Source organism: Phasianus colchicus, chromosome 3 (assembly GCF_987193195.1).
Source record: "Phasianus colchicus chromosome 3, bPhaCol1.hap1.1, whole genome shotgun sequence".
NCBI lineage: Eukaryota > Metazoa > Chordata > Aves > Galliformes > Phasianidae > Phasianus > Phasianus colchicus.
Genome location: NC_143438.1, coordinates 44,535,877 through 44,824,234, shown reverse-complemented (window position 1 = coordinate 44,824,234; position 288,358 = coordinate 44,535,877). Strand labels below are relative to the sequence as shown.

Here is a 288,358-nt window from a genome sequence, read left to right as displayed (position 1 = left end):
TTTGGGATTCAGAATTGCTGGCAATTCAGTCATTTCTTTATAGAAATAGGATTTTTTTTTGTTCCTTGCTCTTGCACACCAGCTCTCTACCCAATGTATAGCTGAGGCACTTGAGGGATTTGGCCAAGTGGACAATACAGGATGATGGCCAGGAAGAGTGCATGACATGTAGAAATCCACTTTCCACTGAGCCAGCAGCTGCAGGCATTTGCAGCTGCTCTGGCAGCAGGATACGTGTCTGCTGCAGGACAGCAGTGGCACGAGAGCAGGGCACAAGGCCACACGGGTCTGAGACACTTCTCACAGCCTATGAGATTTGCACCCAGGCTACTAATTATTGGTGTCCTAATTCATTTTGCACTGCATTTTAAAAGAACAAAGACTACATATGCTCTGCTGAAAAGAAACATAACTGACTTGGCACATCTGAAACCTCCATCACTTCATAAGTAATGAAGTGGCAGATTAACTGTGCCATTGGAAGCTGTGGTGATGAAACTAGGACCCTAGCAGATGCCTTTATCTGCTGCTGTTCCTCCTCCCTCTTGTCCATCCATGGGTGTACACACCCCACATGCTGACTACAGCCTTCCCACAATTTTCACCCTAAGCAGTTCCCTAAGGTACTAAGGGACATGATTTGGTGACTGGACTCTACAGTTAGATTAAAGGCAGGACATGAAGACCTTGGAGGCTAAATGAGCCTATGATTCTACGCTTCTATTTCCAGCCCAAGGTTCAGCTGATGCTCTATTTCTAGGACAACCTTCATCAGCTCTCTAAATTAAATTAGATATTAGATGGAACTTTTTCACTCAGACTGGTGAGGTACTGGCACAGCTGCCCAGAGAAGCTGTGGTGCCCCATCCCTGCAGGCACTCAAGGCCAGGTTGGATGGGGCCCTGGGCAGCTGAGCTGCTGGGGGGCAGCCCTGCCCATGGCACGGGGTGGGACTGGTGGGCTTTGAGGTCCCTTCCAATTCAAGCCATTCTATAATTCTTTGACTCTATGACCCTTTATCCAACATAGGACAAGAAAGTGCCCAATATTAACTTTCATCTTACTTTTACAGAAGCAACATTAAGCCCCAGTGTGAGGACAAGCCTTGCCATTGTTAAAAGTCCACTCAGTATTAGGACTACATTTACACATAGTTCTAACTCTATTGTAAGCCCAGGTCAGAAGCTTAGGTTTACCCACAGTCAAAATCAAATGCTCATCCACTTCCCATTCTTTAACAGAATGCAAACCTTTCAGATTTACGCTAAGACTCTGGATCATGCCAGACATTCTTCCTGATCTTAAAACTTTGGCAAAAGAGTATCTTGCAAGGCTTGATTCTCCTGGCAGCTCCTGAAAGCATTTACATCCATGCAAAAAGCCCATGGGCAAAATTCTTTGTAGAATGTTTTCTGCTCATTCCACTGAAGTGACTCAGGAAGAGTGTTCAGTCCAGGCACTTCAATTCAGTATGAACTCCGTGCTCCTTGAGCAGAGGGGGAAAGAAAGCAGCACGGAATTGGGCACAGTCAGCCACATCTGCAGGATTTGCAATGCAGAGAACAGGGTTTAACTAAAGCTCTCTTCCCTTCCATTCAGTTTCCAAACATAGCCAGAGGGACAAATCTTCCCCATTTTCATCGTGATTAAAAGGTTAAGTTTTGGTGAGAGGTATTTTAGATTCAAAGGAAATCTGTATCTGATTTGCAGGGCTTTTTGTTCCAGGAACTGCCTCCTAGACTGTTAAATATCTATCAGTCTTGCATTATTTCAGCTGTGTTATACTAAATTTGTGATAATTCAGTGTGACAACAAATGCTTTTCTATAGTTGGGCCATTAGCACAAAAAATATGGTGCCTTGGGAATGAAAGACACTCTGTCGGGGCAGGGAGGGGCTCCCACTGGAAAAAAAAAGAAAAAAAGAAGGGAAGGGAAGGGAAGGGAAGGGAAGGGAAGGGAAGGGAAGGGAAGGGAAGGGAAGGGAAGGGAAGGGAAGGGAAGGGAAGGGAAGGGAAGGGAAGGGAAGGGAAGGGAAGGGAAGGGAAGGGAAGGGAAGGGAAGGGAAGGGAAGGGAAGGGAAGGGAAGGGAAGGGAAGGGAAGGGAAGGGAAGGGAAGGGAAGGGAAGGGAAGGGAAGGGAAGGGAAGGGAAGGGAAGGGAAGGGAAGGGAAAGGTTCAAAGTGTTCCCTGTAGTAAAGGATAGTCAAGAAAAATGCTTTGAAGACCAGTTGAAGTTCCAAACCTCTTAAACAGTGGCAGAGCAATCCTGTTTCTTCAGTTAGCTTTGCCAAGGAAGAGTTTTCATGGGCACCCACTCATCCCAATCCTGTTACAGGATTCTGGTTTCAAAATGGAATAAAGTGGAATTATGGTTGAAAATGCCATTACAGACAAAAGGCTTTGATTTTTGTTTACTCTTGATAAGAGCAAATGCACTGTTTTAAGGGATTTCTTAAATACAAAGATGTCATAGAGGCTCTGTGCTCTGAGAATATCATAGCAATAAATAAGCATAATATCAGAAATAATACATCTAGCTATCACAGGAGCTCTCCCCCATGAACCAGAGAGAGGAGAGTGCTTAGTCCCATGGAGGTTAACATCTGGGAAAGTGCTCAACTTATACAATCCACTGAATGACTGGCAGCCCACATTAAATTTGTTGTCTTGAATCAATTGAGAGACCCCCACAAGGGATATTATTCTGTTTGGCCTTGAGCCACTCACTGGAAAATGTGCATATTGGAGGTGAAATAGTATTGCATAGATTTGTCTTCTAAACATTCACCATATGCTCTCATAAAAATAAGCACCAGTACCATTATAAAAATAAATTGTTTATTGTGTAGCTTTTTTCTTTAGGCTTTGTTTCAAATCCTCAGTATACAACATAAGTTCTATAAACATTTGTCAGATACTAGATGTTAAATGAGTTTATTCCAAATCTTTAGAAAGGAAGCCTTGATAGACTGAATGCTTGTTTACACATTGATTGTGCTGATTTATGTAATTGCAGTCATGCTCCAGTCCTTCAACAGTTTCAGTTTCTCTCTTTCTGTCCTAAACTAATTTTTAGTGTCTCAATTATCATAAATAAAGGTAAGAAGAGACCACAGTTCTGTTGGCATTAATAAACTTGTAACACAGAAAAGTAGCACAACCCATTCTCAAGTTACTAACATCTTGTGTGGTCTATAGAAAGCTGGTGAGACAGACTGAGATTGTGAGCTGTACAGAACATATGTACAACTGCTATCTACTAAAACAACGTGAGTGTTTTAGCAACTCCAGCTGCACTGAGTAGCAACACAAGAAAAACACTTTAATGACCTCAACACCTTGGCTACACAAAACTAAAAGATGCTGCGGGGTCTCTGTGTGTAAGATGTCAAGGCAAATAGAAAGAACTTTCACTGTGGATAGGCTTGGCTTGTGTTAAACTCAACTCATACGTTACTTGTAACCTTGTCTCTGAGTCTTGTTAAAATAAAAGTTTGATTTGGTTTGCACATAATGCCTGGGGTGAGGGGAGATGTGAATGATAAAGAAACTCCATGGACTAATGGAGCAATGTCTTCCTGAAGCAGCTTGCAGTATGCCCAGCCAGAAGTGATGAACTGACCTCTAAGGGCATAGACAAGGATTACAGGTGCTGAACAGAAGGTCATGGATGCATGTACTTTCAGACGAGAGGTACTTTTATGAAGGAGCAGGCATTGTAGCTATTCTTGGAAGTAGCAGACAGTAAAGGTAGTTCTCATTTTCATGCAGAAATACAGAATGTCGAAGTTTTCCTTTCTGAAGCACTTCTAAAAGTTATCTACAAAGACTGGTGAGATACTGAATCCCAAACATCGGCTCCTGTGAGAATGAAAGGCAAATTTGTCCACCAGATGCCAAACATCTGGGCCACCTTGTTACAAAGGATATTGGCTCTCTTTGAAAGTAGCTTGTAACGGACCCTGAGAACGGCTTGCTGCAAGTTTTAATACATACTTTGGGTCAAGAGTGGGCAAGGGCCATGTCTTGGGAAAAGAGATGCTGTTTCTTCCCTTCTACCTCTTGCCTTAAGTACAAGTAACAAAGCCTAAGACTTCACAAGTCTTTCTGCATGAGGTCAGACTAGGAATGCTTCCATATTTCAGGGGGAAACTTTCCTTTGCAGGACTTCTAGCCAGCCACTCACATCAAACACATAATATCAGTATATCGTGCCTTGTGCTTGGCAGTTTTTGTTACTGTCATGCTTGACTTCAGGCACTTTTCTTGGAAGGCGTTTCTCCTCCAACACAAGGTAAGAGTTCAGAAGCAGAGAAACAGGTGTTTTTAAATAAAAGAGGGGAGGTTATCCCTTAGAGGAACATCTTGCTTTATTGCATGATGTTCACACTGCAAATTATTTGATATTTTTCTTCTTTTGTTCACCCCATAGTTAAGAAGGTTCCCAGAAAAAAAAACTCTAAGAAGGATGGCTTGGGAACATTATCTTGAGGGGCAAATACTTGCCTACTTTTGTTCTGTTCTCTTTTTGTTGTAAAATATATTGTTGATCTTACTTATTATGGATACTACCCACATAGTAGCTCTTGGTGCGTTATTGCTCTAACATGTTTTACTTAGTATTCTCCTAATTCACCCTTGAGAGCTTAAATACTTACAATATTCAACATCAGAAAGAAAACAAAAAACAAAACAAAAATCCACAACCAACAAAAAACCCAACAACATTTAGATTTCAGAGCAACATCATTAGTAGAGATCAGATGATTTACTTTGAGTCAATTGAAATTGGCATATGAAATGTCATATAGTCAAGTCAATTCTTAAAGTTGTTGCATGGACTTCAAAATAAGATGTTTTCAAACCTAAGCCCATGTGTTAGGCAGATGTCTGTCTCCAAAAGGTGCTATGTAGGTGACTTGTTTTCCCAAGTTAGCCATCATTTTTGTGCCCAAAACCAGTATTCGATCAGGAAGATTGAATGGTATTCCTGTACTTAAAGGGAGCTTATAAACAGAAGGGAGGCCAACTTTTTACACTGTGTGACAGTGATAGGACAAGGAAAATGGCTTTAAAATAAAAGAGATTTTTCATTCAGAGGGCAGAGAGGCACTGGCACAGCTGCCCAGAGAAGCTGTGGTGCCCCATCCCTGGAGGTGCTCAAGGCCAGGTTGGATGGGGCCCTGGGCAGCTGAGCTCCTGGGGGGCAGCCCTGCCCATGGCATGGGGTGGGACTGGGTGGGCTTTGAGATCCTGAGTATTTCAAGTTCAAGTATTTCAAGAGTGGTGAAACAGAAGAAAAGAAATGGAGAAAAGATGAAACCAACCCTGGAAGGAAGTACCTTGAGCTGTGAAGAGCTGAAGAAACGTTTACTTGATTTTCCTGTTTCTTGCAGAATGAAGACAAATACTCTTTACAAATTTACCAGGAATGCAAGAGTGATTCACTGCACCAAACTGCCCTCGTGCAATCATGAAAACAAAATCTCTTTGAAAATGGAGAGAAGAAAAGATGAAGTGAGAATCCTACACTGGCACACAGAGCAAAGAGATCATCTCAAAAGACTAGGAAATTTGTGTGCAGCTATATTTATCTTCAATTAAACCTCATTTGGGATTCTATCCATTTTACTCTGTTGAGAAGAAGGAAAAAACCACAGCTCTGTAACAGACTGAAGTACCTACTCATTTCCAGAAACATCCATGAGGTGAACATTACGTGATGAAACGTTCTCGGCATCAGCGCTGCCTGTATAACAGAAGGTGCACAGAGACTGTTCCAGCAAATTATTCATGGGCAATAAATAATGTATAACATGTCTCAAAGGCAAGGGAAGTGCACCTCTCTGCAATGTACACAAAATTTTGATTCCAGAAGGCATTCTTACTGTGGTTTGTGTTACTTTTTTCTCAACATTAGCTACGTGGATAAGCCTGACCTTGCATAGGGTTTTCTCCACGTCATCTGACTATTCCCCCATCTACGACATGAGCTGAAAGAACATATATTTTCTTCTTGATCCCGACTGTGCTAGGATTTATTATTAAGATAATATATAACCAGGCTTATTTGTTAGCTCTGTATGTACATGTGTTTTCCTGGGGGTAATATTGTCTCCAATACAATACTTCTGTTGGGATTAGTGGCAGTACTAGTGTTAACAATGTCGGTTATAGAGCAGGCTCCATACAGTAAGTACTGTATCAGCCTCATATAAAATATGCTCTCCAACTTTGGGAGCTCATCAACTAGGTTATGATAAGTTGCAGCTGGCTGATGAGGTAACAAGCGAACAAAATATCATATCCTAATTAAAGGAGTTGGCTTGCTTTCCACTTGGCTACTGTAGTAAAGGGAGTTATTTGGAAAGCTGCTCGTTTTCCTATCTTGTGTTTAAATACTGTGTATTAATAATTGCTGATTTCTCAGTGCAGTCCTTCCCCCCCACACCCCATGAAACATGGGAAGGTCTTTCTCTTTCCCTTTTTTAGCATGAGGTTGGCAGCCTGGGTGACTCAGGGTGAGTTTTATTCTTCTCCTTTCATTTCAGGTGACGTTTACCACATTCTAGACTGGTCTGCAGACAGCCCCACCTTTCTTATTTAGAAACATACTAGACTAAACTAATAGGTACTTTTGCCTAAGATTCCCAAAAGCTATTTCAATTTTATCATCTCTACAGCAGTTGAGAAGTGAGGTGATACAGTTCAGATAATCTTTCAGAGGGACAAACAAACTTACTTTGAAGACATAACTGTCCTGTAAGGAATTTTTTCCAGGAGAAAGCCTCTAATCTAATTTTCCATTTCTTTAAGGCTCTCGGGTATTAGGATTTATTTTGCCTTTCTGTTTATTAAGTACATCCAGGTAAAGAAGTGAGAGTTCTTTTGTACACAACTCTTAATATATTATAAATCTTGGCACAAGTATTTGAACAGTGTCTGACTACTCTCCAGAATTAAACTGGTAATCACTAACAGAGCAGGCTTATAATTATGAATTCTAAACTATGCTTAATCCAAATCTCATAAATGCCAGTGATTCACCTAGTAAAGACACCGCAACAATAATATATAAGCAATAGAAAGGAACAGAGTACATATTTTTCATTTGAGAGTACATCATTTGAATCATCCCATTTAAGCATTAGGTGGGTTGATTTTACAGGTAATTCTAGAATTTTTCAGTGTAGATACACTGAAAAGAAAAGGAAAATTTATTTAACAAAAAGACAAAGTGAGTCGATATGATTTAACCATGAATTATTTGTTAATATTGAGTCATCAGACTGCAGCTGTAGACATCCAGGGCATTTTTGAGTTTTCAGATTTGTCTTTTATGAGTGTTTTAAAAACCTTTTCTCTTGATGAAGGGCACACATGCAGTTAATGAGACTGTTGTTGTCTCATGCTATTGTTACATACTCCGTGTTCCAGACTACTCTCAAACTGACCTGTTTCACTCTCCAACCTTAGGAAATTGCAAAGTAATTGTCATGCCTGGTAATGTGAAATATCAAACTTAGAGGAATGTAAGAGTTTGAAAGAAAGGTACGCCTTTTATTATTACAATGAAGTACTCCAGGTAGTTTACTTTGGTGGAACTGCTCTAGGAGAGAGAGTACTCCCTGGAAGAGTTAGATGGAAAAAGTACCTAATAGGTCGTTATACCTAAAAGCTATGAATGGAAAGTTAGGTGGTAACCAGTAAGCACGTGCTTCTCCCACGCTGATAAGACTTACTCCTCTCCAAGACCACAAAATACGTGACCCGTCCTTTGTTCTAATAAATTAGCAGATGCAAAAATACTTCCACAGGCTTCAGATATATTTCTAAAATGGCAATCTACCATGAACAGGGTCAAAGTAAGAATTTTGATAAGAATCCAGTTTGGTCACTCATAGAATCACAGATATCAGATATTTTCTCAGTTGGCACCAAGTTCATTCCAACTCTGCTGACTGGATGAAAAAAAGGCATAAAATGCAGCTCTTCAAACCACTGGCACATTGAACAGAAATAGTGAAAAGGCTAAAGATGAGGATACTCCACACACAAATTTCAGACTAGGCAGTCCTTGGTCTCATTTATTTCCTCTATGCAGGAAAAAGGCCTTGGCACAGCAGAATAGAAAGACTCTGGGGTCTCCTCCTTGGAGATCTTCAAAAGCTGCCAGCACATGGGCCTGGGCACCCTGCTCTGGCTGGCCCTGTTGGAGCAGAGGGTAGGTCAGATAGATACAAGCCATGCTGCAATTCTGTGATTCTGTGAAATGAAACCTCCCACCTCATATTCTCCCGATTTGATTTTTCTCTCTTGGACTAATTGCCATCATTTAAATCTTGCCATACCTTCAGGCTGTAGCATCACACCTACTCATTAAAAAGAGCAATCATATTAAAATCATCTTCTGCAGACGTAAAGACTGTGACTAAGTAACCTCTAATTTAGCACAATATTCCTATCTTTCAAATGACATGACAGCTCTAAAAGGAACTGCTGCTGTAAGTCCTTGATCAAACAAAAAATATTCTTATACCTCCATACCAATGTTTTTTTTGTCCGTCCTGGTGTATTCCATGAAGCTGTCATAACATTACTCAGGTAACAAATTCACCTGGCAGATTTAACACACTGCATGAAAAACAAGCAGTGATCAGCTAAAAAAAGGCAAACTGGGAAGCTATTACTCATAATGGTGAGCAGCTGCAGTGACTGCAGTGATTCACACGAGTCAGTCACTGCTCAACTACGCTAGTAAAGATTTCACAATTTTGCTCAGATCCCACGGAGACCTTATAGAAGATTTCCAACTCCTGATGCATGTGGTATGGCATGCTTTCAGAGAACAGATGCATGTGCTGCAAGGAGAATGGCTGGTCACGAACAGACGAACTTATTCAGTGTGACAGTATCCATGTTCCCAAGTACTCTTCAACACTTGCCAGATGTTGTCAGTTCTCTCTTCAGAAGATGAAAGGGCTAAGAAGATACATAAATCATAGATGATAAGAGGATGTGACTACAACCGTTGGGCCTGACAGTTGATATTAGGCTGCTTCCATGCCTTTGCCATCCTCAGTACATTGCTCTCCACAGGGTCTAATGACACATCCTCCTGGTTTTCACACTCATAGAACAAATTCAGCTTGGCATGTGATTTACAAAGAAGTAACATACTAGTATGAGAACGAACCTGTACCTCAGGAAAGTCAGCATTTTGACATGAATAGTATTTTTTCAGATGCAGTAGAGTTTCGTAGCACTTTGAATTACAGATCAATCTGCCATGTATCAGTGAGCATAGAAGAGTAGCCGGACATGGCCCCACAGCATATGTTTTATCATTTGTTCAGACAGGTTAATTAAAAATTCTTACTGAAATCTCTTTCGTGTGCTCTGCCTGTTGGACATAGCCAAGAGCATTAGCATGAAATACATACTTATCTAGAAATATGGAATTTCATTATAAAAATGAAATCTATTTGTCCTGCAAGATCTGAAGCAATATTGGAAACCCTGGATTTCATGTTCAGCCCTGAAGAAAACTGTGCTGGAGGGTGTGTTCTTTCTGACCATTTCCTCCCTTCCTCCATCCCATTTAATGTGTCCTTGAAATTCCTTAGAAAAAAATGACCCTAAAGCTAAAAGCCCATCATTTCATTTTGAGAATGAAATGCATCAACATAATGATACTATTGTGGCTCCACCAGTGGGTGCTTCTCATTGTCTGAGTGCTAGGGAATCTTATTTGCTATTTGTGAACCAGTAAACCCTCTAATAAAGCTGTGATCTATGCAAATCCCTTCAGTATACAGCATTATCCTCTCCTTTTCCTAATTCTTAAACATTTTACAAAGGAAAACTATGCATGTTATGTATGAAAACGTTCTCAGTATGTCACTCCCTTTATAGAAAGGGACAAACTGAAATTTCAAGAGAACTTGACTACGTTTTTATTTTAAAACAAACTTTGGATTTAATGTACCAAGTTATCTTTTTTTTTTTTTTTCCTTTTGTGCACTAGATATCTGAAGCCTATTGGCCTCTGTATGGGAACTGCTGAATCACGGCCTGAACCTCTGATTGATCACCTGAGGCGAGCAGTAAGTCAGCAACAGGAGCACAGGTGAAGGCAATTCACCTGTGCTGCCAGAAGGGCTGGAGCCTGGCTCCACCTCTCCTAGACCCATTTAAGTGCTGACTACCAGTGGGAAAGGATCTCTTCTGGAGATTCCTCCTCTGGAGCTTTATAGTGAGCCCATGGTACAGGTAAGCATTCTATCTATTCTCTTTTGGTATGATAGCTGCTTAGCCAAACTCTCTGGTATATTTCATAACATCAGTGCATTCATTGATTATACAGCCTTCCATCACTTCAACACGGTGTCTCCAAACAGTCCAGCTATAGTCTCCAAATCTTAAACTTACCTTCCTTAGATGCTCAGAGGTATGGTTCTGCTCATATGTCTGTCAGTTGAAGCAGAATTAAGCAGGTAGCCCAGCAGCTCTTAACTTATGTCCTCAAATGTTTGGCATAAACAGAATTTCTCATCAAAACTAGACAGAGTTAGGAGAATTCACCTCATATAAGACCAGATACGGTGTAAAAGGGTGCATCTCAGGGGAACAGAAGCTTTCAAGTTTATTTTTCCAAGCACAGAGGTGAGGTGGAGAGAACAGTATCTGATCTATTACCCCAAGGAGTGTGGCTGAGCTTTGCCCTTCACTGGGAACTCCTGGTGTAGCAGCGAGATGTCTGGGGCCTGGCTGACTGAGGTGTGTCAAGTGTGTTGAATGTGTTCATGTGTTTCATCTTCATGTGAGATTTGATGGAAACGTACATAATTCAAAACTAATCCAAGGACAAAAATAATTCATCTGGGGCTCAAGGTATGCAATATATCAAGGTACTGTTTCTGAGACAATAGATTAGCCCTACATCGAGTCTAATTCCCCACATGCATCCATTATTTGTGTCAGACATTTTGGAAGTGATAAATGAAAACATACACACCTTGTGCAGCAAAGTCTTTTCTCTGCAGGATACAGTGAGTAGGGAATTTATCTTACTTCAAGGAAAGAAGAATCAGCATGGCTCAGATATGGACAGATCCATCTTGCTTCCCTGAAACTTGAAACAAAGACAAGAAAGAAGTCAGTGGAAGGGAATAAAGAGAAACTTCAGGAATCTTAAGCCTACACTGTGTGCACTGTGCTGAGTTCAGAGAAACAGTGTGCTAATCCCTGTGATGACAAATGAAGACTAAATGAAGGTATTCACCAGACAATTCCTCCAGTGTTCCCTGATCTGAAATACATGCTGAACACTGTGAAAGTTGGCTTAGCACTTCTGGCTCAGTGGAAGGAAAGCCTGCAGCTCTGGCAGCATCAAGGAGCTAAACAAAACCAAGTCTGGAACATCCTCACTTTCAGGCCCGTGCTTCCAGATTGGCTGAAGACTTGCATGGAGCCTGTCCCCATGTTGAGATCTGTGTTAGCCATGGAGAAAGAGTCACATCTGGCACTGGGTGCAATCTGGAGCTTCCCAGCAGCTTCTGAGACTCTCGAACTTCTTGGTGCTCTTATAGCACTTAGAGCTATGGCACTCTGCACAGGCAGAAAACTTGTTTTAATAAAAAACATGGATTATGGGTTTTATCTTCATGGCCAGCTACTGACTCTAACAAGGCTTACTTTCATTTTTGTGAAATGCATTTTGATTTTGGGAGAATCCAGGAAGTCCTACCATGTAACTCCCCATTCCAGTTTCTTACCAAGGCCAGGCTTCAAGGTAGCTCCAGGTTTTGCCTCAGATATTCCAGCTGCTGCTTGAAAACTCATCTGTGCACAAATAAGCCTTTGGGGTGACCAGCTGAGAATGGAATACATTAAATAACTGATAATTGGAGTTTTTTAAAAATAGTTTACATTTGCAAGACTGGATGGGGCAATGGAAAGGTAGTTCAACAAACGGTACCAAATATAATCACTGCTTCTTGTAGGTCTCATTCATGGAAAACATTGAAGATTTCTTTTAATAGATATCGAAAATTATCCCCTCTCCTCATCCACATCCTTGTTTTGCTCAATATATGAGGTGCACAGGTCTGGGCTTGCTCTTCCTCTCCATCTACCCTCCAGCCTATCCCTCTCTCCCAGCAGTGCAGAGGGGCTGGAAGTGCCACTGCTGGCCTCTTTAAACAGTTGCCTTTCCATTAATCCAATCTGTGTGTGTGAGTGCTTGTGCATGAGTCTAGACAGTTGCGACTTGGCAATCTTGCTTAGACATTTTTTTGGAGCAAAGTTTGTTAACTGTTGGACATCAGTATCCAATTTTTCCCCATTCAGGTTTAAGGAAACAGGAATTTGGCCTCAGTAACTAAGACTAACGTGATGTTAATTTCTCAAAGTAAATACTCTCCTGCTTTTGCCTTGGTATCCTTCTTCAATAGGTACTTTTCTTGTGCCATACATGTAGACATGTCATTCTCATTAGTATTAAAAATCTGATTTGGCCAAAAGATTGTTTTTGGCCAAACAGGTCACATTATTAGAGATGGTAACCCGTCTTTCTCTACTCATATCTGCTGTCTCCATCTATGCTGCCCCTCCACCTGTGGCTTTAATTCCTCAGCAGTTTTCTAGGATAAATCTCGCTACTCCTTTCTGGACAATAGATTTTGATCACAATCACCCTGACATGAGTTCAGATCAGCTGTGCATTGAATGCAGTTAAATGTGGGTATAATGAAACTGTCATTCTTCTGATGCATAAAAATAAGGTACCACAGACATCAGAAATGGTGCACTGAGTCAAGCCATTTCTACGACAAAGAGCAAGAATTAATAACAGAAGTGATTAGTGCTGATGTATGGTTCTGTAGTTCTCATTTTCCGAAGGAAAAGCAGCCAGGAAAATGTGTCACATTTTCCAGCAATCCACATGAAGCTTCAGCATACTATCTGAAATTCGGTATCTTTGATTTTCTGATCCATGAGCTCCAGCAATCCCTAGCGTGTGCCCACAGCCTAAAAGAAAACAAGCATCAGAAAACACCACTCTTTGCATATGTTAGTTGGCTGTGCCTCATCACACTCAAACCCAATTCATCATCTTCCAGACACTATTTCATACCAACTATTTTGCTGTCTCTTTAATGCATCTGTCTGTTTATCTATTCTCAAGCACCATCTGCCTGTCCTGCTCTCTTGCACTGCACATGTTCACAGCTACTACACCTCCAAGGTGACAAATGAGCAGTCGAGCTAATTTCATTGGGATAAACAAGAAAGCAAGAGCCAGATGGAAAGCCATGGAGAGAGCCAATGGCATTGAGGGGAGAAGAGAGAGTGCTGGGAGAAGAAATCACCATAACAACGGCAAGTGCAAAGAGGGGGTTCTATTCTGTCTATACCACTAATTGCTATGAATATTTTATTCTTGCCCTGTGGTTTATCCATATCCAGACCAATGATTTACTGCCATATGGTATAGTTCAAGGCATTTTTTTTCCCCAGTAAAATTTGATTGCCATTATTTTCGTTGTTATTTTCATGAGGTTTGGGGGCTTTTTTTTTTTTTTTGAGTGTGGACTATCTTCTTCAGACACTCATAGTGAAGCAGAGGGAGTTCAGTGTTGTTATGGATTTGGAAATTACCAGTTTTAATTACTCTAAAGACACAAGCTGATGATTGATAATGTTAATCCAGATCCTGCCTCCTGATAAGCTTTTGTGACTATAACTCATTTTTTCTGTATGGCACTTTCAGCACTGGCACAGCATAAATATTCTACAGATTCGATAGATAACCCTGACTATTGTGGTAGAAGTCCAGTTGATCTCAAAGCAGTGGGATTTCACTGCCTGAAAAGATACAAAGGTTGTACCTGATCAATTAAACTTAACTGAAAAGCATTTCAGTTAAACCATTGCAAAACTGAGTGCATGCGTGTGTGTATAGATTTAAAACCACTTCATATTGTTTAGCTTACCTCAGCAAATGACATAGGCCTATTTAATTCATCTTAAGCTGTCTTCTCTCACTTCAGGATAAGTAGGTCTCAGAATGAAATGCTTTCTAAAACATTTTAACTCTGTTCAGTGTAGTTTCACTCAATGTATGTTTATGTAGCAGAAGACAGATATGCCTTACCTGTTGTGTAGGAAGCTAGCTTAGAGCTAGAAGCAAATTCTTTGCCGAGGCTAATAAGCACCAGCTTTGCTTGAAAGGGCATGGTGCAGTGTTTCACAGAGATGCCTGTTCTAGGTAGGCATTCCAACACAGCAAAAGCCAGAACTCACTGCCAAGAAGAATCTGATTTATAATTCCTAGTGGCAAACAAATACACAGCTAAACCAGTAGACTGGAAAACCTCTCAAGTTCACTGTCATTCATTCAATAACAGCTCACTAATTTTACAATACAGGCTCTGCAAATATTTTCTTTTACTAATAGGAATAGGCAAGGCACTTTCAAAATGTCTCTTCTTTTCGTACATTATCAGTGTCATTCAGTGGTAATTGGTTCCTATTTCTCAGTGTGCAATATTCAGAGATAAATAAGATGTGAAAGTAACATTATCTAACTGAAAAATCCCTCTCCCCTTGCTTTCCAAAGTCCAATCTCACTGCTGTGTACATTCAGGGATTTCTTCAAAGACCAATCTATCTGCATCAGAAACTCTTATTTCAGGCTTTTCAGGGTAATGCTTGTCAGAAAAAAAATTGCTCCATTTCCCAGTGGAGTGTAAAGTTTCACTTTGAAGATACACTTTCAAACAATCTCCCCTACACCTATGAGAGTCATTCTTGATGTAATACAAATGTTTATTGTACTCATTCCCTTTTAAAATCAGCTTTAGCCTCTATAAAAATAAAGGGTGCTCTGTTCTCATCAAATCAGAGATATTCTGCCACATGGCACAGAATCTCACTGCATCCTAGAAGGCTTTATGCTTTGTCTGCCTTCTCCTTTTAAACACATGGCTCTCCATTAGCTTGCTTGACCAGCTAGCTTTTGTTATGTTAAACAATTATGGAAACGCTGGGGCTCTGATTCATCCTATAGTCCCTTCCAACTGCACCCAATGCTATTTGCATGAGAAGCAACATTAGGACACAGTTTGATTAAATTTTGGTCATGGTATTATATGATGTGGTTGCACATTAAAGTGGAGGCCTGTGCTTAATGAACAGAAGGGTCCTTCCTCTTCTGCAGCCTTCGTTCTGAAAAGGGCACTCATGAGAAAAAAGAGATTCTCAATAAAATCCCCATTCAATGAGGGAACTGCATCCTTAAGGCCTTAACTAAGAACTTTCTATGAGGTATGTTGCAATCCATGGACAACAATGTCATGGTAAGTCTTAATGCATGCTCTCCTAATTATAAATAAAACAAATGTGGTTTGCCTGGAGATCCTACCCAAACCAAGGTCCTTAAAGTAATGTTTTTGGGACTGAGAATACTGTGTGCCTATAAATCACTTAATGAAATTCATATTCTTTGCAGATGAAATTGAAATGGGAGAAACTTGCCATAAATTTAGCTGCTGTACATAAGTGTCTGCATGTGGCCTGGTATTGTAAGAAAGAGACTCAAGTTCTGCTTTTTTAAGATGTTTTTATAATCTCTGCAGCTGCGCTGTTTCAAGAGAGAGGACACCTGCCTATGCACTACTTAGTGCAAAACTTTCCCCTATCCTTAGTGTCCATGAGGCGCCCCAGGCCCAGGAAATGGAAGACCCTGCAGTAGGTCACAACCCCTCCTGTGTGAACATCAGAAACTCCAGAAGATAACTTTGGTCAGCGCCTGCCTGATGGGGGCCTCCTGCAGCCTGCCAGAATGACAGCACGAGAGCCAGACATTTGCAGCACACATCTCAAAGTGTTTCTGAGGATCAGGTTTGGCCCAGGCAGCCTTGGGTACATTTATAACCCCTTGACCTCTTCTTCTTCCTTTTTGAAGCTCTGTTATTTCTACTGCAAACAGTCTTCTCCGTCCAGTGATGGGTAGACCTACTACTGGTGACCTTCTCTTCACTGCCAAAGTAGAAAAAGTCAGTGGACTCATTAAGCAGAAGACATTTGCACGCACATTGCTTGTAGCAATCAGCACATACCCCGGATAAAATTACCATAGTCCACCTTCTCTATCTGAATATACAAGGCCTTTGGAGGAGCAAGCAGCTCAGGGGTGATGGGTGAAGAAGCTGCACAAGGTGCAGGTGCTCTGGAGAGAACTAGCTCTTTCCAGAGCTGTCATGATTGCCTGATATACAAAACCCCACAGAAAAAGCATTACGGAGCTTTAAAAATACGTCTCTCCATCCACCTCTTTGTTAATCTACTTTCCTTAGTGCTGACTGCATGTCCTTGAGGATATTAGCCAAATTTAACCTGAAACAAGATACATGTTTTTTGGCAAGCTCAAAGACTGAAACTTATGCTATGACAAGAACCTGTGAAAATTCTTGAAGAAGATCTTTTTCCAATATAAAAATCAGGTTTTGTTTAACTTTGTCAGAAGGTTTATTTGACTAAGATTTACAGGAATACACGTTATTTCAAAATTGCTCAACTCTCAATTCAAAGGACAGTCTTAATAATATCAATCTTCGGCTTTTGCTGCATCTCCAGTCATGGATACTGAAAAATCTACAGTTGTATGTACCAGACTCTGAAAATGAATCATGTAAAGCAAACAAACATACAACAACAAAAAAACAAGCAAAATTCTGCATTGAAGCTGTGACTGGAAAGAGATGCCTGCTGCTGCACTCATACCATCTTGAGCCACCCTCACTGGAACAATCTGTACAAATATTGTCATCCTTCAGCCTGCAAAGCTGAGTGTCTTGGGAAGAAGTTCCGAATTGGGATTGCCAAACTAAATAAGGTTACTTTTCTGGTGGTCTCAGCATCATAGCTTTAACTTCACTATTCCTATTCCAAATCCTTTTAGAAGACTTTTGGACTTTCTTAGCTTTGATACCTCCATCTGGAAATACTGCCCTTTCTCACAGCAGCTTTGCAGGACTAAACAAGTTAACACAAGCACAGCATTTTTAAGATACGCATTATGCTCGGCTTTATTATTAAAATGCTAGATGTTCGGTTTTCCTAAGAAAAGGTACCAGGTCTCCTAAATAAAATACTTTGATGTACTTTATGGAAATAAAAATTTAAAAATAGGACACTAAAGACTTGCTTTTGACTATCTTTTATCTCTGAATACTCTCAACAGTTAAGCACAGCTTCATTTAATTATGCATTACCCTAATTGCTGGGTACCTACCACGTCCATCTGTGTGCATTATAATGAATACATGCACCAAGGGCTTAATGAGTCAGACACCTGCTCAGATGAAAAAAAAACAGCCTAGAATTATCACTGATATAGTCATCCATACATTTAAGCTGCTCTTAATTTTAAAGGAGTGGCAGCACATGTTTACGTAAAAACAAAACAAATGGAACTGATTAGACTATTCCAGTCAGATTACATCAACAAAAAAATCATGAAATGTCCCCAGGACCATCCTCTAGCAATCTAACTTGAATGCATGCATCCCCATTATTTAACTGTGAGAGCCTTCAAAACAGGGTAATCCTGTTGGGAACGTTCCTGCTAAATGTGCCTGAAAATTTGGAAAGGAGATGCTAGTTGACCTGGATCACAGTGATGACAGGGACTACTTTAAATGTGTAACCCCATAAAAAAAAAAAGTCTGCCAAGAAATTTTCTCTAGCACTGTTTAATCTACCAGTCTAATTTCCTAGTGAGCTCAGATCAGCAACAACATATGTCTGAAGAGATGTGCAGAGTAAGGAAGCCATTTCAATTCAGCTCCTATTACACAGATATACCATCTTCACGTTTTTGTACCATCAATACAATTTTCATGCAATTTTCTGTTCTCAGAAAAATTTGACTATTAAATAGCCTACTCTAAGTAATTGCAGATGCTTGCAACTCAAGCATCCCAAACAGCCTCCTACGGCCAACAGAGTTGTCATGCTTGTGTTTATGGTGACATTTCAGCAAAATACTGCAGGGGAATAATGAACAAAAGCATTGATACAACAGGATCATAAAAGCCTACTTCATAGTCAGTACGTAAACTGGCATTCCCAACCTCATTATCGTTTATGCTACTTGAAGCATTTAGCTGTCATTTCTCTCAAGGCCTTTTTAAAGCTTGAAGAAACACAGCTTCCAGTATAGGCCTTTTTCAAAGCCTACAGCAGATTTTGCAGCAGTCAGTTCATACCCTCTTTTACCCAGTGTGATATTCCTGTTGCCCCAGTCCGCCAGTACTACCAACTGGCATTCTTTAATTTCAGTTCAGGTCTACTACTGCACAGCAAGTTCACTGAGCTATCTTCTTCTTCCATATTACCTTCTTCCTTCATCTTTCCTTCCATGTTTGCAGAGATAGGAGAGTCCTGGTGAATAGTTTCTTCCCACTACTTGAATATTTCATCCTCTTCCTTCAGTTAATACCAGCTTTAGATGCTGCATCTGTGGATTCTGACATTTCAGCACCTCTTGTGCTACAATATCAAATTTAAGTCCCCTTTTCTCTTAATTCCTACTCGTCCCCATTCTGTCCTTCTTGAGAGTCATATCCTTCAATGTGCTGAATCACCCTGCTGGCTTCCTTCACTTTTTCACTTATACCAGTCTGATCACTGGTTACTAATGGGAAAAAGCAGCATGCCTTGCCCACTCACATCTGAGTGTGTTCTTCCACAACTACTCTTCAGACACAACTCCTGCTCTTCCACCAGAAAAGCCCTTAACTAATTAATAGAAGTAGAAGGACTAACAGGAACTCTTGATATATGGTAGGTTTTTGATATGAAAATGAGAGAGTACTATTGAATTCTTGCTGGTACGTGCTCAAACACACAGGTTAGAAAGTGTATGTGTGTACTTGATGCATACAAGTATATCTACCAACCAAAATTATTATTCCTGTATCTTCCCTTTTCACACATTACTCATTGCATTCAATTTTTACATAATGTAATGCTTCTTGCTTTTATAATCAGAAACAGCATCTGTTTCAATATTACTGAAGTCTCAGAGGGGCTTTTAGATGTTATGTCATCACATTTTGTTTTAAAAGAGGCTGCAGAAATGGCTTACTATAAGATAACATGGGCAAGTGGAATATGTCCAAACAATGTTGTTGTTCCTTGATTTCATCCAGTAAGAGCACCAAAACGTTCTATCACCATTAGATAAGACACTACTACCAAAAAGATGTATTTCAAGCATATCACTATTAATAATATGTCATCTAAACTCCAAAAGTTTAAAAAACACACCAAAAAAATCCTTATTGTATTTATCACAGCACTTCCAAGAGAAAATATTTAGAGACAAAACAATTTGAAAAGCAAAGCCAACTTTTAACACTGCAATTTAACATGTGAAAGTACTGATAGCTGGTCAAAGATCAGCAGTTTTTACATTTTTATAAAGAAGTCATTCAATAATACCACTGTCTTAATACATGTTAAATAATTCAGACTTCCTCTTTCATGAGTGATTTGTTTTAGAGAATGGATTTCCAATATTCAGCCTTTCATTGGCTCTTATGCAGCTATAAAACCATGACATAAATCAGAACACAATCCATCATGCAACATAACCTTCTGTAAATAAGATGCACAGTTTGGTTCTTATTCTTCAAATACAAAACTAGGTTACAAGCACTGAAGTTGGAATGCCAGTAACATACAGTTTTGTTTTGGTTTTTGTGGCAGAAGGAAAAAACATCCACCTTTACTCAAAACTGAATGAGATTCTAAGATTCTAGTCTGGCATAGTAGTTGCAGACTATGTATGCCACTGATAAGCCAGAAAAATAAATCAATAAACAAATAAAAGTTAAACATTTAACCATATAGTGTCGTTCAAACATTTTTTTTTATTCTAGGCAGTCTTCATGTGCTAGAAATCCAACACTGGTTGGACATTGGAAAAGGTTTGACAGTGGACACTGCAAAGGACAGTAGATGAAAAGAAAGAATGGGCTGGTGCAGAAAAGATTAGCTTACTCAATGTACAATGAGGTATAACAGAACTTGGTAAGTATGATATTTCCTCTACTAAGGTTTCTATTTGCACATTTATTTAGGACTGTAAAATGTTATTTACTCTACTGTTGCTCACACCCCTGAACAGAGTGAGGAAATGAACTGTATTTCAAGTTGAATTGAGGCATTCTTCCATCCCTACTGGCTCAGGGATTTCTCTCAGCTGTGTGTCTCCTCACAAGCGTTCATACTGCTGAGGGACCCAGGGAGCTCAGTGCAAGGCAGAGCAGAATACAGTTACTCCGTAAGCCCTTCTAAGCACTACACTAAAGGATAAACTAAGTTTTAGCTGTAACATGCATGCTTTCTGTATTGCATTAGCTTAATGGATAAAATGAGAAGGCAATTTCATCACAATAGTGGCAGTCTTTGACACACTGCCTAATCCGAAGCTAGGTTAATTGGAATAAAAATCCTTTTTCTTCTGCCACAGATGAGAACAGAAACATTTGGGCTTCAGAGTCCAGCATTCAGCCTTCTGTTGTCCTAGAAAGAGTCTTTAAATGGAGACTGCAGAACTTGTGGCAGAGAAAAGCTTAGGAACTGTTATGTCTTATCTCAAGAACTGTAAATAAAGTGGAGCTTAGCATAAATGTGCCTCAAGACAAGTCTGGCCCTACTAGAAATCTGAAGAATCAGCACATTTTTATGGAAGGTAAAAATTCCTACAGGACGTGAATGCAACTTCTTTTTATTACATTATATGTACATACTCAGCTATACTGCTATAGACAGTATATAATGGAATATTTGCTACATGCTCAAGACTGCCAAGTGTTTTCCATAGCCCCTCTTTTTAATAAAATATTCCAAATACATCTGTACTGCACTAAATCATATGATGCTATTTGGCATAAACTGTATCTTCAGACTGTTTTGCAGAGTTAAACCATGCCAAGACTGAAGTATTGATTGCTACTTACTGCACACTGCATACTAATAAATCCTATCCCTATGTCCTAGCCAGCTGCGTACATACAACTCCAGAGAAATCACTTCTACATTTTAAGACTCCTAACTATCTTCCATAATTATGTGAGATGAAGAAATTCATCCAGCTTCTTCATGCACAAACATGCAGGAAGCAAAACCAACCAGCTCCACATGTCCAGCTCAGCTCACAATGCTACAACAAGGGCACCTGCACCAGGCTGGACACTGTGACCTCCCACAAAGAGACAGAGAAAAAATTTCTCAGTGGTCCATTACGAAGACTAAACTTCATACTGCAGTGCTCACACTACATTTTCATATTCTTTTTTTTTTTTTTTTTCCTATACTTAAGCAGACATTGTATCCTTCTTTTCTAGATAGTTACTGTTCTAATTGAACAAACAATCTATGGTTCTATGACTCTATGAAACTGCAGGGGACCGTTCAGAAGAACAGTTATAGCATGTTAAACTCTATAGGCATACACCTGTGTTTCAGAAAGACTGACTCAGGAATCTGGTAATAAAGAGACTTTACTGTTAGATCACTCTGTCCTGTTAAGCTTAAGACTAAAAGTTATCTTCCTTTAATTTTACTCTGAACATCACTGTTCTCCATCTAATTGTCTGAAGATGTACACCCACTTTGGAGAGACTACTAACATACTTGTATTTTGTCAGAAGTCTGAGATTTTGGTGTGAATAAATGGAGAATGATGGAGGGATCATTTTCCAGTGTGTTACTGCAATTGACTAAATGTTTGAAGCAGTTCATACAATGGTATTTTTGTAACTATAACAATTATCAAAGCTCAGCTGAATAATATTCAAGGACTAATTTAACCCATTGTTTCAAAAGCCTGGCTCTAATATTTTGTAAATAACAGTGAAATAGTTATGTGCATTCTTAAATCCCACTGTGATCAATGGACCATAGCCAGGACCAAGATGGTCAGACCCAAGAGTTTTATTGCGTAATTCCAGCTCAGTTTTTAAGGACAGGTCCAGGTTCAGCCTATTCTAAGCTTCCCACCTGCAAATATATATCAGTCACATGCACTGTGTTAGCTTTGTCTGCAGAATTTAATGCCTCAAAACCTTGCTAAAATCCCTTTATCTTCTTTTTAAACTAAAAGCTTAATGCATTTATTCACTTATTTCTTTGGCTACTCACCCAGACATACCCCAGAATTCATCAGAAAACCAGCGAGACTGAGTAGTTCTGTTAGAAACTCCGATGGAAGTGGTGGAAATGAGAACAGGAGACATCAGAATGATCACCCTGAGAGAAATGGTGACCAAGGTGTCACCTAGTATGGAGCTATGACCCTCTTCTACCCTGAGGTCTTACACTGACTGCTCCACGCCTGGAGAGGCAGAAGCAGGACTGTGGGCCCCAGGCCTTAAGATATCGCACAAGGGCACACAGAATCCTGGAATGGCTTTGGTTGGAAGGGACCTCAAAGCCCCCCCAGTCCTACTCTCTGCCATGGGTAGGGCTGCCCCCCAGCAGCTCAGCTGCCCAGGGCCCCATCCAACCTGGCCTTGAGTGCCTGCAGGGATGGGGCACCACAGCTTCTCTGAGCAGCTGTGCCAGTGCCTCACCACCCTCTGAATAAAGAATTTAATTCTAACATTTAATCTAAATTTCTCTTCTTTTCATTTAAAGCCATTCCCTCTTGCCCTATCACTACTAGACTATGTAAAAAGTTGTTTTCCCTTGTGCTTACAAGCTTCTTCAAGCACTGGCCTCAATGCGGTCTCCTTGGAAACTTCTCCCAAGATAAACAAGCCCAGCTCCCTCGACCTTTCTTCGTAGGAGAGGTGCTCCAGCCCTCTGAGCTTCTTTGCAGCCCTTCTCTGGACCCACTCCAACAGTTCTGCATCCTTCCTGGGGGCCCCAGGCCTGGATGCAGTACTCCAGATGGGGCAGAGCAAAGGGGGGCAATAACCTCCAGACAAGAGCACCAGAGGTCCTCTGTTAAAGCTGAGGGGTTACACATGTTCCACGTGTTCTGGGAATGGAAATGGGTGTAAAAGTAACACGTCACCCTCTTTATCTGACTCTTACACCATTGGCAAATAAAAACATAGCAACACATTCTCATCATTTTGCGTGAAAACTCCGAGTGCTTTTCTACATGTAGCTGCTTAAAATTGCAAATTTGCAAAACTGCTTGTCATGGTGCATTTGACTAAAAAGAAATAAATGCCTTGGAACTTGTGTAACTGCAGCGCTTTCAATGATTCTCGCTATCTGCAATTTGCAGCTCTCTCTGTCATTGCTGATATTTAGTTCGTCTCTTTCAAAGCCCCCAGTGCATTAAATCACTTTGTAAATTAAAAGAAATGTGCTTTGTCCAGCAGACAAATAGCGGATAGGAGATCTTCCAGGGTAACACCAAGCCTGCAAAAAGCTTTTGAAATCTCATTACTCAAGTGCCTAACGGCCAGAGTAACAGTCGCTGTGCGGTCTTCTCTGTTTATTGTGCATTGTGGATGACTGACACACAACACAACAACACTCATGATGTTAGTAAATAGGGTGTACAACTTGCCAGATTTGATTCCCCTCAATACAATTTTCCATAAATGTAGAAAACCAGTGCTTATATGTTATAAAAATACTGAATGTGGCTTTAGGGGATTGACGTACTGTGTATCATAGTATTTTTAAATACTATGCCCAGAGTCTCATCTCAAACACCTCACCTTGCTCACTGCTTAACATACTGTTTATAACATTTGTAATTTTTCCCTCATGTCTGTCTTGGAAATCTAAAGTAATATAAGCATGACCAAGGCTTGGATTCATTAATGGCTAATAAAGAATGAGTGCCTTGTGCAAATCAGGAGACTGATAATCACTTTCTCCCTCACTCCTCTTCCTGTCCTCTCTCTCCAAAATGAGGTGACCACACTAATGTGTTCTTGGCAACAGACACTGACAGAACCAGGAACTTCAGGCTGCCTTCTGTAAGATCTGACTGAAACTATAGAACAGATTCAAACTGCATAGCAGATGAAAACATTACAACACATACATAATTCTGACCTCCTAAATTTCGTTTTCTTAGTAAGCTGGGTTAAAAATCACTTCAGCATGCCCATTCCTGAATTAATACACTAGCATTTGGCAAAATATACTGAGATACCACTACATATTTCTTATGCTTCCAGAAACGGAAACCCCAGAAAGACCAGTGGCAGCATTTTCAAAAGCACACTACATTTATCTACCTGCCCCAGCAAGTCAGGGTGAAACAATGAATGATCCCAACAGGGTAACTCCTGAATTTGGGTCTTTACCAAAAAAAAAGAATAAAACCAACCACCCAGACTCATTTGCCTGCAGAGGTTTGTGAGAGCAGGTGAGGAGCCATGGGCCTATATGGAGAGGAGATGCACTTCAGGCCCAGAGAGCTTTATGCAGAGCAGATGGGATCAGCAGGGATGAGGAAGCACATTTAAAGCCACTGCTGTAGGGAACTACTAAGGGATGCAAATCTGAGCTCAGTTCTGAAGGTGGAACCAATGGGTCCACTCCCTCTGTTCAGAAAGAAGGGCTCTCTCTGTTTAGGCATACAGAGCAACTAAAACTAGAAACAAACTTTGGAACAAAGCCAAATATCAAAAAATAACATTTTTTTCTGTGAAGTGCTCTTATTTCAGGGAACTATGAACACATGTCTTCAAATTCTGCATCCATTATTTATCTTCCAACGAGGAGTCTGGCTGCTCCAAAAGTCCCAAACACAGATGCTGAACTATTTATGCTGACTGAAGAAAGCGATGAATCAAGAGCTGAACAACATTTGTATAGGGGAGCAGGCTCTGAATCGTGACTTGTGAGCTGTGTTATGCTGTGACAATTGAGTCCCATGGTCAGATTTCACTCTAATTAGGAAAGCAGTTTGAACACACTGGTTTGCATCTTCCTTTGGAACTAACCAAAAGGACATGGAGAACTACCTTTGACAGGCAAGCACACGGATTTGTTTTACTTCTCAGGTGTCAGATCTCTAATTCAGTGGAGGACTTAACGTGTTTTAAAAATACAAAGTTTAGCTCCCTTTGTTTACTCCCTTCTTCACATCCAGTTCTTGAGATATTTGGTTCTTTTTACATGCTTTTGAAATTCACATGCATTCTTACTGACAAGAATGACCTTAAATTCCCTAGTGGCTGGGTGGCTCATCAGGTCTTCTTTATGACTAATGAATTCTTCTCGCTCTCTTAAAGTTTCATCATTTGGGCTATTGTTTCCCCAAGGGTATGTCCTTGTACATTTGAAAACTGCATGAGATCCTTCCCACATATGCTGTGGCTGATGCAGCTGAGCTCCAAGCACGTGGGAAAGCTCAGCAACTTTGCATCTTGGTATCAGCAGTTAGTTGCTAAGTTCTTACGCAGCTGTGTATGGGAACTGTTGAATCACGGCCTGAACCTCTGATTGACCACCTGAGGTGAGCAATGAGTCAGCCACGGGAGCACAGGTGAAGGTAATTCACCTGTGTTGCTGGAAGGGGTGGAGCCTGGCTCCACCTCTCCTAGATCCATTTAAGAGCTGACTACCAGTAGGGAATGATCTCTTCTGGAGATCCACTCCACTGGAGTTTCCTAAGCAAGCCTGGGATATGGGTAAGTATCCTTATGTTTTCTGCTTTGGTGTAGTAACTATGTAGCCAAGCTCTCTGCTATACTGTAACATCTGTATATTCATTGATCATACAAGCTGTAGGGATAACTTCTGTTCACGTGAGTACCCTGTTATTTCTCCTATTTTTCTTCCTGTTCTTGCTCAATAGCGTTTATGGCAAAGTTATTGAATTTCCAAAAATAAAAAACTATGCTTTTCTCTCTAGCTGAGAGCCATTAAATGTAGGGGGGAATCTACCTGTGAAACTGCATCCTTGTCTCACCCTTCTGCTGTTCAGCTGCCTCTGACTTCTATTTACACCTCAGCATTCCCATATATTTTAAAGGGAAAAAGCCTTTTTGAAAAGGAGTGACCATGTTAATAACAAAGATAACCTTTTCTTCTCAAAAAGCAATTTTCTTTTCTTCTGTGTTCTTCCCAGAAAGTCTGTTTGCTCTCAAACACAAAAAGTTGTGTTGTAAGTTTGTGAGAGTGAGGAAGTTAGGAGATGTTCAGGCTTTTGCAAGTCTTGAGCGATGACAAGTGAGAACAAATATTTTTCTGTTCTCCTGGATTTACTTTAAATTCTGTGAAGTTCTTAAGTTTTCCTCTGAAAACATTTGCTGTTTGAAGTGGCTCTAAGTGACAAAATGCGATCCCTTTCACCTTTTTCATGACATAAAATGAAGTAATAGTTACGATTTTCAGAAATGCCGGAAGAGGACATATTATCCTTTTTCCACGTATTTAGCTCTTATACCAGCTTCTCACACTGTCTAACACCTTGCAGTTGCTATTGTTAGTGGTTTTTAATATGCATTCTTTATGCCTCCTCCCTTCCTATCACAGATCCTCCTCTCTTTCCAGATGCTAAGCCTTCAGGCTTACTCAGATTCACAGCTTAGCACGAGGGACCAGGGCCTGGCACAAATGAATATCGTTCTTCTATCGTTCATCCTGAGAGAGAGCCCCACTAGGGCAGCCACAAAGAAGAGCTCAGTATCTCCCACCAGCCAGACCCCTTGCCACCAAATCCTGCTCCCGGGCCTGATTGCTCAAATAACCCCCACCCCTGGTCCTTTCTGCTCTCTGCACGCTTTCTGCAAGCCCATCCTCTGCCAGGCAGAAGAGATGCAGCTGACTCCGGGACATAGCCTATTGCTTCATAGGAAGACTGCTTTTTTTGATCTAAGCCCACAGGTTTTGGGGCCGCGGGCTATCCAATGACTTCTCTCTGCTACTCTCGTTAGTGATAAGAGATCAATGCTGTCCTTTCTTTGGGAAGGGAAACACAAAGACTGTTTTCTCTGAGGAGTTTGCAGAGTAAGATGCGGGCTGATAGCTCAAGGACTTCTTTCAAGACGCAACAAAGAGTGTAAAATGATGGGTGTTTGTGTGGGTTTGGGCGTGGACGGGGAAGAAAGAGGCTTTGTCAGCCTTTATTCTTCATTCTTCTCTTTATTGGCCAAGCTCTCTAACTACACACACACATGAACAGCATCTTACACACAGCTGCTGTTTGCCTTCTCAGTGCTGTGCTTGCCACTAGACTCGATCTTTACTTCCAGCCACGGCGTATGCATCTCACATCTACAGTCCACCGACAACACTGCAAAGGATTTTCGGAGAAGTCAAGGGCAAAATTAGCCGAGTCCCCTTCAAGTCAGTGGAAGGATAATGAATGCCGGAGTGCTATCTTAGCTGTTCACAAATCGGTGCCATTAGCAGGAGAAAGTGCATACTAATCAATAAGCGTTGGCACTTAATGGCTCTGAAGTATTGGTGGGCTGACATTTACATCTGCTTTCAGCATTGTAGACACCCACAACAATTTACCGTCTTCTATCCTGTTGAAATCCACCTGTGTAAACTGTCAGACAGGCACTACATAATCCTTCCAGTCTCAGAAATGACTCCTATAAAGGTCTGTGTTGAAACAAATACATCTCATACGAGGAATGGGTGAGGAGGCGGAGTGCTGCTAATTAAAAGGTAACTGTTATAAACTAAAATCGTGATGTTTTCCCCATCAGATTTCCTTGTTCCTCAGAATATCACTTGAGGTACACACATGTCCTTCTGAACTTGCAGAGATGAGTTTCCAATCTGTTCACTCCCACTTGAAGTCCTTGTGTTCTCCAGGTCTCCTGAGAAACTGGGTGCATCCTGGCCAGACAACTTGACTAGATAGCAGGAGCTTGTAGACTAGAGATGGCAAACCTTGCCTGGAATTCTTTGCTTCACTTGGTATGTGATATAGAGAGAGGGTGCAGTGTGCTGGAAGTTCACGGTATTTGCACAGTCTAATATCAACACAGAATCACAGAATTGCAGGAGTTGGAAGGGACCTCAGGAGATTGTTCAGTTCAACTTCCCCTGCATCTAGTTCAACCACTCCACACAGAAGCAAAACTCAGGTCAGGATTATTTATTACAGAAGCTAACCTGTATTCAACCATCTCCAGGGTGTTCTTGCACAAAAAAAAAAAAAACAACAAAAACAGGTTCTACCCTGCCTACCTCTGCAAACAGGCACCTGGTATGGCACTCAGAACATAGCTAACCTCAATAGCAACTATGTTTTGTTTGCTTTCCTGTCTCTGAAATTCATCTTTAGCAGAAGAAATGCAAGAAATAAGGCACATCGCAGAGCCTCCATACACCTACTGCAGGCTTTGATTATTTACAGTTATTTGAGATAAGATTTCAATTATTGCCATAGAATTGAGCATTTAGTTTTAGGACTTTCCCTTGGGCTATCTTGCTTTCTCATCCATGCCCCCATTTTCTAAAATACAATATTACTGGGGCCAGATGAACTCTGTCTCCAAGTCCTAATGGTCACTGTCTGTATAGACATAGGCCTGGGCACTCTGCTCCGTGTTGCCTTGCTGAAGCAGGAGTTGGACCAGATGGACCCAGAGGGCCTTTCCAACCTCAATTCTCCTGTGATTGTCTGATTTTTGTATTCTAAATGAAGGTACTCGCTTAGTGGCACAGTGCAGCAGGCACCAAATGTTTGGCACAGCTCTAGCAGCCGCTCCCTCTAACAGGCACAGAAGTGCTGAGACTGGAGTAGTGGTCATGCAGCCTCCTGGTAGGAAGCATTTGGTGACTTGTGCAACCTGCACATGAGGAATGTGTACAGAGTCACTGTGTCCCTATGAGGATATGCCCAATGCAGTCAATCATTTGCTTTATTTCTCCCTGTATTCATATTCAGCCTATTCACCCACTAATAAATACTACTTGTCAACTGCATTCCAAATACATCCTCAGAGAATCAAGTTAAGGTACACTGGAGGTACATTTAATGTTCAGATAAGCTAGTTTAATTTTAGCAGGTTGCTACTATAGCCCCATACTTCACCCTACTAGCAGATTTATACCTAGGGTTTTTGTTCATCCATTATTCCTTGCACTATTCAGCAATTTGCTTTTCTTGCCCTTATTATTAGCAGATCGGTGATGTATAAAGGTCGTTAGAGCCAAAGACACTTCCCATTTTTCCTACTGCATTAATAACACACACAGACAACTTGTCTTCTGAGGATTTTCTACTGTATTTTGTCGCCTCATGTTCTAAGAAAAGATATACTGCTTCGAAAAACCTCATTGTAGTTGTTTTCTCCTGCTTCACCCTCAGGGTACTGTCACTGTTATCTATTACCTACAGAACAGCCTGAGCTTTTCATATGCCTTTACAGTCTTCCTTCTATTACTTACTGCTCCTTTTCCTGGAATATCAGCTCATCTCTGCCCTTTGCTAGGTATCGGGCTTTAATCACAATTTTGCATTGTTGTTTCACCATCTTCCAGAGGAGCGCCCAGAGAGAGGAGAACCCACCGCCCTTACGGCTGTGGAAAACGCAGCTGAAAATGAGCAGAGTCCCCGCAGTGCCGGGACTGCCGGGCGGTGACTCAGCAGCACCAAGCCGATCACAGGGCTGCCTGATCCCTTTGTTTTCTTAATTCCGAATCTGCCCGCCGCTACTCTTCTGCGTATCATTTATCCTATCTTCTGAGCAAGATAGGATCCCCGCTCTTAAATCGCAGCAGTGCCCTGATGTACATTCCATACATACAGGCGTCTATACGCACAGCCCGGCCCAGCGGCGGGAGGAGCGCAGCTGGGCTTCGGCACCGGCCCGCCGTACCGAGGCGCTCCCGCGGCGCCATCTTGCGTCGTCCCGCCGCGGGCACCGGGCCGGGCCCTGGCGACGGAGAAGAGCTGCCCTCGTCAGGATCTCGCTTTTCTTCCGAGAAGACCTCTCCGGGAGCTTGGGTTCCTCTATTATGTGATATCTGGTTGTGATTACCAGGAGCTTCAGCTTAAAAAGCTATCAAATGTATTTCATTGATTTTGTTTTAGGAAAGAAGGATCAAAGGCTGCTGGAATAAGACGAGGTTATTTTACTCCTGTATCAGCTCCCTGTAGCAGCTTATTCTCTAAGGATGTATCCCTGTATATGCCAGAATGGCTCTAACCAAACAAATCCCTAAAGCCTCATTCATTCTCCTAGACCAAACATGCTGACGTGTTCGTGTATGTGAAGAAATGTGGATGAAGGTGGTTTCATTTCCCCACCTATTGCAGGGAACCTGGACTTTATGTTCCCCGAGGCCCCTTCCAACCCCTACAGTTCTGTGATGCTGTGATTTCAATAGTGGCAGAGATCACAAATGCTCAGCAAATGTGCGATTAGACTATCATTATTTAAAGAATGTAAACAGGGATTTGGGCATCAAATACTTTGTGTGATGTTTTGGAAATTGTAGCTGTAGCCAATTCCCTTGTCTGGTGGCAAAGGGTTCAGTGCTTCTCCTTGAGTCAGACAGGTGAACAGGTTATGCCTTGGTGCCTTGGGCAGCAATAGTCCATATGCATTAAATGGTGCTGAGCGCATCACTGAGTGGAAAAAAACTGTATTTGCTGTCATAAATCTGTAACTGTGTGTTGGTGTGATCAGCACGGCTATTGTGGGTTACAACTTTATGTGGTGGGGGATAGATTATGTTTTATTATAACCTTTTGGGAGACTATTTTCTTCTTGGACTCCTTGACAATAAAACTCCATGGAGATGGACTACATTGTGCTGCTAAATATAGAGAGGGAGAGTAGCACTGGCTGAGTTCCACCATCAGCTCTGCATAATTAATAAATATTTTTATTTGCTCTTTTCAGTTTGTACCATGGCTGTTTGGAGCAAGCAGATCCAAATGTACTTTTGATGCGTGCATTAAGGAAAGAGAGGAAGCAACTCAGTCATAACTCGGGAGTGCTTGTCACCCATAAAATCAATGTTGAAAAACAAAAATAGAAAGAGTAATAAAAGAAATAAAATATATGATAATGGATGTCAGCACTGAACAGGCAAAACAATGAAGGCACTGCTTTACTGTAGATCCGGTGTGAAGCAAAGATCACAAAGATGGACTGTTGATTGTGGGCAGCATCTATATTGGTCTTCTGTGCCACCATCATGACCATTAGCATGAAACTATCACTCATTCTAAGATGTACAAAGAAGGGGCTGAACAGGCTAGCTCTGCAATCAGCAGTAACTTTGTTATTTTCTGATTTTTTCCAGCAGATGAGGCATTAGAGATCTTTTGTGATGTTTGCACCTCCCTGAAGCCTTTTGTGCTGTCATCAGCTTTTTACTTGGAATTCCTCAGTTTATGGATCATATTACCTTACGAGAGTGTAAAAGTTTTATCGTGTCTGATTTTCCCCCTTTTCATACTCCCTACATGCAACAGATAGAAGCTTCAGTGTTGACTCATTTGTTATCAAAATACACTGTCAGCTCTCTGGGGGCTCAGGGAGGTTTTTGCTTTACATTCTAAAGTCTGTAGAACCCTACACGCAATCTGATTTTAGTGTGAATTTCATAGCCTTCCAGAGGACATGCTGTCTTCACGAGGGAAAGCCTAAAACATGATCAGAAGTGTGAGCTGGCTGGCTGAAATCCCCAGTTGGCTCATTGTGTGACAGTACAGGTAGACCTCTGTATGTGTGTCCCTCTGTGTATATGCGTGCATGCATAAGATGTGCTCATAAATATGTTCTAACTGTTAGATAAAGCCAAATGATAGCGTCTGGTAGGAGATGGTAGTTTTATAACTGCTTGCTAATTTTTCCATAGCTTATTACAGGGCATTTTAGAAGAGTGATCTTGCCAGTAAGTGCCAGTTCTTTTCATTCAGTTCCGTTTAATAGCTTAATAATGCATAATTGGAGTTCTTGGGTACTGGTAGTAAAAGGACACTATGCTCCATTAAGTCCAGGATATTTATTTTGAGAAAATGAGTGAGTGCACAATTTTCTGGGAGCGCTAATAGACCTAAATGGACTTCAAAAAGCCTTTTACCATTACAGAATAAGACTCAAATATGGGTCACATGTTCTGCTCACAGGATGCATCCAGGACAGAGTCTGTCACTCACTCCTTCTTCATTAACGAAATTCTGTGACTCTTGCTGGCAGTGCTCCTGATTTGTCCATCAGTGAGTGGGTTCAGCCTTAGGCCTGCTGTGTTTGGAGCAGACAGTACTCTTAATGTAAAGGACATAAGGTTTTGAAGCAAGTTAATTCAGCATTATGGTTGCAAGGCTCCTTGCTACAAGAGCCCCCTAGAAATTCTGTTAGTGTCTGAAGGTTCATCCGTGCAGAGGGGTGTTAACTTCAGGGTGCTTTTAGACTTGTTTTATTGACTGATGGGTTCTGCATTCAGACTTCCTACACCTTTTCCTCCAGATCACACCCTCATGCTGCTTCCTGTGAGCTCAGCACCATGATTAGATGGCCACCAAATTACAGAGGTGCTTACATGGACTGATGGGTATTTGGAAATTGTTTGGCATTTTTCATGTCTGTGAAGCACCACACCCTTCCCACATTTAAGACTTCTTAGTCTTCACTCTTCAACACAAACACCAATTCAGCAGTTCTTCCCCAACTTCTGGTATTTCTGAGTAGTTGGTATTTTGTGTGGTGTATCATTTCAAGCCTCCCAGACTGACCTAACCTTTTGGTATGGTAAGTAAAGCAAACTCGCTGAGAACAGGAAGAGAAAATCTGGTCAAAGAAATGTGATGTACACAGTATATCCCATGTGGCACTGTGTAAGTTTTACTTGTGATTCCTTCATGTCTTAGGTGGGAAATGGGGAGAATTCCTATTGATCTAACATGGGAACATTATTCCCTTCTGATCAGGTTGGCTCATCATTTATCTCCCCAACATCTCTTAGTTATATCTTGTTAGATAACTAAATCATCTCCTCTTCTCCTTCCTGATTTCTAAAAATAATGTCCTCCCTGTTGAGGAGATGGGACCTTTTTTTTCAAAATGCCTTGTATAAATGCCCACATCTATTCCAGACTGTGCATCTTGCTTAAACATAACAATCTGTTTTCTTTATTGCTACTAAAACTAGTATTTTTTTTTAAGACCTACTCATTTTATACCCATATCACTCATCTCATGTCTAAATAAAAACCAGATTAAATTAGAGAGCATGCTGTATATGCTGAGCTGATACTTGGCATATAAACAATGCAACTTATGAACAATACTAGGAAGAACTAAAAGCCTTCACATTTCACTTTTTATTACATCTTATTTTCACTTGTAGTATGCATTTGTAATATTGTCCTGCAGCAATATTTTCATTTTCAATTTCATTTTTATTGACTGTTTTTCTTTTAGAAATCCCACTCACATAAATATGGTAATATGAGTTGTCTATGGATTATTCATTTATCCTGCTGACAACTAATCTGTCCAATGAATTAGAAACTATCACAGCTCTGTGACATCTAATTATACTTTCCTTCTTTTTTTCTATGCTTTAGAGAAAAGCAAGGTCTTAGTATGCAATGTTGCATATAAAATAAAGGACTTTCATTTGAGTTAAAATATTTTTCTTTTAATTTTCTAGCCAGATATCATGAAGATACATGATCTTCTGCAGAGAGTTGTAATGTTCTATTGAACATTGGAATTGTGACATAGCATAAAGTTAAATTAAAAATGTGGATTATTTCTGCCCCTAGCTACATTTCCTCCATATGTAACAATGCTTATATCTGAGCAGATTACTTCATCCAGATGAGGATTTGGTTCATAACCCAGTCTTTCCACCTTCATGGATTGTATTTTTCTCTTCTCAGCAGATTTGAACTCCCTCAGCTCTTGGAACTGTTGACCTGGAATCAACCACTTAGAGAAGCATGGGAGCAGCATTTGTCATACACACCACCAATGAGAGTTTCTTAAACATGGTCCTGAGAACAGATGGAAAGCAAAATTTGAACCTATAGTCCATGACACTTCTGACAACAGGAAAAGTCCTAAGTAGCTTCTTTCATCACTAGCCGTATGGGGGACAGGGATGTGACTCCTTGAGTATGCTTCTGGTGCTTATGCCCCCCTACATATCCAAGAGCTACCTCTGAGAAACAGGATTTACAAGTTGGGAGCTGCAGTTTCTATATGAAGAAAGTCAGTAGAAGTAAGACATGTTGCAGAACTTCAGTATGGAGGATCTCCTCCTTGCAAGCTCATACTTCAAAGGAGGTAACCTACCCTACCAAACTCTCTAATTTGATGACAGGTCACTGAAGGAGAGGATATCCCCATGAACATTATTACTTTTAACTCCTATTAAGACGTTTTGCACTAATTGAACTGTTCAAATATTGGCCCTCATCTAACTAAGAACAGGGAAGAGAGATGTTCTGTTTAGTCCCATATTCATCCAAACAGATCAAGTCCTACAAAAGCTTACATTTGCCAGCTGGCAAAAAGCCATGAACCTTATTGTTTTATCATGCTTCCAGTCTTTGGCGAATGCTATTGCTGACACCAAAGTCATTGTGCCCTTGTGTGTGCCATTGTCCCTTTTGCCAGCAGAGCTGTCCGGTGCCTGGCAGTCAGTCACAGAAAAAGGGTGTGGTGGAGAGAAGCAGTGGGCAGACAAAGGTAAGTCCTGCTCTCCAGAAGTAGTTTGGGCTTTGGAAGAGGTCTCAACGTTATCAGTAACGTTCTTAAAAGCACATGTTTCTTTTTCTTGCATGCAGCATTTTTTCCCACTGTCAACTTCATGCAGAGTTCTCTGCACTGGTTTTCACTTGGGTGACTAACAAAAAATTTCACCCACTGACAGGCAAAGCAATGCAAACTGTACTATAATCCAGCTGAAGGAAATCAGGAAGATCACAAGATTGTTGCAAATCTGCATATGCCTTAAACTTAAACATCAAGTTTTATTAACCACAATTAAATGTGTTCTTGTTAATAGCTCAGAAATTGAAGGCTAAGAGCCATGAAATCATCAAGATTCACAGTTATGATTTAGCTGCTAAGCCCCAGGATAATTGGTATTGACTATATCTGCTAGTCAATCTAAAGCAGATGTTGAAAATTAGAGGCTAAATCATGTAATCCTGGATGCCAAAAGTTTATCCAAAAGCCCTATTTATGGCATGCCATTGTTTTGTTGTGTTTGTTTTTTTTTAACTTCAGTAATAATTGAAAGATGTGGTTTAGAACCATAACTGACAAAAGCGCATTTTAATAACTATTCTGGGCTTATCTCAATGTGCATAAAAGAGCATGCCTATGTGGAAGATTTCTGGCTCTTACATACTCATTTTATAATCCTTGATGATTTTGGCAAACAGCCATGTAAAGGCAAATATAAAATTTTCCTGCAAGTTTCCCATAATCAGTTACGCTACAATTTACAGTGTTACATACTTTAAGAGCATGTTTGTTTGCAGAGATATGAGACAAAGATGCAGAATTGTTCCCAGAAGAAGTAAGGGAGAAAAGCTCTGGGAAAGGATTTGGTCAATTGCTTCAGCCTGCCTCTGGTCACAATGGTCCTTACTTATATTTTTAGAGGATTCTTTCCAAAATTTGGGCAGAATACACTGAAGTATTTCAGTGGCCTTACTGTCTTCTGAAACCTAATATGGCCTAAGATTTCCTCAAGGTCTAAATGAGTACTCTGTCATTTAAACTGGACTTATAAATAGTTCCTGCAAAAACACTGTCTGACAGCTCTCATAATACTGAAGTGGTTAAGTCTTCATGGAACTTGGAAGAAGAAGAGACAGAAGCTAATTTCTACCAGAAAGTAAAAGACATAGAGCATCACATTTCTTTGCAATGTATAATGCGGGAGCAAACGGGCTTCATTGCAACAGTGGAACAAGCAAGGTGTATCAACATGATGGTCATAAATTCTCTCTTAAAAGAGTGATCTTAGAGCAGATACAGCATGTTATTCATGCTATGGAATTTGGAAATCTTTTTTGCCAGAGATACATCGGCTCCTGGATAGCTCAATTGACTTTGAAAGTATCTTTTACAAAATAAGTTTCTTCATAAAATGTTTATTTATTTAATTTTGAAAACAAATTGATTGAATGTGAAACTGTAAGGACTGCATTTTATATCTGTCCTTTGACTTTGTGCACTAAGTTAGCATAGCAGCTGAAGGACCAATTACGTAACCACTAACAAGACAGCTGCTGGCTATCATTTCTTCACACTATCCCTATAAGCTCATTTGTAGTTCAGAAATTGGTCAGATCCCAGGGGCTGATTGAAATCTTCCAAAATCTGTGTGAAAAATACATTGAGTCGTATTCTGTGACAGTCATCTGCACAGTAGATGAGTAATTCCAAACATCTCTTGAAGAACCCTTTTAAAAATAGGGTTTCCCACAAACATTTTGCTGGCTGAATATATGGAGCCTGACTGGGCTTTTCACTTAATGGGAAATAATTCCAGCCCCATCTACTGAGCCATTCTAAATTTGCAACAGATCATTCATTTAGAGAAAACACACAGAAAATGCACAACATTTGTCTTCTTGTGTAAACTGTAAGTTGTTCAGGGAAGAGGCATTTTCTTGCTGTAATAAAAAGAGCTCCAGTAGCAGTCTTAAAGCAAGGCTCTGTTCTGAGGCTCACTGAGCCAGTGGTCTTTCATGTTCCTCCAAGCTTAAGGGAATGTCTGTAGCAAAATAACACAAATATTACTAGACTTCTCCTGATGATTATTGATTGTCATTTTCTAACTATTTCAAGAACAGTTCCTAATGACTTTACATTACTTTCAACAGTTGCAACCTTCAAGTACTCCACAGTGACCAGCAACAGGAACAAAACCAGTCAGCCTTTTCCAGAATTTACTCTTGAAATTTCAGTTGAGATAAAGCCTGGGTTTATATGAAGTAGTTCACATCTTGCTGGTGTACATTTGTGATCTCATAATTGGGGAATACTTATGAAAACTGAAAGAGGTGGAGATACAGTTAACTCAGACTAGGAAAATATAATTAACTATGCAATGCTTTCACTGGGGCAGCATTATATTTTACATCTGAAAAAGTCCACAGAAAGGGCTAGATCCCATCCCACACCAAGGACTTGCACTGCTTCCTCCATCAGCACAAAGCTGCTACAAAGACTCCATTGGTCACACCTTAACTGGATGCTGCAGAGTTCATCTTACAGCTGTTGTTGGCAGACAGTCCCTGCACCATTACTGCTGGCCTTCTCCATCTTGGGCAGCGACCTGGTACCTGACATCCACTTGCAGCCATTCCTGGAAGTCAGAATCAATTTTAGAGGTAGATGTCAGACCAGCTGCCAGATATGATAGATCTGGCTTTTGAGGATCCTATACTGGAGGACTCAGAGGTAGAGGGGCAGCTGAGATATCATGCTGGAGCAAGCTGTATTTTTGCTAGCTAGACTATGATATGAAAACTAAAGCTCATGACACTAGGAAGCATTTATGGGCCTTTCCCCTCCAGCAGTGGCAGATGAGTTCTTGATGCCTTGAGTGCCCTTTCCATCAGTGAGAAATGAGTAGCTCCAGCAGCAGAAATAAAAGTTCCATGAAGCACTGCCTACAGCTTTAAGCTGAAATAGGGTATTGCAGCCACAAGCTGCACATTAATAGCAGAGAATAACTCAAGATTCAATATGTGTCGGCCCAGCAAATTCTCTAGGGAAGGAGATACAGCTTGCCAGATCTGGTACACACTTGAGTCACATGAGAATAATTACGCTAAGTACCTTCAAAACACTTTCTAGAAGTTAGAAGAAATGTATGCAAGCTCTTGTTTCAACACAGTACTATACTGCAAGAGAGTTATATGAAGCTCTTCCTTTTCATTTGTTTCATGAACTGTGTGGAACAATGCCAGGAAAAGACTCCTTTTTTTTTTTTTTTTTTTGAACAACCAGAAATATTTCCTGGATTTCTTTGATTGCAACTAGCTTTGCTCATACTAGCTCTTAGACTCTTTTGAATGCTTTTACATGTGGATATACATGCAGATCCCATGCAGAGTGCTATACCAAGGAGTTAACCCGGAGCTTTGCATGATTCACATAACTCTGGTGCTGTACAGTGAACTGTTTAGACTGAAGAATCATCTCCAGGCAGAACAAACCCAGCTCTTTTGGTCTTTTTTCATAGGAGAGGTGCTCCAGCACTCTGAACATCTTTGTTGGAGAGCACTGGTCCCAAAGCAGACCCCTGGGGGATACCACACGTGTCTGGTCTCTGCCATGGACATAGAGCCATTGTCCATAATGCATTGGCTGTGACCATCCAAGCAATTCTTTATCCACAAAATATTTCAGCTTTCAAATCCATATCTCTCCAATTTAGATAGCCTTTTGCATGCCTGTTGGAGCCAGTTCTTCCTCCCTACTTATCAGAAGGTTTATATTGTCCTTTGCCTTTCTCTTCTGACCAACGTACCTACAGAATTTCTTCTTGTTATTTTTCACATCCCTTGCCAAATTTAGTTCCATCTCCACCTCGGCTTTTCTGATCCCATCTCCACATGTCCAGATGGAATCCCTGAATTCTTCCCAGGACACTCATGTCTGTACTATTCCTTCTTACCCTCAGTCTGACCAGCAGGTCCTTGTTCAGCCATGCCAGTATCCTGCCTTCTCTACTTGATTTTTTCTGCTGGGGGATGGAGAGTTCTTATGCTCTCAAAAAGCCATCCTTAAAGAGCTACCAGCTCTGCTCTGTTTCTATGTCCTTAAGGACAGTTTCCCAGAGGATTCCATCTAATAATTCCATGAACAGCTGGAATATCCCTCTTCTGAAGTTCAGGGTCCTGACTGTTTATTGCCAGGCCCATATTCCTTAAGATCATGAACTCAACTGGGTCATGGATGCTACAACTCAGAAAAAGAAAGCAGCCTTAGTGCTGTGATTAGACTGCATTTATAAGACATGATTCAGACACCTAAATTTAGGTGCGTGCACTGTAGGTGTCTATGACAAGGCAGCTCTCTATGGCACCATTGTCATACAGGTGATTAAAAAGTTGATTCAGTTTCCTGAATCTTAGCTGTCCTGTGTCATTTGAGATTCTCGTTTGACATTCTGTTGCTCAGTTCACATGGAATTTGTGGCCTGCTGCAAGGCAAAGATCCCGCCAGAGACCAGGCAGGATGTACTTGGGCTGGGACTTAATTCAGCTGCTCATGCACAGGCATCTATTACCATCTGAGATCCCTTCAGAAGTCCAAGAAGCACACAAGGCTGGAAGACATGGCACACAGAAACTCTGTGAGCAGTTAGATGCATCCTGGCCTCCTCAGCTGGATCTAGGTAAGTACACATCTATGACCAAATGGCTATGTAGATATCCTTGTCTAGGCATTTGAATCATATCCCCAGTCAATACACTTGGACAAGAGACACTGACATTTGACATGTTCATTAATTTAGACTCAACTGCAATGAAAGGTTCTCAAGGAGGCACAAGGAGGGTTCAGAGGATTCAGGACCTTGTTCCATCTTTGGAAGCATGAAGCATATTGCTTTGTGTGGAACGTTGCTGATCCAGAATAGGAGGAGTCTACCACTGTTGGGGCCTTGTTCTCAGCTTCTTCCCCTGGCTGTGCTGAAACACAAGTAGTAACTAAAACACACTTCAGTTCTGGGAGAAGACCAAAACCTATTCCTTTGATGCTGAGCAAATCTAACTTTAGGCAATATGCCTGCCAGTAGATTCCCAGAACTCTGCTAGTTTAAGTCCACCCCAGCACCCAGGATCACAGGGCTGTGTGGAGAGGAGCCCAGGAGACAAAAGAGGACGAATACCTCTCACCTGACAGCTCACTAGAGAGTATCCTCAGATGGAGTCCTCCAAGTGTCCTTAATTCTATATCTGCTCAGTGTACCCATGGTATCATCTGATTTTTAATTTTTGCACAGTTTCTGACGTATCTCATTATTACCTTGGCACCTGAGGGCTGTGATTTGCAGTACAGGGTCCATTCCAGACCACACTGAATTATATCAGAATTCCAAGGCATATTTGGCAGCTGCTAATGGTGGCTGGCTATTTTTAGATTTATTTTTTATGTACTTCTCTCAGTTCAGATCTGTCCTATTTAAACTATTTAAAAATACAGGTCAATTTCAGACCAGCAATATTTTTCTTGCAATTTTAGGGGTATATTTTTACTGCTTACAAAAAAGGCCTTTTCAGTTACCTCGCCTCTAATTCAATTTTTCTAAAACTGTGTTGTAAATATTTTGAGCCTCAATCTTTATCTCTGTCTCACCAGGAATTGTGTGAAATTGTCTCTCAGAAAGAGGACTGAAATCCCTCTTGAACCCTTTGCACAAAGGGAAATTTTTTTCACACATCCAGTGATACCTATTTCTGCAGTCTGAACATAAGCAGGTCAGCAGATATCAGATTTTTTATGGCCCTGCTCCTCGGTCTTTGCTGTTTATTTGAGTGCTGTCAGATTTGCACTGCTCTAATTCACAAAGCCAAATTCAGTGACCCCCAGTGCTTGACAATGGCTGGGGCCATTTGCTGAGCTCAGAGCAACAGAGGGAGCGGGATTTGGCAGCTTCAATGCCAGTAGCAGCAAGCAGAAGAAAACTTTTTTTGTCTTATCTCAGCTTAACCCACACAACTATTCCCCTACATGGACCTAATTTTGTCCAAAACTCTTTGTTTTAGACAATGATAGGGGGGAAATGTCAAGGGAAAATGTACAGTAGATTTTCCAAAGCAGCTGCCAAAACTATCACAAACATATACATACAGAGGAAATAATCGTACAGTACTAGTGATGCTAAATCCTCTCTGAAGCTGTTTTTAGCATTTTGCTGAGTGATGACATTCCCAAAGGAAGGAGGTGTGCTCTGTAGCCTATCAGCAAAGTACGAAATGTATTAATAGGTCATACAAAACTGATTTGGCAAAATCTCTGATGTGAGCACAGTTATTCCCATTTTGGTTACAGCTTCAAGTTTGTTTAACATAGGAGCCACGTATACAAACTCTTGACAAAGTGATAGATAACAAAGGAGGATTCTGCAACACGTAGTGCTATCACATGTACTAAAGCACTGTCTTCACAATATAATTTCCCTAAAACATTTTAAGCCTACTTGATTTCTGACTGCCAGAGATATCAGCGCCAATTTTCTAATGCTAGATTTCTTTGGAATATGCAATGGAGCATGACAGCAGATGAAAAATCTGACCTGCTTTGTGATATGGCTTGGGGTTGAACATTGGAAAGTGGAACTAGTTTTCTTTTTCTTAGTAGATCACTGCTTGAAGTTTCCTCCATACTGTGAAAACACTTATAATGATTACAATTGCAACTACTGCAAATAAATTTATAGAAAGGAAAAAGAAATCTACAAAGACAATTTGAATAGAAAGACCTCCAGCTAGAAACACAGGGATAGACTCCTCTCTCTCTCTTTCTCGTATAAATTGGAATTATTCTAAATTTTAACCAAAAAAGAACTTACCTTGTTACAATGTAGTGAGATCAAACTTCTGGTGGTTTCTGATTTGGAAGTGTGTAAAATATTTGTTTTTTAAAAAAAAGAATAACTATTATTTGTCTGTATTTACTTGAAATATTTGTAAAGTGAATGAATGCATTAGCTTGACTGTCACAGAATCCCAGCATGGCTGAGGCAGGCAGGGCCCTCTGGGTCCCCCAGTCCCAGCCCCGCTGCAGCAGGGCCACCCAGAGCAGGGTGCCCAGGCCCACGGCCAGGCGGCTTCTGGAGACCTCCAAGGAGGAGACCCCACAGCCTCTGGGCAGCCTGTGCCAGTGCTCCGTCACCTGCACAGCACAGAAGTGCTCCTGCTGTTCAGATGTGCCTCTTGTCCTGGCACTGGGCACTACTGAAAGAAGCTTGGCTCTGCCTTCCTTGCATCTTCCCTCAGATACTTATGGACATTGATGAGATCCCCTGAAGTCTCCTCTTCTCCAGGCTGAACTGCCCCAGCCTCTCCTCGTAGTAGGCGTGTTCCAGTTCCCATTATCTTTGTGGCACTTCAATGGATTCTGTCCATTATGTTCACACCTCCCTTGTACTGGGAGCCCAGTACTGGACCCAGTATTCCATGTATAGCCACACCAGTGGTGAGGAAGTAGAAGGAATATATTTATCTTGCAATAAAATCAGAAAATCCACGTGACTGAAAGATTTGTCATTTCAGTCATGGTCCACATCCGTGGTAATTCAGCTTCCTTTTCTCATCTGCATGAGAGAGGTCCATATGGGACATAAAAGTTTGTGTCCTGATGGCTCTTTGGCTGGCAAAACAAAAGAAAAATGGAAAGTTTATTTATGTGTCTGATGCTGCACAGATGGTTGCAACTATTTCCTAGCTATATGTTTGACATACTTTTGTCTAAAATAAGCATTAATTCATGACCAGTCAAAACTGTCAAAAATGCCACAAGAGTACTGTAAGGACCTCTGTCTAACCGCCTGCAGAGAAAAACCCAAAGGGCTGAAAACCCAACACTGCTCACAGTTCTGTTCACAGCCTGCTTCAGAGGGGTTGAAATTGTTAATAAGAATGTCTGGGCCACTGAAAAAATCATGTAAATGTTTGCTACCATATCAAGGCTACTGCAAGAAAGAGATCATCCTTTTTCTGTTTTTTTGTTTGTTTGTTTGTTTGTTTCATTATTATTTCTTGTTTAAGTTATACTCCATTTTAGAGGTAAAGGAACTAAAACTGCAAACACTATTCATGGATTGATGCTGGAGCATAACAGTGTTTTCTATTTTTCTACTTCCTCCTTTCTCGATAATTTCTGTCATTTGATTTGCTCTCTTCTTTCCACTGATGTTTTTGAAGAGCTAAATGCAGAGACTGCAGGATTTCTTTCCCAGTCATAATAGGTAATGACAAATCTATCTCTGTGCAAGTATAGGTAGGATTATTTTTCTCCAATGCATTAGTTTGTATTCCTTAATTTAATTCAATTTGAATTCATTTCCAGGCTTCCTCAGCTCATGGCTCCTGCTTCTCACATACACATCTGTCTTTCTCTCCTTCAGACACAACCAAATAATGTTGGCTTTGACAAAACTTACAAGTGTGGATGTTTAAAATCTAAGTTTATTTCCAGCAAAGCTGAGACTTTAGCTCCTAAAAATTCCTCTGTCAGGTTTCTTCTCTGTGCTATCCACACCGGTGAGGTACAGTCCCTCAGTATCAAACATAAAGCACACAGCTAGTTCTGAGATGTTAAGCCAAACCTGCCAAGAGTACAGTCTGGCAGAGAAGAACCTGCAAGGACAAGGCAAGACTGAAGTCAAGCTGGAAAACCAAGTGAGTCAGACAGGGTCAGAACCACCAAGGCATCAGAGTGGCACAGACCTACCTACAGATAGCTCAGGCAAAGACCAAGGGCCTTTAATGCAACTCCCAAATCAAGGAGGGGAATGTTTTTGAAGAGAGTTATCCCAGTTTTCCACAGAACTCTTTTCATAGCACTTCAGCCCTAGATTAGATGGCTACACTGTATCAGAGCTGGCCTTCAGTCCAAACAAATGAACCACTTGGGTGGTAGGCAAAGAGGCTGCAGAGCCTCCTACTGTGGTCAGGACCCCGACACCCCTATCTATCCTTTTGTTCCACAAGAGGCTCGAGATCACTGGTACTCAAAAAGTGGTGCTGGGATATCAAATTGCTCAGAAAAGATGGAATTGCATGGGAAGGTCACCAAGTTAGCTCTGGAACAAGTAGCACCAAGCTCCTGGCAGAGCAGAGTTCTTGAACCCCTCCGGTCTCCTCTGAGGAAAGGATGCAGATTTCTTGCTTCTGTGCATTGCTTATTCATCCAGGCAGCTATGATGATTTTCTCATTCCCTCATGGAAACTTATTATAAAAAAATTTGGGGGGGGTCTGTTGTCAACATCTCAGTCACTGTCAGATATAACGAAAAACATTGTGTTCCTCTTTGAATAATCTCAAACTGGTCATCCCAGGAGATAATCTAAGGTACAGATATAATAGTCTTAGCAATAAAATTCTATATTCCTTCATTAGGCAGTTTCTTTAAAATGTGTACCATCTATGAAAAAGGAAGATTTTTCATTCTGTGTTATCAAGGGTTAGTTCAACTAGCGAGATTTTCTGAGTTTGCAAAAAAGGAAAAAGTGCAGTGTATTATTCTTATGAGTAAAATGTTCATTGTACCAGGAAATAAGAGAAATAAGGTTAAATTTATCATTGTGAGACCAAGCTCCTGATCTACGGATTTGATTTGCTTTGTTCTCCTCATTTTAGACATAATTCCATTGTAATGTGAACAAGACTTTTGAAACCACTGTGGAAAGGCACTTGAAAGCAAGCTCTCCCTTTCTCTGAGGAAGGCTTGCTTGAGAATCTGAATCATGATGTGGAAGGTAGTCATTGAATTCTTAGTAGCTCCACTCTCAGGCAGAGTTGAGTGGGCTGAGGTCAGGTTGTGTAGAGGCAAATATAACTGCCTACATGAGAGTGACTTTAATTTGAGCTCAATACCTTTAAAAATGGCTGAATTAGGAACGATGTTGGCATAGGCTGTGCTGACTGAAAATCAACACCAGCATTATTGTTGGAAAATAATTATTACCCTATTTGATTTTTTCACATTACCATTACAGAGGGAAAGACTGTGTTTACTTCTTGTGAAACTGCAGAATGTGAGCTGATGATTTTGTTTTTCTCTTTACTTTTCTTCTCCTGTTTCTTTTTTTTTCTGACCAAGTTTGTGTCACTCTGTTTTAAATTCCAAAATAAGGTCATAGCAGATTTTCTGCATGTGAGAGCTTCTTCCTTGCTGCTCCAGTTGCCAAGAAACACAAGCAATTGTAAATTTCCATATGAAGTTGAATCCAAAAACAACAGTTCAGATTTTCCACCTGTCAGGAAAAGAGCCACATCCACTGATTTCAACAAACAAAAAGCTGTAACATGGAGCACTCTACGTATTGACTCTAGTCAGAACAGCAGGAGGCCAAGTTTGAGGGGCTCTGACAGTCTCATATAGAAAGGATAAAAATACCAAGGAAAGCAGAACTGTCTGGAAAGACAGAAGTACTTAACAACAATGAACTGGATGTTAAAACTGAAGAAAGTCTAGAACGGTCTAAGAGGAAAAATATATATTTTAATCACAAGTGAACGATAGACCAACAATGCATACTGTTAAAATGTAAAAGCCCATTGCCTGGGATAGTTCCAGTGCAGGAAACAATCTTGTGCTAGCAGATGACAGCTCATCATAGGCTTTCCTGTCTGGACTGTTCATCCCTAGGCATAGAGACTGATTTTTGCTTTTTTCTCTCTTTCTTTTTTTCTTCTGTTGTCTTACACACCTTCCACTGAAATAAGGGTAGAAAAAAAGATACTCTGCCATCTCTCAAGTGACCTAATCTGTTTTTAATTTTCTCCTTCCATTTCTTCTTCCTGGTAAGTGATGAGACTAACAAGCCTTCTGATTGTTTTCTAAAGGCATGACATATTTTGATAGCCATATTTCTATAGTAGGTAGCTGGCTTTATTCCCAATTGATCAAGCTAACACATGTCAAAATTGCTTCAGTATTGCCTCATTAGATTCTAACCATTTTTCAGCTGGAGATCCTTCTTAGAAAATGCAGTGAAAAAAAAAATATGAAGAAAATATTGTATATCGTCGCTGCTTAAGACTTTTCATCGCTGCTTAAGGCTTTGTTCTTTTCTCTCTCATTGTCATCTTTTTAACTGGTTAAGTGAGACAGTACAGAAGTTACCAAATATGGAAAATAAGATGAGTGACCTTCACAGTTTTGAATAGATTGTTGATTTTGATAGAATGTCTTATTTAAACATACTCAGAAAAAATATGAAGCATTTTTTCGATACTCATGCTGTCTAGAAACTGTAAGGTTTCTTACTATTTAATCAGAAGCATATCTGAGTTGTGAATAAATATCAGATTTTAAAAGGAGTGAACTTCCACAAAAGATTACTCAGAGCCCATGGATATTGATGGAGAATACTCATTTATATACGTATGTTTTCTGATGGATTGGGATCTTTGATTATCTTCCTTCTTTTCTCTAACTTGTATTTTCTTGTATAATTCCATCATTCCTCCTTTTTGCTGTGATACAGTATAAACAGTAGATGATAAATGGTAGTAGAAACTTTACAAACAACAGATACTATAGATACATTCTTATAAATTCATACAGATGGGATCCTTGTTATTTCAGTATACAGGCAAAGAATCCAAGGACATGGAAATGAACTGAAAAATGTAATCAGCAGATAAATTTTGACTTGCACTTCCTTTGTCCCAGTAGACAGAGGGTTTCAAGTTGCAGGAACGTGACTGTTAATAAATATGACTCTTAATCAACACCAAATTCATCACTCAGAACTGTTTTTAAAATGCAAAAGTGACCTGAAGGGTTTCCCTTAGCATTTTGGTTCTCCCCAGCCCAACTCTTTTGAGAAAGAAAGGAATCAACAACTCATTTGTTTCTATTGCAGGCTGAGATGTGATGGTATGCAGTATGGGGAATACTGAATCATGGCCTGAACCTCTGATTGATCACCAGAGGCAAGCAATGAGTCAGCTGTGGGAGCACAGGTGAAGGCAATTCACCTGTGTGATCGTAAGGGGCGGAGCCTGGTTCCACCTCTACTACACCCATTTAAGGGCTGACTGCCACTAGGGAAGGCAAATCTCTCTGGAGATTGCTCTTCTTGGAGTCTTTCTTTGTGAGCCTAGGGTACAGGTAAGCTTTCCATTCATTTCCAATTATTTCTCTCTCATGTGATAATCTTTCCAGCTTAACCTCTCTGCATGCTTGTTGATTCTACATCTCTGTACTTGTTGATATACATATGACAACATTGTGTCACAGACAGGGAAGGATGTAGTGATGTCTACAACAAAAGCCCAATAGAGTATCCCAAACAGGTGAGGTTAATGCCGGGTACTTGAATTTTTATTTTAGGATGCCTCTTAAGAAGATGGAAGGAGGACAGTGCTAAGGAATTTTCATGTAGAGATCAAACTTGAGTCAATAGAAATGTGTTTATTTGTCTAAATTCCTCTGAAGGATCACTGAGTAAGACACCAGAATATGGCTAACACACATACATCATATCATGTCTCTTGAAAGAAGAGGTGTGGACTGGCTTAAATAAAAAACTTAGCCTGCTATCAGCACAGCAAGTCATAGAGTGAACACCCGTTCTTCACTCTAGGAAGTTAACAACTCCTTTAACAATCCTGCTTCCCCTTCCTCATGGTGAGATATGTTTGGTCCTAAGTTACACTTATGATTTTTCAGTTAAGTCAATGCAGTCACAGATGAAACTGGGAGCAAGGCTTGATTCCCCTACACTCATTTCACTTTGTTGCCTTGCTATCACCCCAAGCAGTGATGTTTCTTGATAATAATAGGTTCAAATCTAGTCTGGGATATTAGTAATTTTTACTTAGGTTCCAAGAGGCTCAGGAAGCATGCCAGATATCTCAAAGTCCAGGATTCCTCCTCAGAAAATTCCAACACCTTACTTAACTGCAGTAAAAGAATCAGAGGCAGAGAGGATTTGGGGTAGCACTGAGTTCAGTGGCACTCCTGTGAGATTTGTGCCCCACAAGTGAAAAATAATTATGTATTAGGAAGATCACTTGTGAGAACCACAGGAATAAATTGTTCATTAAGCTCTTTGATTGTAACTTCATCCATATACTTATTTCCCAAGAGAGCCAGAACACATTCTTTTCCTATTAGAGGCTTACATCCTAAATTTTCCTTTTATATACATGCATTTTACTACTCTGTAAATCTGGCAGAACAACTTACATTTACAGCAGAAGAAATAGGTGAATAGGTGGCTAATCAGAAATCCTCTCTGAGATTACTATATTCCGACCAAGAGATTTGCAGGGCAAATCTCCTTGGGTTTATAACTGAAAGGGAAGAAACTACTGCAGCTGCTACCCTGGCTTTAGGATGGCACTTCAACTGTTGCCTTGCACATAAGTCTTCCTTCTCAGACAGAAGGAACAATCAATTCTGATGTTCCCTGCATGCTGGCAGCCTGAACTGAAGCCTACAGTCCAAGGATAAAGATCTCATCTGGGTCACCTCTATCTAAAATGAAAACCTGAGGACTTATGCTTCAAAATCTTCTAGGGCATTAAGCTAATTAGGATGGAATGCTTGTTCAACACTTGTTGCTAATTTCTCAGCACTAACAACTTCATCAAAAACACATTCCACTTTCAAATCCTTTAGAGGAGAAAACAGGGAAGTTGCCAGGGAGAACTAGAAACCTTTTACCTCCAAGGAAGAACAAAACTTTTCTGTCCTCTGCCAGCTCCATCATTCCCCATTCCACCTCATATTGTGATTATGGCTATTGAGGCAACACCATACACTCTGCACTGCAGCATTTTACAGTTGCATCTGCTAGTCACCAGTTCTGTCACTGTGCCAAGCTGTGCAGAAGGCAGTCTTCTTACTTTCTGGGTTGGAGGTGATAAATGAACGTGGCCACATTATCTTCAGAACATCATCTTCAGAATCACGGTAGGATGGCACTACAGCATGTTGTGACTGCACTCAAACCTGGTTCTGGGAGTGGGTTCTTCAGTGTGAGTGTGGACTCTTCCCTCTTTCTTCCTTTCTTGTACATATGTACTTCCCAACCATTAAGAAATCAAGTCTACCTCCCTAGATCATCCTGAGGAAAATGAAGGAGAACTGTTTACGAGATACACCTTGAGAGCAGACAACAAACCTCTCAGAGCCAGACGTTGCAAGTGAAATTGAAGGGAAAAAAGTAAAATCTAGAATGTAGAATCACTCTGACTAGGGTAAAACAGGGGGGATTGGAGAAACATACAGAGTCAAGAATACATGATTCCATGATTCTACATGATTGAGATGAGTAAAAATTAAGGAAAGAAAGCTGGAGTGAATCAAAAGTAGGGGAAAAGGAGCTTGAGCTCAGATAGAAATCTGACATTTCTGGGACCTATCTGTTTTTCATATACATATGAGAAAAACACTCAGTGATAAGGACATTCTAGCATCCTAATGTATAGACTTGCACAAGATAAGTCAACCATACTCTAAATGTTGTCCCACTGTCTTTTGCTTTCAATTCCCAGAGCAAATTTGGTCACCAAACTTTTAACTAATCTGTGGACTTCATTCAGTTTTATCCCCAGAAAAAGGAAAATGCTTGCTTATTTCAAATGGTACTCTTCTTCTCAAGAGAAGGCCAATATCTGCTGCTAACTCAGGTGCCAGATGGTGCACTGAGATTTATTTAGATGTGACCCACTTCACAGGAAGGAATGTTGCCCACGTTAGATGATACCCGATAAAGGATTGAACTACAGTAGGCTGATGAGACTGAATGTAAAGTGATGCTGGGCCCAGCACCACCTTTCTGGACTAGGTTAGGAAAGAAAGGAGTGCTGAACTGGAGTGGGAGAAAGCTTTATGTATTTGTGTTTGTTTGCTGTGACTATCTGGAAGTGGGTTTTTGCTAGTCTGCCTGAAAAAGATACCACGGATGCTGCCTTTGAAACTTCGTCTTGTCATTTCTTAGCTAAAGGATCCAGTTTTCTCTTCAAAAGATTGGGCTAGCAAGTAGCCTTTCATGTTGTATGAGAACTGTTAGATCAGGTGAGCTGGTGATGGAGCACCTGGTAAAGGGGTGTGCCTGGCCCAGGGAACACAGGCACACTGTTTGCACCTGTGCTCCCATCTATCCAGAAGGAGTGGACCCAGGGCAGAGACATGCTGGGCTCAAATAAGGGCAACCACTGAAGGGAGAGCAGCTCTTGGGCCTGGGCTGCTGCTTGAGGGGGAGTGCTGTGTGGCTAGAGGGCCCCTTCACCAATAGGGTGAGTTCAGCTCTTCTTTCTGCATATGATTATTGGCCTACCTGTGAATACTTTGCCTGATATCTCCAAGGATCTGTCAGAAGCAATGTTGCTTCTTTGTGAGCAGAGTGCATGTACATGATAAATAACCCAGGAATCCATACCATCTCTCTTATATAGCTGTGTGGAAAGATGTATTTGTGAAGCTAATCTGAGCTATTTATTTATTCATAGCAATAAAGCACAAGCAGTGAATCATAATGTCCATAAGGACAATCAAAATTCTTTGGGTTCTTCTTAATTAGGTGTTTGCCAAAATGATATTATCTTATGGTAGTTGTTTTCCATTTACAATGCTTAAATCTCTTTGGGAAACAGTTAAGAAATTAATATGTCACATCCAGATCAAAATGTCTGACTACCAGGGCATAAGTATCAGAAGTAGGATTCTCAACTTGCAGTGTCTTCAAAGTCATTAACAATCTGTTACTGGGTCCAACCAGAGGGATCCTTTTTTTTAATCTGAAAACTCTTTCAGAGTAACCATGGTTCTAATTGAGTAGCAAATCAAATCTTCACAAAACTGATACTACACCAACTGCTGGAGCTGCCAGGACAACTTGCTTGGGACAGCTGTCCTTTGTCCCTGTCTGCTGTGGCTGCTCTCAGCTGGCCTTTGCTTCCTAGTGCTTTAGAGCTGCTTATCTGTGAGGCTACTTCTCACCCAAGCTGTGCTGCCATAACTCCTCCTGCCTGGGACTGCTCAAGTGTTTGAGACCTCAGCAAGTCTCAACACAAAGTCAAGTCCTTGTGTCAGGAGATTCTTCAACGTGAACCTTTAATTTTTGGGTACTATCTGGAAATCAGTTCAAAGTAGCCATATTTATCATGATATTCTGTCAAGATACTGTATATTGAGATTTTGTTTGCTGTTCATGCATTTTTAGCTCCTTTGGGATGCTCTGAAGGGCTTGGTTTTCCTTAGCTTCTTTGTTAGGTGGATTCAAACAAAGTGTCATATCTGCTTTTAGCCAAGGTTTCTGTTTCCCACATCAGCCAGTGGCAATGAATCATGGAAGAGGTATTAAGGATGTAATGAGCTGGAGGGTCACTAATAATTGTTTCTAAATCATTTTTAAAGACATTTGAAGTCTGGACTCCGCGGTGTTCTGCAAATTTGAGTTTAATGACTTAATTATGATCTCCATAGAAAGAAAACTTTCTTTTGTTTGATCGTAAATTTGATACCTAATAATTTCCCTGAGCGTTCTGTAGCTTCCATACTGTGAGGAAATAATGATTTGTCACTCCTTAATCACCCTCTTTGCACCACTTATGGTATCATATCTATCACATATCCTCCTTCCCTCTCACAACTGTTTTCCAAGTTGAAGAGGTCAGGACTACTTACTCTTTTCATGTGGAAGTTAATCAATTTTTGTGTATCAGTTCTGTCTTTCTTCTTAGCTTTCTTGCTCAGGTGCAACCCTTATGAGATGAACATCAACAACTTAATGAAATGTGAAATCTGCTTGTAAAAATGGAACATTAATTCTTAGCGTTTTTTTTCCTGTTTTTTTGACAGTGTTAATCTCTGAGAGCTCTTCTGTCTTAGATTGTGACAGCTTTATATGTCTTCTGTAATTTTTATTCTGAAAGATTTTTGAATATCCATATGTTTAAACAACTGTAATCATCGGCTCATTGACACCTTCAGAAGACCGTAATAAGTTTGTGAATGAAATCTGTGCTGAGTTTCCTCTGTATCTCATATTTTTACTTCAGTCACCGATTTTAGTCTCGGTTATAGTTTCTACAAATTTATTTGGTACAAAAAATCAGGCTTACTGGCCTCTGAACAAGCTCTGTAGTTCTTTTTAGGACTCTTGACAACTCTGCTTTTATTTTAATATATAGAAGGACCAATCGTGGATACATTCAGCTCAACCTTTATATTTGTTAAAAGAAGTGTGTAGGTTTAAGAATATGAATAATGAATTAACCAATAAGATATTACACAGTTCATTACTGGAAAAGAGTTTCAGGTAAACACACAGCAAGAAATAATTTTCAGTCAACCATCCATTTTTCTTTTTCTTTCCCTTACTTCCCTTACACTTGAATCTTAGACTTGGTTCTCAAGACAAGAATATTATCTCCAGGGCAACACCAATAATGCATGTGTTTGGGAACTTATTTTTCCTTTAGCTTCAGTAATTCTAGTCTTGGAGAGAGGTTGCTGGCAGTTCTTCCCACTATAACCTGAAGACAAATGCCATTTTTCTCCCATGGAAATAGACAAGAATAATGTGGGGTACAATCTTAACATGAACGTGATGAGATGCTCATGTCTCCTTCATTGTACTCACAGAAACCTGCCAAGTTTGGGGAATGAACTTCTTTATAAAGAAGAAAATACATTTATATACTAAAATCTGATTCTGAAAGTAAAGAATTTATTTACTTAGTGATTAATTATGAGATGCTTCCAGGCTACTCATAAGTATGTACAAATTATTTATTCCTATTCTGTGGCCCTTACTCAAAACAAAATGCACACAACAGTCTCTAAGCCTGAAACATCTCAGAATTCTTACTGTTACCAAGAAAACTGATGTCACAGCACTGATTGGGTTTATTTCTTTTTTCTAAAGGGATCAACCTTACTGCTCACAGGCTTCCGTAGCCATGCAAAAATCTTTTTTTTTTTTTAAGCTCCTCTTTGAGTTCCCTGTGGCAAGAAACAGGTTAGTAAAGTGACAAGCTGGAGAAAAAAAATTAAAGTGAGCTGGTTTTCATGGTTAAACCAACAGCCATGCACAAATCAATGTCCTACTTTGCAAAAATGTTTCCAGTGATGACGAGCAAGATCCCTGGAATTAAAAGAGCTTAGGACAGTAAGAGGATGAAGATGCTAAAGATGCTCTGCTAGTAATTGGACTTGTGTAAGTATAAATAAAACTGTTCATTTACTTTTTTTTTGTTTTACAGAGCATTTTCTCATCTTACTGAAACAGAAATATTGTTATCCCTAAAATCATCAACTGCAGACTTATGTAACAATAGAAGCTGTTTTCCAGGAACAATATTAATTGCAGTCTATTATAAGCCATGGAAAACATTTTTCAGTGTTATGAGTCATGCTTTTTCTCATCAGGCTAAGTGCTGTGAACTGTATTTCCTGAAAACAATACCTTTACTCAGTGCAGGGGCTGTGTTATCATTGACACCTGATGGCTTTCCAGTGTTATTCTGAAATAGAATGGGCACTTGTGGAAGGACTGGAATGGTATCACCTTTATTTGGACTTCTGCAGTGGACTTCTGATGCTGCCATAGCAACAGATCCCTGAGTCATTTGAATTTGAAGCCACTGCATCCAAATTCCCTGTTGTGATGGGAAACAGCTGTATTGATGGCCTGCGTTCACCATAATCTTTGCTACTCCAGATGCCTGCAGCACAGTCTACATTTCTGTCATCAGGGCTGTATTTCCCTAGGATTTTGCGTGGAGGCTTGTGTTTCTCTAGTTCTTCCTCTCTTCTGACCCAAAACTTTGTCAATGCCAGCTTCTCGGAAGCTAGAGCTTCATGTGCATCTGTATTTACATAGCCAGACACCAAAACTGTCCTTGAAGTCTGATATTTCAATAGTGGTGTCTTGATGTTGCTGTTACTTGTTTGCAAAGTATTATCAATGGATATATTAATATACATCAAAACACAGAAATAATTATATGTATATATAGCACCCCCAATCACAAAAAAGGGACAGTAAAATATGCCTTTTACCAGACACACAGTGATATTCTTCCTGGGCTTAGCGGAGGTCTGGTGTAAGAGATTAAAATGTCATAACTTCTAAGTAGAGAAGTTTTACAGATGAGATATTTAAAATTCAAGGAATCAGAATTATTGAAGTTGGAAATAACCACTAAGACAATCTAGTCCAACCATCAGCCCACCCCCACCATGCTCACTGTTCATGTCCAGCAGTGCCACATCCACATGTTTCTTGAACATCTCCAGGGACAGTGACTCTACCACCTCTCTGGGCAGCCTGTGCCACTGCATCACTGCTCTTTTAGAGAAGGTATTTTTTTGCTTATCTCCAACCTGAATCTTCCCTTTTGCAATGCAAGGCTATTCTCTCTCATGCTATTGCTGTCACCTGAGAGAAGAGGCTGACCCCCACCTTGCCATGATCTTCTTTCAGGGAGTGGTAGGGTGGTATGGTCTCCCCTCTTTTTCTGCAAGCTCACAGAATTATAAATTGTTTGGGTTGGAAGGGACCTTTAAGATCACCTAGTTCCAACCTGTCTGCTATATGCAGGGACACCTCCCTCTACACCAGGTTGCTCGAAGCCCCATCCAACCTGGCCTTGAATGCTTCCAGGGAGGGGGCATCCACAACCTCACTGAGTAATCTGTTCCAGTGTCTCACCACCCTCACAGTAAAGAATTTCTTCCTAATATCTAGTTTAAAATTACTGTCTTCCAGTTTAAAGCCTTTTTCCCTTGTCCTGTTGCTGCACACCCTTCGGAGTCTCTCCCCAGCTTTCCTGTAGGTCCCCTTCAGGTACTGAAAGGCTGCTACAAGGTCCTACTGTAGCCTTCTCTTTTCCAGGGTGAAGAGCCCTAACTCTCTCAGCCTGTCCTCATAGGGCAGGTGCTCCAGCCCTCTGATCATCTTCATGGCCCTCCTCTGGACCCTTTCCAACAGCTCTATATCCTTCTTGTGCTGGGAGCCCCAGAACTGGACAGAGTTCTTCAGGTGGGGTCTCACAAGACCAAAGTAGAGGGGCAGAATCGCAACCCTCAACCTGCTGGTCATATTTCTCTTGATGCAACCTAGGGTGTAGTTGGCCTTCTGGGCTGTAAGTGTGCACTGCTGGCTCATGTTGAATCTTTTATCAATGTGATTGAACAATCCTAGTTCCCTCAGATGCTACTGATAAGACTTGTGCTCCAGACCATTCACATCTTCACTGCACTTCTCTGGGCGCATCTCCAGAGCTTCAATGTCTTTTTTGAAGTGAGAGCCCTACATCTGAACACAGCACTCAAGGTGCAGCCTCACCAGTGCAGAGTACAAAATTGTTGCCCTTTTCAGCATCCCTTTTCTGTACTGAGTGCAATTCTGGAGTTACATCTTTTCTCAATTGTTAGCACCTTCCCAAGCAGTACTGGTTTTTCTCTGTTCACAGCCATTTCTGTTCTAAACTTGGCTCCACATGCTCTCAGGTCAATCATATCACTCTGGTGGAGTAAAGGTCTAAAGGTAAATTATGTTTGCATTTCCTTTCATGTATTTTTGTGCACAGTAATTGTATTGGGTATCTTTGTGGTGATTGAGAATCAGGTGTCCCAGTGTATTTTCCGGTCCTTCCGTAATTTGCAAATGCTCACAGTCAGAAGTGGTGTATTACAAAGAGCTACTGTCTATTAAATATCACCAGTGGGAATCCATCAGTGAAATTTTACGTTCCATTAGTGAAATTTCCATTAGTGAAATTAGCTATGCAGCCAACATAACCATCTATTACGTGTTGGATCAACACTCCTCTCCCTTCCTGCCTTGGAACAGGCACACAATTCATGGCACTGCTACAACAGGGAAATAAAAAGGGAGTGTTTTTGGATAGAGTCTCAGCTATAAAGTAGAAACTTGCCTGTGAGGGGAAATACATCCGCAGGAATACTGTTAAGCAGCTATTGTTGAAACAGTGTGGCAACATATGTAGGTAGCTTTTCACTGTATTTAGAATGTCACTTTTCAGTTTAGCATATGTCTCTTCAAAACCATTTTAAGCCAAAAATGAAAACATGTTTGAAATCACATAGAGGTTCACAAAGGGACCTAAAATTAACTTACTCTAAGTGATATCATCTCCATTGATTTAATTATAAACTTCCCCGGAGATAAACATCCTTAAATAAACTCTAGTTCTGCAATATTTTTTTCCCCACTAACAACAAAACACAAAAGCACAATTGAATAAGCTGCTATACCTCATGGTGCCCATTGAATGAGAAGGCCCAACAGTGGATCAGGCCAGCATCATATTTGGTTATGTTATCAGGACAATGCTGAGTGTATCTCAGAAGAGCAGTTACCCCCTAGTAAAAAGTACTGGAGAATATTATTTCAGTTCTGACATTGAGATCCTAATACCATTCAGGGAGCACTGGGCATATAGGTTGCTGCCTTTTCCCTGTCTAGCACCTCAGTGCAATAGTGTGGAAAATAGGCTGTGAAGCACAACCTTCAATCAGGTTGTTAAAAATAAACACATTTATATTTTGTGGCTGGAGGCTAGCACTGGCTTTATTGCTCTCCATAAACTTTCCATCACCTCTGAAGATTAACCAGCTTGGGAGCTTTTAATATAACATCATCATTACATTTGCTTTGGGTAAATTTACCAAAAATGTCTTTCCAGAGAAATAAATTGCAAGATAGCAAGGGAGATGAGAAATTACTATTAACAAGCTACTGCTTTCCAAAGGTTAGCTTATAAAAATGTCTGCTGGCTTTGGCAGTACTCTTCATTCTCATTTTGGGGGAATGAAGGTTTGGTTACATTAAGATTTCTTACTTGTTTGAAAGTGCCCTCACATATATAAATAAGAGGAGCTGCCAAGTTCTGAAAATAAATCACTAAGTTTGCTTGGAGAAGTTTAGGAATCTCTTAGGGTTGTGAAGATAGGGTAAAAAAAAGAAAAAAAAAAAAAAAAGGAAAAAAAATCTTATAATATCTATATTTGTCTTAAGAAAAATTATTTTTCAGTAGGTCATTGGATATTCACACTCTACTTCATCAGAGCCATCTTCCAAGGACAGGTCATAGCACTGAAGAAATGAGTGCCAGAGTAAAGATTGCTAGTTCTTTGTCAAACTCAAGCTATCCTGGAATAATCAAGTATCCAACATCTACATAGAGAGCTTGGTCTGGAGATGAGAGTTCTTTTTTGGAGTAGGAATGACAAAGGAATGCAGCAGCAGGAAACCAGAGTTTTATGAGCCAGGCAAGTACAAGCAGTGCTGGGGCACTCATCTTCCAACGTTTTGCAAGACATCCACTTGCTTACCTACAAGACTGGAGGAGAAGACAGAAAGATCCAATGCTGAGGTAATTGCTTTGCCATACTTTACAGTCTTCTGACCACACTTCAGTTCTAAAACACAAAAATCATGTGGAAAAGAACCTCTACAGATAATTAAGTGGCCTGAAGTCTCATGGATGCATTCAGATGTTATGGGAGTCATTAACATGTTAGAATGACAAAAAAAAAATGTCGTGGATTTCTCCTGGAGATACAGGATTCTAAAATGATGGTAGTATGTTCCAATTATACAGTTCACTTCATATTTTTATTGTGTGAAAATGCACATCCCTAGAATTTTAGATGCAAATTGGCACCTCATGATTCTTCCTTCCACATGAAAGAAAGCAATAACTGAGCCATATTTTCAGTAAGTTGAGCTCTATAGATATACATCTGTGCTTATGTGTGCAAATCCCAAAGCTGTCCTTGGAGCCAAATGTTTTGATGTCTGTTATTTGAACAAAAAATGTTACGGACAGGAGTAAAAACATAAGTATGTTTTGTGCCAAATTATAGGTCTTGGTTTCCTGGAAAACTTGAGCATATGAATTCAAATTTATATGAACAATATATCTATTGATAGGTTATCTGTCTTTGGGCATATTCAAGTGAGAGACACTGGCTCTGCAGTTGAGAAGCTCCTTATCATTTAAATGCACCCAAAAGGCACCTAAACTTAATTTTCTGTCCTGAAACACTGCTGTGTCATTGCACTCATTCCCCGAACCACAAAAGACGTGTTGGATTGCTTCAGGCAGCATATTTTGCAGGGACTCTTCAGTGTGCTCTTCTTCTTGCAGATCTGTTATACATTACCACTCTGGTCACAAGGAGGCAATAGGAAAAGAGTAAGCTTTGCAAATAGACGTGTCTGACACACAGCTCTCCCTCCCTTATGTGGACAATTTTATTTACCTGTTTACATTTTGCATTAAGTTCTTCCTCAGCATAAAATCTCTTGCTGCAGCCTTGCAGAGCAAGGGAAATGTGGACACATCCACGTTAAAGTTATGAAGTTCATTCATAATAGTAGGTGGTACTTGCAGCTCTTCCATAGAATCACAGAATCATTTGGGTTGGAAGGGACCCTCAAAGTCCATCTAGTCCAACTGCCCAGCAGCAGGACACCTACAGTTAGGGCACTAGCTTCCCAGATCTTCTCTTCTTGCCTGTCAGGGCAGACAGGTTCCTTCCTCTATATAATATGTCAGCTGATACGGATTGTGGCAAAAGTTACCTCAGCTCTCTGGCTAAAGAATAAGCAGAAAGCTGTCATTTTTCCTGGCGAAATTCAAGCTGTGCAAACAGACTTTTTTCTTGCAGCAGTTTTCTGCTAACACCTTTCTGACAAAGAAGGATGCCACAGGATGAGAAGGAGCATCTGGTGCCTTCTCCATTCTAACTTGCACATTGTCATTAGAGAGTAATTTTATAAACAAAGATTTTTCAGGATGTATTTCAGATGTGCAAAGCACGGTATTATCTCCATCCTCCTTCTAGTCACATGTTCTGCACTTTGGAAAGACTGCACATTGTCTACTGCTGACATCTGTTTTGCATTTCAATACACGATCAAAAATGTAAAAAGGTGGATTTTTGAACAGGGATGGTTCCCACCTTTAGCTGACTTTCCAGAATGCAGTGGAATTGACCGTCTTCATCTCTCAGAGCAGGAGAGAGCACTGCCATCTATCGACTGGGTCGCTGCATAATGCTTCTTCTGACATTTAAAGTGCTTTGGGAGTTTGGGAATGCTTCAGAACTCCAGTAGCGTTCTCAAGTTCCTGTTTTGATGCACCATGCTTCGGTGACACGTTCCCAATATAGAAAATAGCTACTGCCCATAATTCAAAGTGTAATGCTTTTAAGCACTGCAATCTAAAACATGGAGCAGGGGAGAAAAAAAGCCTTTCAGTAATTTCTTCCTAATATTTGACTTAGCTCCTTTCTAGTATTTCACTTTGTAGCTAATTAACAAAATGCAGATGCATATAATAAACAGAATTATCTACTCCCACACATAAATTTTATTTACTAAACATATAGAAGCAAGGCCCTTTTGTTACCTCTTGTACACATCTTGACACTTCATAGAAACACAGAATTGCTCAGGTTGGAAAAGACCTTAAAGATCAGTGAGTCCAACCACAACCTAACCATACTACCCTAACTAACAACCCTCTGCTAAATCATGTCCCTGAGCACCACATCCAAACGGTTTCTAAACACATCCAGGGATGGTGGCTCAACCACCTCCCTGGGGAGCCTATTCCAGTGCTTAACAACCCTTTCTGTAAAGAAGTTTTTCCTGATATCCAACCTAAACTTACCCTGGTGCAACTTAAGGCTGTTTCCCCTCGTCCTGTCACCTGCCAGCAGTGAGAAGAGACCAGCCCCACTCTCACTGTAAGCACCTTTCAGCTATTGGAAGAGAGCAATAAGGTCTCCTCTCAGCCTCCTTTTCCCCAGATAAAAAGCCTCAGTTCCCTCAGTCTCTCCTCACAGGGCATATCCTCCAAGCCCTTCACAAGCCTTGTTGCCCTTCTTTGAACCTGCTCCAGCACCTCAATGTCCTTTCTGTACTGAGGTGCCCCAAACTGAACACAGTACTTGAGGTGAGGCCTCACCAGTACCAAATATAGGGCAGGATTACTTCCCTAGTCCTGTTCACCACCCCATTCCTGAAACAAGCCAGGATGTCATTGGCCTTCTTGGCCACCTAGTCACACTGCTGGTTCATATTCAGCTGACTGTCCATCAGTACACCATGCTACAAAGGTTAAATTAATTAATTTCCAATAATTTAAAAATGAGTGTATCCAATACCACATTGAACCCCAAACTAGATATCAGTGAAGAATATCAGAAAGGAAGGCCAACAGAATTTTTGCATAGTACACCATTTTGCTGCCATACACTCTATTCAGGATACTTCAGGAGTTTTGAGCTGTTTAACTAGGACATTCACAAATTTATGAAAGTTGCGTTTTCTTCTATCAGATGTATGATCTAGTATATACATAACAGAAAACCACAAAGTATTCCATGACATTCATTAGGGCAATGGACAAAACTCTTGCAACCGCTGTCAGTAAAATAGTCTTTGTAAGTCCATATCAAGATCCTTTTGGCTAGTAGTTCATGCTACCATTTATTTCCTACAATTGTGCATGTATTTTTTTTTTTTTAATGTAAGCCATAAATAATAATATAAAAAATGTAATATCTGCCATCCCATTATATATCTCATGAAAAAATCAACTTTCCAGCAACCACCAAAGTCAGCTCTACCAGCCCAATATGCCAATATGCCAATATGCTTTGATTCTGTACTTAGCTACATAGGTCGGTCTCTTTCTCTCTTTCCTCGCCTACAAGAAGTGAGATTCACATTTAGAAAACAGGCATCGCCTTGTTTGGTGAGTTCAAATTCGGCATCTTGTGGAGACCACACACCCGAGCAATTGGCATAGATGACCACTGGGTGGCACTAGATAATAAGGCTGAAGAGCCATTCCCCATACACGAACTGGTTATCAGATGGTTTAAATGCAGTATTCACCATAAAGAAACAAAGAAAGGTAAGTGCATTACCACTAGGAAGAGCTGACATCTGCTACTAGATTATCGTGCAGTCTTAAGGATGTCAGCTTTTGAACCACCATTTTCTTTAACTCTCAGATGGTCTTTTAAGAGACAGTAACCCCGAGGCTAGTAATTTTTCCTCTTGTGGCTTTTGAAGTGAAATGGGCATCTTACAAATATCCTCACTGGGTTTCAGTGTTTACAATTTTGCCTGTTGAGTATGGTATCAGTTTTGTGTTTGTAAGTCAGATGTGAGGCTGCCTAACCAAGCATGCTGCTTGTACCATATATGATAAAAAGAACGGAGATTATTTTTTATATATTTTCTGAAGTTAAATGACCTCATTCCTATAATGACAGCAGCTGTATGGCTCAGCTGTAAAGGCTCAGACCTTGAGAACCTGACTAGCATAAAGTTTATCCAATCATAAAAATGCTGTGAACATAAAGCTCAGTATCTCAGGACTTTCCAGACGGAGGAGAAGGTGTTATATTCATAATGACACACAAGAAACACAGTGATGTAAGTGCTGAGGTGAGATACTGTGCTGTGTGAGAATGATCCTACAATACCTTTGGATTTTAAGGCAGTTTTAAAGGATGTAAGACTGAGATCTGCCCATAGCTTAAACTGTTTAAATCACCCTGGGACATCCCAAGGGTTGCAACACTATATTTAGAGACAGCACAAGTTTTGGCATCTTTACGCTGACTGTAGATTGATTCCATTAAGAAGGTTTGTGGTTCTTCCTTAAACAATTAAATCCCTGTATTGCTTCCCCAGAAAGTCAGACCAGTGTAACTACGTGGACACATGCTTTGTTAAAAGGATGGGAAAACCTTTTCCTTGGTGATCTTAGACTAAAAACTGATGGTTGAAAGATTTCATATAGAACATACAACAAAAACCTCAAGATAAGGAGCTGGAAGTTTCCTACGTTCCCTACATTTATGCATAAATGCCACATTTCACAAGTGAAAAACAGGCCTTGGCATTTTCCAATCATAAGGTCAGCCAGTCAGAAACTAGGCACAGATCTGGGTTTAAAAGTATTCCCTAATATTGAATAAATGTGTAAACAAAATGAACTGGATCAAATTCCTTCTAGCCAAAAGTAAGAGAAGTCTGCTAAATTACATCAACAGGAAAACAATTTGACGTATTTTGTTTATAAAACGTTGTCCAAATATGACAAATAAGTTGAGGAAATAATTCCAGAAAGAATGCATCATCATCATCCAAAATATGTTCTAGACATAAGGGTAGCTGGAGAAATACTTGCATCATGGGAAAAAACTAAATGAGGATTAAATTCTGCTCTAATACATTTAGCCTTTCTGCTCCTACTTATTTCTCTAGTCCATTTGTTGTGGACAGTAAAAAAATCTGCTTACCAATCTGACAGGACCAAATTCACCTCATCCGTCTGTTAACAACTAAAAATCAAGCATTAATTAAACATACTAGTGAAGCCTTGGGTTTACTATACTGTGATGCTGCACTACAGTTTCTGATGACTGCATCACCTATCAGTTCTTAGATTCCAAGGCTGAGTTTGAAAGCTGTCCACAAAGAGAAGCCAGAACCAGCAAGCTCTCCCTTCTCTAGGCCCTGCTGGGTATCACTGGTGGTTACATATAGTTTTCCCATAGACTGAGACCTGTCTGGTCCAAAGCTTTTCTCCCTCTCTCTATAGGTCAGGGTCAGCCTGTTCCAACTTGTGAGACAGATCTTAAGACGGTTCTGAGCACCATTCCAGTACAGCATTTCAGATGGATGTCAGTGGTTGCAGACTGTGTGCTGGCCATCTGATTCCTTCAAGTTTTGCAGGCCAGGAACAGATATCTTATCTCTACTATTTTTGTCTAACTATACCTAGTAAAGAGACATTAAACAATATTTCACTTCCTACCCTAGAGCAAACTATCTGGTGCTATGTCTGGGTACAAGGCAAACAGGATTCTTCATGTTTCTGTTTTAAATCAAGCCAGCTTGGGGCATAACTTTTTTTTGCTTGGGTGCAATGCAAACAAATGTATTTTACAAATTGGTTTTCTTACTGCACAGCTATTCCTAATGACTCTAGCTTCCTGGCCCTGTGGAGGCAAAGCAGCTAATCCTGCTAGTGGGTACAGCCGGATTTTCTTTTGTCAGATCACCTTTTGCTCAGTGTGGCAGTCAGAACCACTACTACACCTGAGGGGAACCTTCACTCATCCTCTACCTGAGCCACTGAAAGCTGCCCCCCGAGCATCAGGAGGAAGCAAAAAATAAATGTGTATTTCACTAAGTTTACTTTTTCTGTTTGTTGTTGTTGTTTTAAAAAGAATGAATTGTTTATGTGCTTAAATATAAGATTGTAATTGTACACTGCTCTAGCTTACAACTTGTTAGCAGTAATGATTATTTGTTTAATGAGGGCTGGATGTAGGTACTAGACTGAATATGTAATCTTCTGTTCTTCAACTGTGAACCACAGCAGATGGTTTCAGTCTATGCAGATTAAGAGCAAAGTAACACATTTTGTATTTCCAGAATAAATAGGAATATCTTAACACCAATTACAGATCATGCAAAATGGGAAAGACAGCAATGAAAGTGCTGAACAGCTACTGATTTGAGCAGATTTTGAGATTATAAATATTACATTTGGCACCTTAGAATCATCCATACCACAAACGGATGAAAAACTGAGTGAGAGGAGAACGAATCTATGGTAGGACTGGGATTTGGCTCCCCTTCCCTTTATACCACTCTTCCACTTGAGCCTTTAAAATAATTTCCAAAATCCTTTTTCTTCAAGGACCTAAATACACAATTAGAACTATTTTTGTTTCTGGGGTAGTTTCTCTGAATAAAACCCTTCTTACCTCTTATCTTTTTTCTCAGGAGCTTAAATCTAAATATTAAACAAGAGAGCATAGAAGTACATATGGGACAGATGGGGTAGCACAGGGAAGTGACACAACAGTATGTATCAGCATGGCTGGTATCTGTTCCAGCAGTCTTAACTGTTACATTTTTATTATTATTATTATTATTTTAGATCAGTGCAAAGAACCGTAACAAAGAATTGAAATGTTGTTTTAGATATTCATACATGCAGGAAATTTCTCCTCAGCGCAAAGAAACATGAAGGTATTCATCTGAAAATGAAATGAGTGCATAATGCAGACTGGCATCCTAGTGTAACAGGAGAATTAAAATACACACAAAGGAATTGAAAACATCCTGGCAGATCAGCAGTACCTGATGAGCTGATTTTCCATAGAACTACAGCCCTGTCTGCACAAGAATTACACATGGGGCTAACCCATTGGTTTCCATCTGTTTGGCATTGCTGCATACCTCACCATCCTTCAGCTGAGATGGCTGAATTTGTAGGAAAATATAAGATGGCAATTTAAAGTCAAGCAATCTCTTGTTGAGAACGTTGTCTCTACATGAGGACAACATTCAGGATGAAGAGAGCATTCTTCTATGCCTGCAGTGGAGATGAGCATTTCTGCTGATGAGTAGTGTCAAGGTACATCCCTGCCTACCACTGGGGAGTATCAGTAGCAGTAAACAGTGCAGACTGGGCCATGGATTTCATCAAGCAGGGTCTATGTGACAATATGGTACCTGGTGTGTTTGTGGGTCCCATAGTTCCCGTTGTCATTCAGTTTCTGACATAGAAATAGCTGTTGTGCAGTTGAGTCATTATGGGGATTGAATAGAAGAAATTTAAATGTTACTGATGCAGCTATATATAGGGAAAGAAGCCTTGAATATGAAGATGTCACTGAAATGGGTAAGTCAGCTGCATACAAAAATGCATGAATGGACAGTGTTTTGCTTTATGTTTTGTTCCCAACAAGGCTCGTTTTCTGAGGTTTTGGCCACAAATAGTGCTTGAAGCTTTCCTACCTAAGCTCTCAGGAATTAACATTTTGATTCAGGGGCTAGAAATTTCTTCTTCTTGTTGAGGCTGACATTGGGATCAGGATTTACCCAATACCCTAGCAACTGTTATCAGTTACATAGTAATATATAATAGGGTTATATAACAGCCCAAACAGCTGTTCATCTTCTGCTTAATGTGCAGAAAAGTGATCTTGTATAGCAAGATTGCTTTGACTCATTTATCTGGCTATACTGTTAATTTCAATGCTGTTTTCCCTGATATCCTCTGTGTGTTGCAAGGAGAATCACACTCTGATTGCCTGTCAACAAGATATCACTCACTGGCAATCTATTGCATCTCTAACATGATCTTTTGACTTCCTAAAATACTGAAAAGTTTTCCCTAGGATGGGATCAACACTGTCATTGCAAAACTCATGCTTGATAGCTTTATGAGTCAGGAAGTGCTTATAAGGCTTCATAAGGGAAGCTATCTCTTGAAATAAACAGTTACTGTTGTTATTTCTTTGTCTGTCTCTAGAGCTAAGAATCTAGATCTTGATCCTTACAGAAAATTATCAAATTGATATTAGAACCATTGCTTCTACATCATTTTGAGAGACAAAATTCTACCTGAATGAATGAATGACTAAAAGGATGTGACAACTGACAAGTTCATTATTCAAACATTTTATTTCCAGAACCATTAAATAAATAAATAGATAAATAAATAAATTAAAGGATATGACAATGGAGAAGGTCTAGTACTCAAATATCTTTCCAGAAGCATCTACCTATGACCTCTCAACTTATGAAATTGTAACTGCTCTTGTCCCCACTGCTTGCCGTGGGTCTGGCACTAGGGTGCCAGCCCATCACCTGCCCTGTTAGAGTTGCACATGAAATTTGGGCAGTACAAGGTTGCCAGGGGCTGCCTATCAGGTGCCTATCAGCATGGCCATTTTAAGGGATGAGGTAAGGAGGGCCCAAAGATCCTGCTGCTCTGATCCTTGTGGGAGCAGGGGAAGGTCCTGCTGTGGTGGGCCAGTGTTAAAACTGGATACCATGTAAGGTGGAGGAGCAAAAGTGGCAGCTGAGGTCTGGCTGCTGCCTGGTGGAAGCAGGGAGATGGCCTTTGAGTCTGGTGCATTGTTTCTTTTTTCTGTCCCAGTGTGGTGATGTTAAGTCACACAACACCGTTTGTGGTGAAAGAATGGCACAGGCTCTGGCACAGTCACACTACTGTCAACCGGGTTTGGTGCTGGATCTTGGAAAGGTGTGAGCCTGCAGGGGACACAGCCATGAGAGGCTCTCATGCAGTAAGCAGAATCTGTGCACCGGGACACTCCTGTCAACAGGGCAGCCATTTGTTTCAGTACGGGTATCAACGTGTGGAAACAGCTGGATCTAGAGATCCACAGAGATGTCAAATTAGCCTGTCTGTTCCCAGCAGACTTAATTACTTTCAAAGATTTGACCATCCAAGGCAAAAGGAGAAATGAAAAAGATATTCTGGTCTTCCAGAATGAGGACTATGCAAAAGCAAATTATAAAACCAAAGACCCAAACAAACAAAAGATAAAAACCAGCAAATACTATTGAAATACAGTGTAACTGTTTCAATAAACAGGATAATAAACAAAGATGGCAGAAACTTATTTGTGCCCTGGGATACCTTTTAGGGTGAGAATCATCTGTTTTTAGACTACATACTAACACATTAGAAAGTCAGTGACCTAAAAGTCTGGGCAAAGTAAAAATATCCCTACAAAGCGCATAGTAATAACTGCATAATAATAATTTGACTAGGAGTCAGATTCTGCTGGTAGAATTTTGCTGCCTGTAGGGAAGAAATGAAGATGTTGTCTCCTTTCATGCACACATTCATTGTGTTAGGTTTATTTTGTTATGAGGTTTTTTTGGTTTTTTTTTTTGTAACCTCAACCCCAAGAGGTTTATTGCATTTTAATTTCTTTTAAGTAGGTCACTGGTTTCCTTTTTTTGCACTGCCCTCATTCTAAGTCAATTTGTAGTCTAAATCTTTAGTTAGTCTCTTTAGAATAAAACAAATAAAAAAAAGCACTGCTGAAACTTTAACTATTTAACAATTCTATTATACTCCACTTTAACCTCACCCTCTCAAAACCCACCAGGGTGTTTTCAAGTTCTTGCCTTTCCTTCTGCTAGTCCTTCACAGATAAGGATTCAAGGAGGAAAGCATCTCAGAAAGATGAAAGTTGCATGTTGCAGAATAAATTTCTTTCTTGAAGAGTACAGCAAGGCAAAGCACCCTGTTACTGAAGATGTCACCATTTAGGTCATACATGATTTTTGTGAAAAAAAGTCCAAAAATCCAAACCTGAAATACACAGACTGTCAGGAGCTTACAAAGAACTGGCCCCAATCCTTATACCATTATGTCCTTCCTGCTTTTATCTCCACTAAAAATTATAGCTGCCTTTCTTGTTCCCTAGAAGACCTGAAGAACTTGCTTATAAAATGTACCCACAAAATGACCCCCCCCAAAAAAAAAAAATTGCCCAGCATGAGGCAGGGAGAGACTGCTGTGGGGCAGTGACAAGAATTACAATACATTCAGGTAGTAACTGTGAGCGTGGGGGCTCATTTCTTGCTTGACTAAAATGTAGAGAGTGTATTCATAATTCATTTTTTTCTTGGGATGCTACGGGCTGCAATTTCATTTGCATTTGCTTAGCACTCTAATCCCAGTTTATGAATCAAGGGTCATGCCACTGTGACTGCTATGTTACCTGGAGCTTGTGGAAGCAAACAGAACACTCGGGCTCCCATCTCTGTCAGCACAAGATGTGAGATTCACGGGCACTGTGGGAAAAGACATAAATAAATAATAAATGAGCTAAATAATGAAGACTAGCTGTACCTAATTACAATTCTAGCTGTCCTTTTGAATAAAGAAAGTTCAAAGCTGATGCTGAAAGATGCGGATCTCTTTTCCGACTGGTGTTTGCACTTCACAGATGATTAACATGAGAAAGTCAGGAGATGCCAATGGAAGTCAAACCAGTTTTTCATAGTTGAAGAGAAAAGCAGCGTCTCTTACAACAGTTTACTTATTTACACATCACAGCATTCTTCAGTTTAAATTAACCTGAATACAGAAGCAATGGAAAATGTAGAATTGAATTGATTTGGTGGTTGTTATTCCTTATAGCTTTTGCATGCTCTACACATAGGAGAGACTCAGACATATACAGGAGCGCATGTTCCTAGCCTGGGTGTTTAAGTATCTAATACTATGTATGAACACATTCACTCCTCATCCATTTCTATTAATCATTTAATTAGAAATAATTTGTTCCTAGTGCCCTTTCCATGCCGCAGCCTGGGGCTGATCTCTGGGAACAGAGTTTCTCTCAGACTACAATAAAAGCATGGTGCATGGACACAGCCCACAGACCAGCAGATTTCTTTGGACTGCCCAGTGGTCAGTGCATGTTTACCTCACATTTTCCTGTCTGTAAAATAAAAATAATAATTCCTAATCGTGTTTGAAAAAACAATCTTTGGATAGCAAAGTCTTAATCATATACCATGTATGATTATTTCATTCCCAGGACAAATAACCCCTTGGGCACATCTATATGATTGTTACATATTTCTAACTAATGCGAGTAGTGGAAATGAAGGTATAAAGTTCAGGGATTCTTTTAAAACTTAAACAACTTTCCACTTTGATACATAGTATAAAATGCACTTCCACAGAAAGGTAAAGTTTAAACATCTACAGCATATTGAAACAACTGCCCTTGCAATTTGCAGAAAGTATTAATATAATTGACGGACATAAATGATTGCACAAAGCCTTTGAGCAAATACTAACACCATTGAGTTATCTTTCATCATCTCTTAATCTATTGGTTGAAGAGTGTTTCAAATTATACTGTGGGCTTGCCCAAGAGACCCTAGTAACACTAAAACTACATATAGGACTGTACGTATTGTGCAGGCACATTGTATATAGTGCAATGTGTCATTAAAAGGACATCTTAAAATAAAGTAAAACATACTGCATGTTGTTGCTAATCCTATGAAATGCCACCTGTATACAGAACAGATTGTATTATGAAGGAAGCCCACTATGAATTTAAGCACAGATGTTATTACTTTTAAATATATCTTAGACTTTATGATATAAAATGAAGTAACTGGCTGCACCATGTATCACTGTTTCACTGAGTTCACGGCCTCACAGCTAATGCAAACCTTCCTTGCTCACGCAGAGAATACTGTATAAAGGATGCAAGCATTTTACCCATATTAGGTACACAATACTTCTTGACCTTATTTTCATCATTTTTCTCCACTGTTCATTGGTACTGATACCATTTACTCTGCGTGAATATAAAGAGAGACACAAGTTTGCCATCTGTAGCACACAAGCCATGGAAGCAAAGTGATCATGAACAAAAGAACTGAAACATGTCAATTGGCCATGAAAGCTCATATCTTACAAACCAACGAGCAGGTTGTCAGATAAGGAAAATCACTTTAGTTCCTTCTCCTCCAGTGGAACTGTATCACTTTCCACCAGCACAGATACAGCTGGTTATCTGTGGTAGTGCTGTGCCCCTTCTTCAGAAGTGTCTTTTCAGATGCTGTAACATGCACTACACCTTCCAGGTTTTTATGGTATAGTGAGGGTTACTGCCATTCTGGACAGCCTCCCCCTACAGCATTAATCTCTGGTGCTCACTTCCAGTGTGGTTCTCAATAGTTGTTCAGTGCTGTGGTTAAGCCACTGCATTTGCTGTAGAGTTGTTTCTTTTTTTCTTGTTCCACAATACTTCCCATTTTCTTTCCATTCTCAGTCCTTCCACAGTTGCTTCTCTAACGAAAAATGCTTTGCTGAGTCACCTCCATGTAAAACCTTCCCACAACCCATATAGTCATCTTTTGTTGGAAGAGCTCCTTATAATAAATAATAATTATTATTTAATAATTAGATATTGTATTATTTACAGTTCTGAGGCGTATTGAATGAGCAGGCTTCTCATTGTTTGCCTTGCTTCTATTTTGCTTTGGAAATGGGTCTTAGATCATATTCTGTGGTACATGTGAATTATTAATGAATCAAATCTAAACTATCGCAAGGACAGCAAAATTATTTTCATCCAAAGGACTGTTGGATAAATAAGCCAGGTTTTTGCAGAGTGTTGAAATGTGAGTCTTGCAATGGAGAGTGTTTTTTTTCCAGTTTTTTTCCGTCTCCACTACTGAATATGATCTCTTCTGTTTGCCCCCAGGTTTTCACACTTTCTAAAATAGAACACTGTACTGGTTAAATATATACCTACTAGTGTATGGTGCTGAAATTTTAGAAAGATCTTAATACCCTTTTCTTTTTCCATGTTTTCCCTCCCTCCCTCCCTCCCTCCCTCCCTCCCTCCTTCCTTCCTTCCTTCCTTCCTTCCTTCCTTCCTTCCTTCCTTCCTTCCTTCCTTCCTTCCTTCCTTCCTTCCTTCCTTCCTTTTCCTTCCTTTCTTCCTTTTCCTTCCTTCTTTCCTTCCTTCCTGTCTTTTTTTTTTTTCACAGTTGACAGTAGAGTTGAAGAGTTGATTGAAGGTTTTTTAATGTGGTTAGAAGTCTGTGATACCATTTGATGGTATTTCTTTTCTCTCCAGATGACCTGTTTTCAGGAGAATCTCTTCAAATGACTTGTTAGCATTAACAATCTCCACACTGCAAGTTGCTTACTGTTAATATTATTTAGTACTGGACCATTTATCATAAAATAGTTAAAATATAATGTTTTCAAGGAAGATTGGTGAATACTACTTGCACTGCTATGGCTGGAAGTACTGCTTTTGAGTGTCAGAAATTATACGTCAAACACCTGTACTTGACTAATGGTTTGAAGATTAATTAAAGCTGATTTGTTTATTTTTGTATTGCAAGATGCAGAGTAGAGTAATAGTCACTAAATGTCCCTACTATGCCTCCATTTGAAACAAAAGCCTGACAGCAATTATTTGGCATAACACATACACCAATAAAGAAGTTTGATGACATGGTAAATAATTATTTGATTGCAAGAATAATTATCTAGTCTATATTTGCAGCAAATGATAGCATTCTCCATCTCTTCTGTAACAGTGCATGCAATTGGAGCTTGTGAGGCCACAGGATGCACACCTGCTGAATTTCCAGACCCTTATCAGAACAGTAAACACAGGGAGTTTTTTCCCTTCGTGCAGCTTCTCTTATTAACAGGTCATTCTGGAAAAGGAGTTGTCTAGCATAGCTGTGGTCCAAAGAAGACCCTCATGGGTATTGCTGTCCGTGTGAGTAGTTACACGTGCGTGCTTTGTGATGATGACTGAGTGGACAGTGCTTGGCGCTTCACTTCAGTGTGCAGAAGACGGAATGCACACAGCCAGAGGGCAAATCTGCAGATGCTGGACTCCCCTTCAAGGTCATGCTGTTTCTCATTTATTTTTTTAGTATTGCCATCTGATAAATAGACTGAGTTTAAACCACAAATGCTTCCAAATGCATTTGTTTCTATTCTATTGACACACTCTTGAAGTCCAACTGAAAAACGCATGCTGGGCTAACTCTGGTAATTAATAAATGACTGTGATCATGTATTTACAATTTATATTGTACAAGTAAATGTTTATAAATTTATCTGCACAGGAACAGTCCCTGGTTCTAATTATACACAGCCTTCGCTATTCTTAGACCGTATGCCTAGGGCAGATTCTCAACAGGATCTAAAAATTTGGCTTAGCAACAGAATCTGTAATCTGTTCCTGAACATTGCTGCACCATGATACTTGCTCTGTTTCAGCCTGTTTTTGCAGTGTTTGAAGAATTCATCTCAGAGTATAAGATGAGCACAGAAGTGAGGTTTAAAAGTGATCGAGTAATTAGTGAAAACAAATCAACAAAATTATGAACTACCAGCAATAGTACTTAAATTACAAATGTTGGTAGCAACTCTCAGCTTTGAGGAAGAGAAGGAGTAGTAAGACAACCACTGATTACAGTGAACCCAAATGTAAAAGGAGGTAATCTCACCAGTTAGTACTGCATTCTAGTTGCTTCGTGCAAATGGAAAGTATTCTGTTAAATTACATTAACAGTTGCCAAATATATACATGTATATGTTTATGCCTGTATATCTGGGTCTTTTAGCAGTACAAACCCATAATGTAATGATTAAACTATTTTAATAAAATTCAGTCTATTCTAGTGTAGCTTATCTTGCCTTTCTGAATGCTCACATGAATTAAAAAGGGTCATCCCACAGAAATAAGCACATGAAAAAAAAAAGTTCATTAGCATTTTAGATGAAGAAAAACGTCATAAAGAACAAATAGAGAATGCTTGATACTCATATTGTCAACTAGAGATTACAATTTTTGCCACAGTGAATTATAGGTAAATAGATTTTCACTGGGCAACATACGAGGAAGTGAATTTAATAAGGCTGCATCACTGAGCACCACAGTACAGGACAGAGTGCAGGGGAATTTCCTCCGCAGAGGGAAGGAGGATATAGAATCACAGAATCATCTAAGCTGGAAAACCAAGATTACCAAGCCCAAGTGCCAACCTACCCTACAGAGTCCCAACACTAAATCACGTCCCTTAGTGCCACGTCTACATGTCTCTTAAATACCTCCAAGGATGGGGACTCCACCACTTAATTTGTATTAAATTAGAAGGCTCTGCCACTTCATCCACTAGAAAGCTTTCATGTTTTCATTAGTAAGGAAAAATAATTCTTACATTTCAAATAAAACCTAAATGTTTTTCTTTTTTTAAAGTGATCTAGACAATGTTGTTTCAGTACCATCTGTCCTTAGTCACTTCCTCTGAGGTCAGTGTTTCATTCTGTCTAGGGACAGAACTGCATCTCCCATGACAGGCCATATTTCCCCGGCACCTTGGCTGGAGTCTTTACAAGATTAACAACCTGGGTGGAGGGAGGAAGGATGGTGGAATCAGTCTTTTCATTTTCCAGCTCAAGGTATTCATAAGTGATGTAAGCACATGCCATCTAATATGATCACTTTATTTTCATTGTATCTATGGAGATTAGTATATTCACAGAATGATGTGTAGATACGATATTGTTCATAGAGATAAAACAGATGAAAATCTCTATGAACAAAGCAGAAATGGGATTCCTGAATATGTAGCTTGGCCATAACTTACATTACTACCAAACACAGAAAATGAGTGGTCTGTCTTTGAAAACTATGCAACTGAAAATACACCTAACATTCAATGACCGTAAGTAATATATGTTCTTTTATCACTATCACAGTCTTAAATAAGTACATCAGAAGATATGTTAAGAGATGTCAGTATACCAGCTGATGCTTGGCAAATCTACAGCTCTTGAGTACTCAATGGTATAAAATACTTTCTTCTGAATTATTATTTGAAATACATGGATTTTCTTTGTAGTGAAAGGAATAATTCTGCATTTTTCACTTGAAGATCTCAACATTACTGGGTCTTCAATGTTTCTAACAACTTGTTTTAACCAAGGAAGAACCAGTTATTATTTTTTTTTTTTCAGTTCCAATATTTGTACTGTATTATACTGCAAAATGAAAATGAAAACAAAGACAATAAAATGTTTAGTATTGCTTTTTTTTTGACCAAGGGAGATCAAAACATAGATACATATGGTCCAAATATTATATATCCCAATCAACCAAGCTGGGAAGATAGGAAGTCTGAAAACCAAAAAAAACTCATGAGAGATCCTGAAATGTTTCCCTATTTTATTACAGATATGTCTGTTTTAATGCCTAACGGGAGGTGGGAGGCAAATGGATGAGGTCAGGCTCTTCTTGGTGGTGCATAGCAATAGGACAAACAGTAATGGCCTAAAACTTGAACATAGGAAATTCTGTACTAACGTGTGGAAGAACCTCTTTGCAGTAAGGCTGCTGGAGCATTGGAACAGGCTGCCCAGAGAGGCTGTGGAATCTCCCTCTACAGAGACATGTAAGACCTCTCTGGACACCTGCCTGTGCCACCTATGGGTATGTGCTTTAGCAGGGAATTTGATCTGTTGACATCATAGAATCATAGAATGGCCTGGGGTGAAAAAAACCCACAACGATCATCTGGTTTCAACCCCCCTGCTATATACAGGGTCGCCAACCAGCAGACCAGGCTGCCCAGAGCCACATCCAGCCTGGCCTTGAATGCCTCCAGGGATGGCGCATCCACAGCCTCCTTGGACAACCTGTTCCAGTGTGTCACCACCCTCTGGGTGAAAAACTGCCTCCTAATATCTATCCTCAACATCCCCTGCCTCAGTTTAAAACCACTACCCTTCCAACCGCTGTGATTCTGTCAAGAATAAACGAGGGACGGATCTAACACTGAATTCCTGTGAGTACAGCTGACAAACCCCAAGCACTGCCTAAGCACTTCCCAGCCGCTTACTCCCCCAGCCGCCCCCTTCCCCCCCAGTCCAGCACCACAGCGCAAATCCGCCAAGCCACGGCCGCAACAGACAGGCGCGCGCAGGCGGTGCTGGCGCATGCGCAGCGTCGCTCTCCTTGTGGCTGCGCGGAGGGCACCGCAGGCTTCAAGGAGAGGGCCGGGCTGGGCCGCCTTTCGCTGCTGCCGCCATGTTCCTCTGCGCTGCTCTGCGGGCCGCGGCCGCGCGCTCGGTAAGGGGGCGGTTGCAGGGTGCGGCCTTGCGGCAGGCCGGCCGGCCGCGCGGTGCGGGAGGCCGCGGGCGGGGTCTCGGCGCTGCCCTCACAGGGGAGGGCGGTGAGGCCTGGCCTCGGGGATGGAGCGCTCGGTGCGAGGGCTGCGCTCCGGCCTGTGGTCCAGTCCTCGGGCGCGTTCTCACTGTGCTCTCCTTGCGCCCGGAGGCTTTTGCCTGAGTGTTGAGTATCATGTGGCTGCCTGTGAGCGCTCGGGCTGGGGCAGTTCACTTTAGAAGGAATGCGGGGGTGATCTGCAGTACGGTTATTTGGGGATACAAGAGTGCCTTTTGGCCTCTGACAGCAGCAGGCAGCGAGTTGTTTTCCTGCCTGATGCTCTCAGGCGAGCCAGAACTGGAGAGCAAAGGGGAGATGGGTGCATGCAAAATATCTATAAGGCTGCACGACACTTCCACCCAGCCTGCAGGAGTGATGGTGTGACAGGGGAAACCACTGCCTCGCATGGCAGGTGGGGCCATGTAATGCTTAGGCTCCTTTTACAGCAGAAGGGATTTTTTTAAAAGGAGCTTAGGCTCCTTTTAAAGCAGATCCAGGCAGAGACGATAAAAAGTGAGAGTGACTTGCTTATGGATCTCTCTTCTTGTATTTAAGGTGCTCAGTCTTGTGTGTCTCCTTTTGTCTGATGTCAACTGTTTAGTCAGCAGAGAGCTGTAGTAATGTGTACGTGAGAAAAGCCTCAGTACTGCTGATACCTTTGCCAGATGTTTGGCTCACCAATGGTACAGGGTAACAAACTGAAAAATTCTTCATAGAGCATTTGATGAGGATTTGTATTCAAACTGGTGGAACATTTACCAGTTTGGACTTCAGTCCTTTAAATTCTCTTAATACACCTTGATTGTTTCAAGCAGTGTAGTAAATATGCTCTCTTGCAGTACAGTAGAGCTCATTGTATTCTTCTCTTGATCTGATTTAAACTGATTAGGGATGGCAAAATAATGAATGGCTTACAACTAAAATAGAACTCAAACTGATTCTGAAAAAGGGTATGCAAATTATAGGTCATCAACACCATCAACTTTGTTTTGTTTGTAGATGAGACAAATCCGTTACTTACATAGAACACCAGCATGCAGTTCAAGTGGAGGAGCCTTATTTGTGGTAAGTCATCTTCTACCTTGCTGGAAAGGGAATGTATAACAAGGGGTTAGCATATGCTTTTCTTATTCTCCTAGAGGTTTCTGGTGGGTGCAACTTAGGGCAGTATGGTTAGGTTGCAATTGGGCAATCTTTAAGGTCTTTTCCAACTTGAGTAATTCTATGATTCTATAATTCATATTAGAGTTGTGATATGTTGTCAAAAGATTGTATTGTAGGTCTTGGCATAATGTTTCCTATTTTATGTAGTGAAAACTAATGTACTAGCAATGCTAGCATCATTTCTGTGTGATTTCTTATTTGTGTAATGTTTGATTTTTGTTTAAACTTATCACAAAACAGTTGTTTTCTTTTTTTTTTTTTTTTCAATTGAAATTAATTTAGTTTGTAACTTGATACTCTAAACTAACTCTAACAGTTTCTTGGCTTCTGCAGTTTGCCACAGAATTACCCATAGGTCTATGTCTGGCCACCTTCACTAGCTGCTGAAAAGTGCAGTTGTTGTTCATGCTTTATGACATACAATAAGTTGAGTAGTGACTCATCACTGAGGCAATTAGACATTACTGTTATACATACAAAAAGTAACAGCAATTGCATAAATAAAAGAGTGTGTATACAAACACGTAAAGCAGCTATATTGTCTGTTTACCTCTGAAGAGAATCTGAAGCATCTCTGAGAGGAGTGTTCTCTTCCACTCTGCTGCATTCAAAGCTGTACCTAGAATTCAGTTCAACAACTATTCAAAAGTTCACATTTACTGTTTTTCCTCTATTTATTGGAAATCAGCACTGTACTGGAGAATCAACTGATTTGTTGGAAGCAGATGTTCTGTGTTTTCAGATGGATTGGTTTTCTGATCTATCTGCAGCTGTCTCCACAGCTTTCACTTTGGATGAAGTTAATGAGGTTACAGTACATGCTTTGTATGCTTTTTCAGAACCCTGAGCAGGCATTGGTAATTTATGGAGTGAGAGCTGATACTCAAGAAGTTACAGAAAACATGAGTGTAGGCTGACAAGTTAGGAAACCTAAAGAGTAGTCTGAGGTGGGTGAAGAAGGCAAAAGGTGTCCTTGGCACACCAATGAAGGTTGGTGTTTGGAGTATGATGCTAGATGGCTTTGTAAATTCTTCAGCTTTTTGCAAGATTTATCTTACTGTGTTAATGATTTGCTGGAGGGGGGAGCACGGAAATAGCAAAAGGCAGGTAGAAAAGTTTTGTGCTTTAGTAAGCTTATGATTTCTAACCGTTTTATTTAATATTATGTTCTACTCTTCGTATTTTTATTCCCCATCAGATATATATTTTTTTTCTAGAAGAGCATAGAAAATTGTGGGGTGGTGGGCTTGTTTGTTTTTGTGATGGAATGTTTGTTCTCTTATAAAGTATAAGGCTATGGGAGGAAGATAGCTGTATGTCATTCTGTGTCAATGTTATTGTTTGCCCTAACTACAGCTAAAATCTTCAGAGCAAATTTCAGATGTAATTAAACACAAGAAATTTCAAGACTGTTTTTTTCCAGATTTTGGGGAGGAGGGAACATAAATACTTTATTTTCTAGAATATCACAAGAAGACCATAGAATCACAGAATGGTTTGAGTTGGAAGGGATCTTTAAGATCATCTAGTCCAACTGTCTCTAGGGCAGGTACAGGTCCCCAGCACACATACAAGGTAGATCAGGTTGCTTGTAGCCTGGTCCTACCTAATCTTGAATGTCTTCAGGGATGGGGTATCACCCTCTGGGCAACCTGTTCCAGTGCCTCACCACCTTTATCTTAAAAAACTTCCTTGTATTGAATCTAAACCTCCCCTTTTCCTCTTGTGGTATCACTACAAACCCTGCTAAAGAGCCTGTCCCCTTCTTTCTTACTCCTTCTTTCTCCTTTAGTTACTGAAAGATACTGAAGATGTTGTGATTTCTGCCATGTCAAAAGTTGTTAAAATGTGATTGTGGAGGAATTGTGGGTGTACCTGGGAGAAATTCCAACCTCCTGTTGTGATGGTCTTCTTTGTATGTCAGTTTACATAGGAGCACCCTGGTTTTGTTTTTGCAAAGAATGCTGATTCTGAAACAGCCAAGGGGAGATGACTGAATCATTAAATGCAGTTGGTACCATCACAGGCAACTGTATCGCACTTCCAGAAAGAATATGTCAAATTTTAAACGAGGTGGATTATTTGCACTCAGCCTAAGAAAGTTGAAAATCCAAATCTACCATATTTCTGATGGCTACTTTCAAAAATGCTTTTATTTACAATAGTTATATTTTCTTCACATATACCATCTCTGCCCTTGACTTTTACTGTCTTCATCCTCTGTAACAGCTAAACCTTAGCTGTTATATTTTGTTACTTTCTGGCCATCAGCACAAGAGCCCAGATTCCTCAACACATCAACTGCATTGATGTGGACTTTGTCACAGAGCTATTCAGTACAGGAGGTTTGAGAACTGCTATGTTACTGCTTAGCTTGTGATGATGTTCAGTGAAATACTTAGATCTAAGAGCACTTACACCATTCTTTATTTAGGGGAGGTTTGTATCTTGAGTTCTGCTACAATAGTGAATATAGGGTATTTTCTCACTGGAAAAGAAGTGATAAATTTCTTTTTATTGCTGATTTGATACAAACTTATAAGAATCTTAAACGTCCTCTTGCCTGCAAATGATACAATTTTTTCATTTTGGTTCATAGGCACTTAAGCCATGTTTACCACAGGGCATATATCAATTGTCAGGTTTGTTTTAGGTTATATACCAACTTTTTTTGTAGTATACATGAAAACTGGATTATTCTAGTTACTTTATTATCAGGAGTAGTAAACATGAATTCACCAAGGGCAAATCACGTTTGATCAACCTCATAGCCTCCCATGATGTCATTACTAGCTCAGTAGTTGGCGGGAGAGCAGTGGACTTTGTGTACTTTGGCTTCAGCAAGGTGTTTGACATCATCTCTCACAACATCCATCTTATGAAACTTAGAAGACGTGGGATAGATGAGTGGGTAGCAAGGTAAATTGCAGAGCTCAGAGGGTTGTTCTTAGTGGTGCAGAGTCTGTTTGGAGGCCTGTAACTAGAGGTGTTCCCTGGGGGTTGGTGCTGGGTCTGGTCTTGCTCAACGTCTTCATCAATGACCAGGATGAAGGAATAGAGTTCACCCTCAGCAAGTTTGCTGATGATACAAAGGTGGGAGGATTTGCTGACACACCTGAAGGCTGTGGTGCCATTCAACAAGACTTGGACAGACTAGAGAGCTGGGCAGGGAGGAACCTGATGAGATTCAACAAGAACAAGTGTGGAGTCCTACACCTGGGGAGGAATAACCATATGCATCAGTACAGGATAGGAGATGATCTGCTGGAAAGGAGCTCTACAGAGAAGGACCTGGTGGTCCTGGATTGAGTTTGGCCTTGGTTTTCAGGAAACAGCTTTAGCTGATACTTACATAATTGTTTGTACTTCTGTGTACAGGAGGAAGACTTAATATATTTTCTTTTTTTGATCATTTCTTATATGAGGAAGGCCTTAGAGAGCTGGAACTGTTGAAGACATCTGAGTATATTTAAATGCCTGACAGGAGAATGTAAGGAAGACAAAGCCATGCTCTTTTCAGTGGCACACAGGAGGTTCCCTCTGAACACCAGGAGCACTTCTGTGCTGTGTGGGTGAAGGAGCACTGGCACAGGTTGCTCAGAGGCTGTGATGTCTCATCTCTGGAGATCTTCAGAAGCCATCTTGATGTGGGCCTGCTCTGGGTGGCCCTGCTGGAGCCACGGTTGGGCACTGCCAGCCTCAGCTCTTCTGGATTCAATGTAATGTACGTTTTATTAAGTCTGAGTTTGTTCTCCACAATCTGTATCCTAAAAAAGGCAGGAAAGCACCCTTATAATTTTGGAGCTAATCAGCTAGTGGAAGTCCCAGATAAATCATGTCACATGGATAAATGGAAAATGAGGGAATGTGTGATTGACAGATTTGTAACAGCCCAGAAGGTCTAGAACTATAAGCTCTAGCAGACTGTTCACAGCACTGAGTTAGGCAAAGCCCATTTTGGAAACTAGCGTGCAAAAAGCTGTGACATTAGTGTTCACCTGCACAGAATTGACAGTTGTGGCAGCCTGTAGATTCAGATATCAAGCCTTTACTGTACTTATTTGTATGTGGGGCATTTAAGGGGTATCAGTTTAGAAAAGATGCACATGAAGTAAGTGTTTGAGACAATGAGAGAAGTGTTGAATTAATCAAATACACTCATCTGCTAAAGAAATTGAGTTGAAGTGCAAATAAGTCCAGTAACTATGGAAGGCAAAACAGCAGCTTGAGATAAAACAGGCATGCACATTCGAGAAGGAAAAGTTAAGTTATGGAAGAACTTCTAATGAATCATGGATTATCTGTGCGGCTAAGACCTAGAGCAGATCTGTAAGGGAAAGAAATTATGAGTTGGAGGAAAAAATAGACTGGAAGTATTTCACATCAGTCCCTTTCTTAAGAGTTTTTATTGAAGCTGGTAGAATCACAGAATGGCCTGGGTTGGAAAGGACCTCAAGGATCATGAATCTCCAACCCCCCTGCCACATGCATGGCCACCAACCTCTCCATTTAATACTAGACCAGGCTGCCCAGGGCCCCATCCAACCTGGCCTTGAACATCTCTAGGGATGGGGCATCCACAGCCTCTCTGGGCAGCCTGTTCCAGCACCTCCCTGTAAAGAACTTCCCCCTGACATCCAACCTAAATCTTACCTCCCTCAACTTAAAACCACTTCCCCTTGTCCTGCAGTTATCTACCCTTTCAAAGAGTTGATTCCCCTCCTGTTTGTAGGCTTTCTTTAGGTACTGTAAGGCTGCAATGAGGTCACCCTGCAGCCTTCTTTTCTCCAGGCTGAACAAGCCCAGCTCCCTCAGCCTGTCCTCATAGGGGAGGTGCTCCAGTCTCCTGATCATCTTCATGGCCCTCCTCTGGATCCTCTCCAACAGCTCCCTGTCCTTCATGAGGAAAAACTTTTTCTCTCAGAGAGTGGTCAGGCACTGGAATGGCCTGCCCAGGGAGGTGGTGGAGTCGCCGTCCCTCGCAGTGTTGGAGAGGCGAGATATGGTTTAGTAGCTTGTGGTAGCAGTGGTAATGAGAAGACGGTTGGACTAGATGATCTTATAGGTCGTTTCCAACCTTATGATTCTTGTACTGGGGGCTCCAGACCTGGACACAGTTCTCCAGATAAGGCCTCACAAGAGCAGAGTCAAGGGGCACAATCACCTCCCTGTCCCTGCTGGCCACCCCTCTTCTTATGGAGCCCAGGATACCATTTGCTTTCTGAGCTGCAAGAGCACACTGCTGGCTCATGTTAAGCTTTTCATCCATCAGGACCCCCAGGTACTTCTCTGCAGGGCTGCTCTCAAGGACTGCTCCTTTCAGTCTGTATGGATGCCTGGGATAAAAACCCTCGCCAACAATACGTAAGATGAGTCTTATATTCAGTCTGAAATAGAGGCAACCATCTTTCTAAAAGTTGTTTTATGTTATCTTCTAAACAACCTGAACAGTACATTCATACTTTAAAACAGCTTACGCTGTTCAAAGCAAATCAGTTATTGTTCAGTAATTCCTGTTATTAAGGGAAAGGAAATCATTCTAGATAGAGAAGTGCATACTGACAGCATTTTTTGTAAGGCTCCCAGCTGCAGAAGGGATACCTGTTCTCTAACTTGACAGTGGCAGTAGTACTGTTTGCTTGAGCGTATGGACAGGATAAGCCAGGGGAATTAATCACTGGAACACCAGAGAGAAGTGGAATTTGGGTTTGGAGTTTTTCTGTGTTAAAAATTTCTAAGTCTAGGAATAGCTATGAACCATACAAATTCTAACTGCTGATAGATCTTTTCATATTGCCAGTTTCTTGCAATGTTAAATCTTTCATGAAATCCTTCAGTTCTTAAAAAGAAAATGAAAAAGTAATTTGGAAATTATAAAATCACCCTGGATTGTTTGAGAATTAGAGTGAATGTCAAAGTAGGTTTCTTTCTTCCTCCTAAATATATTTCCTTAAGGGCTATAATTGTTAGTTGATTATACATTTCTTTTAGTTATAAACCTTGAGTATAGCCTGTGTTTTTCTGTACACTTTCCATTTAATTTGAAATGTTCCCAGTTTGAAAATAGCGTAAAGTTTGTAATTAATCTCAGCTATGGGTATGTCAAGGATACCATAATGAGCAACTTTGTGTTCTGCACAGGCTTTTCTAGGGAGTAAGGATCAGAACTAAAATTGTGATGTCGTAAAATGTCATTTTTTTCAACACTTCCAAATTTGTATTTTCTGAACATACAAATTAGAACTGATTTCAATTTGCTCCTTTTTAAGAAGACCATTTTACAAGTAATATGATAAAATGCCATATTTTGGGACTATGATTTGAAGGTTCTGTTTGTTCCATTTGCAATGAATTCTGATTCAGAATTTGTTTTTCACACAGAGGGTGGTGACACACTGGAACAGGTTGCCCAAGGAGGTTGTGGATGCCCCATCCCTGAAGGCATTCAAGGCCAGGCTGGATGTGGCTCTGGGCAGCCTGGTCTGGTGGTTGGCGACCCTGCACATAGCAGGGAGGTTGAAACTCGATGATCATTGTGGTCCTTTTCAACCTAGGCCATTCTATGATTCTATGAGATCTATCTAAGAAGTTGAAATCCGTTAAAAATTTTTAAAATGTGAGGATAGCTTACTAGTACATGCAACCATTCTATTTTTGTAGCAAGATACTTGGTAATCTTTAAAGGTTTTGGCATTTTCTGTCTTATGAGAAAAGGAAAATAGGCTATTATTGTTTATTAAGGTACTAACTAAAGGACTCCTACATCTGCTTGTGATGAGTTTGAACGCAATTGCCAAAATGCATCAACTGTCCCAGATGTCTGTTTTGAAAGTAACACCGCTTTGCTGAAGAAATAATTACTTGAATAGGAAATAACAGGAATAAGTTACTATTTTTTTTAAGAGTGATGAAGTAATTATGAGTGTTTCTGATGACTTTCTCAGAGATGGTTAGTCATTTATGATTGAGTACTATTAAATTTTTATCTGGAATATATCAAATGAGTTTTAATGAAGTAACTCTACTGTAACTGTCTAATAAAATTATTTGGAACAGTAAATCTGTCCTGACAATGCTATTTTTTTCTTCTTCTGAAGCACAGAGATAGTCCTGAGAATAATCCAGATACTCCCTTTGAGTTCACACCTGAAAACAAGAAGGTAGGCAGACAAAGAAACCAAAAACATAAATATGCAAACGTTGTGTTTAGCTTATCACTGATTGTTTTTTTTTTTAATCTTTAAAAAGCGAATAGAAGCAATCATAAGCAACTACCCAGGGGGACACAAGTCTGCAGCTGTCATGGCAGTGCTAGATCTGGCCCAGAGACAGCATGGATGGTTGCCCATATCAGCAATGAACAAGGTATTTAGTGCTGAGTTATCTTTCAAGCATAATATCTGACTCATAATAGTAGAATACAACTGTTTGGGTTTTTTTCTAATTGAAGTGTACTAATGCAGGAATTTACACTTGGCACAGAATTGCAAGAATTCCCTCTGAGACTATACTAAAAAAAAAAAGGAAAAATAATGCATGAAACTCCTGTGTCTGTTTATGTGATGCTACCTCACTGCTAGACACTGAACAAAACAAAAATTATGTGGGCCTTAATTAAACAGGCTCTTCCCAGAATTATCCTGAAAGTAGAATCAGAAACTTGAAAGACATTCACTGCTGAATTTGGAGGAAAGAGAAAGATGATGATGACAGTGCTTTTTCTTGTCTCCTTTACATCAGTGGCATTACGCGTGGCCAGGATTGTACTTAATCTCTAGGCCTGTAGAGAGATCCACGAAGCATGCAGTGATATAGTGGTTGAAATGAGTATTTCATAATGCTTCATAGTAAATATCCTTAAGACTAGTTTCTTATCAAATTATCTATTAATATTGTTTAAAAAAAAAAGCAAGCAGCTGCAGTGTTTCACAGTGACAGTAAATAGCAATAAATAATTCAGTTTTTCCGTTTATACAAATTACTCTCACTTTGTGTTACAAGCTGGCATATCAGTTTTCAAGTGAAATGTTTGAAGTTCAGTCAAGATAAGCTAAAAGAGGGTTGTGATCATTACAGAAGTTACTGAGTATGAGTGAAGTACACACATAAAAGGGCAAATTTTCTGCTATTCTTCCTACTACATAGGATAAAGCCACAAATCTCCATCACTACTGAATGGGATGTCTTGTTTGTTAATTTTGTGAGTGGTATTATGTTGGAATGATCTTTTAAAGCAAGGCTTTAAAGTAACCAAATATTTTCTTGTTACTGTTGGCTTGTTACTTGTCTGCTATAGGTACTGGAATATATTACAGCTACGTTTAGGAAATGCAGTCAGTTCTCAACCTGAGCAGTGTGCCAGATTTCCAGGTTCACGAGATGAAGGATACTTGCACCAGAACTGGCTCATGGAGTAGTGCATCATTCTGTATTTGATAGCTGTGAGTCAGTGGTGTTTTTAGGGCCAGGCCTGCTATTGTCACAGTACCCCAGGCAGCCTGCTGTCTCTGAATTAGGTGAGTGTAGGACTGCCTCTGTGTGTTTCCTTTGATAAAAAGCTGAAGTGAGTTAGTGTGGGCAGATTCATATGAGTTCATTCATTCATACAGCAAGAGTGCAAGTACGGTACAAGCTGGAGCTGACAATGAAAGCTGGAATCCAGCTGACTCCTTGAAACTAGGCTGTTTATGGTGCTGGAGGAGGACTGACCTGAGTTCCTTACTGTGCTAAACCTTGGCTTAGTGGAGCTTGTGCTTAGACAAAATTGAGTACAATCAGAGTAACTCAGGTGTTTTTTCTTAACACTTAAGAAAAGTGCACAAAGTTGTGCTTTGATACACATCACCATTTTTCTATTTACTTGGAGTACCAAAGCCTCTGTTACTGCACATACAGAAAGGTGACCTGACTGAAATGATTTCATAAATGCCTTATTGATGCCCTCTGAGAATTCAGTAGTGTCTGTTTTCCCCTTATTTATAGGTTGCAGAAATTTTAGAAATGCCTCCCATGAGAGTGTATGAAGTAGCAACCTTCTATACAATGTATAATCGTAAACCTGTTGGGAAATACCACATCCAGGTCTGCACTACCACACCTTGTATGCTGCGAGACTCTGATAGCATTTTAGAAGCCATTAAGAAGAAACTTGGTATGATACAAATTTGTAATATCCTTCTTTATATACACATATGTATTTTTTACACTGTTTTAATGATGCGTTGTTTTCTAACTGAAGCAAAAGTCTTCATAAGGTGGGGACAGTGCAAAACTATTTAATATTTGGAGTGAAATTATCATCAAATAAGCACTTGAACACATTCAAAAATGAAGAAGAGATGCCAAATCCAAATACTTCAGTACAGTAAAACAAATAAGGCCATTATCAAGAGTGTCAATTAGTGGTCTTAAAGTGGTTTTAAAGGCAGTTTGCTAGGAAATGAATTATTCTAATATGACTCTTGGACTGAGAATTAAGCCCTATCTGATATACAGAAGGAGACTCTGAAAGCTGTGTCACTTTATATGCAAAATGAGATTTTTAGGGTACCTGCTATATGAAACTTATTTGTGAAGTTTTTTTTTCCCAACTTAAGTAAGTGAATAGAATTTATAAATTTCTCATGGGGGAAGTCAGTTGAGAGTTCTGCATCATATAAGATGTAAGGAGAACTCGAGGTTTTGTGTGTTTTTCCTTTCTCATTGAATGATTATGAGAGAAAGAGAGGGTAAGGTCAACAACTAACAACTTTTCCCATTTAGAAGCTGTGCTGATGTTTCATGAGAACTACTGTGATAAGAGCTGCAGATCAGTTGCTCGTAATATTACTCCTCCTATGTTGTTGTCTGGAAAAGGCATCTTCAGATTAAATTTGTCCTGGTTTGTTGCTGCATAAGTTGTTTAATTTTAATTAAAACTCGGTTTGAAAAATCAAAGGGAGGGCAACTCCTTGTAATTAAGGTCGTTTGTGTAGTTCTTACTGATTTGCAATCACAAACATTTACTGGTTTTTGCTCCTTTCTATTAACTATGGAGGAAATTTGCAGCTTGGTGTTCTGCTTTTCACAGACTATTCTGGCAAGCTCAGACTCAGATGTTATTTTTGGTAACCTGCCCTCTGGCAAAGTCTGTATCTTTAGTGGTGATATCACTAGGACAGAAACGCGTCATGGAAGCTAAGTATGTGTACAGAGTTGTTCAGGAAAGAAGCTTCTGTGTAATAACTTGGAAGTTGTTTATGAATTTGTACCAAGTCTTAATGCTTGCATCTTGGTTAACTTGGAGATCCAGTAATGAATACGAATGCATTTAACATCAACATATGAAAGCTCTATCTTCCTTATTTTTCCATTCTGTTGTATCAATTCTTAAAAACGTTCCTGAGTAGAGCTGTTCTGTTTTTCAGAACTGTCAGTTTAAGATTATTTTTCAATAAAACAAACCTGTAAGTTTTGTCTCAAAAACATGTCCAAAGACTGACTTCACAGTTTGTTACAATCTTTAACAGAAATCTTTTGGACTTGTCTAAGAGGATTTAACTGTATCAGTGCTTTGGTAGCTGAAGTACAAGTAATGAGATAATTATGATGGAATCAATAATGAATATCTTAATGTTGTTCCATACCCATTGCTGAATCTATTATATATATTTTTTTAGGTATTAAAGTTGGGGAAACAACACCTGATAAACTCTTCACATTGATAGAAGTGGAATGCTTAGGTGCTTGTGTAAATGCACCAATGGTACAAATAAATGACAACTATTATGTAAGTACTATAAGTAGTATATATAAGTATATATGTATAAGTATATATGTGTGTATATTTATATAAAGAAACTAAAATTTTTTGGTAGGCTGTTTTCATTCTTTCAGATTCTGGTTTTGTTCAATTATTTTAAATTCCTATTGGCAGGGTCAGCTTTTAACTTAGAATCTTTTACTTTCTTGGCTTCTTCCTAGAACGCTTCATCTGTATGATAATCTGTTGGTGCCTCCTGGTTTCTATACAAACACACTGTTAATGCTTCTGTTTTTGTAATGAGATGATGAGATCGTGGATATTCTTGTGGAAGTAGTGTTTTGGCATACTTGTACAGTAGAATGAACATTCTCACAGGTGGCTTTCAGACTGAGAATGTTTATTTTCCTTTTGGATTTTTTTAAGCAGCTGTATATCACTTGCACTGTAGTCTCCAAATTTTAATTTACATCATTCACTCAACAAATTACTAAAATGCATCATCTGCTAAAAAGTCAGCTTGTTTTTTGCATTTCCACACAGTGAAACCAGCTCTCCTAAAACATATCGATTCAAGAAAATTCTGTATATGTTTTGCTGTAGGTCTTGTTTGAGGTGAGGTTGTTGGTTTTCTCTGTTGTTGTTTTGGTCATTTGAAATAATGCAGACAGATTATACTCTTGATGCACCAGCAGCTTGCTTTTGTCATTAAGTAGTCTTATAATGGAAAGGAAGAAAAAGATTTCTGCTGTATAAGGCTGTATAGACACTGTGGAGAAAATCCAGAAAGCATTACACTTGGTGGTATAAAGCAAAATGTTATTTTCTGTTGTGATTTTTTTCCTGCTGCAAAGAAAAACTTTGAATCAGTCATGTTTTTAACGGCTTTGCAAGAATGGTAAGTTAACAGAAGTCCAAACTACCATTAAGCAGGATGTTCAGAGCTAAGATTATGGAACATTAGCATTAATAAATGATTATTAAAGCTCTAAAACGTAGTGCTTCACAGCACAATTTCTACTGACAATCACTTGGGCAGCCAGTTGGTTTTTCGTATCCTAAAGTATGAAGCTTATTATTAGTTCATAGCACAGATTGAACTTGTTACCATACAGTATAGATAACCATACAGAATGGCAGTGTGTGTCTAACTCACTGCATCACACCTAAACACTGATTTTGGTATTTCATTTTCTTAAGCATGAGGTTGTTATATCGTGTGTGCCCTTTCTCCCATTTAAGAACTACTTGGTACTGCTGAATGCTAACATAAATGCTGAATGGAAATTGTTTCTCTTCTTGAGAACCTCTCTTTAGGTGTACCACTATAGAAGTTTTGATCCTCTTCAGAATATCTTATCTATATAAAGAATTGTAAGAGGCAGTAATTTTTACTTCATAGCTTAAGAACAGAAATCACTGAAATTCTATAATATTATCTAGAAGGTTTCTTTCCAGTACTTGTTAGATGGAAGTGATGACTTGTGCTGAAGAATTAAAAAATATCTTAGAAGATGTGTATTGTTGCATTTCTGAAGTATCTGCCATACACAGTACTACTTAATTACTAAGTGATGGAAAGCAAATTCAGATGTTTCTTTTCTCAAGTGCTTCCTTTATTTGCATTTGTAAAGTAATGGCCATAGTTATTCTGGGCATCTTTTCGAAGCCAGTTGTGCCAGGGTTGCTTATGTTGGATATCACGAAAAACTTCATTACAGAAAGGGTTGTTAAGCACTGGAATAGGTTCCTCAGGGAAGTGGTTGAGCCACCATCCCTGGATGTGTTTAGAAACAGTTTGGATGTGGAGCTCAGGGACATGATTTAGCAGAGGGTTGTTAGGGTAGTATGGTTAGGTTGTGGTTGGACTCGATGATCTTTAAGGTCTTTTCCAACCTGAGCAATTCTATGCTTTGGAAGTCTTTCCTTATCAGCCACTTCTTCAAAGCCTTCTGTAATAGTTTTGGATGACATATCACTGATGCTGTTCACACTGATGGTTTTTCCTTCTCTTCTACAATATCTACAATTTCCAGTGTATATGAAGGTTACATGTTTGCAGAGAACAAAAACCATGTTTTCTAATAGCTTCATCATTTCTGAGCAGAGATGAACATTGGGAGTGCTGTTATGACGTGGCAGCAGTCTTTTCATAGGCCATCAATGAATGTGTGGTTAGGTCAGTGTGTTCTTTCCAGTATGCTAAACTAATTTTTTCCTACTTTGGCATAGTAGGAAAAAGGGAACATGATAATAAGAGTAAAATGAAATTCATGTATTTTTCATTTTGGATACTGTCTTGACTTACACAATGATGTGTGAAGTTCAATTTATTTATTTTATTATTTATTTATTTTTAATAGTGGCCTACCTCTAAATCTGGAATTTTTAAATAGATATGTGGTAAGTTTAGAATGGTCTGTTGGAAAGTATGGTCCTGGCTTAATGCTATTTTTGAGCCTTAGACTTCTGAATTATGGCCTACTTGGATGCCATCCAACCAAAGGAATTTATGCATTCAATAAATACAGTATTTAAATAAGAGTTATTTAATTTCTTTAAAACTGTTCTGTTGTATGCACCCAGTTTTTTTTTGTCACAGCCAGTGCCAGTTTGCAGTATGTGCAACAACACTGCATCTAATGGGTAGCCAAAGATCCAGCTCACTGTATACTAAGGAAGCCAAAACCTCAAACCCTTGTTAGAGATGACCACTGTGAACTGTTTGTTTTAATATAATTTCTGCAACTATACATAATAACAATATTGAAATTTATATTTTATGTCATAATTAAGGTTTTAGCTTTCCTGATTCTTCAAACCAGTACACATATATTAATGGACAGGATCAGAGTTACCTATGGTAGAATCTCAACTATGAGAGTCACTAATCTGATTAATTGTAAATACTGCAATTAATACAATTAACAAATTTGCTGACCTTTTGTCTTCTTTTTTTTCATTAACAGGAAGATTTAACACCCAAAGATATCGAAGACATAATTGATGAGCTAAAGGCTGGTAAAGTTCCCAAGCCTGGCCCAAGGTACGCCATATTTGTATAACAGTGGCCAACTACTTGAAGGCTTCTCCTCTTGAGAATGAACACTAAATTCCTGCTTAAGCTATTTGCCTTTGCAGATCTTTCTGACTTAGAATATGTAGAAAGAACAGTGAACGGACAAATGTCATGTTCCTGATGACAGACTACAGAAAAATCAAATGGGAATGCATCAGTTCTGACTTATTACCTAATAGTTGAATGGCATTGCCCATTGTTTTCTGGTTTTTTGTTTTTTGCCTAGATGATGGAAGTCAACAAATACCAGAAAGATCTGACATCTGTGAAAGGCTTCTTTTGAGCTTTACATACTTATTATTTCCTATTGTTCTGTGTTAGTCCAAATGGCAGAATTAATTAGCACCATTTGACTTGGGTGTCTCTTTTATTCCTATTGTTGCTATAATTTTATTTTTTCTATTAGAGTACAAGGATAATCTTGAAGTTATGGTTTCTGAATACAGGGATACATCTTTAACAAAAATAATACTGATACAATTGGATTTTGCTTTTGGGATTACTGGAACCAATATCACTTTTCTGCATATCTAAAAATAAATAAATCCTATCTTGCATTTCATGTGCAAAGCTATTTGACACTACTTGAATTTGGAAGCCTTTTGATTTAAGGGTAGCATCCCACATTTCTGAAGCATGAATAAGAACAAATGAAAAAAGTGGCTTCAGCCTTAAGCCATTTTGTAACTATATTCTATCCAGTGATTAAACAGTATCCAAATACCAGTAATGAATGAATACAATATCATACAATACCAGTAGTGAACAAAACTGCTGTTGTTTTTCAGGAGCGGACGTTTTTCTTGTGAGCCAGCTGGTGGCCTAACATCTCTGACTGAACCACCCAAAGGACCAGGTTTTGGAGTTCGAGCTGACCTCTAAGGAGTTTTGTAATATATGTTAAACTGTCTGGAAATAAAGTAATTTTAATCTCAGTAAAATGACATACGGTTAATATTTGGGGGAGGGGAAGGGGAGGAAGCAAAAGGAATTGGTTACCATGATCTAAGCTGCTGCGATGCCTAATCATCATTCAGATTATCAAAAAGTGCTTCTGTAGACCGTAAGGTGACTCGCTGAATGAGTCCATTTGTGATCAGTGATGCATCAGTCATCTTTTGATTTACCACTGAAAATTCTTATAACTACTTTTGAGTGAAGGTTCTTTGGAAAAGTAAGAAAGCTGACCAAATTTCAAATTTGGCAAACTAATATAAATTTAAGAACTAATATAAAAGTGTGAAATTGAAGTATTTCTCCTGGTTAAAAAAATGTTAAAGACAATTAAAAAAAAAAAAAGACTGGTCTGCAAATCATTTGCCTGAAAAAGGATAACTTCTGTTCTTTATTGCCAGATGCAAACCCAATACACTACTGTTCAAATTGAATAGTGTAGGGGCAGCTACAGAACTGAAATAATTTGAAGAGGAATAAAGCAAGTAATTACTACTCTGTCACCATCTCAACTTCAGGTTTTGATGAAATTTAAGCATTTAAAATTCCAAGTATCTCAATTAGAAATCTACTGCGATACTGGTTATGTGTAATTGCTTACTAGCTACAAAATTATTAGAATTTCAGTTTTACAATAATAGTAAATCCAATCATGGCATATACTTAGTGAATTTCCCAATAATTTATGCAGGAATGTGACGATTTTTTTAAATGATTGTTGCATAAGAGCTTTAGAATAGTGCAGTAATTAATATATCCATATCCTCTTTAATATTCTTGAATAGCTCTAGGTAAATTTGTGTTAGTTTTTGCTAGTATTATTAAGGATTTTGGATTATACAAATACTATAGAGACAGTTTCCACTATTCTCAACCCTAAATAGCAAAAGATTACTGATAATAATTCTGGGCAGCTCACACTAACATGCCAAATAATTAAATACAGCTCTGCAGTTTCAATTCTACTGTTCAGTACCTTGAACTGTAAAAGTTGTGGCTGGTGACTTAAATGAAATATGAATTAACTACAGCAACAGCCAGTATGTTCCTTAAGCTGGTAAAGCTGCAGTAACAGAACCTATTACTCTGAAAAAGATTAAAGAGTTTTCATGCTGTACTCATTCTGTACAAGTAAGAGCACTTTAACTGGTGGAAAAAAAGACAACTTAGAGCAAAGAAAGTTTTAAGAAAAATAAGTTGAGTCTTGGGAAAGAAAAGTGGAGTTTTCTAACACAGGAGCAGAAGACACACAATCCACTGAGCAGAGAGTGGGTGGTAGTTTTTTCCTTTGGTAAAGATGGAATAAAGTTAGGAGTAATGGGAAACTCCACTAGTTGACACTGGATAATGGAAAGGATTTCTGTGACCTCCGTAACTGAAAAATGTTACCTGGAACTATCCTGTCAAATAGGAAGAAGCAATGAAATTCAGTTCTGTCTGTAGAGTAAATTAAAGTGGGTTTATGAGCTGATTTACTGGTTATCTGCCAGAGGTCAGCACACATGCATTCAGTGGCACAACACTGTTCTAAGAATTTGCAAAAGGTTCCTATCTTTAGATTTTAGTACTGCAGTTTGAGATTTGCAGTCTTCCAGTTACTAGATTGAGTTCAGCTATGATACAGTTTGACCAGCTGCTGCACATGCTTATCTTGATTCAGCCCAGTAGTTTTCTCAGCTGATGATATTTGGCTTGGGAAGGCAAATCAAGGAAAGTATTGCACAAGTCAACACAGTACAGCTACAAAGGAATTTTGCAGCTGTGCTATGTAAAAAGGAGGAACTCTGGAGCCAAGGAGAAGAAACAAATGTAGAAGTAGCTATTGCTTTTTATGAGTTCAAACAAATTCTTCTAAAAGGCTTAAGGAATTGCATTTTTTTTTTCCAAGTTACTGACAGGTATTACAAATCTTAGCATCTGCTAAGCAAGATTCTTCCTGTTACCTCAGCTGCTGCTGCTTGTGAATACCCACCAACTTAAATGGAGCTCTTGGAACTGCATGCTACCTGTGCTGATGTACAAGAAGGGGAATGCAGTATTACGGCATGCACTGCACCTGCAGCCTGTCATTGCTGGAGGATGAATCACACTGTGCCTTATGTAGTACTGTGAGAAGAACAAACACTCTGTCTTGGGAAATACTTACTGCCTTGGGAAATACTCCACTCAGGCTGGCAGTGTGTAGCCTGCCTGCACGTCAGCCTGCTTGCACCTCAAGCAATGACCTCTGTAATCAACCAAACATAAAAGAACATGAGGTAAATGCAGCTCCCTTTTATTGCATGGTCACTGGCGTCTGCTTACCTGCTTCTGGTCAGCTGACAGCACGTCATGCACTGCTTGCATCAGAGAGGAAAGGATGGCAGCTCTGTTACAAAACATGACCAGCACAATAAACTCCTGAAAGCAAATTAGACACGTTTACCTAAACAACAACATGACGTGCGGCATGGGAGTATTTGGGCTATGTGATGCCAGCCTCTACCAGCAGCAGGCCATGTAGGGGATGCACAACAATAGTTAGCCTTCATGAAAGTAAGGTATTCCTACAGAGGTTGTGGAGTCTCCTCTGGAGATATTCAAGGCCCACCTGGAAACTGTCCTGTGGAACTTACTGGAGGGAACCTGCTTTATCAGGGCATTGGGCTTGAATCCCAGAGGTCCCTCCCAACTCTGCACAGAGGGAAGTCAGCACCCACTTCTTATCAGCCTCCATATTTGCGCCAGCACTTCTGGCCATCAGAAATGGGGGGCACGAGGAACAGCACACAGTCTGATAGAGAAAGGACAAGGGGGAATGGCTTTTAACTAAAAGATGAGAGATTTCAATTAGTATGAAAATCCCCCAGAGGGCAGTGAGGCGCTGGCACAGCTGTCCAGAGCTGTGGTGCCCATCCCTGCAGGCACTCAAGGCCAGGTTGGATGGGGCCCTGGGCAGTTGAGCTGCTGGGGGGCAGCCCTGCCCATGGCATGGCATTGGTCCCCTCCAACCCAAGCCATTCTGACATACCTTTGGTTGTAGGAAAGAGCAATAGAACCGTATTTTCAATTATTCTTTTTATCACAGAAACACATTACTACTCCTTGCTACACCCATAGGTCACTCAAGTAAAGTAACAGAACACCTGCCCGCTCAATTTAAAAATGTTTAAATTTTCAAAGCATCCTTTAATTCTGAATAAGTCCTATTTGTGGATAGTACATATGAAGGATTTCTTAAGGGATTTTTCTGTTTGAAGACTGGAGAGCGGGCTCGAGCTTCACGTTGCAGGGCATGCCCGGCTCTGGAGCGTAGACCCGTAGCTCCCTCACGAGATGAAGGCCCCGGGAGAGCGGGAAGGGTGACAGGAACGAGGCGAGGCAGCGGCCAGGCGGCGGTGCGCAGAAGCCCGGCAGCCTCAGACACCCGCACTCACAGCCCACCCCGCGCCCACGAGCCGCGAGCGCCGCGCTCCGCACCGCCTCATTTGGATGCGCGGCGCTCTCCGGGCCGCGCATGCGCACTGCGCCGGCTGTTAAAACTCACTGCGCCATCGCCGCCGGAAAACCCCTCCCCGGAGAAGGAGCGGCCGCGCCGCTGGGGCGGGAGGAGGCGGCCGCCGGCCCGGGGTGGCTCCTCGTCCCGCGGCTGTGCTCGTGCCCCCGTCCGTTCGCCCCGTCCCCGCCCGGCACCGGCCGCACCGCCGCCGTTTCCAGAACGTTCCGCAGCCGCCCAAAACGGCGCGACGCCTGCGCGCCGCCCGTCCCGTCCCTCTCTCCGCCGCCCTCCCTCTCGCCCCAGCCCCGGGTCCCGTTACCCCGCCGGGCAGCGGAGCGCAGCGCGCCCGCACCCCTCGTTCCCAACGGCCGTCCCGTGCCCGGGCCGAGGCCACGTGGGCGGGGCGCGGCCAACGGCAGCCGCACGGAGCCGCGCTCCGGGAGCGGCGCTGTGCAAAGGGCGGGCGGGGGAAGGGAGCGGCAGCTCCGGGCGGGCGGGCGGGCGGGGGAGGAGAAGGAGGAGAAGGAGGAGGAGGAGGGCTGTTTTCAAACCCGACGGCCACAGCGGGGCCGGGGCTGAGCGGCTGCGCGCGGCGGGAGGCGGCGGCGGCGGCGGAGCTGCGGGCCGGGAGGAGGTAAGGCTCGGCCGCGCCCCTCGCTCTCCTCGCGGCGGGGCACCCTCAGGTGCTGCCCTGCTCGGCGCGGCGGCTGTCAGCCCGTCGGCGCCGCGCGGAGCCATGGCCGCCGCTGTCACCCGCCGCCGGGCTGGCCGAGGGCCGGCGGGCGGCGGTTCCCCGGGGGGAGGCAGGCAGGGAGAGAGGCAGAGAGGCGGCGGGGCGCTGCCCGCCCGGGGAGCGGCGCCGGGGCCGCGCCGCGCTGCCCGCCTCGGAGCCGGAGCTTCCGTTGACGGCGGCCGCGGCGCCCTGCGGGCGGCTGTCAGCGGAGCGCGGCCACGGCGAGGTGGAGCCCGCGCGTGGCGCGGCACAGGTGGCACCGGGCAACAAAGGGAGGGCGAGAGCGGCGGGCACGGCGGCGGGCAGCTCGTGGCACGGCCGGGTTCGGCTCGTGTGCGTGCTTTTGTTCGGTTTTAAGGACCGGGCTGCTGGTGGGGAGCGAAATAATTCCATTTTATTCCATTTATTTTATTCTATTTGATTCCTCTTTACTCCGTTTATTGCCTTTTATTCCGTTTATCTCCTCACGCGACCGGCTGGGTGTTTTGTAGAAGCAGCCCGGCAGCCCTTGTCGTGTTCTGCACCTTTGTTTTGTGGGTGTGGAAGGAGATGGGAATTTCATGCCTCTGAGTTCCAGGAGAGCCGATGGGATAAAGCAGCACTAATAAAGAGCAGCGAGTGAGTTGTGATGCTCGTAGGAACACAAAGCTATCAGACAGATGTGCGACAGCCCAAGTGTCACAGCGTTCCAGGAAAAACTGTTTAATCTTGGAACGAGGGGAAAGGGTGAGGTCATCGTGTCTATAAGAAATCACTAGTGTTCATTACAATAATCCACCGTTATCGATGTGGGAAGACTTGAGGGGAGACACTATCCTGGTTCTGAAGCGCTTGGGTGGATTTCAGCGTGCAGCTTGACAGCAGCTTGCTCACATCTCAGCCCCTGCGGCTGGATGTGGTGAGCTGCCCGCAGGGGGTGTGCAGCTGGGAAGGGCTCAGCACCCATTGCCAACTCAAGTTCAGTGGGATGGGGTCCCTGGAGGAACAGGTCTTTAAAACAATGCGAGACTTCAAGGCGTCTCACCTGTTGTGACTTCTTCAGGCTTGTGGAGATGTTGAAGGTCACTTGCTGCTCTTCATTCTTTAATTAAAACCACAGATTCTCAGCCAACCTTCGTCTCATCCTGTGTGAATTCTGTAGGTCGCAGCGCAAGCTTGAAGAACTGTCCAGGGGAAATTGCAGGGTTTGAGCTATGGCAGAATGCTGCGTTGGGAAGGCAGCTCTAAACCCATTCACTGTCCTTTCTTTTTCTCCCTAAATGCTTTGTCTTTCCTTAAAAAGTCAAGGAGTACAGTTGTTTTCCTCAGTACCCAGAGGACCGTGGTGGCATTCTTGTGGTGGTGTCAGTGTTTTGCTGTATGGTGTGTGAGTCCCTTCTCTGATTTGCTTCCTAGTAAGCCCTGAGCCTGGCTGGTGTGCCAGAGGGTGGTCAGAGAGCCATTCATCCTTTCAGAAGGATGACATCTGGATCTGAAAGATAGAAGGATTTCTGCATGTCCATTGCCATCTCTTTGTGTGTTCTTCGCCCTCTCAGATGATTATTCAAAATTATTTTTGAACTCTGAATACTACAGACAGCAAGACTTAGGACAGATGTTGTGTAAGAAAGCAAACTGGATGCAACAAGCCACATTCGTGTAAGGTTTTATTCCAACCAGGCTTGCGCAATAGGTAGCTTCTTTGAGGAAAAGGACTTTTAATAAGCAGCCTAAATGAGTGCTTGTATGAAGCATCAGAGTTTATTTGGCACTAGTTGGGGGTGTGACTTAGTTACCACTTAATTAAAATTAAAAGCATATACTGAAAATGAAATGCCCATCTTTATTAAACACAGGTTATCGGTTGTAGACTCAAGCAGCAGTTCATTTGTGTCACTGGGGGTCTGTTTAAATTGCTATAAAACTCAGAAACCTGCAGCTCTAACTTTGCAAGGTAGGGGGGTCCTTTTGCTGAAGCACTGGCACCTGGGAATAGCTGAGTTAGAGCTTCTTCCTTGGTGCTGAGCTTTCAGATGCATGAAAATAAGTTCTGCTTGAACTCATTTGCCATGTTCAGACTACCTTAGAATGGTGAAATTGCCTGAAAGACCAGTGTTGTTGGTCCTCTTTTACAATTGGAAAGAGCTATTGATCACCAAATATGTAATGATTAACCTGGTACCAGTGTTAATATTCACATCCAGAACAAATTACTTTTGACTTTTTTTAATCTTATGGAGGAATAAGCTAGATGTGAATGTTTGGCATTTCTTTCTCTTGCATGTTCTTTTGCAGATGGAGCAGTATAAATGTTGATTGGTCATTTAGTCTCCAGACTCTTATGTTTTAGCTACATCATTAGATTCTACTTAGACTCCAGTGACAGATGGCATGAAATAAATATTAGCACAAACTCTATCTTGCATTTTGCATTATGACACTGAATAGTTTTATTAACAGAATAGCAGAAGTCAGAGCCCAGCTAACATAATTTTTTTTTTTACTTTCAAGTTAGTTATTGTTCCAGAACCTGGAGAAATCCTGGGAAGTTCCTCAAGCAGATCATTGAACTGTGCTTGGTAGCTTAGCTATGGAGTTGAGGACCTTTACTGTCACCTCCTATAAAACCTAAACATTAATTTAAAGAGAGGCTGGGAGCCATTGAGAGCTGGTATGACTTCACTGTGGCTTATTTTGGGTTATCTCCCTCGGTGTGACAAAGCGTCCTTTTATCTGCAGCTTGCACTTTTATCTTTTGCAAGCAGCAAATGAAGAAACTCTCCTCAGCTTCAAGGAGCTTTCTGAAGCAGCTGAGCATACAGTGTTGCAAGGCAATTGGTTTCACTCCGTTTTATGCCAAGAAAAGCCATAATCCATACAGAGGCACAATTATGATTTATGTTAGAGGCAAAAGCTAAGGATACTGAAACCACCTTCTTCTTGCCCCGTCTTGCATCACTGGGGCTGGAAAATAATAGAGATAGAAAGCACTTTTCCCCTGCCTTCAGGTTTCAGAAAGTAGTTCTGTTGTTCGTGGAGTATTGTTCTGGGAGAAATCTGAGTGAGTTCCATCACTTGATGACAGCAGCAATGAGCTTGCTTGCATTAAGACACTTCTGGTAGTTTCCCATCTCTTTCTTTTACATCCCACTTAATGGGTATCTGGCCTTTCAAACTATTCAAGCTCTGATTAGACAGATAGCTTCATGAGCCAGGTTGCAGAAATATCTTTCTCTTGTTTATGTTCACTTCATGATCTTGTACGATAAAGAATGCTAACTGACAAATCAGCTTTCTGCAGTGCTCTGTGCTGTTCAGCAATCTAATTTGGGTTCTTACTGCTAGTTTGGAGATATGGGAAAAAGGGAAAATTTGTTTTCTGGTATTTTCTTTTGAGAAGAACAGACTCTAATATGGTGTTGACAGCCATATTACTTTTTAAAACTTAAAAAAAAAAAAAAAAAATCTTGAAAATAACTTGTTCTATGTCTTCCAATCCCTTCAACTTCCCAGTAGCATAGGAACATTAATGAGGGTTAAGTGCATTACTGACTGTAGGTTTGCAGCTCTGAATAGTTACACTGTATGCAAACGAAGTTCTAGCTATTCTCTGTTCCTCTCCATCTGTTCCACTACTTTCTCTTCCACCAAAGAAAAATTATTTCCGTAAGGAAACTTATTTTGTTCTGTTGCTTACATGATACATGGTGATGGCCATGAGACGGCAGTAAAGGCTGTTGAAAGTTTTGCATGCTTTCACAAACTAGCCAGGACAAAAACCTCAATTATACAGTTGGGGAGCTGTAAGTCTAGCCAGAAGATTGGTTGTTTTGTTTTTTTTTTCTTCATCTGCTGTTTGAGATCTCACCAATAATCAGACGCACATGAACAAGCTGTTTACCATGCTGGATTCTGCTGAAGTTGAAGGACAATGAATGGCTTCAGTTATCTGCTTATAGGCCATGAAGGGCTTCTGTGTGCTTTAGGTGGTGTCTCTTCTGGGATGCTACAGGTTAGTTGTGGGTCTTCCTGTTCCTAGATTAGCTAATTATCAGAGAAGCTAATGAAGGCTTAAATGGAAATTACAGAGATTCTAGCAACATTGCATAGAATGGACCTGAAATCTCTGGGCTTACAGATCTTTACCAAGTTTCTAAAGGTATTGTAGATCCCTGTAGAGGAAATTTAAACTTGGTCATCGACTTGCTTTAAGCTTTTCTTTGGCAAACATTGTAGTGATGGAACAACCTTAGCTGACCGAGATTTATTTTGTTGCATCTTTAGGGAATAAGCAGTAGATCAGAACTGAAGCTTACAACTCCACTTCTCCATTTAGCTTAAAGGGAGTATCATTATGTTCAGCATCTGTGCAGGTGCTTCCTTTGAGCCCGGAGCTCATCCTAAAAAAGAGTCAAGAGGAAGCACCTGTGAGCATGCAAGTTTTTTAGACTTTGCAGATCAAAAGGCAAGACTCGTCATGGATTTTGCAATAAGTGTCTTCAGCTCCTGATGCTTGGGCAAGCATGACTCTTTTCTTTTCTCTCCCAGAGTAGGTTTCCTCTTTATAGGATCAAGAAACTCCTTTATTTAGAGACACTGTCTAGAATGAAGAGAAAGCCTATCAGGCACTCTAGAGCTTGTGTATGTCTGCTTCTCAGAGTAAGGAGATGAGGGTTTTTCCACGTAGATGTTTATTTCGACAGCAAGTAAGGGCCTCAATAAAAATAGGATGCTTCCCGATGTGTATTCTACACAGCTGTCTTAATGATATGATTTAACTTGACTCTGCCATCAGTACTCACAAGCTGCACGGGTTCTTTGTTGGAATAAATGCTGCCCTGACATCATGGCATAAGTTGCTGGAGAATGTAAAAGACTTAAACCTTTTAATATGCTGAGCATATCAGCAGGAGGAGAGAACTGCCGGTGGACATGCAGCCTCTGAGTTAAAGAACAGCTGTGTTTCTAATTCACGGAACGGAATCATAGCCTTGCTGAGATTGGAAGGCACTTCTGGAGGGCATCCAGTCCGTCCCCCTGCTCAGAGAAGGGCCAGCAGAGCATTGCTCAGAGCTGTGTCCAGTTGAACCTGGAATTCAGCCTAACTGTGTGAATAAAATGCTGCTAGGTTTAGCTAGTCTGTTGGGATTCCTTGCTGAAAGTTTGGTAAATTCTAACACTGTCAAGTGGCTTTCTTTCAAACAGAACTCTTCCTCCGTCTCCACCCCCCCTCCCCCCCACCCAACTGTTATAAGTAATGAAATTAGTCAGGAAAAATACATTTTTAGTCACCAAAGGATGCAGCCTCGTTGCATTACTTGTTTTGTGGTAGTCTTGTCAAGCTGTGGTATGCTCTGCTAAGTTCTGCTTCTCAATGAAGTCTTTTTTTTTTAATATAAATGACGAAGTGCTTGCATAAGAAAGACTTCTTTGCACTTCATCTTCCTTATTAAACATGCAGTCTGCAGTTTCTCTCTCTCTCCCTCTTTCCCTCCCTCTCCCCCAAGAAGACAAACACTTGTATTTATTCTCTATGTTGTTTGTATTGGCACTTAACTGAGGTAAGTCTCTTCCAGTGCCTGCAACTTAGACTAAGCTTCTGAGTGGAAAACTGAAAGTGAAAGGACCCTATTTTCTACTGCAGAAGAAGATAAACAATAAATATCTAGAGCATAAATACTGATAAGAGTATTTCTTCTGATATAATCATACAAATGTTGATGACACCTGAAAAGAAGCGTAGAATGTTTGATCCAGCAGAATCCTCTCAAGGAGAAAAACAAGTATTTTTTCCAGCAGTTGTATTTGTGATTCTCACTGTCATTTGCTTTCTTGCCAGCACTTCCTGGCAGAACGATGAGCCATATGTAAAACCAGTAATGCTTGTGTCTTCTGTGAACAGATGTGGGGTTGGTCTTGGAGCAGAGAAATGGGTGTGAGAGTAAGCAATGCTGCTGACAAGCATCCTTCAGGTTCAGCCAGCTGCAGTTCCCTACTGGCCCACCGGGAGAAATGCTGTAGGGATGGTGTCTGTGTCTCAGAAGGAATGATATCCTGTGTCACTAGGTGGGAGCTGCTCCAACCCAATTGGAATGGGTGTCAGTATCAGTGACTTCTGTTAAGCAGGTTTGTTATTGTTTTGGGGAGAGGGAATGCTTTTGTTGGCTTGTTTCTGTTTTGTTGTTTATGCTGGTAGAGATATTCCTGTTCTTAAATGTATGCTGCCTACATCTTGTATCTCCTAGGTAGGGAGAGGTTGTGCACCTACCTGTATGAATAAAAAGAAACTTTTACAGAAGTCTTGAGATCAGGGAGGATATTTTGCTTCTGAATCGTTCGAAACTGTTCTTTGAAGTAAATGTCATCTGGTCAGAGCTATGCAGGTACCATAAACTTTCAGCTTTAGTATTTTAACCTGCGTCACTTAAAATCAGTTTTGCAATAAGCTGTTAACTCAAATGCTTTGAATGCAGCACATTTCTTGGATATTAAAAGTAAATTAAACAGGAGAAAAGATAGCGTCAGTAGAAGCATCTGCCTCCTTTATCTCTTTGTTGTTTTTAGAAAGTGAGACGGTACTGAATTACTGATAATGATTCTGCAATTCTCGCAACACTCTGGTATACCATTTTTATACAAAATATTTCATCATTTTATGCTTTTTCAATTTCTTTGCAAAAAATATATTACTTAAGCTTATGGTTTTGAAAGTTCATTTGTAATGTACTTATTCAGTCCTCATGTTTTATTATTAAGCAAACCTACAGCACTACAGAAGCTTTTCTGAAGGAATAGATAGTGCTGTAATCTAATGTTGGTAGGACTTGCATTCTGGAAGTATGTCCTCAATAGAAATATCTGTAGAATTGAGGTATAAATCAGAGACTACCTGTTGTACAGATGTTTCCCTGGCTCTGTAGATTTTTTTTTAGTAAACAATTAGGTAGAGTTGTTGAGCATCCAGTTCTTTGAAAATGACACCTTTTTGGATACTTGGGCTGTAACATTTAGTATGCTTTCGTGAGGTGCTAAAGTAGATGTGAACCAACTAGAGTCTAACATGTTTGTTTTCTTCATTTCTTCCATTTTCACTTATCTACGTGGGAGGACATAAAAGATCATTTATAGATAGCTAGGAACCTTTTCCTCTGTCATACCCTGTTTATAATTTTTGGCTTTTATATGCTAAGCATAGCACCCGTGAGGATATTTTGATAATTTTCTGATTTTCAGTGCTCTGGCAGGATATAAATAATGATTAATTCCGTGTGAGCTTGGACATCTGATATCAACAGATATCAGTCTGTTTTTCATAACCTTGATGTGTGTAGTGACATTTGCAGTGGGAAGATCTCAGAATCTTTTTGACTCTTGGGTTTTTTAAAGAGAGTGAAGGAAGGAAATGGGAGCGTGTTACAAAAGTGAAACAAGTGCTTCTTGTCCTTATCTGGATGTCATCTTTTTAGTTCAGTATCACTAACCTTTGTGTTACACTGTGTCAGAAGTGCTGGCTGCCATATGCTGGAATAGCATTGATTGTTTGTCTTTCTGAGGTGGTAGGTGGTGTTTAGGCTTTGACTTTTTTGGTGAGACTCCACCTTGTTTGATGAGTAGGGTGGGTCTCTGGGTTAAATCACAAAGTGTCGAGTACTGCTCAAGAGGAGTCCTATTGGAATAGAGATTGGAAAAATTCTAATTTAGGAAGAGGTTGCAGGGAGAGGATCCCTGAAAGTTGGTGGTTTTGTCACCTGTTTTGGAAAAACTATAAGGTACAGGCTTTGTAGGAATATTTGGAAGTGTTCTCCTCACCTGTGGATAACTGCTTGGAGACTCTTCTACCTTTTCTATTTTGCAGCAGCTGCTTACAGAAGTTGAAACTAGTGACTAGTAGCTGTTTTTGTTCTAACCAAGTATAAAGTGCTATGTAAGAAGAAATACTCTGAAAAATCAGGTCTTTGGTATGTGGTGCATATAACAAGTTACTAAAACTCTTAATTTTTTTCTGTGAACTGAAGTTGCTATCTGTAAAATGGAAGAAATAAAGTGTTCTGATCTTCCAGCAATGGAAATAAGTTAACGCCCGTGAAGGCAGGAGGAGCCTGAAACTTCTTAGTTTCTGTTTTAATTTATGGCAGTATGTCCGTGGTGCTGTCCAATATAAGATTCCTTCTTGATAAAGGGGCTTTTTTTGGTTTGATTTTCTTTGTGGGTTGGTTTGTTTGTTGTTTTTAAAGTTCTTTCCTTCCCTCTAGGAAAGTAGTCAAGGCAATCTGAAATAGCAAGGAATACTCAAAGTATGAGTGACAAATAGGTTATTTTCCTCTAGAAGCAAATGAAACCTCTTTCTGTGTGTTTCTGGTTGGTGGTTCTTCATCAATTTGTCAACAATTTTTGTATGGCAAAAGAAGCTTCAGTTGCTGTGACAGTGCTGCAATTGCCAGTAGTGAGAGTGATCACAGAAGGTTGAAGTCCACATTTTGCCTTGAGAGTTACTTAAAATACTTCAGTGGGGGCACTCGAGGCCAAGCTAGTGTCTCAGTTCAGAGGGAATGTTTAGCAAATGAAAATATTGCTGAAGGCCAAAGACCAACTTGGAGTTATTGGATACTGAAGTGCTGTTTTGTTTTATCTTATCTAGTTGTTTTTTTGTTGTTGTTGTGGGTTTTTTTGTTTTTATACTTCCAGAAGCAAATCAGTGTCGGTGTGTTGGTTTAATTCTAACAGGTAGATTATGGAAGTAAAAGCACTGCTGTGTTTCAGTTCTTTCTTGGTTGGTGTTTATTTTAAGAGTTGTCCTAAGTAAATGTTCCAGCCATCCAAACTGAAAGGGTCATAGGCATCTTTCTAATGATGAGATGTGCTATGACAGGAGCAATCTCTTGCTCTGATTCACCTGTTATTGGAGGATGGTGTTATCTGTAGTACCTTTTAAAATTCTAGTCAATTCACCCAACAAATCTCAAAGGCATGTTCATATGTAGTATTTTAAATAAGTGAATAAGATGTTGTAAATGAAATTTGGGGCCAGAGTTCTCTCTTTTTCATGTTATGCAACTTGCATAATAACACTGTTGCATGATTTATAGGTGCATACAGTTGGTCAAGAACAGGAAGGCTTGTATTTGCCAGGGTTTCTGTTACCAATTTTTTCCTCCTTAGGTAGAAGACTTATCCTGCTCTTTGTGAGGTATGAGGGGAGCTGCAAACATCTGACTGACCAGATAACTACAGGACTTAAATGACCTATCAATATTGCTTCCAACACCAATTATTCCATAATTACTTAAACTTTTGTATTCTTCAGTAAGTGTGTATTTCATTATAAATTTCTCACTTCTTAAAAGTCAGTCTATGGATACAGTCATGCACTTTTAATACAGAGTATTAGAAAGAGGCTATGAAGTTTAAATGCATTGAAAATAAGTTGTAGGGTATTGTAAAGTGTCTGCAGATGGAAACTAAGCATAGGTAAACTCAGGCTTTTATAACACAGAGTTGAAGATATTCTGGATAGGAATATAAGCAAGTGCAACAAAACCTCAGCAAAGGTCCTAGTTTCTTTTCTGAATAGGGCTGAGTTGTATGTCCTCATTTTTTTGCTCTTCCTAGTAGAAATTCCTAGACTATTAGATACATTCTTTATTTTGGTAGGAATAGTGGTTAGTTCCAGCTGAAGTACTGGAAAATCTTTCTTGCTGCCTGAGTGTCAGCTGTTTTTGGGGACTTCATCCTTTCCCTGTGTAGTGCAGTCTGGCATGCTATGAGTAGGTACTTTAGAGTATATATAAAGTTGTTTTGGAGATACTGAGTAGTCACTGCCCATTCCTATTTTGCTGTGCAAGGGCACCTTTTTAAAATGAGATTAAAATATTTTGTTTTTTCTTAGGAGTTATATAAGTCTTTCTGTAATGTATTTGAATCTCAAATATTTCTACATTTCAAATTAAAGTGTAGAAGTGCGCTCTGATAGGATGAAGTCCTTTGATCTGTTCCGTATATTAACTAGGATCTGGGGAGTCTCCAAATACACATTCAAGTCTTCTCACAGCATTTTGAAAAGGTGTGTTTGTGTTAGATGGTTGCTTTTTTGCTTCTAGTGGCTCGTGTGAAACAGAGAGAGAATTGCTGTGGAAAGAAGGGAGTAAGGCACTACTTAGGAGGTTGCACAACAGAGGTAGCAATGGAGTAAAACTGATCTCAGTGTTGCATGTTCTAGTCACAGTCATTTCAAGTACTGTGCAAGTCTTAAGGGAAGATTCTAATAATGAAGATTTCCCCATTTCTAGACCAGAAGTGTTTTGTCATTTTGTCATCAAATTCTGCAAAATCTGCCAAATTTGTGACTCATGTCCATACTGGGTACTGCGTTTACACTTAATTCTGCAACAGACTGTTGCCTTAGGCACCGTTAGTTTGAGAGTATGTGCTAGATGGCAGTTCTTTCACTGTAACTCTGACATCGGAATCTGCATGGGCTAAACTGTTGTGATTACGTGTGAAAAGAGCTTGTGAATATTCCCAAAATGAGAATGTTCTGCCATCTTTTGTCTGTAAAAGATGTGTGCAGTGACTTTCAGGCACTGTTCTTTCCAACAAATAGAACTGGTGTTCTGCCTAAAGCCAGTGGTGTTCATCTACTGGTTACTGCTAGAGAGCAGAGCTGCAAGTATAATGAGACACCACACAGTGAAAGTCAGAACAGTGCCTGGTAAATTGTTCTGTTCATTGTATTTGATGGTACTTTAGTACGCACCGTATACAGGAAGTATATCCAAAATATGCTTTCCTTTAAGCTTATACAGGACAGCATGCTTCTGGCCTGTAGCCGTAGGCAGGCTTGCCAGTTTGGATGTACGTAAGTGTATGTTTAGTCCATTCTAGCCGCATGTGTCTAAGGCATTACATGTTTTTGGAAAAAATCTGTTAGTGTAGAGATCTCATACCTAGTCAGCTTTGATTTTAGCATCTTGGGAGTTTGGTTGTTCAGTAAACCTTAGCAGGATTGTGTGCAGCACGTTCAACCTTGGTTGCTGAGTGATTTGCTGAATGATTGAGAGGAAGTATTTGTGATTCATGTAACTTCGTCTTCACAGAACTTTGCACCAGAGGCCTAGAACTATTTTTGCTCAAGTGAAGCCTGTAATAGCCCTTTCATTGTTTCCATTACAAATATCAAACTGCTGCAATGACTATAGGATAGCTGTGTTTACACAGACCTCTGCAATGAAAACCTGTAACAGAGGCTAGTACTTTTGTGGCTACAGACACTGTTCACTTTGAAATCACAGAATAGTATTTTGTATAATGTTCTAATGAGATTTTAAAGTAGGGTAGGCTTACTATTCAAAGGCCATTTTTCATAGCAGGTTTGTATCTGATCCTTTTGAAGAAGAAAAGGGCTTGGCTACCTACTGAAGGAATCTTCCTCTTTTTTGAAGTGAGCAATATTACAGAGCATAATTCAGGGAACCTGTCTGTTTCTTGACTGGCTGACATTGATTTACACCTGCTTTCTTTAGAACTTGTTAATTTCCAGGTGATCAGAGAGTATACAAATTGTGAGAGTGTCACAGTATGTCTTTAAGTGAAATTATAACTCTTATCTGGAAGATGTCCCTCCATATACCCCGTTTTTGGATCTGAGCTTTCTCTACTATGGCAAAGAGATAAAAAGTGTGAGATAAAGTGGGAGGTGTAGCTGTGCATGTGAAGAAAATGGATGGGGGAGTGAGATAGGAACAGACAGAAAAGGACAGGTTGGGTGGAACCAGTAGAATGCTGTGTCTAGGTCTATTATGCCCCTTCTGCACCTTCTTAAAGCAGACTTAACTTCCGTCTTGGTTTTTGTGTCATTTCTCACTTGCCTTCCTCCTGGCTTTATTCCCAGTGTTATTACTGTCTTCTGATAATGCTGCTCGCATCTTCTTACAGCACCTGCCTCCTGCTAGCTGCAGTTATTTGTTGTGACATGAAGTCCAGTTGTTATCTTGATGGAGATTAGTAGGTTTGGAACACTGAACTGTGTGTAAGTTCCCTTCTTAAGCTTCGAAGTGCAGAGGAACCCTAGTCCTGCACTTCTGTTGTTGGCAGATATGTTACATGCTCTGGGCAACATCCTGTCCTCTGCATTCATCTTGTCTTTTCCATAAAACACGAGCAGCATCTATGCCTTCACTTCTCCATGTCTACCCAAGGAGTTGTTGGAAAGCTGATGACAGTGGTTGAGTTGGTCATTCTCCATTGAAATAGAAAGTGGATGCAATACTTGAGATTTTTTACAGAGCCACAGGAATGGCAAGACGTAGGTACTTCTTGTGTTCCACATTGAGAGGAAAATAATCTTGTGTGCTGATGATGGGGGTGTACAGTGCTCTCCTCCCTACTGGTCCTATCTATCCTCTCAGGTTTGTATGTCTGCTGTTTCCTCATTGCAGCTGTATTCTCTTGTTATGATAGTCTGAAGCTTTACTTGCTCACAGGCATACTGTGTGGGAATTACCAGGTCAAACTACAGCTGTTCCTTTCATAGGTGTAATGCTTAACTTGCTGAGCCAGAAAAGCACAGTTCTTATCTGCTGGGCTTTCCTCTGCTCTGAGTAAATGTTGCATCTTTGCATATTCAGACCTGAATGCTCTCTTTATCCACTGGTCTTCTTGGTCTTGTTCCTCTTAGCACATCTCCAAAACCATACTAAAATATCTCAAATAATGCTCTTGTTCTGCGTTCTTACTGGACACCACGGATGAGAAAGTAGATATTAATGATCTCAGTTAAGGCATGCACTGAAATCTGTCTGGAATGTGTTTTGTTGTATAGCAGAGGGTTGTGCTGGAGTAACTGTATAGAGGTAATAATGACTTCTGGAAGAAGAAAACTGACAGTACTGCTACATGTCCCTACATGATATTTCATGTATTACTGGCACTGCTAGTTTGTTAACCTCTCCTTTGGAAAGAAAGCACTTCTCTAAATTGTTTGCTTAGAGATGTTTTTACTGTGAACTGAAATGCTTAAGCCATTTGCCCTTTCCTGATGGAAAGTGAGTAGGGAGGAGGAGAAACTACAAGAAGCAAGAAGGCATTCAACTTAGTGAAATTAATGTTTTGCTAATAACTTTTTGCTTAAATTCTGCTCCTTAGACTGTGTGTGTGTATATATATATATTTAATGAACAATTTTCTGTGGCTTTTGTTCCTTTGTGCTACATCTCTTCCTTTTTGCCAAGCACAACTGGCCTCCACTGCCTTTGTCACTCCCACCAGCATACTGATAACATTTGGTGTGGCTGGGCTGGGGCTACCAACATGCTTCTTAATTAGCCAGTATGTACATATGGATTGGCCTGTTGGATTTCTCCGAGCAAAATACTGAATGTTGACTTTTTCCTACCATGCCCTGGCTGTTCTTAGGCTTCTCTCTTGTGCTCATCCACCAACTTTTTGTCTTCCTTTCTTTAACAGACTTTCAGTATCACTGAGATCTAGGTCAGACCAGTCATTTTGAAATAAATTTGAAAGAGAGAAAGTCTTGAGGTGTGGGAAGGAGGAGATGATGTCTGAGAAGATATCTGTATCAGTGCCTTGGGGTGAATCAGGAATGTACTTGTAGAGTAACTGTCTTCAGTGTTTCACCTTGCTGTAGTTTAATTTGCTCTGTGGAGTAGCTTCGGTGCTTGATTTCTCCTAGCCAAAGCTAAACGGAGAGATGCATTCAGGAATGTGCTGAATGGGCTTCAGCCTTTGAAGTGTGTTTAGTACATGGGATTGCACTAGGCCTAGTCCAGAGCAAAACTGCTACATGTGGCAAATGTTGAATTTTTGCTACTCTACAGATCTGCTCTTGAAATGCAGCACTTATAGTAATGTAGTTGTAGCCTCAGCTGTCATTTTTGAAAGTCTAATTTTAGCAAAACATTCTGGACTACTCCTGTCAAATATTTATAGCAGAAATTTTGTACAGTTGATTCACTGTTTTCCAGTCTGGAGTAAATCCTTACTGGAAGAGAGGTGGTTTGGTTTTTGTTTTTCTTTCCCTTCTTCAGATAAAAGAAGGGAGATGCAGAAGAGTAAAGGTGCCTTATGGTAGCTCCTTGTTTTTGAATGCTCACGCATTCTAGAGCTCAAGGATAGATGTAGTGTTTGAGTTTGAAAGCCATCGGTGAATCACCCGTATGGATGCAGCTCAATCACATGGGCCTCAGTTTCTCAAGAAACTGAGCTGAAGGTAAGAAGCTCTTCAAAGGGTTTGAGCAACAGCAGCAGCTCTGGAGTTCTGCATACATTCCTTGTTTCTCATGTGTGAGGGCATGCCCTTTCCTTAGTGCTAGATGTGAGCTTATACAAAGCTAATGTAGTAACTTGTAGGTATTAGGGATTTAATGTAACTTCAGTTTTCTGTAGCTGGTTATCTGAAAATCTTTTTTAGGTCAAACAATCCTAGATAATCTGTAGATCTGTTAAAATGCATATGCTTGGTACTTTAATGAGAAAAATAGGGATTTTTTTAACTTCAGGTGGAAAATAATTCAGAGAAAAAATTAATGCGGTATTAATAGGATTCTGACAGTGGATAATAAATGGGCTGGAAAGACATTTAGTCATAAAGACCAAGCAGTCAGAGTATCTGATTTTGTTATATGCAGGAAAGTTTATTTAGCAGGAGGAAGTTCTTACATTTCATTGAAAGCATGAAAAGGATCCATTTGTAAGAGGAAAAGCGCAGTTGTGCTCTCAATCTGACCAGGTGTTGGAACTGCTTGTTTTGACAGTGTTGTGACAAAGAAGAATAATTTGGTTGTAAAGAATGTGACTTTTAAATGTAGGGTTCTGATTATTTGAAATAGGCCATCGAGACTTCCTTGCTGAACCAGTAATTGCATTAAGAAACATCCCTGAAGGAAGCTCAAAGCAGGCAGTTCTAGGTTTCCCTAGAAAAACCTGCTAATGTTCTACATTTTCACTTTGAATGCAAATGTAACTGTATTCAGAACATGAGTTAAAATGACACTATTTAAAAACAAAACAAATTAAAAAAAAAAAAAAACAGCAGAAAAAAACCCCTGTGTAGCAAGACTTGAAAGGACACATAGGGATGCCATGCATTTCATGAAGGTGGAGCTCTTATTCAGCTCATGTGGTTCAGTGCCTACTGTGAGGCAGACTTGTAAGAGGAATGGAGCCAAGCTTATGTTAATAAATGTTACTAAGCTCTCACTTAGTTGGGCCTCTCACTGTCATAAGCAGAAAGATATAGGGAAGGGCATTTCAAGCCAGGAAGGAAGGATAATCAAAGCAGGAGTGGAGGTAGCTTCAGGGAGTCAAGCAGTAGATATAAAGGAAGGAAAGAAAATGCAATGGAAGGAAGGCGGAATATGCAGTCAGAAATACTTGATTAATGTGACAGTTTTTACATATTGAAAAGTTTGAAGGTAGTTGTGGTCATTATGGTATATAAAAATATTTACAGGAAGGAGGCCCTTTTGTTACATTATCAAAATAAATGGCAGTTTCAGTTTATGAGCAGTACTGTTACTGAAAGGATTAAAAAAAAAATTATTTGCAAAGTGGTTACTGAAACAGAGATTTTTGGAGGTTTTGCAACTGAAGGTTAGGATTTGAGAGACTAACTGAGCAAAAGCATATTTGTAGCATATGTTTTCTTTACAAGCCCAGCAAAAATATTTGCTGTAAATGGTAGTACTATGCGTATTGGATAACCAGCAGTCACTGTCAGTGAGGATGCTAACTCACTGCATATTGCAGGATTAAGAAATGCTTTTTGTGAAATACAAGAAATTAATTTTAGAGTACACTCCACTGACTTGATAATCTTTTTTGTTCTTGCAACTGTTTAGGAAGAAAAAAAAACAAACAAAGAAGGAAAGGCACAGAAGTGTGCTTTAATTAATAATTGCTTAATTTTCTTTGCCACTAGTGCTGCATAGTGACACTACTCTTAATGAGGAGATACAGTACTGTTTGTTGTGTATTGGGTAGGAGCAGAGTAGTAGGAATTTCACTATATTTATTTATTTTTTATATTGACATAGCAATAGACTCATAAAATGGCTTGGGTTGGAAGGCACCTTTAAGATCATGTAGTTCCAACCTCCCTGCTATAGGCAGGGACACCTCCCTCCAGACCAGATTGCTCACAGCCCCATCCAGCCTGGCCTTGAATGCTTCCATGGAGGTGGAATCCTCCTGGGGCAACCTGTTCCAGTGTCTCACCACCCTCACAGTAAAGAATTTCTTCCTAATGTCTAGTCTGAATCTACCCTCTGCCAGTTTAAAGCTATTTCCCCTTGTCCTATTGCTGTCTGCCCTCATAAAAAGTCTCTCTCCAACTTTCCTTATTGTGAGGTCAAGATTCAGGGTATTGTAGGTGTGAGTTTAATTAGAAACTCTTCCTGTTTTTTATAAGCTTATGGTTAATGCTGAAAGAAGATACTTGAGTGTGGAGAAAGGAAGGAAAGGAGCAGACTTTACTTAGCATGGCATTTACAGTTTTGTGACATTTGAATTGGGCATTTTGAACTTTTCTTCCTCTCCTGTTACAAAGGAATAAGGAAGTAAGATGATACTTTGTAATGTACTTCATATTCATCTTAACCAAGTATTCTGCAAGATAATTTCACATACGTTTAGGTCTTTTGGAGGGAGTGGAGGAGTTTAAATATGATTAAATCTGAAAGTTTTGAGTGTCAGGTCTAGCACTAAAGAAAATATACCAGTTAGTTACCTGTGTCAAACCAAAATAGCAGCCCTGGTCCTATTACATCAGCAAATTCTCTTCATGATGTTCCCAAAAATCTTAGCTTAGCTTAGTAAAGCAGCAACAAAACATCACACCTGAAACAACACCTAGCTGACATTTAGCTAAATAATTACACTAGATTCAATAAGACTGTGATCCTTGAAGTATTTGTAGCATGATACTTCAGCTCAAAGCTCGGGGTGTTTCATGGGTCTTTTTAAAATGAAGTCAAATGCAGTTTTAATTTTCACATGACCTTTTCCTCTTGGCACTCTTACAAGTGCAAGTCAGACGAATGAGTTCAGCAAATGACTTTGTAGGGGTTTTGGTCATGACACTGTTCTTGCTGTAGGACATATTTTTTTTCTTAGATCTCTTGGTTTTAACTTGGAGCTGGAATTGGCTTTTGACTTTTAGCTAAGCCACAAATCTTACCACACTTTGGGATTTATGAGGAGCAGTCCACAGTGGCTTAGCAACCTGCTTGACTCTTAACATGCCTGAGCAGAGTGAAAGAATCAACAGCACACCTCCAGAGAATTGAAATGAGTGTTTGTGAGCTTCTCCAAGTCAGATGAGAGTTCTTGATACACATTTCTTTAGGTTAAATTTCTAATGTTATTTGCCAGGTTTCCTTTAGCCTTTTATTTAAGTGGACAGCTGAATTTGCCATGCTTATTCACAGCCCATTGTAGCTCATGCCTTGGCAACTGCCCTAACCAGAGAACATGAAGAGAAGTGCTAGTGTTTTTTGCAATTCAGAATTTGTACAACTGCAGTTGTTTTTTTTTGTTTGTTTTTTTTCATCTGGGCTCTCTTTCTTATCATAGTGCTTCATGGCTTGTGTAGTAAAAATTCTAGTGTGCTGACAGAATATTTTGGCCCTTCAGCTTATCATAACTTTTTTCTTTGTGTTAAGATCTTTGTGTCTCTTAAAAAGATAATAAATGATACTAGAAAGCATCAGACTAGATATTGCTGGCAGTGTTGTAAGTGAAAAGCAGTTTTCTGCTATGTTCCTGACATAAGTTTTTAGGACATCTTGACTTTCCTGTCAGGTTTTAAAAGTGCTTAGCTTGTCTTGAGGCAGAAAATAACAGCAAGTAACATACAAAATTCAGAATTCCATTATGTGTCACTTGGTGTGACACAGAGTCGAAATACCGCAGAGCTCTTAGTTTCGTATGCAGGTACCTATAATGATGGATTATGTAATTAATATGCTAGACAGTGGAAATTAAAGTTTCTACTTTCAGAAAGCATTTTTAAATCATCTTTAACCTTCTAACATTCTGAAACATTTAACATATTTTTCTTCTGATACATCTCTTGTTCCATTAGATGGGATAGCACTTCACCAAGATGGACCGTCTTTCTAAAATGTTTTAGATAGACAATATTTCAGTTTCCTGGACTAGAAAGATAAGCTTTTGTTGACTGTTTGTCCAGAAATGATTTTGTGTGTTCTGTTGGTCTTATTGCCTATAAAACAAAGTGACATACTGAACTGCAATGAGAGGTCAAATACCTGAAAGCTTTAAGTCTGTCAGAAACATAGGTTAGAAGGATGAGGCACTTCAGCATCTAACTTTGTGGTTTTGTGATGCCACTGTCTCCACTGGTAGCTATGTTTCTGGTTTTGGTTTTCACTCTAGGGTGTCAATGAACAGGGTACTTGGAGTCAGATATGGTTGTTAGTCTAGTTTTTTGGAGTAGTATTTAACTCTGCTACCATTTGCCGTAACATTTTTCCTGGTACGACATTGTAATTTATATAATTATTTATATAATTGGTTTTAGTAGTTGTTTGTTTTTTTTTTTTTTTCCAGACACACAATGAACCCACTGATACAAGACACAGCTAGTAAACAGCTATAAAATGCCCAAATCTGGATCTGCAAAAACAGCTCAAATAGAAAATTCTGACAGTGATAGCACCATGGTGGAAAAAACAACTGCAAGAAAGGTAATAAAATTCTATTCATGTCCATTTAAGTTTGGTGAAATAAAGAACATGTATTGCATCACAGCTTTTCCTGCTGTCATGAAAAATAAATAGTTATCTAGGTTCTGATTCTGAATGCAGAGAAAAAAAATCTAATGCAGTTTTTTACATGCCTTCATGTGTAAATTTGGGAACAGAATGTATGCCTTTTGTTGCAGCTTGCAGCTTAGTTCAAAAGGAAGCTGAACATGTTTTTTTTTTAATGCAAGTTAATGCATAGTTTTCATATCTCATATCATATGAAGTCTTTATACACTTTCAAGAACAAGGATTCATATCTAATTTAAATTTACAATGCTTTACTCTGTAACAAACACATGAAACACTTTTGAAGGGTTGTGGCAGTGCAGACCAAAGAGCAAACAAGTGTCTTAGATTCCCTTGTAACACAGGAACTTGTTCCATCTGCTGGGAGGATTTGAAAGCCAAATGCTGCGGAAGGGTTAAGAGTAACACATGTACAAGTGAGTTTGTGTTAAAAACTGTACAGTCCATTTTTGAGTGATGGGAAATGAAAGGATATGTGAGGTCTAGTAACACTAGTGAAAATAGTTTGTTCATAAATGTAAAGTATCCTATCACTTTGTAACTTCTTGAAACATGTTGCAAATAACTCAGTTACTGCTATAATTTAGCTCTGATGTATACCAAAAGGTACAGTTCACAATACAAAACATTATTCTAAGTTGTGTTTTGCCCAGTGGAGACAATCCATTTGTCTCCAAAGCAATGTTTAAAGCTATGTTTATAAAAGGAGATTGTGTCTGTATTCATACTTTCTATTATGTTGAAGTCCATATTTCCTGTAAGATCATTTGATGAGTGCATATAAGATGGGGAGATGAAAAAATGGGAAAAGATTAGAAGGTCCAGTGTGTGCTTCAAAATATTTGCCTTCCAAAAAGATTTATACAGAGCATTAGACTTTCTAGTCTCTTCTCAGTTTGTTTTATGGGGCCCAGTAAAGTGAGGCAAAGGCAGACACTTCTACGAGCTGTAATAAATTACTTAGATGAAGAGGAAGACTGTGGAGTAAAATGCAGAAAGGAAATTGGCTTACTACTAAACAGGTGGAATAAAAATATTTATTTATTCCCTTCTCATTCCTGCACCACCTTTGGCATATGGTCAAGTTAACTGAAATACTGGGAAATTTAACACTTGGAAAAAGAAGGGAATTTCGGGGGCTTAAAACTAGGAAGAATAGAAAGGTTACTGCAGTCAAATCTAGTGGATAGTATTGTCTTATTTACTTTCTTGTAAGAAAGATGCATTTTGGCAAGCTCTTGGTTATTATTAGTTAAATAATCCATCTAATAAAAATATTTTCTGGCATAATATCTTGTCAATGAAGTATTTCTGAAAAAAACAAAAACCAACCTTTTGACACCCTAGAAAATCTTGACAATACAAGTAACAACTGCAATTACTAGAAAAACAACTCCCTCTCAAGTTTTGTGAGTTTAAGAGGAAAAAAAATCTATAACAGATTACAATGAGTTTTCATCTTTTCACTTTCACCTAAGCAAAAATAGAGGGTTTTCTAAATTTCCTTTTTCAGTATTTCTTTGCTAAATATATGGTTTGAAAAGCTCGGAATGCATTTGCTTATAAAAATGTATAGGAATATACATATTCATATTTTTATAGTGCACATTGCATTTTTTTTCTTCATAAGCTCTGAATTTTGCACACAAACAGCTCTACAGTCTAAGTTAAAAATAGATCAGTTGGTCAAAATGAGTTTACTTCTCAGGTCACTTTTCCTCTTCTGTGCTCTACATCTGACTCTCACCTCCTCTCGCATGTTACTGTAGTGGAAAAATGATGCCAGTGTCCTGAAGTGGCCATTGAATCTGCAGCTACTGCCAAAGGAGCTGCCTTAACAGTGACGCTTGCTCCCAGTTCAGTATTTGCTGATTGCCTTGAGACCTTCTTCTCCAGGAATCTCCTGCCTCTGATCCCCATAAACTTCCATTTCTGTTACTAACAGTAGCAGTGCACATCTGCTGCATCATTTAACCTCCATATCCCATCAACTCTGTAAAACGTAGCTAAGCTTCTGAAACACAGGTATATTCTGGCAAAAGAGAACTGTGCATAAGTAACAGTCCTCTTGAATGAAGCTGATAATTTTTCTGGGGATCTGGGGATGGTGTCCTTTGTGAGCAGGTAGTGGAGATAGAAATATGCATATTTTTGTTTTAGAAAGGAATGAAGTAACATTCTACTTTTAGTAATCATATAAACCCCTTTCATTGTCACTTTGGTTCTGATGAAAGGTTTGTAAAAAAAAAAAAAAAAAAAAAGGTGTGTTATTAAAGACTACAGTACATGAATTAGAAATATGCACAAGTGTGCTGGGTTCAGATTCTACATTCTTCAATATTTGAGATTAATTTTCTAAGAAATGCTGCCTTCACTGGCTAGTTAAAGCCCAGGAGGAGATGGGAATCTGACCAAGAATATGGCTTTGGAAACGTGATTATGAACTAATTACATTGATACCAAAAAGTAAACTGGTAAACCGCTTGCATTTTTACATTCAGTCTTATTATCCATCCTGGAACACTGTGTAGTATGAGATGTGCAAAATGTAGGATTTGGCTTGGGGTTGTATGATATGATACTACTATAAATAACATGTAATACTGAAAATGTGAGGTGTTAAGTAAAATTACATAAATTTGTCTTGCAGTTAACGTCCTTGTGTCCACATTTTTAGCGTAATAAATGCAGTTTGGTGGCTTTGTCTTTATTTTGAGAAAAATTGCATGTATGGCAAAGATATTAAATAATCACTTAACAGTCACACGTGCTGTTTAACACATGAATAGACAATTGGCTGAAGTATTTAGCTGGCACTAGAATAATCTGAGGATTTTCACTTCTCTTAGGAAAAAAATAGACAAAATATTGCTAAAACGTCATTTTTTGGATTCAGCCTTTTATGTTATTTGAAATTCAACAGGATTACACTGAGATTTGTGTTTGAACCAGAGAAAATCGTGAAGACAAATCTATATTGTAGGAAAACATGAAAGTGGCAAGGGCTGAATTTACAGTGATAATTCTAGGTGAAGTATCTTTAGAAAGTAGTGGGAATTTATTTAGAACAGATTTTTCCTAGTATGTAAATATTTGCAACTATTAATTTAAAATCAATGTTTTAAGCATTAAAAATTTCATAAAAATGTTACAGGTTATTTAACCTAAAGAAAGGGAGGGGATGATGATCCGGGTATAAATATTACTAAAGCAAAAGTTTTGCTTTAGAGCAGTATTTTAATAAGGAAATATCTTAATGAATCTGAACAATTTCTTGTCTGTCCAGTATTCTTAGTGCTGTGTGACTAATGAATGACCATTTACACTGCCCTGAGGGATGTCACTGTCTAGTATTAGTATTAAAGGGTCCGGAGGTCTTCAACATTCAGATGATCACAGCAGTCCTTAATACAGGAGGGGAAAAAAAAAAAGAGCATTCTAACTACTTTTCATGTAGCTTTGGCTTTTTTTCTTTAAATTTGTATAGAATAGTGCAGTCAAGCTACTTCTGCACTTTGGCATTTAAATGTCTTTTTATTTGCTTCTGTGTCCAATTATACATGTTTGTTATTGGTGCAGAAATATCTCTGAGCTACTTCTGGAGCTTAATTTCACTGACTGTAAATGAACAGAAAATAGGTAGTTCAATTATAGATGTTCTCCTATACGCCCATAGATGCACTGTGGGCAAAGGAGTACTGATGTGAAATTATTTTCACGTGTAACATGCATCTCTGAAATGAACAGTGATGTTAAATGACACCACTCCCTGAAAAACTATTATGGAATACCCTTAGTTGGACCCACAAAGACCACGTCCTGGCTCCACCCTGACCACCCATAATTCAAACCCTGTGTTTGAGAGAACTGTCCGGATGCTCCTTGAACTCCAGCACTCGGGGCCGTGCCCACTGCCCCATGCAGCCCGTTCCATGCCCACCGCCCTGTGGTGCAGCAGCTGTCCCTAACCCCCAGCTGCCCTCCCCTGACACAGCTCCACGCCGTTCCCTCGGGCCCCGTCGCTGTCACACAGAGCAGAGCTCAGAGCTGCCCTCCGCTCCCTGTGAGGAGCTGCAGCCGCCATCAGGCCTCCCCTCAGCTCCTTTGCTCTGTGCTGAGTGAACCCAGGGACCTATACTGCTCCACTTATCTGTTGAACTCTAGACCCTTCACTGTTACTGTAGCCCTCCTCTGGATGCCCTTGAATGGTTTGGTGCCTTTTTCATACAGTGGGGCCAAACCCGCACCCAGTGCTGGAGGTGAGGTCACACAGCACAGAGCAAACAACCCCTCCTTTTGCTCAGTGGCAGTGCTAGGCCTGGTGCAGCACAGGCTATGGGTGGCCCTTCTGGCAGCCAGGGCACACTGCTGGCTCAGGTCCGAGTTGCTGTCAGCCATAACCCCCAGATCCCTCCTGCCTCTTGTCCCCAGGCTCTGTATATCTATAAAGGTTGCCCCATGCCAGGTGCAGCGTACAGCACTTGCTCTTGTTCAGCTTCATGCAGTTGGTGATTGCCCAGCCCTCTCTGCAAAGGCTCTCTGCCCTTGAGGGAGTCAACAGCTCCTCCCAGTTTAGTGTCATCTGCAGACTTACTCAATATATCTTCAAGTCCTGCATCCAAGTCATTGATGAAAGCATTAAAGAGTACTGGGCGTAAAATGGAGCCCTGCAGAACCCCACTAGTGGCTGCTCACCAGCCTGATGTAACCTCACTTACTGTAGCTTTCTGAGTCTGACCCATCTGCCTACTTCTCACCCATTGTATTATGCTTTTGTCCTGCTGTGTGCTGGCTTTTTTTTTCAGGAAGATACTGTGAGAAGCACTATTAAAAGGTTTGTTGAAATCCAAAGAATTACATCAGCTGGCTTCCCTTAGTCAACCAGGTGTGTAACCTTGTCATGAAAGGAGATTAAATTTGTTAAACAGGACTTTCCCCTTGTGAACCCATGTTGGCTGTGACTAACCTCTCTAAGTTAATGGCCAAAAGATATGGTATAAATGTATTCCAATGGTTAGCACATTAAGACAAAAGAAAAATGCTTTTAGGATTTGTTTTTCCTTTCACAGCTGATAAAATGTTTAGCTTTTATTGGCTGTGAAATTAGCTTAGCTCCTGAACAGAGGAATGTACTGAAGTTTCTGTTGTTACAAGACTTAATCTTTAATACTTGTCCAGTGAAAGTTGATACTAGGCTTACTGTGCTGTTCTAACAACCAGTACATTGCTATGTGAATTAGCTATATTTTCAGGTCTTTTCAGAGCTTAAAAAAAGTAATTGAGTAATAACATCCACGATAATAAAAGAAAGCTTATCTCAAATATGCTTTAGGGTACATGTATTTCTGTTTTGATTGCTTGTCTTGGGACCTAAAAGAAAAACTGGCTAGAGTGTGTACAGCAGGCATTCCACTCAGCGTTTGCATGAGATACTTTATAAAGGTGAGAACATAAGGAAACTTTAATTTATCTGATTTTTTACTTTAGAACTTAAATGGCTAGAAATCTGGAATAAATGGTAGATCTGTGGTTCAAAGCAGAAAAACATTATTTTGTAAGAAGCAAATTTCATTTTAGAAGACTCCAACAATATTTGTTCCCAAAACCATTTTAATACCATGCAGAATGTTCTTCAGAATTATCTTTGATAGATGAAAAGATACACTTTCTTCTGAGGCTTAGTATATGTGCTAGTTTACAGATTATATTGGACTGTGTTGTTTTTTTTTGTGTGTGTATTGCCATTGATTGTAGATGTACCATAAAATAGAGCTGGAATAGGATATCAAGATTGTACTGATTGCTGTTAGCCTTCTGAGACTGTTTCTGTTAAACAGATTACAGATGTCCTTTTCATAGCACTCTAGCATGGTTTTGCTAACACCAAAAATTCTTGTTGCTACACCTTCCAGTGAGGCATGCATTAAATGTTGAGATGTGCAGCTGTAGTTCATCCATTTGCCCCAGAGCAGAGTAAGCTGTGCTTGATTCTTGACAAACCTTGGCCAGACGTTTTCTGTAAAGCCTTAACTGGTGGAAATTTCGCAGTCTCCTCGGGAAGTTTGTTCTGATAATTATGCTGACTGTTGTGGAGTTAGATGCTAAGCGAGAGGATAAATAACCTTTCCTTGTCTCTTGTTTCAGTCTAAAACCATCAAATGTTCTTTAAGTATAGCGAAAATGGAGAATGTACAATGCCCTTCTTTTTGGAGCAATAGTTTATGTATCTCAACGTTATTTTGTTTTTATTCTGTATTTTATTTGGTTAGTAGTTTTCTGACCTTCCTTAGAAAATCCACAAATGTTCTAAATCACAGGTAGAAAAGATATAAGCTTTGTTGTAGTTTCATTTCACAGATCACCTGAAACTAATTAATACATTTGTTCTGGCTGAATTTTGTACCTTGCTTGAATGCTACAGAAGAGATGTCTGTGCTGTTACAGGACTGGAAGTAGGTGAAACAGTGAATGCTCACTCTTTGAGCTGAAGAGCATGTTCTAACCCACAGCACTTGCTACTTTTTGCCTTCCTTCACTGGAAGTTTAATCCGAGAAGCTGTTAAGAACTTATTTTAATGTGCAGTCTTGTGATTATATAGTAAATTACTTGTAACAGTTTGTGTAACCTTTTTTCAATTCTATTCCTTTTGTTTTGTGCTTAGACTATTATTCAAATTAGACCACTTTTCATATTTGCTAGTTATTTTATTAGTCACTTGCTAATTCTCTTTTCTTCTCTCTCTTGCCCAGTTGTGTGGGTTGGAAAGTCAGCCACTGGTTATTACTGTCATTCTCAGAGGCTCTTTAGTCTGTTCAGTAGGCTTTATTACTTGTACATATTCACTGCCAAATGTCTATTACCTGGGGTTGCTTATAGTTTTCTCTAATCAGAGTAGGAGCAGCCTTTTGTTTTTCACAGATTGTCAAGTAGGGGTATGTTCCTTTTCCACCTTTCAAAAATTAATTTACTAGTTTTTTTACTCAATCATCTGTTGATTAATAGAGCTATGGAGTTGTAGTTGATACTGCTAGTACATGGTGAAGAGAAAATGCTATGTCTCTGTACTGTCTCTTGATTAGTAAGCAAAAACTTTGGGCTTTGCAGAAATTTCTCTCAAGCAGTCATCTCACTAACTTGTTTTTTTTCCTCATAGTTCAACCTCCTAGATTATGAAATATTTGAATATTTGAAATATTATGAAGTTGCTATTGTGCCCATCCTGTTTTTCTCATGAAGTATGTTTTATACGTCTAAAATCCCACAGTTCTGCATTTAAACATTCCAAATAACTTGTACCTTTTTTTTTTTTTTTTTCTGAATTTGATACCGGTTAAATAATTTTCTCATAGGTTTTCTACAATCTTAGTAAATTTTGTTTCGGAAGTTGATACACTACGCTATTATCCTTGTTGAAATGAAGAGCTTTGTACAGGAATGAATTTGTGGATGGGGTGGAGGCAGGGGAAGGCTCTTAGAGGTTTTTGTTATTGTATTACAGTTCACAGTCTGAATTGAAGTGTGAGCTTTTAAGGTGTTTTTAATGTGATTACTATGCTATAGTCAGAGAAGCAAACTGGGGTGGTCGTTAAAGACTGTAAGACTTAGCAAACTCTTACCAATTTGTGTTGTTACTTTGCATTTAATCAAGGCTCTAATAATGAACAGCAGTTCTACAGTGATGTATCTAGAAATGCATATAACACAAAAGATTCTCACTTGAAAAAGAAAGAATTGTCATTGATTATTTTAGTAAAATTACTTTAAAAGGTTTTGAAATGAGCTACTATGTAATACACTCTCTTGCATACACATACACTTTTCACATAGCACTCTTTGCAGTCTGTATGCATTAAGAGACTATTCTGGTATATGCAAAAATTACTTAGTATACTTTTTATTTACATTAGAGCAAGGACAAGATTGCATCCTACAGCAAATCTCCAAAAGTGGATAGGAGCGATGTGGGGAAGGAGATGAAAGAAAAGTCTTCCATGAAACGTAAACTTCCTTTTACTATCAGTCCATCCAGAAATGAAGATCGCAATTCAGACACAGGTAGAACATTTTATTTCTTTGACTAATTATTTGTTGATAAAACACATCTTAATTTAATCAATTGTGTATTATGTTTTTACAATGATTTTTTTTTTTTCCTATAGAAAAGGATAGGAAGTATAAGTGTTGTTTCTGATTGTTCCATCTGTCTGATAAGTTTTCCTATCAGGTATTACCAAGAGCTTGTGTGCTAGTGTAGTTTGTCTGCATTTTCCAGTCCTTTCCTAACCTCATTCTTTTGTTTCTATTTTATTCATAAGTCTTTCTTTTCATTGTCATCTTTGTAAGTCCATTTGCTTAAGCAAGTAAACAGATGAAAATATAATGTAAGTGCCTTCATTTGAAGCCTACTGTAGCATTTTTGGGAGAGGGAGAGTGGGAAAGAAAGGGAGATGCCCTGTCCTCTGTGTAAAAGAAGTTGCTAAGTTATGGAACTAATTGAACTACCTATGGAGAACAAATGTTTATTTCAGTTTAATCATCTCCTTCGATCTGTTCAGGATATTTCTTCTGCACAGGCAAACAGTTTTTCCTGACTTTTCTGTATATTCTATTAGAATGGATTTCAGGGCTTCAAAATACGGCTCTTTTCTAGTTAAGATGAAAGAATCTGGGTGTTGTAATCCCAAGAGTACTGTTACCTCTTAGGTTAGGTAATTAGACATATGCCACAGTCTTGCAAGAATTCCTTTGCCAGCAAGACAATAATCATGCCCTCTTGTAAGGCCACCAGAAGATATGTTCTCATAGGTTCACTACTACAGTTTCTCATACAGTGCTTGTTATAAAATTTTTATTTTTTTTAGAAAAGTTCTGTTAACATGCATAGAATTAAATGCAAGATAGAAATATATACTGATGTACATGGTTAAGTTTTGTCTAGGATTGATTTCATGCAGATGGTTTGGTTCTTAGATGTTACATATATATCTCTGTTCAAGAAAATATGCTATGAAATCCAAATTAAAAATAGCTGCATTATAAAAACAATACTTCTGGATTTAGAGTTCAGTTTTTAGCGTGTTTATAGAATTCTGAAGTTTTACACTATTCATAATGCGACTTGATTCTGAAAAGACCATATTTAATTTACAAGTACACTCCCAGCATTTGATTTGTTAAATTTATTGCTTGGTATTATACCATAACTCTTTTTCCTCATGGAACTAAATATATTTGGAAGTCATTTTAGCGTTTGTCTCATGCTTTGTAAGTTGTAGCAGAGATATGGATAGCAAACATTGCTGCTTGTTCTCTGATTTCTGAATGCATTGCTGCTGAGATAGGAAGACAAGATAACTGTGCTTTTTGACAGATGAGGAACTTGGTATGTAAGCTTTCCACAGGCCATAAGGGCTGGAGCTCTCTAACTCTTGTTCTTTTAGCTTTATCATATGCAGATTTATTTGCAGTCTTGAACTGTCTTCTGCTGTTGTCAATAATAAGATATTTCTTTCTTGGTGTATATCACTTAGTCTTTTAACTTCCATTCGTTTTATGGCAAGCTCTTCTTGGTTTATTTCCTTTGTCCACCGAAGTGGTTATTTTATGAAAAAATATTCTGTTAGCTTGGCATGGTTTGTTTTGAGAAATCGATATATTATGCTATTTACCAGTTTATTTTCCTAAAATATTTAGAAATTAGTTGACCCAGAATTTGTAAGTTATTTAAATCCAGAAAAATTGGTATATTGGTTATCTTGGAGTATAATCTATCATGCTTAAACTGTCCTAAAATAATTGCTGGTGATTCTGATGTTTTTCCTGCCGGTAGAATTAAGTAAATTTCATGAAGTTCTTCTTCCAGGAAAAAAGAAAGGTTCTTAAAAGGACCTAAAGCCCTGTTCTACATAGATATATTATTTTTAAACTTTATTTTTTAAGCATTGGATTGAAAGGTTACTTTCCTACAAGGAGTGTTATCCATGTAGATTTGGCTGCGTATTATGAAGGCTATTTAATAAAGATGATTGAACATGAATCCATTTGAAGAGTTTTGATTTTATTTAATAAGAAGTAAGAAATTCCCTGGTGTTCTAACCACTGACAAACACCAAAAAGTGACAAGAAAGCGAATATGAAGGAAGATATTTGGGTTATATGTAGGGGATATAGGAATATATATTGGGATATGGGGTTTGAAAACTGAAAGTATTCAAAATCTAAATAATGATAATAATAACAATAACCTTCCATTTTTTAAAAAAGGCTTTAGCAGTCAATTTTACAGTGAAATTCTCCATAACTGATAATATCTGCCTATTAAGGAAGTTATTATCGTTAAAATTGTACAGACATCAAGATGACAGCTGTGAAACGTTCTCTGCTACCACAAGATAAAGAGTATCTAAATGGCCAGGGCTCCAGATTAAGTTGGAATTTTCCTGCTGATTGAAGCAAAGCATTCTGTGAGATGATGGTCCTGCAGCAGTGAAAACAAATCTTAAATATATTTTGCAGTAAGTTCAGTGGAAGTTCCTGATTATCGAAGAGAATATCTTCTTACAGGATGGACTGTGACAAATGAATTACGAGGTGCACCTGCTGCAGACTTGAACCGCTTTTATTTTTGCTTTGTTATTGATTGTATTCATTTTGTGTGTTGAGCTTTTCAGACTTTCTGAAAACACCTATGAATTCTAATATAAATTTTAATAATTGTCTCCCTTGGCTGGTAAGGTTCCATAACTTGGTGAGAAGAACTGCATTTTTATTTGGTCGTTGTAATTGGTAACGTCTAGAAATGTTTTGCAAAAGCTAATCCGTCAGTGAGTTGGATTGTTGAGTAGGACCTTGAGGTTGTTTGACAAAGCTTAATATGACATATGAGTAAATTGCAGTAGTGATGTTTCTAGAAAATTGATTAAAAAAGAAAAGATAACAGATAGAGACCTGTATAATACACATACTGTAAAAAAAACCTGAAATATAATCAAAATATTTATTTCACTATTTTTTTGATGTGTTATTTTTCCAAGCTGAATGTACCTATAAAATTTAAGGAGTAATTTAGAAAGAAAATGAATGCATTTTTCTGGAAGAGAATCATGAGCACTAAATAGCATAAGCTATGAAACAGCAAATCATGCCAGACAAACGGAAATGCATTCTTTTGATGGAAATACTGCATTAATTGATGAAGGATACAGATTATGTTAACCTTAGAGAGGGAATGGCATAACCACCGTGAAAAGCACAGTGAAAACTTTTACATTTCATTGTAGTTTTTTCTTTAAGTTTTCCTATATGCAGATTTTCTACAAATAGGATAGCAGTGTTGAATGTACTTTTAGATGTTCAGAAATGTGAAATGCACACAGGTTAGAAAAATCTCAACATTCACGTATGTAAAAGGGATCTTGTTGTCTCCTTGCATCCTTTTAAACATGATGGATATATTTTTTTAGGGTTTTTTTAATATGTACACAGGTCTGTACCTTTCCATTCTTAAAATGATCTTGGTCATAATTGTATTTGGTTACTGTGGAATTTAGGATGTGCACTCCCTACCTGCCTTCCTGTGCCTGAAGAGCATTGCATTACTGCAGCCTGTCTATGTAATCAAGCTTAGAAGATGAGATTTAAAGAGAGAGCAAGGAAGGCGGAAAATGAGTTAAAGGGAAATAAATGAAACAAAGAGAAGCACAGAGAGGGCTGAAGACGGAAGTGCAGAAAAACAGATGATAACAAGGATCAGTTCAGGACTTAATGAAATATGGAATGGCTCATACTTAGAAACCTCAATGGGACTTAAGCTTCTTATATGCCATTTCTATTAATTTTTCCTTCTCTGCAGAAAGTTAGCAAAGTCTGCTTCAGAGGAGTCTGGCAAGACTTTCATCCTTCGCAGATGGCAGACTTTTAATAAAGCTTTTGTCACACAGGTATTTTGAGGTTGAGATTTAGGACAGGAAGCTGGAAGACCAATATAGATTACAGGGATAGTAATGAAATAAAGTTGCTGCTAGTGTCCTGCCCCAACCTTGATATGCCCAAAATACTAACATTAACTGAAATTGGATGAACGGTACCTACCAAATGGTAACCAGTTACAGCAAGAATAAAATGCAAGGTGTTTTGCTAAGAACTAAAAAGATCAGTGTGGCAATCACACTTAATTAACTAATAGTTAACAATCTACAACCACGTTTTAGTATTTAAGTGCTGTCAAGCACCTCAGCCAGCCACAGAAGAGGAAGTGGACACAGCAGTTCTTCCTCCTTATTAAATTCTGCCTATTTCTTTGTGGGTAGTAGTCAAGTCTGGAGGGCAATACAGTGTTACGCATAACTGTAGGGTGTGGAGTCATGTCTGACTTTTTACAGGCCTTTTGGGAAGGGGGGAGATGGAGAATCTAGCAAAAGTAGAGGTTGTGGCAGAATGAACAGGATCTATGGAAAAGCTAATCACGAACCTGGGCTTTTAGAGAAAGCAACCAAGGAATTATTTATTCAGAATTTTGTTGTTTCTGTTAATTTGAGTCTATTTTAGAAAAATCTCCAGGCTTTTTCTTCTTGACAGTATCAGTTAGACTTTTTAAAAAAACTCTTTCAGAAGTTTTAATTTCAAATCACCAAGCATCCAAATGACCAGGTCTGCTTTTCAAGCAGTAGTCTTAGCAGCTCTGAAGAAAAAGTTAGATATTTTAGATCCAACATGTAAGAAATGTGAGCTACTTGGACAATAGAAACAAGTATTTTTCAAGATAGCAAAAGAGCAGTTGCCTGGAAAGCTGAGATAACTGGAAGAAATCAATGGTCTTGACTATAAATAGATGCAAGCTAATATCTATATTCAGAAAATACAGACAAAAAGTACTTACCAGATAGGGAGATGTGTGGAATAGTTGTACGAGAAGAAATATGATGGATTGAGGTGTATTGTGCTTGTCTTATATTAAGATCATGAGATGTTGTTTCACTTAAAAGCTGTGTAGTCACTACTCACAAATCAGCTGTTTTGTTATACTTCAAGCTAAATGCTTCTGATTGGTATAGGAGAAACTGATAAGGAAGAATGAAGGAAGAATATTTGAAAAGGATGGAAGACAGACCAAAGTTTCCAATTTGCACAAAGTTCTAGTTTTTAAATTTGTTAGGATATTAAAAAGTTGTCTGATTTCAGAGCACGCTTACCTGATCTGGAGATCAGTGAGAATTCATAGGTACTGAATAGCTTTAGAAATTATCTGTTTATTCAAACGTGTAATTTTAGCTCCTGGCTGAAAGCTTAGGCTTGGAGTATTGTTAAAGAGCTTTAGTAAGTATTGATAAAATGAAAGAAGTTACGTACATAAAATATATGAAATTGCAGTATATTCTTGAAGGATATATATTTTAGAGAAGAAATTGCTCTGACTTCAACTAGCAGAATAAGCTTAAGAAAAGCAATGATTTACCCCATTATCTAACAGACGTAAGTATGAAGTTTTACTCACTTTTTAACATGGTATCTTAAGAGAGGAAAACTAAAGGAGAGTGTCAAATCTGTATTTGAGGCTGAAAGTAAACTGGTTGATCATAAATATGTTGTTAAGTATCTCCCGTCCCTGAGCCCTGCATCCCTACACCTCTGGGTGAGGACTGGGGTGGTAAATCCCCTCCCGCTGTGAGGACAGAGCAGGTCCGAGACCGCCTCATGAGACTGAGTGTGTACAAGTCTATGGGGCCGGATGGCGTGCATCCCAGGGTTCTGAAGGAGCTGGCTGAGGTGGTTGCCGAGCCGCTCTCCATCATATTTGAGAAGTCGTGGCTGTCAGGTGAGGTCCCGGATGACTGGAGGAAGGGTCACGTCACTCCCATTTACAAGAAAGGGAGCAAGGAGGACCCCGGGAACTACAGGCCAGTGAGTCTCACCTCTGTGCCTGGGAAGATCATGGAACAGATCATCCTGGATGACATGCTTGATCACATGAGGAAAGGGCATGTGATCCGTGACAGCCAGCACGGCTTCACCAGAGGAAGGTCATGCTTGACCAATCTGGTGGCCTTTTATGATGGAGTGACGGCATCGGTGGACAAGGGAAAGGCGACCGATGTCACTTACCTAGACTTGAGCAAGGCTTTTGACATGGTCCCCCACCACATCCTTCTCTCCAAACTGGAGGGATGTGGATTTGATGGGTGGACCACTCGATGGATGAGAAACTGGTTGAAAGGCCGCAGACAGAGGGTGGTCATCAATGGCTCCATGTCCAGGTGGAGGCCGGTAACGAGTGGCGTCCCCCAGGGGTCTGTCTTGGGACCGGTGCTCTTTAACATCTTTATCAATGACATCGATGACGGAATTGAGTGCACCCTCAGCAAGTTTGCTGACGACACCAAGCTGAGTGGTGCGGTCGACACGGTTGAAGGAAGGGATGCCATTCAGAGGGATCTCGAGAGGCTAGAAAGGTGGGCCCAGGTGAACCTGATGAGGTTCAACACGGCAAAGTGCAGAGTTTTGCACTTGGGCTGGAGGAATCCCAGGCATCCCTACAGACTGGAAGGAGTGGTCCTTGAGAGCAGCCCTGTGGAGAAGGACCTTGGGGTCTTGATGGATGAAAACTTAATATGAGCCAGCAGTGTGCCCTTGCAGCTTGGAAGGCAAATGGAATCCTGGGCTCCATCAAAAGAGGGGTGGCCAGCAGGGACAGGGAGGTGATTATTCCCATCTACTCTGCTCTTGTGAGGCCCCATCTGGAGTACTACGTCCAGGTGTGGAGCCCCCAGTACAAAAAAGACAGGGAGCTGTTGGAGAGGGTCCAGAGGAGGGCCACGAAGATGATCAGGGGACTGGAGCACCTCCCCTATGAGGACAGGCTGAAGGAGCTGGGCTTATTCAGCCTGGAGAAAAGAAGGCTGTGGGGTGACCTTATTGCAGTACCTAAAGGGAGCCTACAAACAGGAGGGGAATCAATTCTTTGAAAGGGTGAGTGACAGCAGGACAAGGGGAAATGGTTTTAAGTTGAGGGAAGGGAGATTTAGGTTGGATGTCAGGGGAAATTCTTTACAGAGAGAGTGGTGAGGTACTGGAACAGGCTGCCCAGAGAGGTTGTGGATGCCCCGTCACTGGAAGTGTTCAAGGCTAGGTTGGATGGGGCCCTGGGCAGCCTGGTCTAGCACTAGGTGGGAAGGTTGGTGGCCCTGCATGTGGCAGAGGAGTTGGAGATTCATGATCCTTGAGGTCCCTTCCAACCCTGGCCATTCTGTGATTCTGTGATTCTGTGACTTGATTCTCTGAAAATTGGAATTGTGACTTAGTCTTACTGCTGTGAAATAGGTTTTTCATCTTTTATAATTTTTTTATTCATTCCTTCTTTTAGCCTGGTAGCTTTTATCCTGGTATGATTAAAACAGTTAACCAAATGTAATGCAAATGCAACAGTTTAGAGATGCAGTTTCTGCTTTCTATCAGCTGTCATCAATCTCCAATTTGCATACATTGAAAGGATGGTTTTATTTCTAGAAAAATGTTATAGTATAACAGCAGTTTGAGTCTTTTAACATTAATATTTCCAGAGAAGGAAGGTCCGGAGAAGAAGAAAGTGAAGAAGGATGCTGGAAATAAGAAATCAACGCCAGTTAGCATCCTTTTTGGTTATCCTCTGTCAGAGCGCAAACAGATGGCACTTCTTATGCAGATGACAGCAAGAGACAACAGTCCAGGTGATCCTACAAAGCTAACACTTCTTCTTTCCTTGTTTTATTCTCTCCCCGTTTCAATACTATGAACCCAGCAGTTTTTCTAAATCCTTGATTTCTATTGGAAGACTTTTGAATTATTACTAACTCCATTAAAACTCCATCTTCTATAGAAGAGTAACTTGCTAAACAATTCTTGACCTTCTGTATTTGTTGTATGTAAATGTTTGCATTATGATAGCTGTGAAAACTGAAAATCAGTTTTCTTCCTTTGATTATTTACTCAGATGCAGTACCATACATTTATTTAAAGTGAAATGATATCTATTTTTATTTTCATTTGGAAGCTGAGTAATGTCTTTAGGATTTAATAGGGGAGGGAGCTGCCTTGTTTTTTGACTTGGAGTTTCAAACTATCCATGGTTCAGTTGTAAATAAAAAAAAACAAAACCTTTTTGCATGATGATGTTTTACAGGTGTTTTTACAAAGTCTGCATTTGCAAGTGAGAGGCTGCTTCTTTTTTTTTCTTTTTCTTTTTTTTTTTTCTTTTTTTTTAAGAAAGAGAACCAGATAGCTGTGTCTCGCTGTTTAAAACTGTTTATATGTAGAGAAGGGGAAGACAGTTTCACGGCAAGAGGAGGTTTATAAGGCTCCTCTGAAATACTGCAGGAGATAAAGGCATATTCTTTATTCTCTCATGCAGGGAAAATCTATTCATATATAAAATACTGGTGATGCTTTGTCTTGTTTTAGAAAAAAATTATGCCACAGTATGTGAACTTTTGTAGTTTGGATAGGATTCATCTGTTCTTGAAACCTTTATTTAAAATAGTAGAACTTTGCAAGGCATCCTTTTTTACATTGCAAGTAGCCATTGTATTGATACTTGCGAAGTGTCAATCACATCCCTAGTTATTCACAAATAATTGTCATCTTTGAATGCAAGCATTAAAATGAAGTAAAAATACTGCTGAGTAAGTATAAATGACCATTTAAAAATTTACTTTGTAGATTCCAACTTGAATCATCCTCTGCAAACAACACCAGCACAAAAGAAAACTCCAAGCTCCTCTTCAAGACAGAAAGACAAAGTTAACAAGAGAAATGAACGAGGGGAAACTCCTTTACATATGGCAGCAATTAGAGGGGATGTTAAACAAGTTAAGGAGCTTATCAGTTTAGGTGCAAATGTGAATGTAAAAGATTTTGCAGGTAAGTTGATGTATGTTTGCCTAACTGTACAAATTCAGAATGAATCTGAAGCTATTAACAGAGGTTTAAGTTGACATGCTGTATGCAAATGAAAAAAGTTTCAATTTATTTTTTTCTATAGCAGTGGTGGTACTTGGATGCTAGTACATGGTTTCTTACTAATATGGCGTCAATCTGTGGAGATTTCAGTTGTGGATAGGACCTTTCCATATAAAAATGTGTGCATGCTTGCTGAATTTTGAAGAATTATATTAGGCAAAGTCTGTGACTGATAATGGGATTATAGAACATGTGAAGACAAGCAAAGGCTAACAAAGGGTAGCATGTAATGTACGTTGTCTTACTGGAACAGCTAATATGCACCAAAGCAGAACCAATGTGGGGTAGATTACAGTTGTTGTCAAGGCTTAACAGTAGTTTTGGTATGTAAGTATCTGATTTCATCACTGATTGATAAATGTTAGGATAAGTTGTAACCTGTAACGTATTTTTTTAGTGCCCTTTATTTGATATTTTATTTTATTCTGTATTCTTTTAGTAACCTTTTGATAAAGAAATGTCAGTACTGCCTGTCTCTTTGTAAGACCTCTTAAATGATTTTTTAGAACCTGATGGCAAGCTTCTGCCTGTTTTCCTTTTCACAGTAATTACATCTCTATGCGTTTTTACTAAAACAAAACAAAACAAAAACAAGCAAAACAAAACAGACCAAAAAAACCCAACAACAGCAGAGTAAAATGTGAGACCCACAGAGTAATGTCTCCACAGAAGATACAATTTGTAGTTAGAGTTCAGTAATTGACAGTTGTTGATTAGCCAGATACCAAATGAAATGCATTTACATACTGAGATAAGTACTTGCTGTTTTACCTTGGCCACTATGAAAAAATGTAAGAAGAAGTGGGGTATTAGATAGAGATTTGTAGCTTTGAAGGGGGTTGAGGTAATTAGGAGGGGTGAAACAGTGAAGGGAAAGAAAGAATAATTTAGGGGATGTAGGGTTGGGTGAGATGTGAGGGTTATTGGGTTGGGATCTAGGAGGCATCTGTAAAAGGTAGGTTTCGGTAGTTGCTTTTCACTTAAATGCAAGGACAACTCCTAAAAAATTAGAAATACAAATGGTAAGTGCACATTCTATAAGCAGCATCATGAACTGCCCCTAATTGCTTCTCATCACTAGCCATTAAGTGTTGGGTTTTTTTTCACATTCACAGTAGGAGTAAGTGGATTGTGGGAAGGCAGGGAAATAAGAAAAAGAGCAATGTCATTGGTTGGTTTTTTTGTTTTTTTTTTTCCAAAAAGGCTGTGCTCACAATATGAAGGATAAAACTTGAAGGAAATGTGACAAAGTTCATGCCATCCCAAGGGAATAAAGAAAATTCTGAGAGTACTTGCTGGTATTGTTAACTGGCAGAGCTAGCAGAATAACGTCTAGAGTGTTTATAGTCATTGCATAATGGAAGCAAAAATACAGTGGAAGTCAGAATTAGAATTTTGACTAAATCTGTGGAGCAGCCTGCTACAGATGCTCAGTTTGTAAGTCTGAATGGTTCTAAGGAGAGTTATATTCTCTTATGGGAATGATGAGATGAGGTAAAGTTGCAGGTCTCAGTGAAGTTAAGAATGATGTGATATGATTAGCTAACATCAAGAGAAGATATTATTGAGATGGACTGAACTTTTTATTGTAGGTAAGAAACAGATCAGTGATTTCTTGGGGTAAATGAATTTGTATTTGAAGATGAGGCTGCCCAGGGCTGCTTTATAGAGGAGGAAGAGAAAGGAAGCAGAAGCAGAATCCAGTGGAATCCTCGGAGAAGCTGAGAGGGGGAGATGAGGATATTCAGAAGAAGGCAGAACCATAGAATCACAAGGGGAATAGAAACAGTTCAAAAGGAGATGTTGTGGGTTAACTTTGACCAGCTGCCTGACGCCCACCCAGCCACTCTCTCACTGCCCCTTTTTGAAGAACAATAGAGAAAGATGAGGAAAAAACATCTTGGATCAAGAAGATCCAAGAAGGTAGGAAAAAAGTTTTAATAGGAAAAGCAAAAGCTGTATGTGCAAGCAAAGGGAAAAGGAATTCTTTCACTACTTTGTGATGTCCTACAAGTTCCTGAGAACCTGGACCTCAACATATTTGCTTTGGATGGTAACTGCTATAGCCACAAATATCCCTAATTTCTTACTCCTTTTGTTGAGGTTTTTATTGCTGACCATTACTTCATAAATATGGAATATTTGGTCCAATTGGGTCAGCTGTCCTAGCTGTGTCCCCTCCCACCTTCTTACCCATTCCCAGTTTGTTTATGTGGGGGAGAAGGGCAAAGAGAGAGAGAAAGCCTTAATGCTGCAAGCACTGGTCAGCAGTAGTCAAACCACTTGTTTACCCACAAATGCAAAGCACAGCACTATATGGGCTGCTACAAGTTAACTTCATAACTTCATTCCAGGCAGACCCAGTACAGACATATAACTAATTTTAGAAGTAGGAGAAAAGATGCTTGAGAGCTTGCTCTGGAAATCAGTTAGGAGCAAGTCATTAGGAATTTCGCTCAGAGCACTGGAATAGATGTGAATAGATAATAGAATAGATCAAGGAATCATAGAGATAGATCAAGTGAGATCATCTCCATTGGTAATCCAAAGTGAGAAGAAAAGGTTGCTGAGCTTCAAATTCCTTGCATTTAAGTGAATAAAGGAAGAAGTCAAGAAGAAGGGGAAGATTTGAGGAGTGAGTCATGAGTGGAGAAAAGTAAGAATTTAGGATGCAGTAAAGTTCAGAGAATTAAGAGTTTTTTAGCTAAGAAGTTGGCAGAATGAAAGGAGGAGAAAATGAATTAGTAATGGAGGAAGTACCCTGCTCATGGAGTATTTGCCAGAACAATATTGCTGTGTGAGAACTGGAGTAAAGGAAACAGATGTTGAGAGAAAGCCAGGACTAGTGTTGGCTGGCTAGATATTTTGATAGGATAGAGAGGCAAAGCAGTAAAACACTGAGAAGTATGAACTGCAGAGAGAATTAAGTATGTCATTGTTAGGAGGAAGAAGACAGAGATCAAAAGATTGGGAGCAAATAATGTTTTTGCTGTGGATGAGTGGAAAAAAGACAAATGTCAAGAAAATGGAAAGAAAAGGGTTGTAGCCAGGCAATGCTAGAAGTGAATGAGCCAAGTGACGATGGAAAAAAAAATAGTTTTTGAAGATCAGGAAGATATGTTTTATTACAGAGTAAGTTAGAAGCCTTATTTTTTGTTGGTGGCGGTTGATATTTTTTTGTTGTTGTTTGGTTGGTTGTTGGTTTGATTGTTTGTTTGTTTGTTTGTTTTTAAAATAAGTATAAGGTCAGAAGTTCAGTGAAAGATGAAGATAAGAAATTTCCTTAATGAAGGACTAGATAAATCACGGGTTTCTGAACAGAGATACAAGACCATCACTTACAAAATGCAGAGTTGAAGTGAATAAACTCTTCCAGAGTTGCACTGGCTATGTTATAAAGTAGAAGTTGAATCCCCTTTCAGAATTGGACTTTGGAAAATTATTGAAGAACAGCCTGGAAGTTTAGGGTATCTATGAAATGGAAGGAATCAAGTGGAGGAGAGGAGATTGAGGTAAGGAGTGTAGAAAATGCAGATTTATCATCTTCGGTCGAGGTTCTACTGCAGAAAATGAGAAGCAACTAAATTTAAGATTATTGATGTGGAAATAAAAATCTGTAATTCATTATGAAGGCTAAGATTGGTAAAGCAAGTGCTCACTAGATGGATGGTGTTACCCTTTCCTGAACTACTCTGCGAGAATATTTTGAAGTGTTTCAAGGACATACAGCTGTACAGTACAGGAGGAAGCAAAACCAAACTAACTCCTAAATTTCAAACTTACATTTACCACTCTTTATTATAGGTTGGACACCACTGCATGAAGCTTGTAATGTTGGTTACTACGATGTTGCTAAAGTCCTGATTGCAGCAGGAGCTGACGTGAACACGCAGGGTTTGGATGATGATACGCCACTTCATGATTCTGCTAGTAGTGGGCATAGAAATGTGAGTGTGCTGTGAGAGTAAGGGAAGCAAATAACTGGTTTGTAATGCTCAATCTTTAGAATAAATCCTTACTATCCTGACTGGTCTCATGGGGTTTTGTAATACTGTTTCTGCTGTTTTGGGGACGTCTTAAAGCTTTTTTTGGTTTTCTTTTCCGTCCTGCTTTCATAACTCTATTGTGAGGTATTTTCTACCAGTATCTGCTCTCTTAAATGCTTTAAATTTCATTTTTACTTTTTAAATAAATGTCTTCATGATTTTTAGGAGATTTATATCATGTAGAATTCTCAATAATAAAATGTCTCCAAACCATATACTGTGGGTTTAAAGAAATATTTTATATTTCAATTCATACAGGAATGTAAGACATGCTTTTATTTATAATCATCTATCCCTCGATATATCTGATTAATAATATATGATATTTTGCATAATATTATTTTAATCTATAAAATATTTGTGAATTATAAACAATTCTATATTTTATGCATTATAATAATACTATGTATTTATTATATTGTTCATTATATGCATAGTTTTACTGTTCATATCCTTTTTGTTTGGTATTAATATAGCTTTTATAATATTCATATATTTTATGTGTTAATCATTTATTTGATTATTATATAATAATAGAGTAATAAAATATCTTAATAATGTTATATCTTTAAACATATATAACAGATATATATATGTTTATATATATATATAATTATATATATATATATATATTAAAAAAATTAACAGTTATTTTTATATGTTTGTCTGTGGACTTTGAAAGAGAACAGTGGTACATATATCCCTACTATTTTTTTCAGTACTTGCACATGATGAGTTAGAGGAGAAGATAAAGGGAGTATCATAGGCATTCTGTATGTTTCTGAATTTGTTCTCTGTAAACTAGATGCAAGAATGAGTCTTCTCTCTTCTTATGTCTGCTTCATTTAATTACTATGTGTGATTTGCTTTATAAAATTAAAAATATAAACTATGTATAAATAAAATGTATCTTTCAAACAAGCTATCCAGTTTGGAAAGATTTTCTGGAAATGTTAGAGAAGAGAAATACTATGATAAGATTTGTGGAAGTTTTGTTAATGATTTAGTAGTGGTATCTTATGGATATCAAAACAAAAGTGGGTAGAAATAGAACTTGGTTGAAATAGTACAGAATGGTCTGGCCTTGGAATCTCTGATTGTCTCAGTGACATTACGTGTCAAAAAAATGCTGATGTATCCTGCAACCATATTAATGTCTGCTAAATTTTCGCATTCTTAGCATGTGAATTTCTACATTCTTAGCATGTAGACAAAAAACCAATAAAACAAAACAAGAAAAAGTAACTGATACTGGATACGTGATGAAGATGCAGCAACCTTAGTATCATTGCAACTTTAATAATTCTGCCCTTAATGACAGACACTGATAATTTCACTCTATGATATTCAGTTGGGGACAAGAGATAGTTTGTTCCTCCAACGACACATAGAATTTCTAACAGAAACTTTTCTGAAATAGAAACTTGTAATATTGCTACTTGAAAGACTTGTCCTGTTAGATTTAAGTGGTAAACATCTTGTAGCGAGGAGGTGGATTAAGTTCAGATGAATAAGAGCTTGGTAGGTGAGAAACCAGGTGATTTATGTGAAGTGATGCCAGAACAGTGAGAACAAAAAGGGTTATGTTGTGTTTCTTTCTGATGTTACCGTATCCATATAATTATGGACAACTTTATTTCATCTTCTCCATTAGTTCTTCTAACAAGCTGATTATGGATATTTGGTCTTTGCATTTTAGTTGTTGAAGTCTTCATTTATGTTACCAACTTTACAGACAGAAGTTTGGAATTCAGTTTCACATTATTCACCTTTTGTGACTAATGGAGGGTTTTTATGCTGGTGAATTAATGCTTTTGGAAAACCTAAAGGTTCCTTTATTTAATGCTGCAGATTGTGAAGTTGTTGCTTCGACATGGTGGAAATCCATTTCAGGCCAATAAGCACGGAGAGAGGCCAGTTGATGTAGCTGAAACTGAAGAGCTGGAAATGCTATTGAAAAGGGAAGTACCTATCTCTGATGATGAGGACAGTTGCTCAGGTAACATTAGCCATTTCACTGCATACTTCTTTAAGTGCATCAATTAATCTGAAATTTGATAGTTTTAATCTTTTGCATAGTGTTAGCTAGGAAGACTTGCTGCAGATAGCAAGTGCAATTTTTAAGAGTGTTTTCTACTTTCAGAAATAATTTTCAAATCTTTCTATTAAATTGAATTATCCATAATGTATTTGGTTTTTTTTCTCTCCATTAATCCCTTTCCACCCTCCAAATCAACTATCTCAGTATGACTTTGTTGGAGAAAAATATGAGATAATACTGTATTTATATTATTAGTTATATTTATTGTATTAATTTTACTTACCAACTTATTTTATTTGGAGTACAAAGATGTTTTGAAGAGGTCTTATTGGGAAAAATATCCCCAAAGTCACTTTGTATCCTCAGCAGAGGAACTGGGAGCAAGGATTTCACATGGGTGTAGCTTCATAATGCTTGCTCAGTAAACAAGTTCTTGCTCATGGAGGAATCACTGACTTGTAAAGGTGACCAGATGGTATCTTGTTTAAGTGGAGGCAGAGATTCTTGACCCCTACTTTATTTCTGCCAAATCAGGGAGAGATATCCCCTCTTGGGGTATGGAAAGAACTGTTGTCTCCCTGGAAACAGAAGACTCTTGACCATGAGTAACTTGCTCAAGTGCTATGCACAAACTTTTCTTCATCACAGAGGAAGGAACTCATATTTTTTCAAGTAAAGTTATGTAAGGAAGTACTCATGCCACGTGATTGTTAGAATCATTTTAGTTTTCCCTGACAAACTTTTTTTTTTTTTAAAAGCAAGCTTTATATTCAATATTTTTCTATACTTGAAGCACAGTAGTCATGTTGACCTATGTAGTTGTGACTTTTTTGCATAGAATTGAAAGAATAGCCTGAAAAGCAAAGCATAGTCATCCTGTTTTAAGGGATAGTCATGGCATTTTGTCACAGGATTTACTAAAGCTTGCCCAAACTGTTGATCTTAAGAAGAATATTTTTCCACATGCATAATAGAAACTTGCTACTACTTAGCAATTGTTTCTTCAGTGGTTGTCTGTTCAGGGTGTTTCTTAGTTTCCAAAATCTGTTGGGATATAGTTTTAAGGAGGAACAGAGCTTTCTCTACAGCTTCCTAAGAAATCAGGATTAAGAGTAGCGGTGATCTATCTCCTGTACTCCCACTGCTTTACCTTTTGTCATTCAAGCAGAACGAGTAAGCTGTCTGATGTGTTTGGAATGGGAAAATACTGTTTAGAACAAAGTAAATAAGAACAAGGAAAGGAGGAGCAGCAGTCACCTTACAGGAAAAGGGTGAAGGGAAGGCACAGTCAAGCTGCAAGGAGTGATTAGGGTTGAGTAGATGATGCCATGTACATAACAGAGATGAATAAAAACAGAGGACAGTTAAAAAAACTGATAGCACAAACAAGTAACATGTTCTGAATGCTACAGATAATATGGAAGATCTTCTTAGTTCTGTTTTATTGATATTCTGGTTCTCTTCCTTTAAGAAAACAAACAACAAAATGACAGATTCAGCTGGAAAGACTTCAGTTGGAAGAACCTTATTTGGATACATCCAGAAATATTTCTGAAAGATTTTTTAGTACTAATTTTGTCATGATCAAGTGTTGATAACACTGCGTATATTGTGTAAAATCTAACTTCACAAACAGTTGAGAGATTTTCATTGTTCAGTTGAACAATTCAACGGAATTCAAGTTCAGCTCGAATTGCAAGTTCAGCTTGCCCTTTTGAACTTGCAAATCAGGACAGTACAGCATACTTGCTTCATGCTGTGCACTTACATACTAGAGACCAGTTGCAGTGAATTAAAGCCTAGTAGACTTCAGACTGTCTACATGAGGTGCTTAAAAATTCATAGTGGAATTTCTTTACAGTAGGAGCTCTTTGTCTTTTAAGAATTAAAGCTCACCTACTGTTGAAATAAGGTACTTTGACAGTTCATGTGGAGGAGAGCATGATTTAGTTGTTGGAAAGCATAAGAGTTGATGAATTCCTAGAGGAATGAGTCATCTGCAGAAAGACACCCTTGAGAAAGAGGTTATGCAGGTACTACACATTATAGATGAGGTTTACTAAACTTAAAGAGTGTTACTTTTATTTGATTGGGATATAAATGGTAATCCATATGCTTATGTACCTGCGTGACATCTGTAAATTGTGAAATCATTGGTTTCTCTTTCGATTCTTCTTAAGAAGCTTAATTCTAGAGAGAACATGTATAATGTGTTTTGAGGATTTTTCTTCTTTCAGTTGTAAAGCAGTGTAACTGATGTCTTGTTTTATGGCCCTTTTGTTTATGTGGTAAACATTTTATGGATACAAGCGAAGATTCAAGTAAGGGTAGTGTTTTTATAAAATGTACAGGAACTTGTGAATTATAAACTTGACATGACTTCTGTTGCCTAAAATTTCATTATCTATTACTCTGTGTCTTCAATCTTAATTGTTTTGCAATTATTTTGAAAAATTCATAATCCTAATTTATAAAAACTAAGAATCTTGCTGCATACAAAAAGCCTTAATAGATTTAAGAATGTATATTTAAAGATATTTGATGATATTGGTAGGAACTGTACATTATGAAATCTTTGTATTTGTTTGGTTTAGTTTCTGCCAGGGGAATCTGTTATGTGGTAGGGCCTAAGGCAGTGTTGCTCACTTTTTTGAATAGCCCATGTTTCTAATTATATTCTGTTATTTGGTATTTTCTATAAGTTTGCCAGTTTTGTCCCTTTGTCCTGAACTTAACGAGAGAGAACGTTCCATTGACATTCAACTAATTTCTGGTTTTCTCCATGTAGATTCTGAAGAAGCTCCATCTGTAAATCCTTCCAGTGTAGAGGGGAATGTTGATTCAGAAGTGGAAAAAGACTCTGTAGCCAACGGCAGCAAACAAATTGTTCACAGTAAGGCACCACATCCACCTGCACTTGATGAATATGAGTTTAAAGATGATGATGAAGATGAAATGAAGAAAATGATTGATGACAGACATATTCTTAGAAAAGATGTAAGGAAAGAGGATGAAACGGAAGTTGAGAAGAACAGCTTATTTGCGAAACAAGAAAAAGTTACATTTTCAAAATCACTTAAAAACAAGAAACAGAAGCCATCAAGAGTTTTGTATTCAAGTTCCGAAAGCTCAGATGAAGAAATACTCCAGGACAAAAAGATAGTCTCTCCTTGTTCTGTTTCAGAGACCTCAAGTTCTGATGTAAGAGCGAAGAAAGAATGTGTTGTTACAAGTGAACACAAGCAAAAAGGCAAAGTTAAAAAGAAAGTAAAAAATCAAAGCAAAAATAAAGAGAATCAGGAACTAAAACAAGAAAAAGAAAATGCTAGAGTAACAAATATAGCTACTTCTGGGTTAGATTCTTTAGATAAAACTAGAGATGAAGAAACATTTAAGAAGTCTTTCAGCCAAAAAGAAGATTCTTCTTTACAGCTATTTCATATTGCTGCTGGCAAATCTCCTAAGCATCCCTGTGGATTAAGTGAAAAGCAAGCAACAGCATTAAAGCAAGAAAACACCAAAACTTGCTTATCACCAGGAGGCTCTGAAATAGCATTACAGCCTGAATTGGTTCGGTGCGATCACAGTGCGGATTCTGAGTATCTAGTAGAAAGCTCTAGTGGCAAATCTTGTAAGCATAAAGAAAAAAGCAAGCATCATCAAAAAGATTTTCAGTTAGAATTTGGTGAAAAATGTAGCTCTAAAATTAAAGATGAAGATAATAGCCCAACGTTTGAGAATTCAGAGTATACTCTGAGAAAGATTGACAAGGAAGGTAAAGCACTTAAAAAGCATAAATTAAAGCACAAAGAAAGAGAAAAAGATAAGGACAAGAAGGAACAGGATGGGGAAAAGGAAAAACATAAGCATAATATGAAAGAGTCCCAAAGAAGTATTGAGTTTGACAGAGAATTTTGGAAAGAAAATTTTTTCAAAAGTGATGAAAGTGAAGATACACTGTTAAATATAGAACATGAAACTCTTCCTTCAGACAGAAAATCGAAGTTGGAAAAAGCTGCGGCAAAAGAAGACAGGTTAGCTAAGGAGAGACAGTTCCACAAGGAGAGAAATGCTAGAGAGGAGAGAGAGAAGAACAAAAAGGAAAATGAGAAGTTTCTTAAGGATGAAAAAATGAAAGATTCGAAAGAAGAAAAAGAAGCTATACTTGCAGATAAAGAAATGGAATTGTTCTGCTTAAGTGTTAAAGATGAGGTAATCAGCACGCACTTAATAGAAAAAGAAACAGATACTGATAAACATGAAAAGACTTTAAAGGAAAATAAAGAAAAACGAACCTCAGCCAAAGAAAAAGATGTTGAAAAGACAGAAAGAAAAGGTGGGGAAAAGGAGAAAAAAATAAAACACGAATGTAAGACAGAGAAAGCAGAAGTAAATGAAAATACAGAGAAAGTAAAGGAAAAGAGCAATTTCCAGCAAGCTGAAAGATGCCATAAGGAAAACGATAAAATAAAAAGCACAAGTACTCTTAAGAAACTTGACGACAAAGAAAAAAATAAAGAAAAGACGGAAAAGAAGCATGACAAAGAAAAGGTTGATAAAGACAGACATTTGGCTGACAGCAAAGAAAAACACTGTATTGAAAGAAAAGTCAAACAGTCTGAAAAAGAATCTGAATATACTAAGTCAGAAAAAAATAGAACTAAAGACAAGGAAAAGGAACCTGAAAGAAGAGACAAATCCAGAGACAAAGAGAGTTCAACAGTAGTGAACTCAAAACACGTGCAAGAAGAAAAAAGATGCAACGTTACAGACAGTAACAAATCAATGCATGACAAGCTGACATCTTTGAAAGAAAAGCAAAAAGATGATTTCTTGAAAACTCCAGACGGTAGAGAGAAGGATAAAAAAGATAAAGATATAGACAGATACAAAGAGAGAGACAAGCATAAACAGCATCAAAGTAGTTTACTTAAACTAAAACTCGAGCATGAGAAACTTAAGCCTAAAACATCTCCTGCACCAAAGGATGCTCGACCTAAAGAAAAAAGGTTAGTCAATGATGATTTAATGCAAACTAGTTTTGAAAGAATGCTTAGCCTTAAAGATCTGGAAATTGAGCAGTGGCATAGAAAACATAAAGAAAAAATAAAACAGAAAGAGAAAGAACGTTTACGAAGTCGCACTTGTTTAGAACTTAGCAAGATAAAAGAAAAACAGAGACAGTCATTACCTGAAGTAAAAAATAAAGAACTTACTCGTTCAAAAAGCTCAGAGTTGGCAGATTCATGCATGAAGGAGAAACAGCAGAAAGAATCTACAAGTAGTAGATCCCAATCAGTAGATACAAGAAATGTAAATGTTATAAAGTCTTTATTGGTTTTGGATAATTCAAATAAATCCCCCAAATCAGAAGGCGAAAAGATGGGTCTGAGCTCCAGATCAGTGTCCATCATTTCAGTTGCAAGTTCTGAGGATTCCTGCCATACCACAGTAACTACTCCAAGACCTGCAATGGAATATGACTCAGATTTTGTGCTAGAAGGTGCAGATTCCCAAATGTCTTTTTCACAATCATCATTTTTGCCAGCTGCCAAATCACCAGCCCATCTTGAAAGAGAGACCGATGGTGTTGGCGAATTGCCTGATCGGATGAAGCCACCTTTTGCAAACAGGCTTCCACCAGCATACATCAGATCAGCATCTTTTGAAGACTTCAAACTGGTTTTAAATGAGTGTAGACCTGTTGTAGAGGTTCGAAGATGCAGCATGCCTGCTTCTGTTTCTGAACATAGCAAACCGCCTCGAACATCGGAGGAAAATAACCAGAATGCTCAGATGTCAGTTCAGACTTATCCCAGCACTTCTCCTAAACCAGAACTACCGTGTAGCGTGGTTGAAAGAGATATTCAAAGCAGTTTTTCTGGTTTGCAGTCATCTCCAACTGGAGCTTTTAGCAACAAGCAGGTAACAATGGGTACAAGTACTACTAAAAATATTGCTCAGATGAGTACTTCAGAAGAATACAATAATCATTTAGAACCATATAGTCAAAGTGGTGTGACTCAGCAAACCAAACCTTGGGATGTGCCTTTTGACAGACTCAATTCAATAAACAATGAGTGTAGCAGCTCTGGTTATGATGTATTGGAGCAAGATACTAATAATTTTGTAGCAGTGCATAATTCTGAAAACAGGACATTAAAAGAGCAAAAAGTAGCTGAATATTTGCCTCAGCCTGCTGAGATCAAGGGAAATTCCAGTTCTCAAGAATCTGCATCATTTTTGCCTTCGCAGTCACCTTGTTCCTTACCTATCCAGCCACTTCCAGATGGATCTAAACACATTTCTTTACCAGGCATTAGCAATCAAGATTCATTACTTGTACAACAAAATCTAGTTCAAACTGTAAGTTCTGCCTTCACTACAGACGCTAGTAGCACCAGAGAGACGGAAAATGTTTTCATCCCTTCCAACATTAAGAAGGCTGATGCACCCCATGCTGTATATTCTGAGAGCTCTGTGAAGGATATTTCACAGACCTGTGAAAGGCTGAATGATTTACCTGTGGTGTTGTTAGAAAAAGATATTCCTGAATCTGATGGCAGTTCACAGTTAAATGTAAATTCGTATGCGTTTAATAAACTTGTTTGCAAGAATACTCAGATTGAAGTGGATGGTAACACAGTGGATGCTTCAAACATCAGGAATGAAAAAGACCAGCAAGAAAACTTGATTTCTGTGCATATTGTTAATAGTAAAGCTGACACTGATCTCTGTGATCTACATTCAGCAATGTCAAAGGGAATTATGAACGATTCATCTAATAAAAAGCCCTGCACTGCCGACGGAGAGAATGTGTTGACAGATGAAGCACTGCAGTACTCTTTATCTAATTCAGAAAATAGTTCACAAGAGATTATACAAGAAGAGGTGCATAAATACAGTCAAATAGTTAAACTAGAAGAAGAAATTGCTGAGGATCAGAAGATGGAACAGCAAGAAGTACCTCAAAGAATCACAAGAAATAGAGCAAATGTACTGGCAAACCAGGGCAAACAGAATCCTGTTGGCTGCATGCAGACATTAGAAAAGGAGTCTGAATTGTTAGCATCTATGAAAGGAAGGATTAGATTAACTGAAGATGATGATGGTCAGGTACATCATCCACGTAAAAGAAAGGTGTCTCGTGTACCTCAGCCTGTGCAAGTGAACCCTTCTTTACTGCAGGCTAAAGAGAAAACCCAGCAGTCACTGGCAGCTGTCGTTGATTCTTTGAAACTTGAGGAGATCCAGCCATACTGTTCTGAGAGAGCAAATCCATATTTTGAATACTTGCACATACGAAAAAAAATAGAAGAGAAGCGTAAATTACTGTGCAGTGTTATTCCTCAGGCACCTCAATATTATGATGAATATGTGACCTTCAACGGATCTTATCTACTGGATGGCAATCCCCTGAGCAAGATATGCATTCCAACTGTAAGTAACATGTTCTTTAAATATGCAGTTCAAGGAAAGACACAGGGTTTTTTTGTTTGTTTTTGTCACTTTCATTTTCTTCCTAACTTGCTTCTGAATATCAGAGCTGAAAATCTTAATTTGAAATATGTCAAATTAACATTTACTGGTAATGTCATATTTAAAAGCAGCGTTTGATGGACATAGAAGCAATGGTGTCAAAGTCATTACAAGACAAATCATAATATCTGTAAAAGATAGACAAATATTTCAAAGTATTTGTTACTATAATGCCTACACTTTTAAAACTGAAGTAGCTGTTTAGAGCTTCTCCAAATTTCTACGAGCAATAGTGTGATTAAAACTAATTATTCAAAGCTGTTTTATTTGGAGAGTGGTGGAAGTGCAGTGTTTTAAGATATTAAGTCTATTGCTGATGTTTTAAGCAGGAGAGTGCCTGCTAGCTGTTGCAGTCTCCTTAATACTCACCAAAGCAATGAATATAATATGCTGTGTCCCAGCTGTTGTCATCCATCAATTTAAAGTGTTCTGAATTATAGTTAATGTGAACTCCTTTCTGTTGAAGACCATCTGTAGTTCGGGGACACTTGTTTAGTTCTACGCTCTCTATAGATCTGCTGGGCATATTCGTAATGACAGCTGTGAAAGAGGCCTGTAATTTGGGAGTCCTCTGTGCAAAACAGCACAGAATTGGCTGAAGTGCAGTAAATATCACTGTTTGCTGTGGCAGTACACCTCAAAGTAGTTTGGTTGCCGCTGGTCTCTGTTTGAAGTCAGTATGATCAGGGTAGCTCTTGAATTGTGCTTCCTTCGTTTGTTCTTCAGCCCACCTGTGCTTGTTGTTCTAGGTGGAGGGGAGGGAGAAGACCCAATACATTGTGCATTGGGGGTTTTTTTGCTAGCCGTCTTGAAGTATTGTTGCTCCTGGGAATAGAAGGTGGTTTTCTGGTTTTCATCTCATGTGCTTTAACTGGTTGGACACCCAGAGTTAACCTTGTCTAGTTCTGAGGTAAAAAGAGCTTGAACCTGTTTGAATGGTTTCAGTTGATACACTTACCAGCTGAAATAGTGAGAGATCATTGATGACCTAAAAGCAGTTGTTTGGCTGACATACAGTTGCTTGATAATGTCAGAATTCAATAGTATTGGACTGTACGTACATTACTTAGGATGTGTCAAGAAAAAGTCCAAGTTTAGGAGGAATGGGGAGAATATTGTAATCCCTTGATAGCAGAAATGCCTGCTAGACTGAACTGTTAGTGCGTATGAAACCACTCTTAAGCACCCTGGTTTTGGTCTCTGTACTTCTGAATTGACCAGCTATTCTGTTGATTCACTGAAGATAACTTCCTACCTGAGATGCAGTATAGCTTTTTCCAGTAGAGTTGAAGATTTTTTTGATTAAGCAATGAACATAAATTTAATGTATAAAAATACATTTTAAAATCTGTGCTTGCTTCATTCCAGGCGTAATCATTGTTACTGTGGAAGCTCTTTCCTCTCATCTTTTTCCAGTATATAAGCCCCCATGTCTGCATGAGGGAGTATGTATATCCTTTAACATTGAGTTCTTTCTGATAGGAACTGATGGATTTCTTTGAAATTAGCAAGTCAGCTGTGAGAAAACTGTGGGAGGAAAGATGTGCATAAGGTTACTTATTTTATTTGATCTGCAAGTGACCTAGGATGTATCCTAAACTTTGCTACAATGTACCAGGCCTTCCTTGGTCTAGAAATCTTCCTCAGTAGCTGTTTCAGTGTAAAAATACACTTTTGTAGTGTATTTTTATCTCCAGAAGCAGAGATGTGATGTATTTGTTTTTTTATGGCAGCTGCTAGCCAACTACATGCAGTTTCCAAGATACAACTTACAGATCTGGCATCAAATGTCAATGCTTAATTTGAGATTATTGGGAAATAAAGAAGTGTAGTTTATATTTTTCAGTGGTCCTTCTACTCTGGCAATAAGCTCATTTCCCCATCACAAATGGCATTAGAAGGAAGAACTTCTAAGTACTGCCTCATACCTCCTTCCTGTCTCTCTGACTGTGTGTGGTAGGGATTCTTTAGTTCATGAGAATAAATTTAGGTGATTGTGTAGTGCAATTTCTTAGGTAACTTATGCCAAATGGAATATTAATCACAGAATCCCAGCATGGCTGAGGCAGACAAGGCCCTTTGGGTCTCTCAGTCCCAGTCCCACTGCAGCAGGGCCACCCAGAGCAGGGTGTCCAGGCCCACATCCAGGTGGTTTACAAAGATCCCCAAGGAGGAGACCCCACAGCCTCTGGGCGGCCTGTGCCAGTGCTCCATCACCTGCACAGCACAGAAGTGCTCCTGCTGTTCAGAGGGAACATCCTGTGATCCGGTCTGTGCCCGTGGCCTCTTGTGCTGGCACTGGACAGCACAGGTAAGAGTGTAGCTCTGTCCTCTTTGCACCCTCCCTTCAGGTATTGCTGAGATTCCCCTTAGCTGTTCCTTCTTCAGACTGAATAGCTCCATCTCTCTCAGCCTCTCCTCATAGCAGAGATGCTCCAGTCCCTTCGTCATCATTGTGGCCCTTTGTAAGAATGTCTCTAGTATGTTAATATCTCTCTTGAGCTGGGGAACCCAGAACTGGACCCAGCACTCCAAATGTGGCCCTACCAGTACTGCTGGCAGTACTTGCCCTCATGCAGCCCAGGACACCATTAGCCTTCTTCACAGCAAGGAGATTTTGCTGGCTCATGTTCAATTTGGTGTTCACCAGGACCCCCAGTTCCCATGCTGCTTTTCAGCTGGGCAGTCCCCCAGCACATACAGGTGCCTGAGATTGCTCCTTTGCAGGTGTAGGACTCTGCACTTCTCCTTGCTAAATTTCATGAGGGTTCTGCCAGTCTGTTTCTTCAGCCTTTCCCTCTGGATAGCAGCAACACACCTTCTGGCACCCTCATAGTTTTGAGTCATATGAGTGCAAATGACTCGATGCATAATGTAATGTGCAACAATAAAATGACCTTTCTGTTGGAATTGTTTTTATGTTTTTCTTCAAGTAGTTCTTTAATGATTCTCTGTTAACCTGACTTTTGCCTCACTCATAGGTAGGAAGGTAGATATTTGTTTTTAAGTTATTGCTGTATCACTGTGTGAATGTCTACAAGAAGAAAATGTATTTAGCTCTGAGACTCAGAGTAGTTCATGTAACATACTGTTCTCTGCATTCAGATTTTAATGATAAGCTGTTGTTTGTCCGAGGAACTTCAAACATCCTGTAGGTGGGAACCAGGAGATGATGCTTTCAAGTTTGATCTTTCATTGCTTTATCATATACTGTAATTTATGACCCGTATCACCTGAGGTCGCAGTAGTGGTAGTTACATATGAATTGTGGCTTCCCTCTGCCAGTGCAAATATAAGAAAGTGACATGAGGTCAATTCAAAATGGAAGGAAACATCTGAATGTCCTAGGAATAAATTTAAATCATACTTAGCTATGGTGCCTTTGGATTGCTACGTCAGTGTATTCAGTGGAGTTCCGTCGGCTTTGTCTGTACTGCCTCCTGAGGAGAGATGCCAAGGTTTTCAGCTTCCCCTGGCTATCTAACAGACGTGTTTCCAACAAATGGAATTCTGTCCAGTCTCTCTGGTATTACTGGCAAAACTTACACGGTAAAACTTGTGTTAGTGATGTTATCAGATACTTACTTCCTAGATAAATTAAATGTTAAAACAGCATAGTAGGCCAGTTGATTTGGATAGCAAGAGGGACACACAAAAATAATCTTGGAAATGCTGTATATGTGTGAATCTGAGTTAGTGCTCTTGTAACAATCACAAATGAGAATTACAGGTTTAGAGCATGAAGGGTCAATATTCTTGTTGATCCGAAGGATGCAAACCATGCAGGGAACTTGTAATTTATTTTTATGTTGCAGATACATTTTGCTCCCTAGCTATTACTGAAGAAAACTGTTCAGGAGGCTGCCTTCTCATGCAGGGGAGCAGAGAGTTGAAGGGCTGAACACCACTGAATTTTTCTTGGTAATTTGCTCAGGATTAGAGAACACATGAGAAGGCAGAAGTCACTTGTCCACTCATGCTCTGTATGGAGTCTGGATCCCTAGTTGTATGGGAAACTGAGGCCACTTTTTCCTTGTGGCATCCAGTTTCATGCTCTGTTCTCGTGTTTCCAACATACAGGTTCATCTCTTCCCTACACATTCTTAATTGACTCATTTCTAACAATCTCTTTGACTCAAAGATGAGTGAGACTCGTTCCTCAGTTTCCCTCAAAACTTTTTTATTTCAGTTTTCCTTCAGGCTGTGAAGGTTATTTCTTTTGTTGAAATGGTTTTATGTTGAGGGAGGGGAGATTTAGGTTGGATGTCAGGGGAAATTCTTTACAGAGAGAGTGGTGAGGTACCGGAACAGGCTGCCCAGAGAGATTGTGGTTGCCCCATCCCTGGAGGTGTTCAAGGCCAAATTGGATGGGGCCCTGGGCAGCCTGGTCTAGTATTAACTGGTCTAGTATTAAATGGGGAGGTTGGTGGCCCTGCATGTGGCAGGGGGGTTGGAGATTCATTATCCTTGAGGTCCCTTCCAACCCTGGCCATTCTGTGATTCTGTGATTTGTCCAAATCCTGCGTTGGTTCCCAGTCTGGGATTTCCAATAGGTGGTGTCACACTGCTGGGATTCAATTTGCAAAGCTGGGTAGCTGAGGCTCTTCCAGTCTTTCCAAGAAGACAGGAAAACATACTGTTTGGTAAAAATTACAGTAAACAAATTCACTCCTGTGCTTAGTTTAATGTTTTTGAAGACAGAGGCTGTAGTAATCTCTGAGGTCAGAAGAACCTTCTGTTGCTTTTCATACTGCTAATAGTGTTTGCAAAGAGTAGCTCTGGGGTATTTGGGATTCAGCCTTTGCTGGAAGGCCACAATTACTGCAGTTTAGAAGCCGTCAGTGCGGGGTGGTTTCTCCTAGCGTGGTTGAATCTCTAGAATGTATACTTATTCCTGAAAGCAAGAAACAAAATTTTAGTTTTGAAACAGAATCAAGGCATGGTTAACTAACGTCGGGAGCTCTTCAAAAGAAATCTCAGTCAGCAAGAGCTTAACTTCAGTGCATTTTGATTTACAGTTTTAGGCTGCCACCTGCTGCTTGAAACAACTTTTTGTGCCATGGATTTTAGTGATACAGACTACTGCTAATTGCTAGATTGAGTTAAACTTTAATTTTCTTTTTGAGTATTGGTTAGAAAATATATCTGTTGCTGATCAGTAATGTAATGAAAGAGTTCTGGGACCTGAAAAATGCTTTCACTTTCAATAAAAGCTATTGTATAACAGCAGCTTCACAGGTGCAAAGTTCTCTTACATTTATTAATAGAAGTCCATACAAGTTAGCTGCCTATATAATTAAATTCTTTCCAGTTACTTCTGGTGGTGTTAATTCTTCTTTCTCTTGCAAAATTACATGGTGTTTGAATTCAAAGGAAAAACAGTTGATAATGAAATTTTATATATTGTTCAGGTGATAGAGATGTTTGTCAACTGTGAAATTTCTATTTCTGGATAACTTTATAGGCAGACTGCTTATGTTGCTTAAGCTGTGTGTTTCTCTATTAGCTGAAGCACTGAATTTTCTGAAAGATGGATTCACTTTTAGTAATATTAGCTACATCAAAGCTAGGTGTAATTATGACCATCTTGTCTTACTTTACTGAAAGAATGGGACAACAGTGTGGTAGCGTGTCATGAATACAAAGTTTCTTGGCAAATCTAGATTGTAAAATACCTCAGACTGAACTTAAACATACTGAAATAGACTGCAGCTGAGGCAGGTTATTGCAGTCAGTGTGGGGTTTGCTTTTAATAATGATGGTTTGCACAAAGGGGCAAATGATGTAAAACCTCACTCAGTATTCTGGGAGCCAAACAATTTTCATTTGGAGAGAAGTGAAGTGTGTGTTGTGAAGCAGTTTGAAACTGGTTGGTTAGGCAGTTTTTACCTTACTTTCAAAATGAACAGCTGTGCTATAGAAAATTGAAAACAAGTTCTATCTTCTAATGTATAGACCTTTTAAAAAACAGCTGTGGTATGTTGGCAGTGACTGGTTAAAAGCATTAACAATTTGAAATGCCATTGCAAGCAGGCAAGTTTATTAACTTTTTGGTAAAGAAACCTTAAAACTTTTCATTGCAAATGGTTTAAAGTCATATAATTAATGTAATATACAAAACTCCTATTTTTTCCCTAGGAACCTCCCCCCACCCCCTTTTTTTTTTTTTAAATAAATGCTCAAATCATTCAGGCAGTGTTAAACATACGTTAAATACATACTCATTATACTATTTATAAAACATTTTCCATAGATTACACCTCCTCCCTCGCTGTCAGACCCACTTAAGGAACTATTTAAACAACAGGAAGTTGTAAGGATGAAGCTACGTTTACAGCACAGTATTGAAAGGGTAAGACTGAATTACTTTTTCTGTTATTTCTCAATCTCAGCTTTTTATTTTTCAGTGAACAGGCTATCCTTTGCTCAGTTGAGCAGTGTTTTAGAACTGAACTGCCTTTTAACTAAATTTCTGAATTGGAGAAACTTGTAAATACAAAAAAGAGAAAATGGTAACAACAAATTCAGTATTATGTGATAGTTTGAACGACTGTTAACTGAATACTTGTGGCAGTAAGACAGCAACTTTTTCTTCTTAATTGCTCTAAGATGTGGCTCAGATTTTTCCTAGGGACAGCAGAGTGTGGGAAGATAGCTGTAGACTCTAGTTCTGAAGGCTAAGAAGTGTTAGCGACCTCAGAACCAAAGCATCTGAATTAAAAGAATTTAAGCAACAATAAATGCTGTATCAGTAGAAGACACATAGTTAAAATAATAGAATGGTTTGGATTGGAAGGGATCTTAAAGATCATCTAGTTCCAATCCCCCTGCCATGGGAAAGAATGCCTCCTACTAGACCAGGTCGCTTAAAGCCCTGTCCAGCATGGCTTTGAACACCTCTGGGGATGGGGCATTCACACCTTCCCTGGGTGCCCTGTTCCAGTGTTTTGCCACGGGTGCCCTGTTCCAGTGTTTTGCCACCCTAATAGTGAAAAGTTTATTCCAAATATCTCATCTAAATCGACCCTTTCTTAATTTAAAGCCATTACTTCTTGTCCTACTGCCACGCTCCCTGATAAATAATCCCTCTCCATCCTGCTGTAGGTCCTTACAGGAAGTTCTCAATGAGTTTAAATGCAAAAGCGTTTTTATGAATTAAACTGAAATGCTTATATGTTGATATTTTTGATATATTATCTTTTTTTTTTTTTTTTAATTAGGAAAAGCTTATTGTTTCTAATGAGCAAGAAGTCCTCCGTGTTCATTACCGAGCAGCAAGAACTCTAGCTAATCAAACACTACCATTCAGTGCCTGCACTGTTCTGCTGGATGCTGAGGTTTACAATGTGCCCCTGGATGCTCAGGTAAAGAGATGCATTTCAGAATTTCAGACCAACATACCTTTCTAGTCTGACTTAAATGAGTGTTTGGAGTGAATTCCATTCCCATACTGAAACTGTCATTGATTTGCTTGGGATTAAGATTTTGTAGATTGTTATTTTGCTTAGTCCTCATTTTGCTCAGCTTTGCACACCACATTAGGAGTGCAATAACAAGAGGACACAGGTACTTACACTGGTTTTGTGTTTTGTATCCTGACTGGTTTTCTTTCATCTCTGCAAATGATGTGAAAGATTAAACCAGGACTCTTTTGTTTTTAATGAAATCAAATTTAGTATACTTTTAATCTGCATCATTTATGGGCTGTCACTCTGAAGTTTACTGTAGCCATGTGTCTAAGAGAAGATGGTTTCATGGCATCGGTATTTTGTGAACAAGTTTACTAACTCAGAGTAAAAACTGCACTCAGAACCTGTTTTGGTAACTGAGGAGCATGTAACACAAGGAAGAAATTTGCTATTACAGATGTAATAAACATTTGGATGCATTGAATGCTGAGCATTATACAGAGAAACACCTACGCATCAGACATGTGTGGAATTCTACTTTAGTGCTGTAACTCTTTACATGTTAATTACAGCTTCCAGTGTTTCCTCTACCTGTGCCATTACTTTTTTTCTACCTTTAAAGAACCATGCAGAACAAAGCAATTCAGTGGGAAATACCAGTTTTATGAAGATTGTGTTTTTTGCCCATTTAAAGCTTTGTACTGCCAAATTTTTAAGTCATCATCTTCAAAAGAGATTTTTCTCTTTTCTCTTTTAACAAACAAAATATCATTACTGGTTCTGGAGTTTAGTGTGTCCGTGGGTCTACTTTGTCCCTTTTTGGAGGCTCTTTAGAACTTGAGGGTGCATCTGAGCTCTGCACGGATCTGCATTTTTATAGTTATCATTTTGCAATTGATTTTGAAAAAGCTGATTTTTGTATCCCCAAAACAAAAGGGATCTATATGGGAGGAGAGGTTATTTTTCTTTCACCAAGTGTTGCAGTTGTTTTGGCCATTTTTATATGCTACAGTAGTAGTAGTAAAATGCCTCTCCTTACCTCTTACTACCTCTTAATTGTGTTCTGTGATAAAAAAAAGAAACATTTCTGATTTCGGTTTTCTTTTACTTGAGCAAAAAGCTGGCCAAAATTTGTAAGCAAAAATCTGATTTATTTTGTAGGAAAATGACACACTCACAACTGCTTCTGAGGGATTTCTTGGTGTTTTGAGGCTTGCTTTTATAGCTGCTAGTGTCGTGCAGACCTTAAGGATCATTCCCTGTGGTCATATGCAACAGAGCAGAGATGAGGGAGAAAAAGGCCCCCATTTCTGGCAATCAGGCTGGTTACAGCCCAGCAAAACACCTGCAGTTCAGGATCACAAAACCTGTGTTGCTGAGGGCTCCTTCTATTCAGATTTCCTTGGGGGAATATCTGTAATCTCAGCCAGCTGTTTTCTAGAGACCTCAGCGTTTGCAGTTTTTTCCCCTGTTCTTTCTCGTTGCTGCTTTCTCCTGCAGTGTGCAAAAGGGGTGGCTTTCTTTTCTAAAAATGCAACAGGGGCCTTTGCTGGTTAGTGATGGTTATTGAAGTATTACATGGACATGATCTGGCTATGCAGAATCTGTACAGAGTCTAGTTTCTCACAATGGACAAATTTGATGTTCCAGACTCATAAAGTAGCTTTTAAATATATTAATAGATTTAATTGGGCAGGACAAATAAGATATGTCGTCTTGCTTTTTAAAATCCCTTCTGCAGATTTTTGTGGTAATTTTTACTTTTATTGGTTTTGAATACTTGTGTGGCCAGTTAAGTCAGATTGCTTAAGATTTTCTTGATGAATGTTTTGCTTTTCCCTGAGGGAACATTCGTTTGATCTGTTACTGAATTTTAAAAAGAACAAAAAGAGAGAGAATGTTGTGGAAAATCTGCCTTCTACTGATAAAGATTTTAAGGCATAAATGTTGAAGCCTCCTACTCCAATTTTAAAAATAGAGGACAGCAAATAGCTTTAACCTGAGGGAATCTGGGAATAACCATTTCTGGAGAGCAGCTAGCTGAGGGAAGGGAGATCAAGACATATGCTCACATGTACCTTGATACATTGACTTGGAGTTTAGTTTTCCAACTGAAGCACTGTTTATGAAGGCGCCACAAAGTATGTTTTCATGTTTTAAACATGTCTGATATGAATTATCAAATAACTTACAGGTGTTTTTTTTTGTTTGGTTTGTTGGTGGTTGTTCTTTTTGCAGACTGATGACAGCAAAACATCAGTGAGGGATCGATTCAACGCACGACAGTTTATGTCATGGCTACAGGATGTTGATGATAAGTTTGACAAATTAAAGGTATTCTTCTTTGTCTTTCCCTATCTTTAGGGGAAATAGTGCCTCTGATGTCACTGCAAAGATGACAGGAGTAAACGTGAATAAATGTATGAATAAATACATCTGTTTGCAGTATCATAAGTTACTGCAGATATCCCTGTTTGTTGCAGGGGGGTTGGACTGGATGGCTTTTACAGGTCCCTTCCAACTCAAATGACTCTATGATTCCACGTTACAAAGGCAACATGAAAGAAGGTGTGCTAATATTAAAAACAAAAACAAAACAAAAAACAAGCTTTGTAATGGAATAATCTGATTATTTAAATAGAGAGCTGTGGCAGTTGCTGCCACCACAGAGGCTCGTAGATGTCTTTTCTGTTTTGAAGCTCGTGTTGCAGTCTTTTTTCAGATATTGAAATAACTTCTTTCTGCATTCCAAAACAGACGTGCCTTTTGATGAGGCAGCAGCATGAAGCAGCAGCTTTAAATGCAGTACAAAGACTGGAGTGGCAGCTTAAACTACAAGAACTTGATCCTGCTACATACAAATCCATCAGCATTTATGAAATTCAGGAATTCTATGTTCCTCTTGTTGATGTTAATGACGACTTTGAATTGACACCAATATGACAACCAGTACCTACTGGCTTTTGCCTCTGGACAGCTAGAGACTGAGGTGCAGTGATTCACAAAGGTATTTTTCTTTTAAGACAGAACACTTTATTAATGAACACTTAATGTAGAATACTGCCTTTCTCAATAATTATTCAGAAAAATGTGGCATGGGGTCTTGTTCACAACACAGAGATGGATGCTTATTTTGAAGTCAGTTTCCCAGAAAATAGCATTACCTGTATTTCATAATTGCCTATGGTTTCAGGGCTTACAAGGATGATGAAACATGGTGAGTTAACAGCGCTGGCAGCTGTTAGTAACACAAACAGCCACCAAAACAAAATGATACCTAAAATCTGTCAGGAAGCTTTGTATTATGGAACTTGGGTAACAGTCGGACTCCTACAGAGGGGAAAAAAAAAAATAAGATGAAAAGTCTGTAGAAGAAAAATCAGACTTGGAGGAAAATAGTCTATTAATCTTATTGTATTTTGTAAATTACTGTATAGTTTTTTCTTTTTGGAAAAAGATGTAATATTGTCTTCATTTTTAAATAATTTATTTTATACATACTGTGCAAATGTAAATAGACTTGTAATTAATGTTCAAACGTGTACAAAATAGATATTTTAACTGTAAAACTGTTTTTGTCTAATGTTTTATTGGACCAAAGTTGTCGTTTCTATTAAGTGTAGTGTGTTCCTGGTTGGCAGTTCTTTTACTATGGCATGTGTTTGACTTAGCTGCTTGTTTCATCACCATAACTGTAAAAGAGTTGAAACTGAACCGTATTGCATGCTTCACAGAACCCCAAGCTCCTTGACTTCAATAACTGAAACCTGAACAACTGTAGCATTTACAAAACCATATTTCATGTTAGTCTGCTGTTGTAATGCCATACCTATGACTTACTATGCTGAAAATATTTTTGTGTAAAACAAAGACAAAGCAAACAAAGAAAAAAAAAAAAAGCAACAACTTTTTTTCTCTTATATGGTGGTCTCGTAATAGAGCCTATTTTTTCCAACAAAATGCCTTTGAATGAAAATTCTTAAATTGTATATTGTCTATTTTAATATTAATCTATGGAAGGATATGTAAATAGCTGTAAATATAATGTTTAATAAATTTTATTGGTCATGTTACTGGTTGGAATTTTTTAATATTGTAACACTTGGTACTATCATCAAATTTCATCATTCCTGTGATAGGAAATATTTAGGGAGAATCAATTAAAAACTAAAAAAATGAAAAGCTTTTGTTTTAACATTTTTGTATTCCTAGTATTGTTAGTGAACAGTTAATTATTTATTGGCAGAAGGTTATAGATATTCATGAAAAAGATTTGTTACAGCTAGGCCATCAATTATTCAAGAGTGCTTGGGATCTGATGTCTGTGAAATTACTTCAGAAAGAAATGGGGCTTTATGCAAGAGGGATGGTTACCTGCAAAAGAGATTAAAGTACTTGCTCTGAACTGATTTTTAAATACCAGGTGAACTGCTGCTCCTTGTGCTTATCTGAACGCCCAGGACTCCTTCATTGTGATGCTGAGCTAGAGGCTGTGGACAACAGACTCCTTCCAGCTGCACGTCATCGCAGGCTGCAGTCGAGAATAAAGTGATAGTAACACAAGCACAGTAATACTGGATTAAGCACAAATTCACAGGTAGCTCCTGCCCTGTAGCTCTTTTTTCCCCCCACTTTTTAATTTGCTAGGTACTGGAGGAAGGGGAAGCTCCTGCTTTTATGCAAGACCACCCTACTGGTACCACAGAACCAAACACCGAGTAAGGGAAATGCAAATACAAGCGTCGGAGTTGGCTGGAGTAAGGCAGTTCACAGCATGACAAAAGAAAGGATTACACATTTTTTGGTTAATTAAAATTATTTTGACAATTTACCTTATGAGGAGGTCTGAATCCTGTTATTTGTCAAGCTTAGCCTGCCTTTGTTTCCTGAACAAGGAGAGAGAGCTTCCTATTAACCGTTTCACGCAGGTTGTTTTCAGTTGATGCTGATTACTGAACATCCCACTGTCCAAAGTGTTGGCTCCCACGTTGTGGTCCCATACACCACACACTTTCCTGCCCTCTGTGACCTGGATCCAGGCTGTGTCCCAATTGTGCTTTTCCAGGTTTGTGCTGTGGGATGATCCCCAGAGCGTATTTCCCTTATTTCCACCAAGCAGTGCAAGTTGGAACTGAGTGTGAGGGATGGGTGCCACGTGGCACTGCTTCTCACTCCTGAGGGACAGCCACTTCCAGGGAAACCAGGTGCTGCTGAATTCCTCCTGGGTTTTCCTCCAGGGATAAAACTCATTAATTCAGTCTTGTTGGGTTGAGGCAGTCACAGATACGTATACAGACTGGGAGAAGAACTAAGTGAAAGCAGGCCTGCAGAAAAGTACTTGGGGGTCCTGGTGGATGAAAAGCTAGACGTGAGCTAGCAGTGTACTCCTGCAGTCCAGAAGGCCACCAATATCCTGGGCTGCATCAGAAGAGGGGTGGCCAGCAGGGACAGGGAGGGGGTTGTTGCCCTCTGCTCTGCCTTTGTGGGAATCACAATCTAGAGTACTGTATCCAGGCCTGGGAACCCCAGCACAAGAAGGACATGGAGATGTTGGAGCAGATCCAGAAGGGGGCCACAGGGCTGGAGCACCTGTCTTGTGAAGACAGGTTGAGGAAGCTGGGCTTCTTCAGCTTGGAGAAGCTCCAGAGAGACCTCATTGTGGCCTTTCAAGAAGAGAGCTACTTGAAGAGAGCTTATAAAAAGAAGAGGTCTGACTTTTTACACAGACACTGATAACAATAGCACAAGGGGAAGGTTTAGATTAGATACTGGGAGAAAATTCAGTGAGGCGCTGGCACAGCTGCCCAGAGAAGCTGTGGTGCCCCATCCCTGCAGGCGCTCAAGGCCAGGTTGGATGGGCCCTGGGCAGCTGAGCTGCTGGGGGGCAGCCCTGCCCACGCACGGGGTGGGACAGAGTGGGTTCTGAGGTCCCTTTCAACCCAAACCATTCTGTGATTCCATGAAAACGGCAGCTCTGCTTTGTGGAGCGTTCACTGCGTTTTCATCTCCCAGATCGCCACGTAGAGGTAACACCCGCCCCGCAGCCCGGCTGCCCAGGCCGTGCCTAGCGGCTCTCCACAACCTCTGTGGGGGCGTCGGGCTCGGCGGCCCCGGAGCTCCGCAGCAGTCTCTGCGCACCGATACAAAAGCCGAGCTCCTGCCCGGCGCTTAACTAGGCTGCTTCTACGGGGCATCGTCAAGCGACGGCTCCTCCTGCATCTTTCTAGCACGAGCAGACCGCTCCCTCTCCCCCGCACAGCCCAACCCGCCCGCCGGGGCCGCGCTCGGCTTCCCCTCAGCGGCGGGCGCGGAGCGAGAGGCGGGCCCTGCGGCGCCCCGAGGCGGGGCCCTGCGCCGTGTGCGCGCTGCGAGCCCGCGCTGCCGCCGCCCGCGCGCTGCCCGCGGCCGAGCTGAGGCGCGCGGTCGCCGGAGCCGCCCGCGGAGCAGCCGGAGCCGCCGGCGGAGCGGGGCCGCCCGGCCGGTGAGGGGGGCGAAGGGCGGAGGCGCGGCGCCGGAGGATGGAGCCGGCGGGGAGGCGGCGGCTTTGTGAGGAGCGTTCCGCCGCCCGCCGGAGGAGGCCGGGAGAGGCGGCGCAGGGCCCCGCGGGTGTCCCGGAGCCGGGCGGCGCGGCGGGGCGCTCCCTGACAGCGGGGCTGGGGCCGGGCGGCCCGCCGCGTGCTTCCCCGTCGGGCCGCGGGCTGCACCTGAGGCCCGGGGGTGCCGGCGGCGGGGGGGCGGGGGGCGGCGGCGGCGGCGGCGGCGGCGGCGACCATCCCGTGCCCGTCCGCCTTTCCCTCCTGTGAGAACAATGCGGGCTCGCCGCGAGCTCTGCCCGAACGTGGGCTGCGTGCCGGGCTCCGGCCCTCGGCCCGGGTCCCTGGGGCACGCGCGGGCGGCGGGGGAGCCTCCTGCGGACCCGCGCTCTCCGCTCCTGCCGGTCTGAGCCCTCGCGGCGTCTCTCCTGTAAAATGCGGCGCTCGGAGCCCCCGGGAGCTTGGTTTAATGAATCGACGCTGACGTAGCAGCTTCGTTTTTGTGCGACGGCTCAAGGTGTCCGCCCGGACGATGCCTTCGCGGTTAGGGCTTCGCTGCTGCGTTTTATTTGTCGCTGCTCATAGGCCGTCAGGTCTGATGTTACAGACCTGACCTCGTTCACCTGAAATGCGGTGCAGTTTTAACGCGTGAGCGCAACGGCAGAGAAGTTTCAAACAGAGAAGTTTGCCGGCAGAGAAGCGGTCGGGTTTGTTGTCATGCCTCTTTAATGTTTGCCTTTTTTTTTCTTCTTTCCCTTTTTTATCTGGTGGTGAAAAATGGTTTCAGTGCTGGTCGAGCTCCGTCTGCAAACCCCTGGAACGATGAGGTCGCCGTGGGCGGCGCTGAGCGCATCCCTGCTGCTGCTGCTGCTGCTGCTGTGGGCCCGCTCTTCAGTGGGCTGCAACAAGGCACTGTGTGCCAGCGACGTCAGCAAGTGCCTCATCCAGGTACAGCGGCCGCGCTGCCTCTGCTTGCCTTAAAGTTCTGAAGCTGTCCCCTGGGAAGACCCAGTGATACAGATAAGGGCTGTTTTATCATGGAATCACAGATGGTGTCGGTTGGAAACTAAAGCCCACCCAGTCCCTCCCTGTGCCGTGGGCAGGGCTGTCCCCCACCAGTTCGGCTGTCCAGGGTCCCATCCAACCTGGCCTTGAGCATCTCCTTGAATGGCACTCCCCATGACAGAGGGTTGTAAAGCTGAAAATGGCTGAAAACCCTTTGAGAGGACAAATGCTGGTGTAGCTCCAGTGTGCCTCACAAACCTAAAGTACTTCTGGCTACTAATGGAGATGAGCAAGCTCCTAGAGTGTGTGTTTACCTAAGATGGGCTCTTGAGTTGTGCTTGTGAACAGTGGATGTTCAGCTTGAGCCCAGCTGCTGCTTTTGGCTCACTGTGTGCCTGTCCATAGGGCTGAAGGAATGGCCAAGCCCCAGCTGCTCTTCCAGCAGTGGTTGGGAGTATAGTGAGAGGTCCTTTTAGAGGAACTGTGAGCAGTTCCACTGCCTACTGATTAGTAATTGATGGGCGGTGAATTGAGTGCACATTCTGACACCACATTGGAAAAAAGGAACCTTCCTGTGATCAGCTCCAGCTTCCTACTGCAGCTTGGAAGTGGAAAAGCAGAGAGCACAAATGCTAGTAAATATCCTTCTGACTTCTGCACTGCCATTGCTTTAAATGGAAAAAGTAATTGAAAACAGTGCTGCTTCTCAGCCATTGTCTACAGAGTTGTTAAATGAGGGAGAGAGAGAGAAAGGCTTTTGACTACTTCTTTCCAGTGACTATGGCACTGTTTTTCAGTGATAATGCTGTCTTTTGCTTGGGCATCGGCATCTTCATAGCAGCACAGCCCTAGGGATGTGCTCTCTTGCTTTGTAACAGTGGGACACGCTCTTAAAACATTTCTCTAAAATCAGGACCACACATTGCTCTTTGAGACACTACAGTGTTGGGGTCATGCATGGTCACAGGTCAATGAGTGACGGAGGCAGATGGGTTGGAAGGCAGATGGGAAGGCTCCTGAAGTTCTGACCAAGATGTTGATATCCCTCATCTTGGCTTTTTTCTTCCTTATTCTTAAATCTTCAAGTGTTGTTGCAGCAGAAGCATTGCACTGCTCTCTGAAGTACATCATATTTCTTGGGTTGGTGCGCAGTACGGTATATCTGAGTGTTCTTGTTTCCCTCTAAACCCTTCTGGAGAAATCTGTATTAAAAGTACTTTGGTAAGCGTAAGTTTTCTGGACTGTCTCATTGTGCAGTTCCCTATCCTGTTTCTATAACCACTCTAATTCGGCGTGCTTCATGGCTTGAAGCCAAATCAGTGTGGCTCTGAAGTTACTGGGGAGCAGGCAAGACATGGTGTTGGCCATCTGCATCTGTGGGAGCAGTGGGGCTCTCCATACGGTTAACACAAATATTTGTGCCAGCTTCAGAACAGTCATTACTGCCACTCCTTAGGAGCTGCTCTGCTCAAGGGTGGTCCCTACATAAATATTTATTTTGTTAAATCCAGGACAGAGCGTGGGACCAACAAGTTGCACGCTTTCCTCTTAGGTCTTGATGGCTGTAGCTTTTCTGGTGCCTCTGTGTTGGGATTTTATGTTTTTTCCATAAGCAAATAGCTTGAGGAACTTCTCCTTTTTGGCTTCACCCTTGCAGAAACTTGGTGGTTCCTGCAGGTTTGGAGGAGCTGTGGCTGAGATCCAGGAGCAGAGGCAGAGAGGGGCCACAAGCTCGACTCCCTCCCTGACTTTGGGCACAGCTCATTGAGCCTTGAGCCCCAGTGGTGCTATTGCCCCACTCCCTGGGTAGGCTGCTTGCCTAAGTGGTGCCTGGCACCTCTTCTCCAGCATTTCTTCTGCTTTGGGGTTCCCATGCACAGAGAAGATGAGAACACAGAGTGGGGACACCATGACTTACATCATTTATGCCACCGTTGGTGATGCCTGCTAAAGGTTTATCTTTCCCTCCTGTCAATGTTGGGCATGAGCTTCCCAGCTTTCAAGTATTTACAAGACTTTTTTTGGCCAACGACAGCTCTCACATTTTAACTTCAAGGCTTGCATATCCAAAAATTTCTGCTGGTGTGTGTTTTGTAGCTGTAGAATGTAATGCGGTCGGGTTAGCAAAATAATCCCGTCTGGTTTGCTTCCAGGAGATTTTCTGTTATTAAACTGTTCTAGGAAAAAAACATGAGCTATTTTCTTTCATTCCCTCCTCCAGTTTGCAGAGAGGTTGCCAATGCCTTCAGGTCCTGTTTCTCGCCACACTGAGAAAACAGTCTCTGTCACTTCAAGAAAGTTTTGAAAAAATGCAGATGTTAAATACCTTGTAAAAGGTTTTATTTGCTCTCTGAAGCAGAAATACCTTTATTGTACAAACTTGTCTGCTTCCTATTTAATGTGTATTTTTAGACGAGGGAGGCTCATTTCTTGCCTAGCAGAATACTGGTGCACCCTCAGTAGTTCAGTCTGGGCAGCTGCCAGGCTCAATTATGAGTAATATTTTCTTCCACTGACGCCTCGCCACCCCCAGCTATCAACAGGGAGCATTTCTTTTTCTGCTTCACTTCACCCACGTCCCATGGAAGCATTCTTTTAAGAAGATGTATCCTGCACAAGTGTCCGGTCTGGGTGAGTCAGTAGGAACTTGAGTTTGGTTAAGGAAACAGTGGACATGCAAACGCATGGATGGAAAAACATACGATTACTGCCCTACAGGGACAGTGCCAGGGAGGAGGGGCTGAAGAGCTGTGCATAAGACTAACATGATTGCTCTTTCTTCCATCTTCTTTCTCCATGTTAAAAAAAAAAAAAAAAAAAAAGTTTCTAAGCCTTTTGTATAAAAATAAACTTGTTAAAATACTGGTAGATATAGCGATGAGATCCCTAGATAGTCCTTGTCCATATAGACACTAAGAATACAGACATACACTTGCTCGGAGTTCGGTGAGGCGCTGGCACAGCTGCCCAGAGAAGCTGTGGTGCCCCATCCCTGCAGGTGCTCAAGGCCAGGTTGGATGGGACCCTGGGCAGCCAAGCTGCTGGGGTGCAGCCCTGCCCATGGCATGGGGTGGGACTGGGTGGGCTCCCTTCCCATCAGCCATTCTGTTATATTATTTTTGTATTGCAAATGCAGAAGTTAAGATTACTTTTAATTCTGTGAGAATAGTCTTAGACTGCATAATGCAGGCTGTAAAATTGAAATAACTCAAATTTAGTGAGTTTTCTAGCTTTGATTCATACATTGCATTTAATATTTTATGGAGAGTAGCCTCCACCCACATACTGCCTTGTTGGTGTTGCAATGTCTTTAATAGATGTGAAGTTGCCTGCCCAGTTTTACTGTTGAAGAGCAAATGTGTAGGATACGTTTAATGTGAATACATCCCAGTAGAGCTCACTGACCAACACAGCAGTGCTGTATTCTTGGTTGTTTTTAAAAATTGTTTAATTCAGCTTTTACTCCTCAAGTCTGACACAATCTGTTTATTGAACAGAAAGATAAATATTTTAGAAATGCGTCATTCATTCACATAAGTCATCTTTCTAAGTTGTCTCCTCTTGTGGAAAACTTTGTATTTCTCAGTGACGGGCCTGTTTTTCATCCTTCACTTGGAAACAGCATAGTAATAGGTGACATGAGTAAACTTTGAGAGTGAAAAAGTTGAAAATCTTGGTAGGTTTCCAGCCTGTAAATAAAAATTCAAGACTTACTAAGACTGTGTATGGCAAAAATGCATGTGGAGAGGAGGAATTGATGCTCAGCCACTCAAAAGTGCAAACAGTTTACATTAAGTTATGCAGGCAATGGCAGCATCTCAGCGCTGTGCGAAACACAGTAGTTTCTGGATTGTGTGGCTTTTTTTGCTGGCTTCAAGAAGGTTTTTAATTCTTAATCTGGGCCAAAGCAAATGGAAGAATAATGGATTGATGAACTGCATTAGTACAGTGGCCCATCTGTGGTGGATTTGGGGGTTGGTTCTGTGTTAGTTCCCTGAAAGGGAGAGGGACGTGCCTCTGGCCTCGCTCTTCCAGATGCATGGAGGACCAGGGCATGAGCCACGCCTGCAGGCTGCCATCTGGGAGCTGAGGTCCTTTGGAGCTGCTCCTACGTGTCTGTGAGCTGCAGGGAGGCGGGCCACCTGGTTTTTAGATTTCCTTTGTACGTGCAGGCTGTTCCCATGCTTCAGGATCCTCAACTGTACGGCTTCAGGAGGACTGCCAAACAAACCAGAGCCTTCAGGTTTAGGAAGCAGGAAGCAGAAAGTGTTATCTTTGTGCTTCCACGTCTTTTCTGGTTTTCTGTCTTAAGAACAATTAAAGAGTGTATGTGTACCATTTTACTTTCAAGAGACTACAATTTTGAAGTATCCAGGGTGTCGTTCTGGGGATAGTGGAAGAGCAGAAATGAATCGGCTGGACCTCAGAAAAATATATATATACCCACATACAGCTACTAATACAACAAATAGAGAGCAGTGTGTAGCAAGATTCAGAGATCTGCAAAATAAGTGTGTTCCAATGGCTAAACCAAATACATTCCTTTCAAGATCCACAAATAGATGTGATGGTAGGCACTACACATCTTCTGAGCTTCCTTTTTTTAGCCAAATTATACCTCATCTGCACTATTTATACAAAAAGAAACATCCTTCTTTGAATTTGGTTTTGCAGTGGGAAAAGTGTTCAGGGAACATGTAGGTGAACAAAGCTTTTCCATGAATAGGACTTTTTCTCTTTTGAACACTTGTTAGCAGACTTCAGATTTGCGTTCAGAATTTCAGCTTAAAAAACAAAACAGTCTGAAGAGATCCATTTGTAAATTCAGCTTGGTTCTTTGGCTAGAACTCTTCTACGATTTTCTCACTCGAGTAGTGTAGAGAGCTGTTCTAAAACCAGAACTTGAGTTGTGGCCAGAGGAAGAACTGCTGTGCCCTGCTGGCATTTCATGTCTGGGATTACTGGGTGTAACACATTCATGTTGTTTTCAGGAGCTGTGTCAGTGCCGCCCAGGGGAAGGGAACTGTTCCTGCTGCAAGGAGTGCATGCTCTGCCTTGGCACGCTTTGGGATGAGTGCTGTGACTGTGTTGGTAAGTTTGCAATTGTTGGGGATTTCTTTTTATTTATAGAAACTTCTTCCCCCTGCCATGCGTTCAAGTCACAGCTCTACTGTAAAAGTTAAGCATCAGGACAAAATCTGATCCTTAATTATCTTGCAACTTGTTCTATGGGTACTGCATGAGTTAGCATGGGGACCAACATGCCAGAAGGCCACATCTGCTTTATGAGGTACATGGTGGTGGTCCAGGTTTTGCTTGGGTAGTGCCGACATCACTAAATAGTAATTTTGCAATCTGTTTGTGGACTTCTTTTTCATTTCAACAAAACTACACAGCACCTTCCTTATGGGGTTGGAGTCCAAGCAGGGGCAATTGGAAATGTGAGTTCTCCTGTGAGTCCTTGGACTAGTTGTAATTAAGCACGGTTCATGTTTTTCATCACTCTTTTATTTGCAAAAAGATCTGCTTCTGGAGCATGAGAAGAAGGTATACAGATTCTTTCTGTAAGATGAGATGACAGCCCTCACAAGGACAGCATTATTACCAACAGATCACATTCACTGTGCCAAGATTTCTGTTAGTGAATGCTGCCTCTGCAGAAGGAGGGATATGTTCTTGTTCCTTCTCGTGTTATAAATGTTTTGAAAAATTCATATCCTGGCGTTGCTGGGCCCTCCACTGCCATACAAATCCATCTGGTTCCCATAAATAGGAGGCATGTTGATCACTGTACCTTCTCCCAGCTTCTGGCTGGTCGATTCTTTTCTGAGTTCATGAGGATGAGTGCTTCAGAGTGCTCCTTTTCGCTGCATTTCATTGCTTCTCACATTCCATCATGATGTGAATATGCTTTCTGACAACTTGCTTCTTGCTTGGTTCTCAGCAGCTTACCTTCTTTGTCTGTCCTTCAGTAATTAAGGAATGGAGCGGAACACTCGGGTGCACGTGAGACTCTTCCCAATGGCATAAAGGATTTTCAGCCCATCTACCTGTGCTGGCTATTAATTTTGAAAGAGGTGTTATAGTTTGATTTTTCTATTTGAGCTGAAATACTTTAATGGACTCACTGAAGAGTGAAATAGATTTGTGTATATTTCCCCCCTGCCCCCTTTGTCCTTTCCATGTGTTCTTGCTTTTTCTAATGCAGTACTGAACTGTGCTGTAGTCTTGTTCAGTCACAGGGGTAGGGAGCATGACAGCAGGCTACTTTGTCCAGAAATGCTCTCTGGTTCAGAAAGTAGAGCTTTGTGCACAGGTATTCTCTAGGAAAAAGAACCTAGCTACTGTGATTATAAAGAAAAAAAGTCTACACAGTTTATTTTCTAGATCTGAACATTACTCCCTGTTCTGTTGCTGCTTCCCTCAGTGCTATCCAGTAAAGCAGTTAGCAGGGTTTTAGTTTCAGTTTCCCAGTACTGGTGGTTCTGCAGGTGCCTCAGACCTTGGCTGTATGGCATCGTCCTATTCTGAAATAATTACTCATTAATGTAGAGTTGGAGTGGGAGATTTCACTGTCATTCTGATAGCTAAGTCTCTGTAAACTGATCAAGTCTAATATAAAAGCAGATGGGTTGTGCTGTCTTCCAGGTCATGTCTGCTTTGAAGTCAGGAGTTACTTCTACTGTCCAGCACTTACTTTGAAGAGATTGTATTTTTCTATAAAGTTCTAGTTTAAATATGATTTCTGAAACTGGAGTCCTAATGCATCAGCAGGTCAAGAGATGCTTTGCTGAGTGCATAGGGCAGGTGGACTTCAAACATACGTGCTTCGTATTGCTTTGGAAGAAGAGGATTGATTTGCTTTGCAGCTGTAGCTGTCTAAAAGTGTAACTGTAAAACTACCCAAAATGATATCCAGATGCGCATCGGGAAAATCAGTTTCTCTGTCTCTTGCCAGGTGACTTCTGATAGCATTTTATGGCTTCTGGTTCTAAATACCTATGCATGTGTAACATTTACTTTCAGTCTTAGAGGTTTCAATGTTTTGATTAAAAGACAGTAATTGCAGATAATAATGGGTTGCATTTAAATGGTTAATGAAAGACTGGCACCTGCATTGCATATTACAGAAACAAAGAGGCAAAGAGGATTACAGTAGTGGACAACAGATTTCAAAAAAGATTCCCCAGGAGATACTGAAAAAAATGTGTAAGGGGTAATGTGGAAATAAGTGTTTTTTGCCTGTAGTGACCTCTCCAACTAAGCAGAAAATCTCGGTTCATCTCAGCCATGTCTAAGCAGGTAAAGAGAGCAGACTCTTGCTTTCTCCTGGTGCTGATCTTTGCACCTCTGGCAGGTGCCTGGTAAGATGTAATGCACTGCTGAAGCAGATAACATCAAATACTTGAATCGTGATCAAAAGTTTCACAAAGCTCAAGACTTGTCAAGATACTATCTTTGTTCAGTCGTAGGCTCCCGTTCCGAATTCATGCCAGTGTCGGTCATGCTGTGCTTTGTCACATTTCCCAGGGGAAACAAACCTTGAGTTGAACTCTGTGTTCTGAAGTGTAATGCTATAGCATAGAAAGGGAAGTGAAAAAGAGGTTTTTCTTTTTTCTTGGTCTCACAAGTTGCAGATGTGTTTTGTGGAATTCTGCTGAGATCTGAAACCTGCTGCTATTGTAAGTTAGCACTGCTGTCTTTGGTGGCGCTTCTGCTATTGAGTTAAGAATGGGAATTATATCAATAGAAGGGTTCTGTATATATATATACACCCACAGATTCCAAGAAGAAAGGATTTTTGTTTAACTTAGCTTCTCGTTCCTTTGCAGGTATGTGCAACCCTCGCAATTACAGTGACACACCTCCAACATCCAAAAGCACTGTGGAGGAGTTGCATGAACCAATTCCTTCACTTTTCCGAGCGCTCACAGAAGGGGATACTCAGCTGAACTGGAATATTGTTTCCTTCCCTGTTGCAGAAGAATTGTCGCATCACGAGAACTTAGTTTCCTTTTTAGAAACAGTGAACCAGCCACAGCATCAGAACGTCTCTGTTCCAAGCAACAACATCCACGCACCTTACTCTAGTGACAAAGGTAATAAATACAGTGTCTGAATTCCTAGTTTCTCTTCTGGTCTCTTCCAGCAGCTTTCTCAGTGCAGCTTTCTCAGTGCATCTTCTGTGCTTGTCTGCGTTAGCCTCTTCTTTCCGAGCATAAAAATGGGGGAAAAATTCAGTCTTCTTCTGAGCATGACAAAACAGCGTATGAACTTACTGCCTTTATTTTTTTCATATATTTTTTTTCCACCTTGAGTTTAGAGGGGGTTTTTTTGGCTTTTTGTTTTTTTTGCTGAGTGGCAGGGTAAAAGATTAGAAGTTTGGTGTAGTGAGAGCAGTGGCTTAAGAAACATTCTCTTTGCTTCTCAATTTCCATACTAAACCTGAAATACTTTAATGTGCAAATCATTTGAAAGCCTTGAAAGAATCTCTTAAGTAGTTCTTAGTAAAATAGCTGCTTAAAAGGGGAAAAGAGCATCTGATTTGTTTTACTGTAGCATGATTAATGCTTTGCTTCCTTCCCAATACTCGCTTTAAGTATCAGTAACCACATTTGTTGTTGTTGTGATGGTTCTTTTATCTTATCAAAGCAAGATTCCCTAATTGATGGACATGCTGCTTTTCCATCTCATCTTGAACCTTTGACCTAGTAATGTTGCTGAGTAGGGCTGCTATTGATTATATGGAACTGTAATGGCAATTTTTCTGACTTCCTTTGGTTAAGGCACGCTAGAAAAATAAATTAATTCCAGAACTGGGAAACCAGATGGGCAGAAAACATTTCATTCATATGTCTTTGACATTAATAAAATGCTTACCATCATGAGAGTGATGCAGAAAGCCATGTTAAATGGCAAGCCACGAAAAGCCATGTGTGCAAACACTACAATATTTAAAGACGTAAATTATACTTGGAAAAAAAACATATGCTTGGAACAACCTTGAATATATCCCACTGTACTTAGGTTCTACAGCCGAACTGGCTGTTCCCTGACAGTTCTTTACTACCATGCCAACAGGATGGGCTAATGATAGCTTTGGATTAAACTTGGAATTGGAATTGCATCACGAGGTTGTGGAGGAGTTCTGAGTATAACAACACAAATACATAGCTACAGTTTTTTCTTAGTCAAAAGTCTCCTTCGTTTCATTTGCTAAGATCGTATTAGAGATTTAGGCTGAGAGGACTTTCATTGGAATGATGGCATTCCAAAAATAACAGTTATGTTTGGAAATACCAAATGCCACTGAATTTTGGGTTTCAGTAGATACTTAGAAGAGAAATAAATGTCAGAGCTTTTCTTGTAATCATTGGCTATGCCTCTTCCATCTTACTGGCCAGCAAAGAACTGGAAAGAGTAGAAAATGGCTTTCAATTTCCTATACTTTTAAATACTTAAATTTGTAATGCTGCTGAGGTATCTTTTCTTGGCCACAAAGTAGATTGAGATCTGATTTTGCAGAACATCACGTTAAGATTTTCTTATAAAAACTCCAGTGAATTGATCCATGAGAAAAATAAGTGGAAATCAAAAACTGACTGCTGGCCTTGGTCAGTTGATGTTGATTATGGTGGAAGTAAGGGCACGTGAGGAGCTGAAACTCTTGTATTAGATGTTGTGTGACCCATGCGGTAGCAATATTTCTAAAAGGTTTTGGATGAATTTACTGAGGAAGCAATAACTGGAAACTGGAGGAGTAGGAGGTGGAGTGCCAAAGAGCCTAGCCAGCATGGGCACACACAGCATGCTTCATTCCAGCATGGTGTGCTGGCAGCAGTCGTTTCTTTTGTTGCCTGGAAAGGGAGAGGGGGTAATGAGATGTAGGTTTTGGTGAGGGGACAGTAGGCCTACAGACTACTTGCCAAAATTTGGATAGGCTCTGCCTATAAAGACATCTTGCCACATTCTGTAACACAGTTCTGATTTTCATTTCAACACGAGTCCATGCAGAGATCAATATGAAGCTGTCTAGGGTGCCAGACTTGCTATGTACAGCCCTGGGTGGGTGCCAGGAAAAGCAGTGCTGGCCCCAGGAACCCGAGGGCCTTGTGCCTGACAGTGGGATGGAGCCAGGCCGCCAGTTAGCGTGGAGATGGAATGCAGAGACACATAAAGCATTCCTGTCCTGCCCCTGCCTACTGCAGCCACTAGACCTTGAATTATCACTGTCTTAGTGCATGCCTTCCCTTTCCTCTTGTGAGCAGTCTTCTAACGCTCTGGTGGCCAAAGCACATTGAGCTGCTGGATCGAGTTCGTTGTATCAGTGGTTTCTGGTGTTTGAGCAGCTGCTTCAAGTGATTTTCGCTACTTGCAGTGATTATTAACCTAGAGTTACATTTGTACTTTATCCTTATTTTTTGCTTTGTTTTTAGCTGATACCCTCAGAGCTCTGAACTGCAAGTTCAAATGTATAAATAAGCTTAAGTGCTGCAGATGATGACAGGATGTTGGCAAGAGAGAGAGGGGGGAAGTAGATAATCTTTTGGCAGCTGATGAAACGAAATCTGTGTTGTAGCTGAGGGATTCTGACTTAAACTGCTCAGTGACACAATGGATGGTGTCAGCTCTGCACTTATGCTTCCACTGAGTGCTGGCCAGGTAGAGAAGATCTAGCAGTCCAGTCAAGGGCACCTATCTCTGTAAGTCTGCTAGGAACACATTTAAAAAAATGCCTTTTTTTTTTTTCCCCAATAACTTCTGACTAACATCAAACTGGCTGCCAGGCAGACAATTACCTCCTCTTCTACCACGAAACAGACAAGCAGGCAACTTACCTTATAAAGCACCTTTAATTTTCAAGGTAGCACATGGGGATTTGTAATTAACTAGGAAGGTTCCTTCATCTTGCAGATAAGCATTTTTTCTTAACTTACAACAGAGCTGTTTTCTCTTCTTGGATTTGCCAAATTCTTCAAGTACTGATACAGATCTCACTTGAAGCACCAAGAGTATTGTTGCAAAGTCTGACAGAAATACGAGCCTGTTTATTCTAGTCATCTGAATTTAAATTTGATTCTACATTGTTGTTTCTCCCACACAACCTTCATGTGTTATAAATTGGGGGGAGAAGGAGAAAAATTAATGTTCTGAAAAGAGCTGTGTAGCTGTCAGTCCCCCACTGCTCTCTCTTCTTCCTACCCCTTCTTTATCTGATAGTCCTTTCTGTGTGAAAACGGGCAAAATGCTAATGAAAGAGCTGTTAATGCAGCAAGTAGCATCCTTTTATCTGCACTGAGGGAGTCAGCATAGCCTGTGCAATTACATTTGTGAAACAATTTAAATACTTTCCCAGATCCCTACTGAGCCTGTAAGATATTTTTTTCCTTTGTGACTCTTTTTGTGGCCCAAAAAGAGGGATTTAGTGCTTGATGAGAGCAACTTTCCTGCTTTCAAAAATTCTTTATCTGTGTAGAAACACTGACCCTACTGAGCAAGGGACAAGGTTAGCATGTGGTGAACAAGGTATTCAGGTAAAGAAAGAACCAGTTTAGCTGACATGCCTCTGAATGAGCAAGACTTCAGAATGTGTTTGGTAGCTTAGTCTTCTGAACATTAATTCTGTACTCTAGTTTCTTACAAGTGCTACTGGGAACCAGCCAGACATACCGCTAGCTCTGGCCTGGTGTGTACAAGCTGTCCTCCCCACTTTGCAGCATTTCTGGATTGGCCATCTAGGACCAAATCTTTTGGCTTCCATGTGCATGTGAAAATAAACTTCCTTCTCCAGTCCATCAAGATTAATGGTCTCGGTTGTTGCTGCTACTTCAATATGGCTGAGATCTTGCTTCTGTCCCCACTTAGGTGCTGGGAGGTTGATTTCCTGGACCAGTATCACAAGGCCTCACTGCTCTCACCTGGTTCTACCAGGATTATGGTCTTAGGGGTGCCCATCCACTGACCTCCTTCCCACTGACAGAAGTATTCACTTCTATAGAAGGACATCTCAGCATCTCTGGTAGAAAAAAGCTGAAATACCTTCAGCCAGGGCCTCATTCACAGAGGACTTCCAGAGATGGGGCAGCTCTGGGTGGTTCAGGCCTCTGAGGAGATGATTCTTCAAGCAGGTGCTTTCAGTATGTATTTCAGTACCCTGAAGTGGTCAGATAGTTGAACTTAATGATCTTGGTTGGTCGCTCCTAACTGTTCTAATTCCTGCTGATCCAGAAGGATTTAGGATTACTTGTTTTGGGACAGAGGCCTTCCTGTGCTTGCAGCTGACACCTGAATGCCTACTGTGAGAAGATAGAGAGGCAGAAACCTGGAGCTGTCTGGGCATCCTGGGACTAGAGGGTGTATGTATGCTCCTTCCTGGCAATCCCAGGTTTTTGTTGCTGCTGTCAAAAGGTTACCCAGTGCATGTATATTCTCTAAAGCAAGACAGAGTTGCTGAATGCTGTGAGCCAGAATTGTGCCCTTGTGGCCAAGAAGGCCAGCTGGATCCTGGGTTGCATCAGAAGAGTGTGGCCAGCAGGTCAAGGGAGATGATCCTTCCCTTCTGCTTTGCCCTGTTGAGTCCACATTTAGATTACTGTGTCCAGTTCTGGGCTCCTTGGGTAAAGAAAGACAGGGAACTTCTAGAAAGAGTCTGGCAGACAGAGATGATCAGTCATGCCTGGAGCATCTCCTGATGAGAAAAGACTTGGTTTGGAAAACAGAAGACTGGAGTGGGAGGGGGGGTCTGATCAATGCTTATAAATATTTCAAGGGTGAGACTCAGTGGATAGGACCAGGCTCGTTTCAGTGGTTCCCAGCAACAGAACAAGGGGCAGTGAGCACAAACTGGAATACAGGAAGTTCTGTATAAACACAAGGAAAAACTTCTTTACTTTGAGGATGACAGAGCACTTCAACAAGCTGCCCAGAGAGGTTGTGGAGTCAGCTTCTCTGGACCTGATACAAAATCCACCTCAGTTCTTTCCTCTGCAGCCAGTTGTAGGGAACCTGCAGCAGGTTGATTTCCAGAATTCCCTTACAACCCCCACAATTCTGTGTGGCCCCTGGGAGGATTCCTACCTGTGTGCTTCAGTGGATGCAGCAGTTGCTGCCAGTACCATCTCCCTACCACATTTTTGCTTTAACTGAGCCCTTTAGGTGCAGATTAGGGAGGTCACTGTGTGCTACATGTATGCTTCTGTTTTGCTTTTTTCCCGTCCCACCTGTAAAGAAAGCATCCTCAGTGAAGCTGTGGATATGTTGGTGGATTTCAGGTGGAGGTTTTGATCTGTGAGAACTTTCTATGGTTACTGGGCTTGAGGCTTTATTTTGAAGTGTTAGAGAAACAGAAGTGCCAAGAATGGGACAGGACTTGCACAACCACTGCATGTCAACAGAACATTCTCAGCAGTACTTCAGGTACTCCAAGATTTCTTAGATGACTGCAGCATTACTCACAGCATAGCTTTCCTGGAAGCAGAAAAACGCTTCAACATTGGATCTGCACTTCCTCCTCGAGATCCTTAATGCCTTTTGCATTGTATGTGGTGTCTACAAGAAGTGTATGTCAGCCCAGAGTCTGAACGAAGAATACTGTCTCGCATTCAGTGAGCTGGCAGCATGTCCTGTGACTATCTTGCAATTGTTCAGGCAGCAGTAAAATAATTTGGCAGTTATCAGGTTTCCTTCATCAGCGTTTTGACAGATTCTAATTCTTATACAGGATAGGCACAGTTTCCAGATGTCAAGAAGGAGGAAGCATCCATGGAAAAGCTAGCAGCTGCATTGTGCTTTCTCATACGTTGTGCTATCCCTTGCCATGTGCCCAGCAGCATGGGCAGCACAAAGGTCATCTACTGTTGGTACTGGGGAAACTGAGTGCATAGATCTGATGTCTTGTAGGGTGCTGGAGCCCCTTGCTGATCTCAGCTCACCTCTGGCCTTCACCTTAAGAACTTGCCAAGAGACCTGTGTGCTGCTGAGGTTGCTAATCTATGAGGTACCATATTTTGAAGAGAGGGGTTGTGCTGCACTTCAGCACAAGGCTTACATACAAGGGACTGAATAAATGTTAACAATTGCATGGCTCCAAGTCCTTTGGTTACTCATCCTTCCCCTTATCTCCATAATCATTTAAAAAAATGAAAAATAAACTCTGCCTGACTTACCATCTATGTTTGGATTACATTTTTCTAATCCTCCTTGGAATGTAGGTCAGTACGTTTCTTCTGGATCCGTGCAGTTTAAGGAGGAATAGGCTAGAAAGCCTCTTGACATTTGCAGCTCACAGATCTGCCTAATGTGTGTTAGTAAGGTGTTCATGTTTGTAGGCAGCTTTCAGTCATGCTTTCCCCCACAGAGTGCCAAGTTATGCAGATATGGTGCAGAGATCCTGTAGAGGACAAACCATGGTGTAATCACTCAGTTGGCAGAGAAAAAAGATGATGGGATTTATCAGCTTGGGGAATTAGAAGTAGGCAGGGGAGGGATGTTTTAGTTTTATGGATGTAGTGAATGCCTCAGCTCCAGTTTGGGGTTATGATGCCAAACTTCATGGCGTTTCAAGTAATTGCATGGTGGATAGACAGCAAAGATGATGCTTAGGCAAAAAGGCAGAAAGGATTTCTTAATCTTAGTAGTAAAACTGGTGTTGCTTAAAATAATAACTAAAAGCATGCTGTGCTGTTCTCATGTTGAGGAAAATGGGATTCTCTAGCTCTAGCAACATGTGGTTTTAATGTGGTTAAAGAATACTGTTGGGGATAAGGAGAAAATGTTTATACTTAAATAAGTTTTTAAAATAACTGATCTAAAAATGTTGTTTTTCTTTATAGCATGTAATAACTGCTAGCAACTGTAGTAGTGGTATCTTAATGCTAAGGCTGTGCACCTTCAGAGGATGCCTGCTTGTTATTTTGGCATAGCTCATCTTTACACTTCATAAAGTATCCCTCATGACTTTGTGAAGGATAAAAAAAAAGACACAATTTAGTTTAAAAATAAATAAATCATCCAGAGGGAGAGCAGAGAATAAAAACTGAAGCTTGGTAGATCTCACCTTGGATCTCTGTCTCTTTTTTCTGCTTCCCTGTCACCCTTTTTTTCCTTATGCCTCACGGTCTTAATGATTTGAACTCCTACTTCAAAAGCTGCATGTGTAATTAATTTTTAAGTAACCTTTTAAATACTTTAAGACCTTTTAAAATGTTTTCCCCCTCTTGGTTTAGAACACATGTGTACTGTGGTGTATTTTGATGACTGCATGTCAATACATCAGTGCAAGATCTCTTGCGAGTCCATGGGAGCATCCAAATACCGATGGTTTCACAACGCCTGCTGTGAGTGTATCGGGCCAGAGTGCATCGACTATGGCAGTAAAACTGTAAAATGTATGAACTGTATGTTTTGAAGCAGAAAAATTGCAGTACAGTAATATGGAGGCCAAAGTAATCCCTCTCAGTTAAAGAGAAGCGGATTGGAAATCCTGCATTTTGGTGGAGTGCCTAATGGTTGCAATTAAATGGAGCTGGTTGAAAAAAGATGTATAAAATTTGAAACTTGTTTTTTTTAAATTCATGCAAGCAAGGCTAACTTGTAGAATATTCAACGTAATCTTTTATTTTTCTTCTGCTCAAGTGGTACAGCTGTGTTCATCCTTGCTGTTCTGATTGTTTTCTTTTGATTTGATACTATTGACTATATTGGTTTTCAGAATATAATGCAATATCTTGTAGTTCAGAGTAGGGAAAACTTACGAATATGGTAATGAGTTTCTCACCATCAAAGTTCAACAAATAAATAAATGGATACTGAGTTGCAGGGAGAGAGTTCTTCAGGTGCCTGGTCTTAGTGGTTTGTTTGTGTGTTTGTTTTTTAACTTTATTGCCTTCTAGTTTCCGAGCTTAGCCTTCTATTGTGAAAACGTTATTTGGCAAAAAAGAATAATTAATGCTTCAAGTTTAAATCACGGGCTGTCATGGATAAAATCCTGACTTCTTAGAAGGGCTGCCCTACAAAACGCTGAGTGAGATGCTTCTCCTACCAGTTTTATTTGCCATGTTCTCTTACATACATTAGGAAATGAAAAAAAATCTTTTCAGTCTTCTCTGAGAGACCAAAGCAAGGCTATTAGGTGCAGTTGCATCTCCTCCCTTTTGCACTGTTCTCTAGGGTCATTTAATCTTTGAACATTCAGTGCAGTAAAGGAAATGTGACATTTTATTTTGAATATAACTAATAAATGAGAAAACAAAACAGCATGAACTAGCAGGTGCTACAGGGTTATCAGCTGAACAGCTGACAGCAGATGCGTTCACATTTAGTAGTTTGCTATGAATATTTATTCCAAAACATAAGTCTTACTTTTTTTTTCCCATGAGATGTCATCACCAAAGAAGGGAAGATGTGCCCCCAGAGGCAAAAATCGGATGTTCTGAGCATAGGACACTGTCCATTTTTCTAAGAAAGAATTTTAGTATGTTGACAGTTGCGTGGCAATTTTATGCCCCAATTAAGACTCCATTGATAATGGTACTAAGTGCAAAAATGAAATGTATGAGTAGTTAATGATCAGCTTTTGGTATTTATAATGATGTGTTTTTTTATTGCCTTGACTTTTTAATGCATATATGCATATATCTGTATGCACACACACAAAAAAGAATTTACCTATTCATGTTTTCTCACTGCCCTCTGTCTAGAGGGATTAAACTGTTTTCTAGTCACTCCTGAATATCTGTACCATGTACAAATGAAAGCAGTCATTTTAAATATATTTTCTTGAAAAGGTTGCCTTAATGCTTTTTTATTTTCTCTCATTATACAGCTCTTTCAACAAGACAAAATAAACATATATATTAAATATACTGTTGTGAAATAATGTTACTTTCTTCAATCTCTTTTCTCAGCTGTAAAGAAGTACTTGAAAGATAAATGTTTATTGTTTTGAGCTAGTAGATAAGGGAGTACCTGCATACTTTAAACTTGCAATTAAATGATAAATCATGGATGTGAACAGAAGAATTTAGTTTTCAATGAAGGAGCTGATCTTCGAATATTTGATGATTCATATGATCTTTTTCTTGGTTTTCTTAGAATGAATGAAGGGGGAGAGTTTGTTAAAAGTAGCTGTGACTACTTTTGGTTGGAGGATGATGCATTGTTCTTCACCAAGATAGGAAGTAGGCAGTAAGCATTCCTACAGGTCATAGCAAGGTTAAGGTCTTGCAGTGTTAAATGATTTGAAGCACTGTCTGAATCTTTTGAGAGTAGAAGATGGGCCTGATGTTTCTGGTTAGGTGCCTGCTGTTCTCCATCTGTGACACCATTGACATCACTAGAATTTCAGTGGGAGGTCAAGTCACAAGAGCAGCACGGGTGGAGAGGACCCGCCTGAAACATGCCTGGGGAACAGCATAAAAATGTAAATACACTTGTCTGTGTAAAGGCCTGAGAGTAGGTAGGAAGAATGCACACTTTCTGGGGCTTGCCTTAATTTTGTAATTCTTGATGCTGTCTAGAGTTTTCTGTAAGTGTTGCCTGTATGCAAATGTCATACAGTAACAGCAAATGTATTTTATTATGATGAGTGTTTTGAGAGGTATTTTAATAAAAAGACATTACTGTTTCATGTGTTTTTTGTTCTCATGATTTTCTCAGGGCAAATGTTACCAGGAAACACAGTTATAAAAGTTACTAATTTAAACAGCTGGAATAATACAGAGAATTAACTCTTCAACACTGTTCTTCCAAAACTAAAACTGTAGTTTCCTTTTAAGTTTTTTCTTTATATAAATTAAAAAAATAGAATTTTCTCAATAGCCAAAATGTACATTCTGACAGAAGACTAATTGTTTTGGATGGTTGCATATTTTGTCCTATTCTGTTTTGCAAAAAAAGATACTGCAAATTTATTTTTGCAAATTTATTTCCTTTAGCTTTAAATATCAGTAAAGCATCACCTACATATGTTTAGGAATATTTCAGAACATGTTTCAAGTCTTTTCTGTGTTAACTTTGATCCTGCCCTTTCTTTGCCTTTGGTTCTTCTACAGATCCCATAGTAGGTCTTCTGTGATCTCAAAACGCATTTCCTATACATCCCATAAGGAGTTTTGAACCCCTGCAGGCATCCAACCACAGGCTCCATTTGGTATCAGACAGCTCTTTTGGTTGTCTTTTCTCTTGCTGTGGGGTACTTGTGATGTATAAGTGATACTTGTTTTTCTAACTAAAATATTTCTTTTAGGTGTTCTGTTCTATTCTGGAACAGTACAGCCCATGTAGACTCCCCTCCCTTCATGGGTTTTGAGTAAACATTTTCACTCCCCCTTTTGAACAGAATGCCCTTCTTTCAAGTTCTGCAACAGCTTTTCTTCACCTTTAAAGGAACAGGTGTTTCATTACAATATTTCAAATTCAGCTTTCAGTTCAAGTATGTGGTTAGCCAAGGAAGATCGATGGTTTCTGTGCTAACATGAGTGTGCTTGCTTTGGCCTTTGGTCATGTAAAGGAACTGATTGCTGGAAGATACCTTCTAGTTTCCACTGTATGCACAGCTCTTTTAACTGTATAAGCAAAAAGGACTTCACAGTGCTTCACTGCCTATGGAGCTCATCCATTGAACCAGCAGATCCGATCACACAGACCAAGTGCCAGTGAAATACTGAACTTGCTTTGCCTATTAATCAGCTAATATTTGGCATTTTTAATTGTTCAAAGAAGCAATTTTTTCTAACAATGGACAAACTTAGAACCTGAGATACTAAAATGGCGGCTTAGGCACTATTTTAGACTGCCAGCCATAAAATGTAGTCATTATCTTTAATAAAAAGATAAACTCAGCCTCTTTTGAGAAAATGGCAGGGAATTACTCATTTACACAGCTCTGTTTTTTCCTATTTTCTAACAAAAAGGCTTTCTAAAATTCTAGTATTCTCCTTACTACATTTAGGAGGGTCAGATACAGCAGAGAGCTTGCCATCTTTTCTTGAGTTTGTCCTTAAAACAGTAAGAATTAAGTAAATGCAGGGTGTGTAGGGCAAGAACGTGCCCTCAAGTAAGCAAGCTTCAGACCACAATGAGTTTTGTGAAGTGAGAAGTTATCCAAATGTGTTTCACATGGCAGTAAACTGAAATACTAAGCTCTGCGCACAATCACTCATTTGTCTTTATCCAAAAATGGGAGAAGATTCGTTCTGTGCTCGTTAGCTGATAGGCCCATTGTGTGTGAACTTGTGTTGGCAGCAGCCTTGATAATGCTCATTCTTCAGAGCTGAGAGCCTCTCGCTTCAAGTAGAGATTCTTACAGGCAATCATCTCAAATTACTACGGATGTTTCTGAAGTAACCTTCCTCTCTTCTTTTGCCAGAAGTAATACAGCCTTTGTACAGTGAAAAACCCCAAGACATGAGCTGTGATGTTAAGTTAAATACACCAGCAAGTACTTGCTGTTAAACTGTTTCTTCTGGAAGGGAGGAGGTAAATTGGAAGTTGCATGGTTATGTAATACGCTGAGGGGACAATATCTCTGTGCTCCAACAATATCTCTGTGCTCCAACACTAATCAGAGTGTTTACAACCCTCCCCTTTGTATTTCCTACTGAATAGCACAAATTCCTCTGGGGGACCTCTTACATTACCACAGAAGGTTGCACAAAGAGCCCATTTGACAGGGACTAAGAAGTATTGAATCTCAAGTGAATAAATGAAGCAGGTGGCACGCTGCCACTGTATTAATGTGTCCAAAAGCTCAGGGATTATGTCCGAGGCTGTGGGAATGAATCGGGCTGCTTCTGACTGAAACACATTCCCCTGTTGGTTAGGAATCCTGAAAAGGATTCAAGATACGCAGGTGCTTCACGTAACAGAAAAGACGAGGCATACAAAATTCTTTTGAATATCTCTGTAAACAGGATGCGTGTGGAGATGGAGATGTGTTTCTTGGCACAGGTCTCCTCATGCTGCATCCAGTGTTTCTCCATTTTCTCACCCTCCACAGAACGGCAAAGAGGAGCCGGTGACAATTCAAGTTCAAAGCAGTTACACGAGGATGACGTGCTGTCAGTGTAAAACTCAGCAGCAAGGCTATCAAGATGAACTGGATGTAAACATCCGTGGAGCTGTGCCAGCTGTTGTATTCACATGCCGTTTTTCTTGCTGGTTGTGTCACAAATTCTAAGGACAGTGGCTCACCAAGGCTTCAGTCAGACATCGCTAATGCTTACGTTTCCTTGTAAACCTGCTCAAATGGGGTTGGCTGCCCTCGCCTGCCTCGAGGGTTTCTGTGAACTTGACCCAGCTTTGTGAGTTTATCCCGGTCAGGAGGCCGCTGGAACAGGAATACCAGGGGCACGCTGCTTCTCCCAGTATCAGCTGCCGCCCCCAGCACGGCCGTTGCGGGGCGTTAGAAACGAGACAAGACGAACGGACTAAAGCGCCACGGCTCCACCCAGCGCCGCCGCCTGCGGCTCTGCCTCTCTCCCTCTTCAGCGTCGCTGGGAGCTGTAGTCCGGCTGGCGGGAAGCCGGCCCACTCCGCTTCGGGTAGGCGTTCCCGAGAAAACTACAAAGCCCATGATGCTCTGCGCGCGGGAGCCTCCTTCCCCTTCCCGCCTCTCTCTCGCGCCACCGCGCGCGCGCAGAGTGCCTCTCTCCCTCAGCCCACCCCTCGCCCCCGGGCGCCCTGCGCATGCGCGGCGGCAGGAGCCGCTGCCCCGAGCGGCGGCGCGAGCGAGGGCGGCGGCGCCTGCGCGGTGCGGAGTTCGCGCCTCTCCTCAGCCGTCCTTGCGGGCCGGGCGGCGGAGGCGGCGGGATGGGGCGCGAGGCGGAGCCGCGTGCGTGAGGCCGAGGCGGAGCCGCTGCGCCAGCGAGCGGGAACCCGACGGTTAGTGCGGACGGCTCCGGTCTCGGTCCCTTCGCCTCTGTGAAGGGCGAGGGAGCCGCTTCCGGGGCTGGCACGGGGGAGGGGGGCAGGGATAAGGGGCGGGGGAGGGGCTGACCCGGGGCCTAACCCCTCACGCAGCCCGGCGGCCGGCTGCCCTCCTCAGGCTCCTCCCGCTCACCTGGCCCTGCTGCGCCGCGTCCCGTTGGCTGCCGCCGGGCTGAGGGCGGCGTGGGGGGGGGCGGCCGTCCGTCCGTCCGTCTGCCTTCACCTGGAGGTCCCGTCCGAGCAGCCCTTACCGCTATCGGCGTTTTTTCCGCGTGTTTGGCAAGTTGTCTGCGTTGAGTTTGTTGTGCGTTTGTCGAGCGCTCGGCACGCTGTCGGCTGCTCCGTGGTGTTATTTCGAAAAGGTGTTTCGGCGGGCGGAGAGAATCGGCGTGAGGTGCGTGAGTAATAGAGCAGATCTGCGTGTGTTAGGGCACGAGCACACCGATCAAATGACAGCATCCCTTCAGGAGAACGCCGTGCTCGTCCCCCACCCCCAGAGCATGCAATACCATGGCCATCCTTAATGAAAAAATAATAAAAAATAGGAAGGTAGGACCATCTTGTAGGTTGCATAAAGCAGATTTGTGTAAATGTTTTGGTTCTAGTGCATCAAGACAGCAGCAATTGCATTCTTATTCCCACTTCTTGTCTGGAAAGCAGGGTTGGAACTGGATGAGCATTAAGGACTCTTCCGACCCAGAATGCTCTGTGATGATGTGGACTGTGAACCTCAGCTATAATGCACCTGTTTGAGCATAACAGGGAGGCTCTGTTGGATATGACCTAGGGTTGTAATGGATGTGAGTTTATTAGCAAGCTTAAACAACAACAAAAATAGAGAGAGGAATCCCTTTTATTTTATTTTTGGTGTCATTTGAAATATCATGGACAGATTCTTATGAAGCATGGTGTACCATTTGTTCAGTTCATATTAGTATAGTCCTGTACAGTCAGTGTGACACGTGTGCTGTAGGGGCTTTTCTCTACAGAGAAGGAAAATAGGAAAGAATAGGATGCTTATAAAGGACAAGGGAACTTTGGGTTATCTGTTCTAGGATTCTTATTTCTAACTTTGAGAAAATCAGTTGTTTTTTACTCTTCTCATGCATGCAATAGAAGGTAGAAAGGGCTGCCTCAAAGTTAGAATACAGTGCAATTCTGGCATTGTTCTCTCCTAGTGAAGGTACACCTTCACTGGGGGAGTGGAGGTGTTGTTATCTTCCTTGGAAAGTAATGATTTCACTGTAGAACCCCACATAGCTATACAGGTACTTCTTCTGTACAGTGGCTTGTTTCCATTTTTCTGTGTCTGTATTGTGATATGTTGCCTTGGTATTGCAGTAGCTGCTTTCTTGCTTCCAAGCTGTAGGTGTAGTTGAAACTGATGTGCATATGTACTCTTTAAAGTTCTGATCTCACTTGTACCTTTTAAATACTTCCCTAATATGTTCCTGGGTTGTTTTCTAACAGCAAGGCTTTGAATGTTTTTGGAGTACGTGCTGCTATTTCTGATGAACTATGTCAGAGTTATATGAAGAAATGCTGTTATTTAGTAATAAATACCCACAAATGCAAATGTTGTTTTCTTCTACAAAGCTTGGTGTCAGGTAGCTGGCCTCAAAATGTCAAAATAAAGTATAGTATGACATTTATCTTCATTAATTGTATGCATGGTGTAACATACTAAGCCTTTCTCTGAACTAACACGTCTGATTATTTTAAATCAGTGAATGACTCACCACCTTTAAAAATAGTCAGTTTGCCATATGCCGGCTTCAGATTTTCACCTAAAGAATCTATCAGCTTGCTCTTCTGTTCACCTGCACCTCACAAACTGCTGGCTTAAAAAACACACCAGTAACAGGAAACCAGAACAATGGAGTGAGCACACGGTCAGGCTGGCAGGAGCCTGCAGACAGCCAGTGCTCAGACAGGATCCCAGACGTGGTGATGCTGAGAGGTGACTGTTGTCCAAGTAGCCGGTGTGTCTTCTGCCTGCTGTGGCAGAGATGACAAAGGTAAGGATGCAGGTTGATTTGTAGCAGGGAAAAGGAAGGCTGTTTGCCCATCCCAACAACCTATCGTAGAGTCATTAGGACTGGAAAAGACCTCATCCAGTCAACCACTGGCCCACCCCTACTATGCCCACAAACCGTGTCTCTCAGTGCCACGTCCACATGATTCTTGAACACCTTCAGGGATGGTGACTCCACCACCTCCCTGAGCAGCCTGTACATTGCCCAAGGTATTTATAGGGCTTGGAAATTCTGCCAAGCCCACCACAACTGCTCACAGGTAGAGATGCCAATAGGACCTGTCCCTCACCTTTTGGTCTCGACATGAGCAAATGCAAAGTTGGGTGAAGCTTTGAAGGTGCTCTGCAGCAAAAGAACCTCTGATATTGGCAGCAGCAAGGAGTCTCACTTCTGAGGCTGAGTAGCATCAGGGGTCCTGTGCTCCCCCCTTCTTCAGGCTGTGCTGTTAGGGGGATGCTGCTGGTGGGAGCTGGGAAGGGGGGGTATCAGGTATCACCTGAGTAAGGGTTGTGACCCACTGATTCCCACTGGAACAGACTAAAAAAAAAATGGGTCTTGTTCCATTTTGTTATGTGAAGGTAGCATACAGGAACAGTCATGTATTATTTGAGCAAATTGGGGGGATGTGATTGGGGTTCTTAATGTAACTTATTACTTGTAAATTAAAAAAAAAAAAAAAAAGCTGCTTGTTTTTCCTTATCTAATCTATGAATTCCAAGCATGTATGAGAGACTGAGATCTGCCAATTCAAAAGCATGAGATCACAATGTTCAGTGAATGTCCGAGCAGCCAGCCCGCTGCCTGCCAGTAGTATTTCCTGTGATAAGTAAATAAATGTATTTAAGCAGAGAATACAGTTTGATATTTCTTTCCTTGCGTAGTTCCCATGACACAAAGCAAACAAATGCAGATTGTAGATGTCTGCCGTGCTGAAGACCTTGCCTGAGCGCGTAGAGATGCACTGGTTTAGCTTTTGGGAGAAAGGGTTCATTTTTGTGCTCTGTAGTCTGAAAATGTCATGCTTCTGTGTGTATGATCTAGTGCAAGTCAGTGCTCGAAACTTAGTTCCTGTTCTGTTGCTCTGATAGCATTCCTGGGCTTTTGTATGTGATATCACTGAGCTTCTTGCTGGAAAAAAGACATCTGGCAGGAAGGAGGAGCTCCTGGGTCTGAGCGTGGATCAGTGGGGCAGCCAGGGCTTGAATGAGATGAATGGGTTTAAAGCCACCAGAGCTGATGACAGCGCTGTCAGTGTGACACCTATGAGAAAGGAGATATCAGGGACAAAAACTGTAGCGTGCCTTCTTCACAAAAACTTCAGTAAGAATTTTGGAAGCACATCACTTCTCTTTAAAACAGGAGTTACACCTGAGAGTTAGAAACCGTAATTTTAAAATATAATTTCTGTAATATCTTTTAGTGAAATGTAACATTTAGCTCACCTTGATAGCTAAGCTTTCCAGCCTGTCCATGTGTGTTTTAAATATGAATGCATATCACAGCATTTTCTTGAATATTGCAGTGGAAATACATTGTCACAGATAGTTATTAACATGAAGTACACTGAATGCAAAATATAAATTCTGAAGTTAAATGCACCAGTACTGAAACTCATTTATTGTATTAATAGTGTTCTTCTGCCCTATTGCTATCTGTGGAAATCTAATTATTGGTTGTTTTTCCCTCTAATAGAGTTAACTAATAATAATTATGTTAAAAAAATGTTAATAACTTAAATGTTAATAGCTTACTTAATACCGAGTGCAAATGTAATATTGCCTGATGTAACATTGTAAATTGGGAGATATTAAAGCTACAGCAATCAGAACCAACTTGTCAACCAACTGTTATATAATAGCATAACACCGATCTGTATAAAGCCTGACATATTTTTTAATTGAATGTTGAAAAGATGGTTTTCTGTCACCTTCCTCTTTTAGTTCTCACTTATGGTTACTTCAGAGGTGATGCTGTTCTTCTAAGGCAATCTAGAGCACTTTTCATATTCAGTGGAGGGTTGTTTGTTTTTTCTTTTCATTGATTGAATGAACTGAAAGTGTAGGAATCTGGGGAGCAAACAACTCATGAATAGATTTCCCCATAAACTTCCTGGATTATTTCAGCCTAAAGGTTTTACCTTTTCTTATTCTTCACGCATTTTAATCTTTCCAAATTCTTTAAGTGCTCTGTGTGCTAGGCACTTGTAAGCTAACCTTAAATGATCTTTCCCTTCTAAAGTTTTTAACCTGAAACTTAGGGTTGCAGTTCTCCAGAATCTACATAGCTCGTAGATCAAGTGGTTTTTACCTGTCTTGTTTTGGAAATGGTTTTAAAAGCTTTCAGAGAAAATGAAATGCAGCTTTCTGGGTGAAAGAGGAACTGAGGCAGTTCTTAATTTGCCTGGATGGTTCAGTGAATTAACATGGCTGCTATACCTAGATGTAGATTGAAATCCTAATTCTGCAACATCTAGAGTGTGCAACCATATGTCAGTGAAGTTTGTGATTGGTCATTAAAGCAGTCAGTTACACAGACATTTGTAACAGGTACTTTACATGAGGCAGTTATTAGCACTTAATAGCAAGGATTTCACCACTCTTATAAATGCTTTATGTTGACTGAGTCTCCATACTTTGGTTTTGATATGGGGGAGTACGATGACGTTATTCTGGCCTGTGTATACCAGGCTTCCATTAAATTACATGCCCTGATTTCATTTGAAGTAGAGTGACTCTTCTTGTGTAGACAGCAGTTGGGAATGGCAGCCAGAACTTGTGTGGTCTTGTGCTGTGTGATAATCAACTTTTTTACTTAGAGGTGGAAACTCACTAGATATGAGCTCGGGGCAGCATACCGTGGCTGGGAGGGGTCCAGTAGCCCAGCTGAAGTGCATCTATACTAACGTTTGCAACATGGGCAAAAGAGGGGAGGTGGAAGCCATTGTGTGGCAAGAAAACTATGCCTTAATTGCCATCACTGAAACATGGTGGAATCCCTCTTAGGACTGTAGTGCTGCAGTGGATGGCTGTAAGCTCTTCAGAAGGGGCAGACAAGGAATGAGAGGCGGTGGGGTGGCTCAGTGTGTTAGGGGGTGGTTTGGTTTTGTAGAGCTCAGTGCTGGGAATGATTAGGTTTATTTGTTATGGGTGAGGATCAAGGGGAAGACCAACAAGGCTGACATCCTGGTGGGATGTTATAGACTGCTCTATCTGGAGGCCTGTGAAATGTTTTAAAAGCAGCTGACAGAAGTCACACAATTGCTAGCCCTTGTTCTCATGGGGACTTCAACTTACCTGACGTTTGCTGGAAGTACAATCCGGCAGAAGGGAGACAATCAAGGAAGTTTCTGGAGTGCGTGGAAGATAACTTCCTGGCACAGCTGGTAAGAGAGCCTGCCAGAGGAGGCTCCCCACTAGACCCGCTGTTTTTGAACAGAGAGACTGGTGGGAGATGTGGTTGAGAGCTGGTGGGTATAGCAACCATGAAATGATAAGAGTTCTCTGTTCTTCATGAAGTCAGGAGGGGGATCAGCAAAACTGCCACCTTGGCTTTCAGGAGGGCAGACTTGTGGCTGCTGGGAACATTGGTTGGGAGAGCCCCTTGGGTGGCAGCTGGCTGCGGGGGGCAATTCCTGTCTTACAGCCTCCTTGCCCTGTATGTGCTTGTGGGTGTTTCAGTGCTCAAGTGTGGCATTTTGCAACATCTCAGTCCTGGAGGTGGTAATGTTGATTATGATAATCTAAGTTTGTACATATTTACACTGACTTTCCCCTTGGGTGTTGAGTGAATCTAGGGCAGAGGTGGCAAACTCCCAGCTCCAGATATACTGAACAAAATAACACCATTTATAAATTTGCATAAAGGCCAAGTGCTTCATGTGATATTGATGAAGAGTTGTCATTGACCTTACTGGGAATGTGCCTGAACAGAGGTGATCATATGGTCTTGATTTTTGTGGAGAAAGTCATAAAAATTATTGTACTAAAACAAAAATCCTTTTGCACATAGCGTTGGTTTGATATGCATCAGCGTCTATTCCAACAGGTGTTACTCCTATAGATATAATATGGGCCAGTGAAACCATTACTCTTTTGGTATGACTCGAAATGGATCTCCAAATGAAATGAGCTAGACCAGACAAAAAATCTTTTGGTGTGTTAAAATGCATCTAAAGTAAGACTTTGCTAAAACTGCTGTGACAGAAAAATGTCACTCCTGTCTATTACGGTTCAGTTAGGAAAGCATTTGAGTGCAGTCCAGTCTTAGCGTGGATTTTACTTATTGTGGACCTAATAAAATGCCTGGTGAAGGCAGGATGGGAGCTTTTTCCTTCTTTGGTTTCAAGGTTGGTAGCCACCTGTGTTAGCTTGATACTATACAAGACTCTTCTACAACATCTTTGATTTTGGCTGAGACAGAATTAGTAAATAATCATTAAAAATGGTCAGAGAACCTGTTATATGAGCAGTTTCTCTAGATCAAAGTCTTCCTTTGTTTTTCCCTTCTGTTGCCAGTGCAGAATGAGCTCTGTCTCAGCCACTTCTATTTTGGTGTTCACCATTGGTATGATTTGCCTGCATTTTATTGCACTGTGCAAAGTTTTAAACTTGAAAGAAATAATCCATGGAAACTGATCATCTGTGTCATGTGTCGCACTGTAAAGACATCCAAGTAAAGCTGTTTTTAGTTTCTCCTTATGTTATAGGGTTGTCAGTTCAAGCAACAGCTTGTAATTTGCAGAACTTTTTGTCTGTTAAGTACGTGGTGGCAAAAAGGGAATATAAAACTCAAAAATCTTAATTTTCATGGTTTTAACCGTAAAGTTTTGTATGGCATTATTTTTACTTCCAGCAAATGTTTATTTCTGGGAACTGTAGGCCTTAGAGTTGAATAGTCCATATAGAAACATAGAATCCTTAGGGTTGGAAGGGACTTCTGAAGGCCATCTAGTCCAGCTCCCCTGCAGTGAACAGGGACACCACAGCTACATCAGGTTGCCAGAGCCTGATCCAGCTTCACCTTGAAAGTCCCCAAGGGCATCCACCACATCTGTGGGCAGCCATTCCAGGTATCTTTGTTGAGATAACATTAACACCAACCTTCCAGTTCAAGACTGTGAAGTGACTGTTTTAAAATGAACATAATACTGTTTGAAAATTATGAGAATAAAGCAGTGATCAAAATTCAGCTAATTCAGTGATGAAGCACGGTACTTCTGGTATTTCTACATCCAGTCTAAAAGATCGTATCTCAGTAATGGATTAAGAAGTGCTGGCTTGAACTCATGTAGCGCATGTGTTTGTTGTTGTTTCCTTTACATGTTAAGCAGATTTCTGTTGCTGATAATGTGTAACTAGACTTTACCAAAGTGAGCGCGCTAGTATGCGTAGCACAATAGGTTTTGAAGGACAAACCAGCAGCTGCAAATCATGAGGTGTGAGTAGGGGAGCATAGCTGTTCTGGTTTCCTTGTAATTGGCCTGGATAAAGAGGATGGTGGTGTTGGGTTTCTGTGTTGTCTGCCTGTACGTTAGACTGAGTACATTCCCAGGGCTTCTGCGGAGATGCTGTTGCATCCCTATTGCTGGCAAGTTACTGTTGTCACAGCTATGCCAGCATTTTAGCACAGATTGCTGGTGTGCAGGCATGTCCCAAACGTGTTATTGGGGTTAAAGCCAAAGCTTTAATACTTCCTGGTTAGACTTGTCATGTGGAGTATTTTAGCACGTGCTATCTAATGCACACTTTAAAATAAAAACAAGAAAAAAAACGGACTCTTGGCACTTATAGTAGTTCAACCAGTCAGTGGTTTTGTTTTTGTTTTTTAAACAGATTCCACTAAGTGCACTGCTGTCCTGGAGTTGTCTGAGCTGGGGGAGCAGAGTGTGAGTGAGTGAGTGAGTGCAGTAGCTGAAATCTCTGTAATAAAAGCAATTTGTCATCTTGGTCCAGCGCCTGGTAGAAGTATAAAAATTAGTTTAAAATTTCTAGGTCATGCTGTGTGACTGGCTGCATTCCTTTGGTGACCAGAGATTAGATAGCTCTTCAAAAGAGGTGAGATGAGAATTGTATAAAACTTGTATATAGTCCCGAGGGCAAACAAAACCTGAGGTAATCCCATATTTGTTGAAACTGTTTACATTTCAGGGTGGTGACACACTGGAACAGGTTGTCCAAGGAGGTTGTGGATGCCCCATCCCTGGAGGCATTCGATACCAGGCTGGATGTGGCTCTGGGCAGCCTGGTCTGGTGGTTGGCGACTCTGCACATAGCAGGGGGGTTGAAACAAGATGATCATTGTGGTCTTTTTCAACCCAGGCCATTCTGTGATTCTATGGAAAAAAAAAACAAACCAAAAACTCACAACTTTTTACTACATTTTTCTTTATCTGTTATGTGGTAAAAGTAAAACTTCTTGTTCTAAATCTAAAAAGCACAAATCAGATTCTTCAAGCTGTTTCTGAGAATTAAGCTGGTAAGGAAGAAAAATCCCATTTCTGTAATGAACAAAGATTTCAGTAATCAGGCTAGCCCTGTTAATGCCATCCATATTTTAAGGGGACAACTTAAGTCTTACAAGAGATGACCTCCCATGTTTCCTTGCACATGGGTGGACTGTACTTCTCAGAAGCCGTACTTAGAATTCAATGTGGGAGAAACAGAAGGTGGCAAGGGAAAACCTGAGAAACAGTGAGCAGCCAGGAGCTGAGATTAGGTGAGGCACTGGGTGTGAAGTGGAGTGGTGAAACTGAAGTTGCATGGTCTCACTGCTGAACACCTGGGTGGTGAGAGGGAGGTTGTGAGAGAGACAAGGTGTAGCTCAGCCTGGGAAGCGGAGACGCAAAAGCGTGGGATGGGCAATTAGTATGCTGGGTTTGAGCAAGACGAGGGAGGTGCTGGGATTGGGTTATTTTGTGGCAGCAACACCATGGGAACTGGGAACGGGATATGCAGAAGGATTGAAAAATCCCAAACGCTGAACCAGCAGTCTTCCAAGAAGTTTGAAAAGTGAAGAATTATTCTCTGTGTGGGCAGCAGCAGTTGTGATGGAGGTATCCAACTAGTCAAGATACTCTGCAAAAGCATGGCCTGGTTACAGCACCTGTCTGCCTCATGAGGCTGAGTCCAGACCTGCTTGTAACTTCATGGAAACACTATGCAGAAAAATTAAACAGCAGCACTTTCACTTGCCAGTTATTTCCAAGGGTGCCTCTTACATGTAGCTGTGATTATAATATAACATTCCACTCATAACAATATATTCTGACATGGGGAAGGGCCTGCCAAGAGGGACCTGGGGTTAATGGTGGATGGGAAGGTGGACATAAACCAGCAGTGTGCCCTCACTGCCAACCATACCCTGGACTGCATTCAAGGAAGTGCGGCCAGCAGGTCTAGAGAGGTGATCCTGCCCTTTCACTCAGTGCTGGTGAGGCCTTACCTGGAGTGTTGCGTCCAGATGTGGAGTCCTCAGTACAAGAGAGACATAGACCTGTTGGAGGGTGTCCAGAAAAGGGCCACAAAATGATGTAAGGGATGGAACGCCTCTTCTATGAGGACAGGCTGAGAGAGCTGAGGCTGTTCAGCCTGGAGAAGAGAAGGCTCTGGGGAGCCTGGTAGTGGCCTTTCATTATCTAAAGGGAGGCTGTAAGAGGGAAAGGGACAGACTCTTTAGCAGTGTCTGTTGTGATAGGACAAGGAGAAATGGTTTCAAGCTAAAAGAGAGGAAGTTTAGATTGGATGTAAGGAAGACATTTTTTGATGTAAGGGTGATGAGGTACTGGAACAGGCTGCCCAGAGAGGTGGTGGATGCTCCAACCCTGGAGACACGCAAGCTCAGGCTGGATGTGGCTCTGAGCAACCTGATCTGCTGTATCACTGTTCATTGCAGGGGAGCTGGACTACATAACCTTTAAAAGTCCCTTCTCCACTCAAACAATTCTATGTTTCTATAAGGGACCCATGAAGAGTGGAAATGAGTGAGGGAGTTTCTTGTGGTTCATGTTGTTTCTGTGAATGGCTTTGATTGTTGCATTCTATGCCTAGGTTTTCCCCCTGGCCTACCTGCTTTAGCTGGCTGTGGAACAGGCAGTTGGATGTACATGTCACGGTAGGCTGCAGCAGGGAAGGAGGGTGGTAGAACAGAACAGGCCGTGTGGCTGCAGGGAATATTCCTTATTCCTGGCCAAGGCAGAAGGCAGAATCACAGAGTGATCAGGGTGCTTTTCCTTATGCAGTTATGCTCTTTCTTTTTAGGGGCACTCTTTGTAGGAAAGCACTTAATTCTCCCCCAGGGATCTCAAGATTTGTTGTTCCCAAGACAGATATTGAAAATAGCCTGTAAATTGCATCCTGATGAGGTCTACAGAATTAGTAGGCTAGAGGCTATCATACTGCTTTTCCTGAAGTGAACTAAACTAAAGGGTATATGTTACCACATATCTGGAGATTTCATCATCGTGTGATGAGAAACCACGTTTCTGATGTTTCTGAAATGTCTAGGATATTGCTTTATTTACTTTAGTGTTTATTTTCAGGTTGTCTCCCTAATGAATGGAGTAAAGAAGGACTGGAATACTCTCGCTAAAAGGGAGTAACTCGGATACTGCTATATATTTGGAATGTGAGCTGGTCCTGCAGAGGTCCATTCAAATGTGGATGTGTTGTAGCTCTCTGGGACAGCTAATGTGTTTATATGTCACCACCTTGGAGCTGGCATGGACTCTCAGAGCAGAATTTGAGATGCTTTGCATGGTACTGTGATCACAGCAGAATGCAGTTAAATGAGAAAATGCGTACATCTATTTATATTGCTTTTAGAGCTGTTCTCATGCTGGCGTTGGTTTTGGAAAAAATAGCTTGCCCTTGTGTACTTGAATTACGTGATTAAAAACTCTTAAATTAAATTTTTTATCATTCTTATAGTACCATATATCTTGTAAAGTACTTGTAGGTTTAGGAGTTGAATGATATTCTACAAAAAAAACCCAACATCCAAACTAAAGACCCTTCTTGAAGCTTTAATTAATCCCAGACATGGTAGGTAAATGACTCATGAGAGAGTTGCTTAATGCTGTTTTTGTGGTTACTCCAACTTGGGAAATATTAAACTTGCTCTACCTGTCTATGTGATGCACTTCCCTCTCTCTTCTTGTGGCCATGCACTGTTCAGCAAAGAAAAGGGCACTGTTCGTTAAATAAAATAGATATCAGTTTGCTATGTGACAGCATGAACTGCAGTAACTTAGTACTCTGTCATCTTGTCTCCAAGTCATCTTTGTTTCTGAAGTGCTTTGACCACAACTGGTAGTTTTTCTTCTTTTCTGGCTCACTGCTTTCCAAAATGGAACATTGCTTATTGCCCCAGTGCAGCATGCTGCACGTCTTTGGATCACATCACTTTGTCACATATGGCCACATCTTTTGGGCTGAAGACAGATAATAAGGCGCTGCGGTGTTGTGGATCTTGCTTTTGTGTAGCTGTGACAGTGCATTTTGACAGCTGAATGAGTGTTCATGCCTGACCTCCCTCCTCTGATTGCTGACTTCTTGGCACTATTTTCAGCGCATCATCCAGATCTCTCAGTATAGCTGTGTGCAGGGACATGGGATGACCTGGGGGACACCCGCTTCAGATGTGGTCTTACATAATTCTTATTGCAGCAGAATTCCCAGTGGAATTCCCTTTATTCTGCTCAGTAATTTTACAAAACAGCATCTGTGCATGCAATCACCTGCTTTAATTTACTTCAGCTATTGTAATTGGTTATGGGGCACAAAGTCTCAATGTGGACTTGGATCAAAATTGAAATAATGGTGCCTTTTATACTGCATGAAAGAGCTGTGAGTTTGGTCTTCTAACTCTGCCTCTCTTTAATGTGTTAATGCCATTTTTTTATGCCACACTGTAACAAGTGAGATTGTATTAAAGTTGCCTGTTACATCTTTCTCTATTTGTTTTTTTTTCTATGGATTTCTCAAACTTCACTTGTTTAACATTGTTTTTCTTCCTAGGTACATAGCTCGGGCTGATTATTTTATTTTATTTTAGAAGAGAATTGACCTATTTTCAAGAACAAGGCTGATTTAGCACTGTAGGCATCTCTCTTTTTCTCCCTAACCCACATTCCTGTCTTTGTGGTCTTGAAAGATGATGGAGTCCTTGTGTTAAGGATATACCTTTTGCCTCCCAGGCTTAAAACCCTTTTTAATTTGGATTTGACACTTCTCTGGGGAACAGAGGAAAGGTCACAATTCTGCCCATGTTCAGTAACAGCTTTTTGTTTTCACGTGCAGTGATGAATATTCAGATTCGTGCTGAGCAGGAAGATGCTTCCTGAAACTGCATTTTGGGATACTGACAAGAGTAGCTGTGTCTGAGCAGGCACTTGGACTGGGAAAAGTTCTCTGCTGTTGTCATATAACAATTTTTTGGCTTCCTCTGGAAAAAGAATCAAATATCTAGCAAGCAGGAGCTGGTGGGAGCCTGCTGTGGGAAGGGAGGTAGGGAAGATGATAATTTCTTGCATTACTTGGGAGAGAGACTGAAGGCTGGTGGGAGGAATGAAGATGAGGTGAGAAGGTCAGTAGTTAGGAGGAAACAAATGACTGCAGCAGAGAAGAATATCTTGGAGGAAATGGGAACCAGTAGCTAATGAGAAAAGGAGGAGGAAGAGGAAGAACTGTATCTGCAAGCAAGCAGCCTGAACTGACCGAGTGAAAATCAAGGGAGAGAAGTGGTTGAGACTATTCAAGAAGTGTGGGTCACAGACGCCAAACCATGCTGTGTCGTGACGTGCTAAGGATGAAAAAGAAATCAGACTGGAACTGTGGGAGTACCAGCAGTGAGTGGTAAAGAAATCGAAGCTTGTAGTTATGAGGAAAATAGCAAGAATGAGGTGAAATTTGGGTCATGAAGCTGTGCCCGCAGCATCACAAACATGAACTGTGCAAAGAGGGGAGGTTGCCTTTGTGACACCATGGTTCTGCTGCTCCTCTGCTTTCTGTCTACAGAGCTTGTTTTGAGCTCTTCCACCGGCCAGCTCAGCAGAAGGAACCTGCTGGAGCAGGTAGCGAGCTGATCTATGCTATAAAGGGGTCTGGTGACACAGATCTACTGCAGTTGCAGAGCAGGAAGGAGGAGTGTTCATGTGTCAGCAGCGGGCTGTTAAACCTTGTGACTGAGTGAGAAAAGAAGGAACTGGAAGCAAAGAGCAGCAGGCTCGGACTGGAGCAGTCACAGACTGGGAGGAAGGGGTCAAGTGTGAGAGAGAGCTTGGCAGGAGAATCAGCCCATTAGGAGCATTCCTTCTCAAAATGCAGAGAAGATCCGCGATTTTTCAGTCACGCCATGTCTTGCTGTCAGCAAATATTTGTAAAAGCCAGAGGAGAGGCACAGATCTGTGCAGTAATAGTGCGTGAACATCCATTAGTGGGAGTGGAAGAGATGTTTGTGGCCTAAGGATCCCAGGCCTAAGGATCTGCTTCTGATAAGCCATGGTGTAGTTTGAGCGCGTTGGAGTTTCTCCTTTATTTCAAGGCCTGGGAAGTTATGGTATAGGAGAGTAATGCCTTCTTAAGGCTGTAAAACAAACAAAACATACGAAACAAACACAGGTGCATTGTAATTTTGCATTTATAAATATACATTGTTATTTTTTCTTAGTGTCTCTACTCTAGCAGAAATAAAGAATGAATCATATAAAAGATCTCGTGACTGCTTTGTTTCTTATCTTAACCCCGTGCCTTACTGTGCCCTATCTGAGTTCTTATCTGAGGAACTGTTGATTTCCATAAGCACTCTGTGAATGATCTCCTGCAGCGAGGTACTTCTCTTCATATGTAATTAATCTTTCACTCTGGTCTGCATACAGACAGTTGAAAGATGAGAGTTTAGAAACAATTCAAAAGCAACAACAAAAGCCACTTAGCTGGACACTTCTAGATTATTATCCTGGCAAAACACCATTCCATATTATGTTTGTCCTTATTCTGCCAATCTGTAAATAAGCCCCCAGGAGCTGAGTAACTGAGGAAAACACAACTGCAGAGTGCTGTGTAACAGGTGGGCTAATTCTGACATGTTTTCCAGGTTGCTGTGTGTGCCTTTACAGTGACGTTGTATGAGTTGGAAAGGACCTTTACAGATTGTCTCATCCAACTCCTGATCAGGGACTCTTTGCACTTACAACCCTTGCCCATGTTAAGCACAGACCCATTTGTAGGTGTGGTCTACCCTATTTGCTATAAATAAAATATATGTTTCTAATTTATGTCCCTGAGCTGCTGTTGAAGTGCTGTCCGCTGTTAACAGTAGATTTTGGTAGGGCTCCTTTCAGCTCTGGTCTTGGGCTTGTAGGGTTTTTTGGGGTTAAAAACAAGTGGTGTAAACAAATTTCGCAGATCTGATACTCGAATGAGATACAACAGTATTGCCAGTCTGTTGCTGGTAGTACTGAACGCGCTTCTGTAGTTGAAGGTCTTTTGGTATGTCTAAGTCTGAAGCTGTAGAGGCTAAGATATTTCTCCTAAAACGTATTCTTACCTGTTAAACACGGTATCAAATTAGTACAGCAGTGCAATATTCAGTATCCATGAAAAATATGAAAATACCCAAGAAGCATGTCAGAAAAGAAAAAGGCTCTGTCTCGTGTTAATGCGGTTCTCTTTAAAAGAGGCTTTCTGCTACAAGTTAGTCCAGTGTGTGTGATGTGTCAGGAGTTCCTGCTTAGCCAGTAAGTATCCTGTTTTTCTAAGTATGGGTTTTATAAAATACTGGGTATCAGTGATTGTTTGTCTTCCTTAGCAAAGTGTTGACTGATGTTTACTCAGCATGTCTACATTAAACAGCAGGAGTACGAGAGATGACTGCAGAGTCTAATGGCTAGTGCAGAAGCCTGAGCTGTTGTTTCTGGATGTGTTGTTACAGTAATAATTCTCATGGAGACAGGTCTGATGTGGAATCTTAACGTGTTTTAATTCTGTTTGAGGCAGTGGCTACACAGTCACCTTGATCCCTTTGTCTCTCCTAATCTCAGCCTTGTTGTTGCTATGGCATTTTGTATGGCTGCACAGACAACCAGGTTATGGAGCTGGCAGCTTCAAAAATGATTGTTTTCCTTTCTATTTGATTTCAGGACTTTTTTTTTTCCCCCTCTCTTACTGCAACAGGTTAGGCAAGTTCATATTTGCATCTATAAAATATGCTTGAGAAAGATGAAAGTGGTCTTGGTGCAAATGCAGGCCTCACAGATACTCTGAGCTTCCAAACAATCCTATTTTATTTCAAAGATTCAAGGTTAGCTGTTTCATAACATGCAAGCTGCCTCTGAATTTTGTAAGAATTTCTCTACATGTAGAATCCATATTCTGATACTTAATACGTAATGTTTGGCATGGTGTAAAGCAAAGCTGGCTGAAATAACAGCTCTCCTATTGTGTTAGCATGGCTTGGCAGCTAATGGCCAGATTCTACAAGCACTAAGCTTAGGGCCTGCTCTGTTTTATTATTGCCTCATGTCATCAGGTGGAGCGTTCCTTGTAAAAGGCATTGATGTTTGTTACATTTCCAAGACAGAGCTCTAAACAAAGTGCTTTGAAAATGACTGTTAACATTTTTTTCATGGTTTTTTTGGTTTTTTTTTTCCTGCTACAGGTGTGATGGACAGGTAGCAGAAGATTTCACTTTGATATCAGGGAATCAGAATGACCGAGTGCTTCCTGCCTCCCACCAGCAGCCCCAGTGAACACCGTCGGGTAGAACACAGTGGGGGTCTTGCTCGTACTCCCAGCTCTGAAGAGATCAGCCCTACAAAATTCCCTGGGTTGTACCGTACTGGTGAGCCTTCGCCACCTCATGACAGCTTGCATGAGCCTCCAGATATAGTATCTGATGATGAAAAGGAGCATGGGAAGAAGAAAGGAAAATTTAAAAAGAAAGAAAAAAGAAGTGAGTAGGAGACTTCTTATTTCATGCTTAAGTCCTTTTTCTGTCTGTCTTTCTCAAAATTGCCTGGTATTCCCAGTATTGTTTTTTCTGTTATTGTTGTGATTTCTTTCTCTTTAAACCTGTTTAGGTGTGAAGGAAGTCAACTTATACAACACACACTTTGTGCAATACCTGTTTCTCTTGATGAAAAGGACTTTTTTGCTGTTGTACAGGCACCAAGCACATGCCCAGAATTGCTGATAAACGTATTTATGTAAAGCCTTTAGCAGTGTGTTGGTGATCACCTGGCATGATAGTCCTATAGCATTATCAGTTCAGATCCTGAGTAGAGATTTTCAACTGTATTTCCTAATAGATGCTATTTGAAATTTTAGCTGTAACACTTGCTAAAGTAAAGCTCTAAGTTTGACCTGAATTTTACGCTTTTAAATTTGAAAGAGTTAGTTTAAACAACATTTAACTTGTTTCTTTTTTCATGCCTTGTGTGGTCAGTGTTTGTTATTAATTACTATTTTAAGCTTTCATATGCACACTGTACCACTCATTGAGGACTAATAACTTGCATCCTTTCTTTCATTAGCTTCTTAGTTCAGTCTAATCATGCAGTTTTCTCCAATCCAGTTCCAACCCTCTAAAACCTAAGTATCACAGCCACCCAGTTGAGTTGTTTTGTTTTTTTTGACAAAGCTTTACAATATTTTTCCATGTTTTATATTGTCCTTGTACATGGCCCAAATGCTGGATGTTGTGGATGCCTTTGTGCCTCACTAATTCCTAGAAGTGAAACTGGGAATACCAAATACCAATGAGACAGCACACAATATTATGGCTTTTTGTAATGAGTATGATGACCATTTGTAATAAGCATTCCTGGATTGCAGGAATTGTTGCTTCTACCACAGTTTAGAAGGCTTGTGTCTGAAGGGTACTGTAACTCAAAACCATGTTATCCTCTAGTCAAAACTAACAACCAAAGTTCCTACAGGTTTTAAGAAAGCTGATACTTTATTTTTTCTCTTGTAAATAACATTAGCCTAATATTAATACTGCATTGCTGATTCTCTGGGCAGCCTGGTTGGTGACCCTGCCCGTGGCAGGGGGGTTGAAACTAGATGATCTTTGAGATCCTTTTCAACCGAGGCCATTCTATGATAAATTCTGTATTAGTTGGTTCTAAAATAAAGCCATTGTCTGTTGGGCTTTTTTCCTCTTTGCAAATCAACTTTGGTAATGCTGCCCTCCTGCCTCTAAATGTATGCCTCTGAATTTAGAATTGTGAGAGACCAGCATTATATACAGTATGGCTTTCTTTGTGGTGTAATCTGCTTGTCTCATGGCAATAGACTGAAAGCTGAAGAGGGGAAATGCTACTTCAGCAAGTACCTGCAGGTCTGTACACTGCTAGCAACGTAACTGCTCTCTTCCACAAGAGATTATAACACATTGTACAACTGATGCAAAGCATTTTTTGTTAGAGGAGTTTAGAGATGAAGTATAAAAACAACATAAATGCCAAATGCAGGAGTAGTCACATCTTCTCTTGCAGCTGTAACATAAAAAGCATTCAGCACATCCTAACCCTATTGTATGTATGTCATGTAATTAGCAGTCAGATATAGGATTGAGTTGAATACAAAGCTTCTGGTATCTCTTGTACAGTCCAAACATGGTAATTACTGCAGATATACCCAGAACATTCTACTTATGTAAAAGAGCAGGGGTACCTGGTGGCTTTTCTGGCCTCCTGTTTTGATTTTTTGGACAATACACAACCTGCTATGGTTATGTAATTTGGCATTTAAACAATTACTGTTGATCACTTTAATAAGAAACATTTAACGCTTTCACTTGTCTTCAACACTAATGATGGGCTCCATGAGACCCCCAAGCCCTTAGCTGGAGGACTATGACTGCAGTAACAATAAACTCCCAGCCAACTCTCAAGTTGGGCTTGGAGAGTTATAGTAAATGAGATTACATCAGGTTGGTGGGCAGTCACTAGTGGGGTGCTGCAGGGCTCCATTTTAGAGCCAGTTCTCTTAAGGTTTTCATCAATTACTTAGATGCAGGACTTCAAAGGACTTCAGGGGAGGCCTGATGGTGGCTGTAGCTCCTCACAGGGAGCCGAGGGGCAGCGCTGAGCTCTGTTCTGTGTGACAGCGACAGGAGGGAAGGGCATGGAGCTGTGTCAGGGGAGGGCAGCTGGGGGTTAGGGGCAGGTGCTGCACGAGTGGGTGGTGGGCATGGCCCCAAGTGCTGGAGTTCAAGGAGCGTTTGGAGAACAATTCTGGGTGGTCCTTTGTGGAGCTGGAAGTTGTGCTCAATCCTTGTGTGTCCCTTCCAAGTTGGGATATTCTGTGATGTAATGTAACGTTCCACATTTAAAATTACCTGATTTATCACGTGCTTTCAATTATTTTTCTTCTGTATAAATTTGGGTTGCTTGTATTTCAGTATGTTGTGTCTCTGGTGAAAGAGGTGCTGTAATATTATTACCAGGAGTACGGTTACTTCTAAATAAAATTAGCCTACTCTGGAAGACATAGAAGCTTCCTTGTGGTATGAGTGAGAGATTCTCAGCGAATCTCTGATTAATATACATTTATAAACTTATGTTGCTGAGACAAAGTAGGCTGGTTTTGTATGTGACTTGCTGCTTCATGTCTTGCATGAAGTCAAGAAATACCAGTTTCAGTAACGTGCTGTTACTGGTGTTACTGAAGGCCTTGAAGAGCATTAAGAATTTGTTTTGCAACATGGAGTGTTGAAATGTGCTGCTTTGCTTATTGCTGGAATCAGCCTCCAAGTACAGGCTCCTTGTACTGACTGGCACTGTGTGTGCTGACACTGGGCATGGTATGTGTGTTGGGAGGAACCCCACTCTGCTAGATGGGGCACTGGTACAGCTACCCAATTGAAGGTGTTGAGGATGGATTATTCCAGGCTGCCTTTGGTGAAGGTTTAGCTTTCTGCTCAGAAATGACATCTGGGAACCCCATCTTAAATCTGTGCAGGCCCCATCTCATTCTGACAGGAAGTGATGGTGAGGTGTTCTGCTTTGTCCTGCACCTGATGCATCAGTGCTGTCTTTATCCCAGAACTGAATCCTTAGCTTATGCATTGCAGATTTCCCTACCTGTTTTCATTTCTAGTTTACAAGAAGAGTGAGCAGTGATACAGCGATATGGGGAGGTCAAGACCTGGTTGCTGCTTGTTCTCCAGTAGATCTTTCTCCATTCTTCCATGGAATATGTGTTTGGTAGTCCTAGGAAAGAGTTCAGGATGGGAAGGCTGGTCAAGTGATTGTAGTTATTTGATTGTAGTCCCACGTTTTAATACATTTCGTGTTTTTAACTATTGAATACTACTTACAGAGCATATAAGAAGGCTTCAAAATATAGAGAGCTCTTTGGATGTGCTGAAGTTCTGCTGATAAACTAATTGCAGCTTTTAGAACAGGTGAATAAAGGTTGTTTTGCACGAAGTGTCTCACCTGCAGACATACAACCTCTCATCTTTCCATTAGGCTTTCTCACATCACTTAAGGAAGGGTGTAATTTTCCACCAACTAGGTCTGTTCAGTCAGGAACTGCACTTGCTGTCACTGTGCTTCACGCAGGCAGAGGCACTGTCTACAGGTGGTGGAAGAGTGTCAAGGCATCTGTGTAACAGGGGTATCACACTGAAGCAAGAGCTTATTTTCCACCGCACTGGGGGACCTAGGTGGTGCAGATGACACGCAGGTGAAATGCCTTCTTTGTTGAACAAGTTTCAGGCTTGCTTTCTTTGGGGCACAGAGCGTGTAAAATCGCAATGAATTCACTTGGAAGTTGCGTTGGTTTCTATGTTGTTGGTTTTGGTTGTGGGTTTTTTGTTTAGTTAATGGAGTTTTTTTGTTGTTTGGCTGTTCTTTTGTAATCCACCTTGTTGTTGTTGCCTGGAGGATAGGAAGGGCCAGCTGCGGAGGCGTAGTTAATGAAAATGCTGGTGCAGATGCTTTAAAAGACACTAGGTGTTTTGGTGCTGAAACGGCGTGCTGTGCCATGGACTCGTTTGGAGATCTCACATACAATTTTTAAGACAAAAATACAATTTCACTGACAGGTATAGTGGTAGTGTTACTGGAGTTGTTTAATTCTTCCGATGGAAAAGTAAGTTTGCTTGGACCTTTTTTTTTTTTTTTTTTGACATTTTGTTTGTGACCGTAACTTTATTAATTTCATACTCATCTTAAAATTCATAACATTTTGGAATGGGGTTGGAGAGTTCAGTGACTGAAGTTTTGTTTGTTCTTCTTTAGAAAAGGTTTTTTAGGCTTATATGTATGTAGTAGATGATCCTTAACGACTCTTATACTGTTGATTGCAGGAACATAGAGAAGTTGCGAGACGGTTCTTTTTATTTTGCATTTCCTTGACTATTAAATGGGAAACTAGCACATAAGATGGACATTGCAATTATGAGTAAGTATGTAAAGTATGAATTGTTTAGATCATGCAGGAGCAGTGTGGCTTATCTTTGATGTGACTGTTGCGATCTCGATTTAGTCTTTGTCCACTTCATTGTGTAACAACTATGAAAAGCCTTAAGAAGAGTGAGGCAGACACTATGTTTTTACCCATGTAACTTCTCTCTCCTCCTTAGATGTTACTTTTTCTCTTGATATTGACAAAGCAAGCCAACTTACAGTTGTCCTCTTACCTTTCCCTCCTTTGCCTTCTAGCGGAAGGTTATGCTGCCTTCCAAGAGGACAGTTCTGGCGATGAAGCTGAAAGTCCTTCCAAGTTGAAGCGGTCCAAGGGAATACATGTCTTCAAGAAACCCAGCTTTTCCAAAAAAAAGGAAAAGGATTTTAAAATAAAAGAGAAACCCAAAGATGAAAAACACAAGGAAGACAAGCATAAGGAAGACAAACACAAAGAGAAGAAGTCAAAAGACTTAACTGCGGCAGATGTTGTAAAACAGTGGAAAGAGAAGAAGAAAAAGAAAAAGCCAATTCAAGAGCCGGAGATACTTCAGATGGATGTTCCAAGTCACAGACCTGTGTTTGGCATTCCGTTGTCTGATGCAGTAGACAGGACCATGATGTATGATGGCATCCGCCTGCCTGCAGTTTTCCGTGAATGTATAGATTATGTAGAGAAGTATGGCATGAAGTGTGAAGGCATCTACAGAGTTTCAGGTATTCTGAGTGTACTGATGTACAGGTTCTTTAGGTTGCATTTGTCTTCTTGTTTTACTGCTTTAACCACCTAGAGATGCTATTTAAAGCTGCTTTGATTTTAATTATTGAAAAGATAATCAGGTGGCTAAAGCTAAGCAAACCCTAAAATACCAGAAAAGTTGCTCATGTCATGGTACTGCTTAAAGTCAGTAAAGATGTATTTAAATTGACCAGCTGAGATAGGATGATCATAAGTATGAATAAAATGCGCTGCATTGGCAAGCTTGTATTTTTTTTATTTTTATTACTTCTGCATAAGAAATGCTGTGCTAGTTGATGGCAAAAGAGAAGATGAGAAATAACCACTTTACGACTTAAGCTTCCCACTGTTGCTTTTTCTTGTGTATATTTTTCTTCTTAAAAGCTTCTTTTGTTTGGGCAAAGTCACTAATAAGCAGAAAATGCAAGTTTCACATTTAAGCTTAGCCACAGCAGGGTGATTAACCACAGTGATTGTGTAACACCTGCTTATATAAAGCAGTGTGGTCTGTAGTCCTGTTTAACAAAACAATCCCTTTGTGAACTCTGTGTGAAACCCAAGCTAGTACTTCAGCGTGCACATTTAAGGGAGCAAAAACAAGTGAGAAAAGGAACCTGGGGGAAAGCACTTGGGACAAGTTATTACCAGCACTGCAAAGCAGTAATCAGACAATTGCTAGAGGCTTCATTAAGCTGATGGTCTGGATAGTACTTGCTAGGGATGCTCAGCAGTTTCTTAGTCTCACTCGTGGGACCATTCTGGCAGTACATTTTTTTCAGGACATGCTGCATTGGGAATGTTCACAGAAGGTTTGTTTTCCATAAGGTGTTCTTGATGTTTGTACTGTCCAGGTGTTCTCCAGTGCAATAGCACCCTCTGGTGTGTGCAAGAGTACTTAAATTGAGAGCTCTGAAAGACAATGGCCTAACAGTGTACCAGTGCACTTGTGATGAGTAACTTATCTGGACATGAAATAGAACACATTTTAGCTGGCATTTACCGTGGGCTGGGTGCACCCAGCTTTGTTTATTGTACCAGAGCCAAGTTGTGGCAGTGCAGTAAGTCAGAGAAAGTCAAATGGGTATTTGAGCTTTAAGAAAGAAACTTTTCTGACTTATGAAAGATCTGAATGTCACTGAGTTGTAAAAATACTGTGCAAATAATACTGGCAAGGCTGAATAATTACATGAACACTTGTTTATTCATACGTTGCCTTAAACCAAAATGCTATGTGAGATTCCTCCAGCTGGAGACCTAGAAACTAAATTGTGTGGGATTGGTTTCACAGAGGAAGGCTCGTGTAGAATTTCTTGCACAGTATTGGAGTTGATAAGGACATATTTGCTGTTTGGTTGAGGGCTGTTATTGAACTACTTGAGAGAAGTTATATGGAGAGAAACAACAAGAGGAATCAACTTTTTACGAGGGTTGACAGTGAGAGCACAAGGAGGAATGGTTTTAAGCTCAAGGAGGGAAGGTTTAGATTGGATGTCAGTGGGAAGCTCTTTACAAAGAGAATGGTGAGGTCCTGGAACAGGCTGTCCGGAGAGGCCTTGGATGCTCAGTCCCTGGAGTTGTTCAAAATCAGGTTGGATGGAGCCCTGGACAATATGGTCTAGTACCAGATCTGGAGGTTGGTGGTCCTGCCTGTGGCAGGGGGGTTGGAACTTGATGATCCTTGAGGTCTCTTCTAACCCAAGCCATTCTGTGATTCTCTGAAACATACATTAGTCTCTCATTCCTCACCTATTTCATGTTCTTTGATGTAAAGGAACTGTTGGGCCCAGCTGATTTAAGACTGTTATAACTATTATGCACATAGAGTTGAAGAATTGTCTTCTTTATTTAAATATTTTCAGGAATAAAGTCAAAAGTTGATGAGCTCAAGGCAGCCTATGACCGAGAAGAATCTCCCAACCTGGAAGAATACGAGCCCAACACAGTAGCCAGTTTGCTGAAACAGTACCTTCGAGAACTGCCTGAAAACTTGCTTACCAAAGAGCTAATGCCCCGCTTTGAAGATGCTTGTGGAAAGAGCACAGAAGCTGAGAAAGTCCAGGAGTGCCAGAGGCTGCTGAAAGAGCTGCCCGAGTGTAACCATCTCCTCATTTCTTGGCTCATCGTGCACATGGACCACGTTATTGCAAAGGAACTGGAAACAAAAATGAACATCCAGAATATTTCTATAGTGCTCAGCCCTACTGTCCAGGTACGTGCCCCACACAAATACTAGAGCAGAGCATCAGCACAAGAAAGGCTTCTTTATAGGAGTTCTCTCGCAGGTGTAACTCAGGCACTGTTTATACAGTTAAGCTGAATTAAAGCCCTTCTTTATACTTTGGGAACATAAAATGCACAGGAAGTAAGGGGGGGAGGAAGACTTTCTGAAGGTAAGCTTCCATAGCATGGGCCTGGTATCAGCTGTTATGAAAACACTGCAAAGACTGCTGACAGGGCTTTTTTTATTCTGTGAGCACAAGTAATTCAACATTGAATTAATCTGGTAATTCAAGTGAATGAAGAATTTCTGGGTTTCTGACACCGTGATGACTTAGTGAAGACTATTTTGTTGCTTAATTTTACTATCAAGCCACGGCACCCTGTGCTGCAAACAGATCTTGTGATGACTTGGGTATAATGGCTGTGATATCTGCAGTCAGATTGCTGACTAATTTTCTAGGAAGATTTTGGTGATTTCAGGACTGTTTAATTCCTTAATAAACAACTTTGTATTAAATGCAGCTCAGAATCAGTCCTGTCCATGCCACTGGAAACATGGCAGTGGGTGTGGGCGGTCTAGAAGAAAGTCCATCTGTCACAAAAGCACTGCTTTATTAAGAGTCTGGGAGGAGGCCTAGTGAGACAAGTGCTGTTCTTCTCTGCTGTTTTGCTGTGCCAGTTGTTTTCTATCAAACAAAAGCAACAGTTAATGTAAAATGATGCAGGCCCAATCATGCTTCATTGTTGAATAGATTTTAGCAAGTAAATTACAGGCAGAGACAGAATTCTAATCCTTCTTCCAGGATGCATTTTTAAATTTTAATGGAAGGTACAGCATCATAATAAATATTTGCTTCTGTCTCATTTTAAAGCAAGCAAGGAATATGGTACCAGTTTCTTTCAAACATTTTTTTTAACTGTTTTAAATCTGAGAGAGAAGTTGGTGAAAATACTGAAGTTTTGGGAGGAGAGAGAAGGCAGCCATCCATAGCACAGTATGTTTGGTGTTCCTGCTTACCTATTGCTATCACTTCCACCTTTGCATGAGCAAAAAGAAAGAGATGGTCAGAGAGCTGGAGCATTTCCCCTATGAGGACAGGCTGAGAGAGCTGGGGCTCTTTTGCCTGGAGAAGAGAAGGTTCTGGGGGGACCTTATAGCAGCCTTCCAATACATGAAGGGAGCCTACAGGAAAGCTGGGGAAGGACTTTTTTTTATAATGGCAAGTAGTGACAGGACAAGGGGAAATGGCTTTAAACTGGCAGAGGGTAGATTTAGACTAGATATTAGAAAGACATTCTTTACTGTGATGGTGGTGAGACACTGGAACAGGTTTCCCCAGTGAGGCTGTGAATGCCCCCTCCCTGAAAGCATTGAAGGCCAGGCTGGATAGGGAGGTTTAGAGGTCTAGAGGGAGGTGTCCCTGCCTATAGCAGGGGTTGGAATTAGGTGATCTTAATGGTCCCTTCCAACCCAAACCATTCTATGTATTTGCTCTTGCATTTCTGGAGAAAGATACTGTGCTTCACAGGTGCAGATTATGTGAAGAAATCATCTTAACCAGTGTTCTCATCTCCCACACCCTTCCTTCCAGATCAGCAACCGTGTCCTGTACGTATTTTTTACGCATGTTCAAGAGTTCTTTGGGAATGTGACTCTAAAACAGGTAACAAAACCTCTTCGTTGGTCAAATATGGCGACCATGCCGGCACTACCAGAGACACAGGAAAGCATCAAAGAAGAAATCAGACGACAGGTTGGTGAATACTTCAGTTGTTTGGTTTGGTTTTGTCCTGGATTTGATAAATTCAGCACTAAACTTTCGTAAGAGTGTAATTGTATCACAGTTGTCCTGTTGTGGGATGCCACGTGGTTTGAAAAGCAGAATTCCACACCTTTTGTCATGAAGCCAGTGCTGTATTTTTCGCCCTGCTCTGATATACTAAGGACACTAATTGCCTTGGTAATGTTTCTAGGAGTTCCTACTGAACTGTTTACACCGAGACTTGCAGGCAGGGATAAAAGACTTATCCAAAGAAGAGAGACTCTGGGAGGTGCAAAGAATTTTAACAGCTCTTAAGAGGAAGCTAAGAGAAGCCAAGAGACAAGTGAGTAGCTTGCTATTTATTGCTCAAAGGTAGATCATAGATGAAAATGATCTGGGAGTATTTCTAACTGCAGCGATTCTTCCCCAAATTTCATGACTATCGATTATTCACTGCTCGTCCCCATTTCTTGGGGTGCATCATTCAGCCTTTCTGCCTGACCCATTAGTTGAAAGTGCCACGACTGTGAGATGGTTCTATAACCATGGACTGGGGGCTTCTAATGCTCACAGATTGTGACAGGTATGGAATATTGGTACTCGTTATAAGTTGGATTTAGAAAGCGTGGTTGCCACCAAAGCCTTTCATTATGCTTTCCTGCTCTGCTCTGTGAGTTTTAGTATGCAAATTCTAAAGAGAAACATAAAGTTACATTCTAGAATTAAATTTGCAGATTTCTGGTATTACTTACAGTACTCTTGAGTTGTGAAAGTGTAAGAATATAACTACATTTTTAGGGAAAAGTGGGCCATTAATGAGTTGATACAGCTGTGACAATTGTGAAAGCATTCCCCAGGGTACACAGAGAAACACAGATAAATCAGGCACTGGGGGGTGTGGGTGTAGCATGGCTTAACAATGCTGTGGGCTCAGTGGAAAAAGAATCATTTGAGCCTTTGCTGGAGCATAAGTTTAGTCTCTTACACTTGTATCCAGGCTGGTACGCCTTAGGTGAAGCAGATATCCCAATTCTTACTTTTCATATGACTCAAAACAAAACATCTGAGCATTCTTGCAGGGGAATTAGATCAACCCCTCTCTTTCAGTCTTTTCAGTGCAAGTTTTTTTTTTCCATCTTAATTCCTAAATGGCTGAGGAGTGGCACCTTCACCTTCCAGCTGTTTTTAAAACAGTGCATGACTAAAACAACATTTGACAGAGCTCATAACCACTCCATGCTTAACACTGTGTGTTCTGGCCCAACAAAAGGGATGACTGAAGGCTCAGGTGAATGAACTTGCAGCAGCATATTTTAAACTGTGCTATGTCCCAGAGCACCGGGTAAGCAGTGAACGCAGCCATTTTGTTTTGCAAATGCTGAAATTAAAAGCATCTTCCTGAAAGCTTTTCAAAACAAGAGTTATGGTTCTAAATTTGAAAAATAATATGATGTTGAAAAAAAACCTCTTCATAACAGTGACTAGTGAGTGGGGCAGGTGGCCTTTTCAGAATTGTCCTCTTTCTCTGGCAGGAGTGTGAAACAAAGATTGCACAAGAAATTGCCAGCCTTTCCAAGGAGGATGTCTCCAAAGAAGAAATGAATGAGAATGAGGAAGTTATAAATATTCTACTTGCTCAGGTAAATGGCAAGCACATAGCAGTTTGTATGCTGTATTTTTGTGTTCTGCATCTGTCAGAGTTACTAAGCATGTACTTATTCCTTCTAATATAATGGAAAACATAAGGGGCTTAAATGGGCCTCTCACTCTGTTAAAATCTGAGGCTTTGTTTGAGCACTAAATAAAGCAGGGAAAGCATGCAGACTGCAGGAGTATGCCTGAAACTGAGCAGGCTGCTGTTCAGGCAGAGAGGAGATGGTGTGCAGCAACAAGTAGGCTTTGTTGTTCACGTGCTTAGAAAGCACTGACCACAGTTAGGACTGTTAACTCTTTTCCTGCTGATCAAAGGAAATAAGGCAGCTCTTTGGCATTCATGCCTGCCTTGGATTGCCTCAATAGCTTTGATCCTCCCTCTGCTGCACTTTTCTCTCACTATAAATCTTCAAAGACCTAGTTTTGAATTTAGCTTCTGTGGGTTCTCCCAGAGCTTCCCCCCGTGATTTAAGGCAACAGGTGGCTGCACATCCAGAACCCGGTGTGTCATCCCCACAGCTGTTGAGCACAGCCATCACCTTGAGGGTTCAGAGCAGACACTGTTGGGTTTGAACATAGAGTTGGGCTGAAGTTTTTGCTGACTCAGTGCCAAGCAGGCATGCTAAGTACTTCTGAAAGCAGTTCAGGGAACAGCATCGCTGCATCCCAGGGCACAGCATTAGAGTAATCCTCAGTGCATGTTCCCACAGAACATAAGGCCAAGGCTGTAAGTGAACTAATTGCTTGTTGCAGGAGAATGAGATTTTAACAGAGCAAGAAGAACTGCTGGCCATGGAGCAGTTTCTGCGGAGACAAATAGCCTCAGAGAAGGAAGAAATTGATCGTCTTCGTGCAGAAATAGCTGAAATACAAAGGTAAAAAAGGGAGACTGCTTGCCTCAGCTCCCCAGCCAGGCTTGTGCTCTGGGGACAAGTAGCAAAACTAAACCATACTTAAAAAAGATCACTGTGTGCACATCAGCAAGCTGGTTTCTTTTATTGAAATCAGCATCTTTTTACCTTTTGGAATATTTTCTGTTAGTACAGCAATGAAGTTATGATCTAATGGGAGCTAGACCTTTGCACCACAAAAAGACATCCCCATAGGAAATCATGGATTTGTTAAATTAAACCAAACCCTAAGTTTGTTTTCAAAGCCACTTTACATTATTCAGTGAACATGAGAAAACTTTATGCGCTCCAGTCCTGGCAAACTTGAGCAAGTGTTGTGATCTCAGTCTTGTCGTTGCTCTTCCAGTCGCCAGCAGCATGGCCGGAGTGAAACAGAGGAGTATTCTTCAGAGAGTGAAAGTGAGAGTGAGGATGAGGAGGAGCTGCAGGTCATCCTGGAGGATTTGCAGAGGCAGAATGAGGAGCTGGAGGTAAGACAATTTGAACTTTAGGATTAATTGGCATTCTCCCCAATAGGGGACAGATCGTTTCGTGTTGGTTTTGCCCAGGCATGAAACTTGGGCTCCATTTTTCAATTGCTGTTGCATGCAAGCCCATGTTGCTGTATTAGCAGCAAAGCTGTGCTATATGCAAGGTACAGCCTGGCTGAGGAGCACTGATGTGTGTTTTCCTTACCTAAAAGATAAAGAACAATCATCTGAACCAAGCAATTCACGAGGAGCGAGAGGCCATCATTGAGCTGCGTGTGCAGCTCCGGCTGTTGCAGCGAGCCAAGTCAGAGCAGCAGGCACAGGAGGAGGACGAAGCAGAAAAGCGTGGGGCTGCTTCTCAGCAGCAAAGGGACGGGGTCCTGGAGACAAAAGCAGCCAAAGAGCAGCCAAAAGCAAGCAAGGAGCAGCAAGTGAAGCCATCTCCAAGCAAAGACAGGAAAGAAACTCCTATTTGATCAGGCTCCTTGGGTATTTATAATGTAACGTCAACCACCGTGTGCAAATAACTGACATTTGGGTCAAACTGCACAATTGGTTGCTGGCTGTGTGCATCCTGTAAAGAACTTTGTGTGCTAAGCCTGGAGACTGTTGTCTCTACTCCTTGTGCTGCTCATCAGACTCAGGTGAGTGCAGAGAGGCCAGAAGAGTTCTCCAGCTTCTATCAGATTATTTCAAGACTGGTTTCCTTCAGGTGATTTACAATAATTCAGTAACAGTTTTATTTTAAACCAAACCCATTATTTACATTCATCAGAGCAGAACTGAAGGTCTCATTTTCAGCAAATGAACGCAAACGCACCGACACATACTAATTATTTGCCCTATGATTCTACTCATTCACCATTATTTCTGCTTATTAACCTCGTCACTTCTTGCTTGTGCCTTTGATACCTTTCTGATGCAGATTATATACATGGGAGCTTTAAATTTATCCTTGGTTGGCTGAAAAGGTGGGAGACTGTGGGGTATCATGTTTACCTGACATGCCCTTAAACTTCTTTTTTTGTTGTTTTAAGGTGTACTGAATAAATGTAAAACTTGACAGATGTTATTTATGTCTCTGTATGATGGAAACGTTCACCAAGAGCTGTTCATGCACAGCAGTGCAGCTGATGCATCTGCTCACTCGCAAACCATCGTCACACCCACTGTGAGACAGGTCTGTGCTGCTGCCCTACAGCCAAGCAGTGCTGTGTTCCTCTCTGAAGGAGCAGCACCAGCTGGAGGCACCGGGCCCAGCAACAGCCTTGGGTTGGCGTTGTAAGTCAGCCTGGTGGCTGCTTTATTTCCTGCCTCCACCCCTCCGGAGCCTTTGGCCCTGCGGGCAGCTGAGGGCCAGTCCTGTTTCACACATGACCTCTCCATCAGCCCCGGGGGCAGGCGCAGAGAGCTGCTCTTATTTCTTAATTGGGGTATTTATTTTCAGCACCTGTTGGACGTGGTTATAATTCTGTATCTATTGCACTGTTGTGAAGCATTGGCCATGATTTGATTTTGTACAAATAATGCTTTGATATGTTATAGAAAACTGCATAGTATTTTTTTAAAATTTGGAAAGAAGTTTATAAACACAAAAAGTGGTCAGATGACAGATGTTAAATAGAGCATTCTCCCTTGCCTTCGTTACATACATTTTATATATGCTGGCAATATTTAAACTTTTTTTTGTTGTTTCTTTCACACTAATTCCTATTGAATTGTCACGGATTTTTCTAATGTTCTTCAGAAAAATCTCTTAATCTGGTTAACTTTTATTTTGTTAGGATTGTATTTATCAAGCAAATAAATTCAACAGCCATTTGAAAGGAGTTTGGAGACTATCTGCTTCATAATGTACAATGTCTTTTTATAATGCAGCCAATACTTATTCTCCCCAGGTAGCACCAGGACCTGCTACTGCCCAGACAGGTATGCAGGATGGTGGGGTTTTGCAGCCAAGAATATAAAAAGAAAAGAAAAAAAACACCAATCTGAATCTGTCAGAAAGATTTGGCAAGGTTATCATTTTTCAGCAGGCAACTCAGACTCATCCATACACGGGAAGATGTCATCTGGAGTGAGCACAGTTCACCATCAGCAGTAAAAGCCCTCAGTGGTGGTGTTCACAACAGCCTCCAGCAGCTGGAGGCAGAAGCACTGTGAGATGTTGCCAAACTCACTCACTTGAAGTGGTCTTTTAACAAAGAGACCAAAAAAAGGCACAGCAAAATAGCAGTAAGACAGAAATAGCCCAACTCTCCTTTTTTGCTTTTGATGTCATTTGATTCAAACCAAGTCTGCTGGGTTCATTGTCTTAGTTTTAATCATTTGAGGTTTTCCTAACTCCAGTTTCTCTTGACAGTCAAACAGTGCAGCTCTCCTGCTCTTGGCATCCTCTGCTTTTCACAGTTAGGATTTGGAACCACCTGAAGCTACTCTAGAAATAGCTGGCATTAAGAAATATTACTGCCCCTCAGCAGAAATAGGTGACAGCATTTAAAGCAAACTGTTTATGACTGGAGAGCTGTGAGATGGTTAAAACCTTTTTACTTACCTTCACAGTGCAGTTCAGTCAGCTGGAAGTGGTCCTACAATCAAACCCTACAGCATTTCCATCACCTCAAGCTCTCATTTCTTCTGATCCAAATTCTGTTTAGTAGAACTGAAAGGCAGAGTCTGAAAGCACCGATGGGAGGAGCTGACATGACAGCCAGATCTACATTCAGACAGGAGGGCTGCCAGACTCATGCAAACACCTCTTTTGGTCAGGCTGGAAGTTGCCCACTACTCTGCAGCCCTCACAAGAACAGGACTTACCCACAGGACCAGGAAGTTGTACAACCAGCCTCTTCAAAATAGCAAACAGTAATTTGGTATTTGGCCCCTGAAGGCAGTGACAGAACTATGATCCTCCTTTCGGGAAAGATAAACTAACAGATGACAGTTGAGGAGCTACTTCTCTTTCTGTTCAATACTGACCAACAAAGAACAAACGTAGATATGCAGCCTGAATATATTGAGGGGAAAAGCATAGACTTCCACCAGTACTGAAGTAGTACAAAGCAAAGAGAAATAGCATCTGAAGACTAATAACACTTTTTCCAACTTAAAAGTATCTTACCTCTAAATGCTGGAGAATACCTGAAGGCAGCAGAGGTGATGCTTGGCTGTACTGGGTTAGTGCAACACCACATTAGAATGGCAGCAGAACAACCGCACATGAGAAGTACAGGAAAAGCCTAACATAACCAAACCACACCAGCATTGTCACAACAAACCCAAGCTTCAAGGCAGACATTAATGACTATTTCTTAACCAACTCCATATGGTGGCACTTAGGAATAAAACAGTGGGTCGGTGAGGAATAAATAGCAACTTCCTATTTACTAGAGAGGAAGGTGCCAAAGAACTTGTTTTCCCAAGAAAACAAGGGGGAAACAAGGAGACACCTCCTTGAGCTTAACCTGTCAGGGGATGAGACACCCAATTGATAAATGAAAATGTTCTGCCAAAATACATCAAGTATAAGCTGCCACAGCCACCTCTACCTCCTCAGCAAAGTAAGCTTCTCACATTTGAGGCTGTGCAGGCTGCAGGAAAAGGTGCCATAAGCAGGCTGCCCCTGGAAGACAAAGAAGTAGACACTGTAGCAGTCATCTTACAGGAGAGGAAATAAAAGTAGCAAAAGACAGCATGCACTTTAAGAGCAATGTGGGCTTACAGTTTTATGTCTGAACAAAGGCAGCTGTTCAGATTCACCTCAGCAAAGATGTGGTTTCACACCAGAGTAGTGGGCTCCCCAAGCAAACCTGGGCTTCTTGAGAGAGAACCTAGCAAAACCTCAACTGCATGGCCAAAGTGCATCCACACTGCAGTACACATCATCTCAAAGTACAAAATCCGTCCCCATCGTTAAAGAATCCCCTTTCCCCATGCAGTCAGAGTAAGGAAAGAGGGGAAAAAATAGACACGAATTTTAAACTTACTCTTTTAATGTCTTAAAAAGGTCACAAGATTGTTTTCAATCTTATTATTAAATTTTATTTGGACAAGTAGAGAACAACTTGTATCACAACAGCTTTAAACAACATGATTAAAGACTGCAGCGCTCCAAGGAGGCTCACAGATATGTACAGTAAATGAAGAAAAACGTTGCACCTCAGAGCTGATCACGATCAAGTTAAAAATACCTGACTTAAAGTATATGTGCTAATAAATTTCCTTTAGGTCATGACCAGCATGAAAATAATTAGGACGCAGGTACTCAGCAAAGTTTTCTGCTAACGGGCACAGCAATATGCTGCATTTAAGGATTAAAATCAAATTCTAGTTTAGTGTTAGCACTGAGCCCTTAAGAGAAATCCAAATTTTTACCTTCCCCATTGACACACATGAAAGCTATTCCCACTTAAGGGTGTGCCCAGCTGCACACAGATTGAGTCCTTGAACAATAAAATCTCTGAGCGCTAATACTGGAGGTCTTACGTCCCGGTACAAATTTGCCTTTCCAGCCATTTCACCTATCAGTTGCTACAGAAAATACTTGCTAAGTTAACTCCTCAGGAGAAACAACGCAGGTCTCTGGAAATCACATCCTTTCTACAATGAAAATGATCTGCCAATTCAAGTTTTATTTGTTCAGGAAGACAGAAGATTTAAGGCTTCGGTGGCAAAAATAATCCTCTGAGCAGTGTTTTTTCTCAAGTCAAGCTGACATAAGTAGGTTTACATTTTCTTGACTTAAAATCCCTGGCATCAGGTTTAGATAACATCCACCTGTTCATTCTGGCAAGAAATGTCTCCTTCCAAAGAGGTTGTCCTCTATCAACCATTTTAGAAGCACGAGGATATTTTGTTTCAATTTTTTTTTTTTTTAATTATAGCAACATTCAGGAGATTTTTAATACGTTGATGAAGCAGTGCTCATGGCATCATCCGCTATTTTGGTACTGGCAGGGTGTATGCTTGCAAAGTACTTGACATCGCTGTCATCGTCCATTTGAAGCGCCATGATTGTCTGCTCCACAGCTTCTTGATGAGAGTTGGCAGAATTTAGAAAATACTCTGTAGGAGAAAACGCAGAAGTCTTAGAGGAACAAAAGGCAACTGACACCTCAAGGCAAACCTCAGCATGCAGCCCACAGGGCTCAAAATCCAGGAGACAAACGGTGCACACGTATGGTCAAACTGCAATATCTGAGCAGGCCCACAACACCACTCGGAACAGAACTACACATGCATTTACGAAACAAATATCATTCTGTATTTCAAATCAGAGTTTCCTTAACAGCGCTGGTAGAAGTACAAGATTTCTATGGCCTATCAATAAAAGAAGAACAGATTCCATGGCCAAAAAGGGGTAAACAGCACACACAAGGGACCTGGAAGGAGCGTGTTTATATTTGTGATGGAGGGAAGATATTACAAACCCACAGTCATGCCATTCCATCTCACTGGTAGACTTGCCAAATACTTATCAAACAGAATAAAGATAATATTTAATAAGAGTAGAAGAAGCCCCAATATTTGACAGTTTTCACAAACTACACAACACAAGTTGCACAAAAGCCACATAATTATAGATTTCTCATAGGAAGGGCAATTTAGATCTAAGCTGCAAAGAACTTCTGAATTTATTTTTTATATCTACCTTTAATAATCTCTCCCCCACCCCTATCACACACACGTCTCTGAGGCAGGGACTGCCTGCATGACAGGCTTGTACAGTGGCAATACAGAATGGAGTTGTATGATCCAGGAGGGAAACACAGAAATATTGAGGACAACAAAAATCTCAACAGAATATTGTAACAGCAGCCTTGGCACAGTTAGCAGAAGATAACAAATCACTGCACATCAGCTGATCCACATATGCTTACTCAGAGCCTCCAGCATACACATGACAGCTAGTGATAGCCTACTTCTCACTGAGTGGGCATCCTTTGTGCTGTTTTAAACATTCTGCATTTCAGTCACACCACTTTCATCTTCCCAAAAGTCTTCTATGATAGAATGGCAGCCCTCAAGCCAGTGTATATATTTTGAGGAAGAAAGTGACCAGAAATTAAGTAGTTCAAGTGCAGACTCTGCTGGTTTACAAAATCTCTAATGCTATTTTCCATTACAGTACTTTGGAATGTGAGCACTGCTGCCTCTTCTGGCACCTGCTATGCACTGGGGATACCTTCCTAAGCACAGTCTGCAATTTGAACACAGCATGTCCTATTTCCCCTGATCAGACACCAGAGAAACTTCCTTCTCTCTGCTACCATAAAACAAACAGCAGCCATCTCTTCCACCCCAGCCAGAGAACAGATGCTAGATTTCTGTGTGTGAAGGATTTTTTCCTTCAATCACACTTGTACATTGTTCATGCATACTTTCTGTACCCTGATTACCTCTACAACCTAACTCATTCAGAAAAAAATGGGGCAGGAAAAACCATGAGCATGACCTCATACTTTTCAGCATTACAGAACTGTGGCTCTGATGACACAACGAGGTTTAAGGTTTATCTCATTTAAGGTAACACCCCACCCCAAGGAGACTAGAAAGGCAACTGTGACACACATCTCATGCTGTTTCATCTTTCCCAGCTAGCTATAGGAAAGTGGAGGGACAAAAAGACATGCAGTCAGCCCACTGCAACTATTTCTGACCACTAACCTTTCTCTAAGAGCGTTTGCTTTAATGTTTTTGCAAGCAGGACTCGAACGTTTGGAACCCTGTCAGATGCCAAGTGTAATAAGTGTGGCAACAGATGCACAGCAAACTGGTCCATGGGCAGGCAGTCATCTTCACTGATAGTCTGGCAAGAAGACAGATGCAATTTCATTAGATTTCAGCACAGTGAAGACAAAATCCCAACACGTAATCAGAGCTGACAGATCTTATAACCTTCCTAGCAGGAATACAGTGTGCAGTAGTCACTATGTTTTATAGTATGATACAATATTTTCTAGCACAAAGTCACACAGTGAACTAAATTAGGGCTGAGAAAACTCAGGCTTAGCTGGAAGCCCCTTTTATTTGTATGAAGTCTCAATTTTTTTTATTTTTTATTTTTAAACACTAACATTTGAAATCGGGGGGGAAAAAAGCAAAAGACTTTCCCCTTTATTTTTTAAGAATGATTCTGTCTTTGTTGGAACTAGGTATAATATTAAGGTGAGAATGGTTCATCACAATTAACATCCACTTATCCCAACACGTCTCTAAATAAGCTCGAATCTCATATTCCACTAAATGCTTCAAAGAACTGTCCTGTTTTAGTAACAGTCACACTGACTAACAGTCAGCACCTCTGCTACAGCCCCAGATTTGACCATTTCCTTCCAATATTTGAAGGGAGCGTATAAACAGCAAGGGGAACAACTTTACAAGGATGGATAGTGATAGGACATGGGGACTGGTTTTAAACGGAGACAGGATGTTTAAGAGGAAGGATATTAGGAGGAAGTTTTTCATTCAGAGGGTGGTGACACACTGGAACAGGTTGCCCAAGAAGGTTGTGGATGCCCCATCCCTGGAGGCATTCAAGGCCAGGCTGGATGTGGCTCTGGGCAGCCTGGTCTGCTGGTTGGTGACCTGCACATAGCAGGGGGGTTGAAACTAGATGATCATTGTGGTCCTTTTCAACCCAGGCCATTCTGTGATTTCCTTCTGCATATTTTGCTGAGAATACATTGTTCTCAACCAACTTGCATTAGCTGGCTAAGGAAGTACAGGCAACTCTGAGCACTTCATTTCTTAATGATTATCCCAAAGTCGCTGCTGCAACATATTAAGAAAATCCCAATTTGTGCTGAGAAAGGAAGAGTTCCAATTCAGGGATTCTTTTATTCAGTGTTTGTTTGACATTCAAACTGACCTAAGCTAAGCTAAAGATGCATGCAAGTTCCTGCATGGAGCAACACTGAAGGATGCAGCCATAAAAACTAATCCCCTGGCAACAGGATCTCAAACAACCAATCAACACCAATGGACATTTAAATGCTTCCAGCTGCTTATTCCCCCTTAATTCTACCTATCAAAACAATAGTAGTAATAATAATAATTTTAAACAATACAAACAAGAACAAAGACATCTCACCTGGCAGATAAAGACAAAAGTTTGCCGGCCAGACCATTTGCGGCATCTACAGAACTTTTCAACAAGTTCATTCATGAGGTCTACCACAAATGTTGACGTTGAGGCCATGTACAGCTTTTTTACCATTTCACTAACCTAGAAGAAACGCAGAGATAAAAAAAATATATAAAAATTATTTCTGACCAGCAACCCTGAGGAGTCTGATATCCTGAACTGACTTAGATTGCTTTACCAGCTTGTAAGAAATCCAGCGAACAGAAGACACTTTGTCTGCACAAAGGCTGAAAGCAATAGGCCGCAAGTAGTCATAGATGTCTCTGGCACTGTACAGATCTAGAAGTAAGATCAGCTGCCTGCAAGATGGAAGAAAAACCAAAGAGGGTATTAGAATAGTAAGAAAGGTATTGATTGCTTATACTGATTACACTTGCCAGGGTGGTGACACACTGGAACAGGTTGCCCAAGGAGGTTATGGATGCCCCATCCCTGGAGGCATTCAAGGCCAGGCTGGATGTGGCTCTGGGCAGCCTGGTCTGCTGGTTGGTGACTCTGCACATAGCAGGGGGGTTGAAACTAGATGATAGTTGTGATCCTTTTTCAACCCACGCCATTCTATGCCACATAATACAATATAGCCATAATAATAAGTTACTCAGAAGTAAAACCTTATATTCTTCAACAGTCAGCTTCACCAGGGGTCACCTGCAAATTTTAAATTGTCATTTGTTCACCATAATAGTAAAATGCTGAATGAGCTCAATAAATGGAAGACTAGGGAACAGGCAAGGGATCTGAAGTTGCATTTCCAAGACAGAGATCCAAATAGCAACATACACGCAACAGCACTGTGGATGACAGCACAGTGTGCATAGGTATTCTAGCACCTTGGACAGACAACCTGCAGAGCTACAGAGCAATTCTAGTGACTTCAGTGATTGAGGATACCTATCAAAATAAGTAGACTTCTTAATCAATCAATACACTCTACTTCAGAGCATGCTGGGCAGACAAAGAACTTGTTGGTTTTCTCCAGTGTGCATCAAGTTGATGAAGATTTGGGCAGGTTGCAGATACAAGTATGAATGGTAAAAAGCATGCCAAAAGAGATGTCACATCATGCTACAAGCAGCCAACTGAATGTTGCCATACCAGCAGCAACACATAAGTGATCTGTAGAAAAGCTCAAGAGGACTCTAACCCACACACCTGCTCAAGCAGGGTCAGCTGTGACATCACATAGATCTGGCTGCTCAGATCTTGAGAATCACCAGGAATGGAGCCTGTGCAGCCTCCCTGGGATGCCTGCGCCCCTGCCTGCCTGTCCTCAGAGTGAAAATTTTTCCTTTAATTCCAGTCTGAATCTCTCATTTCAATTTAAATCTACTGTTTCTTATCCTCCCATCACGTACCACTGTGCAGATTCCAGCTTTGTCTACTCTATAATCTCCCCATAGGGTTTGAGACTACTCTTAGTGTCCCCAAATTCATCTTATATCCAGGCTGAACAAGCCACAGTCCCACAGTCTCTTCTCACATGGCAAGTGCTGCAGCCCTGATCATCCTGGGGTCTCCTCTGTTGAACTTGTTCCAGTTTATCAACATCTTTCCTGTACTGGTGGCCCCCTAAAAACGTACATTACTTCAGATGAGATCTAATGAGTACTGACCATAAGAAGAGGTCAATCTGTTCCCTCAATACACAAACTGCTTTCATTCACTAAATCATCCACCCTCTTCAGCAACAGCTCTGTATTTTCCTTGTTTATTCCTTCGCTGCTCATGTAGCAGTAGAAACTCTTGTTGCCCTTGACAGCACACAAATTTCAGCTCCAGTTCAGTTTTGGCTTTCCTAATACAATCCTGCATGCCTGAGCAATGTTCCCAAACACCTTCTGTGCACCCTGTCCTTGACACCCTGTCTTCACCTCTTCTATAACTGTTCTGTGTTCAGGCTTAGTCCTGAGTTTCTTTCTTAGCCAAGCAGAGCTCTCAATAAATCTTGCTCTTCTGAGCACCAAGACAGACCTTTCCTTCATTTGGAGGATGCTGTTCTTAAAAATACCTGCTTTCCTGAGCAACTTGGCCTTTTGGAGCTGCCTCCCATAAGATCCCACCTACCAATTCCATGAAGAAGCCAAAGTCATCTTACACGGTCTAGTACTCTGCTACTTGCTTGCTCTAGATCTTGGTTTCATGGTCATGAGCTCAGCCTACTCAGACTCAGCAACACGAATTACTAGAACACTCCTATGACCAAATCTGGCCCTTTTTTTAAAAGAAACACCAATGTTTTCAACACAGTGATGAAAAGACATTCAGCTTTAAACTACTGTAAGTGATACACAACTACAGGGAATTTTTATGCAAGGGGACAAGACAAAGAAGATAAAGACAATCCATTATTTGTAATTAGATGAATAATGACACTTGAAGACATTGGCTTTTCTGATTTTGACATTTTTAGATACCCGCAAAAAGCACCCAGAAAACCACATACTCAGCCAGCTCTGCACGGAAACGCCAGTTCCTGCTGTTATCAGTCACTAAGAATTCCTGGAGCTGATACAGATATTCTCTTCTTTTGTCCAGATGAAGCAGCTGTAAAAATAAACACAAATTTATATGAAGAAATACAGGTTACAAACATCCAGAGATGGAACAAGAGCTTTAAAGAACAATTGATTAAACACTTATTTTGATTTTTAAAAATTCATCTTTAGCAATAAAATGATGCTTTGCTGGGCTAAACTCTATTATGCTTACGTCAATAATGTCCCAGGGGGCATGATGAAACGCAATATTCTTCCCATATCTCCATAAAGAATTATACTGCTGCTATGTTAAATAAGTGCACACAAAGAAATAAAGCAAAAATGTGTGATCTCACTGGGCCAAAAATGAACACAGACATACCTTTAGAAAGTCATGCAAGTGTTTAAGCACGCCTATCCTGACTTCATCCAGGTCTTTTAAGAAGCCATTGAAGACAGGAACTAAATCCCCAGCCGTAAGTTGGTCTCCAAGGATGACAGCAAGTTCATGTATAGAAAATGCTAGCGTCCGCCGAACTTTCCACTGAAATAAGTTGATAAATAAAAAAATAAATCTTATTGGTGGATCAGATGAAGTGCTCTATTTTAAGCTGGTGGTCAATATATTGGCTGGCTCTCCAGAGAACTACAACACTTACAAATCCCAGACAAATGATGAGGTGTCATTTCTTCCACCTGAACATTCAGGAGCTCAGTTACAAATCCTTTCGCTTAAGTCAATCCCATACAACTGCTCCTTCACTCCAAACTTATACAACAGAACATGAAAGACATCCCACAATACTTCAGCAGGGATCTTTCAGAGTCACAGAGTGGCTTGGATTGGAAGGGACCCCCAAGGATCATCAAGTTCCAACCCCTTATAGCTTCCCTAATAAGTAAAAATTCACCCACAGAGAGCTCCTAGAAGTCCAAGAATCAGTGGAGCTTTTACTTAACCTAAATTGAGTAACTATTCACACTACGTGCTTTTAAAAGCTAACCAGCATCTCTTCTTTAGCACCTTCCACCTAAGTATGGGTACTGGTTTTTTTCACCCTACTTTGGTGATTCAGTCTTAATTTGGATTAGAATGGCAATGAAACTCTGAACAGTGCTGAAGACAGGGTAATGTATTTTTATGCACGCTTTAAATTTATTAGCCACTTGTTTTTAAAGGCTGCACAACAGTTTGGAAAATATGAGCAATGGCTGTCTATAAAATTACTCACTATTCATCACTAAAAATTGCAGTGCTGACATAGCAAGCAGCAAGTTCAAGAGAGGTGAAGTAGTCTGAGAATGCTCAAAAAAAGTGAGCATCTCCAAAAAAGGAAGAAAGGAAGGACTGAGAAACAATTACAAACCAACAGTAAAATGCACAGAACCACCTCCCCCCCACCTAGCGACAAGGAAAACGCTGCTATTTCCAGGGTTTGTTTTTAAAACAGCAATGCTGCACTGCGATAGTGATGTTATCCCCTTATGACTAACTGAGTGCAGCATCAAAAGGCCTCCAGAGTGCGGCGTGAGGCTGACTCACTGAGCTCCAGACCTGCCTGCAGGGACGTGAGTCTGCTTGCACACAGCAGCACAACCCAAATTCTCAGACCGATGAGAATCCCAAGCACTGCCGTAAGACCCCAATAGATCAGAGACCTTTCCTCACATTCCCACTGAAGATCCATCTTCATAAATGCACTGTGTCCAACAGCTCCGTTTTCTTACTGCTTGAGAACCACACACTCCCAGCTTCACCTGACATGACAGTTATACTAGCTATTCAAATAATGAGTTAGAGGATCAGTAACAGAGAGCTCCATTTAAGAGCAGAGCAACCCAACAATCAGTAAACAGAAGAAATGATCATTATTCACATTATTCAGAGTTTCCTGAGCTTACCTGCATGTCAGATGCCAGTGTCTCATAGGTATCCTTCAAGCAGTGCCAGTTCTGTCTGCCTAATGTAAGTGCCACACCTGGCAGGCTGTAGGCACAGTGTTTGGCAATCTCGGTATCAACAGTTTGTGCGCGAGATGGATCAGTCATTGATAAATACTGATCTAGCAAGGCTTGAGGTACAACGTCCTACAGCAAGAAAAGGGTATTTATTTTAGCAGATCTTCATCAAGTTCATAAAAATTCCAAGGAACACTGTGAGTACACCATTTTTTCCACAACTATACATAATTCTTTAATGAAATCTTGCAAAAAGAACACAAAAGTTTTATATTTCATACAGTTTCACCAAAAAGTTCCAAAGAAATGACAACACGTCTGGGGGCCGTCAGAAAACACCGACCGCTACAGCAGATGAGCAGCAGGTGGATCACTGTCTACTTAAGCAAAGCAAGAGATTGAACAGACTACATTCTACATTTCTCACAAACATCCAGCCTCACAGGCTGTGCAAATTGCCTGTTTTAACTCATCCATAAAATGAGCAAAAGAGCAAATTACAAGACTTGCTTCAAAAATTGTGTTCCTGTTCCTCTCAACATCTTGTCTTCTGGGGGAGGGGAGAGCAGAGAGCCAAATTAACATGCTATGTTGGAGAGGAGTGGAGGCAGAGTATAGACTGTTCAGTACTGCCTCCCTAAGTAGTCATAAGGAGAAGGCTTTTCCAGAGACCAAAAGATCTCTGGTGAAGACCAATTTTTCTCCTCCCATTGAGAAATTAAACTTTCGCGAGCATCCCTTTGTGTTGACTTCAACACCTTGCTCCAACTGTCACCACTTCATCTCAGGCACCCATTTTGCCCAATGGTGCATACAAGAATACCTCCCTAGCATACAGCTGTTGAACAGCTCAGCTCAAAGAAGCCATAAAAGGGTTCCACTCAAACAATTGTAGTTCTGCAGGGATGCACTTGTTATACTGAACCAAGAAACAATACAAATTCTTTTACTTTAAGAAAAAAACAGCTTGAGTTTAATGAAACACTTTCGCACTTTTTCTTTAAAAAGCTGTCATGGGGTGGGGGTGGTTCCACTCAAAACATTTAAAAAATCCCATTTCTTCAATAACCTTATTTCCATTACAGACTAGTTTCCATAGAAAATTCAACTTGAACCTGAAAATCTATGAGAGTTGTTCTCACATCACAAAATACTGTCATCTCTTATATGTAATTAAAACAGAAGCAAGTGCCAAGCTAAGCCATTATCTCTGGAAACACTGAATATTTTAAAATTAGTTGTTTTAGAGGTTTGTCATATTTTATAGAAATTTTATTACATCGTAAATGACTGAATCAAACAGTGCGCATGAAACTGACAGCATGGAAGAGATCTCTATATTTAGACAAAATTGCCATTTATCTGACAGAATCACAGAATCACAGAATGGCCAGGGTTGGAAGGGACCTCAAGGATCATGAATCTCCAACCCCCCTGCCACATGCAGGACCACCAACCTCTCCATTTAATACTAGACCAGGCTGCCCAGGGCCCCATCCAATCTGGCCTTGAACACCTCCAGGGATGGGGCATCTGCAACCTCTCTGGGCAGCCTGTTCCAGTACTTCACCACTCTCTCTGTAAAGAATTTCCCCCTGACATCCAACCTAAATCTTCCCTCCTTCAACTTAAAACCATTTCCCCTTGTTATTTACCCTTTCAAAGAGTTGACTCCCTTCCTGTTTGTAGGCTCCCTTTAGGTACTGAAATGCTGCAATGAGGTCACCCCGCAGCCTTCTTTTCTCCAGGCTGAACAAGCCCAGCTCCCTCAGCCAGTCTCACAGGGGAGGTGCTCCAGTCCCCTGATCATCTCTGTGGCTCTCCTCTGGACCCTCTCCAACAGCTCTCTGTCTTTCTGAGATAGGTAGGAAGAGCAGAAGTAATTCTCATTTACCTGTACTTTGGATTTTCTTTCTTCTTCAGGACTGAAACTACTATTGGTGCTCAAATCTGAATCATTATGAATATAGTGAAGCGTGGAATCCATATTCTATTTAAAAATAAAAACAGAAAAAGAAGTTGCACAAAACACATGCACAGATTGAACAACTCCAGGAAGTGCTGCCCTCACCTCAGGGCCTTTTTTTGAGATTAAAGGAATAGACATCTTAATATCAAATACAATTTTGCTACAGCCTGAAATCAAAAGGCGTATTAGATGAACGTTTCTGCTTTAAATTTTAAACAAAACCTTCTCTTAGTTTGCTCCATTTTGGTTCTTATGGAATGAAAATCACAGGAGAGGAATACTTTTGAGACTGCATTAAGGAAAATGGAAGTAACATGTGGGTCACAGCACTGGAGTTCTCCAAATACAATGGACTTTTGCATTGTCAGCATGTGAATATCAAGAAGCAAGTAATGAATATTTGGAAAGGAGATCCACTCTTTTTGCCAGATATGTTCCCAAGTATCTATGTGCAAACACTGGTGCTCTCATGGTCAACATAAGCTCCAAGAGCATCCTGCTTTGTGAACTCTTCAGACCAGTTGGACAATGAACATTCTCAAGCAAAGAACTGTAAACTTCTCCACAAAAGCTTCTTACATGAGATCTACTTTCCCTACAGAGTAACAAGAACTCTGTGATACTGCTCCAAAGAGCCCTGTCCTATACAATGGGTTGCACACAAAGTCCATGGCACTGGGATGAGCATTGCTGGTGCCTCCTAACAGAACAGGGGCCAGATTTCAGTCCCATCTCCTCCTGGCACCCCCCCACACTTCTCTGTTGTGTCAGGCAGAGATGGGCAAATTTTATTCCAGTTTCCTTTCTTTTTCTTTTCCTCCTCTTCTCCTCCCTCCAACCAAAAAGAGGGGATCCCCACACTCATCCACTCTGAAAATGAGTTGAAGGATTTCTCAAAGCTTACATTTGTTTATTGAGCCTTATAGAGGGTATACAACCTAAAGGAAAGCAGAATGGTTGTTCCTGAGGAAAAACAGAACAGGACATCTCACACTCAACAAACAGGCTGTACCTATGTACCAAAGACTCATCTGTTCTCTCTTATTACATCTTTTTGCCTATTTAAATTAAAAAAAGAAACTCCTTTAACAATGTAGCATTAACCCCTTCAGAAACCCACCCAGCTGCAGAAGGACAAGCAAACTTTGATTTTGCTTTGTGTGAAAAACTGTGACAGCCGCTTTCAAATGCAGATTACAGTACCCTGATTTTTCTAAAGCCTCTATTCCCATATTGACTTTTAGCTACAAAAATCAAAATAATAAAAACCAACCACCTGCAAAAAATCAGAGCTCTCTTCGCTGCTAGAAGCAACAGACCCCTTGCTTAGCACATCACAGCTTGATTCCCAAATTCTAGGTCACCTCTTTGATATCCTTGCACTGGTAAAAATGAGTCCTTGATTTGGTGCCAGTAACAAACAAGGAACTGACAGATTAAGAGCATCCTTTTAGAGAATAAAACTGAAACACATATGAGCAACACATATAAAAAATGTGATGAGCTTTCTGTCAGCACCATATTCCAAAAAGAAATAAAACTTTCCCCAGGTAACACAACTCTCATTATCCCCCAAAATTAGAAGGACATAGGATTCATTTGCTCTATCATTTTGTTAGCACCAAAAAAAGTGATTACAACTGATGCTACGTTAAGGAAACAAATTAAGCACAACATCAGGAGTTGGTGGCAGGTTGATTTTTGTTCTTCTAAGAAATCAAAACACACTTGTAATGTTCCATTATGATTGTGTATAAATATAAGCAGCAGTATCCAAATAAATGCCACATTCCTCCACTCCCGGAATGCTTTTGGGCTTCACAGTCCAACAGTTTAGATAAAACAACTAGAAAAACTAAAAATATCCCAACAAACTCGTTTTATTTTAGTAGCTTGGGTTTCAATACCAGCCAACAAAACCAAGCATTGTGCTAGCCAAAGTAGGAAGCATTTAACTGCAACTACTGCACAAAAACAAAATACAGCTCTATGACTGGAGCATGGAAATCAGTATCAGGAAGAAAAAAAGAAAGAGTACAAAACTTACCTCAACAGTGTCACCAATTAAAGGCACAATATCACTCAGTATAGGCTTAAAATTTTGTTGGTCACTGCTGGTTATTTCAGTCTGAGAGTCTGTTCCCTTGCCAATGCTGGCCACCGTCTCTTCCTGAGGATTCAAACTGGATGCTCTGAGTGCAGCAGACAACACCTCCACTTGTGCTGCAGCATATGAAAGAGAGAGGGGTGAGAGACTGATCTGCAATAAACCTAGCATGGCCACAGTTAACTGTCAGATGTTGGTTTAATTGAGGAACAGCTGAAGAACCACACAGTAATGCCTCAGGGTTCATGGGAAGTAAGGTCTTAGAGGGAACAGTGGAAGGGAATCTGTCAGTTAAAAAACCCAAACCTCTTGCTGAGCAATGTTGGCTGGGTACAGCTTGACCTAAGCAGACTGTATCATGATCAATCTTACCTGCAAGCAGCCCACCATTCAGTGCTGACCAATGAAGCCTGCCTTCTCTCCACCTCCTGACCCATTAAATGTATTTAACTATCCAGAAGCCATGCTCATCATAGAGAAATGGGTTTTTTCCAAAGTTATTTAAACACCATGCCCGTTTTGAAATTAAACAACAAACCATACATTTGCATTCAATCTCAGTTTGCCATACCAAGTTACAGAATCTGAATGTTGGATAGCTACAAACAAGAATTAGACAAAGAAAACTGGACTTATTGGTTTAGACAGGAGTTATCTCTTCTATGCTACATATCCATTACAAGAAACAAAACTGTAACTCGATGCAATCTGAGCTAGCAAAAAATTGTAAAACACACAGAAGTTCCCTGGTTTCTGAATGAGGTCTGATAAGCAGAAGGCAATTTTTTTCAATATGCTCTGTACCTGTGTAAAATTTCTAAGATAACTGCAAGATTTTCTTACTGTAAATCTACTCAAATTCACCTCAACAGGAAAAACCCACCACACAACAGAAACTTAAAAACAAAACCACTAATAACACCACCAAAAGAACAAAACTATTTTCTAACATAGCATTTTACATCCGTGATCACAGCACAGTGTTAGGAATTTGACAGTACAATTCCTAAGATTAACAAAAGCTTGCTATGACTTCACCGTTCAAATGTCATTTCAATGATGATAAATCTCAGCACTTCAGAGCCCATGAAGATTAACAAGATCAAGGAGGTTGGTAAATTTCTCCAAAATAAAACAAACAAACAAACAAACCCACTCATTAAAAATATGCAAAATGGGTGATCATTCCAAAGATCACTTCAAATGCCAAACTCCCACAGACTGATCACCAAGTGCCTTCCTGTTTCTCCAAACGCTCCTCCACGGCTCCGATGGCCTTGTCTTGTCTGTTGTGACAGGACAAGAGGAAACTGTTTCAAACTGCAACAAGTGAGGTTGTAAGGTTTAGATCGGATAGAAGGAACAAGCTTTTTGCAACAAGGTTAATGAAGCACCAGAACAGCTTGCCCAGAGAGGTGGTGGATACCTCATCCCCGGAGACACGCAGGGTCAGGCTGGACAGGGCTCTGTGCAACCTGATCTGCTGTAGATGTCCCTGTTCTTTGGAAGGTGAATTATCTAAACACAATAAACATCTTAAGGTCTTAGCTAAGAAGAAGAAAATAAATCCAGCCACTATAGAGGACTGGAGAATGGTGGAGTGCTTGGTACAGAAGGAAAAGAAAGCACATGTGCACAGCTCTAGGTGGTTGCCTGAAGAACTGAAACACAAATTGTGTTCTGAGGAGTGGCCTTCACTGCTGGGGCACATTCTCTCAAGATGCTATCACACACCACACAGTAAGGCCTCAGAGTTCAAGGGAAGTAAGGTCGTAGAGGGGAGAGTGGAGGGGAATCTGCTGGCTAACCAACTTTCACAACTACCTTCAGGAAAAATTTGAGTTCAAAGGTCAGCTTTTTGCAAAACACAGAGCCCACATACAGCACTGTTCAGACAAAGTCAGTGCTTACAGGATCTTAAAGCATCCACCTATCAACTCTTTCTTCCCCTGACTTTTGCTTCAAGCAGGAAGTATTTTTCAGAAGGGAACTGTTCAACCTTGTGTACCGTACCCACACCCTAAAATAACTAGCACAACCCTTACATTCAAAACCACTTTTTACCTGGCCTTATTAATTTCTCAGAACTTTCCACCCCTCCTATATGCTGTATTGCTGTTTTCTGTTCCTCCTGATGTCTCGCTAAAAGACCTGGATATTTCTCAGTGGCACACTCCCTTTGTTTTTCCTCACATTCACTTCTTGCTGGCAAGCAAAAGTTACAGGCTGCCCTAGCAGATACAATAATACAAGTAACTAAGGAAACATAGCATGTAACATCCCAGCAACAGGGACTGAGAGTTGAAGACTGCTATAGTAAATGAAACATTAAAACAAAGAGGAGTTTCTTCTCCTCTTCCCCTTACCTTCTGTTCCATCAACAATGTACTTAACTGTCAGCATAGCTGGTAGCCTAATCTATAAACATACGGTTTTATATGGGAGTGGGGCCTCCTGATGTAACACACATGGGCTGTTTTTTCCATATTAGGTTTCCATTTGGGAAAGCACACTGTGGCTGGCATAAACCACAGCTAGCCCCAGTAACGTGCAAGTTGAGCTCTCCATCTCCCACCAAGTAACAATTAGAAAACCTGATGCATGCTCCAGAGGAACGTGCAGGTTTCCATCTCCCAGTTTGTGAGACCTCAGGATGTCTGGCCAGCAGACTGGAGAGGTCACATTAACAGGAATTACATACCATTGCCTTGCATTGCATATCAGATAGCAGAATATCCAAGCTGGAGTTTGTCTGCGAGAAAACAGGCTGTCTTATCTCAGTTACTGACTGTTCAACTACCTATTGCTCAGATGTAATACTCTGGCAACAAGCTAGTTCTGGAAAGAAAGCCTCAGGGTGAGGGGGAGTGAGATTCAGTTAAAGCAGTTCACCATGAGGTTATGGGAAAAAAAAAAAATATATATATATATAGTCAGTGGTGGCTGCCAGCCACTGTTAAAAATTGTGTTTGCTAGAGGCCTCATCAGTTTCCAGGGCTTCCAGAGCAAGGATCTGAAATCTGAAATGGAGTCTGCTCTGATGATAGAGAGGTGCAACTTCAGACCAAACTTCCATACCTGCTCAGCTGTCAGGGGCTGGTGCTGACACCAACCAGCAAACAGGAATCACTGACCTCTGCTGGCTGTTCCATAATGAACACCGCCTTATTAGCATCACTGGTTAGTCTACACAGTCAAGTAATAAAAACATCAATAAGATTTTTAAAAACTTTCAAAAACTCTGACAATGAGGCAGGTCAATATGGTTCCCCTCAACAGAACTTCTTTCTATTTAGAAAATATTCTCCAAACCCAACGCATTAAAAGAAGGATGCTGAAGTTTCAATCAAGCACTGACAAGCAACAAAGAGACAGAATTAAGGTTGTCTGGATATTTAATGTTACTGACACACACACAGCATCATATACTACAGTCTTATTCCCAAACCGCATTTTTGTTAACTCATTTCATTCTGTGAACTCTCTGGCATTTGCCCAATTTGCTACAAAAATCGGATATGTATAGAGGGGAACTCTGCAGTGAGGCAGCCTTCATTCACACACTGAAGGGAACACTGCACCTTCTGTCCTTGGTGGAAAATGCAGCAATAAAGGCAGGAGCACAGCACAGAAGCAGGAATCCCTTTGGATTCCTGAGTGGCAGGAATTTGGTGGACTTGAGTGACAATAAAATAAGGAAAGGGGGAAGAGAGATTTAAAACAAGAAAGGGGGAAGAGAGATTTAAAAAGACAGGAATAAACTGAGCTACTAACAGAGTAAGTCTGGGTACCCATCACTAAATAGAATCACAGAATGGCCTGGGTTGAAAAGGACCACAGTGACTATCTAGTTTCAATCCCCCAGCTGTATGCAGGGTCACCAACCAGCAGACCAGGCTGCCCAGAGCCACATCCAACCTGGCCTTGAATGCCTCCAGAGATGGGGCATCCACAGCCTCCTTGGGCAACCTGTTCCAGTGTGTCACCACCCTCTGAGTGAAAAACTTCCTCTTCCACTTCCATACATGCTTTAGTGTTTCAGAATTCATTCTATCAGTTTTGGTCTCAAACTCTTTAACCTCAATGCACTTAGTGTAAAATGAAAATAACAGTATCACCAAACCAAAACAGTCATGCTGTAAGGTTCTGGATTTTAAAGTGTTTAGACTGAACTGTAAGAGAACGTGAAACAGAAAGAAGTGAAATAAGTAGTCTACATTGAGTACATAAAGCTGTGTTCAATGGAGCTTCAGTACATAGCCCTGATTAAGTCACTGAGTAATTTCAACTGCAAAATCTTGTATCTGGGTCACAGCAACCACAGCACAAGCTGGGGAATGAAAGAAAAAAGGTGAGGCCTCACCTGGAGTACTACATCCAGATGTGGTGTCCTCAGTACAGGAGATACATGGATCTGTTAGAGCACATCTTGAGGAGGGCCAGAAAAATGAGGCCAGGACCCTCTTATGAGGACAGGCAGAGAGAGCTGGGGCTGTTCAGCCTGGAAAATGCTCCAGACAGAGTGGGACAGGCTCTTTAGCAGGGTCTGTTGTGATAGGACAAGGAGAAATGGTTTAAAACTAAAAGAGGGGACCATTCAGACTGGATATAATGAAGAAGTTTTTGTTTTTGTTTTTTTCAGTGGTGGTGAGGCATTGAAACAGGTTACCCAGGGAGGTGGTGGATGCCCCATCCCTGAAGACTCTCAATATCAGGCTGGAGGGGCTCTGACCTAGCTGTAGGTGTCCCTGCTCATTGCAGGAGAATTGGACTGGATGACTTTTAAATGTCCCTACCAACTCAAACAGTTCTATGATTCTATGAATTAAGACCAAAAACAAACAAACAAATTACAATAAAAAGCCACCCACAGCAACAAAAACAACTAGTCAGAAACACACTGTAACCCCAGCTCAAACTTTCCCAAACTTGCACACACTGGCAGTTCACGGTGTTGACAACCTAGTAAGAAACGCCCAAGTTCTAGTCTACAACTGCACAGAAAACCTCCTGACATCTAGTCACAAGAGCTACAAGAAACCACTCAGAGACTGAGACAAGACATGAACACACAGGAAATAAACAAACTTGTAACAGGATAATTCTGGATGTACAAGCAGATAGGCTACATAAATCTTCATGCAAACTCTCTATGATATGTTTCTTAACTACCACTTCTTTTTCCTTCCTACTTTTTCTTTTTTGTATAGATGCATATTTTCATCTAGGGATGCTTCAACTTCAGAAGAACGTTCTTTCATAGTGGTAGCTCAAGACTTTCTGGCTGTAACCCTCAAGTCTGATGTACCTTAGGATTTATTCAGCATATGTGTACCAAGAAAACCTATCTCTGGTATGTATGTGTGAAACAGTCAAGTTATTTCAGCTCATGAGGTGTCTCCGAAGTGCTGTTCAACCAGATGGTCATACTTGTGAAACCCTTTTCCAACCTTCAAGAATTTTTTAAACCAGAAAACACGTGCTTATTTCAACAATTCACTTCAGATTAGTGCTCAGCTTGACACTAAAGCTTTGCAATCTCAAGTAGACAATGTGAGACTGCAGCAATCAAGATTTCACAGGAAAATCAATAAGAATAACTATTTAAAAGTAGATTGGATAGCTCATAAAATAAAAACCACATTTATCATTTTATTGGTAATTTAGAAAAATATTTTATCTGTTTTGTTTCGTATGTCTGCTAATTAAAAATTAATATCCTGATTGATAGCTTATACCATGGATCCATCTATTTTATTACACTGTCAAGCTGAGCAGTCAAAATTTTATACTGCCATGTGAATTCAGCTTATGGAAGGAATCATACTGCCTTTAAACATCTTTACACATATGCAAGTTCCCTTTTGGTTTATATCATCACTTTTCCAAATTAAATCCTAGTAGATGCAATTTATTTGAAGATGAGGAGAAAGTACTACCTCTGACTTCTAAAGATAAGGTTAAAGCCCAAACTACTAAAGCAACATAAGCACATCTCCAGACACTAAAAAAGCTTCAGTACTTTTACTATACCTTTAACGTCTGGATCATCTATATGGGGTTCCAAATTTTCTATCATTTCCTCCAACTCTTTCCTTGTTGCCATAGGAATGTTTGGAGATACTGGCATTGTGAGTTCCTGAATTTCTCTATTGAGGATTATCTCAGAAGTCTGCTGAAGCTCCAAATCAATATCTATTTCAGGAAGTGGAGTCCTCCAGAAATGGAAAGAGTTGTACAATTCCTGCTCTGAAAGAGAGGTTTCCTGTGAAATGTGCCCAGCCTCCCGTAGTCCTGCTGTACAGCAATGAGAACTTCGCTCGTTCTCATCAGCCATTCCCCCACAAGAATCTGAAGACAAAGTGCAATGAAAGGATGACTCGGTCTGGAAATCACTTTCCCTCTGGCAGTTATTTGACACTGCATTTTGATCTCCCACGGCATTTTCAAGTTTTGTTGCAAAACTGTCACTGTCGACGTGTGAAGACTGGTCCTCTGCTCTGTTGTGTTCATCCTCTGTTGTGATGTCTTCTGTAGTTCTGATTTGTTCACTGTTGAGCGACAAAGCAAATGAATCATTTAAAAAACAAAATAAACTTGTCACAAACTTATGCTTTTGAAAATTCATACAAATACTATCAGCTTATTTATCACAGTAGATTTACTTACACCATAGCAAAATAAATCACAGAATCAAAGACTGGTTGAACAGAGAAGGGACTCCTGGAGGTCACATGGTCCAAAGCACTGCTCAAGCACGGCCCCCCAGGGCCTTATGCCCAGAACGTCCTAATGTTCAAAAGAAGCCTCCTACACTCCACCTTGTGCCCACTGCTTAGTGCCTTGGTGCTGGGCACAAGTGAAATCAGTCTGGTTTCAGCATTTTTATAGCTTCCCTTCAGCTATACATACACATTAATAACATACCCTCCTGAGCCTTCTCATCTCTAGGCTAAACAATTTCAGCTCTCAGCCTTTTCTTATAGGAAAGACATTACAGTCTATTACCCCTTGCCCCTCTTCTGTACTTTCTCTCATTGCTCAATCTCTCTCTTACATTGGTTTGCCCTGAACTGAACACAGTTCTCTGGGTATGGCCTCAACAGTGCATGGCAACCCTTCCCTGATCTGCTGGCAATACTCTTAATGCAGCCCAGGCTACCATTAGCCTTTGCTACACGTGGTCCTGGTGGACACCAAGTTGAACCCAGGGTCTTTTCTGCAAAGCTGCTTTCCATCCCATCAGCTCTCAGCACACATTGGTGCCTGGGCTTCTTCCCCCTGCAGTGCAGGACTTTGTATTTCCTCTTGCTGAACTTCATGAGGCTCCTGTGAGACTATTTCTCCAAAGCCCTTCAAAGTCCCTCTGGATGTGGCAGCACAACTCCCTGATGTAACTCCTATCAGATCTGTGTCATTTGCAAACTTGTTGAATGTGTGCTCTGCCCCTCATACAGACCATTAATGAAGATGTTTAGTAGAACTGGTCCCAGTACTGTTCCCCGTGGTACACAAGTTACTCACCACCAGTGATCACCACCCCCTGTGCTCACTGTTCAGACAGTTTTCAATCCACCTCCCCACTTGCTCATGCAGCCTCATACATCAAGCTGGGTTGTTAGGGTAGGTCAAAGTTGGATTCGATGATCTTTAAGGTCTTTTCCAACCTGAGAAATTCTATGATTCTATGATCAACAACAGCTTCTCTATGAGAAACTTATGGAAGATAGTATCAAAAATCTTACAGCCATTTATATAGTTTTGCCCAGCAGGATTGCAAATGCCCCCTTCCTGGAAGCATTCAAGGCCAGGCTGAATGGGGCTTTGAGCAACCTGGTCTAGAGGGAGGTGTCCCTGCCTATAGCAGGGAGGTTGGAAATAGATGATCTTAAAGGTCCTTTCCAACCCAAGCCATTCTATGATATGATTCTATGATAGACAGTATCCTCATCTACCAAGCTTTGTCATACAAGGTATATCCTAAGGTACCTGAAGATATTCTAAACTATTGAACAGTTCAGTATTTTTAATAAATAACTAAAAATTCTGATAGTGTATTGAATAAGACAAGAAGTTACAGACTTCTCCAAGATAAACACTCAGTTTATACAGGAAAGCTATCTTTTTTTTTTTTTAACTTGCAGCTCATATAGAAGAAAAACAAGGAGGAAATTCTTTACCTGTTTTCCTGTGCAGAAGCATGGTCCTCTGAGTTTTTATCATCTTCTTCTTTAAAATACTGACCACTGCTGGATGGATTAGCAAAAGTTGATATGAAAGGCCCCAAAGACTGAAAAGCAGCTTGTCGGACCTAGTGGAAAAGGTCCAAGGAAAAATAAATTATATAAATATTACACTTTTATGAAACATAAAAGTCTATTGTTAAGAACAGGGAGGGTCATAAGTCTACATAGGAAAGTAACAGCAGAGTTTCTTGGAAGATTAAACCAGTTGTATACCTAGGGTGCTAAGTGAAAAATGTTAGGAAAAAACAGTTAAATCACAGGTAACTGTGCGTTGATGGGCCCACTCCCCACAGCCAAAGAAATCATATGTATCTAAAATAGCAGAAGTGGGTGAATTTGAAAGTTCAGCCAAGATAATGACTTGGAAGGAAAAAAACTTTGCTGTAGTGAACAGACTTTTCACTATTTTGAATTTGAAGATAACATACTTTGCATTTTTTTGCCCCCTTCCTCATTCTTTAATTTGTTCCTCCTTTCTCCCCTACTATTTCATCTTCCTGTCTCACCAATTATCATATCTACCCTTCGTTTCTTTTATTTGATTAAATCTGCTGGACTACAACTTGCATGACTTCCAAGGATCCAAGTGCTCATGCCCTTGTGCAAAAGATCTATTTCTGGCTCTTGGAAGTAGCCTGCTCAATAACAAACTTAATCTTTAAAGCATAGACCTTGGAGACAAAAAAGGAAGTAGGTAGGGATCTGTGAAATATAAATAAACTTTTTAGATCTGATGATGATCTTTAGCATTGTTAAGTCATAGCAACTTCTGTAGCTAAGAAAAGTGGTCCTGGTGGCACAGTTTTTCTTACATGTTGCAGTGGAAATAGAAAGAATTTTTTATGCCCACTGGAAAACCAAGCATTCGAACAAGAATCTTGCTCATGATGTGTGAAACAACTTAAGTTAACCATGCCTATGGGGAGAAGTTCTACGTAGAATATAACAGTTAACTCACTAAACTGTATTGAACACTTATTCAAAAAATAAGAAGCATTTCTTACCCATCGTGAAGGATCACTAATCAAATTAATAAAAAGGGTTGACAACTTTGTCCGCCGGACTTCTTGTGATGTTGCACAAGAAACTGCCATGAAGCATTCAGCACAGGCTTTCCGAACTCCCCACACATTATCAGAGCAGAGCTGGAAAAACCTCGGCAACTGTTCAGAACACAGCAAGTTGCAAGTCTTAACAGGCAGTACCCATCAAATTCTCTGCCCTCACACTCAACAGATACCTCAGTTTAACATTCACAAGACAAAACACACTTTCAGTAGCACCACCCTTCTAATCACTGGCACTCATGTTACCTGCAGATACAGACAAGGAGCATTAACTTATCTGAAGAATCACATCAAAAGATTGTATCAGACTTGCCCCTCCTAGCAGCCCACTCTCCTCTTACTCACCTATATCTGTAACTTTTCATCGCATTATAGACACTAGAAGATACACTCCTGTCTATTTCTAGCCTAATAACTTTTAAAATCTACTGATACTCTCTACCTTCACAACCTGAAGTATTTTCTTTAGGCTGCTTTAAATCCTCTCTTAGCTCTAGATTGTGTCTTGTATAAGAGAAGACTCTGAGTGACCTGATAGAGGCAACTCAGTATCTAAAGGGGAGCTACAGGAAAGAAGGGGACAGACTCCTCAGTAGGGTCTGTGGTGATAGAACAAAGGGAAACAGCTTCAAGATCAAAGAGGGTAGATTTAGGTTAGATACGAGGAAAAAATCTTTTACAGGGAGGGTGGTGAGGCACTGGAACAGGTTGCCTAGTGATGCGCTTGATGCCCCGTCCCTGAAGACTTTCAAGGTGAGGCTGGATCAGGCCCTGGGCAACCTGATCTAGCTGTAGTGTCCCTGTTCATTGCAAGGGAGTTGGACTAGATGACTTTTAAAGGTCCCTTCCAACTCTGAGGGTTCTACAATTCTAAGAAGTCTGTATTAATGGTCTTCAAAATTTTATAAATCTCAAACAAAACCTTGTGCCAGCCAAACTGAAAAGTCACAGCTGTTATAGACTCTTCTTACTAAGAGAACACAGTAGTCGTTGCCTAATTGTTTTATCTGTCCTTCGCTGTCCCACATCTAACTCCACTACTGACTTGTACTAAGAAGAAAAATCCTTTAATAGGTAGCTTACCAGCATTTCTTCAGTGGCCTGTTGCCCAACCACACTGCAGATATCTCCAAAGTTGGCTGCACATACCTTGCAAATGAAATGCAAGAAATAACCACTATGACAATTCTTTAATACAGCATAAAAAGTCAAAAGAAATAACTAAACAGCTTTTAAAACTAAGGGAACAATTTTTGACACTAACTCAAAATCTGCCATTTCTCCATTCTATCTATTTCTATGGCGTTAAAAAAAAAGAAAATTAAAATATTTTTTTCTTTTTAAGTTCTTCTTGAGTTTTTGTTAAACTTTCTCTTTTTAAACTCGACTAATGATTTAATCCCTATAGAACCACCCCAAAACTGAAGTGAAAAGGAAGAATAAAATACATTCAAAGTGCTGTCAAATGAAATAATACAAGCAATTACAAAGGAGAAGCAGCTATCTAATAGCAAGGTGAAACCAAAATGCAGCCTCAACACCTAAGTTTCATGATGGCATACTAGTTTGCCTCATCTTAATGAGCATCTTTATGTCTACGCATAGACATATGAGCTCAGGTAGCTGATGCTTTATCAGTTCCAGCTGGTTCACATTTTCATGGCTACCTGCACAATCTTAAGGACAGCTCTTTCTTTGTTTCAAATAATAAAGGTAAGTACTCAGGGAAAAAAAAGTCAGCATCAAATATAAAATCTGTGGAAATACAAACTACAAAGAAACTCCATAGCTTTCACTTAAGTATGTGACAGATGCAATCTAGCAGGAAGGTGTCATTTAGACAAAGGCAAGTTTCAAACTGATGACAATCCTTTCACAGATAATCCTGATGAAGTGCTGATAATACATACCTTACGAACATGAAACATTCTGCAGTCACAGCACATCTCACAAAACCTAGGAAGAACAAGTCTTTCCGTGATGTCCTTTCCCACCATGGAGGCCATTTTGCACATTATCTAATGCAAGACAGACAGACACTAGTTAGGAATGCTTGCACAATACACAATTTCATGTCAGTTAAGCAGAGCTTTTTTACACTTAATTTTCTGATATAGAAAACTGAAATGATGAAGAACTACTGAAAAAAAAATCAGTTCTTGAACTGAAAAGATTTGACTGTTCTAGTACTCAAGGAATTTTTTTAACAGAAAATTATTTCTTAATAATATGATTAAGTCTCTTCCATTATCTTCTCTATGATTAGATTAAAATAATTTAAAATAGTTGATATTGGTCATAGAAAAACAGAATATCCTGAGTTGGAAGAGGCCCATAAGGATCATCAAGTCCAACTACTAGCTCCAACAGGAACATTGAAAAAAATCATACCATATGTATGAGAGCACTGTCCATCTGCAATTCCCTCATATAAAAATACTCTGCATATGTATTATACCAAAGAAAGTGGCAGCTTTAACTTCTTACATAAAATTCTAAATTTTAAAAGGGAAAGGAGATACAGCTTCTGCCACTTTTCCTTTAAAATATTAATTTGCTGACCATTTGGACACAAAAGTTTTAATTATCAAATATGCTTATTTTATACAAAAAAAAAAACAAAACCCACACACAAAACAAAAACAAATCAGTAAAGAGAACAGAACAGAAAGTAATGACAAAGAGAATTCAAGGATTACAGATTTGCCACAGATAGAAATTTTCCACATATGCAATTCAAACCCCTCATAAAACAAGCCTGCAAAAAACAAGTAGTAGATGCTTCGTAAGCCAATGAAAATTAATCTCCTGTGCTGGTTTGTCCAAATGGGTTTTTCTTCATAGCCTATATAATGTACTGAATTTAAATCTAAACCTGACTTGAGTATAAGATGGCACAGAAAAAGTTATGGATTAGTTATGGATAGCAATATAAATTTTTCTCTCTAATACCATATTGATGCACATCTTGGAAACACAATAGCATCACAGCAACACCAACAATTCAAGAGACCATGATATCCTCTAGTTTAATACTGCTATTACTTACAGCCACAGCTTCTGTCTTCACATCATCATTGCTGTCTGGTGCCGTCAGGTCTATCAGAACAGGGCATACTTTGGTCTCCACGTCGTATCTCTCTATGAGTTCTTGTTCCAGCAGAACTAACAATGCTGCCTGGCTTGTTTTTCTTACCTATTGTAAGGAGACAAAAATCAAGGAGTATAAGGAGCTAAGGTGGTTCTTTCTTGAAGTAGGTCCAAGTATTTTGGGAGCTATACTTACATACTGCTATACACCTATGTTCAAGGTACTTGGAGAGAGAGGACAAAGTCTCCAAAAGCACTCTGCAAATACTTCATGATTTAAACACAACATCAGATCCTAGAAATCTACTTACTGTAAACTAATGAATGCTATTATAGTAAGTGTCCACCTACGTATTTCCCAAGTCCAGACTACTATGCTAAAGGGAAACAGAACAAAAAGTCATGGAAGAGAAGCAGCACAGCTAACTGGGTGTAACAAAGTTCTATGGCATATGAGTTTTGTTAAACAAATCCTCTTTTTACCAAGTTTGTCTGACAATGGATAACTGCATTTATTCTGAATGAGACAGTTTTGCTTAGTTCCACCTAGCAAAAGACTATACAAAAATATGATAACCTTATTAAATTGACTTAATACGTATTTAACTGGCACTAAAAAATAAGTTTCATGGAGGTAACAATCACCAAAGGGAATTATTTCTGGGGGAATTAGTTCTCAGTGCTCTTCAGTAGCTGTGTATCTAGCACTGACAAATATAACGCCATACACTTGCTAGCATCTGGGAAAAAAAACCCTAAGTTACTGATAAAAGCTTGCAAATGATTCAGAAATCACTGGAGCCAACTGGAAGGATCTAGGTAAATTGAAAATATGGGCTTACTTATCTTACATGAACATATTGCTTGCAAATGCAAGGTCATGTATGTCAGAAAACATTACATGAAGTGACAGATTATCCACTGCAATGCAGCAATTGTAAGACCTTTTGAGGTCTTCGTTTCAGAGCAAATCAGCCAAATGAGCTGTGGAGTTATCAACAGAGGTTAGGAAGATGAGCAGTCATGGAATCTGAGAACGAGAGAATATCAAGCAGATACTGGCTGTTGTATTAAACATCAATTAGCAAAACCACTACAAAGAAAAATATGCCTGGTTTTGGTATCTGTTCTTAATTATGGAAGATCTGGAAAGGTTCAAAAAATAAAAAATAAATTAAAAGTGACAAAAATTCAGATCTCTTAAACTAACATCACCTAGGGCTTACTCTGAAATGGTAGAGAATCCTACAGAAAACTAAAGGCAAGATGATGTATAGATGCAGACTTGCAAAATGCTCAGTGTCAACTCAGTTTCCAAGACAGGAGTTACTGGATTTATATATAAACAACGAGATATGATGGTATGTAACAGTTTAAAGAAATGAATTATAGCAAGGAGACGTTTTTATTCTATTATCCTTTTTTTTTTTTGCCAGAATTTGATCTAGAAAAGCTAGAAAAATGACTGTTCAATTTTGTCAATAAGAACACAACACCAGATAAAAGCTCCAAAATCAGAACAGAATATATAAGGTGAAAAAAACAATCCAAATTTTCTTTAGTAAATTCAGAATGCCATGTATTGCAAGTCATTTTAAGTATTTTTCACTCTAAAATATTACATTCTTCACTCAGCCTCAATTATTTAAGTTGAAAAGTCTCACACAATGGAAATATTCAACTAGTAAATAAACTGTTTCTATAAGACACTTACTTGGTTATTCTGGTCTGCAAGGTACCGTACCACAATAGGTAGTAAGTATTTGGAAAAAGCATATGGGATGGAAGGTCTGTTTTCTTGACAAAACATGGCAATATGAGGTACCTGTTCCATCAGTTCTGCCCGCACTGTAGGCTCTGTCAGAGTCAAAATAAAACAAAACAAAAAAGGCACTATAAATGTTAGCAAACACACTATCAGATACTACCAAAATAAGCTTTTTTACACTCTTGTACTTACAATCTGAGTGATCAAGTGGTCAAGTCAGTATGTCTACAGCGGGCTTCAATCTGATAAGCACCACCTTTATGCAAAGCCAGGTGCAAGTACACTCTATACTAATAAACTACTACAAAAGACTTGGCCCACCTTCTCTATTATCAAGAAGATAGAACAAGAATACCCACAACAACTGTAAGAGAGCAAGTCATCAAACATGAGTATCAGAATCCATCCAAATTCCCTACAAGCATCACCTGCTTCCAAGAAAACTGCTATGCAGAAAGTTAACCCAACTGCAATGAGAAGAAACAAACTGAGAGTAGTACCTGGCTGCAGTTTTTCACACAGAAGAGATTTCACCACAGCCACAACCACAGACACTTTTTCACTCTTTGCTTTTTAAGGCTACTGATAAGTTTTTTCAGATAGAAGTAGCTCTATGTTCTCCAAGCTATTAGTTAAATTTATTAGATACATTTTTCACAGAAGTTGGTAACTTTCAAAAATGTGTAATTCAGTTTTTCAATTAAGAAAGCAGTGCACTGCGTGAATGAATCCTAATCACATGCCAAATAGTTCACTTATCCACAGGAAAAAAAAACAAACAACAAGTAATTTCAGACCGAAGTACTAAATATTTCTCTCCTTTCAGGATTTGCTTAAACTGTAGTTGCTATCAAAGAACTGATGACCTACAAAAACACATAACAAAAACCCAGCAGCTACTCTCAAGAGACAGTGGTTAGACTTACAATATTTTAAATAATAAAACGTACACTGTGTACAGGATATACATGCCTTACTAAGCTTTACATAGGTAGGAACTGTTTAGGTAAAATTTAATGGCACAACAGAACCATTTTCCTTAAGATATTTGGAATGATCACAAAATGTCAGAACCATAACCTTTTGCCAAACAGGAGCATGAGCTTTGTACTTAACATGGATAATGCATGCAGTCTTTAGCTTTCCTCAACACTAGTTAGAACTGACAACTTCAGACTGAATAAAACAAAACAGAGCAAGTACCACATCTTCTAGTTTGCTTTGTTTCTCTTTCTAAAGTGGTCAGAGGAGCATATACAACAAAAGTATCTTATCTAAATCTTGGATGTTCTGAAATATGTTTAGGTTAAACTCCTTAAGCAATATATCTATGTATATATGTGTAAGTTTGTATTGAAGAAGTCAGATTACAAAGAAGACTACTCCAATACCTGCAAGTTTTTGTAAACTTCCATCAGTGACAATGAAATTTTAGTTTGATGAACATAGGCCAAAATAAGCACCTGTAAATCAGACAGACTTTTAAGGAGATCATTAATTTTGAAAGAGAAATTTTATATATCATATTAACACAAGGAAAGAAAAAACTAGATATGCTAGAAACAATTTTTCTTCCAAAAAAGCTTAGAGAATAAAAAGTTGCCATCATCATTTTATTTTCTCAATTTTAAGTCTAGTTTTCTACTGAGAGCTTGCAGCACCTCCTAATTTTGAAGTAGCCTAACACTTTCTATCTAGTAACTCATCTTTCACTTATAAAAATTTGCCAAAATAGTTAACAGAACACAAGATATCATAAGCTGCAATTCTTTGTTAGGATAAGCAAAACAGCTGTTTTCAGGATTAAAGTCAGCAAAATCATCCAACTTCATCCTATGATGAATTCTGGTCCTCTTAACTGAGAGCACCTAGACTCTTCACTTCTGTCACAGATAACTGTGCAAGAAGGGGAGTCCCTTTACATCAGAAAGTGTTTGCCCATTTATGAAACTAGCCCAATGTGGCCGAGCTTGGGGTCTTTTATATACTCTCCATATGCATCTTCCCAGTACCTGAGAGCACAGGAGCTACCAACTGAACAGTCCTTCCTAGCTGAGCATATTTTGAGATCAAGAAAGCCACCACTGCTGCAGATAGACTGCATGCATCCCCTGGCCCGAGAGCTCTTCTGAAACGGCTGATGAACCAACCTCCGAGCGACGTAGATGTCTGCAGATGAAGTCAGTCTGTCTTGCAAGCTCTGTAACTCACTGCCTAGCACCCTGACAAAGCAACAGAAGAAAACCTCCAATTCTAAGGCAGACTGCACAAAGGCTGGAAAAAGCACTGAAGCACAACTACAGAGAGCACAGTGAAGAACCAACAGGCTGGGAAGGGAGAGCTGAGAGGTGAATAATGATGAGGTAAGGCTAGCAACTAACGGGATGAGAAACTGGAACCTGCTGGACAAGAAATCAGAATCAGGACCCAATGTAATCATCTCCCTGTACTCAGCACCGGTAAGTACCTTGAGTATTGTGTTCAGTTTTGGGGCTCTCACTACAAAAAAGATATTGAGGCCCTGGAGCATGTCCAGAGAAGGGCAACAAAGCTGGTGAGGGGTCTGGAGCACAAGTCTTATGAGGAGCGGCTGAGGGAGCTGGGATTGTATATTCTGGAGAAGAGGAGGCTCAGGGGAGACTCATTGCACTCTACAACTTCCTGAACGGAGGTTGTAATGAGGAGGGGATTGGTGTCTTCTCCCAGGCAACGAACAGGACCTGAGGAAATGGCCGCAAGTTGTACCAGAGGAGGTTTAGATTAGACATAAGGAAGAACTTTTTCTCTCAGAGAGTTGTCAGGCACTGGAATGGCCTGCCCAGGGAGGTGGTGGAGTTGTTGTCCCTGGCAGTGTTCAAGAGGCATCTGGATGAGGAGCTACAAGATATGGTTTAGTGCTTGCGGTAGCAGTGGTAGTGGGAGGACAGTTGGACTAGATGATCTCGCAGGTAATTTCCAACCTTGTGATTCTGTAATTCTGTGCCAGGACTTGAAGAACTTCCTCCCACTTTCCTGCAAGGCTGCTACTTCAAAACACGTCCAGGACATGACTTAAGATACAAGAGGCTTGTGTCAAGACACTTGTCTCTAGGATCTCTTTCCCACCTCTTGGGTCCCTTTCCTCATTCCCTGCAGCAAAGGGATGACGCTTGCTGGAGATGTGGGAGGTAGCAGGGGAAGTTGTGGAGGGTAGTAGGAAAGAGGAAAAGAAATTCAGCTGAGGCTTCATGTTTAGCAGGAGTGCTTTCCGAGCTGTATTCGAATTTGCTTCAGGCAGTTCCCACCCTCCCAAGTCCAAAACTCGCAGCTGGCCTTTCCATTATGCCAATGCAATTGCTCCTGCAGCCAGGCAACAAGTCCTATCAAAAAACAGATCTGGCTGACACAGCTCTTGCCCCACCACAGCAACTTGATTAAACAGTAAGAACTGGCAATTAGATTAGTTTCCCTCTGCAATCACACAGTTCTGTAGAACAGCAGAACTTTCTGATGATGGAAGCAAGCAAATAGACAAAGTGAATCCATGGACTACTTACTGTGATACTAACAGAACAGAGTGAAAGAAGCAAAATACTGCCGAGGAACTTGATTTGCCTTGTGTGAAGATATGTGAAATGCTTAAGCCAAAGTCTTTGAGTAAATCTACACTACTCATTTGATTGGAGTCCTAATTCTGGCTTCACAGCTGAAGAAACCACTGTAATCAAACCCAAGAGCTCTGTTTTAAGCGTATCAAGCTTACAAACTTTAGACACTAGATACTCAAAGCGGGCAGACTGTATTGATCTTGATACCTCTATAGTTTGCTCAACCGCTGATAAAGCGATGGCAACACTTCTCAAACTGATTGGGTTTTCTGTGAAAATGAATCCTTAAATTTCTTTATGAAGCAGTGAGACAGCAATTTTTTTTTCTCTTGAGAACAGGATTCATCTATTAATCATCACTTAAGAGAGTGGCCATGCTGTGTGACAATACTGAAGAGTTCACATCAAGTGAACCCTCTTCTTCCTGAGCTACTAAGCAAGCTCTGGGTTTGCAGGGAACACAGACAGATGGGATGATGCAATTAAAGATTTGAAAAATTCATGAATTAGAACCATAGAGGCACCTTAGTTCTTACATTTCCTAACTTCTATGCACATGGCTCCACAATCTTAGTAAGTTCAATTAAAACCAATAAACAAACCAGCACTGTGTGCATCTCTGTAATGCAACACCACAATTCATTATCAAAAAAGCCTTTTGCGCTGTTCCAGGGAATTAGTGCTGCTGTGCAAAATCTGATCTTTAACCTTCCCAATTTAGAGCTTAAGTCTTCCAAATGTTGAAGCATATGTTTCAATTTGTACTGATCAGAGTCTAATCTTGCAGTGTGATGGGGTTACAGTAGTGCAATTTTTGTTGTTTGGTCTTTAGGAAACATAAGGCAATGCCAAACATTCCCACTAAACATCCAGCACTTTCTCATTCCCTTAATTCATTTCTCTCTTCATCTTTTGCTCCAATAAAGACCGAGTGGCAGCTCCTAAGATTTCAGCAGGATTCAACATGTAACAGTGTCTGCCATCTTAAATCTTCTGTAGTTTAAAAGCAAATTTATGGCTTGATCTGATGATCAGAAGCACAGCAAAGGGACTGTGGAAGTATCAGTTAAAATTATTACAGTGCAGTTTCTTAAAGCATAAGCTCAACACAACATGGACAAGTGCATTCAGAAAATACAAGCAAAATCTGGATGGAGAATTTCACTTCATGTCCAGATTAAGAGTTTGTATTTTAAGCACTCTGGAAACTCATACTTCTTCATGTTTGAAACAGTACTTTTTGTACCTGGTAAAGTAACACTACCTCCTGAAAGCACAAGTCTATGTTTTGAAGTAGCAGGCTACTAAAAAAGGTGCAACTGATAAAAAAATAAATAAGATTTGGAAAGAAACATTGATATTGGATTTCAGAAGCAAACTCATAGTTAGTTTGCTCATTCATTAGCATTTTATTTCATTCTTTAGAAAATAAAATTACACCAAAAGAATGACAGAAGTACCTTACAGTTCTTCTGTCAAATTATTTCAAAAAAAGTTGCCACAATAAAATTAGAGTTTTACCTCCTTCAATTTCCAGAACACATGAAATCAGCAAGATATTCCTCCCAACATCTCAAGAACTTGAGCAGATTTTAATCTGCACCCCCTAATCTTCAGTTTTAGTTATTTCACCAATCATCATTTAATGTTCCAGAACCACAGAGGAACCTCACTGTTCTCTTCCCACTCATAAAAGATGCTTCAGTTTCCCCTGAAATTTCACACCGTCTGTCATGTAAGCAAAGTGTCAACGTATTTATCTAACTACTTCTGCACATACACTCACCTTTCCTACTCAAACGTACAATATTTCCTTCAATTCCTACCAAGGCTTCAGTTCACTCCACATTCTTTAGCTATGCGGAAGCGAAGCACCAAGGTTATCTGTACACTGGAAATTAAAGGAGGATTACTGCACACCTTCATAATATAATACCGGCTACTTGTTCCAGAACAGTTATTTGTAAATGAAGTCATTATTCCAGAATCAACTCACAGCAAGGTTTATTTCACAACAGCTTATTTTGCAACACATACAGTGTTTGGAAGAAATTCTGCAAAACTTTCATTATCCCAAACTGACCATTCTGAAATACAAGCAGCAATTGATCTCTACGTTTGTGAGGGGCTGTGAGCTTTTTGCGTGGTTAAAAAATGTGCATGAGGAACAACTACTGGTGATGTCAGTGCTGCTTCAACTGGCAATTTTCCTGAATGTTTCTAACTGTATCTCAAAATTAATATTTTTTCCATTGAGAGTTGTGACTAAGAAGTCACAAAAATGCCCAGCTTTGCATTTACATGTTCAATCTCAAAAAAAAAAAAAAAAAGCAATTAAAAAACAACTGAAAATACTGGTTTGCATATGTACTACACAGAAACAAGCAATGTGCAAAACACTTTCCTGCCTATCCTGAAAAATGCTCACTTACCTATTCAGCCTGAGTATAAGGTCCACAGCATACAGAAGATGACAGTCTGTCAATATAATGCCAATAGGTCTGCATTTGCATACTTGTCTATTCTCAAACTGAGTCATCTACATAGTCAAAGTTGAATTTAAACAAAGTCTGCAGTTCATCAATTCAAACTTTATTCCCTTCCTTATAAAATACAATATTCCCTCCCACTTTCTATTCTTACTGATTAACTAAATTTTTCTCTTCTGATGACTCTCATTCTTGTTTCATCTGTTCCTCCAACTTTCTTCCATTTTTGAAGGCCAAAGAGAATCTAGACAAGTGAAAATATAATGTGTAACCAGAACCCATCCTTTTAGCTTAGGGATCCATCAGAAAGACTGATGTGTCTGATTCGCATGTTGCTTCACTAGCCACGCTCTTTCTTTGTATTAACCAGAAATAGACTTTGTTACTGATCGGCAGGTCAGGAGTGAAATACAGAACAACCAATGAGAGAAGGGAAAGTCACCATTAGCAATTAATAGAAGCGTGGAGAGACAAAAGAGGACTGCACAAAGAAAGGTAGAAGGAGGTGGGGGAAAAGGTACGAAAGACTGCTGAAATGAAAATTGGGGAATGGAAGAGAAGAGAGTTGGAGCTACTGACAGCTGGGAAAAGGAAATATTAGCCCTATCAGATATCTCTGTTAAATATGAAGGCTTTGTTAAATGGAAAGCTGAAATACATGCTGTTGGACAGGCCTTGTTGGCACCTCACAGTCTAATAACTGCAATTTGATTGGAATGGTGCTTAATACAGGTTAAACATGCTATTAACTAATTAAGGTTGCCAGGCCATCTCACTGAGGCTGATTACACAGCTTCGGAATTTAATGACCAATTAGGCTAATAATTGTTTCTAAAAACGAGTTTGCTTTGCAAACTGCATTCACAACTGACTCTACGTTAAAAAAAAAGTTTGAACACAAATTCATACAAGTGATAGAGAAAGACATAAGGGTCTTGCTCAAGCTCATGCAAGCCTGTGACCAGTCCATATTTGAGAATGAAGAAGGTTTAGCTTTTTTTAACATAGACACAAGCATTTTAACACTAACAAGGGTTACTGAGGGATAAATAAATATTTGTCATGCACCAAACATCTATGAGTTCAAAGCCACTAGAAAAACATTTAAATGGCATACATAGCATCCCTTAAGAATGACAGAAATTGCAAAGCAGTTAAATAGTAGATTTGAAAACAATACAAGGTATTGAATTGTTACTTTGGCCATAACTATCCTAGGGACTTCACTATGAAAGATTACAGAGAATTCCAGAGTTCGTAAGGGTTTAAAATAAAAATTAAAAATAAAAAACACAGCAAAAATCACAGGTTGAGCAGGAATACCTGTCTACAGAAATGGAGACAAAAACCAAAGTGAATAAGACTTCCAAGCAACTGAGATTTGAAGAAAAAGCTTGTGTGGCAAATAAGTGGGTTGGAAGTGGTACACTGTTCTACAACTACCACTGAAGCAGCTATTCTCTGATGCTATTTACAGCAGGGCACAGCAATTCCCATTCCAAGTTGGCAGCATTGTTTTGAGAGCATCTCATTTTCAGTACCATCTGAACTAAGTGTTTTTTCACTAGAAATATATTAGGGATCTAAAAGCTGCAAAGTTGAATACAACCTGGAACCACTTCATTAGAAAGAATCCAAAATGCCATGCCGGGAAGAGATCCGTGTACAATTTGTTCATGTAATTACATCAAACTCTTCTTCATAAACCGCATTTCGTGAGGCTCATTGTTCACCCACAGCCCACAAACTGATTGCTGACAGAAAGATGCTGAAACACTGCTTAGTATTCCAGAAGCAATACTTAATTTTTTTTAAGCTGGCATAAACAAAACTTTTCTAAAGCAGGACCATTTGACGAGTCCAAGTGATTTCTTACCAAAAGCTATTTGAGAATTATGTCACAGGTTTTTTTTTTTAATTGTTGTAGAGCTGATTTGTGCCCTTGTTATAATACCTCAAAGATTTGGGTCATGGCTAGCCTACTGGTATGTCAAGAGCTGTAGTCCACTGGTGTGTCAAGATCTATGTCAATCATATCAATGCATACAATCTCTTTCTGTACTCTCCCTCCTGAAATCATTTATTTGGATCCTGTTCCATTTCCAGTGAAGATTAATTTTTATTTCACACCAATGCAGCATTTAGCACAACAAAGATGTTATTTAGATTCTTTGAGTGTTGTCACAGTGCAAGAATAAAAGCAATTATTGTTTTGAAATTCTCTTGCTTGCAAACACAAAACAAAATGGCTGCCTCACTGCAGTCCCTACTCATTTAAAACAAACAAACAACAAAACGTATTGAATTCGAGTAGAAACCATGTCTGTAAAACATCATTCCAGCTACAGTACTTCATAAGTCTCCAGGGAGACCTCATTGTGGTCTTCCAGTACTTGAAGGGAGCATATAAACAGGAGGGGGAACAGCTGATTACAAGGGTGGATAGTGATAGGACATAAGGGATTGGTTTTAAACTGAGACGGGAGATTTAGGTTAGATATTAGGAGGGAGTTTTTCACTCAGAGGGTGGTGACACACTGGAACAGGTTACCCAAGGAGGTTGTGGATGCCCCATCCCTGAAGGCATTCAAGGCCAGGCTGGATGTGGCTCTGGGCAGCCTGGTCTGGTGGTCGATGACCCTGCACATAGCAGGGGGGTTTAAATTAGATGATTATTGTGGTCCTTTTCAACCCAGGCCATTCTGTGATTCTATGATTCCAAGATAAGTTACAACGATTATACACATTAAGTATTAGCAGGGCAAAAGACTGCTTAGGCATCTTTACAATGGTTGCTGTTTCAAATTCATCATGGTACCTCTATTTTATATAACACCAGCAGTGCAAAGGCAACACGGATATTGTGTAACCCAGGTGATTCCTCAATTCAAGCCTCAATATATCAACTACTGTCAAAAAAAAAACCCGAAGCTTTTCACTGTCTGTGACTTGATCGAACAAGAAAACACCCCCCAAATAGTTAGAAAACAATTCAGTTATTTTATACTTTACAGTGCAGGTTGGAAAAAAAATTGAAAAAAGCATCAGACACAAGAAAAGTGAAAAACAATTCCAGTCACAGCAACCTTAACAAAAACAAATCTACACTAGCATTTAAATAATTGTGGAAGAACATGTTTTGTAAAAATACAAAACAGACTGAGCTCCCTAAATTAATTTTGGTATGGGTTAAGACATAAGGAAATTCTAATTACCTGTCTTACAGAAACAGACTGAGTCCAATGCAGCAACTGCTTGAGGCATGAAGTTAATACTGCAAAAATTTAATTCGTGCAGCAGCTGCAGAATCCAGTGCTACTAGTTTGGCAGATCTAAGACAATCTCTACAGTGCAGGAAAAGCCTGAAATGCTGCTTTTATGGATGCTGAGAAAATATCAACCCTGACTAAAAATGTACTCCACCCCCGTCAAAGGAAACAAATTGATTTGAACTCAGCTCTTGGCTTTCATTTCATCTCTAGCTAAACAAACTTCAGTTTGACACACTTAGTTGGTCACCAATGGAAAGTCTACGGCTACAAAATCACTGCACAAGGTCATTTTCCTCTACACAGATCTGTTCTATTTTCCAAAGTCAAAATGAAACTTCAGCAAGTTCCTGGTGCTTAGAGCTGTTAGGAACACCACACAAACAAGCACTGTATATATATGGATTTCAGAAGCAGATCTTAGCTAGGGAAGTGCTGTAGAAACAGTTGCATGCCATTATTCATTATTGAAGGCATTTAATTCCAAATGAACAGCAACTTATTTTTCCTCCTTAAGAATCCTTGGAGAAGTACTCAATACAATTATGTAATGCTTACATTCCTGTCTGAACAAGGACATTAGCTCACAAAAACAAAAACGTGCATTTTAAATGAAGGAGGTAGGATCTTACAGGGCTTTTTTTGTTTGGTTGGTTTTTTTACCCTTGGAGCACTATGTTCTGCAGCTCTGGAAGGCAGAACTAACAGATCTGAAACAGAAGAAACAAATTTTCTCCTCATACAAGGTTTAATACAAGGTTTTCTTTTAAACCCTCCATACCATTCACACAGCAATAAATGAACAAGCTTCAGATCTTCTCTGATGTTTTGCTGTTAAAGACTTTTTTCTTTCTTCTGGTGCTTGAACTGTATCAGCACTGTGTTAAGTTAAATTCAAGCCTTATAACTTTTTCTAGAGAATCTTCAACCTGTAATTTTGTTGCAGCACTGTCCACCATCATTTTTCCCCTCAGTTTCCCTCTTCAAAGTATTCTTCCTTTCTTTTAATTTTTTCATCCTTCTCCTACTTCTGCCTCTTATTCCAAACACCCAGACCAACCATATCAGCAAAAGCACATCCCTAACTACAGATTCTTTCTATTCATTATTTATACCTACATCTTGTCTATCAATTCATAGAATTCACTAAGATCATCCAGTCCAACCAGCCACCTACCACCAACACTGCCCACTAATCCATGTCCCTTAGTACAACATCTACATGTTTCTTTAATACTTCCAGGAACTGTGAGTCCATCACCTCCCTGGGCAGCTTCTTCCAATGCCTCACTACTCTCCAAGAGAAGAAATTTTTCCTAATATCCTCCAACCTGAACCTCTTCTGGCACAACTTCCTGCCATTCCTTCTCTTCCTATGGCTAGTTACATGGGAGAAGAGGCCAACTCCCACCTCACCAGATAGTTGTAGAGAGCCATCAGGTCTTCCCTGAGCCTTCTCTTCTCCTGACTGATCAATCCTAGTTCCCTCAGCTGCTCTCATGAGACCTGTGCTCCAGACCCTTCCTATCTTGTCTTTCTCTGGACATGCTTCAGGGCCTCAATGTCTTTCTTGCAGTGAGGGACTCAAAACCAAACACAGAACTCAAAGTACAGCCTCACCAGAGCTGAGTACAGGGGACAACAATCACCTCCCTGCTCCTGCTGTCTCTGCTGTCTTCACTACTGATTTCCCAAAAGGAAGCAAGGGAATAACTTCAGCATTCAAATTTTGTCAGAACTAATAGGAGTTTTGCATGGATGCTTTGCAAGATTCTTTTCAAAGCAATAAATTCATCTTTATCTACAAATCTAAAATTAATGTGTAGATTTGCTAAATAGCCACAGTCCATTAAAAAATATTTTGAAATATACCAATGGGAAGTGATAGTTCCACACATTCAAGAAGTTCAATTCTGTGGAAGAGCAAGGAAAAAAGTTGTCTTTGTGGGGATGATTCAGACAAATGGAACTTTACAGCATTTTATTACATTCTGCAGAAACCTAGTCTGAATACTGAAGAAGACAGAGAAGACATTGGTCCAGCTTCAGCAATTCTGATATTTCTTCATTAACCCAGTAACATGTTTAATGCTACCTACCTGAATCATCAGCTAATCTGCTGATTCTCTCCAACACAGCAATACAATCTCTCTCATCATCACTGACTTCCTTCAAAGTGTCCAGTAAACTTCGCGCCACCATTTGCCTAGTTTACAGGAAAGATTTTAAAAAATAGCATTATTTGTATCCAGAAACATAGCCAAATCATACAGGTTTCTTAAACCAAACAGTAAAATTTCACATAGATTTATTTTCAACGCAGTAAATTCAGTTAGCACTGCTTTGGGAATTCTTTATTCCAATATTCAGCATAATCTTTAAGAACTATTAACTTCAACTGTAGCATTTATATACACATATATACATCCCTAGAGCTTACAAGGATAAAAGAAACCAGTCACAAATTTAAAAAACGGTAAACATCTGACAAAGGAGCAAACCAGATCTTAAGTCAGCATCAACTTTCCATCCTCACCCCTGAATTCCCTCACTTGTTTCTTAAAAAGCGAGACAACACTGATAGATATTCTTAGAAGTTTTAAACACAATTATGAATTTATCTTCATAAACAAAGTGTGAACACTTAAGCTGAAGATTTCCAAACCACTGATGGCCTTTAAAGGGTAAACTTGATTCAGATTCAATGTAGAGCAGTGGGTATATTCTGTGATGATAAAAAGAACACAAGCAAATGTGCCTGGGACACGTGCACTCGGGATAAAAGTTAAGAGAAGTCACAAGGAAAACACAAAACCAATCTGAATCATCATTTCAGTTACCACTTCTAATTCACAAGAAATTTTCCTAAGGGTCATCTTCCAAGCGATGCAGCCAAATTTGAGTGTTCATTCTGTAAGGGGTTCGTTGCAGTTAGGTTACAAAGTCATACCCTCCAGCTACTTAGAGAGCCCTAAACCCTGAGTTTTTAAACAGTACAGCTGACAGCACAGCAAGTAACCTTTTTTCCTCAATAACAGCCTCCAATGGCATATGGCTGTCTCTAGCTGGATTTCACACTGTGGGGCTCTGTGGGTTGAATATCAGAGAGCTTGCAGTATTATCCCAACAATGAAATGGGCCAAGTAGCACTGTCCAGCATGCTGCTAGCTCTTGTATTGACCCTGAGCTGTTTATTAAAATGCTAAAGCAGCAAGGGTCAAGTGCCAAATAGTTCCAGAATGGACCAACATGTTAGGATATAGCCTAGATATAAGCACTGCTGAAAAACAGCAGTGCTGTAAACAGGAGCAGAAGCATAGATTTGATCACAACAAATGGTGAATGTGAGCAGTTGCCACAGACGATTACATTCCTGTGTATGGGGAAAACCTGAGAGCTTTATTTCTATGCAATCGAAGAAAAGCAGGAGGCATTCATGAATTCCTAAAGTTAAGTAAACATTTACGTTTTCCCAAATTTAAATCCTTCGTATCGGTCACTCGCAAAACTATTTCAAATTAAAACTGTTCTATCAGCAGATGAACAAAATTCTCTAAAGAAAAAATAAAACTAATTGCAAAAATACTTTTTTTTTAAAGAAATTTCCTTTTCCTCACTCTTTTCAACTTTCAATTTGGTAGAAGTGCCACATCTCTATGCAGAGATCTTGATTTTCAGTTGGAAGTTGAGCTATCAGAATCCTAACAGAGGGAAACAGACTGTGACACACTAACCTAGAAGCAGAGTTGACTTGGTCTTTTAAAGGGCTGGACAGCTCTGAAAAGAGAAGAGGAACATATGAAGTAGATTTCATATATCAGCCTGCCTGGATGCATCTCTCTCCCACACATTAAATGTTATCTCAGAAAGAAGGAGACATGACAAGTGATCCAATGTGTTGGAATTTTGTGCCTACTGATACAGATGCAACAACAATCCAATCAAGTGCACTGTCAATAACCTTTTACCCTAGTGATCCAGAAGAGCTATAAAGAACTAATCACCTAAAGCACCTCTTCTATTCCAGATACAGCTTTCTTGCTTATTTTTAATCTATTTAAGACAACATCCAATCTATCTGGTGCAACAACAGACCCTGGATCTTTAACGTGCACTTGCACTTAGAGAATATTCTCTCTCTCCCAGCAAGGAGGGACAGGACTCAGAAATACAAAAACAGTCTCAGCAAGTAATGAACCACAATAAACAGTGCTATATCACACCTGGCTCCTGGGAACTATGGAACGGTTCCTAGCATACTGGAAGATCTGTGAAGACTCATCCCCTCATAGAGCTTTGTTAGCAGTATTCTGAACTGTGGTGGCTTTAAGCCAGTGCTAGCTTCTGTGAGTTGGACAGATGGTATGCAGAAGTAGCCAACCTGTAAATTGTGAGAGTCACAAAGTTTCTGAATAGGTGAAAACACAAATCCTAGCTTGAAACAAATATGACTTGCTTATTAAAACCACACAAAATGACATTCAACTTTTTCCATGGACTGAAGGTAGAAGATAACCCCACCTGCATCCAGGTGGGACGTCTCACTGGAGTTTATAAAAGAATCAGTGCATTCATTTTTTGGTTTTAGTAGATTCTGGAGAAAAGCATCAGGACAAAAGGCAAAAGGGCAAGTTAGGCTCACTTCTACAAAATGCAATTTGGTTGGCAGCCAGTAATAACAGGGTAATTTTCAACTCCATCTGTCCAGTGTTCCGGAAGATGGTATCCACTCACATCCCCTTAAATATCATAGGTTTTGATTTAGTTCTGCCACTACCCTGACAATCTGTCAAAATTATTCACGTGCTTCCAAAGCACAAACAACAGGACATAGAACTAAACCTACTTCACATTTGTCACAGGCCAAGAGCCAGCATGTAGGCAACTAACGAGGAATGACTGGTGCCCTGCAAGCACTTCAACATGCTCTGTTTGCTGGAGAGTAGAGAGTAAGGAACGGTCCCTAGTGCCCTAGCAGTCTGATTTCCTCCTCGTGCAAACACTGGTAGTCTAGCTACAAAAAGCATACAGTAGACAACTGCAATGAATTATCAACACATGGTAACATAACATAGGTCTAGTGGTAGCCTGCCCAGCAACTGCCAGGTGATTAGCAGGTGAACCCTTGTGAAACTGGAACAGATGTCTCTGAAGGATAACATGTCTGGTCTAGATACAGATGCAAAGGCAAAAAATAAGTGAACACATTTCATCTTCAACAAAGGCAAGGAGATACCTTTTGTGACAAGAAAAGGAGGAAGAGGTTTTCTCTACAGATAATGACAACTCTCCATAGACTGAAATCTAACAGGGAATCAGACTCCTTCAAATATGACACAAACGACTCCACCAACATCAGTGATGGCAACATAATGGGTCTCAATGGCATTCTGTTACCACATGTTAAATCCCTGGTTATCAGGACATGACCTATAGGACTAGCAATAATAATTTTCTGCCATTTCCTTCCTGCTGCTAAGGTTCGGGCAGTGATTACCTCTAATAAGATACCAAGGTCCACCAAGAACCCTTTCAAGTTCTCAGTGCCAGCCAAATTTTCTTTACTGCAAAAATTAATAGAATTGAATCTTTCCACTTGTAGTACCTGATTACTCCAGGTGCAGAGACTTACTAGCTGTCCTGCCAAGTGAAGCTTCAGATCATTAACTCTATTTCTGTACACTCTCAAAATTTTTTATTCACCATACATTTCTTCATCATATGACTGTCTCCTAGACAACAATGTGTCTATTTATTCTTTAAATAGGTTACTGGCCAAAGAGAGGACAAAAACCAAAGGCACGAAGTACAAGTGCTTCAGCTTTTATGTGCAAAAGTGGAAGACAATCAGCGAAGTTCAACTTCATTTGTTTAAGATTTTTTTTTTTATCATCACATGTGGGGAGAGCTCTCAAAACACTTGAAAAACTGATGGACTTGCAATTAGAATATTTGTAGACACCACTTCACTGTGATTAGCAGAAGAAGAAAATGGGGATAGATTACACTCTGCCTTTATATCCATGCGCAAGACACAGATATTTTCAAGACTGTGCACAAGGACATAATTGGAATATACAATGATATATTACAAGAGTAGCTATAAATAATTCTGCATGGCTCATTCAATTCCCTTTCATACACTGACCTTATTTGGAATCCATACTGGGAGTTGTAAGAGGTGTAATTACTGTGTATCAACCATAGTTATTAGTCCTCTGATACATTTCTACTACAGAATTTAAATGACAAGAGTTCATCTCCATAATAGGTGCATTTAGCTAGTAACATACCCTTAAAAAATAAACTTTCTTTGCTCATTTTCAGACAAGTTTTGAATCAAGATTTGAGGACTTGTCATACATACATGAGAATCAGTAGTAGTAACAGCTTGGCACTTTTCCCCCCAAGCAATCTCAAAAGCTATTCTGAATCAACTCCCGATTTAAAAATCATCATCTTTGCACTTTTCTTAAAAAGCAAGGATAGATGCACATTTGTCATTATAAATATCAGGAGTACTGTTGAAATAATTAAGACTTTTCTTAGTGCTTTGAGAAAACTGATGCTTGACTCTCAGGTATATAGGATTTTAATGCACACTTCTAAACTAAGTTAAACTTGAGTAATTTTTCTTTGGTATGTATGTATCTGCAACTCTGTGTTTTGGGGTTCGTTTCTTTTTTACTACATTTTATTGTGACACATGGTAAGATCAGGAAGACCAAGGAAAGAAGAAGCCAGAAATGAGATTAAATAACTGAATGCATGCCACAACAACAAGCTCTTTGAGAAACATCTTTGTCAAGATGAATGGCATTACAATTTCACCTGCACATCTTTGGCATTAGTTTGTCATTTCCTTATTGTCAGTACTCACCAAAAAAAAAAAAAAAAAAAAAAAAAAAACCAGAAAAGAGAAAGTTTACACTGGGCTAGGCTGCGCAGAGAAGAGAGGAAGTGGGGAAGAAAAAAAGATAGGGCAGATGTAGATAACTAAGTTCTGAATCAGCTTCTTGACTATAATCTGATCTCAGTGAGAATAAGGCAAGGTAACTGAATCATAGAATAGCTTGTATTAGAAGGGACCTCAAAGCCCACCCAGTCCCATCCTGTGCCATGGGCAGGGCTGCCCCCCAGCAGCTCAGCTGCCCAGGGCCCCATCCAACCTGGCCTTGAGTGCCTGCAGGGATGGGCACCACAGCTTCTCTGGGCAGCTGTGCCAGCGCCTCACCGCTCTCTGAGTAAAGAACATCTGCCTAACATCCAAGCTAAATCTCCCCTCTTCCAGTTTGAAACCACCCCCCTTGTCTTATGACTATCAGACCATGTTTACAAGGGAGATCTGTCTTAAGCTTATGGAAGGGTCTTTATATATTTCTCATCATCCCACCAAGCCTACTGTCCTTCAAAGACTTATGATATGTAGAACAGCACCAAGAGATGAAAACAGCTTCCTGTCTTAATGGGGACACTTTCTGCATGCCAATTCTAATTTTTAAAATACATGATGAAATTATGTTCTTGGCTCTTCAAAAGAGAATTGGAAAGGCTTACAACATGGCTTTGAGATACTGATCTGTAACATTTAACAATTAGGCTTAATTCCTTGGGAATAAATTGACTCCTCGGCTCCAAAAAAGCCTCATTCCATAACACAGCGTGTATTATAAAATTTCTAGATTTACTGCAGAATCAAAAAATATAAAATCAAAATGGATACCACAGTTGTTGGAGTCAGGAATAAAATAATCACACTGAAATAATTCATTGCCTTATGCAATACAGAAAGCAAAATCTTTCTGATGCCAATCTCTCTACCACCTGGAGTCTAGAAAGCAAGAAGGCTGCCTTCCACAGACCATATTAGATAACCTGAAAGCATCCTGAAACATCCTAAAGACACTATCACCACTTCTGGGATTTAGATGAGTCACAGAAGATGTCTGCAGAGATGAAACAGAGCATTTCCAGACTTCCACATTCTGTCACAAGCAGTACTGTTCCAACAGAATTTCCATTTTAGTTTGCTCCCATTTCGTTTTTATCCGTGCTGCAAATAATCTTTTATTCACATCTATCACATATCCTGCTCCTCTGCTCCTTTGTTCCTTCTCACAGCTGGAAGTCCAGCTAGTAGATAGGCTCTGCTAGGACTCCAGCACCAGCACACAACAGAACTCTTTTGCAACTTCTTATGTAATATTCTCTAAGGGAAAAACAAAGAAGTACTTCAGAACAGAAAGCAGCAAGCTAAGAAGATGACTTAACAGTATCTACACCAATAGCCAGGACTGATAATACTGACAAAAGTCTGCTGCCAAGATCTGCTTCGGTTTGAAGAGAAAGAGCAACAGTAATTCTTTAAATTAAGACTAGGCTGATGAAACAAAAAGAATCTGGTCAGATACCATCTTGCCTCAAACAGATCTACTGGTGATTGTTGCACACTTCTGAGCCTTCCTTGAGGAGCAAGTTAGTGACAATAAAGCATAGGAAAATCCTTATAAACAAAAGTGGGGATGCAGATCACAACATGCCAAAAATCATCACAGCATCCACTCCCACTGTTGAGAAAGCTGGTAGAGAATTCCCCATCCTACTCTCTTTTTTCAGGTCATCTTGTCAGAAGTTATACATTATTTAAATAAAGAGGTCATTCTTCTTTGCAAATTTAGGTTTTATCTACTAATACATCTTAGGATCCAAACAGGTCAATTTCTAACTTAAAGCAACCACCTTTGACCCTCAGACACCAACTAAGAAATCACAAGTGCTCAGGAATTGACTCAAAGGAGATGAGGCTTTTGCTGTAATCAGCAAAAACAATTTCAATTATTCATTCAGTAGCATCATATGCCTCAAATGTGATACATATGTAAATGACTGATCAGACAAAATGACGATAAAACCCAATGAAAAAAGAAAGAATACTTAAAATGGCACAGACAGACTTATTTTTCCTTTTTAGGAACACTACAAGGGAAGTCATCAGTTTAATTAAAGAAAAAAAATCTTATCCAAATTTATCCGTGCTCAGTGACTAACCTTGGGCATCTACAACTTGAAGCTTGAACACACATGGAAGTTTGTCACAGAAACATGGTTTTATTAACTCACTCATGATATAACAAAATCTGAACCCACGCAAAGGTAATTGGATGTCATTGTACCATTTTAATGAGCCATAAACTAAGCTACATTTAAGCTGTTTACTCCCATCTTTTGCCTACGAAGCACTCCATTTCACCTCTGTCTAGCAAAAACATCTCCAATATTTTCTCAGACTGATGCTAAATCATCACAAACTGTCTGTAATCATTCATGTTTAACTGCTGCTCGGTCTTATCACTATAACGTGCTATTTTCTATATTTTCTTCTACCACACAAAGCACCTAGGCCTTATGAAGCATCAATCAGCACACTTATACCAGCAAAAACAAAAAACAAGAAAAGAGAAAATTTATTTATTCCACCCATTTTCCCCTGCAGAAAGACTTAAGCAAGCAGAGGATGCACAGAGCTGGACAATATCATCAAAAAGATTTTAAAATCTTAAGCTTAAACTTATGCAAGCCTCACATCCCAGTAAAGCATTAGGACTACTATTCTTGTTTAAAATTGAAGACACAACTTTAGTCTCTGAGTTCATTCTCCACTCTACTGGCTTTTATTACAGGTATTTAATTGTGACAATTTATAGGTCTAAAAGGTTATCTCCTCTCCCTTTCCTCCCCAAGAAACTGGAACAACAAACATCCCTTGTGCCTGACAATGAAAAATACAACAAACTTGCAATTTCCAAAAAACAGAAAACTTTAAAATCAGGCTTTTCAGAACTAATTTATACATACAAATTTATGCAGGCTATAAGAGAAATCATAACACATTTGTTAAATTCAGTTAAATCGGAAGGAAAACAAACCAAGATTCCAAACTGGGATGTGTTTACATATGGGGTATGGAATTTTAAGTACACTTCACATGACTGAAGTTAAGAACATGGTTAAATCCTACAGAACAAGGGTCATGAACAATAAAATAGAGAGGTTAGTCTACAGGGTGGTCGATCACAGACTTATATTCCATACGTTACTAAATTAGAGAATTCAACAGAAAAGCAAGCATGCTTTAATAAAGATGTTCTTGGAGTCCAAACTAAATTGTTAAAATAAAACACCAGAAAATGTCAACCTTAGTATATTCTATACGTTTCCATGATCTTCTAAGTCTTTACAGCTATGATTAAATGTTAGTAAATGTTGATTTTGAACTTCTAGATTCCATGGCAGTGTTTGTGTATGCAGGCTTGTGAAATATTCTACAACACCCATGCTGCTAAAGTGAAGCAACTAGGTTAGTGGCATAACAGAAATAAGAAGGGGAAAATATAACTACCGTATTAGCAGCAAATAGCAAACATTTTTTGTCACCAAGATTATTTTGTTTTCTGTAAGTAGAAGGAGCATCAGTTAACTAAAGGAGGAGTGGAAAGTAGAGAATTCTTAGGTATGTTTTTTAAAAATAGTTATTTGTATTTCATGCAAATTAACTTCAATCGGATTTGAATGAGATGAATGGTTTTGCATATTGTTAGCCAGACAGAACATTAAAAAAGCATACCTGTTAAATATGTTCTCACTTGCAGCGTACTTGTCCAGTCTTCCCAAAGGCGTCAACATTTCATCTTGTGAGACAAAGTCCAGGGCTGAAGGTATAATAATCACATCAGACTCTGAGCTGTAGTCATCCACACCAACTATCAGAGACATCAGAAATACTCCTTATAATCACAGTAGTTTAATACTAAAATGATGTCTGTTGTTGGTCTGAAATACAGAATTCTAGGCAAGGCTCCCATGACAATACATTTACTAAATCACTTCCCTAGCTTACCCAAACCCCAGAAGGCTTTTTCTATACAAAAGTGATTACCTACAAATAGGATTAAATGAATTTTAAGTGCCTTTCTCTAAATACCCAAACACAACGTATCACTAAACATCCACGGTTCAGGCTATTTTAATCTGACCACAAGTATTCTATATACCTCAAATTTTTTATCAGGCAAGTGACTTTTAGCTTTTTGAACATGCATCCTAAAATCATAGGTGCAATTAGTCCAGAGATAAGAAATTAATATAACATCATCTAACAGAAGAAGTTTTTTAAAAAATGAATAAATTAAGCACATTTAAATGTTCAGATGTGTGTTGTTATATTTGACTACCAAAGTTCACCTGCTGCATAATTACTAACCAGCTCATCAAATAGAAACTTCATATTAACAGAAACCACAATGAAATGCAAAAGAGGCCCATGCCTGCTCTGCAGAGCTACATGATATTGAAACTTTGAAATACTACCGTTTTTAGCTTCCAAATGCCTCTAAACTACTCAAACATGCAGCCCTGCAACAAACACACCCTGCAAATACAACACACATCTGCAAAAACTGCAGCTACAATTGCTTAGTTGCAACAACTACCCCAGGTCACTTTACTCCTGAAAATACAATACTGCAGCACACCACAACTATTCTTCACTCTGCCCGAATCTACCTGAAAAGCTTATGGAAAATCAGCAAATATAAACAGATACCATCAATGTAGAAGCTCAACAAACAGAGAAAAGGAGTTTCATACAGTTACACTGCATTATGTAAACTGGTTATCAGATACTGTATGATTAATTTCTGTGTATGACATTCTGAATATATAAATGGGTACCATTTGCTGAATGTCTTCCTTGTTATATTTCAAATGTCAAAAGACCTAACAACCAAAGTTCTCTACAACAGTAATATTTTTAGAGATAAACTGAGTTAACAGCATCACTTTACCAGCAGAAACAGTTCTCCCACCTTCTACACTGAGAATCAATGGACACTGTTTAATTGCTCATAAATAAATCCTTGGATGAAGGTCCTAACTGTGCAGTTGCTGATAGCACATAAAATCTTTGATCGAAATGAAACAAAGGAATTATGAGAAAAAGAGAAGGGTGCATTAATGGTACTTCTTAAAGAATCGTACAAATTCAAACTTAAAAAAAAGGAGCAAGGAAGAAAGCAAGCTAGGAGCTGTGAAAGACAAAGTAGACAGCAGGGCAGTCTGGGGACACAAAGTAGTGCTCTTGGATATGCCTAAGGCAAGGGATAACAAACTGCTGAGGCAGGGGAGAGAAGGCTCAAAAAAAGGTCAGTTGCATAAAGCTGTTGCAGCAAAAAAGGAAAGCACTTGGCAACCCAAGGTTTACACAACTGTTTGAACTTCTGTTTGCCCAGACCTTAGGAGACCGAGGCACAGGGTTCAGGTTTATGGGTTTTGTTTTGTTTCCTATGTGTCAGGGCTTTTTGTTTGGATCAGTTATCAAAGGAAAAGGTGAGGGAAGGTAAAAATGCACTCATGCAGCAGGTTAGGTTTTTAACACCAGGTAAGTTAACAAGAACAGGTTGCACCATTCCAGAGATGTAAATTCAACTCATCGATTCAACTGAAAGCAGAAGTTTTCCTGTGTTAGTGGCTAGGCCAAGACAGCTATGCCCACAGCTTTCTCACAGAGACCTACCTCTCTGCTGAACATGAGATCCTACTCTCACAGACAGACTTTTGAAGGACGAAACACGTTCTGTGGCATCCATACATGAATTAAGTCAGATGTATATTCCCCACTGCAGAAAATGAACTGTGTTCTTCTTTTATATATATTTATATAATCACTATAATTGCATCCTTCACTAGGGAGCCAAACCACTGCACTCTGATCAATTTCGTAACAGACCTAAATGAATACAGTTCAGCTGGGACGTAACCAACTAGGGGGAAAAGCATCACTTCAATAGTCAAGTGAAATTAATTTTATAACAGGATCTTACATTCCTATTTTAAAGTCTGTAGATCATACCATATATTTCAAAGCATAAATCGAGGAAAATATTACAAATACAGTCACCTAAGAAATTATTTTGTTAGCTATCAAATGCATCAACGAAAAAAATATGCCAGCTCTTATACCAGCCTCCATTAGTTTTGGCTCCTCTGCTCTCAACTTCAACTTTGCATTCAGTGCTTCCTTTTCCCTTCTCATTAATTCTTGTCTAATACTCCTACAGTGGTTCAACAAAGATATCATCTTAGCTGCTACAGAACATGAAGATGGCTCAATCTGTATATGTCTTAACACATAAACATGCACCACAGCTGGCTGGATATCTGGTGCCTTTTATTTAGTGATCTGAATGTTCTCATACATTTTGTCCAGTGACACCATCTAAGTCAAACAAACTGCTAAAACCACTCTCTTTCAGAAATACCAATGATAAACAAACGAGTAATTGTTTCCAATTCATTTGTTTGAGGTCTCACACTAGTTCAAACAGAAAATAAGGTGTATGGATTTGCCACTGCAGTGTAAAACGCAGTTCAGTGCTACAATAGGTTTGATGTGTCTTTGCTACAGATACTGAGCAACATTACTCAGTGCCAGCATCTCAGCTTTTCTTCACAGAGGAGATTGTACAAACAGCAGCATCCTAATAAAAGCAACACTAATATCAACTGGGGAGAAGAACGTGATTAAAATCAATCCCTGCATGAACAGACAATAGTTACAAAAAGTACTGTTACCTTGTCTTACAGATCCGTTTTCAATCTCACCATCAAGGCACTGATTCAGGCAAGCTAAAAGGAGCATCAGTCCTCTACACTTGAAGGTTAATCCAGAAAGGTGTCTAAAAAGCTTAACCAAGTATTAATGCTGCCTCTTCAGCACTCCTCTTTTCCACACAACTCTGAGCACTCACCCAAGCACACAGCACCTTTTGTGCTATATACTTCACCAACAGACACAAAAAACAACTTGAATACGTGTCTTGGCTTGTTCAAATGTTGAACATTCAGATTCACTGCCACTTCAGAATGCATGCCAAGCAACAGAGCTTTCCACTCCTCATGCAGAGAAACTATAGGTCACTTTCCCATTTTTCTCAACCTTTTCAAGCTAGTACCAGTACGCCAAGACCAAATGCTCAGAAGGCCTTCAAGCTACAATCCACCACTGAATCAACTGAAATTAATGCAAGTTGAGCACCTAAGTAACTCTGAATCTGGCCTCACACGTTCCTGTCAACTTCTGAAAGCAACAGACCTGAAAGAGATTAGGAGTTCTGATAAAAAGTCCTGTCCCATTATTTCAAAGTTGCTAATGGTGGTGGGTAAGGACCATTAGTCAACCAATGGTGTGAAAATCAATCACAGTGATGCTACTTTCTATCTACACAGGAAACGAAGTAGTGGAAAATGTATAAATGCATTAACATATCTGATAGTTTGGGTTCCTAAGTACCTTGCAAACTGCTCGTCAAATAAGCACTGGATTTTGTTTCAATATCTGACTACCACCGAGCTGCTGCATGACACAAGCCAAATAACTTCTCCCTGTTCTTGTTTTCCCAAACAATCATTTCTTCAGAAGTCTTCTGCATATGTTTTTTAAGGCTTGTCTCAGTCTTGCATCTGGTGCACGCTACATCAAGAATACAGTAAGACATACTTAAGTTCTCTGGTTTATAGCAGGGACACAACAATTATTTGTCACAGTTAGTACCATGGACCATGAAGTCACTTTGCTGAGACAGTTTAGAGGTGCTTTGTCAACCAGTGACAAGCTTGGCTGAGAAGTCAGACACAAAGGGAAGTCTATTCACAAGACAACCCCCTTCAGACTGTGGCCTACGGGCCTACTTTCAAATGAGGTAATTTCTATTCTGCATCTCATCTTCACAGTATCTTTCACAAAGATAGTTCTTTCACAAAGAACTTATATATACTGCATCTTTACAGACAGACACAAAAGATCATGTCTGAAAAAATAACTACTTTTTTTATTTAGTAATACATGAATGACTTTCTACCAAAGACTGCTCAGAAACAAAGTCTCTCATAGTTTTCTGTATCTGCTATGAGTTCCACAGCAGAAACATAACCTCCTTCACTTTGGCACAGAAATGCAGGAATGAAAAAACAGGCGTTCTAAAGATGAGTGGTTCTTTATTTCTCAAAGGTGAGCAACAAGCAATTTTAAAGATTCAAGACTTCCATCTAGATCCCTCCTTTTATCATCTGCATTCCCAAAGCATTTTCCAGATCTATTAAGCAGTCTGTGGCAATTGCTACAGATGTAGCTAAATTGTAAGTTTTTATTCAAGTGTAGTACAGGTAATTTGTTAGGCCATAAGGATGTCCAGGTCACTATAGCAATAAATGCAGAAAGGCCTTTGTTTTCGTTCTGCTGTTCAAGCAAGTAATTTTTCTGCTTAACTGTAAAGTAAAAATATTAGTTCTACAAGCCGAAACACAGATATCATACCACAAAACAACCGTAGCAAATTCTGTTCTAAATCACTGTCTTCTATGAAAGAATAAATTCACCTTGCAGTCAGATTTCTGCAGAATACAAGTAGTATTCTCAGCCTTTCAACACTGTAAATACATTATATTCCGTCTCATTTTCTGTAAGAGAATCATTTTGCATCTTGATGTTCTGAAAAGAGAAATCCACCACAGCAAGTGAGATTCTTAGTAGAGCACAGAAGCTAAACATCAGTATTTACCCACAGTTAGAAAATTATTACTCTTTTATTATGCACTGTATTCCACTTCCAGTTCTGCATACCAAAGCATCGGTCATGCTGTTTCAGCCTCATTTACAAATCTACTGGACTGCTTCAATAACATTAATCAAACACTATAGCAAATATTACCGAATTTGTTTGTTTTGCTGAGTTCCACCACCTCACCTACCTGGTATCATTTATAGGTAACCACAGATTCCACTGCCAGAAAGTGAGGTTTGACCTGTCTGTGAGATACCACAGCAGTATCTCACAGCAGCAGACTTAAGTCCGAGACTAAAAATGCAACTGAGGCATTTTAAGTGTACCCTGAAATGTTTTCAGTAGAAAAATGCCAGTTTCAACAGTGTATGATTTTACTCAGCGATATACAAGACTGGTGAACGGATAAAAAGGATTTGCGGGTGACAATTCCAGATTGGCTACCGTATTAACAGAAATAAGAACCACACTTTGCCTTTTCTGTCTCACTCCCAGTCTCCCCTCTTGAGCTCCTGCTCTGTGTGTAGTATATCACACCCATATGCACAGACCTCACTGTCTGCACTCTAGGCAGGGTGGGCTTGGGTTTGAGGGTGGGAGGGAGAGGGGAGAAGAGAGTGAGAACAAGCATGGAAGAAGATAAGAAGGAGGTATTGCAAAGCAGTTCTGACCCAAAGTCACTGTGCTAACTGCAAGGCTTACCACATTAGTCCTTGTGCAGCATGTTCATAGTAGCTTGCTAACAGCTTGAAGCACAGACAGAGCAAACCCATCAGAATATAGCCTGACTACAGGCTTCAGGAGGGGAGCATTCAGCAGATGAAAGAAAGACACAGGAATCAAAAGCAACACAAAGAACCTTTGCAAGTATGGCGCAGCAAATTTAAGAGCCACTAGACTAAACATAACGGATAAAAGGATTATTTTCATCTAGAAAAAGCCTTTAGAAAAAAAAGACAGTTATCAAACATGCCAAAGGAGTTGTCTTTCTCATCAAACATAAGAGAAAACAAAGGGCAATATAAAATTCTTTAAGCAACAAGGGCAGGTGCAGCTACAAACAGGTTTGTCTCTTTGAGGCAAACACAAGCAGCACTGCAAATACTGGTTTGCTCTGAAACAAAGGAAAATAAGTCTCCATCTCTTATTACTCACTAGTCATTAATTTGCACAACAGTGGAATATAGCTTCTACCGGTTAATGGTCAGACCTGCAAGAAAAGCTAAGCCAGAGGAAACTGACACAAAAAGAAGGACATCCGAGCTACCAGTTAAAACAATCAGCAGTTTATATTTTGTTCACCAGTTTCCTGTTGGGAGTGTGTCACGCCCATCACTACGGTATCCAAGTCTCCTGCTATTTAAGCCCCCATCTCTTACCCTTTCCAAACAGCTCCATGCAATTAAGACTCCTGGAATGATGCTGGAGTGAACTAAGTCTGGCAATGCAAGCAAGGAAGTTAATCAAAGGTACCTTCTTGTTCCTTGCAGTCAAAGCTATCCATCCCCTAAATATGTAGCACTGCTATTCTGTGGCTATTTGAGAGCTTTTGCAGCATTATGAAGAGAACCTACTTTCATCTTCAGCCAAGATGCTCTGCCTCATCCTATACCATAGGATGCACACACTTACTCTGCTTGGAGACACACTCAAGTCCTGCCCCTAATGGAATATCTATTACACAGAAAAACATCGTGTTCATACTGGGTATACTTCAACCTTGGGCTAACAGAAGAACTCAAATGCTCTAAAGGTTTGTTCTAGTTCTGCAGTGCTCTGAAACCATGAACTCTTACACATCGGCTACAAACCCAACTGCTCCACTTGATTCAGTAGTTTACTTTGGCTGGTTCACTCAAATATGCTCACTTAGGTTAAGCATTGAGAAGGCAAGCTTTGTGACTTCCATCATAGACAGACAACCGCTGGCTATACAATACAGCTTTGCAACAGGTATCACCTTGCACTTCTTAACTGTACTTCTCCTCTCTTCACTAAAATCCTGAACGACATTCTTCAGACTTCTTCTGACAGAATTCAAGACTCTTAGTGGGATAAACCTTTGTGCTTCCCAAGCATTCCAAGGTTGAAATTCTTTCTGCAACTCCTCAGTCTGTTCTTCTTTCTGCAGCTCTTCATAATAAAGCATGACCTCCATGAAAAGGTTAGGTAGTACTGAATATATTGGAGTCACTCTTAGAAAGAAAAAAAAAGTATGATAGTTAACTTCAACGCTTTTTTTTCCAATTAATTCCCTCTAATAAAACATACATACAGGCAAACTTGCACTCCAAGTATCCCTGCAGACTAATCAAGCTGTTTCTCTTGCACGCTAGAGAGGAAGGAAAAGGTGGTCTCTTTTACATTCAAATATCTGGGAACTATTTAGACGCTATGGCAACAAGACAAAAAAATATTTAAACAGGCCTGTTTAGCAGAGAAAAACATTCCAACAATTTGCATTATCATTCCTATAACATGACACTTTTATTAACTAATATTTTTAGATTTTATGAAAATTGCATCCCAGACTGACACATATTATTATCTTCTTAATCTTAGAAATAGTAAAGCAAACAAACTCACTTCACCAAACCAGTACTTCCAACTCTTATCATGGTTTTTCTGCTATCACAAACAAACACTATTCAGACATACACTGATGCTTCTTTAAAGCTATCCATTGGACACAGTTTTAATGCCCTATTAACAGAAAGAAGTGCAATATCTCTCCCAAACCAAGAAAAAGCCACATTAATTTTTCTTATGCTATACCTTCCAAAGCAGACAGAGAAGTCCTACTGGTCTGGTTTCTTCCAGGGGAAGCCACCCCTGGCTCACTCTTCTATGGGCAGAATTGTTATTCCAGCTCTCAAAGCAAAAGCTGTTTGTTACATCTGTATCTGCTAGTGCAACAAGCTATCTCTTGCAGCAACTGCACTCTTACAGAGAAAACTTTCTGCACATCCGGAGGGGAAGCCTTAGCAGGAAAAGACAAAACACATTTCATCCTCATCACACTGCAGTCTGCCACCTCCACAATAGGTCAGCAGAAACAAGTCTGTGATCACCAAGGTCTCACTTTATCTTAAGACTCTGATAGCTTTCATCTCTTTCCTGACATTCTCCCTCCTTCCCCATTTTCAAACAGGGAAAGAAAGAGAGAAGGCGGAGAACACCTATAGCCGTAGGAGAACATCACGAAGAAATGAACCAAAAGAAAACCCAACACAAACAGCCAGGAGCCAGCAACCTTAATTGAGGATTCCTGTCAGAGAAGGGAACATAAAAGGTGGTTTGTGAAAAGTGTATTTCCACATCAAACGTGATGTGGCTGACCTTGGGAAGCTGAAAGCCTGGAAAATTGCCTCTTCTTCAATCCTCTGCTAGGTGTAATGGGAAAAAAAAGCACGTGCAGCTGCACAAGGAAGGTTCACTACCCTGCACTGAATCAAGAACAACCATTTCCACACATCATCTCCTCTAAGATCCTAAGATGCTTCTCAAGAAAAAGAGACAAGCCACTACCTACGTGAGACTACTAAAACTAACTCCACAGGGACACAGCCATCCACCTGAGTCTCCCACTTTCTGTGGGGATCAGTCACCACATTAAAGGGCAGAGAAATAAACTGAAGAGTCAGGAGAATTAAAACACAACATCCAGGGGAAACAACAGAATTAACATGTATGCTTCATTTGCACTGAAAACTGCTTATTAGTTTCCCAATTGAACAGAGCGTCAGTCACACCAGAGAACTGATTCCAAGCACTGCAGAACATCTGCCATTAATTCCTGTTTGTTATTTTTCACAACTGAGAGGTTAAAGATTGCATACTACTGAAACGCCAACACAGTAACTCAGAATATCTTGGCACTCTTTCACCAGAGCTACGCCTCTGAGGAGACCAAGAGGCCAGCACTGCAACGCAGCATTTGAATATCACATTGGAAGCTGAACTACATGGAAAGCTGGAACTAAGTCCAAGGAACGACCTGGTGTTCAGTCAACAAAGAACAAGTGACAGCATAACAGAAATTGGTCATTTTTCTTCTGTGGTAGAGGAACCACAATACAAAAGCTTCTGATATTACTGCAGGAAATGAATGGTGAATTTTAATATGTAGAATGTGTGTTATCTCAGTATACGATGCTTAATCTACAGCAAAAAAAAAAACAGAAGTTAAGATACAGCAACAAGCTGTAATTGTGATCTGACACCAGTTTTCTTGGGAAAAAAAAACTTCTGATTTTAAGCATTACCAAAAATAACTCCAAAAATGAAACTGAAAATAAAACTTTTCAAATGGAAATAAGATTCTATGTGGGAAAATAGTTGTGCTTCTCGAACACTAATAGAATAATTCAATCAATGCATTCAACCAATACAAACTCACTGCTAACGCCAGCTGATTTGCTGACTGCCTGGAACAAGAATATATGGTCAGTGATAAACTAGCTTTCGACATCTGCAGATGCTCAGAGAGCACTTACTTCAGCTCAGCTAAATAAGTGGTTCATTCATTCGCTGCATAAAAAGGCTAGAAAGACCTGCTATCCTTTTCTAATCAATGCAAAAGAACAGAATACTCAAAGCAGACAGCTATTAAAGTTATTGGGTTGTCTTTTTTTTTTTTTAGTTTTTCCTGTAATCCTTTAGAACTGTTTTATCCACTAGTAAAATCCAACCATTAACACTGTTTTCTACAGTTAACAAAGCTCTTATTCTCTTTGAACCACTGCATGCTAAGATTTCAGAAAACAATAACTACCACTCACTGTTTTCCAACATGACAGTAAAGCTTCAGAATCGGAATGTCAAGCTATTCAATCACCAGAGCATGTCTATAGTACTTGCAATTGTCAACATTCCAAAAGCTGAATGTAAATGCAACTCAGAATAAAAAAAAAAAAAAAGCAAAACAATACTACATACAGCTATTAAATCAGAATTCCTTTCCTCTACTGATTTAAATCACAATTACAAGCCTGAATTAAATAAAGCAATCCCATTTCACAATCTGGATTCTAATTACAGATGGTTCTATTTTTCAGCATACACATCCTGCACACATCGATGAGCAGCTTGAAAGAAGCAAGCATCACGGTACACCTGATGGCATCTATCTGAAATGATCGGTTCAATCTGCAAAAGCATCAACGGGTGGGAGAGAGAGAACCTATCTAGGAAGAGTCATAAATAACTTCTTAGCCATCAGCAGAAATAAATAATTCTATAGTCCTCCTGTTTAGTTTTCAATTATTCGTGTAAGGTATTTTACACTTCCTACCGAGCTTAGTACGCTATTCTATTTTGATTTTGTATGCACTAAACAAGTATCTGAACGAAAGCCAAGTTTTCATTTCTTACTTTGCACATACTACATCAGCTTTCAGATGGAAAACAAAGGAAAGCAACAGACTAAATAACTGCCCAGTTGAAACTGAGCCACGGTCTTATTCTGCACAGTGGCCAGATGGGATGGGGAATCTTCTTGTGAGCTTCCACTAGGAATCTTCAGCCCATAGCCATTATCTTTTCCCCATTTTTGTTTTTAATCTTCACAGTTATTACACAAAGATTTGCGTTACGTTCATTTCTACACGGATGAAATGCGATTGAGTATTACTAACTGGAGGGTGGGGGAGGGATGGACATTAGAAGGGGAAGACACTGGAGCTAATAACAAAGTAACAAAGCTGCATTTCACAAGAACTTACATTTAGGAACTGAATTTCTTCTATAACCATCTGTACGTCCAGCCAGCAAATACTCACTGAAGATTCTTATTTTGAAAAACTTCAAACTACCAAACAAGGAAAAGCCACTGGCTGAACACAGGATACAAAGAACTTTAATTACTATCATAGCTTTTGACATCAAGAGCTACCTGCATAGAAGCAAAACATTCACTGGAATTGAGGAAATAAAATACTGAAATGCCACTTGCTAAGCTATGCAAATACTTAAAGGAATTATCAGAGTAATGTACCATCAGGTGTAAAGTATGCATTCACCTGGAGAAATTAAAAAAAAAAAAAAAAAGTCAAGAAAAATCAGAGCTTTCCAGTGGTTTCCAAGCAAACAAGAGCAGAAAATACCAAGCTTGCAAAATAGAAATGCAAAGCAAAGATGAAATTAATTATTTAAAAGTCAATCCAGCTGCTTTATCAACTACTCTCTAAAAGCCTTTCTTATAAAAGCTCCTGTTTAATCTCTGACCTCTTAAACAAATAAACAGAAGACAATTTTTAAATAGACCCTTTCCACACATATCCAGAAGATCTATTATTCTACAGGCAAACTTACCACTCTACCACTATGTAGGAATGCTGCAGTTAACATAAATATTCATCAAGTTCTCTGTAAGAAAAGGTATACTTTATTTTACAAGCAACTATTAAAACAGCACTCCAAAGAGAAAATAACACACTGTTCTCTATTTCGGGTAAACTAGCATTCAGTGAGCAGGCACAATGACTGAGGGCTGGGACAGTACAGTTGTACTGGTTGTTGATTAAATTTCCAGTTTGGAGTAAAACAGAATCACAGTACCATTAAAGTTCAAAAAGCACACTAAGATCATCATGTCCAACCATCAGCCCATCCCCACCATGCCCACTAACCACATCCATCAGTGCCACATCCACGCGGTTCTTGAGCACCTCCAGGGACAGTGACTTCCCCACCTCCCTGGTCAGTCTGTTCCAATGCTTCACCACTCCTTCTGAGAAGTTTCTCCTAATATCCAACCTGAATCTCCCCTGGCACAACTTAAGGCCGTTACCTCTTCTCCTATCTCTGTCACCTGGGAGAAGAGGCTGACCCTCTCCTCGCCACAATCTCCTTTCAGGCAGTTGTTGAGAATGTTAAGGGCTCCCGTGAGTCTTCTCTTTCATTCTAGAGACCTTAAAGACAAAGATCATACAACAGCTGTTCTTAGCTCTGAAAAACTATGTTGATGCTTCCTTTATTACTTTTAGCAACAGCTGTGTATTGTTGTTTCCTCAGCTCCAGGACTTCCTCCTCCTGCTTTACAACATGACCAATAAAAGGTATCTAGAGTCACATCCTTGATATCGCATCCTTATTTTCTGCTGTACTTTTATTGTATTAGAAAATGGTGAATCACATTACTAATTATAATCATCAAAAAATACACCTTTGCCATCCAGAACCAAACCTAGACTCACTGATGAGCTACAACAGAGCACCCACTCTGCTACAACATGCTAAGCCACACTCCTCACCAGAGCTCCAGCTTCAGACATCCAATCCAGATCCTTATATTCACATCTAGCCTTAATCACGCCCCCTGTTCTTTTCTGCCAGTGCACCTCACAGATGTTTTACTACTGTTCGATACCAAACGAAGTTAAAATCCCAAGGACAAAACACCATATTGTTCATTTTGATAAACAGCCATTCAGAGGATCTCAGTCTTTTCTTACAAATCACTTACTTTTTTGTGTTCAGTGCATTTAACAGCAGGGCCACAGCTGCCAGCATCACAAGTGCATAAAAGCTACAAGCACATCCACTTTTCTTATAATTGCATTCTAGCACATCAGGAATACACCTCTAAACCAATTTCTAACCCCACTGCTCAGAAGAGCTGTGAACAGCTGAAATATTTATGTGTTCTACAGGGTGGAGTTCAGCCTTTGTAAAGCCAGGCAAGAAACGTGCCTTTTTGTCTTTCCTTCCTTTTTTTTTTCCAAGGTGTCTTTAACCTTTGCAGTCATGGAATGCAATCCCAAATAGCACACGATTTGGGAAAACTCTCACAAAATGCATAAGACCAGCTGTTCATGGATACAGAATGTGGTTATTTCTAAGGTACGAGCCCAGTGCTCTTGCCCAGAGATGCACAGCCTGTGTAGTTTCTCTTTAGCTCACACCCACCACCCGAGCAGAACAAAACCATGTAGAATCAAGAACCATAAAAGACACGGTGTGGCTGAATTATGTCCAGACAGCACACATCAATTCATAGAGATTTCTGTGGAGGTTTTTTTGTTTGTTTTCAATACATTTAAACATCAAGCTATTCACTTTTATCTCCTTCTGCCAAAACCTCAGTCATTTTTAATGAGGTTTCAGATTTTCAGATTTCTATCCTGCCTCCAGAACGCTCTCATCCGGACTCAGTCATCTCTCCATACACACACACACAATTTCTTCCTTTCTGAAGGCAAACCCATAACATTCACACCACCACCAGGGAACACACAGACTCAGAATCATCTCTCCCATGATACAGTCACATCTTCCTCCACCTCCTGGCTGACAGGCGAGAAAAATCATCATCTTCATAGAAACTGAATGCACTTTGAAAGCGTGTCACTCCTAAGGCAGCCCCTGCGTAATCACCAAATAATAGCAGGGAAAACTATCTGCATTTCCAACGATCAAAAGTGAAAAGGAAGGGGGAAAAAAAAAAAAAAAAAAAAAGCTGGGCCTCGCAAAAAGGCTCTTTGTGTGAGGCAGCACGCAACAAAAAGCCTCGAAACACGGGATCCCCACACTGAAAACGAAGACGGAACGTGCTTACAGGTAGACCTGAAAAGCTGAAACATCACTCCCACGAAATCGTAAGCCAAAGAAAGAATAAAGGAAGGGTTCGGTTTTCCTCCTGCCGCCTCCCCGCGAGCAGACTGCCGTGAGGCAGCCCAACACCTGCACACAGCGACAAGCGCACCCGGGGGGCGGCTGCCAGGCGGGAGCCGCCTCACAGGGCCCGGCCGCCGCCTCCATCTTCACTTTCCGTGCGGTTTCCCCCGCTGCCCGAGCTCCGGGCTCCGGCGGAGCGGACGACGCCGCTCACCTGGGCAGCGCCTCACAGCCCGCTCCACACCCCCCGAGCCGCGCTTTGAACCGCGCTCGGCCCCGCGTTCCCTGACAGATCTCCCTCCCGACCCTCTCCGCATCCCTTTCGAGGAGCACAACCCCAACAAAAAGCCACCCACGTGCTCCCGGCTCGGCTCCGGCGCCCTCCTCCCCGCCCGCCGCGGCCATCGGAGCGCGGGGCGGTGACCCGCTCTCGCCGCCGGCCGAGCGCTGCCACACCTCCCGGCGGGGCGGCCCCCGGCGCCCGTTAACCGCCGCCCCGCCCCGCGCTCCCCCCTTCTCCTCCTCCTCCTCCCGACGCCCAACGCACCCCGCTGCACGCCGCCAACTTTTCCCCGGCGCCCCCGCGGCAGCGCCCGGCGGAGCCCGGCCGGCCCCGCGCCCGCCCCGGCGTGCTTCATGTACAGCGGGGAGCGCGGAGCATGGCCTCCGCCTCCTCTCTCCCTCTCCCTCCCTCCCCCTCCCACAATGCACCGTGGGCATCCACGCTCTCAGCCACTTCCTCGCCCGCCCGCAGCCCCCCGCCGCCCCCCGAGCCCCACTCACATCCGTCGATCTCCTCTTGCAGGTCCTCCTGGAGCAGCGACAGATCTGCGGGACACAAGCAGCGTGGGCCGACGAGCCCGCGGGCCCCCGCCACGCGCGCCCCGTCCCACCCGCGAGGCGGCCCCCCGCTCCCTGCCCGCCCCGACCCCGCGCCCGGGGCTCCCCGCAGCCGGACGGGGGGACGAGGGGGCGCCGCCGCGGGAAGCGCTTCCCGAGCCGGGGCGGGGGCGAGGAGAGGGGGGAGGCGGCGTGAGGCGGGGAGGGGGAGGGGGGTGCTACCTACCCGCCATCTTGCTGCAGCCCCCGCGGGGCGCCGGGCTGCATCCAGCCCGCGGCGGGGCGGCGAGCTGGGCGGCGGGGCCGGAGGGAGGACGGGGCAGAGCCCGGCGCGGTCCAGGCCCCGGGCCCGGCGACGGCGTCTCCCGCGTCCCCGGGAGAGGCGCGCAGGGAGCGGGCGGGCGGAGGAAGGCGGGAGGAGGGGTCTGGGCCGGACACGCTGCCCCCGCCTCCGCCCGGCAGAGCCTCGCTCGCTCGCTCGCACACGGCGCGGCCGCGCCGCGCTCCCCGCCCCTCGCACTGACTCACGCCCGGAGCCGCCCGGCCCTGCCCGCCGGGGACCGGGACCGCGAGGGCACGGCCGCGTGTCTCGGCCCGCTCACCTGGTGGGGTGTCTCCGCTCCTGACCTCCCGGCTGCGCAGCCCTGCCGTGCCCTGGCTGTTGGGGGAGCGAGGGACTGTGAATGGAGCCTTGTTTTGGGCTCTGGGGAGTCACTCGGAGAGAAGAGTCAGGTGGTCGCACCGCAAAAATCCTCATGATGGGCTTCATAGTTACCTGGAAGGAGGAACCGGGTTTCCATGAGGTAGCCAGGTCAATAAATCCACGCTGAGAGCTCTGTGGGGTTACCCATAAGGCAGCCGTGCCACAGAGCCCCCTTACTTTGGGGTTGCTTCCAGAGGACTCAAGACAGCCAGGCTACCCTTTCAGTATCTAAAGAAGGGGATAGACATTAGGAAGGTCTCTTGTGAAAGAACAAGGAGAAATGGTTTCAAACTGTAAAAGAGAAGGTTTACATTGGATATAAGGGAAAAAAAAAAATTACAATAAAGGTGGTGAAGCACTGGTGAAGTGTTGCCCAGAGAGGTGGTGGATGCCCCCATCCCTGGAGTCACTCAGCATCAGCCTGGATGGAGCTCTGAGCACCTGACCTAGCTGTGGGCATCCCTGTTCATTGCAGGGGGTTGGACTAGATGGCCCTCAAGGATCCCTTCCAATTCAGATGATTGTATGATTTGCTCTTTGGGCTTGGGCTGCCTGGAGAGAAGTGTCCCCCCCCCAGGCCACGTGCCACAGAAGTCCCTGCCGTAGCCTGGGAGTCTTATCAGTGTTCCACCATCTTGTTATCTCTGTAATGATTAGTGATGGTGTTACTGCACATATAATTTTTTTTAAAGCTATTTTTGCCCAGTTTTTTTGAAAAGGATGCCATTTTGGTTGCTCAGTTTTTAATTTAATATTTGGTCTTGTAAGCTCCTTTTTAACATCATGCTGCTATTTTTCTTTTATTTTGTAAGTCAGATAAGGAATGAACCTCTACAGTCATTCCTTTTCCATTGTGGCTGAAAATGTGCCATCTTTTAGAATGCATACATCCCTTTCCTTACATTCCTCTAGAGCAAGCTGTGCCCAGATTCACACCTATTCAATCTTCAGTGAAATCAGTGGGTCTACTGGGTACTGTTTGTCTGATACTTGCTTTTATTCATATAAATAACCTCAAAATCTGAGTAAATCAAACAAATTCACCATGACTGTGTTATACAAATCATGTTATTTTCTGCCAGAGTAATTGAGGGAAGTTTCAGTGGAAACATTTGACATCGCCAGTACCTAGCAATGCTAAATATAATAGTAATAGACCTAGAGCCAAAAAACAGAGTATAACTGAAGACCAAGACTTCATCTCTTATTACTGTGAGTTATTTATGGGATGGTTTCTTTCTGCTTTTTGCTTTCTGCTTTACATTCTTCACCACAGTCCAAGCCCAGTTTTGCTTCCTTTGAAATCAACAGCAGTCCTCAAAATGTTCTGTGCTTGGTTTTACGAAAAGAATAGAGAGCTTTGGTTTCTCTTCCCAACTACAGAGTATTAATGCATGCTAGCTGTAGGTCACAGTGGTCTGAGAGCAGCTATTGACTATCAGAATGAGAAAGTAAACTGAATGAGATACATAAATAAACTGGGTTTTTAATTTGGAATGCATCAGGACTACTTCTCTTAAGAATATATTAATAGTGTTAGTTATTGCTAGCATACCATTTATGCAATAAAGCAAGGCAAATGATGATTACAAAAGATCATGCTTAACATAAATTCATATAAATTAATTTTGGATCACGCTATGCATATGTGTTCTGCTCAAGCAGTAATTAGTGATGCTCTCTATAGGGAGGAGTGGGTGAGATCTGAAGCACAGATAACAAGGATCAGAGTGATTTAACCTTGGAAGACAAATGAGAATTGTACAAGAATTGCTTTTTTTTTTTTTTTTTTTTTTTGTTACAAGTTAGTCCTAGAATAGCGATCTGTTTCTCAGATGCAGATGGTCCTGGTACCATTGCTGGCAGTCATCGGGAGAGGTGTCTTCCTCTGCAAACAGAAATACAGTGGCAAAACCTTTGCCTCATACAGTGGTACACACATGGAGAAAAATTACTTTGATTTGGCTTCAAGCCACCATGCAATGCATAAACCCACTTAATGAATAAGTAACCAGATATTTCTAAAGATCTTTGCCTCAGGAGACCTGTAAATCCCCCGGCACTCTTTGAGGGCCAGATCCAAAGTTCGTATCCATGGTAAGATTGCCCACCACAGGTAACAAACAAGGTAGGTACCCCAGAAACGTGTGACAGAGTGGTGAACTGCCATTTGAAAAGAAGGTACCTAATTATACCTGAAAATTTTCATAACAGGCTTGTTTCATTAACTGGGACGTGTTAAAGAACAAGCAAAACAGCACCTGCCAAAACGTTCCAACAGATCTTGTGCTGGAGTTCTCGTAATCCAAGTGCCTACGCAAGCACTGGAAAATACAATATTTAAGAAATGAGTAAGCTGATGTTCACACACTGCATCTCATGGAAAAACACACTGTAAATAATGGAAGTGAAAGCTCTGGGTGCAAAGGAACAGATGGAAAGCTCATTGGCAAGATGATTTGCATGGGACAGAAAGACATCTGTACTGCTACCTACAGGAGGTATCTCATAAAGACCCAGAGCAATCAAGGAGGTATTATGGCATTTACATAAAGTACTGCACAAATCCTTTAAAATCAGCATAAATGACCATTATGTGTGAGATACATAATATCCATCCAGAAATATTTGAAAAATGGGATTCTGTAGTTGGATAACCATTTCTTCAGTCAGAACTGCTCCAGGTGTGAGGAGCTCAAGCCCAAGCACTCATACATAAAATACTCTATTTCCTGTCTTTGTTCTGAAGAAGCAAGTCACCATGTCACCAAGCAATATTGCCAGCTTTCACTGTCCACATGTTAAGCTCTGCATTTCTCCCAGCTTCCCTTCCCGTGTGGGATGAGCTTACCATAAATATCTGCAGAACCATCTCACCATCCTCCTCCAGACTCCTCTGCAGAGCTATTTTCCTGTAAAGCCTACAAAAATGCTTTGGGGTTACACTGCTGGTGCATAATACAAATGCTTATCCTCTTGAGCAATACTGACTCATAGCTTCTTGCCCACCCCCAGGATTCTGTCTGCACACATATGTGACACTTTATGGGTAAGGCATACGTTCCTTACTTTAAAGGCTATCTTTCTGTTCTTTGTGTAGTGCTTAAGCAAAATTGGCCCACAACTAAGGAGACAGGCTAAGATACATAGATGTACATGCATAAGCACGTGGGTACCTGAAATATGAAAGGATAAGCATGGAAACATGATGGATGAAGCCTGGAAAACTGTTGATGTGCACTTATATCTCATGGAAGCATTTCTGCTAAGAAGGGATGTTCTTCATAAGGCCTTTCCCTTCTCCCTCCTGTTCTCCCTCCCTTCTCCTGCCCCAGTCCTGTTTTTTCTTATTCATTTTTATGACAAAAAATAAAAATACTGGAGGTCTTTTGCAGTTTGTTTTTATTGGAGTGGGGCTTTTTTTGAAACATCCCTGGTGGAGATGAAGGCTTTAGACAGTGCACCATTCAGTTGTATTTAATCTCACCCATTTCCTGGGTAAAGAGCTGCACCCATTCAGAGCTCTGCTGAGATGCAGGACTTGACAGCCCAAGCAGGCTTTTTACTTTCTTAGCCAAGAATGGATTAACACCAAAATTTGCTGACAAAAAGCTCTGTTAACACAAAGTTAAGTTTGCCTTGTGGGTATCTCATGTCGTTCCAGTCATTCCACAATAGTGACAAGTTCAATTGATCAAGTATCTCTACAACAGGAAATACACAATCAGATAGGTAATAATGCAATGTTAAGGCTGCACCTGCAGCTTGCAGTGGTGATGGCAATTTATTTGCAAGCAAGGCTGTTACACCAAAGGCACAAGGATGACAGTGGTACTGCATGTGATCAAAGGAAAGGCATGCATGTAGGAGATATTCCAGCTTCTTTATTTTACCATTAAGACCACTACTAGTGGGAACATCCCAGCTCCTTTGGCTATAGACATTGCATGAAGGTGGTCTTTGTGGTGGACAAGTGAAAGTCTGTATCTGTATCTGATCCTACTGGTTCTTGAGTTCACTGTGAAAGAGGAACAAATTAAAAACATCAGGGTCTGCAGGAGGGAGTTGGGTCTCAGTGTTGTAGTACCACATATGCACATGGTTCCTCATTCAGTATCACACACCTGCATGTGACTTTCCTTCAGCAGGGAGCTGTGCTGCAGTTCTGAGGTACTCTGTTTCAGAAATCATGTGTCATGCTTACATTTGGTGTGGGAAGACTGATTCATTGCTCAAACAGGGCAGAGTTCAGGTGTACTGATGTGCCTTAGCTGCCTGTTTCCTGGTTCTCAGAGGTCTGTGACTCACCACTATATGGTAAGGAAACAAGACTGGGCAGTGAGAAACTCTGAATCCTTTCCTTCGTTGCCTGTTGAGATTTTTAATTTTTTTAATTTTTTTTTTTTTATTTTAAAAAGGCTGAATTTGGGCTTGCTATCTCAGGAGATTTCAAAAACTACACATACGTGCAGCTGGAATACTGTCATTATTCTTCTCTCTTAGGTAAAGAAACAGAGATCAAAAGAAGTAAAGTGGCCTGCCTAGTACTGCTTGTCAGGAAATTAGCAGTTTTCCCAAAGAAAGAGGTTTCCTGAGATGGAAAACGGGGAAAAAAAATAAAACACAAAAAGATCTTTGCTATTTTTCATTCTTTGATGCCATTACATATATGACAGGTATCAACAGAATGTTGATACATGTCCCTGCTCTGAGCTGTATGCCAGGATAGACCCTGCATCCTTGTTGGACTTGCCCTTGAGCCAGATGGGCTTTCCAGCCTTCCCTCAGCCCACACAGTCTCCCTTCCCCACCCAGTTAGTTCCTACCTGGCACTACCCAACCTGATTTTCGGATGAATATATTTGCATTTGTTTACTCCTTTATTTCCTGGTCTACCGAGTTTAAATTTGCATTTCTTTAGGTCTGCCCAGATATTGGCGCATATAACAGGCCCACACTCTTCTGCTGAATCAGAGGTGGGTTATTCAGATTCCAGAACACATCTCAGAGAGACAAACAGAACTGAACTACAGCTGTCACCAAACCTGCTTTTCCAACATTAGTTTCACACCCTTCCAACCACTCCCTCCCTTTCTCTTCCCATTGCAGGTCTGGCTTGGCCTGCCCTCTTGCTCCTCCATCGTGAAATCTTCTCAGCCAGCTTCTTTTGTACAGGACTTTTAATTCTGTTTTTGTAAACAGTTTTTGAACTCTCTCTCTGTTTTCTTGTCCTCACATTGCATTTCTCCAAAGTAGAATGGAAAAAAAAAAAAAACCCAAAAAAAACCTACCCAAATCTTGGCAAAAGCAGAGTCTGGCAACCATTTTTTTGGATTTTAGATGGATTTAGGTCAGATTCAACAGTGACACCATTTCACAAGCCATGTGAATACTAGCTAACTGGAAGTCTTCTTGGCCACTCTGCTCAGCCAACAACAGTGTAATCCATTTAGTCAGGGAGAATTGGGTACATGCCTATGCAGGCAGTTATGTTCTTTTTTTTTTTTTTTTTCCTGATCTAAAGGATGATAGATGCCAATATAGGATGCACGTTAAGAGAGTGATTGCTCTGGGACATGGCTTGTTATCTTGGTTTGTGCAATTGTTAGGATTTGTCAATCCTAAAAAATGCCAGGGGTGGAGAAGTCAAGGGGTTATACCCTAAGAAGTTTTTGTTTAGGTAACCTCATCACATATAGAAAGCTTACTGAATTTCAGGGTCAGTTGCACACATTTCTGTAGACCCTTGGAGGAGCTAGTCTTCCGATGTATATATTTCTTTTAAGGGCAGATACAGACCCATTCTACCCATCTTCTAACTCAGTCATCAGCCATATAATTACCATTCATGCAGCATGAGCCAAGATATACATGTAGACAGATAGAGGCATCATATTAGAAAAGCAGTGAAAAATATGCAAAACATAGAATGGATCAATTCAATTAAAAGTAATTGAAATTGTTGTGCCTCTAAAAGCAGAGGCTGAGGATATTCTAAAAAGACTCGTTTTGTGTCCTGTTTACAGCATTACAAACTGAGTAGAATTTACAGACTATGAGCAAGGACTGTATAGAAGAAAACAATCACCAAAAGTTACTCAAAACAATGAGGACAACTGAACAATGGCTCTTGACTTTTGCCAGTTTCTAAGTAGAACTTCTTAGTTATTGAAGTGGGAGGGGACCCAAAGCATGAGGTGATGTATCTGAAATAAATGCACACAAAACTAGAGAAGATACAAATAAGAAGCATGCATAATCTCTGAGGAAGATGGTGATACAGTACGAATTATGAAAACCAGCAATATATAGGGCAAAACTGTTTGTAATACCAAGTATCAAAAGTTTAAAGAACTGTTGGTCATAAAACAGTTCCTTTGTTTAATTAAATTGATGGAGATATGAACGGGCAATTACACTGCTAAAACAGCTCCTGGCTCATTATCTCAATCATTTCCAAATCAAATTTGTACATCATACAAGGTTTGAACAACCAGGTGTCCGGTTGTGGTACAAGTGTAAGCTGTGATATTTCTTAACTGTGGGAACTGTTCAGGGGGATCAGGTATATTTTTATCCTCAGCACATTAAGAAGTTTTACATTATTGCATTTTGACTTTTTCTTGGATTTGAGCACTGGTAACATTTCAAGTTCAAAGGGTTTTGTTTAAAATGAGATTTAATGTATGTAGATTGTAACACTGCCAATAATATCTTGAGCTGGATGTGTTTTATTGGGTGATTCATAAAGAAAGTCAGACAAAGTATGCACAGTGGTATTGGAATGTGGGTGGGATCAAAGTAGTGATTTAGTGGAATACGTTTGTCAAGCAGGGCATAGAGGAAATCTTCTTTGTGAATAAAGATGGATCAATCCCTTGAGAACACTGGTATATTTCCAAGCATCATTTATTCCAGTGAACCCCCATGAAAATATCAAAGTCACAGAGTGAAGTAAGAAAGCAGCATCGTTCACCCTCAGATATTCCATTGGCAATGAGACTTGTTGAGAGTAAAGGGCAGGAAAATGAATAAAATGAATAGAAATAACATTGATTTAAAAGGACGCTCTCTGCAATTCCAACGCAGGAAAAAAAAAAATTCTATCTGCTCTTTAAGGGTGGCTGCAATTTTTTTATTTAAATAAAATTTTGTCGTTAATTGAGCATACATAAGCCCATTGAGCTGGATTTGTGACTGCACATTTGCATGCACATACCTTCCTTTCTCTGCACTCTTCCTATTCACATCTCTTTCCAGGCAGCGTTTTAAAAACCACAGAGACTGAAAACCACTGTTTCTAAGACTAAGAAGCAGCTCACGCTGAGCACAAGGAGTCCTAACAGTGGGGAACTAAGTCCTGCTTGGCGAATTTCGTACTGGTGCAAGGTTTTCTAAGCTCAGTTATTCAAAAACAAGCTGTCATATTTATTTTTAAAAACTGCTTAGACGTATTATATTTAATTTCTCTTTGACTCCTGTTATTTTGCCCCTTTTTTTTATCCTGCTTGCTAAGCTGTAGTAGCAAAGCACCCTTATCCCTGTCTTTTCCACTTTGATGCACTCCCATGCATACATATGTGTACACTGGGAAGGCAGGGAAGATGCACTTTCTCATAACTAACTGTTCTGGTGCCACTTTTTGATGCCTCCGTAAGGTTCAGTGGCTAACTATGATGTTACTACATTGGTTTTAAGTATTTCCTTGGAAAACAAACAAATAAATATGGATTTATGAGGTGGGACAGCTTGCTAGAAAGAAAGAAAAACCAGTTAAAGGACAGTTGTGGATATCCTGTTCCTTGAAAAGTGTTAGAGAAGAGAAGTAGTTTGCAGAGTCTCATATTCTGACAAAATAGAGGCAGAATGGAACAAGGTCAAGTCTCTGCTATCAGGGATTAAAAGAAAGACAAATCCTAGCACTTATGCTATTGAAAATATTCAATATAGGAAGCAGTGCAGGTATGGTGTTTCCAGGGGACTTCCTTTCACTTAGAAGGGCAATCTGCTGTTCTTCAGACTTGTGCATAGGGAATTAATATTTCACAGATGCTGTTTAGTTCTCAAAATTTCCTATCAACAGTACATTTTTTTTATGGTCATGAATGCCATTAATCCATAGGCTAATGGACCAGCTGTAAATAATATATTACATCCTTTCACTCAAATGTACTTTAGGATTTAAATCAGATTAAATATACTGGGACTATTTTAGTTTGTGATTTGACTCAATGAGAAATAGATGTAATAGGAGGCTGTGTTTGCTTGGTTTATGCCACCTATATAAAAATTCCCAAAACTGTCAAGAAACAAAACCTCAGGGTATTTGGAACTTGATGAGAATGAAAAGTCCTTTCACTTTGAAAGATCTAGTTTATACTTACTGCTTATCTACTGATAACTTCTGGTAAGCAGACACAAAAGCATGCAGCGTACAGCATGCCAGTGCAAGTTAGAGGAGAAGCAATGAAAATGTGGCTTATCTTGAAAAGACAAGCTGTTAGACTTATTTTCTTTCTTTGATTCAGAGATAGAGTTTTTGTAAAGATAGAGCTGGGAGCAGCACATCTTGCTTTAAGATACGCTTCGCGCATTCTTATCCTCAAAAATCTCTGCATCCTTTTCTCTTACATGTTTGGTTCCTTCAATGCCACTAACGTGGCACATGTACACTGAGCATGATTACTTGCATATTTTACTTCTTCTCTTGCACCAGGTAGGCACAGCAGCCAGCCTTCCATTTGTGATTATTTTTCAGGGTCACCCATCCAAGAACAGGTGTCCCCTCAGAAGGATGCTTACATCCCCATGACCATGTTGGAATAAATCAGATCTTATCAGTTTGCTGATGTCATGACGTAACACACCCAACCAGCTCTGCACTCTGGATCGCATCTCTTATTTGCACAGTGTAGCTCACCTCCGCTTCCTACAGGATGAAGCCATCTGAATCTACTTATCCACCATCCACTGTGCAAATGCTCTGGGATTCCTCTTTACAAATCCTTTGTGAATCGCACAGGTCTGTTTCCTTTCTTGCCAAACTGCTGTTCATCCTGAACAATAAGCCAGCACTGAGATCTAGGTCACCCAAGTGCCCATGGGGAAGATGCTAGGCACCAGCCCAAGGGGAATTCCCACAGGATGCTCTGTTCCTGATCTGCTTGGAAGGGGCGGTAGCCAAAGGCACATATCTAGAAGTCCACTGTACAGTATTAGCTTGAAAGAAGTCTGAATTGTTCATGGAAAGCCCCTGCACTGCAATGACGACATGACCAGGCCAGGGGTTGGCTGCCACTCTTCCATTCTAAGCCTGGGACTCACTGAAGGGAGTAGGCCACTGTAGGACCATTTCAAACTCACACCTTCATCAAGAGTAGAACTTTTAAAATATGTCCTAATACCAAAATGAAGCTTTTGATTCCTTTCTGGGTTTTAATGAAATGATATATTCAAGAAAAAAAAAAAAAATTGCTCAGAATCTATAGAGTCTCTCTCACTGGTCATACAATTTTACTTCAAATCATAGAATCATATGGTTGGAAAAGCCCTCCAAGATCACCAACTGTCAGCCCATCACTACCATGCCCACTAACCATGCCCCTCAGTACCACATCTACACATTTCTTGAACACCTTCAGGGATGGTGATTCCATTGCTTCTCTGGGTAGCAAAGACTACAAGACAGAAAACTACAAGACAAAACATACAGACTTCTCATTTATTTTCATGTTTGAACAAATGTAGATCATCTGTGTTGGAGGCAAATTCTGAAGTTCATAACCAGGCAGTTCTATCACTGACATATATGGAAACTGAAATAAGGATTACACAAGTACTTCTCCTAAAAAAATAATCACCGATATTATAACAGCAACAATTATTATTTGTGTCAGCATGGCCAAAACTTTGCAAAACTTCAAGTTTCTTTAGAGGCTAATTTGTCCTCATAAAGGACATAGGTTCCAAAGCGGATTTGGAGTTTAAATCAAATATCCTTCCTGTCTCAGAACTGTTTAAGTCAGTGGTGGGAGGAGAATTTACACTCCCAAACTCAAACTGAAACTCAAACAAACCAAAATTTTGTTAATAGCAGAAACAAACACAGAAAAATGGTAGGAACTGTTCATGCTGCAAGGATTTTTGATTTTTTATTTATTTAATTTTTTTTTTTTTTAGTTTAGTTTTTGTTTTTTAAATGACAAGATCTCTTTTGGGCCTTCTGTAAAAAGAGGAAGCACCTATCAACATGCATTCTCTGTCTCGGGATTTCATGGGAAAAATCAATGTGAAGTTCAGATCTCTGGCTGGCAATACTCACATACACACGCACTGGGTATGCTTTAGACAAACCTGATGCCCATTTGGCAGGACAAATTTCTGACTGCATAAGGGCCCTGTTATCTCTACTTGGCAACATACACAATAGGAGCCTGCTTACTGGACAGTAAAACATTGGCCTTAGTATAATACTCTTTTCATACTTTACAAGGCTAAGCTTAATTAAAAGGAGAATTGTGGATGGCCTCCTTTCATTTGGTAGTAAACACAGGCTCCTTCACCCCATACAAAGCTAATGGTGGTAAATTGGGTGAAGCTAGCCACTAGATGCCATAGCGTTCTATATGAGACTATTGTACTGTGGAATAGACTGCTGGAAGGAAACAGTGTTCTTATTCATTAAGTCCAGTTGTAATTCACCATGAGACCCTTGCTGGGCTGCTCTCACAATGAGATGGAAGGCAAGAAGTTGTTGCTGTCCTGCTGCGCAGCGTCCCTGCAATCTGGGAGGCTGTGTGCCAGAAAAGCTCCCTCCTCAATTATCATCCCAGTCGGAGAGCATCTCACTGGGAGAAGCTGATTCTTACATCCACCTTTTGGGGCAGCATCTAACAAGTATCAGCCATGCCAGAAGCACGAAAAGAATGATGCAAACCGTGGTCAGCACCACGGGAAGTACACTGAGACAGGTCTCATCACCTCACTGGACTGATCTGCATGTCATCATGATGCCGTTTCCAAACCACTCAAAACTGGCAGCTACAGACATCACAAAGTGGAGTCCTGGGAGCCTGCAGCTTATGGGATCCCAGTTCTGAGCTGTGCATTCAGATGTGCAATCACAACAACCTTTGTTGTTTACACTGCAAATACATGCCTGTTGAGGTAGATTTTTGTACAAAATGCAACATGAGAAAGCCCTCATCCAAAATTATTGGCCCCTATAAATATTTTTGTGGGTTCATACAGAAAAAGAGACTAAGATATGGAACTTCCACCAGTAATTGAGAGCATGAATTCAGGTCAAAGCAGCTAGATGGCTTTTGCTGGGCTAAATGAAATACTTCAGTGATTTCAGTCTCAGCAGAAAGACCTCTAACTTGATTCATTTGTGATCCATCACGCCTGATGTCCAGACCTGAATAATTGGTGCTGGCTGGCAAACATACTTAGCAATATAGACAAATAATCCAGAGACTTGACTTTTGCTATTTCAGGTCATCTCAGAAATTTCTTCTCACACAAATTGTAAATGAATTTGTTTTTCACTTTCATTTGTTGCTCTGACAGGTACAATCAGAATAATTGTCCAAAGCCTTGAAAAGCCCTTCCCCTAACTTCCAGTCTGAATAGATTTAAAGCCAGTTTGCATCTGTATTTTAATTCACCCATTTCTTACTGCTTCTTGGGACTTATTTGCCGTAGTATTTGTATTGTTCTCAAGGTGTACCTCAGTGTTTGTTTTTTCAGGTCTAAGAAAAAGCTTTTTTGATTATTTCCCCACAGAACCATCAGAGTGGAGCAACGTAGTACTATGAGCAATGTAGCACTATCATTGGGTTGGGCCATGGCACAGGAGTTTCTGAGGATCAGGAAGATTTGTATAAGTTCTCATTAGCATTTCTCCAATGATAGGAAATTGCCCTGGGGATTATCAGGAAATCAGCAGAGTGAATTTGACTCTCTTTGTAAGTGTGCACTTACACTGCGAGAAATCTTTCCTACTTCATTAGGAACAGCACGTCTGTTTGAAGGTCCATCAAGAAGAACATTGGTAAGCTTCATGTAAGCAAACCCCAGTTTTCTCAACAGGAGTAATGCTACTTTTCATAGTAATTGGTAGTGCAGCTGTAAGTAGCATCTTGCAGAGGTTTACTCCCCTCTAACCATTTCCTGTGGATTTTCTCTTCAGGAGGGAGTGACTGGACCACATAAGTACCACAAACAAGAGATGCTGAAACATGAAGCAGCTCCTCAGTACGAGTTAACAGGCAGCCACAGATTCTCCTGCTGTTAGTGTTGGAATCAGTGGGCTATGAAGGGCCTAATTTACTTTTTCATACGTGGAATCAAATGAAAAATAACACTATGGATTAAAAAAATAAAATTGCTGTGGTTTAAGACCTGTGTGACTGAAATCAGAATCACATTCTGCCAGGCCATTCCCTTTCTTTACTTTTCATTCTCGACATTCTATGAGTTACTCTGTGTCTTGGGTGCCTCACAGAGCCTGGCCAGAACAGCCTTTTTCTAACTTTCTAAAACAAACAAACAAAGCAGTTAGCAAACAAACTAAAATTTAAGTAAACAAAGAGAAAGCAGCATCTTCCTGAATTTTAACCATTTCGTAACCATAGGATTTGACAGAAGATGTGGGCTCTGGGCTGGAAACCAGTCCTCCAAGCTGCAAGAATTCAGTCAAAGAAGATGCAACAGTGGAAGTGCTGTTAACACCTTATCCCAGGTTTCCCAGCTGGGCAATGCTGCAGGCAGCTGAATAACCAAGTTTTCCTGAATCCCGTGTCTCACTAGAGGGCTTTCTTCTTTCTGTTCCACAATGGGTCTATACACATTAAACCACTGATATTACACTGAAAGAAAGTAGTCTGAGCGACCACAAAGAGAAAGGTCATGCATAGAATCATAGAATGGCTTTGGTTGGAAGGGACCTCAAAGCCCAACTTCTGCCGTGGGCAGGACTGTCACCAACCAGCTTAGCTGCCCAGGGCCCCATCCAACCTGGCCTTGAATGCCTCCAGAGATGGGGAGTCAATCCTACCCTCCCACAGCTGCCAGTGCTACCTTGTATTTCCAGCCAGAGATAGGCCTGTACAAACCTTGTTGTTATCACACTCGCAAACACCTTGAACTAGACTGTGTCTCCCTGGCTTAAGTCCAGACCTGAGGAATTCCCTCTTAAATTAATCATAGGTCAGCAGTGACTGCTCTGAAATCAGTGCCATTGCATTGTTATAAAATGACAATAAAACAGAGAATTCCACCATTTTGGGGAAACAGAAGCAAGTGATTGCCCAGAGAGTAGATGGATGACCCATCTCTGGAGACAGTGGATAGGTGCTGAATGGAGTTCTGAGCAACCTGATCTGCTGTAGGTGTCCCTGTTCATTGCCAGGGCATTGGACTAGGTGACCTTTAAAGGTCCCTTCCAACTCAATGATTCTACGGTTCTATGACTATATTATTTCTGAGAACAACTTACTTGAAAATAATGCTACTGGAAAACAAAGCTGCTTTATTTCCCAAAAGTTAAATACAGTTGGGTTGAAAGAAGTGAGGCAAATAATTGTTTCAAAACTTAAAATTATTACTTGGAAAAGATGCTACAAAAAGAAAAGAAAAGAAAAGAAAAGAAAAGAAAAGAAAAGAAAAGAAAAGAAAAGAAAAGAAAAGAAAAGAAAAGAAAAGAAAAGAAAAGAAAAGAAAAGAAAAGAAAAGAAAAGAAAAGAAAAGAAAAGAAAAGAAAAGAAAAGAAAAGAAAAGAAAAGAAAAGAAAAGAAAAACAAAGAAAAACAAAGAAAACCTTTGGGATGGAGAGGCTTGTTTTCGTTTGCTTTTAACAGCCATTTGAAAACACTGAAACATGACCAATTCCTCAAAAATGTTTTCCTGACCACAACTTCTTGCATGCAGACAAACACAAGGATGATGCCAGTTCCTGGAAGAAGGAACGTCATTCGCTTTTTTTAAAACTTGAGCACATGTCTGTTTGTTTTGTTGTTTTTCTCTTTTCCTATCTCTCTGATTTTGAGGGATCTTCCTTCCTCCTTCTCTCCCTCCTTCCTTCCCTTTTTCTTTTTTTTTTCTTTCTTTCTCACTCTTTCTCTCTCTCTTTCTCTCGCTTTCTTTCTTTCCTTGTTCATTCCTGAAGTTAGCTCAGTTAGAACAACATCTCACACACACAAAAAACGCAAAATTCCCAGATTCCAAGAATTACAAAATCTGTGCCAAAGGAAAGAAATAGATAACCCTTAGGATATGTGGAACACAGCAAGATGGGACCAAAAATTGAATTGTTGCAAAAGATAGTCTTGAATCATTATACTGTATGTGAATTTCAGTCCCAGCAGACAAATCTGAATGAAGGTCACAGGGGCAGCATTTAACCCAGGCCTAAAATTGAAAAAGGGTGGAGCTGGATGGTATAGAGACTTGGAACTTCCTACCTCCTGTCCATGCATCCTCCGCTGCTGAAATGCA

At 40.4% G+C, this 288,358-nt stretch overlaps 6 protein-coding genes and 2 long non-coding RNA genes across 33 annotated transcripts; 5 read left to right on the top strand and 3 right to left on the bottom strand.

The window, feature by feature from the left end:
- Positions 1-10,216: 10,216 nt before the first annotated feature.
- Positions 10,217-16,858, top strand: LOC149918544 (uncharacterized). Of its 4 annotated transcripts, none has more exons than XR_016465108.1 (3): positions 10,217-10,272; positions 11,046-13,383; positions 15,642-16,858. It is a non-coding gene; the product is annotated as an uncharacterized LOC149918544 (long non-coding RNA). The 4 variants fall into 4 exon arrangements; XR_016465107.1 differs by having other exon boundaries at positions 15,515-16,858; XR_016465110.1 differs by having other exon boundaries at positions 10,218-10,272; positions 13,190-13,383; positions 15,515-16,858.
- A 48,354-nt stretch (positions 16,859-65,212) lies between these two features.
- Positions 65,213-74,069, bottom strand: LOC116226200 (uncharacterized). 3 transcript variants are annotated; one of them, XR_016465106.1, is made up of 4 exons: positions 73,990-74,069; positions 72,339-72,461; positions 67,270-67,342; positions 65,213-66,857 (listed from the first exon to the last, which is right to left on the bottom strand). It is a non-coding gene; the product is annotated as an uncharacterized LOC116226200 (long non-coding RNA). The 3 variants fall into 3 exon arrangements; XR_016465105.1 differs by having other exon boundaries at positions 65,213-66,795; positions 73,840-74,001; XR_016465104.1 differs by having other exon boundaries at positions 73,840-74,000.
- Positions 74,026-90,208, top strand: NDUFV2 (NADH:ubiquinone oxidoreductase core subunit V2). Of its 3 annotated transcripts, none has more exons than XM_031588948.2 (8): positions 74,026-74,184; positions 75,280-75,345; positions 82,542-82,604; positions 82,693-82,809; positions 84,427-84,595; positions 86,103-86,212; positions 89,155-89,231; positions 90,053-90,208. In XM_031588948.2, exons 1-8 carry the CDS (start codon positions 74,143-74,145, stop codon positions 90,144-90,146), a joined length of 738 nt encoding a protein of 245 aa, XP_031444808.2. In that variant the 5' UTR covers positions 74,026-74,142; the 3' UTR covers positions 90,147-90,208. The 3 variants fall into 3 exon arrangements, with proteins under 3 accessions (XP_031444808.2, XP_031444811.2, XP_031444809.1); XM_031588951.2 differs by lacking the exon at positions 74,026-74,184 and adding an exon at positions 74,241-74,405; XM_031588949.2 differs by lacking the exon at positions 74,026-74,184 and adding an exon at positions 74,328-74,427.
- Positions 90,054-98,126, bottom strand: LOC149918543 (uncharacterized). The gene is made up of 5 exons (XM_090138296.1): positions 98,106-98,126; positions 93,745-94,235; positions 92,523-92,586; positions 92,365-92,445; positions 90,054-90,173 (listed from the first exon to the last, which is right to left on the bottom strand). The coding sequence occupies exons 1-4, from the start codon at positions 98,124-98,126 to the stop codon at positions 92,416-92,418; spliced, it is 606 nt and encodes a 201-aa protein (XP_089994422.1). The 3' UTR covers positions 90,054-90,173; positions 92,365-92,415.
- ANKRD12 (ankyrin repeat domain 12) lies at positions 94,200-155,804 on the top strand. Of its 2 annotated transcripts, XR_004166276.2 has the most exons (13): positions 94,200-94,330; positions 112,994-113,130; positions 121,126-121,273; positions 128,773-128,919; positions 129,908-130,108; positions 134,012-134,154; positions 136,105-136,252; positions 139,083-143,734; positions 150,087-150,185; positions 151,054-151,197; positions 153,481-153,576; positions 154,000-154,249; positions 155,666-155,804. XR_004166276.2 is itself a non-coding variant. In XM_031588947.2 (12 exons), the coding sequence occupies exons 2-12, from the start codon at positions 113,044-113,046 to the stop codon at positions 154,183-154,185; spliced, it is 6,051 nt and encodes a 2,016-aa protein (XP_031444807.2). In that variant the 5' UTR covers positions 94,200-94,330; positions 112,994-113,043; the 3' UTR covers positions 154,186-154,597. The 2 variants fall into 2 exon arrangements, 1 of the variants encoding a protein (XP_031444807.2); XM_031588947.2 differs by lacking the exon at positions 155,666-155,804 and having other exon boundaries at positions 154,000-154,597.
- A 1,383-nt stretch (positions 155,805-157,187) lies between these two features.
- Positions 157,188-176,406, top strand: TWSG1 (twisted gastrulation BMP signaling modulator 1). 2 transcript variants are annotated; one of them, XM_031588952.2, is made up of 5 exons: positions 157,188-157,268; positions 158,563-158,723; positions 163,772-163,871; positions 166,613-166,879; positions 174,005-176,406. In XM_031588952.2, exons 1-5 carry the CDS (start codon positions 157,202-157,204, stop codon positions 174,184-174,186), a joined length of 777 nt encoding a protein of 258 aa, XP_031444812.2. In that variant the 5' UTR covers positions 157,188-157,201; the 3' UTR covers positions 174,187-176,406. The 2 variants fall into 2 exon arrangements, with proteins under 2 accessions (XP_031444812.2, XP_031444813.2); XM_031588953.2 differs by lacking the exon at positions 157,188-157,268 and adding an exon at positions 157,627-157,723.
- Positions 176,407-179,468: 3,062 nt separating this feature from the next.
- RALBP1 (ralA binding protein 1) lies at positions 179,469-209,735 on the top strand. 2 transcript variants are annotated; one of them, XM_031588966.2, is made up of 10 exons: positions 179,469-179,660; positions 195,395-195,688; positions 200,412-200,870; positions 202,752-203,101; positions 204,705-204,866; positions 205,087-205,218; positions 206,408-206,515; positions 207,282-207,403; positions 207,786-207,909; positions 208,122-209,735. In XM_031588966.2, exons 2-10 carry the CDS (start codon positions 195,445-195,447, stop codon positions 208,383-208,385), a joined length of 1,965 nt encoding a protein of 654 aa, XP_031444826.1. In that variant the 5' UTR covers positions 179,469-179,660; positions 195,395-195,444; the 3' UTR covers positions 208,386-209,735. The 2 variants fall into 2 exon arrangements, with proteins under 2 accessions (XP_031444826.1, XP_031444827.1); XM_031588967.2 differs by lacking the exon at positions 179,469-179,660 and adding an exon at positions 179,804-180,099.
- A 2,029-nt stretch (positions 209,736-211,764) lies between these two features.
- Positions 211,765-273,543, bottom strand: PPP4R1 (protein phosphatase 4 regulatory subunit 1). 16 transcript variants are annotated; one of them, XM_090137368.1, is made up of 24 exons: positions 272,673-272,690; positions 265,976-266,032; positions 265,661-265,895; positions 263,516-263,627; positions 262,431-262,610; positions 258,708-258,843; positions 251,818-251,860; positions 250,183-250,289; positions 238,685-238,827; positions 236,930-237,076; positions 235,791-235,898; positions 234,964-235,029; positions 233,818-233,976; positions 232,748-232,878; positions 230,601-231,118; positions 224,508-224,683; positions 222,386-222,481; positions 220,435-220,620; positions 218,915-219,076; positions 218,499-218,599; positions 216,234-216,354; positions 216,002-216,136; positions 214,576-214,717; positions 211,765-212,973 (listed from the first exon to the last, which is right to left on the bottom strand). In XM_090137368.1, the coding sequence occupies exons 8-24, from the start codon at positions 250,283-250,285 to the stop codon at positions 212,810-212,812; spliced, it is 2,658 nt and encodes an 885-aa protein (XP_089993494.1). In that variant the 5' UTR covers positions 250,286-250,289; positions 251,818-251,860; positions 258,708-258,843; positions 262,431-262,610; positions 263,516-263,627; positions 265,661-265,895; positions 265,976-266,032; positions 272,673-272,690; the 3' UTR covers positions 211,765-212,809. The 16 variants fall into 16 exon arrangements, with proteins under 16 accessions (XP_089993494.1, XP_089993495.1, XP_031444818.2 ...); XM_090137364.1 differs by lacking the exon at positions 251,818-251,860 and having other exon boundaries at positions 211,766-212,973; XM_090137369.1 differs by lacking the exons at positions 250,183-250,289; positions 251,818-251,860.
- Positions 273,544-288,358: the final 14,815 nt, after the last annotated feature.

Bases quoted from the DNA above. Each gene is read 5' to 3' on its own strand.
- NDUFV2 (XM_031588951.2), top strand. From the start codon at position 74,307: ATGGAGCGCTCGGTGCGAGGGCTGCGCTCCGGCCTGTGGTCCAGTCCT. The intron at 74,406-75,279 runs GTTGAGTATCAT...TTTTGTTTGTAG, and splicing joins CCGGAGGCTTTTGCCTGAGT to ATGAGACAAATCCGTTACTT. The intron at 82,810-84,426 runs GTATTTAGTGCT...CCTTATTTATAG, and splicing joins CCATATCAGCAATGAACAAG to GTTGCAGAAATTTTAGAAAT.
- LOC149918543 (XM_090138296.1), bottom strand. From the start codon at position 98,126: ATGGCCATCACCATGTATCAT. The intron at 92,587-93,744 runs GTGAGTTTTAAC...GTTTTGTAACAG, and splicing joins TTTCCGGCGGCGATGGCGCA to AGCTGCCATCCTTTCCTCTC. The intron at 92,446-92,522 runs GTAAGCAGACGC...GGTTGATTACAG, and splicing joins TGTCAGCTGACCAGAAGCAG to AGGTCATTGCTTGAGGTGCA.
- ANKRD12 (XM_031588947.2), top strand. From the start codon at position 113,044: ATGCCCAAATCTGGATCTGCAAAAACAGCTCAAATAGAAAATTCTGAC. The intron at 130,109-134,011 runs GTAAGTTGATGT...TCTTTATTATAG, and splicing joins GAATGTAAAAGATTTTGCAG to GTTGGACACCACTGCATGAA. The intron at 143,735-150,086 runs GTAAGTAACATG...CATTTTCCATAG, and splicing joins GCAAGATATGCATTCCAACT to ATTACACCTCCTCCCTCGCT.
- TWSG1 (XM_031588952.2), top strand. From the start codon at position 157,202: ATGAAAACGGCAGCTCTGCTTTGTGGAGCGTTCACTGCGTTTTCATCT. The intron at 158,724-163,771 runs GTACAGCGGCCG...TGTTGTTTTCAG, and splicing joins TCAGCAAGTGCCTCATCCAG to GAGCTGTGTCAGTGCCGCCC. The intron at 163,872-166,612 runs GTAAGTTTGCAA...GTTCCTTTGCAG, and splicing joins TGAGTGCTGTGACTGTGTTG to GTATGTGCAACCCTCGCAAT.
- RALBP1 (XM_031588966.2), top strand. From the start codon at position 195,445: ATGACCGAGTGCTTCCTGCCTCCCACCAGCAGCCCCAGTGAACACCGT. The intron at 200,871-202,751 runs GTATTCTGAGTG...AAATATTTTCAG, and splicing joins AGGCATCTACAGAGTTTCAG to GAATAAAGTCAAAAGTTGAT. The intron at 207,910-208,121 runs GTAAGACAATTT...CTTACCTAAAAG, and splicing joins GGCAGAATGAGGAGCTGGAG to ATAAAGAACAATCATCTGAA.
- PPP4R1 (XM_031588955.2), bottom strand. From the start codon at position 272,954: ATGAAGCACGCCGGGGCGGGCGCGGGGCCGGCCGGGCTCCGCCGGGCG. The intron at 220,621-222,385 runs GTAAATGAGAAT...TTCTTGCTGTAG, and splicing joins AAAGAAAATCCAAAGTACAG to GACGTTGTACCTCAAGCCTT. The intron at 214,718-216,001 runs GTGAGATGTCTT...TCTTCTTGCCAG, and splicing joins CTTTTGTCTTTATCTGCCAG to ACTATCAGTGAAGATGACTG.